General features: G+C 37.2%; 2 protein-coding genes across 6 annotated transcripts; both read right to left on the bottom strand.

Moving 5' to 3' along the window:
- Positions 1-4,060: 4,060 nt before the first annotated feature.
- Positions 4,061-10,056, bottom strand: FABP2 (fatty acid binding protein 2). The gene is made up of 4 exons (XM_003772781.3): positions 9,990-10,056; positions 7,569-7,741; positions 5,321-5,428; positions 4,061-4,381 (listed from the first exon to the last, which is right to left on the bottom strand). The coding sequence occupies exons 1-4, from the start codon at positions 10,054-10,056 to the stop codon at positions 4,331-4,333; spliced, it is 399 nt and encodes a 132-aa protein (XP_003772829.1). The 3' UTR covers positions 4,061-4,330.
- A 24,403-nt stretch (positions 10,057-34,459) lies between these two features.
- PDE5A (phosphodiesterase 5A) lies at positions 34,460-227,867 on the bottom strand. 5 transcript variants are annotated; one of them, XM_012551898.3, is made up of 21 exons: positions 227,690-227,867; positions 184,416-185,007; positions 173,148-173,237; positions 152,397-152,468; positions 150,809-150,898; positions 142,598-142,735; positions 140,287-140,354; positions 123,221-123,332; positions 121,853-121,937; positions 109,295-109,470; positions 101,389-101,448; positions 83,815-83,961; positions 77,185-77,310; positions 73,173-73,267; positions 58,416-58,503; positions 54,357-54,457; positions 51,140-51,217; positions 48,415-48,478; positions 46,374-46,448; positions 45,900-45,983; positions 34,460-40,602 (listed from the first exon to the last, which is right to left on the bottom strand). In XM_012551898.3, the coding sequence occupies exons 2-21, from the start codon at positions 185,001-185,003 to the stop codon at positions 40,465-40,467; spliced, it is 2,475 nt and encodes an 824-aa protein (XP_012407352.1). In that variant the 5' UTR covers positions 185,004-185,007; positions 227,690-227,867; the 3' UTR covers positions 34,460-40,464. The 5 variants fall into 5 exon arrangements, with proteins under 5 accessions (XP_012407352.1, XP_023361413.1, XP_031798293.1 ...); XM_023505645.2 differs by having other exon boundaries at positions 123,221-123,329; positions 227,690-227,832; XM_031942433.1 differs by lacking the exon at positions 227,690-227,867 and adding an exon at positions 226,617-226,669.
- Positions 227,868-268,355: the final 40,488 nt, after the last annotated feature.

Raw genomic sequence — 268,355 nt, 5'->3', positions numbered from 1 at the left:
ATTTTAATATTTTTCTTGATGTCTCAAAGTTATTAATTTCCATTTGGCCAATTCTAATTATTAAGTCAACTTTAGTGAAGGTTTGCTGTGTTTTTAAGCTGTTGGTTTCCTTTTCATATTGTTCCCCTCTGAATTTTATCTTTTTTAAGACCATTCTTTCCTCCATTGATCCCATTTTACTTTCAAAATAATTTCTAACTTCCTTTTTTAACTCATATGTTAACTCTTCTAAGAGTTTTTGTTGAACTTGTGTCCAAGTTACATTGTTTTTTTCTTGAGGCAATTGGAGATAAATGACTTGTCCAGGGTCACACAGGAAGTGTCTGAGACCAGATTTGAACTCAGGTCCTCCTGACTTCAGGACTGGTGCTCTATCTACTGCACCACCTACCTGCCTCTAAGTTACATTTTTCTTTGAGATTTTTCTTACAGATGTTTTCAGGCATTATTTCCTATGTATTTTGAGCTTCACTGTTGCCATAATAACTTTTTCTGGTCATGTATTTTTTTTTTTTCTTTTTTTTTGTTCATTCTTCCGATGTACTTTTTGATTTTGGTGTTTATATTATTGCTGGGCTCTGTACACTTCTCGGGAGCATGTCTAACCTGAATTTCTATCCTTTTGCATCCTTCTGTTATTTTTATAGCACTGGCTGGAGAAATGCAAGCTATCAGTGCTTCCGAAATGGTATAGTCTGGAGTAGAGGGGGACAGTTTATTTCATATCCTACAAAATCCTGACTCAGGTTTGGGTATATCAGTTTATTTCTCTTTCACAGTTTCAAGAGATTGCTGCTTGATTCGGACATTATTGGCCTTCTGGGAGGGTCTGCAAGTTCAGAATGTCTGAATTGCTGGTTCTTCTTTGGCCTGTAATATGGCACTCAGCTCTGAGATCAGAACCACACAGCTTATTGGAATCACTCTGTATTCAATCACAATTACTATTTATACTGACAACTGCTCCTTTCTACTCTGCATCTATGACCCTGCACTGGGTGGCAGACAATAGAGCTGCCAGATGGTCCCTACTTTGGCACTCAGGTCTGATCCTACTTCTTCACTCTAGTTCTTACTCACTGTCAAATCAACTATTGTCCCTCATTCCTCTCTCCTACATCTATTGTAGTTTGTTCCCCTTTTGGTCAGTTTCAGTGAAAAAGTCTTTTTTATCTAAATCCATTTTTCTCTCTGTCTTGATACCTACCTAAAGATTATCGGCCTCCACAGATGTCCACGAAAGTTCTTAGCAAACAAGACCTACATTCTAGTTGCAGTGTAGGACAATAGAAAAAAAAAAGAAGGAATATTTTAATGTGTTGCTTGTGATTCTTCCAGTGCTAAGTAACACTTACCTACATAGGTACAAAATGTGAGTTGATCTGTCTACTAGAGTTGAAGGAATAAGGACTATTCTAAATTCCTAGTTGTTGTTTGTCTTTCATTTTTGAAAAGAATCATCTACATCATGAGATAATGTCTTGATGTGTATGTGAATTGGATTTAAGCAAGGCAGAGTTACTCAAAGCTGTCGCTCTCACTTTCCCAGAGTCATCAAAATCCAGTGGCATGACAAAAGTCAGGACAACTGGTAATGACTTGGGATGCACTGGATGACCTTGCTGTCTTTGATGTCTAACCACAATACCTACTACAGCTGCTTTCATAGCATCGAACAAATTATTGTCATCTGCCCATTTCACTGGAGGAAGTCTTCATGTGCTTGAGATGGACACTCCCTTAACTCACTAATGGGTTTGAGGTACATTGGTTACACTCAACCTGGGTTAGTCCAGCTGCTGAGACAGTTTATGAGGGCATGGTTAGTGCACATGCTACAGCTTCTTGGAGCCATAGGTGAAAGTTGAGTGAATCAGGTGGACATCAAAATGGTGCAGTCATGAAAAGGCCAGCAAGCCCTTACACTAGAGGTGCAAGTCCTGTTGAATATTTTGCACTCCATACATTTTTTTTCTTCAGGTTATCAGGAAGAAAAATAGATTCTTCGAAAGATTGAAAGGTGTACTTACAAAAAAAATAAGGAAGAAAGCAGATTTGAAGGGGTAGAGGGAATTCTTACCTATATCAGAAGATTATAGGGAAGAGAACTATGCCTCAGAGAAAGAAGAGAAGAATAGCCAATGAAAATTTGAAATTCTTGGTAATTTAATAGGGTTGAACAAGTTGATTCCTGTTTTTCTAGACAGGGATCCTTCTAATGGACTGAGACACGGGCACTTGGATTCTTGCTAAGGAATAAACACTGGGTGGGCTGGTTCCTGTGACATAGAAGTTATATTAAAAACTATTGGTCACTGGGAGTGATGATCATGGATTATTTTGGGGCAATCAGATCTAGAGATGTGGCCCTGCTCATGTAGTTTTGGACCCTTTTCTTTTAGAATTCTTTTCTAGATTTCCTAAGTGCTCTGCTTCCATGTTTTTGAACTGCATAATTTCTTCATCTGATAATCACTTATTCATCCTATGTCTTTTGATTACCTTCCCCCATCATTCTGCCAAATCTATTTTTTGTTTTCACTGTGACTTCCAATCCCTCCATTTCTCAGTTCTTTCCTAGGCCACTATTACTGTACAAGTTTTATTCTCCTCCCTTCTCCTCTTGAATCCCAAGCACCCATGTCCTATTGCTGTTCCCTTTTTCCACACTCCAATCCTGAATTATCATTATCATTCACCTCCTACACTCCTGTTACCATGCTTCTGAACAGAGCTGGAGATCAAAAAACAGTACTGACTGGTTTCACTACAAAAAATTGTTTTCTAATATCACATCACATTAGTACAGCAAAACAATCATTTACTCTTCCCTAAAGGATTGGTCATCCCACTCTCCATGGTGATTTTTTTTGTCTCTTCTTCAAGCCTCCCACAAAACCCCCTTCATTCCCCACTCCCCCATAGCTGAAGAGCTCACCTCATACTTCACCAAAAAAATTGAGACCAGAGTTCCATCTTCTCACATCACTCAGACATTTCCTTCTACTGTTCTTTCCCCTGACTTGCAGGAAGAGTTGGTCCTCTACATGCACTCTTGATTTTAACCTTTCCTTCTTTTTAGCAAGATGCTCTCATGATTACCCCTACTCTTTGGCTGATCTTCACCCCTTCACAAATTCTAAGATTTAGACACTGGCCTATTGACAATTTCTCACACATGACACTCTCTCCTATTCCTATGCCTTTGCATTGTGTTCTCATGCTTGTAATATTCTGCTCCCTCTACGTCTTAATTTCTCTTCAAATTTCAACTCAAATCTCTCGTGAAGCCTTTTCCAGACAACTCCTCTTCCTTTCTCCCCATCTGCAAGTATTTCCCCTATGAAGCCAGGGTATTACCTTTCAATTACGCTGATAATATCATGTATATGTTTTCCACCTTTCTCCCCTCCTCTTAAAACGTAAGATTATGAGAACAAGTGTTCTTCATTATCCCAGTGTGTAGAACAGTGGGGGGCACATAGTAACTGCTTAACAAATGCTTGTTGACTGACTGAATGGATATCAGGTGTGGAAGGAAGGAACTTAATTTTCCTACTCTCATCTCCTTGATCCTATCTCCTCCAAAAGTGTCAATGACAGCTTAGAATATAAGCAAATGAGTGTTGGTGATGTGTGCTTGACACTCTGAGAAGAGTTCTCAGGCCCTTAGCAACTTTCTGTTGTTTGGCTATTTCCTTCCCAGAGTTCAAGTAATTGAGGAATCATCCTAAGAAATGAATGTTTCCAGCCTTGCTAGCTTCCTTGTGAGTTACTGGAAGAGATGCCATTTGAGTCAACCGCTACAGGATGAGTAGAATTCCAACAGGCAACAAAGTGGGGGGGGGTGAGGAATATTCTAGTTATATAGAATGGAATTAACAGAGGCTTGGACTTGAAAGAAAATAAATGTGCACTTTGTGGGGAGAAGGTATGTTGGCATACAATATGCAGAAGGGCAACATGTCTGTTTCATTTATTCTTTCATTCAACAAACATATTGAACATTCACTCCATGTAAGACACCATTTGTTTCTTTGTCAATGAAGTCAGAATGAAAGAAATTTGGCCGCTTTTATTTTCTTTTTTAAAAAATACGGTACATGTTTCCTTGGTGACAATAGCATACTCTAATAGTGTAAGAGATGTATGCAAAACAAAGTGACTTTTGCTTCTTTTCTTTTGGTGAGATTGAACATCTCATGGGGACAGTCAATGGATACAGGAAAGGGAATCCAGCAATAATTTTATAGTTGATGGGCAAAAAAAAATTAAAACCAAAAACCAGCTACTTTGGAAGTGCTTTGGATCATGCTCGCCAGAATGACTTTCAAGCTCTTTTGAAGATTCTCTTGGCTTCCACACCTTGGTATGTATAGGTCTGAAAGTTAACAACATGGAAATAACCCTCGTTAAAATTTACATTTTAACAAGTGAGGGGAAGTGAATGAGGGGGGTATCAATACTGATCAAAATTTTAAAAAATAAATTAATAGTAAATACCCTTCCTATTTATTTGGTGGTAGAAGCTCATATAGAAAAGAGAAATATTCATTTCTTAAGAGATTTACTTTTTATACTCATTCATTTTATGTATATATTAATCAATTTGCAATCATTGTAATAAATATTTGCATTCCAAAATACCTTGATAAAGAAAGTAAAAAAGAAACAAGCACTTATTAAGCACGTACCATATGCCAGGCAACATGCTAGGCACTTTATAATTATTGTCTTGTTTGAGGTAGGTGCTAGTATTATCCCTGTTTCATGGCTGAGGAAACTGAATCAGGCAGACATTAAGAGATTTACCCAGTGTTACACAATTAGTAGGTACTGATTCCAAGGAATGAACAAGGTTTCAAAAGGAATTCATTAACTCATGATTATTATATGTGAAGTCATCATCTCAATTGAATATTGGATGATTTCAAGCATCCTGGGCTTTGTCAGGGTGGCCATCTTTCGATGAGCTCAGATCACTTTAGTTGTCATGGCTGAAAAATTCATTCCTTTGCAGTCAACTCTAAAATCAACCTCCCTGACTCAATCTGGTTGATCCTCAAATGATTAGAGCAGAGTCATTGCCATATGCAAAGACTTTTCACAGTTGGCAAAGCCTGCCTGAGCTTGGCCCTCACTGACAGGGCCCTCAAGAACACAGGGTTCCTGGACCTTCTCTGAGGTATCAGAGAAGAATTTTCTTTACCATGTAATCATAAATAATGATAACACAATTCAGTAGGCATATGCTTTAAGATTTTCTAGTTGTTAAGATTTATTCTTTTTAGAATATCCTATAATTTTTAAATAAACTTACCTGAACTAGTTCATCCCCAACAATTTCTCTGACAGCATTCAGTTCATTTCCATTATCCACGCGTTTGAATTTGCCAATAAGCTTGTTTCCTTCCAAGTTCCAAGATCCCTGCACATAAAACAAAATGCATTTGGGACATTTTAGAAAATAGCAAACTTTGCTTATTCCAAAAATTAAGACAGCCACTTATCTCCCTACCCATAGAATGTCATTATGAGATTAATCAATTAATCAACAAGGATTTATTAAGTACATGTTATGTGCTAAAGTCTGGGAATACAAGTACAAAGAATAAAATAATCCCTATTTCCATCACCAATATATGCATATGTATGTATATACATACAAACCTATGTGTATATATATACATAATATAATGCATATATGTCCATACACACATGCATCAGTACAAATAAGTTGATAAGTATAAATAAATACAAAATAAATAGATGAAAAATAGATGGGTAGAGGATACTAGAAAGGGGGAATCTGGAAATGCTTTGTGCAGAAGATGGTGGCTGAGCTAAGCCTTTAATAGTAATAATAATAACTAACATTTATATAGCACTTTAAGGTTTGCAAAACACTTACAAATACTATCTTTTTTAATTCCTCTAACAACCCTGAGAAGAAGGTGGTATTATTGTTATTCCCATTATGTATAGATGAAGAAACACAGAATCACACAATTAGTTAAGTGTCTGAATCCAGATTTGAACTCAGGTCTTATTGATGCCAGGTCCATGGCTCTAGTCAGTATATCACTCAACTAAAGAAAAAGAGGGACTTTATAAGCAGAAGTAAGGAGGGAATGCATTCTTTTTATTTAGTCCAGACGTGTGCATATGGGAAATAGAGTGTCCTGGGTAAGGAATAGCAAGATCAGTTTACTGCATCACAGAACATGGGAAAGGGAATAATGCTTAAGGAAGGTAGAAAAAATAGATGGAGGCCAAAGTGTATGAGAGTTTAGAAACTAGACAGAGGAGTTTCTATTTTATTTCTGCTTCAGCCACTTAGCATCATCATTGATACTAGTTTTTCACCGCCAATGTTCACATTTATATTACAGTAATTTTCTTTCCCAAGTAAAATAATGGAATGGCAAGGTGAATTTCCTGGAAAATGTAAACAGATTTCTTTTCACATACTCCTGTGAGATAAACAGTGGGGTGTCCTGGAAAGAATACTGAACTGAAAATCAGGAGACCTGGGTTCGTAGAGATACTGTTCTGTGTCCTTAGACATGCCCCTTTCCTGATTGATAAGATAAGGTCAACCTTCATGATCCTGCCAAGTATAGAAGCCTAGGGTTCAAATAAAAGCTGTAAAGTTCCTGACAAGATGCAAGTTGATGCTTCCCCCTAAGTTTCTCAATTCTTTAATGGGTGGGAGTCTTTGAATAGCACAATTTGATGATGTTTCCAAGAGAAGACATCCAAGAGGCAAATTAACCAAAAGAGAAACTCAAAATAGAAACAGCCGTTATGAGGAATTTTTTTAATGCAATCAGCAGCAAAGAATAAAGTCCTACGGTATTAGTTGTTTGTTAATTACAAAGAAATATTTGATTCGATAGAGACAAACTTGAATTCTCCTCCAAATGAGGATTACCCCTGCCTCCTTAAAGAGATCATGGTATACCTTGATGGTTATAACAACAAAAAGGGGAACAAAAAAATGGGCTTCCTTGTAACAGAGGGTGAGTTCTCTAAGTGCTGCTGCTTGTCAGGATACATGTTGCATCCCCTCAGTAGAATGTATGCAGTTTGAGGGTAGGGCTTGACATTTTTGTCTGTATCTCTGGTGCTTTACATAGTATCGGCCCATAGTAGGCACTCAACAAATGTGCATTGAAGGAGATAAGTGTTAATTTAGTGGGTTTCAAAAGTAATTAAATTCCAAAAGATCATTGAGGGCAACATGATCATGAATCTGAAGATGGCAAGAGGATAGGAAAAGTATTACTAAATTAGAGTATATTTTAGGAACAAATGATCTTGGCTTCCATCCTTTCTGTATCATAGATCTCCTGTTTTCTAAAGATACAATGGAGTCAAAATAAATGCTTATTAATTGAAACAAGTTAAAATTTAAAAACAGTGAATGAAAGGAGAGTAATTAATAATAGGCCTGGATAGGTTGGGGCTGATTGTGAAGAATTTTAAAGGGAAAATAGAAGAGTTTATGGGAGTTAGTTTTATGTGGTATAGAAAAAAGGGTATGTTTTCAGGAACAAACTACTTACATTGAGTTCTGTTCCATCAGCCAAGCTGTATGAAAAGTTGACTCCAAACTCAAACTCAATATCTACAGTTCGGAATGTGCTGGATTCATGGACAGTCATCTTATTTCCTGTTTGGGTAATTGTTATCTTCAAGTTGTCATGGGCTGCAAGCTTTCTTTTGACCATGTTGATGCCTATGAAACCAAAAACATGACAGCTTTTCAAATGAAAATTCCTTAGATCTGCATCCTGTCAGACTTTCTTTGTGAGGAAAGGAACTTTAACAGGAGAAGAAACACAATAATTTCATGTAAGAAGCTTCATATGGTACCTCAGTGTGTGTGTGTGTGTGTGTGTGTGTGTGTGTGTGTGTATGGATTGAGAGAGAGAGAGAGAGAGAGAGAGAGAGAGAGAGACAACAGACCACAGAGACAGACCAGAGACAGACAGAAAGGCAGGCAGGGAGAGACACAGATAAGAGGGGGAATGAAAGGAGAGGGTAAGAGAAAAGGGGTGAGGGGGAAACAGAGAGACAGAGACAGAGAAAGATAGAGAGAGAGAGGGGGAGGAGAGAAATGTGACCTTGGAGTGGATACTTGGCTGCTCAACTGTCTTTTCTGTCCTCCACCAGGTACTATATCTGATAGGCTCAATTATTTATAGCTAGAAAGAATCTCAGAAGCCATCAAATCCAGCCTCTTCATTTTACCAACAAGGAAACTAAGGCACACAAAAATCAAGGGCTTGCCCAAGGTCACAACTAGAAAGTTATGAAGGCAGAATTTGAGTCTTCTTCCTAACTTGAAAAGTAGTGCTCGCCTATTCAAGAATGTAAAATTAATTCACTTCTGGCAGGCACCAGACTAAGTACTTTACAAATATCTTATTTGATATTCACAACAATTCTGAGAGGTAGGTACTGTTATTATCCTCATTTTACAGATTAAAAAAAAAAACTGAATTAGGCAGAGAGGTGGAAACTTGACCAAAGTCACACAGCTACTAAATGTTTGAAGCCAGTTCTGAACTCAGTTTTCCCCAACTCCAGATCCAGCACTTTTTTCACTGAGCCACCAGATGTGTTCAAAGGGCACAGAGAATAGTGTGATTTGTCTGCTTGTATAGATTATATGGTGATATGATACATGGAGACAAAGCTCATAATCAGCACTTAAAACAATTAATAGAACCGTCCAAGCTTTCATTCCCTGATTCCCCTTCTAGGTGAGAGAAGATTTCATTCTTTCTAATATAAGACTGATTGAATTGTGTATCATTCCTTGAATGAGATACATTACTAGGACAAGGCTTCTGAGCAGGGTGCTGATATCTGGGTGCTGAGCCACATGGTTCATTCTTGCTCCCTCATTGATTCTGGATCACCAAACCCTGGTTCCATCAACCTGGTGCCCTCTCTGAAGGATCACCTTTGTCCTTAAACAGTGGAAAGGCACCTTGCCAATCTTTCTGTTGTTTTTACCATTCTTACTTTTCCAACTTGATACATCCTTCATCAGATAGTCCTCTGAGTTGCCCTCCAAGCAACCCAATCAATTCTTTTTGCCTCAGGTGAAAATAATTCCCTGGTAATGACTCTGCCCTAATGAGCTTTTACTTCCCTCTCTCCCTTTTCTTCATCAACAAGAGAAAGCCCCCCCCCCAAAAAAAAAAATCACAGGTTTGTAGAGATAACTAAAAATCCAATCAGTGAAAAATTAGAGGAGAGCCTTCCCTTTCAACCTGTTTCCTCTTTGTAAACTGCACAAGCTGGATGAAATAATCTTTAAGATCCTTTGTAGTTTTAAAATAATGATCATTTCCTCTCTTTTCCTTTTTCCTTTCCCCTTTTCTTCCTGCCTTCTTTCCATCCCTCCTTCTCTTTCCCTCCTTCCTGCCTCTCTGATTTCTTCCTGACAATATTCTCTTCTCCTTCCAACTGTTACCATAATCTACTAATACCTGTTTCTTTTTTTTTTTTTTCTTTCTTTTTTTGGTGAAACAAGTTAAGTGACTTGCCAATAGTCACACAGCTAGGGACTGTTAAGTGCCTAAGGTCAAATTTGAACTCAGGTCCTCCTGACTTCAGGGCTGTTGCTCTATCCACTGCCACCTAGCTGTCCCTTACTACCACCTGTTTCTAAATAGTTGATGGAATTTGGTAAATTACTCACACCTACTAGGAGACGGGAAGGGTTGGGACTAGCAGCAGCCCTGAAAATAAAAAACTAGACAGCAAAACCTACCCTTCTGAAGAAATCAGCAGAGAATTATAAAGATTAAAGCTTGACATCATCTTTAGGTGACTTGGAAGCAAACAATAAATAGCACAAGAAAACCCAGAAGAATGAGTAGCATGAACAGGCTGAATATCTCACAGATTTCGAGAAAGTTTATCTGACCTCCTAGCTTGGGAAGGGATTTGCTGCTAAAAAATAAACTTACCCATTTTTTCCATGAACTGGTCATAGTTCTCATTGCGGTCCACCTTCCAAGTCCCATCAAATGCCATGTTTCTAAGTGTTCTTTCCCTCCTTGACCAGAAATACAAGACTGGGTTTCAAGGAGCATTTATTCTTTTGCTTATCTGGGAATCAATTTGTATTATGATGTGGCTGTCTAAAGTTCACTGAGCTACATCAAAGATAAGCTTTGGGGTGGTGCCTTCTTTTAACATATCCCCCAAAATGGTCTCCTGAAACTTCACTCATTTGCAACACAGGAGAATGTATATTTCTAATAGAAAACCAGAGGTTTATTTATTTCAGAAATTATCACATGTTTGGAGAATATATTATGTGTGTGTGTGTGTGTGTGTGTGTGTGTGTGTGTGTGTGAACTGGTTTCTAGAACCACTTCCTCCTTTTTCACAGCCTCCAATCCAAAATGAGACATAATATCCAAGACTTATTGGAATAATCTTTTCTGATTGCTTGGGGACAAATGCTTTGGTTCTTGAGATACTTTGGGAGAAACTAGAGTGTTTTATCATTGGATTTGGAAACAAAAAAACTTGGGTTGCACTCCTATCTCAGACATTTGTTAACTGCATCATCCTGAGCAAGTGTCTCAACCTATTTGGCCCTGCTTCTTCCTCTGTAAAATGGGTGGGTTGGTATAAATTTTATTTATCTCTAAATCTATGCTCCTGTGCTTCACTGAGGCAAGTATCTGAGGGAAGGACACTGACATTTTTATTCCCCATATATGAAACTAATATTAGTGATGGTGGTTCCCTTGGAGATGGAAGTGGTCAGAGTGAACACTCCCTCATCAAATTTGTGTGAAGCTTTAGTCAACCAAAGTTAGAACCAAAGGAATAACTTGAAGGAGATCTTTGGTCTGGTACTGAATCACACATACTATGATGGATGGAGGCTTGTGCCTCCAACTGGGTGTGGAGACCCCAAGAGTCATTGTTCTTTATTATACCCAATGGGCTTCCAGGGAATGGTTGTCTTGGCAAAACATCATGGTAATGGAAAGAACATGTGCTTGGAGTCAGACATCCTGGGTTTAAATGTGACTTCTGACAGTTATTGCCTCTGTAACCATATATAAACATGTACCATAACATATAACCATAAACATAAAACATACACTTATGTGTATGCATGTGTTTCTGGTAATTCGGTGTGGTACCAGATCAGAGCTCACAGTGATATTCCCAAATAAAATCCTGATTGAAAAAAAAAGCCTCTTTATGACTCAGTTTCCTCATCTGTAAAACAAAAGATTTGGACAAGATGGCCCTGATAATTCAAAATCAATGATCCTATGAGCTCAGGTCAGTCATTTAATTACTTAGAGTCTGATTTTCTTCATCTGTGAAATAAAAAAGTTAGACTAAATGACTCTTGAGGTTTCTGCCCATTCAAAAGAGGAAAATCCTCTTTGGGTTACAAAATAATGTCTTATATAAGAGGTATATTTTTCTGCCTTCCACTGTAGTCAACCAAGGTTAGAATTCAGTATGGGAATTCAGTATAAATTCAGGTGGGAATTCAGTATAAATTGGATAAACTTGAAAAGGAGAAGGTCATTGGCCTTTCCACTCTCTGTGTCCCTCCCCAAGGTAATTAACTTGTAAAACAAGTCTTTACTGACAGAGGATTGTATACTCAGCAGTCCCAGTAAAGACAAAGATCTTTGCATTTACTAAATGCAGTCATTTGTTCTAATGTATTTCTACTGGGTGGTGATCAGGACTTTATTGTGCCAACATGTCACTTGGGCAAAGGTTTTAGGGATGGCATATCATCATGGCATCTCTGCATCTTGACAAGGCCTCTAGAGAAGGGCAAAAGGAGCAGATTACCTATAGGCCAATGGAGCATGATTTTGGGGTTAGGTTTCAAAAGCTGGATAGCAATTCATGATTTGGAAAAGCTTCATTAACTTGAGGTATTTGGGTCAAATGTCTTTATTCTGAAGGGAATTCCCAAAGTTTGGAGCTTCCCTTCTATCAAGCTTGCTTCTATGCCTTCATGAATTTGCAGTTTCACTGGTTTAGATATTCCTTTCTCCTGGTACATTTTGCAATTCCATCCTGTAAGCCTTCTCATCCCCTGTGATTCCTGTCTATGTCTTTTCATAAATATTCTATAGACACCGTGTACTCGAGAGGAAATAGCATCAATCTTGGCATTAGGAGTAACCTAGGAATAAATATGGCCACTGTCCCTTAGAAGCCATTCTTACCCTCTTTGAAAAATTGCTTAATTGGCAAAAGAAGGATCCTGGGATCATATATTTAGAACATCTAGAGCTCTGGAAGTCATTGAGCCCAATTGCTTCACTCTATGAGTGACTTACCTAGAGTCACAAAGCTAGGAAGTGTCTAAAATGGGATTTGTATTTATATCTTGCAGAGTTGAAACCCAAGTCTCTATTCATTATGCCATATCATCTCTTTTCTTCTAAACAGCAATTAAGAAGTCCTATTTGTGGCCAGTAGCATTATTCACAAGTCTCGGTTCATTCTGGACTTTGGTTTGCTGACAAAATAGTTAAAGGAAGCTGGACTTGGAATAAGTAGATTGATTTTGATCCTTGACTCTGAGAGGTTATGTGGTATAATAGTAAAATGGTAGACCCAGAGTTAGAAAGAACAGGGCTTAACTCCGACTTCAGATACTTAAAAGCTGTATGACCCTGGACAAATCACTTCTCTGAGCTTCAATTTCTTCATTAGTAAATATGAGGGGGTCAGATGTGATGATCTCCAAGATACCTTCCAACTCTAATTCTATGACTCTTATTTTATAAATTTAGCAACTGAGTCTGAGTGACTTATCTCCGGTCACATAACTAGTAAGCTTCAAAATCAGGATCCAAATTTTGGTCCCCTGACTTTGGCTTAGGCACTATATCCACCTTACCAAGCAGTGGATAATGTCTGTAATACATGCTTCACAAAGTTGCTGTATGTGTGTCATTTGAAACAATACACGTGAAGTACTTTGCAGCCTTGGAAAACTTTACAAAATGTCAACTGTGATTAAAGAATGGCTCTATCCAACATCATGAAAGGCTTCCTCCAGGCTTTTTAATGTTTTGTGGAGATCAGAACAACTCTTGGACCTCTGTGAAGGGACAGAGCTCTGAGTACTTGGGCTTGAAATCTCTCCTTAACCATTCATTGCCTTTGTAACTTTGGATAAGTCATTATGTCCCAAGGTCTCAGTGCCTCATTTGTGAAATTAAGGGGTTATACTTGATAACCCCTTTCCATTCGGGATCTAGAATCCTCTGTTCTCTCAGTCTTGATATGTATGTAACCGGGGCTCAAGCTCAGTTGCTTAAGGTGCTCAAGGTCATTTGCATAAGGTGCTCCTCACTGGTGGACACTGATAGTTCAGTGGTCCAGGACAGCATGAAGAATGGAATTGAGGAGACATTGGAAGAAGAAAGAACCTTATTCTTCTGGCTTCCAGATTCAAGAGAGAAGACATGAGCTTTGAGATTCTCTTTAGGGAGGGGTCTCTGAAGGAGAGAAAGACTGGAAAGAAGCCAACATGTAGAGGAGCTCAGGAATGGAGCATCAAGTAATCAATCTCCAACAAGGGGGACAGTTTCATGCAAATGCACTTGAGTTCCTGCTTTTAAAAATTTCCTTTTCTGAACATACATGTTTTTATTTATGTTTTTTGTACTACTTTAACCAAACACAGAAGTTCATTAAATGCCTACGATGTGCCTAGCATAGAGTCAGACTTTGGGGATGCAGAAACCACATTGAACCATCAATTCTTCTAGGGATCCTATATTCTCCTAGAGCAGTGTGGGTGGTAGATATGACAAATATACAGATAATTATGATCCAATGTGGAAAGTGATAGAGAAGGAGATCTGGACCAAGTATATTAGGAAGATTTGAGGGAGGACAAAACACTCTCATCTGGGAGAAGAAGATCTGGGAAAGCTTCACAGAGGAGGTGGCTCCCTATCTGAGCTTTAAATCTTCATTTAAGGATTCTGGAAGGCTGAAGTGAGAAGGGAGTGCATTTGATTGTCCGTGCCAATTCACAGAAGCAATATGGGGAACAGCTAGCATTTGGCTGAAATATTAAATACAGGAAAAGAAAGTTTAATATGTTGTAAGATTGGAAAGGTAGGTTGGGACCATATGATGGAGAGCCTCAAATGTTAGGACAGTTTTATTTTTATCTAAAGGTCAATATGAGGCAATGTGGTGGAGTAGATAAAACTGGTCTCAAAGTTGGTTTGTCAACAGTCAGCCAATAAGCATTTATTGTGGGCCAATTACTGTTGTAAGCATTAATGATAAAAAGAAAGCAAAAACTTTGTCCCTAACTTCAAGGAGCTCACATTTTCATGGGGGAGACCAGTAAGACCTGGGATAAGGTCTTATACACACTCCTTACACACCTGGGCTATTTTATTTAAACTCTTAATGCTTGGACATCCTCCAGAGAAGGGAATGATCTTGTAGTATGGAACAGGAAGGATCCTGAATTGGGAGAGGTGGTTGCCAGATAGGGAGATGGTCTTTATTTTCCAGAAACGGAAGCACGAAGTGGTGAGAAAAGGGTGAATGGCTTTCTGTTCTTTCCTCTTTTCCCATGACTATTAGAGTTTAATTCAGGTTTTCTGTCTGTGAAGAAATCTCGAGAACTTGGAAATTTCTAACCGACTCCATCATCTTCTCAGAATACTTAATTCAGAGATTCTTTATAGACTCATTCTGTGCCCTCCATTTGGTCTCTACACGTTATCTTTTGGACTTTGAATGGGTAGCTATTCTCAATGCCCCTCCCTTCCTGGCGTACCTTTAGCATTATCAATTTAGAACTGAAGGGAACTGGTCCAATGACTTCCTATATAGGAGAGATTAGGGTAGTTGAAATAACTTTCACAAAGTAGAAAGTGTTCTTTTCATTATTCCACAGTAGTAATATTAAGAATAATGACACTAGCTTCTTCATAATCTGACTCATGATTTATGTTGAAGTAATGGATGGGATAGGGGCAAACACAAAGTAGAGCTTTGCAAATGTTAACTAGACTGGACCAGCCTTTAATCTGTGGATGGTCAGAGTCAAACAGAGCAGGCTAGAGACAGGAAGGTCAGAAGTCAAATAGAATTTATTTCAAAGTGTGAGAAATGGCTTGTTGTAAAGCTCAAATGAGATATTTGTAAGGTGGTTAGCACAGTGTCTGACATGTAGCAGGCACTATCTTCCTAAAGCACAGTCTCACTGGCCTAAACTAGTCACTTCCCTACAGATCTGTCGCTTCAGGCTTCAACCCCTGAGTGCCCCCATTGGCTTCAATGAGTGTTGGACTCAGCCTGGGCTTCTGGGGCACTGAGGTTGTCCTGGCTTTGTTCTGATTGCCCTGTTCTTTCTCCTGCTGATAAGTCTCAAGTGGCCTCAAATGGCTTTGATTTCAGGATCTTTCTTCTTACATAGAACTTTCTGGGATGGAGGAGCTCAGAGCATTTCCCCCTTAGTTCTGTTTCACATCACATTCTTCTTCCTCGGCTAATAATAATAGCTAGCATTTATAATGTGCCTATTCTGTACTAAGTACAACCACAACCAGGTCCCTGGGATCCTCTGTTATAGATCTCCTGCCTTTCTGAAACTGAGCCATTAACAGCTTTGAATCTTTGAATCTGATCATCTAAACAGTTCTGAATCCATCAGACTACATCATCATTAAATTTGTACCTGCATCTTCTCTGCAAAAATAGCTTGAGATATTCTTATAAACATTGTTTTCTAAAATCTAAGTAAGCTTTCCAAGTAAGTTATATTCCTAATACCCTTCTTATTGACTAATTCAGTAATCCTGCCAAAAGAGCTGTTAGCTGGCATAGTAGATGATGGAGTGCTGGGCCTGCAGTCAGGAAGACTCATCTTCCTGAGTTCAGATTTAACTTCACCAGACACTTACTAGCTGTGTGATCTTAAGCAAATCATTTAACTCTATTTGCCTCATTTTCCTCCTCTATAAAATGAGCTGGAGAAGGACATGGCAAACCACTCCAGTATCTTTGCCAAGAAAACCCTAAATGGTATCCAAAGAGTTGGACATAACAAAACAAAATGTGCCAGGCATTTTGCTGAGCACTTGGGGATTCAAAAGAAGGTAAAATTCAATAACTAACCTCAAGAAACTCAAGATATACTCATAGCCTAGCACTTCTATTCAATTTCAGAAGCAATAATTTTATCTAACTGAATATTAATCTGCTAAACATTAAATGTAAAGGAATTGCAGGATAGCAACTTATCCTAAGGCCTTTTTATCTGAGCTCATCAAATGCAAAATGAGAAGATAAGAATAGGTCCTATTCATTTAGTGCTTAAGGGCTGTACATAATATCACATCTCTTTTGCTCATTTTATTCTCACCCAGAATTCCCTCCAGGAAATCTCCAAAGATAACTTGCTTATAGCTTATACCTAAGCTTTTGTAGAGGAAGGTAAGAGGCTCCCCAGATCCCATACAGTCAATCATATTTGGTTACAAGATACCACATGAAGTATAGCATTTAGGACAATCATCTCGTTTGCTCCTTGCCTTTCTTTACTAATGGGGTTGCTGTTGCTTTCCCAAACGAGAAACTAAGCTGCCCACTTGACACCAACCAACTCAACTTGGCTGCCATGGAAATGTGCTGATGCATTTTGCAACTATCAGAGACTTGCAGACTCAGCTCAGAAGCAGTCAACTTGAAAATTCTGTGGCTATGTTCAGAGTTGGCCCAGAGACAGAAAGGTGCAGTATTTACTGAAGAGATAATTCCCTCTTACAAGAGACCTTTGAAAGCCAGGCCAAGTTCCTCAGTTGAATGGGTCATTTCAGATTACATTCAGATACAGTCCCAAATAGTCTCTCTGTTCTATACAGCAGATGACTGATATCCCTCTATTAGAAAAATGACCTGGGGACTTAAACTCAAATATAATAGTTTCTCCAATAACCTGGACTGGAAGATCGATCAATATTTTCATAAGGGATTAAACACGATGATAACCCCCCCCCTTTTTTGTTTTTTAGAACTTTGTATCTTATTGATTGGAAATAAAATAATATCTCTGGCAGGCAGTTGTGCATGGGTTCTACCCATTTGAGTCTATAAAAAGGAGGCAGTCACTGAGTCCAGCCCTTGTGCTCTTTTTCTGATCTGAGATCCCAAGATTCCAAGAGACCAGATGAGATGCATTCACATAGACTTCCCTTGACTCCCAGGAACTATTAATGAGTGTCTTGGAGAAACCCACATGAAATTTGAATATTGCCTTTACCTATGAGATCTGAGAAGAGTGTTCCTGGTATCCAAGTATTATGATTCAAATTTCTAGGACAGAAGGAAAGTTTCTAGAGAGAAGTCATACCTACTCTTGAAGAGGGAGGACAGTCCCATTAACCATCATTCTACCCAGAAAGGCAGACTTCCATGAGCAGAGCACATCTTTTGGAAGATGGAGGAGGTGGCAACCAAGCGGAATCTTAATCAAAGACAAGACTTCTGAAGAACAAAGATGAGGAAGGTCAATTCAGGGATGCAGGATGACTTTTACATCAGGTGTTGCCCAGCAAGTGGTTTGCTGTGAAGACGGCATAGGACATGTCAGGGGGAGCTAAATGATGGAAGTATAGTGCATAAGAAGAATTCTGGATTAGGAATCAGAAAATTGGATTTCAAATTCTGGGTGTCTTTTACTACTTGGATGATTTTGATCAAGTTGCATAACCACTTTGAGTAATTTTCATTTCCTCATGTATAAAATGAGGAAGTTGGGGTGGATGACCTCAGGGATCCCTTTCAGTTCTAAATCTAAGAGTCCATAATCCTATCAGATAAGTGTTGGAAAGACATGTAGGTGGATACAGCTTGTAGAGGGTCTCATGTCGATCTAGAAGACTCGTTTAGCTTTTATCAAAAATAAATTATTAACAAGCTGAATTGTCTAATTATGCCATCATTGATAGAGGTTATTAGTCTTCCTACTAAGCTGTGCCAAAAATATGTTCCAAAGATTACACAGGGATCCCTGGACTAAAAGAAATACGTTTCAATCATAAAAGGTTACTCAGTATCTTTCTGTATGGGGTGAAAAACACCAGAGACTCACAAAGTCCCAGGTTGGGGACTAGAAGGGACATTCCATTCAACCCTCTGGTTTTACAGAAGAGAAAACAGACCAAGAAGTCTAGAATCACACAGAGCCAAGAACAAACTCATGTTCTCTCTCGTTCCATCAAGTCTAGTTTTGTGAATGATAAAATTAGTCTCTCTCTGAAAGTAGAGAACAGGGACTATTCTGGTGAAGGCCATCTGTGGAACAATTAATATGTTCCTTCTTTTATCCCCTATGGATATCTTCACAGGGTATATCTTTAAGATGTGAAATTAATAAGTTGAAAAATAAGGTCCATTAGGATCTTAGGGAATGTTTCTAAGGCTCTATCCTTTGGTTCATGGGAGACAATTGAATTTCAGATGAATAGAGAGACAATGATACTCTAAAATTAGAATCCCCAATCTGCTCCAAGACTGTTCTTCTATTCTAGTCTTGTGGTTCAAATCTCAGCAGCAGATAAAGTCAGAGACCACAGGGTGGGTTCCTGGCTGAGTCCCCCTGATCTCTACCCTCATTGGGAGATATTTCTTCCCTTATTCATCTTCATCAGGAGCCCCTTGGCTCTGTCTCCCTGTCTCCTGCTGCTGAATGTGCCACAAACCTGGAATACTTTCAGTCTGATTAAGTTGCCAGTTCAATTCAATCAGCACAGTCAATAACCTCTGAGAAATCTTGACCTTGTCATTTTTTTTTTTTACCCTCCTGGTCAGCCTCTTCTAATAATGGTCACCAAGATAATCTCTACATCTGGTGAGAGTTTCTCCCTGTTTCACAGAGAGACCTGCCTAAAGCATACTGTAAGGAGGGCTCTAGTACAGGGAGAGGACAGGGTTCTAATCATCCCATCCTTCTTTTCCATATTCGCTGGATTTTTCCTTCAGCTCAACTATGATGTGAGATACAGACCATCTCATCTTATCTCAACTTGTTGACATTCTACCTAGTTAGTTTAGGTTCAATGTTTGGATGAAATGAGGCACTCAGAAATCATTAAACATTTAAAAATCAAGATTTACTTTGCCCTAGCACAGAAAGGATATGCAGATACAGAAGCAGGTTCTTTGGACATGGCCCTCCTCATCACTATTTGGATAGTAGGGAATAAGGGTATGGCGACTTGTTTGGTTTTAGGCATTCACCAAGTCTCAGATGCCCAGAGCGCATGGCAGTGGCTTTTTATGCTCCCTAAACACCTAGGAAATTGTGCCAGGGAAACTGAGACTAGTCAGAATAGCTTTGTTTTCTTTTAGATAAAGCCTCTCCAGGTTGTGAGTGGGAAAAAAGATGCATCAGGGGCCTGAAAAGTTGCTTTGCTGATTTTATCACAAGATTTCACCATAACTACTGCCTCCAAAGTTACCAATGATTTCTTAATTGCCAAATTGAATGCCTTTTTCTCAATTCTTGTCTTTGATCTCTCTGAAGTCTATCACACTGTTTATCACCCTCTCCTTAATACTCTCTAGTCTCTAGGTTTTCTTGACACCACCTTCTCCTTGTTCTCTTCTTACCTGTCTGACCTCTTCTCCAGAGTCTCTTTTGGTGGTATTTCTTCCAGGATATGCCTGCTAATATTTGGTATCCCATAGGGCTCTGTCCTAGGCCCTCTTCTCTTTTCCCTCCACACTATTTCATTTGGGGATCTCATCAGTTTTTATAGATTAAATTGCCATCTCTACATTGATGATTTTCAAATCTACTTATGCAACCTTAATTTCTTTGATGACCTCCATCATCAACTGCCAATCTTGAGTGGATGTCTCATAGGTATTTTAAACTGTACTCATTATTTTTTCCCCTCAAAACCTCTCCTCTCCCTATCTTTTCTATTATTACTTCTATTTACTTTTATTATTTCTATCCATTGCAATTCAGTCCTGAATTTTGTCTTGCCATTGGGCTTTGATGACTCTAGAAGAGAGTGTGAAGCTAACAACTTAGTGCAAGTCTTTCTCATTTGAATCCAATTCATTCATGAATAAGATATCACCCCATAATGCTATTGGTCCTTTTCAAAACATAGAAGGAAGAACAACAGTATGACTACTAAAACCATCAGGATTCTGAAGCAACACATCTTTTTTCCCCATCAGGACTGGAAGCATGTGGTTACTACTTAGTCTCAGATGGATATTCTTTTCTAGGTTTCTCATCTCCTATGCTTGTGCCAGTCTTTTCATCAGGAATACTTGAAAAACCTCTATTAAAGGTTAATCCCCTTTCTCTTCCCCCTCACCCCCAGTAGGATTGTCCTTGGTTACCTAAAGTTGCAATTTAGTTACCTAAATCCCCTCTTCTTTATAGCCAGTCTGTCACCAATTTTATTGATTCTATTTTTGTAACATCTCTTATAAATGCTCCTTTCTGTTTGCTGAAATTGCTACCACACTGGTACTGTACCAGCCCCCATCATCTCATGACTAGATTATTGTAGTAGCTTTCTGCTTGGTTTCTTTGCAAAATCTTTATTCTAGGCTATCTTTTACTTAGCTGTCAGATTGATCTTCCTAAGGCTCAAGTCTGACCAGGTCACCTCCACCATTCCTCCATTCAATAAACTTCTGTAGCTCCCTGTTATTTCAAGATCACCTATGAAACCATCTTACATTCAAAGACCTTCATAACCTCCCTGCCATCATACTCCAGTAGCGCTGCACTCTTACTGTTCCTCACATAACACATTCAATCTCCTGGCTTCACTGACTAGCTACTGTGCCTGGAGTCGTCTTCATCCTCATCCTTTATCCTAGTTTCCTTCAAATTCCAGCTAAAATCCCATCCTCTGTAGAAGTCTTTCCCAATCCCCTATAATACTATTGTCTTTCCTCTGTTGATTATTTCTAATTCATCACATATGTTGTTAGTATATAATTCTTTGCATGCATCTTCCCCAGTCAAATGTGAGCTTTCTGAGAGCAGGGACTAACTTTTACCATTTTTTGTATCCCTAAAGCTTCTATCCATTTTTTTTTTCTTATTGGAAGAGAGGCCCCATAGTGTTGGGAAAACCTAGATCCTACCCTACTTAGAGGTTGTCAGATGATCATAGAATTATAGGTTTGGGTTGGGAAGGAACATGGGAAGTCATATGGCCCAACTCCATATTTTACAGATGAGAAATTGAAACCAAGAGAGTGATTAAATGATTAGCCCCATGGACACACAAACCAGTCAGTGACTGAGGTAGTTCCATTCTGATCTTCTAGACTCCAAGAGCAGCATCCTGTCTACTCTGTTATATTGTCTCTAGTGGTAAAGAAAAGCCAGACTTAGAAACAAAAGTAGAGTCAAGGAGAGCAGCAAAGAAGCTGGTACAGATCTGAATTATGTACCTTTTTCTCTATCACTTTCTTAACTCTACACAATTAACAAAATCATATATCCAACCTTAATTTGTAGTTTGGTGATTTCTGAGGGTAAATGCTCACACTAAAAATTTAACAATAGGCTCTTGGTATGATCTGGCTCCAGCACACCTATAATTATAGCTGAGCAGATCAGGATTCATAATGAAAATAGGTACCAACCCTTTTCTCATCCCAACCTGCTCTACATCTAGGTTTAATTTGGGTGGCTCTTTAGCAAAGAGAAAACACTTTAGAGATGATGGATTGGTCTAATGCCTTCCCTCTTTCCTTTTCACACTCTAGCAGATTCAGCTTGCCTTTTTTCAACCACTGTCAACATTTGTTTTTTCCCATAGGTCAATTACCTCCAGGGATGGGCTGGAACTGATGGGAAGGATGATTATAGAAGTTGATGGCTCTTGAATATGCTGAAGTCTTTTCAGATAAGAGAAACAATCTACCCACAAGATTATGATCATACTTCTACCAGCAGATTAAAAAATGCAATCTAAATAAACTCTTTAGTTCTAAGTTTACTCAACTATTTATTCATTTTCAAACAAGGCCTTAGTGCCTCTTAGCTGGACTATCTGGATAATAACCCCTTACCTGGCCTTTCTGTTTGAGTGTCTTCCTCCTTCTAATAATCCATCCTCCAGTTCTGAGTCTTTCCCCCTGCCCCTTGACAAAGCTGCAAAACTGATTTTCCTAAAATACAAGTTTATTTTTCTAAAATACAAGTCGTGCCTGGCTCTTCATTAGTCACTTGGAGTTTTCTTGGTAAATATACTGAAGTGATTTGTCCTTTTCTTCTCCGGCTCATTTTATAGATGTGGAAACTGAGGCAAACAGGGTTAAGTGACTTGACCAAGTTCAAGAGCAAATGTCTGAGACAAGATTGGAACTCGGGTTTTCTTGACTCCATACCTGGTACTTTATACACTGCACCATGTTTGTGCTATTTCCTTAGTCAAAACTCTTCTGTGGCTCTCTATAGCATTTGGGGAAAAAATACATCTCTAGCCTTTCACTTAAAGACCTCCACAGAGATCAGTAAAGAATTATTAAACTCTGAGGATGTATTCTGATGGAAGTGGATTTCTTCAACAAAGACACGATCTAACTTAGTTTCAATTGATCAAGGATGGACAGAAGCAACTACACCCAAAGAAAGAACACTAGGAAATGAATGTAAACTGCTTGCATTTTTGTTCTTCTTCCCAGGTTATTTATACCTTCTAAATCCAATTCTCCCTGAGCAACAAGAAAACTGTTCAGTTCTGCACACATATATTGTATCCAAGATCTACTGTAACCTATTTAACATGTATAGGACTGCTTGCCATCTTAGGGAGAGGGTGGAGGGAGGGAGGGGAAAAATTGGAACAGAAGTGAGTGCAAGGGATAATGTTGTAAAAAATTACCCTGGCATGGGTTCTGTCAATAAAAAGTTATTTAATAAAAAAAAAAAGAATTATTAAACTCAAAAACATTCCAGTCATCAGAAAATTAACAGCTTAGATTACAAAGGAGATAACCTTACTCAAATGGAGCTTTGGGGAGGAAAATACTCTGAGAAAACATAATATTATGGAACTAACAAAACTGATTAATTCCCTTTTTTATTAAAGTTTTTTATTTACAAAACATATGCATGGATAATTTTTCAACATTGATGCTTGCAAAACCTTGTGTTCCAAGTTTTCCCCTCCTCTCCACCCCCTCCCCTAGATGGCAGGTAGACCAATACATGTTAAATATGTTAAAATATATGCTAAATCCAATATATGTATACATATTTATATAGTTATCTTACTCCATAAGAAAAATCAGATCAAGAAGGGGAAGAAAAAAATCAGAGAAAGAAAACAAAATGCAAGCAAACAACAACAGAGAAGTGAAAATGCTCTGTTGTAGTCCACATTCAGTTCCCACAGTTCTCTCTCTAGGTAGAGATAACTCTCTTCATTCCTGAACAATTGGAACTGGTTTGAATCATCTCATTGTTGGAGAGAGCCACATCCATCAGAACTGATCATGGTATAGTCTTGTTATTGCCTTGTATAATGATCTCCTGGTCCTGCTCATTTCACTCAGCATCAGTTCATGTAAGTCTCTCCAGGCCTCTCTGAACTCATCCTGCTGGTTGTTTCTTACAGAACAATAATATTCCATAACATTCATATATCATAAATTTATTCAGCCATTCTCCAACTGATGGGCATTTCTTGACACTATGAAAAGGGCCACCACAAACATTTTTGCACATGTGGGTTACTTTCCCTCTTTAAGATCTTTTTGGGATATAAACCCAGTAGAAACACTGCTGGGTCAAAGGGTATGCCCAGTTTGATAACTTTTTGAGCATAGTTCCAAATTGTTCTCCAGAATTGTTGAATCTGTTCACAGTTCCACCAACAATATATCAGTGTCCCAATTTTCCCACATCCCCTCCAATATTCAGCATTATCTTTTCCTGTTATCCTAGCCAATCTGACAGGTGTATAGTGGTATCTCAGAGTTGTCTTAATTTGCATTTCTCTGATCAATAGTGATTTGAAGCACCTTTTCATATGACTAGAAATAGTTTCAATTTCATCTGAAAATTATCTGTTCATATTCTTTGACCATTTATCAATTGGAGAATGACTTAATTTCTTGTAAATTTGAGTTCAGTTCTCTAAATAATGAGGCCTTTATCAGAATATTTGAATGTAAAAATGTTTTTCCAGTTTATTGTTTCTATTATAATCTTGTCTGCAATAGTTTTTTGTATAAAAACTTTTAACTTAATATAATCAAAATCGTCTATTTTGTGATCAATAATGATCTCTAGTTCTTCTTTGGTCACAAATTCCTTCCTCATCCACAGATCTGTGAGATAAACTATCCTATGTTCTTCTAATTTAAAACTTATTAATTCAATGGAGAAATAATATGAAATAGATGCTAGCTATTCCAATACCACAAGAAATAGAAGAAAAGTGAAAAGATTGAAAAATGAAAGGGACAATGAGTTACTAAATTGACCTGGAAAACAGGATGAGTGTAGACAATTTAAGAATCATTAAATTCCTTTACAATCAAGATTAAAAAAAAAAAAAAAAAAAAAAAGCCCTGGAAGTCATCAAAGAAAACCACTTAGATCTATTAAAAGAAGAGGATAAAGTAGGAAGAGAAATAATTAGTCAACTCTTGGATGGATGAAAATCCAAAGTGACGATAACCCAGGAATGTCATAATCAAAATCCAGAGTTTCAAGGTCAAAGGGAAAAAAAGACTGTTAAACAGTCAAGTATCAAGGTATAAATCTCATAGGTTTAAGGGCATCAGCCCTTTGCTCTTCAGTGACACCTAATGGTTACAATAACATGTTCAGTCATTCAGTTGTGTCCAATTCTGACCCAGTGGACCAACTGTGAATGGAATTTACTTGGAAAAGATACTGGAGTGGTTTGTCTTTTCCTTCTACAGTACAATAATATGCCATAGGCAAAATTAACAGATGAATGATGAACCTTTTTTTTCTGTAAAACTAGGGATAATCTTACAGGGGAAAATTAATCTTTCATAGAATGGAGAACTTTCAAGCATTTCTATTTAAAAGACTAGAAATGGGTAGAGTCTTTGAGGCACCAATATAGGAAATAAGAGAAAGTTAGAAAGAAATATGTATCTGGAAGAACATTAATAACCAATGCTTCCATCCTATTGGGGAAAGAGACAAGTGTTGCTTCAGATCCCAGTGTTTTAGGGTTCATATTGTTGTTGTTCATCATTCATTTTGAAGAGAACCAATGACATCATGGCATGATGTCTTGACTGGTGAATTGAATTTAAATGAGGCAGAGTTGAACTAAGTCTTTAGCCTCAGTTTCTCTTCCAGACACATTGAAGTCCAGTGGCCAAATAAAAGTCAAGACAACTGGCAAGAGTCAGGATGCAGTGGATGATCTTAGTATCTTAGATTTCCGACTAGTATCTGCTCCAATGCCTATGTTAGCCTCCTTCATAGCTGTTGGAACATGTTCTCATCCATCCATTCTCCCTGGGGGAAGTCTTAACATGCTTGAGTAGACACTTCTCCCCAACTTGCTGACAGATTTGTGTTGGTTACCTTCAACTTGGTTTAACCCATCTGTCAACATAGTTTTACTGGGGGTGTGGCTGCTATGCATACTACAGCTTCTTGGAGCCACAGGTGAGAATTGGGTAAATCAAGTGGACCCCAAAGGTGGATAAAAAGCCCTGAAAAGGGCTTGGCAAGCACTCACATTAGAGGTGCTAGATCTTCCTGAACATCTGGTACACAAAGTTAAGAAGGAGATAAAGATTCATATAGGATTAAACATAACATATCACATTAGTGAGGAAAACAATATAAACCATAAATTTATAGTAACAGATGCAGGAAAATATTTTGACAAAATACAATACCCACTTATGTAACTAACCAGAGTAAATGGATTTTCTTTAATAAGATAGACATCAAATATCTGAAATGAAGCATTAGCATTATCTGAGCGATAAAGAGACACTACAAACCTTTCCAATAAGATCAGGGGGAAAGCAAGGAGGTACATTATTACTACTATTATTTGATACAGCCCCAAAAATGTAGCTATTCCTATAAGACAAGATAAAGAAATTGAAGGAATAAGCATAGGCAAAGAAGGAACAACATTATTACATTTTGTAAACTATATGATGATTTATTTAGGGAACAAATCAGAAGAGAGAGAAAACAAAATCCTCTTCAACTACACTACTACAGTGTATAAATTTTCTGAGAGTCCACCTTAACAAAGTCACCTCAATTCTACTTCAAAATGCTCTTTATAGAAATAATGGAAGGCAAATAATTGGTGAAATATTAATAGATTATACTGTTATATAATAAAAGAAAAAACAGTGCTGAAATTAATTTATAGACTTAATGTTATAATAAACAAATTACCAAAATGCTACTTTATGCTTAGCTAGGGTGGTATAAACCTACAATTCCTGCTTTTGGGGAAGGCTGAAGCTAATGGATAGCATGAGTCCAGTTCTGTATTAAAGCCAATAGAGTGTCCATATTTGGCACCAATGTGAGGGTTTCCTGAGAATGTGTGGAGGATCATCAGATTTCCTAATGAAGTATAATCCTAACTGGAAAAAGAGGAAAATTGAGTTAAAGTGGGGTAAATTACATCTCATGGAGAGGCAAAGAAAGACCTATTTCAAATAAGAGAAAGAGAGGAGGGGGATGAGCATCATGTGAATCTTACTCTCATCAGATTGGGCTCAAAAAGAGAATATCAGACATATTTAGCTCCACAGAGAAACTTGTCTCACCCTAGAGGGAAGTAGGAGGGGAAAAGGGAAAGGAAAAGATAGAAGGGAGAATGGAAGTAGAAAGAGAAAGATATAAGAAAGGGGAAAGGGCTATAAAAGTGAAGTGCTATTTGAGGGAGGTAATAGAAGCAATATATTGGGGAGGAGGGAAAGGGGAAAAGGAAAAAGAAAAGTATAACTTGGGAAAAACAGATCGGCAGGAAAAACAGTGAATAATTTTAACTGTGAATGTGAATGGGATGAACTCTTTCATAAAACAGAAGTAGCAGACTGAATTAAAAGCCAGAAACCTACAAGTTTACAAGAAACACATTTAAAGCAGAGTGATACATACAGAGTAAAGGTAAAAAGCTAGGTCTATTATGTCTCAGTTGAAGTAAAAAAAGCAGGGGTAGCAGTTCTGATCTCAGCAAGCAAAAGCAAAAATAGAACTAATTAAAAGAGATAAGGAAGGAAATGATATCTTGCTAAAGGGTACCATAGATAAAGAAGTAATATCAATACTAAACATATATGCACCAAGTGGTATAGCATCCAAATTGCTAGAGGAGGAGTTAAAAGAGCTGCAAGAAGAATTAGACTGCAAAGCTATACTAGTTGCAGAACTCAACCTTGCTCTCTCAGAACTAGATAAATCAAATCACAAAATAAATAAGAAAAAAAAATTAAAGAGATAAATAGAATTCTAGAAAAGCTAGGTATGATAGATCTTTGGAGAAAATTGAGTGGAGACAGAAAGGAATATACTTTTTTTCTTGGCAGTACATGGAATCTATACAAAAATTGACCATGTATTAGGCCTTAAAAACCTCAAAATAAAATGCAGAAAAACAGAAATAGGAAATACATTTTTTTTTCTGGATCATGATGTAATAAACATTAGATACAATAAAAGATCAGGGGAAAATATTTCAAAAATTTATTGAAAACTAAATAATCTAATCATAAAGAATGAATGGGTGAAACAACAAATCACAGACACAATCAATAACTTCATCCAAGAGAATGATAATAATGAAACAACATACCAAAATTTGTGGGATGCAGCCAAAGTGGTTATTAGGGGAAATTTTATATCTCTAGATGCTTACTTGCATAAACCAGAGAAAGAGAAGAAAAATGAATTGGGCATTCAGCTAAAAAAAGCTAGAAAAAAAATAAGTTAAAAACTCCCTATTAAATCCCAAATTTGAAATTCTGAAAATAAAAGGGGAGATTCATAAAATTGAAAATAAGAAAACTATTGAATTAATAAACAAAATCAAGAGTTGTTTTCATGAAAAAAAAAAAACTAAATAGATAGACTGTTGGTTAATTTGATTAGAAAAAAGAAAGAAGAAAATCAAATTGTTAGTATCAAAAATGAAAAGTGAGAACTTTCCACCAATGAAGAGGAAATTAGAGCAATAATTAGGAGTTATTTTGCCCAACTATATGTCAGTAAATCTAATAATCTTAGTGAAGTGGAGGAATGCTTACAAAAATATAGATTGCCCAGATTAACAGAAGAGGAAATGAATTATTTAAATAGTGTCATTTTAGAGAAAGAAATCGAACAAGCAATTAATCTACTTCCTAAGAAAAAATCTCTGGGGCCAGATGGATTTACATGTGAATTCTACCAAACATTTAAAGAAAAATTAATTCCAATACTATGCAAACTATTTGAAAAAACAGAGAAATAAGGAGTCCTACCAAATTCCTTTTATGACACAAATATCAGTGCTAATATCTAAACAGGGTGACAACAGAGAAAGAAGATTGTAGACCAATTTCTCTAATGAATATTGATGTAAAAATCTTAAATAAGATATTAACAAAGAGATTATAGCAAGTTATGCTCAAGGTAATACACCATGACCAAGTAGGATTTATACCAGGAATTCAGGGCTGGTTCAATATTAGGAAAACTATGAGCATAACTGACTACATCAATAACCAAACTAGCAAAATCATATGATTATCTCAATAAACACAGAAAAAACATTTAACAAAATCCAGCACCCATTCCTATTAAAAACACTCGAGAGTATAGGAATAAATGGACTTTTTTCTGGAAGAACAAAAGGTCAAGAATTTCAAGGAAATTAATGGGAAAAAATGCAAATGAAGATGGCCTGGCTGTCCTAGACCTAAAACTATATTATAAAGCAGAGGTCATCAAAACCACTTGGTACTGACTAAGAAATAGAGTTATTGATCAGTGGAATAGATTAGGTTCACAGGACAAAATACTCAATAACTATAATAATCTAATGTTTGACAAACCCAAAGACCCCAGCTTTTGGGATAAGAATTCGCTATTTGACAAAGACTGCTGGGAAATTTGGAAATAAGTATAGCAGAAGCTAGGCATTGACCCACACCTAATACCCTATACCAAGATAAGGTCTAAATGGGTTCATGATTTAGATATAAAGAGTGATATTATAAGCAAATTAGAAGAATAAAGGATAGTTAACCTCTCAGATATGTGGTGAAGGAAGGAACTTGTAGCCAAAGAAGAATTGAAGTTCACTATTGAATACCAAATCGATAATTTAGATTATATTAAGTTAAAAAGTTTTTGTACTAATAAAATGATTGCAGTAAAGATAAGAAGGGAAGCAACAAACTGGGAAAATATTTTTTACATTCAAAAGTTCTGATAAAGGCCTAATTTCTAAAATATATAGAGAATTGACTCAAATTTATAAGAAATGAAGCCATTCTCCAATTGATAAAGGGTCAAAGGATATGAACAGACAATTTTCAGATGAAAAAATTAAAACCATTTCTAGTCATATGAAAAGGTGCTCTAAATCATTATGGATCAGAGAAATGCAACTTAAGATAATTCTGAATAACATTACATACCTCTTAGAATGATTAAGATGATAGGAAAAGATAGTGATGAATGTTGGAGATGTGGGAAAATTGGGACACTGATACATTGCTGGTGGAGTTGTGAACTGATCCAATCATTCTGGAGAGCAATTTGGACCTATGCGCAAAGGGCTGTAAAACTGTGCATACCCTTTGAAGCAGCAGTGTTTCAATTGGGCTTATATTCCAAAGAGATCTTAAGGAGTTAAAGGGACTTACATGTGCAAAAATTTTTGTGGCAGCCCTTTTTGTAGTAGCAAGGAATTGGAAACTGAATGGATGCCCATCAGTTGGAGAATGGCTGAATAAGTTTGGTATATGAATGTTATGGAATAATGTTGTATAAGAAATGACCAGCAGGATGATTTCAGAGAAGCCTGGAGAGACTTATATACTGATGCTGAGTGAAATGAGCAGGACCAGGAGATCATTATGTACTTCAACAACAATACTATATGATGATCAATTCTGATGGACATGGCTCTCTTCAGCAATGAGATGATTCAGGCTAGTTCCAATGGTCTTTTAATAAAGAGAGCCATCTGCATCCAAAGAGAGGATTGTAGGAACTGAGTGTGGATCATAATATAGTATTTTTATTTTTTTTGTTGTTTTCTTTCTCATATTTTCCCTTTATGATCTGATTTTTCTTGTGCAGCATGATAATCATGGAAAGATGTATAGAGGAACTGCACATGTTTAATATATATTGGATTACTTGATGTGTTTGGGGGTGGGGGAAGGGAGGGGAAAAATTTGGAACTCGAGGTTTTGCAAGGGTTAATGTTGAAAATTATCCATGCATATATTTTGAAAATAAAAAGCTTTAATTAAAAAAAAGTATAAACCTACCCAAAGTGGGTGTTATAGGGAGACTGAGACACAAAAAGAGAGCATTTTATAGAGTCAGACAAAATAATAACAGAATTAATACGAAGGGGCAAAAGACCAGGAATTTCAAGTAAAATAAGGCCTCCAACAAAGTAGGAATGAAGAGGGTCTGGCAGCAGTAGATATCAAAGTTTATTACCAAAAAAACAAAAAAAAATGATCAAAACCATTTGATAACTTTTAAAAACCACAAAAGCTTTTCAGTGGAACTGATCACATAAAAAGAATAGGTACGGAAGCCAGCTGCACTCAAATATTGTAACTGAAATTTTGACTTGGCCCAACCATTATGGAAAGTTATTTGGAATTTTGCTAAGCAAATTATTAAGATGTTCATCACTTTTGATATAGAAATTTGCCCTGTTAAGCATGTAGCTCAAAGAGGTTGATGATAAAAACAAGGGCACATCATGTAAGTTGTATCTGCATTTTTTTTTTTTTTTTTGGTTATAGTAACAGAAGAGATGCCCATTTCTTAAGGGATGGCTAAACAAGTTGTGGCATATTAATTGAGTGGCTTGTTACTGAATTGTAAGAAACAATGAAAATGATGAATAAAGGAAAAGGTGAACTGATACAAAGTGAATTCAGCAGAACAAAGAAAACACATGATATCCACAATGAACAAAATAGAATAAAAGTAAATAACAACAAAACAGTCAAAATGGAATACTGTGAAATTTAAATGACCAATCATGGATGACCTAAAGGAAACACATGGAATTGCACCTTTCCTCCTCCCTTGTAAATTCACCCCATCTAGAGTGGTAATAACAACATTCAGATAAGGGGATGGACAGGGCCAAATAGGATCTAACTAATCCACTCCAGAGAGTCAAAGGGAATGGATATTGGCCTTGGTCCAAGTCTCAATCCAAGAACCGAGGTTGGAAATATGAATCAACAGAAGTAAACATAGAATACTGCTGGACTGATTGCTTAAAACACAGGTTTGGCCATACTTCTTGACTACTTGGTATATTCCATTGATCCCTTATCACCTCCAGAATTTTACATAAGTACTTGTATTTGGCATTTAAAGTGCCTTGCAACCTTACCCCATCTTCTCTATCTACCTTTATTATACATTATATACTTCTTTTCCCACATATTCCAGACCAGTCAAAAACTTGCTGTTTCTTACATGATACTCTATGTCCATGTGTTTTTATGGTCTTTCATGCCTAGAATTCATTGATATATATTATTATTATTATATAACTGATGCAATTATATATTACAAATATAATGCAATAGAATAATTAATATATGATCACAATGTAACAATTATAGTATTTATCTTTATTGTTTTATTTCAGAATCTCTAGTTTCTTGCAAGAGTCTGCTTAAATATCTCCTTTGACATGAAGCCTTGGATTTCTCCCAGCTGCTAGTACAAATTTTCCAATTCCCCTGCTTCTGTTATGTATGCCACTATTTATATGTACTTGTTTTCCTCCTTTCACTAGATTATAAAACTAAGATTAAATTCAGTTCCCATATATGTCCATATCTCCTTTCTTTCCTGATTCTTCCCTTTGTGATTATCTTCCATCTTCTTTGTATGCTACATTCACTTAGTCCATTGGAACATGAATGAAGTTCTTGGGGTAAGGGATATTTTTGACTTTTTTTTATATTCCCAGAACTTCACAGGATGCCCAGCTAAGGGCTTAATAAATATTTTTGACTGGCTGACTTTTGTCTTGATATCCCCAGAACCTAGTATAGTGACTGGTAAATAGTAGGAGCTTAATGTTTGTCAATTAAAGGAGAATTGAGAGACTTATCCTCTCTGGGACTCAATTTTCTCATCCATAAAACAATGATTAAGTGCTTTCTAAGGGCACTTCTAGCTCTACATCTTAAGATCTGGATTTATTTTTCATTCTGTTTTAGCTGATATTTTCTACAGATTTTTCTTTTATTTTAATTTCTTATATGTGTTCCCACATTTTGCTCAGTCATTCTCCAGTTGACAGATATTCACTTTGTTTCCTGTTTTGGGCTACCACAAGAACTATTGCTATTAATATTTGGGCATGTTTAGGCCATTTTATTTTTGGTATCCTTGAAGTATATGTTCTGGGTCAAAATGCATGAACAATTTACAAAATTTTTTTGAATAACTTCACATTGCTTTCCAAAGGAGCCTGTGTTCTCAAAGCCCTGACAGCAATGACAACTTTGAGCATTTATCATCTCTGTCAATATAATAGAAGAGGTAAAGCTCTAAAGTTGTCTTAATTTTCATCCTTTAATGATTTGGGTTTTTTTTTTGCTTTAAAAAGAAAGTATTTATTTATTTAAAACAAATACAAAGTAGAACAAGAAACTTAAATACAAAATAAAGAAAAAAATAGAAAAAAAATTCTTTTTCATGTGCACAGCAGAACACGAGGATCCAAAATATGAAACAATACATTTCTATTTCAAGAAAGCATATATAATAAATGTTAACATTGTATTCTGAACTGTCCAGTTTTTTCCCTTTCTTATAGGGTATCCTTTTCCTCTGCTGTGTACTTTTTAACTTTATTCTTTTTTTCCTTCCTGCCCCTCGCCCCAAAGCAGGCTACAGTTAAGTGCAAATGGATCACTTTTTTGTGATTTTTGATAGTTCTCCCCTCCTCTTCTCTTCCTTCCTTCCTTCTTTTCGTCTTCCTCTTGCTCTCCCTCTCTCTCTGCCTTTCTGTCTCTCTATCTCCCTCTTTCTTTTCAATTTTTCTTTCTTCTGTTTAGATCCTTTGTCCACTCCTCTATATATTTGTTATATATCTGGGTATTATATTTTTGGCCATTTAAAAATATATCTTGGATGTTAGATATTTGTTGCAAAAATGTTTGCTTTGTTTTGTTTTTGCAACAACTATTTATTTGTGCAACGGCCCTGCAAGAAACGTTAGGCAAATTGTCAGACCTGGTTAAGGTTCTAGTACCCTCTAGTGGGTAATCTTATCTCTTCAACAGTAATATTTTTTTTTCTTTATTTTTTTTGAACTGGAAAGCCATTGTGGACTTAAAGTAGAATAAAAGGACAGAAAAAGAACGAAGATCACAGGATGCTGAGACTTAGAACTAATCGAGACTTAGAAATCTCTTTACTTTACAAATGAAGAAATCAAAGTCCAGGATATTCCATGACAAAGGTAAAATTTGTACTGGGGTCCTAAGGGCAGTGCATTCTAGCAGTTTTTTCATGACCTGGTCCTTGGCCCAGACTGTGAGAGCAATACAGCTAAGATTCAAGTTTCCAACTTGAACCCTACTCTTTGGCATAATTGGTAGTATCCAAATGTTTGCTTCTTGAGGCTTATTATACGAAGGGCCCAATCAAGTCTCTTAAACATTTTAGAGTATTAATTTCCTCATCTATGAAATGGATATACTTCATAGTGGCATTAAGTGAACAGGACTTTTTACATCTTAAAATACTAAAGGAACGTGAATGATCATTGCTGTTTCCTGTAGCATCATTAAGTCAGAGCATATTCAATTAAATCAACCAAATTGATCGACTCATCTTTCTGAAATGTCTTCCAAGTAAATATAATTTGAGTTTTGATTGTCCAAATATGAAAGGACTTTGATATCCTGAACGTGCACATGTATGTGTATGTTGGAAAACATCATATGTTAAAACTAATTGATAGAGATTGGGTGACAAGGAGTACTGGCCCTAATTGAAAGTGAAGATATATTTATCAAATGCATGAAAATCACTACATTTTCATCTGACATCAAGAGAAGAATGTTTAGTTTGAAGCCACAAGCTCTTGGAATGAAGACTCAGTAGAGATGATAAAGCACTGACTTTGGGAGACAGAAAGAGCTGAGTTCAATTTTTGCCTCAGACTCATAACTCTGGGATGGACCATAAGTAATTCACATAACCTCTCTCAATCTCATATCTGCTTCCAAAAAACAGGGAGGAGAATCTTCCTGGATTGTTGTGAGAATCAACCAAGATAATATATGGAAAGTCTTTGCAAACATTCACATGTTATATGTTAGCCATTATAATCATTAGTCATTGCTTGAATTTGTGCAAGTAGTTTCTTGGTCTCTTGGTCTTTTATGAAATGGGTTCTTTGAACTAGATGATTTCTCAGGCTCCTTTGAATTTGAAAGCTTATAATAATGGCAGTTATCTGGAACAGAGAGACTCTGAAGGAGTTAACAGCCATTTCCCCTTCCCCACGACCAGTCAGGTCCAGGTATCCTAATGATCACACAAGAGTGAAATTTTAATTGTTCCTCATCCTTTTTTTATTTTTCAAAGAATGAAAAACAGTACAAAGAATACAATGAGGAGGTAAGTGGCAAGTGAACAGTCTGGACTCCCATGGAAAACCCCCCTAGGGGTTTTTTTCTTTCACCAGTTGGTTGGAGAACAGTCCAACTCAACAGAGCCTTACATTTAAGTTTGTCATATAAGAAAATTGTCTGAAACAGGGAGTAGGGGATGAGAGAAGGTGTGGGAAAAGATATTGACATTCAAAAAACCTTTCAAACCATTTGAAAGTTAAACATAATATACACAGTACCCTCCCCTCCCGCATCCTAGTACAAAAATAGTGTCCAGAAACTATATATTTGTTCCAATACTTTGAAAAAGTATAAGAATACAAAGAAGTACTAACAGTGGCTAGTGATGCTTCATTGTGATTTTTAAAAAATTAAACTATTATGTAATTTATTTTTAAAAAGTATTTACACTTTCAGCTACATTCATTAAAACATGTATACACAGGCTTTTGGAAGGTGTAGAAAGGGAGAGGGTGAGTTCAATGCTATCTTCCTTTCGTTATATGGCAGAGCAAAAGGAGTCTGGGAAGGTGCTTACTTAATACAAGCCAAAAATTTAACAGCTTAGGATGTGATTTTGACTTCCAAGTGTACACTCCAAAGAGCCACAATCTAGTTTGTATAGGGAAAAAAACCAAACGACTCTGCATAGTGGGATGTTGGACAGACCTCCCTGACTTATCAGTCTTTGACCCCAGGGGATGATGAGGTTGATAACTCAGCAACCCATTTCCAGGCTCGTCCTAAGTTCTATATCAGGAAAGGTCTCATGGAACCTCATAGCATGCACTTAACAAATGCCTGGGAGCAGTGATGGGAGCAGAAAGAATATTATCTGTCCTAGATTCCACTGAAAGTCATTAAAGTTAGGAACAGATAAGTCTCCAGAGGTGTCCTTTGTTCACCAGCAAATGCTCCCTTTCTCCTTCTCTCCCCAGTACCCATTCAGAGCACTTGACCAATTGCAGAAGGGGACAGCCATCCCATTGCTTCAGCATCCTATTTCAGCCATGCAGGAAAAAAAAAAAAAAAACCCAACCGCAGCATTGCTGGCAAATATTACAGTAATTCGTATATCAATAGCAAGAGCAGAAAAGAGGGGAGTGTGTTAAAGGTGGAAAAATCAAATCTTGTGAAAAGCATTGAGCTGTGAACAAAGAGACAAATCCAAGGCCTCCAGCTCCTGCATTATACACTTCAAATGAGCAGTGGAACAGTTATGGCAATTTCCTACTCTCCCTCCCACCTACCCATGCCTACCCTTGCTCAGATATTTTTGGTACTTGCTTTTGTTTCACTTCTAAGGGGAGATCACCAGTGGTGACCACATCACCATTATCCTTAAGAATTAAAAAACAAACAAACAAACAAACAAAAACCTCATCCTTACCAAATAGCCATAATGGAAATATGGGAAAGGTATTTTCACCTTTGCAAAGACAAGAAAATTCAAAAGGATATAAGAAAGTTTGCATTAGACCAATGTTCTATATCCAGTTTGGGGAAGAATATGGCACCTGCTTTTCCATGCTGCTGAATTCAAAGACATCAAGTGTATAGGTTCCCAAGAATCCTCAGTTCTATTTACAAAATCTCTTAGTTCCCTCAGGCACAAAGAGATTCAATGATCTGCATAAATCCCCAACAAGAAGGAAAATACCAATTCTATGAAAATACTAAAATTCTGTGGAAAAATCTTATGAAAATGCCAGGCCATTTTACCAGACAGTAACAACATATTAATCTCAGTTTTTGCATCTGTTAATCTTGCTACCGCATAACAGAAACTACTTAGAATGTGTGCTTTATTTCATTTTTTAGGAAAAACAATTGAGGTCACAGGTAAAAGGTGCAACAGAAAACCTGGACAAGAATTGTAGTTGAAAAGGCAGGAAAGGTTGTGGCCCCATGGGATAGCAAAAACACACATGATGATAAAATCACAGAGCTTTAAGGATCAAAGTAATAAAAACTAAAATGAACTTTTGTTGTCTATATAGGGAAGAGAATAGGAAATAGGCATTTGCCTTAGCAGCTAAAATGTGTGCCCTTTTCTACACAGATTGCACGATCTGCTACTGGATGCTGTTCAAAGGGTCAACTTAGCTAAGGTCAACACAAAATTGGCTGTGTGAATAGGGGTGAATTTTAGATTCTAATATCCCCTCAATTATAAACAAGTTAAACTCTACTTCAAGGCGGGAGTTGTCTGCATGGAGAAAATCAGAGCTCCTTAATGTGATGAAGTATGGTGGAGTGTGCTGGCCATGGAATCAAAAAGACCTGGGTTAGAATTCTGCCTCAGATATCCACTGTGTAACCCTGGATAAAACTCAAACTTTCTGGGTCTCAGTTTCCTTATCTGTAAAGTGAGGGGTTGGGCTGAATAATCTCTGAAATACCTTCCAGCTCTAATTTTAGGATACTAACTAGCCAGCTAGATGGTCCCTATTTTGAACAACAATCAAGAATATTAACTTTAAAATTTGCTTGGCACATAAACTACTTCAATGGAAAGGAGTCAGGAGAGTCTTTCAACTTCTGCATGAATTGTGGTCTCCAATGGATAAACTTCAGTTGGAAGAGTATTTTTCCTAACCTCTGGGACTCAGAAGTGGGAAAATAGCATTAGAAAATCTCCGAATACAAGCTAAATGTATCTTCATTTCACTAATAATCTACAAAGCATCTCTTAAAAAATCATTTTTGTTTAGATGGAAAGAGTTTAAACCAATGAAAAATGACAATAACTCAAGTTATGGACAAGAGTGTCAATACAAATTCTGAAGGCTATATGGGTATATGAAAGCTAGGGTATATGATGTGGCTTTTCCCCTAAAATCATGTGATATTTAAAGGATGCCAGAGGCTATCTAGTCCAGCTCTATCATTTTATAGAGGAGCAAACTGAGGTTCAGCATCCAAGGTCACATAAATATCAAGTGTCAGAGATGATGCCCGTTTTGAGGGAGATGAGCTAGCAGACTTAAGTAATTAGCTCTGAATGGTAATCTGAATCATTTACAAGTTCTGTTTTGAAAGAACAAGGGTCACAATTCTTATCTCCACAAAATGCCATAAAGATCAACCACTGTACGTCAGTAGTAAATCCCCTGGTAAGTAGTTGGGAGTTTATCAGAGTATTTTATACCCTGACACAGAACCAACTATGATTATTAAGGGGTTACTTAAGAAAACATTGACTTTTGCCAAAGTCATGAGAAATTTGTATCTATATATCACATATGCATAAGATCATGTTACCTGAAGTATTTCAAAAACTAAATTCCATCTTGAACTTTATGTAGCTACCTATATGAAATAGCCATGTTTGTGGAAAAGAGTGTTTGTGTACTATATTATTATGATGCTGGTGTGGCAAGGTAGGCTGCTAAGGGCCAGATGTAAAGTCAGAAAGAGTTCTGCCTCAGACACATACTGGTTGTGTGATTCTGGACAAGTCATTTAACTTTGAAGCAGTCCCAGGAAATTGCCTAAGAGTGTCAGTTATAGATGAATTAGCAATCTACCTTAGGAGAAGGAAGTTCTATACTAGAAATTCTCCACATGGAAAGTCTGGACAAAAAGCAACCAAACAAAAACCAGTCTTCTAAGCCTTTCTGACTAAGGGTGATGGGAACTATGGAAAAATACATTGATATGGTTGGTTGGGAAACTCCAGGCCTCCTCTTTTCTCCTTTCCAACTTTCCTTCATTCTGCATGCCTGCTTTACTAAGGCACACTTGGACTCATTTAAGAGCAACTTGATGGCACACATATAGAATGGGAACTGTCTATAATCCTACCAAGAAAGTTTATTTATACATACAAAGTTCTGTGGGAAAAAGATGGCAGCCAAGTAACATAGTCTGAAGAAATAAGGAGCAGTGCATTATTTCTGTGGGGTGAGGGTTTGGCCAATCTGAGCCCCTGGAGCAATTTCTCTATGTGTTCTGAACCCATAGACTGAAGCAACTTCCTTCCACGTAGTTCAGGGTTTTGTTTACAGCTAGGAGATTCCAAGGCTCCTTCTGCTATTTCCCTTTGACCCCCAATAGCATCACGTTATGAGTAGCAAAAAGAGATCATGATGACCTTTTGATACTTTTGATACCTTTGATACTTTGATCAAAGTACAAGGATTGCTGTGTTCTCTTAGCTGCATTAATGATTAAAGCCTTGTCTTAAAGAAACCTTCTGGGACTCCTCAGTGAAAGGAGGAAGGAATAGTTGCTTACCTTACCCATGGCTGCCCTTTACTCAGGACAATGTTGGATTCCTATTATCTTGAATTCATCCTTTCATTTTGAAACTTAAGTTACTGAAATGAATTTTTAAAGGAAGCAATCTGTAAGAATATTTTTAAAGAAGGGAAGGTGATTTTTGCAGTTCCCAGTGGAAGGGGGGAACTTCCTGAAGCTTATCTAAATATTTCTTTCCTTTTAGACATCTACAATGCAATTTTTCTCAACATAAAACCGACTAGATGTGTGACTCTGGATAAGTCACTTGCTCCATACTTCAATTTTCTTCTCTGCAAAATGCAAGGGCTGATTGTACTCAATGCCCTCTATGGTCCCTAACTCTGGATCTATGGCCTCAGATTTGAATTCCTCTTCTGATGTTTACTACCTGTGTGACCTCGGAAAAGTTACTTACTTAGCCTCCCTAGGTCCCACTTATCCTATCTGTAAAATGGGAAAGATCTGAGGTCTTTTTATTCTCTAGAATTATGGTCCTATGGACCTAGTTCAAATCTTGCTTTTGATGTGTACTACTTGTGTGATCTTAGACAAGTCATTTAACTTTGGGGGCCCGTGACCTTATCTTTAAAAGGAGAGGGTTGGATTAGATTACCTCCGAGATCCCACCCAGCTCTAACACAAGGATCATTATGAGTGTCTCCTGTGCTCACCCCCACTATAAATTACATGGTACGTCACACGTTTCCCAATACTGTAGAATTCGGAAAGTTGTTGAGTCGACACGATTGTGATCTGCGAAGGCATTGGTGATAAACATGCCTTCCAAATCCCCACAGGCCAGCCCTGTCCAAAGTCAGGCTCGGACAACAGCCTTCTCTCCTCTATTCTCAAACACTGAGGAATGGACTGTTGATCCTGGCTCCCCTAGGAAGAGGGAGAAGCTGCCAAGCATTCTTGAAGAACTGGTCATTCAGCCACAGCAAAAACAACCAGGGACACAGATGGACAAGGCCAGGGCCAAAAGTTTCCCGGAGCCTCCCCAGACCTCCCTCAGCAGAACCTGAGCACTGAGAGCAGTTTTCTGCCAGCTGTGGCTACGGTGGGCAAAGCGGGCTGCCTCACTTCAGTGGTATAAAGACATATCCAGACGATATACACCAGTCCCCTAAAAACACGTCACACTATGCCCTTCAAAGTTGTGCAAAAATAAAACCAAACGTTAAAAAAAATACAGCAGTGGCAAAACATATACCCAACTCATACAGTGTCTATGAAAACTACGTATCACAAAATAGGACATCTTCTGTGTAAACGTAAACTCTGCGTGCTCAGTCTGTCAAAGGCCCCTCAGTTCAGCTTGGGTTGGCTGCTCTCCCCGTTGATCAGGTTCTTCTCCTGCTGCTCGGCCAGGGCCTGCCATTTCTGTCTGTTCTTTCTACAGCCATCTAACAGAGGGAAGCAGGCCTCTGAGACGTGTACCAGGGCCTAAGGAGAGAAGGAGAAATCAGATGTTGGAAGGAGGCGGCCAGGGAAGAAAGCTCTCGCCCCCAAGTCTTGGTTCAGAGGCTGCAGCCCCTACTCAGTGATTTGTGAAGAGAACCCATGAGGAACTCATGAGAAGTTAAGTGGATACAATACGGACATCATCGAGCTTGGAAAAGCCTGGGAAGCAGCTTGCGTTGAGAACGGGGAATTGGGCTTTGAGTCAGGAAGACCCGAGATGCTGCTTATTAGCTGTGTGATCCTGGATAAGTAATTTACTTGTCCTGTACTGATTGTCAAATGAGGATACTCGATATCCTCTAAGGTTCTTTTAGCTAAAATTTTATGATTCTGGGACAAAAAAACTATTGATAAAAACATGAAGAATGCCCTTGTTTCTCCATTTCTCTCTCTTTCTCCCTCTCCCCCCTCTCTTTATCTCTTTCCCCTTCTCACTCTTTCACTTCCTCTTTCCCTTTCTCTCTTTCTCTCCCTCTCCCCATCTCTTCCTCCCTCCCTCCTTTCTTTTTCTTTCTCTGTCTGTCTCTCTTTCTCTCCCCCCTCTGTCTGTCTCTCTGTCTTTGTCTCTCTCTGCTACTTTCTCCCTCTGTCTTTCTGTCTCTCTCATTCTCTCGCTCTTTCCTTCTGTCTCTCTTTCATGTGCATGCACACAGACATTACACACATATACACAGATGGTACATTCACATATACACATGGATACACACACACACATCCTGCTAAAGAAATGATAACTCTGTCTGTATAGGTGCTACTCTGGGAAGTTCATTGTCCAGCTAATCCCAGGGAGATCTCAAGAAATAGGGGCCTGTAATTCCAGAATGGGGGATATTCTGTGCTTCATGAGCAGTGCTGCTTGATTTGGAGGTGAGGAAATTTGCTTGGGAATTATGAGAAAAAGTGAGCTATTCTAACGAGAGGGTAGCCTGGCCCAAGTTGCATTTAGGGAGAAAGTATGAATTGAGGAAGATTTTGGTGTTGTAGGTAGGATTTGTAGCAGGAAGAGAGAAGAGATGGAGGGAGAAGTGGGGAAAGAGAAAAGAATACAGAGAGGCTTGAGAAAGGAGGGGAGGGTAAAAAAAGGAGAGAAGAGAAGAGAGAAAATTGGGGAAGGAGGAGGAGATAAGAGAAGGAAAGAGGGAGGGAGAAAGGGGGAAAGGAGGAGGGGAAAAGGAGGGCAAAAGAGGGGAAAGGGAAGAAGAGAGAAAGAAAAGATAAGGGGACATGAGGGGAAAGGGAGAGGAGAGGAAGAGGGAGCGTGTGAGTGTGTGTGTGTATGAATGCCAATCATGGAAGCCCTGGATATGCAGAAGCACTGGGCACGAGAGAAGTGATCCCCTCATCCTTTTCTCTTACACAAAACAGATCAGCTTCTGCCCTGAACAGTGCTTAGCAATAGTGGGCTTCAGAAGCCCTCCTCATTTCTTTGCAAAGAGACTATCTGGGTCCAGGGAAGGGCACAGGATGCATGCAGATGGAAGAACATGGGATCACAGATTTAAAGGCAGAAGAAATCTTGGAAGTCATCAAATACAACTGCTTCATTTTATAGATAAAGAAATTGAGGAGGCAGCTAGGTGGCGCAGTGGGTAGAGTACCAGCCCTGAAGTCAGGAGGACTTGAGTTCAAATTTGACCTCAGACACTTAACACTGCCTAGCTGTGTGATTCTGGGCAAGTCACTTAACCCCAATTGCCTCAGGAAAAAAAAAAAAAAAAGAAATTGAGGACTTGAGGGGAGAAATGATTTGTCATACACTTAAGTATTTAAAGCAGAATTAGACCCCCAGGACATTCCATCTGTAAGTTCACTCCTTTACTCACTATATGTCATGCTGACATAGCTTCTGACCAGTAGCTACTTGCAAGACTCAAAAGCTCAAGCCCTGGCACCCAGTGCTGGAAGATCAGATTAGAAGAAACAATTAAGCAAAAGTTGGTTGAATTAGAACCCTGGGCTCCAAAAGCAGTGCTTTTTCTATTACTGTGTATTTTTTTTTAACAATGAAACTTAGTTTCATTGTTAGTTCTTGAGAAGCCCAGAATAGTAAGAATTCACTGCCTTCTTTAGTTCATGGCTACAATGACTATGATGACCAGTAACTCCCTTCTCCCCTTTTATTATATTTTCTTTTGCCTTTTTTCTTTCACCAAAGAACTAAAAAAATAGGTAAATGGGAATACTATAGATTAAATACCACCTTCCCATGACACTCATTGATTCATGGCATGGGGAAATTTTCTGGGAGACTCTGCCTATCAGGCATGAGGATGGAAATCAGAAAGGGAAGAGGTACGAACATCCACCAGGGGGAGCTGTGTGGATGCAATAGAACTGAGACTGTCAGGGAGAGGGGAACCGAAGATGTTGGGATGTCTTTGACCAAACTTCTGGTGGAGAGTTTAGCAGCCCAGGGGCAGAGAGGAAGGCTGAGAAGGAGGAAAGAGGTCTTCACTCTGCCCCTTACTGCTTTCTGGCTTTGGGCTAGTTACCTGGCTTGTCCTTCAGAGCCTTGTCTTCTGCAGTAACATGGGGGGGGGGGGGAACGGAGAGGAGGTTAATTCAAAATTAACAGCAGTAATGAGTAAAAGGCAAGTAAGCCTGTCTCATGACTGGATTAATTCAGCGTAAAAGAGAGTATATAGTCTTAGTCCTAGAAGTTAACAGCAGTGATGAGTAAAAAGCAAGTAAGCTTGTCTCATGACCAGATAAAAGGGACTATATAGTCTTAGTCCAAGAAATTAACTTCTAATTCTAATTCCCAACCTAACTTAAGTATGACCAGCTGTGAAATGGTGTGAAAAGCTCACCAGATTTGGTACCAGGAGTTTGAATCCCAGGCCTTACATACTTGAAAATGTAGCAGTAATTCTCACTTTACATTTGGGTGTCTTGAGTCCAATAATGTGCCTGATGAATTACTCAAAATTAATCACACTTAGAATTCTTTATGCACTGTGCGTCATTGAACATTGCATTAACAAACTGTTACTCTGGGAGAATCACTTGACTTCTCAAAGCCTCAGCTTCCCTACTGTAAAATGGGGTTGATGATACTTGCACCTCATAGAGCTAAAAATCTGGTTTTAAATCGCAGCAGCAGCAGCAGCACCATTACATCACCATAATCATCATCATCTTCAGCAGCAACATCTATCATCATCATCACTACTACCACCACTACCACCATCATTACCACTCCCTCATTATCCTCTCCCCCATCCCTCATCATCACCATCATCATCATGGCCAATATTCATAAAGCATTTGAAGGTTTTCAAAATATATCACCATCTTACTGGATCCTAATTTGATGAATAGATGTTATTCTAGTGGCCAACTGGTTAAACCACTAGTGAGCAAAGTCAGCCTGGGTCCAAACCAGCATAGGCCCACAGACAAGGTCTGAAAGTCCTCCTGGAGGCCCATGGGAAGCAGTGAAAGCTGAGCTCAGTTTCTCTCTTTTTTGAAACTCAAAATCTTATATAATTGAATATTGAAAAATAAAAAATAAAATAAACATTTTAGCCTCAATTTCCTCATTTGTAAAATATGGGTATTGAGTATGATGGACCCTAAGACCTCTTATAACTCTATGACCCATAAAATTTTAAAAATACTATAAGCTTTTTAACATTTATCTCATTGATTTCTTAGCAGTTCACCAGAGTTCAGGTTTGATTACTTATTATTAATAGCAAGATTATTTTGCCATTTGTTCTTAGTTTTTTATCAACCACATATAACTAGGTGAGGTTATTGAAAATCTTATGATGCTACTAGTCATCCTGCCATCCAGGGGAAGGGGCGGGGGGAAGGAGGGGAAAAATTGGAACAAAAGGCTCGGCAACTGTCAATGCTATAAAATTATCCATATATATACCCTGTAAATGAAAAGCTATGAAATTAAAAAAAAAAAGAAAAGCTTATGATGCTGGCAAAATTCTCCATAAATCTTATTAAATATGAGCTCAGTTTCTTGTCCAACTCATGGACTAGGTGAGAGATGTGGCCACATTCTAGAGATTAAAGATTGTTTGGCTGGGAATTAGGAAGAAAAAGATGAAAAGGTAGACTTCTAGCCACCTTCAAGAAAAAGGGAACTGGGCTTCTCAAGAACTAATGATGTCTCTATGAAACCAACTTCTGTCCAGTGGTGAGGGCCAGGATCACACAGATGCAGGATAATGGCTATAGAATGAGATTAAAGAGTAATTAAGGTGGGGTACCTAGAAGTGATAACTGAGTGATATTTAGGGAGGAACAACCACCTACAATCTTTGTGAGGATGGCAGGGAAGGCATGTGGGGCCCAAGGAAAAGCTGGAAGAAGGCTATGTTGAAATTGAGCCCCACCGCTACATGGGAAGTCACTCAATGTATTAAGTCCCCTCAGTGTCACTATGTTATTTGGTAACTATCTCTTTGAGGCATGTGGTAGAGAGGCGAGAGCCAGAAAAGGTCTTGGGATTAAAATCTAAATGATTCTAGGCGTACCAACTCAAGTTTTCTCAATTTCAGTTTCCTCATCGATAAAATGGGAAGGGAAGAAGTACTTATAAAGCATCTATGAGCCAGCTATTATGTTAAGTGCTTTACAAATGGAAGCTCAATTGAGCCTCAAAACTACTCTGGAAGGTAGGTGCTATTATGACCTTCATTTTACAGATGAAACTGTGACAAAGGTGAGATGTCTCATTTACCCAAGTTCACACAACTAGTAAGTGCCTAAGATAGGATCTGAACTCAGATATCCCCTAATTCTGGGTCTATCACTCCACTGTGCCATCTAGCTGCCTCAGGTTAATGAATAAGTTAATGAATAAGTCAGCATTTTTAATGTGAGGGACAGTGTGTCTTTATGGAGAGAGTGCCGGATCATGAAAATGTGGGTTTTAACCCTGCTTCTGACACCTGCTGGGAGGGTAACTCATTTAGCTTGTCCAGATCTCCATTTTCATATCTGTAAAATGGGTAGTTAGTTCTATTAACTGTAGCACTGACCTCACAGATGTTTAAATGAGATTTATACACACATGTATATGTACACTCATATATGCATATACACATAAATATATAGCACTTTTTTGATCTTAAAGTATAATTTGTCAGGCATGATAATAATATCAACAATTACCACAATATAAAATATTAGTGTAATATATTATACATCTTATATAGAATGTAATATGATATATAACAACAAATAATTATTATAATGCAATAGTAAGCAATAATAATTAAAGTACAATAAGAATTGTTCTGCTTTTTTATGAATACCTCATAGAGTTGCAAGCATATGGCATCTATGAATCCAACTTGCATACTTGGGATTTTATTTTTCTTCTCTCTGTTCATCAGATCCTAAAAACAAACCAAGACAAATCTGCCTTTATTTAAAGACAGTGTAAGAGTAGGGATTAAAGAAGTTGAGCAGGCTTAGCTGAGCAGAGCTGCCCCCAACCAAACAAGCTCCAGCCTTCCTTTCTGTCTGATCCCACAAAGAACTGTCTGTGTTCTGTACCTCACACAGGATGGTGTGAGAACACCAGGCATAATAATGAATGGAAAACATTTATTAAGCACTTACTGTGTGTTAAGTGCTGGATACAAATGCAAAATGGTCCCTGCCCCCAAATTATTTACATTCGAATGGAGGAAAAATGATGATGAAAATTGGGTTCTCCTGGTCTAATTCCAAAAGGATACAGATCAAGTTCAGCCTTGGGATCCAACTGAGGCCTCCCTACTTACTGTGGGCTCGATGTTCAACTCCTTTCGCTCTCTGTCTCCTTGGTCAAAAAATTCTGCAGCTACCAGCTCTGCTATCTGAAATAGACACCAGAGATCTCAAAGAGACTTACTGGGCTAGAATTTGTTTTAAAAAATCTTTCAACATGCAATCCATTTGAGTTTCTCAATCGCAATGATAGAATGCAAGCTAAGCAGTAATGAGCAAAAACAAAACAAAACAAAACAAAACAAAATCTAATTATTTATTAAGAAAAGCAACGTGGCCTGGTGGATAGAGCACTGGATTTGGAGTAAGGAATACATTAATTAAAATCCTGTCTCAAGCGATTTGGAACTATGCTTAAAAAGTTATCAAACTGTGCATACCCTTTGATCCAGCGGTATTATTACTGGGCTTATCTCCCAAAGAGATTTTAAAGAAGGGAAAGGGACCTGTATGTACAAGAATGTTTGTGGCAGCCCTCTTTGTAGTGGCCAGAAACTGGAAACTGAGTGGAGGCCCATCAATTGAGAATGGCTGAATAAATTGTGGTATATGAATATTATGGAATATTATTGTTCTGTAAGAAATGACCAGCAGGATGATTTCAGAAAGGTCTGGAGAGACTTACATGAACTGATGCTGAGTGAAATGAGCAGGACCTGGAGATCATTATATACTTCAACAACAATACTATATGATGATCAATTTTGATGGATGTGGCTCTCTTCAACAATGAGATGAACCAAATCAGTTCCAATAGAGCAATAATGAATTAAACCAGCTACACCCAGTGAAAGAACTCTGGTAGATGAGTATGAACCACCACATAGAATTCCCAATCCCTCTATTTTTGTCCGCCTGCATTTTTTATTTCCTTCACAGGTTAATTGTACACTATTTCAAAGTCCGATTCTTTTTGTACAGCAAAATAATTTTTTGGACATGTATACATATATTGTATTTGACTTATACTTTAACATATTTAATATGTATTGGTCAACCTGAAATCTGGGGGAGGAGGTGGGGGGAAGGAGGGGAAAAATTGGAACAAAAGGTTTTGCAAATGTCAATGCTGAAAAATTACCCAAAAATATATATCTTGTAAATTAAAAGCTATATAATAAAAAAAAATAATAAAATCCTGTCTCAAGTATTTGCTAGCTCTGTGACTCTGGACAAGTTCACTTAATCACTCTGTGCCTCAGTTTCCTTATCTGTAAAATGAGAATGATAATAGTACCCAATGGGCTTGTTATGAAGACAAAGTGAGAGAATTTACATAGTGATCTATAAGGGTTAGCTATGCATCAAAGCAGCCACAATAGTGTGGAAGTGAGTGAGCTTCCCCAACCAATCAGAAGGGTGAGGAGCTATGTATGCTGAACACCTGAGATCAGTGGGACATGGGTCTCTTTACTTTCATAGGCTGTATGGGATAGGTCAGAGTGGTAACATGACCTCAAGTCTCCACAGAGAAACAATCTTAAATAAATGTAAACAGCAAAAGAAGTTCCAACTAGTCCATGGAAAAATTTGATTGTTACTTTGGCTTATGCTGGCACTCTGCCTTCTTTGTTCTGTTTTGGCCTGAGGTTGGGGTGGGGATTCACAGTGTTGCTCTGTCCTATGGCTGCCCAGGAAAACTGACCTCTTATGAATATATTCCCCCTGCCCCCTGCAATTAACTTAATCAACCCTAATAAAACCTATTAATAATCAAGCTTGTATGAGACCCTTTTTCTTTGGTATCTCAGTACTCTCTCAGAGGGTACACCAGCCTTCAATTGTCATAAATATGGCAGAACAGATCTGCCCCCCTTACAATTGGTGTAGTGGACAGGAGGGTCTACCCCCTTACACAGGCTCTCCATGAAATTTATTATTAGGTGGCACAGGAATTTTAAGCTGGGAAATATGGTGCACGGCCAACGATTCTTTGTAAATACCATTAAAAATAGCCAGCCAGATCTTCCACACAGACCTCAGCCAGCTCTGAAATAGAATGTATTGTTAGGATGGCTGTCTAATCCATCAAGTTTATACAAATCTGTGACATACCCGCTGTTGAACAGGCCACGGCTTGGTTATTGCAGAGAGATCACAGGCCGTCATCAGCATTGCTCTAGAGGGGGCAGAAAGACAAACACCAAACTCCTTTTGGTTATTCTTCGAGGAAGGTGGCGTTCCCCAAAGCCCTCATCAGAGAGGACTCTGCTGGCAAAGTGAAGGCCCTCCTCATGCTGGAAAGGCCTTTTGTGAGACTGGAGTCGGAGTCAGAGGACCGGGTTTCAATCCCTACAATTGCTTATTATCTGAGGGACCCTGGGCATGGCACAGCTTGGGAAGATACTGACTTAGTTTCCTCAGCTATAAAATGAGACTCAATCATCTCTGAGTTCCTCTCCAGCTTCTAAACTATAATCTTATGATTTTATGCACAGATCCTGCATGGACTTTTATTTGATGACCAGTATAGCTAAGGTTAGGAGGCTCATGGTTGCATTGGCCATGCCTTAATAAATTTTTCAACCCCAGCAAGGGTTAAAGACACTCCCAAGTCATTGAAGGATTCTGATCTTTACCTATAGAAGGCAACACCTTCACAGTATGTCTTTCTCTATTTCAATTCCTTGGGAATTTATGATTTCTTCAGTGTAGGCATATTTTCCATTGAAACATGGAGTCTTATGAACTCTTGGAGATTAAGACAGTAAAGATTTGGAAGCCAGCTTTCTGGGGATGAGCCTTTTAAAATTTATCCAGGGTGGTAAGTGGATAGCTTGACCAGAGTTCTTACTGGATTGGGAGGAACCTACTAAGTTTAACTTTTGAGCGTCTAAGGTGCCTCCATAAGGATTTAGGGGAAGAAAATAGACCTACCATAGACTAGGATTTAGTTTGATGTTTGGTACCTAGGAGGTGCTTAGTAAACACTGACTGACTGACTGACAGTTACAAATACCAAGAGAATTCAGCCTGAAAGGGAGTGCAAAGGGTAATGGTTCAAGTGCTGCATTTAAAGTTAAGAAGACGTGGGTTCAAACTTTGTCTCAGACACTAAGTGTGAATGCTGTAGCCAGACAAGGAAGGTCACATTCTACTGGATCAAAGGTCAATCCCTTCCCTCGACTTTTCTCCTCCCCCTAAAATAACAGATGTAAAGGGTTAAGTAGTACAATGGCTAGCACACTGACTTTGGAGAGAATCAGAACAACCTGAGTTTGGATCCTGCCTCAGATATTTCCTAACTATGTGATCCCAGGGCAGTCAACTACCCTCTATGGGCTTTTCCTCACCAAAAAAAAAAAAAAAAAAAAAAAAAAAAAAAAAATTGAGCCTGGATTTAATGGCCTCCAAAATTCAGTTAGCTTTCTATCGCACTTTATGTAGCAAACTTTTAAGTTGGTGAAGTATTTTAATGAATAAAGTCTTTTACATATCTTTGGTTAGTAAAGCAATAATAAGAGTGATGTCCATATGACCTTATTGGCTACTGGATTGTTATTGTTGTTTTGGTCAATGGCCTGACTCAGTGCTTATCCATCAAGAAAAGAAAGGCTTTTCAGTACTAAACTAAAATGAAGTGCTGGCTTCTTCAGCCTGGTATGGAGGGATAAAGCTACTCTGCTTATTAGTGGTGATGTGATCATCACAGAATGGTTCCTGGAGGACTGATTTCTCAATTCTCACTTGAGATCTGTCTGGCTCTTGACAAAACAAACAACATGCTAGAGAATTTCTTGTACAATATTCTCTCTTGACAAAGAGATAGAGATAGAGATTGATAGAGAAATAGAGAGATAGAGAGAATATTGTACATAATATAAACGTGCCTTTAAAATTTGAAGAATTAGTGTCTTAGGCCTTTGTATGCTGAAGTTTAGTTGTATATGAAATTGAAATTCTCTTCTCTGCCTCTTTGTATCTAAAATTTTAGAATGAAAATTTCAGTATTTACACACATACACACATATATAATATACATATTTTTAGCATATTGTTTGTCTTGTTAGAATTCAAGCTCCTTAGATGGGAAATTTCAGTATTTATAAGATATTACATGCATATATACACATATGCGTATGTAATTTTTTTTTTTGGCACGCTCTCTGCCTTGTTAGAATTTTAGCTCCTTGAGGACAGGGTTTGTCTTTTTGCCTTTCTTTGTATCTTCATGCTTAACATAGAGCCTATCCTAAACTAAATGGTTAATACATATTTTCTGACTGACTGACTTCCTAGTCTCCCAGTTTGCATCCTCAGCATTATTCACATTTACTTCAACAACACATTGGAGACATGGTTATCTAGCCTCTGCTTGTAGAACTCTGGCAGGTCAAGTTTTCCTATCTCCTAACCCCCATAAATAGTAATTTGGGGAAGATCTAATTATTAGGAAGTTTTCTTTATTTCTTTATTAATTTATTCATTCATTTCTTAAATTTATTTAATTATTTATGAAATACACCATTCTGTCTCTTTTTATCTGAAATTTTAGATGGGAATTTTCAGAATTTCCTTTCCTAAGAAGGAGGACGTGGAACAGGCAGGCACAGGACGCTACTTTTCCACATTTTAAAAGCACTTCCAGAATGAAAAGGCAAGTGTGTTGATGGGAGCTCTTGAAGCTCTCTTATAGACCTATTGGTTCCAGCTTTTGATTCTGAACAAATTGGAGGGCTATACTTACTGTGCTGCACTACACATCAGATCAGTGATGTGAGATGGCAGTTACTAATTGTAGGGACAAGCTCATACCTTCAAGAATGCTACAACGACTTACAAAAATAACTCCTTGTGCTGAGGATCTTCAAAGTTGAATTGTTTCTTTCTTATAAGTTCAAAAAATTCTCCTCTTCTCCTACAAAATAAAAGAACATATTTGATTGGTCTCAAAGTCTCAGCCTAAACTCCTCTTTGCTCAGAAAGATTTATTGAATGAAATAAATAAAATTTGATAAATTAAAATAAATAGAATAAAATTTAATAAAATGGTAAAAACTGGTCATTGAAACCTCATGTTCTTGAAGTTAGTTGCAATTAATTTGTCATTAAGTATGCCTCTTAAGCTAGGGAAATGACTAGAGACATGAAAACATGAATATTTTTAAGGAAAATGTTTCCCAAGGGGAACTACCTTCATAGTGTCATTGGCTCACATATCAGAGCAGTAAAGAATTTCTAAACACATACAGGCCTCTCTTGAGCCATCCAAGACAGCATCTCCAGATCCTGTCACACACCTATGTTTACCAGGACCAGATTTGGTCCTGGAAGGAATCTCAGAGCCTTCCCAGTCCACATGCCTCACTTTACACGTGAGGAATCAAGATCCAAGATCAGGCAACTGGCAAGAGGCAGGATTCAATTTCAGGTTCTCCAACAGGGAGTTTCCACTACCCCTAGCATACTAGAATTAAAATAATATATAAAATCCTATATAATTAAGAGCCTAAATGGGTAATTTCTAACATTTATATCTTATTGCCAGTTGAGAAAAGTGTACATTTTATTTATATGTCTAAATGCCAGGATTCAATAAGCACTAATTCATTAGGTAGACTATAGACTAGAAAGAATGAAACGTCTCCAGTCAGAGGCCCAGGATGCAAATTCTAATTCTCCTTCTTATTGCCTTTGTGACCATGAATAAGATCTTTCATCTCTTTGGGCCTCATTTTCCTCTTCAGTTAAAATGAAAAGTTTATGTAAAATAATCTTTAATGTCTATTTCCTTATGATCCTTAAGGTGTCTTTCTGCTCTAAATACCATGAGCCTAAGAGAGAGGGATCAAAGTGGGAAACAATGGTTTGGGGCAATTTTCTGCAGAGGGAATAGTTTTATTGCTAAGTTGTAATTTATGTAAAATAATGAAAAAATACTCTACATGGTATTTTCTTAATAAATCAGAATATCCAATGAACCAGAAGACTCTCTTCTCTAGGGTTTTAGATAAATAGGAATGTTTTCTGAGTAATCACAGATGTGTTTCAAGTCCTACAGTTGGTGGTTGCTTTCTAGCAGGAAACATGGACAGCTGCCATAAAGTAATGTCTTGATTCACAAGAGGGGATATAATGGAATATTACTGTTCTATGAGAAATGATCAGCAGATTGACTTCAAAAAGGCCTGGAGAGATTTACGTGAACTGATGCTAAGTGAAGTGAGTAGAACCATGAGAACACTGTAAACATCAACAAGAAGATTATGTGATGATCAACTGTGACGGACTTGGCTCTTTTCAACAATGAGATGATTCAGGCCAATTCTAAGAGATTTGTGATGAGAGAACTAACTGCATCCAGAGAAAGAGGATTATGGAACTGAATGTGGATCAAAGCATAGTATTTTCACCTTTTTATTGTTGCTGTTTGCTTGCTTTTTTTTTCTTTCTCATTTTTTCTCTTTTTGATCTGATTTTTCTTGTGCAGCATGATTAATGTGAAAATATATTTAGAAGAATTGTACAAGTTTAACCTACATCAGATTGCTTGCTGTCTAGGAGAGGGGAGAAGTGGGGATGGAAGGAGAAAAATTTAGAACACAAGGTTTTGCAAAAATGAATGTTGGAAACTATTTTTGTATATATTTTGAAAAATAAAAAGCTATTAACATTAAAAAAAAGAAATAGAGGATAAACGAGACCCATGATTTCACAGCAAGGAAATCCCAAGATGAGATGAGAACACTCCTTTTGCCATTGCCCTTCTTTGTGTCCTTGAGTCTTAGAGAACTGCACCCTACTGAGAGGGTAAGTGAGGCTCAAAGTCACACAGCCACAAGTGCCAGAACTTGGACTTGAACCTAGGTGTCCTGATCTCAAAACTTACTCTCTACCCACTACATGAGGCTTCCTATTTTATAAGAAATATCAGAATAAAACACCCTTTTTTTATTTCCTAAAGAAACAAATGCTAAGACAATTCTCTGTAATGGGCAACTAGGTGGTGCTGATGTAGCCAGAACACTGGGCTTGTAATTAGAAAGACTCATCTTCATGACTCAAATCTGGCCTCAGACACTAGCTGTGTGACATTGGGCAAGTCATTTCACTCTTTTGCCTTAGTTTTCTCATCTGTAAGATGAACTGGAGAAGGAAATGACAAACTACTCTAGTATCTTTGCCAAGAAAATCTCAAATGGGTTCGTGAATAGTTGGATGTGACTGAAAAAAGAATGAATAACAAATTCCCAGTAAACACTATATAAACTAAAAAGCCACACTCTTCCCTTCCCAGAGACACAAGTCTATAGCTTTAAAGTCAAATACTTCTGGAATTTCAGTCTTTCATGATCATCAGAGACAAATATGAGGGTGATAGACAAAACCCATATGTCATCACAGCCCCTCATTTTTTCTAGCAGCTTCCACCGTTTTCTCTTCCTAACATTTCCCAGGGCTTATGACCAGAAGCCACTGTTTTCCAGATGGTTTTGAAAGACAGTTTTAATAAATAGTAAAATCTTCAGATTTTGAGAAAAACACCCTGAGCCTAAGTAGGCCCGTCTATTTACTTTATTCTTAGGTACGAATGTGTAATACTCGATAGCTACAGAGACTGCATTGGGGATTAGACCTGTGGTTCATGGGTATAAACTACAGAATAGAATATTTCCGCTACCAGTGCAGGGCAGCATTTCTATAACTAATTCTAGGGAGCTGTTAAGGTATACTAAGAGTTAAGTTACTTGCCCAGATTTTGTATAACCAGTATAGGCCAGAGGCCAAGCATGAATTCTGCTCTCTAAACTCTATGCATGCTGCTTCTCTAATATCTGAAATACATGAGAATATGCTATCATTTTTAGTTTTAAATAAAGCCAAAGAAAGAATATTGTTTTCCTATATTACATAATTCTGTATATTATTAAACACCTGTCCTAAGATTCTCTGCTCTGTTCAACAAGTTCCCAAGATGATATTCTAAATAATTTTACCTAGTTCCAAATGTTCCCAAAAGAATACTGTTAGTCCCAAAGTAGTCTCTTTTCACTTACTTGATATACAGTGCCAAGTCAGTAGCTAAAATTGCCTGCTTGATCATTTTCAGTGTGGCCTTGTATTCATCAATGGACAGGCCACTGAGAATCTGGTTGCCCTTGACAAAGAGAAACACAGCATTAAGATCTGGAGTCATAGTGAAAGAACATTAATAGCTGTCAGCCAGTCAATTACCTGGCATTTATTGATTACCTACTATGTGACAAGAAATGGAAAGGAAAAGGAGAATGTGGAAAGAACTGCACCCCAAATGCCTCCACTTTCTGAGTCCATGAGAACAGATGGAGGCAATTTCTCATTTCAGTCATGAACCACTGGATGACTTTCCCCATTAAGAGCACCTTAACTTGTGGTCATTTTGAAATGAATTGATGCACAATGGAGGCTGACTATTCTGTCATATCTGTGTACCCTTCTCCTAACTTCTGTATATGCTCTAGTCCTGAACCTACAGTCACCTCTCATTCACCGGGCAGGTTATCACTTAAATGAGGACAAGGAAAATATTTCTAATTTGTCATCAGTTCTGGAATATCCAGGAGGCCTTTTCCAGCCGCTGCCTCTCCTAGCTGCTAGACTCGGCACTTTTAAGGGTACCTTTCATCAACTCCTATATATATAAATATGTATATATTTATGAGCATAGTGATTAGAATGTAAGCTACTTTAACACAGGGACTATTTTTCATCTCCTTATAATCTTAACACTTACCATAGTACTTGCCATATAATAAGTGCTTAAAATATGTTGTTGATTAATGCAAGGTAAGTGCTTAATATATGCTTGTTGATTAATGCAAAGTAAGTGCTTTAATATATGCTTATTGATTAATTCAAAGTAAGTGCTTAATATATGCTTGTTGATTAATTAATTAAAAATAGGAAGTAATTAAAATTTTTATTTGTTTACCACCTAAGTCACAGTGTATGTCTTAATCCATAAATCTGGTAATTGCAGTGAGGCCCAAAGAATGGGGAATGTGCCCAAGGCTTGGAGCAAAAAAGGTTTCCTGCTTTGATTGGGTAAGCACCTATCTAGTCTTAGAGGGACTTAGTGGGATCTGGGAATCAACTACAGGGACTGTGCTATGAGGTCTGTGGAGCAAATAGGTTTAGGATTAAAAAAGGCCACTGACATGTTACACTTATGGCATGGGCCTCTAGATGTCTGGCAGAGGCAGGGAAATGAGCTACCTGGAGATTTTGGGGATGTTTCAGCAGCTTGTAAGTTCTTCAGGTCTTTGGCCAGAAAGAACATAGCCTATCAGTACAGGCCTGATAAGCTGTTGTCCATCATCTTGTCCATGGACTGGACTAGCTAATTTCAGAGGGCTCTCCGTAGTGTGGTTTAGAAGACAAGTCACTGGATTTGGAGTCAGGAAGAACTAGGTCAAATCCTGCATCAGACACTTAATAATTCTGTGACTCTACACATGTCAGTTAGCTTCTCAGATCCAGTTTCCTGCTCTGCAAAATGAGGGAATTGAATTCTGACCTTCCTGAACTCTTCTAATTCTAAAACATTGATTCTATAGTCATTAGGATGACTGCCAAAAGAGAAACACTGACAGACATTTTGTTGGCTATTCCCCTTTTAAGGATTCTGCTCTAAGGTCCTGTGCTCAAGACTGGAGACTGTTTCTGGAAATGCCATTTTAGAAAGGACCTCAGCTATGCTTTAGCTCACCCTTACCTCAATTCTCTATGGCATTCTGTTCTTTTCTTATACCATTGCCCATCCTCTCCCCCAGTTCTACAGTTCCACTTTATAGGTGTCTTCCTTCCATTAGAATTGTAAGCTTCTTGAGGACAGGAACTGTCTTACTTGCTTGTATTTGTGTTTCTAGCAAGTAACATAGTCCCTGGCATGTATGTATAATGCTCACTCATTCTACATTCTGTGTATCTATCCATATATCCATATATCTCTCCATGTCTCTAACCACATCACCCTGTTAACACATTCTTCTCTCTCTCCAAATCTCTATGTCCATCCTCCTCTTTCTTTTTTTCCCTTCTCCTTTTCCTCCTCCTTCTCCTCCTCCTTGTCTTCTTCTTCTTCTTCTTCTTCTTCCTCCTCCTCCTTCTGTCTCTCCCCCTCCCTCCAGGTTAAAGAGAAGTTGAAATCTGCATGGATGAAAGAGGAATCCACACTGATGAAATCAAGGGCTCTTGAAATATAATTTTCACTGCTAAAACTCTGAAGGAAGTTTCTGACCTAAAATAATTAAAAAGCTATCCTCAGATTCAAGAAGACATGAGATTCTTTCTGTGTTACATAGTAGTCAATGATCCTCATTAAGTCCCTTTACTTCTCAGTGACCCCAGGTAGCTCTCTATAAAAAATCAGAATGACTTCATACTAACATTGGCAGAGGGAATGCCCGACGTGAGGGAAATCCATGGCTCGTGCTAGGAAAAAATTGCTTCTGTTAGATCTGTGATCTCATTGATGTTGGCACTGCCATTATTAATTCTAATTGCAACGCATTCTGTGTGACTCTGGTCCATGGTTGTGTGAGGTACAATACCTAATGCACTGAGTGTCATCCTTTAATTTTCTTGACATTGGGTGCATATCATGGAGACCGTCTTTATATAGGCTGCCTAGAGGTACTTTCTTGAGGGACTGGTTCACTTTTTCCCCTAGTCACATACACACATCTCTGATTATATCCATTAGAATGGAATACACAGGTTCTATAGAATTGAACTCTTATTAAAAGGTGACAAAATTTAGGAAAATGACACCTCATTTTTGCTAGCACTAACCAATCAATCAACAAGTATTCATTCAGCATTTCTAGATGCTGGGCACTATAAATGCTGTACCAAAATAAACAAGTAGCCAGTGAGCAAAAGACCCCTTCTTTTTGCTCTTCCTCCCTATCTCCATGTCCAGTATAAATACTGAATATTCTCACAGAACCAAATAGCTGGTGCTAGGGTGGAACTGGAGAGCTGGAGGAAGACTTGCAGAAATTAGACTGGACTTCCTCTATGGACCATGATGGGAGTTCCTAGGTGGGTGATTTGCTCTATAACATAAATTTAGAGAATCAAAGATTTAGATGTAGAAAGGACCTCCAAGGTATGAAGAACAACCCCCTGGTTGTAAAAGATGAGACCCAGGTAACAGGCCACAAATCACACAAGGAATAAATAACAAGGCTGGCATTTGAACTAAGGTCTTCAGACTCTTTCTGGGGTGACCTATTGCCTCCACAGGTCATGAACCATTTAAGGAGACAGCAGGGAGTAAGGATGGAGGGAAGGGATAGAAATAGAGACTGTATCCATGATTTCATTGACATAGGGAACTTCCAGATGGAAGTTGAGAAAACTCCTTCCACCAATGCAGATCTGCACCTTCTCTGCAATGTAGACTCTTAAAAGAGTGACCTAAAGCATTAAGAGATTAAGTGACTTGCCCACAGTCACCTGGCTGGCAAGTGTCAGCTAAAGAGGGAGATTTGAACCAAAGACTTCCTGGCTTTTAGGCTAGCTCTCTATCCACCATACACTGCTTCCTTTTCTTATCCTAAAATGACAATAAACTCCCTGTCCTCTTTTCTTTAATAATTAATTTCAATTTATAACCAAAAAAGGGATAAAGCTTTTTAATGGGTAGGAATTGTAACTGTTTTATTTTTCAAGACATCATCTTTGTCTAGAAAGGAACAAACAGTTTAATGGACAGCAGACTGCCAAGAGCAAAGCTGGGGCTGCTAAATAAGCACAGTTCAGAGGACCCAGGATTCCCAGCTAGGAGTCACTATCACCAAGCCTATCCCTACTTTGTTGGGGGTGCTCACTATATGAGACGGTCCAGATGACAATTTCAGCTTGGGCCCTGTTTAGGCAGGTTTGGGAGCACCCAGAAGTCAGCCACACTGAGGAACTTTCAAACAACTTGAATTTTCCTTCCTTACCCAAAAAGGAATAAAGTCTGCTTAAGAATTTATGATGCTGGGAATCGATCCAAAATCTAAAAATAAGACTCTAACAACCAAGTTTTTTTTTTTAAATCATGCAACTACAAGTTAGATACTTACTGGGCTGTTAAGGATCATGAGACATTGGTCGAAATGATGGTGTTCCATTATGGAGTGGCAGTAAAGCTGAGCAAGAGGGTGTTCGCTTCTGTGTCATGTTCCAGTGGATGAAGGAAGAGAAAGGTCATTTAGTCAGTCAAGTAGTATTTTTCTAGTGCTTACTCTATATCACACACTGTTCTAGATAGGCACTGGGGATACAACAATAATGAAATATTGATAAAACATGTAGTCACCTAAGAGACACCTGTGTTCCTCTGAAAAGAGATGACTTGCCTGTTTTTTCAAGCCATTCTCTCTCATTTTCCCTGGGGAGGAAAGGAGAAGGAGCCTGCCTGACTGAATAAACCAAATGATTACATCTGACAAGGGGAAGAGTGAAAGGCTGACCCAACTGGGTCAACTACTTTGTTAAGATTAAACATTTGATTGGTTTTTGCTGTGATTAAAAATAGCACATACATGAAAAATTCCCCATGGCATGACAAGCAGGGGGCAAAGAACAGTGAAAACCTTTATGAATCAAAGGTAAAGAACAAATTATGAAAAATGAGACTGGCAGAGTTGTAAAGGGCCTCTAAAGCCAGTTAGTCTAGCCTATTTTTGGACAAGGATCCTCTCTCTGAAGATCCCCCAAAGGAGTCTCCTGGTTTCTGTGTCTTAAAGATCTCTACCTCTCAAATGAAGACCATTCCACTTTGGGGAAGCTCTCATGCTCAGGAACCAGATCACAGATCTGAGGTCTTATAATCCAACTCCCTCATTTTACAGATGAGAAAATTGAGACACAAACTGGTTAAATGACTTGCCCAAGATGCTACAGCTAATAAGTGCCTCAGGCTGGTTTTGAATCGAGGTCTTTCCTGACTCTAAGTTCAGAGTTCTGTCCTTTATTCACCATGCTTCTCAAAAAGTTATTTAGTTTAATTCCTTTATTTTATAGATAAGGAAACTGAGTCCCAGAAGGGACTCGGCATGGTCAAGAGCTGTCTCAGTTCTTCTATCTTAGGATTTAGGACTTTCCTGTAGAAGCATTTTGTAGCTTGGAGGAGTGGCCTATGATTTATAGATGACATGCTAACTAAATAACATCAAACAGGAGGCTTATATGCCCATTCTTTTCAGGCCTCAGGAGAAGTGAATCACCAGCAAAGAGCTTGCTTCTTCTTTAACAAGAAGAAAGATTTCTAAAATTCTCTCTGTGTGTGTCTCTGTCTATCTCTGAATCTGTCTTTTTCTGTGTCTGTTGTATAAATCAGATATTCCGAGTGGGAAGAGACTTAGAGACCATTTGGTCTAACTTACAACTGAAATGGGCTAGCCCTCCTTTCTAGCACACCTATCAAGTGTCCAGGATGTCAATTTGAAGATGTCCAGTAAGGGGAGAATTCTCTGTCTCTCAGGGCAGGACACTCTACTTTGGGACAGCTCTTATTGTTGAAAAGTTTTTCCTAAGCTGCCATTTGTATTTGTAACTCCCTCACCTCCCTCCTGGTCTTGCCCTCTGGGGCAAAGCAGAAGCCATCTAATATCTCCTTCAAATGACAATTATTCAAATATTTTAAAATGGCTATCTGTCCCTGAGTCTTCTCATCTACAGGTCAGTCAGCCTTTATTTCTTCAACTGCTTCTCATCTGGCATAAACTAGAGACCTCCAGCATCCTGGATACTGTGCCAAGCCACTGTCAACTTTATAAAAATCCTTCCTACAACAGAATTGAACCCATTATTCTCCACACATGTGGTTAGTATACTGGGTTTTAGTATTTATGTTAAGAGCCATGTTTCCATTTTTAAAATTTGACAGATTTAATCCAAAAAACATTCAGAGAGTTTTCATGATATATGGAATCTTGGATTAGGGCTGAGACAAAAGGATGATGCACAAAACCTCAGGGAGAGGGAAGTCATCTAAATCTGTCCTGGAGCTCTAGGCCTAGAATCAGGAAGAGTTGATTTCAAATCCAGTCTCTGACACACATTAATGATGTGACCCTGGTTAAACCATTTAATCTCTGTCTGCCTCAACCTCCTCAACTGTAAAATGGGGATTATAACTGCACTTTCCTCCCAGCATTGTTGTGATGAAAAAAAAAAAGAGGCGAATTTTGTAAAATGCCTAAGACAGTACCTGGGACATAGTACACGCTTAAAAATACTTGACTTTCTTCTTTCCTTCTCAAAACAACCACCACCCAACCAAAAATAAAAAATGGGTAAGTTAGATCTTCCTAGGGAGTTGAGAAACAGAAAAGGCAAAGGATGGATGAGGAATAGGGAATTTGTTGGAGGGGAATTGAGTTTCAGCACCTCAAGTTAGCATCCAACTGGGACTTTTTACAAGTCATACTCAGGGCTGTTTCTCATTAAGCAAAATCCAGTCTGTATGACATGGCAAATGAATGTAAATTATGCTCGGAACCCTTTCTTACCTTCTAAAAATACTGATTTATGAGGCAAATCAGAGGCTGAGAAGTACTGTGAATTTCCTCTTTACAAAAATACTTAGTATAAGGATGTGCTCTTGCAGCCTGGGACTTTTCTTCCTCTTTACTCAGAGCATGTGGGATAAATCCGATCTCTAGGAATGAAATTTCACCTCCTTCACCTCTACCCCATCCTCACCCCAGTGAGATGCCAAACATAATGGTCCCCTTTCTTAGTCTCAGTTTTATTTTAGCAGGTTTATTTATAGACATTATGAAATACATCAGGTGCTAGGTAGAATTCTGATCAATTCATGATCAACTAACTTCAGAGAATTGAGGATAAAAATGATTTCCCTCTCTCTAAGCAGGAAAAAAACCATAGATTTAGGAATGGAAGTGCCATTAAGTCACTGAATGCAATAATCTAATTTTATAGATAGGAAAGAGAAGATTATTGAAGTTGTCAGGCAACATCCCAACTTAGGTTCTTTAATTCTAAAATCCAGCACTCCTTCCTCTATTCTACATTGCTTTTATTATGGATTATAGATCTTGAATGATCAAGCTAGGCCAATAGATTGATTCGTTTCATTTAGCTATATTGCTTCTGAAGGCCAGGATGTGGAGAGAAGAGTTATTGAAAGTGATGGTGGTATTAAAGAGTATCAATTCAACATCAGTATTAGGGAAAAAAGAAATTGGGGCAAAATTAAAAATTCTATTTGCAGAAGACCTGAATGCCAAAGGTCACATCATAAAAAAAAGAGAGAAGAGAATTAACTAGACCTGGACACAGAAAGGTCTTAACCAAACAAGAGATGGGGAAGTCATAAAAGAAAAAAAAAACAGAGAGGACTGATTATACAGAATTGAAAGGCTTTTTGTACTGACAAAATCAATGCACCTAGGATAATAAGAGAAGCTGCTGACTAGGAAAAATCTTTACGTGAAATATCACTGATAAAGAAGTTTGAGGTCCATAATATATTGAGAATTACCAAATAGAGTGAACACATTATAGCACAAATATATAAAGCCAAGAGTCATGCCCCACTAGACAAATGGTTAAAGAGTAAGAATAGTTTTCAAAAAAAGAATTGGAAAGAATTGGACTCCATTAAAAGATAATTGTGAGGTTTTGTTTTGCACCAAGAAAACTGACAAAGATGATGACAGATGGGAAGAGTCAATACAAGAAAGACTAAAGAAACATAGGTACACTAATACACCACTAGTAGGCAACTGGAATCAAGTGGGAAGGAAGGTCAGAACCATATTTCATAGTATACTACAAAATGGTAATCATTAAAACAATTTGGTACTGTTTTCTTAAAAGAGAAGTCAATCAGTACAACAAATTAGATGGACAGAATAGAGAAGCAAATGAACACAGAAATATAATTTTAATAAACCCAAAGAGCCCACTTCCTAGGATAAAGACTCAGTATTTGACAACAAACTGCTGGGAAAACTTGAGAATAGTTTGATAAAAATTAGGTATAGGTCAACATCTCATTTCATATAACAAAATAAATGCTAAGTAGATACAAGACAGATAGAAAAGGATATCTTAAAAAAATTAAGAGAAGGAAGAAATCACATTTCATATCTATGGATGGGGAAGAATTCATGAGCAAACAAATAATAGAAAGGATCACAAAGACAAATTGGATAATTATATTATATAATTAAATTATTTTGCACAAATTAAACTTTATGCAGTTGAAATTCAAAAGAAAACAGGTGACAGGAAAAATAAATCTTTTTAATCATTTTCTCTCATAAAGATCTCACATTCTAAAATATGAGGAACTTGATTCAAATTCATAAATCTAAGAACCACTCTTTAATAAGTAAATGATCAAAAGATATAAATAAGCAGTTTTCAAAAGAAGAAGTCTAAGGTAATACTAAGGCATTACTAACCATAAGAAAAAATGCTTTAAATCATTAAGAAGAGAAATACAAAATAAAGTGTCTACCCCACACTTTTTAACTTGCAAAGATGATAAAGGAGGGAAATGAAAGTGAGCTTAGCGAGGTGAATAGTAAATAGAAGGTGCTTCATAAATGTTAACTGGTTGACTGAGTGTTGGAAGGGCTATAATAAAAATCATTTTATAACTATACCTAAAAAGTGCCCCTCAACAGTGCATTATATTTGGCCTAAACCACTACTAGGTCTACACCCTAAATAGATGGAAAAAAAGAGGAAAAAACAAACAAACAAAAACATTTATAGCATCTCCTTTTGTAGTAGTCAAAAAGTGGAAAGGAAACTTTGGTAGGGTAGGGAAGCACCAATTGGGAAAGCTAAAAAAAGCATGGTTTCTGAATGAAATGGAATATTATTGTGCCAAAAGAAAAATGAAGTGGATAAGTTCAGATTACAATGGGAAGAACTCTTATGAATAACAGAAGGATTTCCATGATGACAAGAAGATTGTAAAGAAAATCATCTTTCAAACATGTTAGAACTCTAATCGATGCACTGATAAACCATGATTCCAGAGGACTAAAGATGAAATGGTCCACCCATATCCTCCTGTCATCAAGGTGATGATGAACTTGAAATGTAGAATAAGACTCACATTTTTTAGCACGATCAACTCTTGACTTTGTTTTGCTGAACTATGTATTTTTATTATGAGGATTTTTTTTCTTTCTTTTTAACAAATTGTTCTGGGAGAGAGGCAGTGAGAAGGACATATAATAAATGCTTGTGAAAATAAATAAACTTTTATTTAAAGCAGCAAAGGCCTAGCTACATCTTGCTGTCTGTCCTCCTGCCAAATCTTCACAATGTGGTTCTGTTTCTCTTTCCATCCCAATATGTCTTTTATTTGTGTTCTCTAAGAACACTGCTTTGACTACAAGTTTTTCTTCTCCCTCTATGTAAATCTCCATAGTTGTGCCTGGGAGCCTAAATCCATGCAGGTCCACTCTTTCTTAGATTCTCCTTCCCCTTCACTAAGCTTCCACCATATCCCACTGAATTCTTTTTCCATTGTGGCAGACTCCCCTTTATTCTACTTCTCACCCCCCCAAGAGAGATACCATTTCTACAGAGCTTTAAGCAGCCCTGTGAGGCAAGTGGTGGAATTACTATTCCCATTTTATAGTTGAGAAAACTGTGATTCAGAGAGGTTAAAAGGAATTGTCCAGATTTACATTGTTACATGTCAGAAGTAGGATTCAAACTCAGGTCTTTTTTTTTCTCTGCAAGAAAAACATTCTTTCTTTGTTCCAGGGTACTTCCCATTCTCTTTCCTAACTCCCATAGCAGTTATGGATTATGCCACATAATTCTGTACTTTAGAGTGTGTGTGTGTGTGTGTGTGTGTGTGTAACAAGATTCAAACTCAGTTCTTTTTTTTTTTTTTTTTGATTGTAAGAAAGACATTTTCCCTTTGATCCAGGACACTTTCTATTTTCTTTCGTAACTCTTATAGTAATTATTTGATGGGGGGGGAGGGGGGAGGAAGGAAGACAGAAAGAGAAAAAGAGAGAGAGATTTATTATTTAAACACACATGCACACATTCTTGGTCAGTTCTTGTCATATACACTAATTCCATCTAGCACACCAGAAGCGCCTACTTAGGTGGGTAGGACCTCCAAATCAGGAAGTTCTGGGTTCAAATCCCCACTTTGACACTTACTAGCTGTATGACCCTGGGAAAGTCACTTGACTCTTCTAAAGTCTAGTTTTATCTTCTGCCAAATGGGGATGATAAGATCAAAAGGAAAAGCAAAAACAAAAACAAAATCACTAGCTCATTTAAAAAAAAAACCCAAAGTTTTAAGGTTTGCTGATCATCACAACAATTTGAGAGGGCGGAATTATTATTCCCATTTTACAGATGAGAAAACTGAAGCTCAAATGAGTTAAGTGATTTGCCTTCAGTCATGTAACTATTCAGGAAGATAAGGCAGGGTGAGAAGCCAGAGTTTCTGGACTCAAAAGACTTCCCACTTTATGTATGAAATAATATATAGAAAAGGTTTTGCAAACCTTAAAGTTGTATATAAATGTCAGCTGTTCTCATCATCATCTTTGTCCCTTTTGTTGCTTTATTCCCTTTCATCCTCATTTCTCCAACTGAACACTAGACTTTTTGGGAGGGGCCATAGCCCACCTTGCACAGTATAGAATCAAGAGACCTGAATCAGAGGCTGAAGTACAATCCTGTTTCTCCAACCTCTAATGGAGGGAGACAGGATGGGGCTGGGATCTGTGAACCAACTAGTTTAGCCAGTTCCTTGGAGAACAAATTGCTTCTCGACAATGCAGTTCAGCAGCTTCTTTGCATCTTAAAGAGTTTTGAAGAGTTGACTAGAGCAGATGTTTCCCAAGTCAAAGTGTAGCCTTGACCAGATTAAAATGTAATCGGGAAATATTTAACAAAATAATTTTAAAAAAATACAAGATAGTGTTATATTGGGATTTCCTAAGTCAATATGGGGTTCATTATGTGAATTTGGCCTAGAACACTGAGAGATTAAGTGATTTTCCAAGGATCACAGTCTGTATATATGGGAGATGGGGTTTGAACCAGGTTGTTCTAGTTCTGAGTCTGGTTCTCGTCCATTATGTCAAAAAGCCTCTTATTCTAACCTAAAACATTAAGACAGAGGTTGAGAATAACCAGAGCCTCCTAACTACACAAAAAGTTGGAGTCTAAGTGACATGGAAACTTTTCTTTGGGGTCAGAAGGACCTTTTTCCCACTGGAGAATCATCCTTCATCCTTTTGCTCACAGGTTCCTCTTCTTAAAAATCAAAACCCCTTAAAATCAAGGTAATCTCATAAACAATCTCTTCCCACCATTGCAGGGAAAAAAATGGGGAAGAGACTGCCTCCAACATGTGTCCCTGTTAAGAAGGAAACCTCCCTAAATTTAAACCCTATTTTATGATGGATAATATTTTGTTTTCCCTATCAAGTCTGATGCAAAGCACTAGAAGACTCAATATTTATTGAATGGCTTACACAATAATACCATGAAGCACTGACCTTTGAAATACTTAAGAACTCTGATAATACACTGACCAAGTGTGACTCTAACAGAATGGAAATGAAGCATACTAATCATCTCCTTACAGAGGGTTGATGGAACCAAGGTATGGAATTGAGGTAGACATTTTTGGACCTGGTCAATGTGGGAATTTGCTTTGCCTATTTTTTTTTTAATGGGGTTAAAAAGTAGGTGGGATAAAAAGATTTTTGTCAATTAAAGAAAGTCAAATTTAAAAATACTTATTGAGAATATCTGAAGCTGAATTTTGACTCCTTAGTATTGTAAGCAGATCAGGACAGAGACTAAAAATGGGCCAGCTCTAACCATGTTTAAGGATCTTTGGTGGGTTCCCATTGTCCTTAGGATCAAATAAATCTTTTTATTTTAGAAAGCAAAGCCCTTCAGCCTAACTCTAGAATTTTCTACATTTATTTCACATCCCAGTATTTTTCCAGATTCTCATTCAATTGATGGTCTTCATGACTTTGCACAGGCTGTCTAGAATACCTGAAATGCTCTCTTCCTTTCCATCTATGCCTCTTAGAATCTTTAATTTCTTTAAAGATACACTTAACATGATCAAGAGAACATTGCCACAGTAATAGCAAGATTGTGTGATGATCAACTATGAGAAACTTAGCTCTTTTCAGCAATGATTCAAGACAATTCCAGTAGACTGGGGATGGAAAATGCCATCTGCAACCAGAGAAAGGATTATGGAAACTGAATGCAGATCAAAGTATGGTATTTTCACTTTTTTTTCCTTGTGGATTTCCCCTTTTGTTTTGATTTTTCTTATACAACATGACTAATATGGAAATAAGTTTAAAATGATTGTAAGTGTATAACCTATAACAGATTGCTTGCTGTCTTGGGAAGGAAAAAACAGGGAGAGAAGGAGAAAAATTGGGGACTCAAAATCTTACAAAATTTAATGTAATGGGAAAAATAAAATACTATTAAATGAGAAAAATAAAAAGAATGGGAAAAAAGATATGCTAAGGTACTATCTCCCATGACAAGAATTTCTAAGTTCCTTAGTAGCAGGTAGAATTTTTGAGGGCAGGGCCATCTTCATTCATTTCTTTTTATCTACAATGCTTTGTACAAAGTAAGTGCTAAAAAAAAGTTAACTGAAATGAATTTCTAAAGTTTGAATTCTGTTTCTATACACTTGATCCTAATGTTAACCCTTTTTTATAAGTTCCTAGAAAGTTCTATTTTACTTAAAAAAATACATAGATTGTAGGTTGTTTTTCACCTATTCTTTCTCTGTTTTCGAAGAGGACCAATAACATCACGGCAGGATATTTTGGCTTTTGTATGAATTGGATGTGAGGCAGAGTTGCACAAGTTATCAAAATCACTTTCTTTACGAGACTCTTCAAAGTCTAGTGGCAAGGCAAAAGTCAAGATGAACAGTGATGGGATGCAGTAGATGACCGTGGTATCTTTGGTGTCTGACCAAGCCCTAAGCACTCCATAGTACCTGCTTCAGGCACCTTCACAGTCAATGGAACCCATTGGAACCAACTGAAATCAAATGTTCTCATCTGCTCATTCAGTTGAGGGAAGTCTTCACATGCTTGGGGGTAGACACTCCCTTACTCACTGACAGGTTGGAAACTTGTCATTTATCCTCAATCTGGTTTAGTCTGTCTACCAAATTGGTTTTACTGAGGTGTGACTGCTGCTCATGCTACAACGTCTTAAAGTTACAAATGAGAGCTTTTCCCTAAAAGTCTATTCATATATAGGAGATCCTGATCTTAGTATTATTCCTTTATCACCAAGTTAAGTCAATAAATATTTTTAAAGTGCCTACTACGTGCCAGCTACTGTGCTAAGCATAACAGACACAAGCTCTCAAGGAGCTCATGCTCTACTTGGATGGGGGAGACAATATGCAAACAATTATACATAAGCCAGATAAATACAGGAAAAGTTGAAGGTGAAATTACAGAGAAGGCACTAGCATTAAGAGGGTTGCTAAAGGCTTGTAGAAGATGGAATTGGAATTGAAATTTGAAAGAAGCCTAGGAAGCCAGGGAAAAAGAAGAGAGGGAAAGGGAAAGGAGGAGAAAGAGGGGAAGGGGGAAAAGAAGGGAGAGGGAGAAATGAAGGAAAGGGGAGAGAAAGAGGGAAGGGAGAGGAGATAGAGAAAGAAACAGGGAGAGGGAGAAAGGGGAAAGAAAGAAAAGAGGGGGAGCAGAGAGGGAGTGCTAGCCTATGCCAGGCATAGCAAACATGCCCAAACAAGCAACTACTATGTATCAGGCACTGTCACTATTTTATCTTCACAATAAGTCTGGGAAGTAAGTGCAATTTTCATCCCTATTTTACAATTGAGGAAACTGAGGCAGTCAGTGGTTAAGTGACTTGCCCAGGATCATCCAGCTAGTTAAATATTAGAGGAAAGATTGAATTAAAGTCTTCTTAACTCTAGGCCCAGGCCTCTGTCCATTGTACCATTCAGCTGCCTTCATGTACACCAAAAAGAGAACCATCCCTGGAAAATTTTGCGTCCCTCCCCCTCATCCCATGACTTGTCTAACCACAAGGATTTAGAAAGACGAAGAAAATCCCTGGAAATGCTCGAGGATTTAAAAAAAGGAAAGAAAGGTCATGGCAGAGCTAAAACTGCCTGCTTTCCAGTGGACATGGATCCAGGATTCTGCATTATTGTCTTTTTTCCCAGGACATTTTCTGAAGTGGAGATGACGTCTAACCAGATGTTTTCTGAGACATGTATTTTTAAATAAACAGAGCCAAAAAAAAAATAATTGAATGATGCTAGTCATGGCCAATTGAATGATCTTTGGCAATGGCAGGCTGGAAGTTAAACTGATAAACTCATGTTTAATGAATCCTTTTGGGTTAGGAATGCCCCTCTTTCTGTTAGAACTTAGCATCTGATAAGGGTTCACATATATTTGTCAGGTTGATAAAAGTAAGGATTGCAGTGACTCCAAAGAATATGCTTTTGTTCTACAGATCTATCATCTCACCTACCCCTAATGCCTACCACACACACACTTTTTAGGTTCCTCCTAGTTTCTTTGTTACTAAATGTTATAACATAGATCCTCAATTAAACCCAAGGAAGTGCCTGGAGCCAAGGAGTCATCAGAAGGCAGCTTGGACAAAACAACAGACTTTTAGGCAGCTAAATCTCAATCTTTACCATTTTTTAATAGTGTGATGCTTTTTATAATACTAGGCCAGCCCAGGATACTGTTTATAATTTATTTAGATATTGAAACATTTATTTATTTAGACATGTATAAAACTGTTTAGGTAACGAGGCTGGATTTACAGTGATAGCTGTCATTTCCGTAAGACAGCAATTTTATATAATCGTACTTGTCTGTCTAAATAAAACTGCTCTAAAGTATAAAATTTGATCACTAAAATTTAGATTATTTTTTAAAAACAAATTAGAGCTGTAACAAAATCAACATGTTATTGATCTCAGTTCAAGTATTCAAAATAAGCATTGGTGGTGAAGGATAAAGAGGACTGATTTCTCATTTGCCCATGAAAGCACTCTTTTTGCAGGCACTAGTGGGCTATAGTCAGAAGAACACTTCTGAATCTGTTCCAGGTGAGAATGTCATTTTCTCCTGACTTGTCTTAAAGCTATGGTAAAACAACATTATCTAATGATCATAACACATTTTGAAGTTCACTTAGCCCTTTTCATTAAGCACTGTATTTGAGCCTCACTACAATTTCAATAAGAAGAGATTATTTATATTTTACAGATGAAGAAACCAAGGCTCAAAGTAGGTTGCCTATGGCCAGAGGACAGTTTGTAGGAGAGTGAGGTAGGATTTGAATCTAGCTTTTCCTAAGTTTCTAACCTGACGTTCAAGCTATGAAGAGGCACACTGTTTCTTAGATAACTTGTTAATTATTTCAAGAGGGGAAAAACATAGATCTAATAATGGTTCCATTTAATTGGGCAGGAAAAGCAGCTTGACATAAAGCTAGCATTTGTTAAATGGTGACTATATGCCAGGATTAGTGCTAAGTAAGCAGTAAACACACACTCAAAAAAAGCAATTCCTGCCCTCTATAAGCTTACTTATTTTCTAAGGGTGGGAAAAAAAAATATATGGATCACAGTGCTGGACTTGGATTCCAATCTTCCTCTGAAAGTGCCTCACTATGTGACCTTAGGCAAATCATTAAACTTCTGAGACTCAGTTTCCTCATGTAAAATGGGGATAGCAATAGCACCTACTGAATTAGCCAATATGACAAAAAAAAGAGAGATATTGTGGAGATGTGGGGAATTTGGGGCACTAATGCACTGTTGGTGGTGCTGTGAACTGATCCAACCATTCTGAAGAACAATTTGGAACTATGCCCAAAGGGTAACTAAACTGTGTGTACCCTTTAACTCATTGATACCACTACTAAGTCTGCATCCCAAAAAGATCATAAAAAGGGAAAAGGATTCACATGTGCAAAAATATATATAGCAGCCCTTTTTGTGGTGGCAAAATATTGGAAATTGAGGGGATACCCATCAGTTGGGGAATGGCTAAACAAGCTGTGGCACATGAATGCAATGGAATGTTATTGTGCAACAAGAAATGCTGACTGGGTAGATTTTAGAAAAACCTGGAAAGACTTGTATAAATGGAGGCAAAAAGAAATGAGTAGAATAGAAAAACATTGTATATATAGTATCAGCAACATTGTAAGACAATCATCTATAAGAAACTCTTCTCAGCAGCACAGTGATCCAAAATAAGTATAAAGGATTCATAAAGGAAAATACAATCTATATCCAGATAAAAAAATTGATGGGCTCAGAATGTAGATCAAAGCATTTTTTTATTTACTTTGTTCTTTCTTGTGTTTTTTTTCCTTTTAATCGGTTTCTTTTTTCACAAGTGTGACTAATATGGAAACACATTTTACATGACAGCACATATGTAAACTGTATCAAATTGTCTACCATCTTTGGAATCAGAGAAGGAAACAAATTTGGAATTCAAAATCTTGTAAAAATGAAAAATGAACTAAAAGTCTTGACATGCAACTGGGGAAAAAATAAAATACTATTTAAAAACAAACAGAAACAATAGTACCTACTGCACAGAGCTATTTGGAGGACCAGAGGAGCTAACAATTGGAAAGTACTTCACAAGTGTTACATTAAAGTCATACATAGTTTATTTTTTATTTTCCCTAATATTAATTTATTGTTAACAGCAGGGGACAAAGCAATCAACAGGCATTTATTAAGTTTGTACTCTGTACAAATTTCATTTGATATCAAAAGGATGTATGTTCCCATATAAAACAATTCCTAGGAAAGTCAGCTAACTTTGCTCAGCCTCAGTCTTCTCATATGTAAAATGGAAATACCACCAGCTCTGGTATCTACTTGACAGGATTGTTCTTGGGATTAAATTAAACAATAAATTATTATTAAATTAATAAATAAAAATTAACAATAATAAATAAAATGATTAATAAATTAATAAAAATCAATAAATAAGATGAAATTAATAAATTAAATTTAAACTAATTAATTAATTAAATCAAATAAAGTGATTAAAGTTCTCTGCAAGCTTTAGAGTACCAGAAAAACATCAGTTATGATCACCTTATTCGTCTTTATTTGTTGGGATTATTATTATCATTACTATTCCCAAATAATATAATAATTATAATAACCAACATTCATATAGCATATTAAAGTTTCCAAGGCACTTTACCCATATTATCCCTCTTCATCTCCCAATTATCCAGTAATAAAAGTATCCTTCATACCACTATACACCTGTCAGATTGGCCAGGATAGACAGGGAAAGATAATGCAGAATGGAGGGGATGTGGGAAAACAGGGACACTGATACATTGTTGGTGGAATTGTGAATACATCCAGCCATTCTGGAGAGCAATTTGGAACTATGCCCAAAAAGTTATCAAACTGTGCATACCCTTTGATCCAGCAGTGTGTCTACTGGGCTTATACCCCAAAGAGATACTAAAAAAGGGAAAGGGACCTGTATGTGCCAAAATGTTTGTGGCAGCCCTGTTTGTAGTGGCCAGAAGCTGGAAAATGAATGGATGCCCATCAATTGGAGAATGATTGAGTAAATTGTAGTATATGAATGTTATGGAATATTATTGTTCTGTAAGAAATGACCAACAGGACGAATACAGAGAGGATTGGCGAGACCTACATGAACTGATGCTGAGCGAAATGAGCAGAACCAGGAAATCATTATATACCTCAACAACGACACTGTATGAGGATGTATTCTGATGGAAGTGGATTTCTTCAACAAAGATAAGATCTAACTTAGTTTCAATTGATCAAGGATGAACAGAAGCAGCTACACCCAAAGAAAGAACACTAGAAAATGAATGTAAACTGCTTGCATTTTTGTTCTTCCTCCCAGGTTATTTATACCTTCTAAATCCAATTCTCCCTGAGCAACAAGAAAACTGTTCGGTTCTGCACACATATATTGTATCCAAGATCTACTGTAATCTATTTAACATGCATAGGACTGCTTGCCATCTTGGGGAGAGGGTGGAGGGAGGGTGGGGAAAAATCGGAACAGAAGTGAGTGCAAGGGATAATGTTGTAAAAAATTACCCTGACATGGGTTCTGTCAATAAAAAGTTATTTAATAAAAAAAATAAAAGTATCCTTCATATTTTACATATGAAAAAAAAGAACCGATTCTGCAGAAAGGGTAACTTGTCATTATCACATAGATAGTAGAGATAGGATTTGAATCCAAGACTTTCTGACTCCAAGGCTAGCACTCTATTATTACCTGCTAACTTATTAGATCAAAGCCTTAGGTTCTGATCACAGCTGTGCCCCAGGACACCCTGGGCCTCAATTTCTTCATTTGAAAGGAAATTAGACTCCATGGTTTTCAAATGATGCCAAGAATGGAAAAATCTTGATATTTCAAGTAAAACAAGTTAGATTGAAGACAAGGATGGTATTTTTATTCACTGTATCCCCAAGTACAGTGCCTGGCACATAGTAGGGGCTTAATAAATTGTTTATAGGATGGATGAAAACAAATGTCAAATATTTCTATGACTAAAAAAAGAAGGTCCAGAGATAGCTAGGTGATGCAGTGGATAGAGCACCAGCCCTGAAGTCAGGAGGACCTGAGTTCCAATCTGATCTCAGACACTTAATACTTCCTAGTTGTGTGACCCTGGGCAAGTCACTTAACCCCAATTGCCTCAGGAGAAAAAAAGGACCCTCTATCATTTGACCCTAAAGGACCAGCTCTGCCCTCTGGAAACATGCTTACCTTTGTATATAAGAGTTGTTTACTCCTCTATGATCCAAGTCATGACTCAGAGCAGCGATGAGCAGGGCCAAGATCTCCAGATCGGTCAGTTGGTTCTTTGAATATAAGAAGACACCACAGGGGAAACAACATGAATGCTGACACATTGGGCAGAGAATCTTATTCGATCTCATTGAGTTTTATGAGTAGGCATGGATACATTTTTGAAAACCGGAGCTCAAAATCTGAGCTACATGCCCTTCGTTTTGGCTCCAGGGCATCTCAATATAGCTGGAACATCATAAAACATACTTTGGGCTGAAATGAACTGGACAAAACTCAGCTACATGGACAGCTTTGATTACAAATGGCCTTTATTGAAAAGTATTGACTAAAATCCCTAGGAATATCTTGTCTACTTCCTTCCAAACACCATGATGTTGGCATTTTAGCAATCAACCTGGCTTCTACCAACTAGCTGCAGGTTAGACATATCTAGAACACTCGAAATTATTGGGCTTTGCCTCAGTGCTCAGACACCCTGCCTTCAATCGTCACAGTGGTAGGACAATAGATTCATTTGAACATTACTTGAACAAATCATTAATGGGGAAGAAAATCTGACTTTTGGATAAAATGAAGGAAAACAATATAGTTTTATGTAATCTTTTTTTTTTTTTTTAAGATTTTCTTCTATTAGGAAGGATGATGGAGAATTGATGATCTTCTCTTCAATTCTTTTCAGAGATCTTAACTAGCACGAAAGAGGTTTTACACAAGAAAAATAACATCATAAACTCTTGGATTTAAAGCTAGAGGGGATCTCATATGTTCTCTATTTACAGGGGAGGGAAATCCAAATTTTAGCTTTTGGAATTTTACTCTCCCCCCATAATAATCTTGAATAGCTTAAAAATGCCCCAAGTCATTTGGAACATTTTGTATAACTTTGGCTAGAAGCTAGAAAAGGAAAACTATTGCTGAGACATTTTATTCCAGTGTTTTGAAAACAATCTCTCTGGTAAAATCTAGTGAAAAAAAAGTGAAAAGTAGAAGCCTATGAAACCAGAAACAGGGAATAACTTTTTAGACTTTTAACAAAACATATGCGCATATATACATATATACATATTTATGTACATGAATATATGGAACACACACATATTATATGTGAATATATATGTGTATATATGTGTATGTATATATTTTTTCTATATAAAATTTATTTACACAGTATCTGGTATAGCTCTTAAAAAAAGCTAAACTCTTCCATGACATAAGGAGTAGTTGGGCTACTCAATTCCTGTGATGTTAGGCCCAAGGACCATTTAGGTTTCAGCCTGGGAAGTAACTAGTCTGGAAACATCTCTGCTATTTATTCTTGTAAAGTTTTCTGATCAGCCATCTTTATCTGCCCCTTTGACTAATCAGCATGACTTTTAACCTCTTTCTATTCAATTATATTTATAATGTTCAATTTTTTTTAATCCAAAAGGATTAAAACAAGTTTTCTATAGGAAATCAACAAGGTATCATCTTTGGGAATCAAAGAAGAATAGAATTTAGAGCTCAAAGGGATTTTTGTGAACACAGGTAATGAGCTCCCTGTCTGTGACATGTTGATCATTATAAAATGCCATGCCTGGGCATAAGTGAATGATACTATCAGTGCAGTGAGACAAATTACCCCTTGAATGGTGGTAGGGACACCTGCTCTTCTCTGGGTTGGCATACTCCCTTGCACCCTCACTCTGGTAGGTCTAGATTCCCAGAGATAGAATACTACCATATGGTTATACTAAAACTCCCCCAGATGGTTACAATCAAACTCTCATAGAGTCCTCGGGGTAATGCCATTGAGAATACCATTGGGAAATCCTCCCCCCTCCCCCTACTCATTCTCTAATTCTGGAGCTCCATGGATGGATTTCCCATTAATATAACCAGTCACTTAAATCTATCTACCTGGTATATGATACTTATACAACAGCCACTCACAATACTGACAACTCTATTTTTTTTAACTTCTTGATACTGGCATTTCTATCTTGCCCAGCATGGAGGTGCAGCTGCTACTCATGGGCCAAGCTCATGACTCAATGACAACAAAGCTTTGATTTGCTCTGTTTTTGATCCAGGCCAGTCTAATTGTCCTTTCACAGACTGGTGGTTCCCTGCCACAAAATATTCATCTAGAACAGCAGCAGTATCTTAAATCTTTTAATGGTTGATTCAAATCTTCTCCTTTATACAGAGATACTTTTACATTTGTTCTGTATGTGAGACCCTTAAAGAGACAAGAGTGTCCTTTATGTAGAGGAGAGACCTTGGAAGCTATTCAGTCTAACCCTCTCACTTTACAGATGAGGAAACTAAGGCACACATTTATTTCTTTATAGATTTTTTAAAAGATCCTGAACAATACAGTGATCATTATCATTTCCTTAAGATAACTATCCTTTGTAACAATGTCTATCTGTATAAATTGTCTATGGTACAAAATCTGACTTTAAAACTTAAGCCTTTTAATCAAAGCTGTGATAAAATCAACAAGTAGCTTGTTTTCAATTCAGAAATTCATCCAGAATCACACAGTTCTTAAATGGCAGAACCAGTATTTGATCATCTCCCAGCACTCTCATTTTATAGAAGATACTGAAGCTCAGAAAGTGAAGGGACTTGTCAAAAGTTACACTTTCTTGGTAATGGTACTAGGGCAAGATCCCTGACCCCATGGGGTTGAGAAAAAAGAAAGGGAAATATGAAACTTTTTCTTATTTACACCATTAATGCTGTTCTCTTTTGCCAATGGGGACAGCTAGAGGGTACAGAGGATAGAGTGCTGACCTTGGAGTCAGGAAGACATGTATTCAAGTCTGACCTCAGACACTTACTAGCTGTGTGACCCTGGATAAGTCACTTAATCCTATTTTCCTCAGTTTCCTCATCTGCAAAATGAGTTGGAACAGGAAATCGAAAATCACTTCAGTATGTCTGCCAAGAAAACTCCAAATGGAGTCACAAAGAGTCAGACAAGACTGAAAACAACTAAATAGCAACAAGAGTCAATTACTATACTGCAGAATATACACGAAGAGGTTACAAGAGGTAAGTCCCCTTTTTGAAAGCTCGTTTACATGATGTATAGGTTTAAATGGCCTGTAATCTGCACTTTGGAAGAGCACACCTAAATGAAAGGGATGAAATCAGAGAATGTAGAAACAAAGATAATCTTTATAGAACAAAAGGACAGCTATAACAAGATTAAATGCTCCTGTTTTGTTCTTCCTTCAACAATAATGAGAACTTAAGAGAATCACAGCACCTCAAGTTTGGAAGGGATCTCTGTGGTACTTAGTCCAACCTGCATGTAAAAAACAATCATTTTTATAACATACTCAAATGTGGATAACAAACATCTGCTTAAAGATGTCCATGGAATGGGAGACCATCATCTCCAATTCCAGTTTTTCAGAGCTCTAATTTTTAGGGCACGTAGGTGGTACAATGGATCTATTATAGCCCTTTGCTTGGAGTCAGTAAGAGCTGAGGGCAAATCCAGTCTCAGCCACTTACTAACTGGGTGACCCTGAACAAATCACTTAGTTTGTTTCAGTTAACTCTGTCATAAAATTAGGTGGAGGCAGTGAACTTCTAGAGTATCTTTGCTAGGAAAACTCCAAATGAGTCCTGAAGAGTCATACATGACTTAAATGACTGAACAACAACTGTTAAGGGGTTTTCCAGACATCAAGTGTACATTTTTCTCTCAAAACATCCCTGTTTTGGAGCAAGTCTAATATCTCCTTCCAATGTCAACCTTTCAAGTCCCCGAAGAAGGTGATCACATTCCCCAAGTCTTCTCTAAACTAAGCAGTTCCTTCAACTGATCCTCCTAAGGCATGACTTTGAGAGCTTTTCAATCTTGGAATATAAAATGAACTAAATGAAATAATCCATATTTTCAGTGTTGGTTTTAAAAGCAAAGCAGAAGTATGACCTTGAATAATGAAAGAAAGGAGTGGGCACCTACCTGAATTCTACCCGACTTTAATGCAGCAAACATGCACTGGGCTGTGTTAAAGGCATGCCGCCAATTGTGGTAGGCTACGTTCTTTCGATAATTCTTTTTGATGCTTAGGATCCACCGGCAAAGAACCTTGAAAGCAAACAGTATAATTTAGTTCCATGTACAATTCGAATTCCTATTGATTCATTCTGTCTGACTGTCTTTTTGTGTCTTTCTGGGTCTTTCTGAGTCTGTCTTTTTTCTCCTTCCCTGAAACCTACTTACTTCGAGATTATGTGACCATGTGATCTTGTACAAGAGATCCCAATATAAAAGCACATTCAGAAGCCCTCAGCAGTATCCAAGAAGAGGGTAAACCATCAAAGCTCTGTCTACCCACCTTATTCATTTGATACCACTGGGGAGGTGTTTATATGTAGAGTTTGGAAAAGAGGTTGTCAGGAGGATAATGATAGGTAGAATGCTACTGCCACTATGGGGTTCAAAATTGTCCAGTCTATGATAATAGAAACAAAGGCAGAATTCTGAGCCAATAGCACTTTATTAAAAGGTTTATGGCCCCATCTAATGAAGTGACCTCAGATATTCCTCATGATCAGACATATCCCTGTCTCCAGGGCTTTAGTTTTATATTGCTTGATATCAGAGACACAGATGGATGTATACAGTACAATGTTAGACCTTGTTACAGTACAATGTTAGACAATGATAGACCTTGCTCTTGACTCCAGAAGGGCCAGAAATGATGCATCAGCATCAGTCACAGGTTGGGCAGGCCAAGGGTCTGCTGATTAAGTAGTCATAAGATGGGCACATTCTCATGTTGGGCAAGAGAGGGTAGTCTGGAGGTACAAAATAAGTTGAGGGACATCCCATCCATTCTGAGTTTGGTTATGGTGATTAAATATAAGAGGTAGGAGATCTAGTGTCCTGCCAGTCTCTCACATTGGCTGTGGTCCTACAGGCCAAAAGATTGAGATTAAGTCTGATCAACATTCTCGTGTCCAGGCAAGTAAACTTTATAACAGGTTACTGAATGTAGGCTTGTAATTTAAAGTTTGGGGCCTATTTGTTATAAAAAAGAATCTATCCTATTTAATTATAGATATAAAATATGTAATAGTTGGCTAGATTGACTGAATATATATTAATAGATAAGTAGAACACTAATAATTACTACCCCTATAAAAATTGCATTAAACTGAATAATAAGACAGGGATACATAAATCATTATTCTCACCACCACCAAGGGTTCTAGGTCTCTCAGTCTATATTTCTTTGCTCTCAGGCTGCTACTAATGATGTGGTTCAATGATGTGGTGTCATGGACAAAGCAGTCCTGTTACTCCCTGGGTAAACTTGCAAGTCTGTCTCTAGTTTTCTTTAGTTTCCTAGGATTTTAGATTTAGAGCAAGGTAGGCACTCAGTGACAGAATAAGTGACTTAAGTAAGGCTACACAGTAGAACAGTCAGGATCTGATATTCTAGTTCAACTCCATTTGTTTTTAAAAAAGGGAAACTAAGATGTGCAAATATGCTTTGTCCAAGATCACATGGGTAAACAGAGGCAGAGCCAAGACTTGAAAAAGCTCTCTAATTCCAAATTCATTGCTCTTTCTCTTGAACTCTATTTCTTCCACATGGTAAGGAGATTGGAGCTAATGATCTCTGGCCAAAGCTGAAACTCAGTATTTTTGTGAAACATTGTACTGTATACATCCATCAGAGTTATCACCAGTTTACAATGAAAGGATTTTATTCTTGTGCAAAATAAACTCTCAAAGACTCTATATAAAAATCATTTTTGAAGATGGAAAATAAAATCTGTTCAAAGTCTCATAACTTGGGTCTATTTCAATCCTTACATGGTGTTCTCCATAAAATTTCCAGAGTTAACGAGCTCAAGGCTGGTTATTCTGTTAATGGTGCCTTCAAAGGCTTGTTTGTTTCTTTGGATGGATGTGATGTCATATCCTCTGTGAAGTGAGGACATAAAGAATGTTCCTTTTTATGTGTCAGGTGCTTCAAAGACCCAGGACACATACTGCTATACTGAGGGATGTGAAAAGACAAACCTTCCAGAGTTTCAGGGGAAAAAGTTATCCCTTGGACAATGTTCAACCCAGTGAAGATGATGACAGAAGGAGGCCCACGGGGCCACTCTCCCTCTATCTGTGGCATGGGAAGCCAGATGTTTCTTATGGTCCAAGATTCCCAGTTCCCAATAGGTCCCATTGGCATCATTCCCCCTTTGAAATCATTTCATCACCTCTGCTAAAGAGAGAACAAGCAGTAAGACCACACTGGCCCTTGTCCTTTAAAGATTGGCAGGTTAAAAATGGGAGACTTAGGGAGTACTTTCCAAACCTACCCTATGAAGATGGTTTGTGAAGTAGGTTAAATCCTCAATCAGAGATTCTTAACATTGTGTGTGTGTCTGTGTGTGTGTGTCTGTGTCTGTGTGTCCCAGACATCTTGGATATTCTGGTGAAGTCCATGAACCACTTTCCAGAATGTTTTTAAGTATATGAAATAAAATATGTAAGATTGCAATCTATTTTGAAGTGTATGTGTCGAAATATTAAAAAAAATAATTCATACACCACAAGCTAAGAATCCCTCTATATTGAATATCACTTTATGTGTTAGATTGTTAATTCCATTTTCCAGAAGAAAGCATTCCTGGAAGAAAAGAGATCTTTATGGATAAGAAAGGTTAAGATATATTTCCTTGAGAGGACTTTAAGCTGAGGCTGGGAACTTTGTTTGAAGGGTTTGAAAAGGAAAAAATAGCCTAGAGCATACACACTGTATGATGTTCTAGAAACTTCTTGTTCCAAAAGAAAGAAGCACAGGAAATAAATACAATGACCTAGAGACTGATTTATGGACTCAAACATTTACAGCAATCTGCAACTACCTTGAAGTACATGTGATATTGGAGAGTGCTCAAAATGACATTTAGAAGCCAAAGGTCTATAAGACTTCTCTTTTTTCTTTCCATGACAGAATTTTTGGCCATGGCAACCAAAGAAATAAAAATGCAAAATGATCTTCAGTCCTCTCTGGCCCCCTTATGCTTTTACAATGATGATAGCAGAGCAGGGGAACTGGCAGGTGCTAAGAATCCCATAGTGAGAAAGTAGTATGACTTAGAATCAGGAAGATTTGGGGTTCCCACATCTGTATGAAAAACAAGGGGAGCAAACTAGATTGCCTCGGTCCCATGAACCTATAGATCTATGATCCAATGAATTATAGCCCTTGATGTGAGCTCCTCAGTCAGTGATGAATGAGTTAATCTACTAAGGGAGGAACTAAAATTATCAATGTTGATATTTTCACTATGAGTGAAACTATAATATGAAAGAAGCTACAAGTTCTTTTTCTGTAGACATGCAAAGTTGCTTTTATCCAAGTCATCAAGACTTTCATGGACCAATAGTGATTTTGCTTTGAAGTATTCATGATGGATGAAGGCAAAGAGATTTTCACAATTCCAGGAGATAGGTGTTATTATTATCTCCATTTTACAGTTGAGAAAACTGAGACAAACAGAAGCTAAGTGACTTGGCCAAAGTCATACAGCTAATAAGTCTGACTTTAGGTTCTCTCATCTAGCTGTAGGCATTGTGTTAAACTCTGGAAGTACCAAAACCCAAATTAAAACAAACAAAAACCCCTTTAGAGTAGGGATATCCAGGGAAGGGAGTTTTATTTTGGGAAGGTGGAACCAAGAGGGAATGTTGTCATGGCTACTCAGAGCATCAAAGAGATGAGGCTGATTAACTGGGAGTCAGAAGCAGAATGAAGCATTTATGAAAGAATGTAAGAAGTGGCTTAAGGAGAAAAGAAGGAAGGAAAAAATGTGTAAAAACCAAGGGGAATGATATCCTGGATCAGCAGGTTTAAATTTAGAAGAACATTAGATTAGAAAGCAGAGTTACAGGGCCATTTCAGGCAAACATTGGAGAGGGGAAAAGTCTTCAGGGTTACAAGTTTTTTTTTCTTTACTACTAATGTAAAAGAAAGGCAGATTTTGGAAGTAGACAAGGCTAAAAGGATGGAATCTAAGGAAAAGATTTTGATTTCTGAACCATAGTGAGAAATATGAGAATGATGGATTCTTGGATGGAGATGGATTGGGAACATATTTAACAAAGGCCAAGAAATTTAATATACTTAATAAAGGACAGTAAAAATTGGTTAGGTTGAATACTCTTAGATCTAAGCTGAAATTAGAGATAATTGCTGAAAATAGCTTGCATACATTCACAAAGTCAAATATCGTACAGAATATGATCCTGGTGAAGGCATCATTATCCTTACATTCATCTGAGTTTTCCAACCTCATTGTATTTCTAACTCCATTCTTCCCCCCAAATCCTATCAGTAGTTCAAGTTTTATTGTTTCAATCTCTATAATATTTCTCATAAATTTCACCTTTTCTCTACTTACATTGTCACCATGCTAGTGCAGGTTCCCATCACCTCTCATCTGGACAATTAACTAACTCCTAATTATTCTTCATGATTGTTTGTACTCCAGTCCTATCCATCCTTCACTCAAGTGCCCTACTCAATAAATTCAAATTTAAACAAATCAGGTATCCCATTGCCTCTCAGATCCAATAGAAACTGGCGTTTAAAGCCTTCACACAGAGTTCATGATAAAGAGGACAAAATACAACCATCATTGGCTGTGTGCCCCAGGGAGAAGAGTAGATTTCAAAGGGGATCAAAGAAAAAAGAGGTAGGATTCAATGATTTAATATTTTTCAGGGAAAGTTGGCTGAAGAGGAATAAAAACTCTGATGGGCCCAGTAATGGTTTGGATAAGGAGGAAAGAAAGGGGCAGTGTTTAAAAAAGAGAGAGACTGATATAGCTAACCAACCATCAGGCAGCTCAGATTTTTTAAAAAGATATATGTCAGAAGGTAGAAAGAGGTCAGGTAATAGAAGATGAATATACATATGGCATGGACCTGGAGGAATAAGGACAGAAGAGCTGGAGTGAGCTGAGGATGGCAATGAGGCTAACTTTAAAATAACAACAACATTAGAGTAAGGGAAAGAGGAAAAACAGATAAAAGCTGTGGTTCAAGGTAGTAAAAAATAATAATGAAGAAGAGTCTAATAAAAAAAAGGCTCTCCTATAAGATACTGAGATATTGGCATGTTATACAGAATGAAAGAGATGATAGCCAGTCACTAAGCATTTATTAAGCACCTATTGTATGTCAATAGGCCCTTTTACTCTGTTCTGGTCAAACAATATCTGGGGTATTGTAGAAGGGCATGGAGGGGTGGGGCCAACATTCTACCAAACTGCAAAGTCAAGAGTCTAGGGCTAGGGATAGACTGTGTCACCATGGGAAGGTTATCATCTGCTTGTGATGCATCAAAGTTTTTGTTTATAACAACTCACAAATACCATCCACTGAGCCAGGGAAAGGTTGCAACCTGAATTCGAGAAGAGAATGCACACATTGATGGAATTTACAGATGCTTAGATCATGTAGGATGAGGTTAGAACCTCATGAGACAATATTAAAAATGTTTAAACCACTGGCATTTTGGAAGTGATTAATAGGTGGGTATGGAATAATCTGAAGGAATAGTTCTGGATTGACAATTTAAATTAATAAACTTATACAATGCAAATAATCTACCATGATTGAAGAGGATCAATGATGAAGCATTTTACTACTTCTAGCAGAAGTGAGTGACTCAGGGAGCATAAGGATGCACCTTTTTAGAAATTACCAATGAGGGAATTTGTTTTGTTTGACTATACATATTTGTTGCAAAGGTTTTGTTTTCTTTCTTTTTTGTTTTTTTTTTCTGGGAGGGAGCAGGAAGGAGAAAAAATAAATGCTTGTTATTCCAAAATAAAACAAAATTCAAAGTTTAAACAAATAACTCCTAAGATCATAAATATAGAGCAAGAAGAGATCTCAGTGACCATATGATCCAATTTCCTCACTTTATAGATGAGGAAATTCAGGCAGTTGAGGCCTAGGGAAGCAGCAAAGGTGAAATATGAATCCAGAACCTCTGATCTGATTTATTTATTTGAAGGCTGGGTCATAGCTCAGAACTCCCTAGAATCAGGAAATCTGCCAGCTTCAACCTCCTCCAGAGCAGGGACTACAGATGTATGCCATGATGTCCAGAGTTCTTTGATTTTATGTTCAATGTTTTCATTGTACTATTCACAGAAGAGAAACTGAGGTTAAATCTAAGAAGGATTACTATTAGTATTGAAACTGCAGAGAGGTTTTAAAGCATTCCCGCTGAATAATTTGCAGCTGAGTGGAAGAATTCACATAGGCTGTGGTCAAAGGACAGACTGCTCCATTACAGAAGGTCCCTACGAGTGGTAGTCTTCTGTGGACTTACATCTGATCTAAGAACATGCATTTTGCTGAGTTCCCCAAACAGGCATTGGGTGGCACTGGTTTACCATCTGATTACATTCTGGGGAGGTACCAAAGCATTGGGGCTGGTGAAGTCAGGTCATCATGCTGTTCAAATCATCTTTGTTTTTACAAATTCAGTTTTATGTAGGACAAAAATAGCCTCTGAATCATTCATGTTGAATAAAACCCTCCCTTCCCTTTTTCTCTTACCTCGTGTTTCATCTGGAAATTCTGCACGAGGTTAAGGTCAGTGAACATTCGAATTGTGCAAAGAGCTGTGTCCAAATCAGAGAGCTCGAAGTCACTGAAGGAGAAGTCCATTATCTTGAGAGTCTGGGCGGATGGTATCATGGCGGCCTTAATGGGATAAGGCAGGAGGAGGCAGGCAAAGAAAAAACAAAACAAACAAACAAACAAAAAAAAACCAAAAACAAAACAGCAGTTAGCAGCCAAAGCTGTTGCCTTTTAGGAAGGTTCTCTGCTCTATTGGCAAAACCAATACTTTCATTCCACCCCTCTCAAATATTTTAAGTGGTTTCAAGTTGCTTAGTAAAGAATTCTTCTCCTTCATTTGTGTCCCCAAACATCTGCTCTTCCTTCACTCCTGGGGGTATGGAGCCACTTACAAAGATGAGGGAGAATGGATGCTTTGTGGCATGTCACCGAGCAAAATAATCTCCAGCTAAGTGGTACAGTGGATTAAGTATCAGTCCTGGAGTCAAGAGGACTCAAATTCAAATATGGCTTCAAACATCTACTAACCGGGTGAGTCTGGACCAAGTCACCTAATACTATTTGCCTCAATTTCCTCACTTGTAAAATGAGCTGAAGAATGAAATGGCAAACCAGTCCAGTATCTTATTTTATGTAGCATCCTACTGGATTCTAGACTTAGGAAAAATGCTGTGTTCAAATCCTACTTCCTGTAACAACTACTTGTTGTTACCAGGATAGTTACCTAACCTTGCTGGGTCCCTTCCAGCTCCAAATCTTTTAGCCAAAAATAAAAAAGTAAAAAAAAAACACAAAACAAATCTTTTAGCCAACCTCTTCTTGTCAGAAGGTCATTATTACACCAATCCACCTTTCCATGGAGCTTTGAGAGGTGACATGTGGATTGAAGGCTGGTCTTGAAGCCTGAAAGACCTGAGGTCAAAACCTGCCTGTGATATATGGCTTGGTGATTTAACCTCCTATTACCCCAGGATAATTCTATAAGATTTCAGTTTCAAATAAGTTACTGATCTGTGCTGTTGGAAGGAGCCAGCACATGGGAATTTCCTCACACCAGTGAAATCACAAAGCCCAGTTTAAAAAAAGTTTCAATGTATTTTTCTAATAACAATTCTATGAGGTAGGTAGCACAATTGTTATTCTCATTTTGCAGATGAAAAAACTGAGGCTAAAGAGTTCATGATGACTGTATTGTTGGTGATTGTTTTTCAGTCATATCTGATTTTTCATGACCCCATTTGGGGTTTTCTTGGCAAAGATACTGGAGTAGTTTGCTATTTCCTTCTCCAACTTAGTTTACAGAAGAGGAAATTGAGGCAGACAGGATGAAGTGACTTGTCCAGGATCACACAGCTAGTAAGTATCTGAGGTTGAATTTGAGCTTGGGAAGATGAGTCTTCCTGACTCCAGGTTTGCCACTCTGTTCACTGTGACTGCAGAGAATATATGGATTTGAGGCTAGATTCCCACTAGGGTCTCCTGATCCTAAGTCCAGCATTCTAGTCATTAGCTCATGCTGCCTCTTGGATAAGTATGTGTAAGGAGGCAAAGATGAGTCCATACCTGAGGCGCAAGCAAGGGAAGTATTTCCTTAAGGTTATAAAGATTATAAAAGAGTTAGAACGATGCCTTAAACTCAAATCACTCTGACTCTCATTGACTGACCAACAACAAGTCTCAGGCCAAACCGCATTTGGTGACTGTTTAGACCCTATTTTGTCTAGAAATTCTGAGGGTCTCCCCTTCCAAAGTATTTTTGAATAGGTAAAAAAAGCCATTCTTTGTCTCATTTCTTACTTAGCTTTAATCACTGAAGGGGTGCTGCCTCAGTCAAACTGTTAAAAGTCTGCTGAAGACCTTAGCCTAAAAAGGCCAAGGTCTCCCATTGCATCCAGGGATATCTCCAGTTGAACTGATCTATATCTTGACCCAGATGGCTCTGTAGAACAAAGTGAAGCTGGTGACTTTGCACAGTGCTATCTCATTTAAATTCAATTCCTTGCATGTCAAGATACCATGGTATCACCTTCCTGATGTCATAGTCCTCTTCAAAAATGAAGGACAAACAACATCTATACACTATCTACAAATTACATCTACACATCTATAAATCTTTTAAGTTTTACAGAAATGTGAGATATTATGACCATTGTAGAATCCCTAAATCTCACAGTTGTATCTGAGAAATGATCAAAATTCTTTAATAGCTCCCACTTACCTCAAGGATAAATGACAAATGGTACTAATGTCCTCCATAGTCTGGCTCCTACATTTCTTGTCCTCTACAAGCAGACATTTACATATCTACTCTCTTTCTTATGATCTCACTTCCTGAACTCTTCATTTTAAACTACCTGTCAGCCAGTACAACCATCCATGTCTTATCTCTACATCTTTGCTCAGCTGGATCCTAATGGCTGGAATGTTTATTAGAATGTAAACTCCTTGAGTAATGGGCCTCTTAAAGGCCCATTAGTTAATTGTTGTTCTTGTATTCCCAGCACAGCACAATAACTTGCGTGTAACCAGCATTTGTTGATTCAAAATGGGATATGTTCTGTAACACCTGTAATTCCTAGTTTCCTGCAAGTAGCTCAGGTATCAAGTCCTACATGAAGCCCTTCCTTCTGAAAGATCTTAGCCATAAATATCTCCTTCTTGAATTTGCTTGGTATAATTTGGCACACACACACACACACACACATGTAATTCCCCAAGAGCAAAGGTGGACTCCTTTTTGGTTTTGTATCAAGTACCAGGCACATCACAGTTAAGAAATATGTTTGTTAAACTGAATTTGAATGGGCCTTGAAGCTTTAAATCTTTAAAGCTCAATTAAATAAGCATTTATAAAGCAATTACTATGTGTGGGTACTGTGCTATGAGCCAGAGGCACAAATATAGGAAATGAATCAATTTCTCTCTTCAAGGAACTTCTTTTGAAAGCAAATGTGGGATATCTAGATGTAGGGTGGATAGCGTACCGCCCTGAAGTCAGGAGGACCTCAGTTCAAATGTGGCATGAGACACTTAACACTAAACAAATGGGGGCCAAGAAGGGGAGTATGTATGTATGTCTAAATCTTTTCCTTAAGTGTTATTATTATAGGGTTTGTTTGTTTGTTTTTGTGAGGCAATTGGGATTGTGACTTAACCAGGGTCACACAGCTAATAAATGTTAAGAAGCGACAAAAAGAAGGAAGGAAAGAAGGGAGAGAAGAAGGGAGGGTGAGACAGAGAGAGAGAGAGAGAGAGAGAGAGAGAGAGAGAGAGGGAGAGGGAGAAAGAGAGAAAGAGGGAGGAGGAAGGAAGGAAAGGAGGGAGGGGAGAGAGAGAGAGAGAGAGAGAGAGAGAGAGAGAGAGGAAAGAAGGAAGGAAGGAAGGAAGGAAGGAAGGAAGGAAGGAAGGAAGAAAGGAAGGAAGGAAAGAGGGAAGGAAGGAGGGAGGAAAGTAAGAAGGGAAGGAAGGACAAGGAGGAAAGGAGGAAAGAAAGAAAGTAAATTCATATGTATAGACATACACATAGATAAATGGCCAGATACATGCAAAGAATAAGAAAGAAGGCCATTAATGAGTGAGGGCACCAGAACTTGAGAGATAAGCTTCATGGGGAAGTGGGCACTTTAGCTGTTTTTTGAAGAAAGGAAGGGACTCTGAGGCAGAAGTGAGGAGGGGATTCAGGGACATCTAAGATCTCTTCCAGCTTTAAAGCTCTGAGTTTGTAATCTGGGAGTCATTAAAACACTTGAAGACAAATCATATCCTGCATCCTTCTAAGCTAAACATCCCTGGTGTTACATGGAAGGACTGCTTACATTTTCCAGGTAGAAAGAGTGATATATTTGGAAAGAGCCTTGGACTCAGTTCCAGGAGACCCAGAGTGAGCCTGCCATTTATTTCCTGTGCCATGAATCTTAGAAGGCCTACAATAAATAGCCAGGTCCTGAGGCTGTGCATGACTCCAGTGCTTTGGTTTTCTGCAAGCAGATCATCATCTGTGACAATCTTTTCTCTAGGACCCACTTAAGCTATTCTTTGGCAACTGCTCATCTTGCAGTGACATGTGCTTTGCCTTATTCTCTCATTCAGTATGATTTCCCAAGAGAAATGCTTCCGATCACACGATGATATTTAGATCCTTCTACATTATCATCCTACACCAAAATATTCCAGTCATTCAAAAGTTACTAGGAATAAGTTTGAGACTTTCTAATGACTGTGATAAGTGATGGAATTATAGATTTAGGCCTGGAGGGACCCTCAAAAGACTTCTAGTTATTAGGATAATCTGGTGGCAGAGAAGATAGAGTAATAGGTTTGGAGATAGGAAGGCCTGAATTCAAACTTGACCCCAGAAATTTACTAGATGTAAAAGTCACTTGACTTAAGTTTGCCTTTTATTCTTATCTGTAAAACAGACTTCCCAGGATTGTTGTGAGGATCAAATGTGCCAATATATATTTTTAAAAAAATTGGGGGGAGGTAGTGTAATATCTGTAAAGAATTTAACTCAGTGCCTGATATATCAGTGCTATATAAATGTTAGCTGTCGTCGTCGTCGTCGTCGTCATCATCATCATCATCATCATCATCTCATTTACAAATTTACAGGTCCAGGAAGTTAAATCTCTTCCACAAAGTCATGCAGGTAGTGAGAAGGAAAGGCAATATTTGAACTCAACTCTTCTGACTTCAGAACTACTGTGCTTACACAGAGATATTAGAAACACAGGCAAAGCACACTAAAGTCACAAAGTCACCCCCAAATCTGGGAAATTCAAAACTCCTTCCTTCATTCAATTCAACAAGCATTTAATAATTGCTGACAGTCTGTACAAGGTGATATATGGAGGCTATATGACCTAAAAGAAGTCAGTCCCTACCCTCAAGGAGCTTGCATTCTATTGGGAAGCTATAATATTTCACATGGATATCAGGGGCCCTCCAGTCCAATCTCTTCTCCTTATTGATGAGGAAACTGAGGCCCAAGGAAGGGAAAGGATTTATCCAAGATGACCCAGGCCGAAGTAGCAGTAAAACCCGTATTATTTGATTACAGGGCCTATGTCACTTTCACCATATCATGTTGCCTTTTTTTGGTGATTTTTTCCTCATTCTCTATTTCTCCAGTGAAACTTTGGTGAATAAAAACCAGCTTTCTACAATCAGTTTGACAAACATTAAGTGCAAAGCACTGCCAGGAGCTGGAGCTGGGGATATAGTTATCCATGAAAAGACTCTTTGCTAGAGAAGTTTATATCTTAAAAGAAACTTCCCATTTACAAACTTGAATGCTAAACGGACCTGATCTAATTTGACTTCCATCTAACTTAATACTGTACCTTTTACCCTGCCCCTTCATCAGCCCATTTCTTGGACTGTCTCACCTTTTGTGATTTAATCTGCAGCAGATATCATTGGGAGTGAAATCTACAGCCCCAAACTCTCAATGGTTGTCATCTTTTCTGAGGACCAGAGTGATAGTTACAGTGGCATTTCTGTTTTAATGAAAATGAGGGTCTTCCTGGAGAGTCAGCTTATCATGTATGCTCTGATGCGTATTTCAGAAGAAAATGACCTGAGAAAAGCTGAGACTTCCCCCTTACAGAGTTGGAGAGGTGGGCCTGAGCAGCATCATTTATAGGAGAAGGGATGCACGATGACAGTGGCAATCATGGGATCATAGACTTAAATAATTTAACACTGATTCCTAGCATTTATAGAATACTGTGGAGTTTGTACAGTGCTTTCTATATGTTATGTTGTTTGACCTTGCTAACAATCCTGGGAGAAGATGCTATTGCTTGTGTAATTATTTAACAGGTGAAAGCCAAGGCACAGTGAGGGGATATGCCAAAGATCTTACAAAGAATAACCATCACAGAAAGGATTTGAACTCAGACCTTCAGATTCCATGATGAGAAACAAGGATTCAAATCCTAGCTCTAGCAATCATTTGGTCACTGCCTCAGACTTCATTCAAGTGATGAAGTTCTATAAGCTTCAATTTCTTCTTTTTTCAAGTAAGGGGAAGAAATCAGATGATTAACAAATCTAGTTCTAGTGAAGTACATGTGGCCTGTGTCTACCTCCTTTATCTGTCTTGTCACCTATGGACAACTTTCCCATACCCCAAGAGATACTCAGAGTTACCTCTCCCCAGGGTAGGAGGTGAGGGAGATAAGTGTTGAAAGCAGATTTAGTTAGTTACTCATCTTCTTGTAACTCTGTTAAATCTTGATGTTAAACTTCATCAATTCCTCTCCTTCCTATCAAGACAAATATTGTTGATTTGCCTTCCGACAGCTTCTTGTTAGGATGACCATTTACTCTGAGGAATATTGATTTAAAGATGACCTCAGAGATTATCAAAACCAATTCCTTCATTTAAAGTGAAGGAAATAGAGATATGGACAGATGAAGGGATTTCCAGATCTGGTGACTTCAGGTACATCAAGTCTTCCACAGAACCATAATGATTCTCTTGGAGGTATTACTTTACATTTTACATGTTTGAGGGGATGTTTGCTAATGATGCAGATTCATTTTGCAGAAAAAATAGCATCTCTTCCATGCTCATGACTCCAAGAACTGCAAGCAGCCTTAGAAGGCCTGACATTAATGGAAAATAATGCAACACTGTGGTTAGGTAAATAAAAGAAAGAGACTCATTCCATTTGGTCATTTAAAATTCCCGAATCTCTTATTTTGGATGTGTGGTTCACATAAAGTCTATATTTAGTAGCCGATCTCTGGTAATCTCAGGAGGAAATAGAGAAATTTGATTACAGGGTTATTCCATTGGTCTAACCCTCCAATCTTTATACAAGCAAAATTCATCTTGTTAACAGTGGGGTTTAGCTTGCCTTCAGCCTGGTGGCTTGAGTCCCAGCAACCATAACAAAGGCTATGGAAACCTGTAAGCAACTCCCCAAGGGCCCACAGAAATATGATTAGGAGAAGGCCCCTGACTCAGAAAGTTATCCAGGCAAGTAAATTGAATTAATAAGGAAGGACAGCTCCTGAACTTTGTCCTGTGTGAAATGTCAAATTCTTCCATTTACCCATTGGCATTTTACAAGAGAGCACATTATACCAATGCTTGGTGCCCAGTTGATGCAGATATGAAAAGGAAAACCATAATTCAAGTTGTCTTAATGATTCTTCTATTTCACTGGTCATCAAGATGCTTCACAGAATTTTTTTGATTAAATTATCAACGTCATTAAAATAATGGTAATATCAAAATTCAGGGGACGGGGTAAAGAAAGTCATTAAAAAAGTGTGACATTTTTTCCCCCATAAAAAGACCTTAAATTTAGATGATCATAGAAGATTTGGAAGATACTTCAGAGAGCATTTGGTTTAATCTATTCATTTTACAGATAAGGAAACTGAGGTACAGAAAGGTTAAGTTATTTGACCAAGGTCATATTGGTAGGAAACACTAATAGCAAGATCTGAACCCAGTTCCTCTGGTTCTAGAGAAAGTATTTTTTCTTTGGCATTGCACAATGGAAATTTCCCCTATTAGACTGAGAGATTTTTTGCCTTTCTTTGCATCCCCAGCACTTAGTGTGTTGCCTGGAAGATTGCAGGTGCTTAATAAATGCTTATTGAAAGAGCAACTGACAATAGTGTGAATTTATGAGAAGACATGGCCATCAGTGAGAGTGTACATCTTTTGAGGTACTAAAATACAATTAAAGGTATTTTATGGCATGTGATGTTCCTTTAAGGAATAGTTTTTCAGTGAAATTGCATCTCCTTGAAAAGGAAGTAGGAGATTTTAGCCATTTTCAGTATGAGCTCTTCAGAACCAAATTGTTTCACTCAATCCCCAATGTCCCTCTAGAACCCAAATCTGGTTACATGACCATCTGAATGAATCTATAGTTTTTTACTTTATGTGAGTGGAGGGTATCATACACTTTTACCCTTCTCCTGAATATTGATATTATTATTCTTTTTTAACATAACTATTGTTGCTTTAATTATCTTAGGAGTTTAGATTTTTTTCATAAGAAATATTTTCACTGAAAAACTATTCTTTGAGCTCAGTTTGAATACATCTGTCTCTAAGACATAGCACGGATGAGCTGGGTTCAGATTCTGCCTCTGACATTAACTGAACCTGTGATTCTTCAAGTCACAATTCCTCTGAGCTTGGAACAACTCTCTGTTGCACATAGATTTGGTGTTTTAGTGGCAGAAGGTCCTAATCCACTGAAATACTAAGTCCTCAATGTACAAAAAGAACAAATAAATCCAACCTCTGGATGTGTGCTGGGGGTTGACTGACAAGCAGAATGGAGACCTGGTCTTTCAGAAAAAAACATCTAGAGTAAATGGAGAAAAAATTGGAAGAAGAAAACAATTCAAAAGTCACAGTGCAAGGAAAATCCTAGGCTTAAAGAGCTGAGTTGGAAGGGACTGTAGGGATTAAGTAGTCCAACCTCCTCCTTTTACAGATGAGGAAACTAAGGCCCACACAGATGAAGTGACTTCCTCAAGATCACACAGGCATAGATCTGGGATTCAAAGTTGGGTCCTCTTATTCTAAATTCAAGATTCTTTCCATTTTTTATATATTATATAACTGAACAAAAATCTGTAATCCTAGGAAGGCACTTCCTATTAACAATGACTTATGTTGTCCTATGTTTTCTTCTAAATTTCTAATAATATGAAAAATTTAAGATCATAGATTTAGAGTTGGAAGATATCTTATAGAAGTCATTTAATCCAATTCCCTTATTATACAGATGAGGAAACTGTGAGCATGAGATCACAGACCAAGAGTTAAAAGAGACTTTAGAGACCAGCTGGGAGTCCTTTTATTTCACAGAGGAAAATGCTGAGGCCTGAGAGGAGTATAGAGGAGCAGCACCTTACAAGTGGATTGCCCAGAGTTACACAAGTTAAGTGTCTGACTTCAGGGCTGGGCTCTTTCCTCTGGAAATTAACAATCCATTTTCTTACAGCAATTTCTATTAGAAGTTCTTTTTCACTATTTCTTTCCCCAATTTCTTTAGTTTTCAGCATGGTGATTCACAGACATCCAAAATCTGACCTTTGGTCCAAGTTTCCACTAGTAATAAAAAAAACTCCACCAAGAGCATAGGTCAATGAGGTGAAAGACCTGATACCTTTCTACACTTCCTCCTTTTTTTTCTTCTTCCTCTTTTTAGGGGGTATGGGAAAATTGGGAGTGGAGGTAGGGGGAGGGGGAAAGGAGGAAGAGAAGAAGATTCCTTATAAAACTCATCAAAAAGAAATAAGGAATTAGGTTCTTCTGATGAGTGTCATTATTAAGCAACAGCATTGGATTTTTATGTCAAATTTTCCAATTTACATGAATTTATCTGGTTCTTTGCATATCTGTTGATGTTCCACAACAACCCTCTGAGGTGGGTGGTGCCTGTCCTACCATCCCCATTTCACAAATGAAGGAAATAAGGCTGGAATTCACAGTAGTTACTCTACTAGGACAGGCCCTGATCCTCCTATCTTTCTATCATTTAGTTGGTCTCTTTGGCTTCCAGCACCCTTTACAACTCTCAATTTCTGGTTCTACAATAAGGAACCCAGAATTCTTTCCACCATCCCAGATTTGTCTTCAAAATGAGAGTTAGATACATTTTAACATTTAACATGTATTGGACTACCTGCCATCTAGAGGAGGGAGTGGAGAGAAGGAGGGGAAAATTTGGAATACAAGTTTTGCAAGGGTCAATGTTGAAAAATTACCCATGCACATGCTTTGTAAATAAAAAGCTTTAACAAAAAAAGAATTTAGATGCTGAGGTAATTATACAAATATGTATACATATATTGGATTGAACATATATTTTTACCATGTCTAACATATATTGGATTACTTGCCATCAAGGGGAGGGAGTAGGAGTAAGGGGGAGGGGATTGGAACACAAGGTTTTGCAAAGGTTAATGTTGAAAAATTATCCAGCATATGTTTTGAAAATAAAAAAGCTTTAATAAAAAAATTAAAAATAAAAAGAAGAGAGAAAAAGGATTCACCATTTTTCAGTCCAAATATACTAACATATGCCTACTACTACAAATGAGAGGGTCAACCTGTGTATAATTTAATAGGCCTGTAAGGTAGAAGGCAACTTAGAATGTTTGGAGATAGCACAGGCATTAATAGTGATGACATGGTCTGCTGATATAGAAAGCAGACTCTAAGGAGACCAGCCATCATTTGTCCTGACAGTTGATGAAATGGATTTCTGAACAAATTTAGATTGGGAGCTTCTTAAGAGCAGGAACTGTTTTGCCTGTAATTGTATTTCCAATGCTTAGCACAATGCATAGTACAAAGAAGGTACTTATGTAATGTATATTGACTGACACAGATTAACTGGCTTGCCATTTAGCTCTCCACAAGAAGTTTGTTGGTATTGTTCAGTCATGTCTGACTCTTTGTGACCCCCTTTTTGGGATTTTCTTGGCAAAGATTCTGGAGTGGTTTGCCATCTCCTTTTCCAGCTCATTTTACGGATGAAGAAACCGAGGTTGACAAAGATTAAATGACTTGCCCAGGATCACATGACTAGTAAGTGTCTGATGCTGGATTTGAACTTAGGTTTAACCCAATCCAGACTTTAATACATTTTGCCACCAGTCTAAAAAAATAGAGGTAAACAATTTGCATGAAAAGTTCAAGGGTCTTGAGTTCCTTTTGTATTTACTTCAGACATTAACTAATTGTATAAGGTAGTCCAGTTGTCTGAATTTCAATTTCCATAGGTACAGAATCCGAAATAAGATTTTTTTTTAATGTCTTAGAGGAAAAGTAAGGTAGAATGGGATACTAAGCTCACTTAGGGAGTGGTCAATCGAGGTCAAGAAAATGTTCTCAGCCATCAGTTTTCCTGGCTATTAAAATAATGGCCACTGGGGACTGGAATATAGGGGAAGAAGAAGGGGATGAGTGAGGATGTGGCAACCAATGGGAGTAAGCTGAGGGAATCTGGCCAGTACTGATGGTACCCTTTAAAGTTCAGTGTCCTAGGGAAGTCCCTGGTGTCCTACCATAGGTACATGATTATTTGGGAAATGGAGTTAAGCCAACCTATGGTCTATACTCCTTCAGGGGGCCTTTTGTAAATTCCATATGAGATAATACACACAAAGCACATTACAAAACTCAAAGCATAATAGAGTAAGCTATTATTATTAATGGGGCATGGATAAACAAGAATTTGTTTTAAATTAGATTTCTGACCTATTAGAACATATATCAAAGTAATAAAAACAATAACTTTTTTTGTATAGTACTTTAAGAGGCAGCTAGATGGCTCAGTGGATAAATTATTAGGTCTGAGGTCAAAAAAACCTGAGTTCAAATCCAACCTCAGACACTGAGTAGCTGGGTGAACCTGAGCAAGACATTTAACCTCTGTTTGGCTTAACTCACTGGAGAAAGAAATGGTCAAATTACTCTACTATCTGCCAAGAAAACCCCACAGACAGAATTGGCATGCCATGGTTCATGGGGTCATTAGGAGTTAGCCAAGACTGAATTACTAAGAGTATTGTAAGTTTTGCTAAGTGCTTTACATATTTTCTCATTTAATCCTTACAAAAAAACTCATGATTCTATTGTAATCCCCATTTTACACATGAGGAAACTGAGGACAAAAGAGATTAAATGTCTCACCCAAAATCACATAACTAGTTGCAGCTGTGATAGGATTTGAGCTCAAGTCTTCCTGACTGCAATCAATGCATAAGAGATCACTGATATACCAACCAACACTCATTTTACCCGAGGTAGAATATAATTATCATCATTGTTATTGTCACATCAGCATTTACACAGCGATTTGGTTTGCAAAACTCTTTACAAATGCTGCCTCATCTTTTCCCTCACAACAGTCTTGTCAAGTAGGTGCTATTATTACCCCCATTTTATAGATGAGAAAAATGTGAGGTAGGCAGAGGTTAAGTGACTTCAGGATTATCCCAATTTTGGATTGGTAGGATCCCAATCTTAGCTTTTACAGGAAGCCTTTCCTAAATCCTTTTCATTCCATTAATGATTTCCTATTTATCCTGTACATTTTGTTTGTAGAGTTGTCTTCTCCATGAGATTTTGAGCTCCTTGAGGGAGGCTGACTTTTGCCTTTCTTTGTACGCTCATTGCTTAGCCAAACTGAATCCATTCTCTCTGGCTTCAAATCCAACCTTTCCTCCATGGCATGCAGGGAAAAGACTTAAGAGTTTAACAGAGGTTAAATGGCTTGCCTATGTCACCCAGTTCTTGCCTGTCGTTAGAGGTGGGACATGAACCCTGACCTTTCTTCATTCAATCCCAATTTATCCACTATGTCTCCGAGCTTTCTCAAAATAGCAGAAACAAGTTTCCCTTTGTACAGGGTGTCCCAAAGGTCTTAGTTGTAATAGCTTTTAGCTATACGAAAGACTTTTGAGATGCCCTATATGTAGCAAAGTTCATTTTCCAAAGGTTTTTATTTCTCAAAATTCTTTGAGGTCTAGGGATACCACCCCCATTTGACAATGAGGCTCAGAAAGGGCATAGTGCTAGTATCTTTTCTTTCTTGTTAAAAACTACATGGAGAAGTGAAAGTATAATCATCAGGTTTTTTTTTTTAAAAGTACTTTTTTACTTCCAAAGGAACATGACCTAACAGTTTAAGCGAGCTCTTGGAAGCAGAATTCATTCTACTTATTAGTTTTGATTGCCTTAAAAGAACATGAAGCAGTCTTTAACCTTGCTCTCACCCTGGAAGAAAGCTAAAAAGCACAATGTACTTCTGAAAACTTCAGATACTCCTGGCCATGAGATATATGCATGTGTTCCAAGTATGAATTTCAATTCCTCACTCACTATAAACACCAAGTGGTAGAACTGGAGCCAGGAAACTTTGTATTTCAATCCCACTTCCCACAGATACTAGCTGTGTGATCCTGGGCAAGTCATTTAGACTCTCTGAGCCTCAGTTTTCTTCTCTTTAAAATGAAGCAGTTGCACTTGGCATCTGAGGTACCTTATAGCTTTAAATCTATGGATCTATAAACTATCAACCTAACATTAGTCACAGATTCCACTGACACAAAGGAAAGTCTTGCACCACAGTGAGTGAAGGAATGAAAAAGCTTTTAGTAAATACTAACTAATGCCAAGCAATAAGCTAAGATCTGAAGTTAAAAACAGAAAAGCAAGACAAATTATTTTGTGATTTCAGAAGCCCACATCCTAATGGGGGCAGGCACCATACATAGGAGGACTCAGTTACAAGTCAGTTGGAAAGGTCTAGTGGTCCTTAAGGTGCAAGGTAAAACAGACAATAATCTTTATTGGTGCCATTTCCATTGATTAAGCCATTATGTTTTGGATGTTAAAACTCTTTGACAATGCCAATAACTGGTGGTGAGAACTGTGGGGGTTGAGTAGGCAGAGGACAAAGTACCTGTAGAAACAATTGTTATTGGCATTTCTGCAAGAACTACTTCACTGGATGATGACTTCAAAGGCCAAGATGGTGGTGGGCTGAGTGACCTGGGGATTGTTATCATCTTAGGCTTCCTTGACCACCAGTGGCAGTCAAATTGAGTCAATAAGCATTGGTTATACTAATGGGAGTACAGAGCCTTCTCTATAAGGATCATATTCCTTTATAGTATCTGAAGGAGGAGAGTATGCTCAAAAAGGTTTGGTGTCTGTTTCCATCAAGGAGAGAACTCAGTGGCAATACCAATCTAACCTACATCTGAATGGGAATGCCCTCTCCAGAATCATGGACAGTTATCATCCCTTGACAACTCTTCTCTTGAAACAAGAGAGATTAACAAACCCCTTTTGCCTCACTCTTAGATCTAGCAAACAGCAAGAGAACTGGGATGCTCACAGGGAGATCAGGGATTTACCAAGGCAGATCTGAATGCCATAATGCTTTAAGAGACCACTACTGATATATAGGGGGGAAAATTCATTACTAGGTGGCCATTGCTCTCAGAATGAGCCTAACAAACCAAGTTGGTCTTTGGGTCAAATATACAAAGACCATCATCAGGCCCAAAGGTATAGCCTTTTCAGAATGGGAAGATTTACTTAAACTTAACATCTTTGGGGACACCTTTTAAAATACTTCCAAACCACCAAGGGGCACTTGAACTTTAGAAAAAATTCTAAATTCTTCTAGTATCTTAGAAGACACTAATTTCTGACCCCTGTAAGAATGAAGTAGAAAACACTAATGTTTAAATCCAAATTTCAAAAATTAACCCCAGATAGAATAATTTGATTTGTTGCCATTTCAAATGTAGTCATTTAAGTCAAGGAACTCTGTGATGTTGTGATTTTATATGTAATTGAGACAGTAAAACTGTAACCTAAGACAAATAACTCATCCAGGATCATTCCCTTACCTATGACGTCTTAAAAAGCATCCCCAGATAATCGAAATAATTATCCTGTTAACTCAGAGGAGATGCACTGGTACAATGAAGTACTGGGAGATGGAAATTGAGAGAATTCTAATAAATCTCTAAAACTGTGTGAAGTTCTAACAGAAACCAACAGAGACCAGAGAAGACCACTACCTTGTTGATGGGGCATCAGAAACAATGTGTATATTCCCTATCAACATTAAACACAATGTTCAGTGCGAGACAGGAATAGCATTTTGAGAATATACACTCCACTGCTCAAAACCTCCCTCTCTCTTTTGCTTGTTCTTCATCTATGATGTTCATCCTATGTTCTTTCTCTCCTCAAGGTTCATTTCATTGTTTCTCCTTCTAGGAAACTGTGGTTTGAGAGCTGTGGTTTGAGAAAGACTGTAAGGTATAGACTTTAAGCACTAACAAAACTTTCTTCAGACTAACAGTTCATTTATTTTTGAGGAACATTAAAAAAATGTTTTCTGACAACTGAATTTAACCTTAATGATGTGAAGATTTCCTAAAGGTAGTTCTTTGTGAGATTCTGACTGACATACTGTGAGTGTACAAAAGTAGCACTGTTGTTTACAGAGTTGAAGAGAAGTCATCAATTATTGCTTGGAAGTGATTGTTCTTTATGGAAATATTGAATATTATTATATAATTAAATTACATATTATTAATGTTGATGTTTAAACTTATTAGAGAAGGGATTTTGAGAAAGAGAGAAAATGAAAAGAAGTTTTCCCTTTTATTTTTCAAACTGGGGTGGGAAAGATTGTGCCTTTCCACTAATTTAGGAGGAAATATCAGGCTCTCTCTCTTGAACTGTCTTAAAACCTCAGAGTAAAAATTAAGGCAAGGAATCAAACAAGCTGAAGTGTGGGAATTTAGTTATGACCACAATACATTCACAGCTGCACTTGGGAGTAGTTACCACTAAAACTGGCTGTACATTCATTATTTTGAAATTGCTTTTCCTTGTGTTAAGCTTTTGCTTTGTGAATGATTAGTCTATAATAGATTAGTTCCAGTCTTATTTCTTGTAGGAATTCCTAGAGTTCTTCAGTTAAATAAAATTATTTCTCTTGAAAAAATATACTTACTTTTATTGGATGGGTAATTCTGAAATTGGTTTCCCTAGATTCCTTAGTATATAATATTATATACTCTTCTATTTTTTTGTCTTAGATAAAAAATCATGATAGATTTCTGGTTGTAGATTTTTATTTTCTTTTTTTAAAAAAATATATTACTTCTTTCTTCCTGGCTTCTTGCAATATCCTCTCTCTGTTGATGACATTTTGGAGTCTAATAACAGAACAACTGTGTGAGTTAAACTTGATATTCATCTCTTTTAGCAGCTTGTGAATTGCACGGATTTGTTCTGGATACTTTAGAGAAATCTTCATGCATGATTTTGGGAAACAAAAGCATTTTTCCTTTAAAATTTTCTAGGGCAAAATAATCTTCAGGTTTTCTATGTATTTTCTTTACTTCTATTACATTCATTGAACCTTACAGTTGTGTTGATTTTAAAATGTGAACTTACTGGTTCCATTGCCACCTGCCTATTTATCTTCCATGAACACAATTCTATTCCTCAGAGACACAACCATTTTATCACAATCTGCTAACAAACAATTCAAGCTGCTGAGTCTCCTGGTTGTCCTTTTGTGTTCCTCCCTTACAATTTTCATTTCCATAGATTCAAGAGATCCTTTAATTCTTTTAATGAGCTTGTTGCTAGTGTTGAAATGTAGTAAATGTATTTTCCTTTCTGGAATCCTTGATAATATTATTTTCTTATATTCTTTTGTATCTCCTCTTCAGTTTTCACCCTTTATAATAATTAATCACATTAGGGCTTTTTGGTTTTGTCTATTTACTTTTAAAGTCAATTTTTTTTTTTTTTTACCAAGAAGCAATTTTTGTTTTTCATGAAGATTTTCTGGATTGTCATTTTCCTATGTCCTATTTGTTGCTATTTTTGACATGATAAATGGGAACTGGGTTCTCTTTTATTTTCTTCCTCTCTTATTTAATAGCAGAAGTATGATCTGATGAGTTGAAGTAACTTACACAAGTGTAAATAGGAAAAGCAAGATTCAAAACTTAGATACTCTGATTTCTAATTGGTCTAATTTTGCCTTAAGTCAGTCTGTCTCTGTCCTTATGTTTGTCTCTCTGTCTGTCTTTATCTCTGTTTCTATTTCCTTCTGTCTCTCTCTCTCTCTTTCTGTTCTTACTCCAAATCATATTCATATTTCACTCAGTTCACAAAGCCAGTTTTCTAAAACACAGATCTGACAATCACATCCCTTTCTTACTCAGTAAGCTCCAATAACTCCTTATTATCCTAAAGATAAAAATAGATATATTGGGGCTGTTTGGCATTTAAGGCTCTTTATATTCCTTCTGCTTCCTACCTGTACAGTTCTCTTATATTTCACTCCCCTTAATTTTACATTCCAGCTATAATGGCTTGCTTGCTGTTCCTCAGGCATACAACAACCCATCATCCAGTCCCTGTGCATTTGTATGGGCTCTCTCCCAAACCTGGAATGCTCTTTCCCCTCCTCTTTGGCCCTTCTTTTCCTTGGCTTTCTTCAAGATGCAATGCTAATCCCATCTTTTGTAGAAGGCCTTTCCCAGTCTGCTAATGCCTTCCTTTTTGAGGATACCTCTATTTTCTCTATGTATGCTTAGGTGATACAATGGCTAGAGTGACAAGCCTGAACTCAGGAAGACTTATCTTCCTGTGTTCAAATCTGATCTCATTCACTTATTGGCTGTGGTGATCCTGAACATTTAATTCTGTTAGCCTTAGTTGCCTCTCCTACAAAATGAATTGAAGAAGGAAATGGCAAAGTATTCCAGCATCTTTGCCAAGAAAACCACAAATAGGATCATAAAGAGTTGGACACAACTGAAACAAATGTAATACAATCATTGTTCCTCTGATTAACTTTCCTTATTAGCCCACTACTTAAATATTTTCTAAACGCTGTATTTTTATGGTAAGGTGGTGCATATTACTTTTGAGCCCACATGGTTAGAAAAGTATATTAATTTATAAATTGAAAGTATGAATTTCAGCTATTTACGAAATTAACTTACTGTTAATGACTGAAGCTCTCTGGTTTCCTCTTCTGCTGCGGAAGCATGATATGATAGAACCTATACAGTGTAAACAAAAAAAAAGCAAAAAAAAAAAAAAAGATACTTCATAAGTGAGATGCATATGTATTTACAGATTATAAATTCCACTTCTAAATTTGAACCCCATCAAAATGTCACTGGACAGTTAATTAGGCAGTTTCGGGGACTTTTCAATGTGCATATAAGTTTAGTTGGCTTTTTCAGGTAAGAAAAAAGAATCCCAGGCATTAAATTTCTTTTTTTCCCAGAAATGGAAGTTTGTTCCTTTCATGTTTAAAGAAAACTCTCCCTCAAGCTTCTAATTTTGATATTGTTGACATAAGAGCTACAGCGTTTAGACATAAGACAAGAAGAAAGTGTCTATTGGTTGAAATTTGGCCAGTGGTCTTTTTTTTTTGGGGGGGGTTCATTTTTCTAATACAAAGCACAAAATCTAAACATGAACATATCTATCTTTTAATCATTTTTAGCTGTAAATTGTAAGAAAAACAGAAAAGGGGAAAATTATTAGCTTTATTTTTTGATTGGACAAGAGCTATTTTTATACATGTCTGGGTCCTCTGTTCTGCTCCTTTTCTTTATCTCCCTATGTCTCGTTTCTTCATCTGTAAAATCAAAGGGTCAGACCAGAAAGCCTCTGACACCCTATGAACCTTTCAACTGCTAAAAGGCTTTCTGTGGAAACTCAAAACTTACTGAGACATAAATTCAGAGACTCCTCAAAGTTACAACTCACGCTGGTGCTTATCAGGCTAAATGATAGCCTGTATCACAGGTGGCTAGAAGGTGCAGCGGATAGAGCATTGCACTTGGAATCAGGTAGAACCTCAGATAAACTGTGTGACTTTGGGTAAGTCACTGCTTCAATTTCCTCATCTACAAAATAGACATAATAGTAATATCTACCTCCCAAAGTTGTCATGAAGATAAAACGATAATATTTGTAAAGGGCTCTGTAACCCTTAAGGGGGTATGTGATAGGAGCCAACATTTTTATGGTGCTTAACATGTATCAAGCACCGTGCTCAACATTTGATCCTCACAATGATGGGAGGTAGGTGCTGTTATTACCCCCATTTTACAGATGAAGAAACTGAGGCCAAGAGAGATAAAATGATTTGTTATTAAGTACCTGAAATCAGATTTGAACTTGGGTCCTCCTGACTCTAGGCCTGGTGTTCCATCCACTGTACCATCTAGCTGCCCCAAATATATAATAGATATAAATGCTAGGTAATCTTTTTTTTTCTCCCACAGGCCATATCAGGGACTTTAATTTCCCATTGGTCAAAGTGGAAGTATTTCAAGTAGTATGGGTATGACATATGGGTTTCCCAAGCTGGCTAGAGGGGATTTCATTGATATAGGGAACTTCTGGATGAGAAAACTTCCTGTGCAAAGGAAAAGGTAGGGCGACACCAATTCTGCAATTTTAAATCTTAGAGAACAGGCCAGAACACTGAGGTGTGTGACTTATTATAAGACACAGAACCAGGCTGAGGGGGAACTGAATCCGGGTGTTCCTGGCTCTACTATGTGGATCCACTATGTGCCAGCTGCTTCTCATTCCAACATAAAGAAGACTATAAAGAACAGTTGCAATGTAATACCACTACTAACAAATAAAAATATGCTGGGCAAGTTCACAAAGAAAAGGAGTTGCCTTTTCAGTTAATTTCGAATCAAAGTGTGAATTAATAAGGAGCGTATTCAGTAATAAACCAGAGGATGTGAATTGTTACACTGGCTGGGTCTGATCAGAGTCTTCTACATTCATTAAAATCTGGCTCAAATGCTGCCTTCTCCACGAATCCTCTCAGACCCTCCCTTCAGTTCATAAGTAATGTTCTTGACACTCACAAGGCATATTGTTCCCCACTTCATAATAGTACCAATCATTGAATACTGTGCTTTGTTGCTGTTGCATAATTTCAGTCATGGCTGACTCTTCATGTCCTCATTTGGGGTTTTCTTGGCAAAGCTATTGGAGTGATTTGCCATTCCCCTCTACAGCTCATTTTTAGAGATGAGGAAATGAAGCAAACAGGGTGAAGTGACTTGCCCAGGATTGCACAGTTTTCTTGGCAAAGATACTGGAATGGTTTGCCATTTCTTTCTCCAGCTCATTTTAAGAGATGAGGAAACTGAGGCAAATAGGGTTAAGTGACTTGCCCAGGATCACACAACTAAGAAGTGTCTGAGACAGAATTTGAACTTATAGATGAATATTTCTAATTCTAAGCCTAGTGTTCTATCCACTGAGCCACCCCTACTGTGGTTTAGTGTTTTCTAATTACATAGATTTCTACTCACATTCCTATTAGACTAAGTACATGTGGGCTAAGTTTCCTACTTTGTCTCTAGCTATTGGATCACCCAGAGCAAATACTCAATAATTGTCTGTTGAATAAGTTAGTCCCTTTGTCCCTGCCTAATCTGCAAACAATAATGCTAACAGCAAGCTCCTTGGGGATTTCAGAATACCTTATCCACAGTATCTCCTTTGAGATACTTACAGCATCCCAGTGAAGGAGTAACTTTACTCGTATTAATCGTTTTCATTTTACAAATGAGGCAACTGAGACCAGTGACAGTAAGTGACTTGACCAGGATCACATAGCTAGGACATATCAAACAGAATTTGAATCCAGGTCTTCTGCTTTATAATGTGAATTCTAAAGTGAAGAAATTGAAAGACAAACAACTTAGAAAGACTTAAGAATGCAGATCATTCAAACCATGATTCCAAAGGATTCATAGTGAAACCTGCTGGCAATTTCTTTTATAACCTAGTATCCAGTCCCCTCACTATCATGGTGGTCTTCTTTTCAGCACACTCTAATGAGTTACAGCTCTTCTAACCGCCTCCAGATTTGGCCACCTGCCCTCCTTGGTGATGACTCTATAATGAGACCAACTCAATGACTGGTGAATCCTGACCTGGAACCTTTATTGTTAAATGTTCACTCTCCACTACCAACTCATTGGCCAGCCTCCTTCACACTTCACTGCCTGGCCCCCTGAGGAAAACATTCTGTCCAAACTCATTCCTTAGTCGTTAAGGTACTCCCACCCCATTATACTTTCCTCACCCCAGTGATTCTGAGCCCCCATCTGTTACTGCACAAAATCTGTTCCCTGTTCCTTGTCCTATAACTCTTACAATAGTAGTGATTGCCCCACCCCCAATGTCAGATTCTGTGCTACCTCTCCTTCTACTGTGTTCTTTGAAATTTCTATTCCAAAGTTAATCTTGCTCTCTTAAGAGTTCATCTAACTTTTCTTTCTTATGCTCTCCATATCCTGGCTCCCTCCTCATGACATAGCTCTAGTACTTGGTTCCACTTTAACTCAGACCTCCTTCTTCCTCCCAGAATACAATGTGAAATTGGAATATTCCTTGTTCCCCACTGCCACATCCAGATTCTCACTTAACCATCAGTCAGTAACTTCTCCTCCTTTGAGATTCAGTGACTTCATATTTATCACTCAATCAGGATTCCGGTAGCTGCCAACTACCAATCCCCAATACGTTCTCTTTTTTTCCCTCAATGAGTTCAGTACATGGCACACAGTCTTTTATCTCCTCTGTAATTCCTGATTTCGTACAAGGTAACTTGACATATATATTGATACTCTCCTAATTTCTCAGTTCCTTAATTTACTAATTTCTCATATTCTACTCCAACTTACCTCAACTACCCATTATTTGCTGTAAATGTTTCACTTCCATGTTTCCTCTCCCCTGCCCTCTCAGTTGAGAACTTGCCATATATCACTGAAAAAAATTGATAACATTCACTAAGAGCTCCCTCTTCTCTTCCTCATCTTGTGTTACTCAGATGTCTTCCCCTACCATCTTCACTCCATCTCCCAGGCCCTTCTCTTTGCTAAGGCAAATGCATGAATAAGCCCATTTCATATACCCTCTTCAAGCAGACTGTCCCCTCCATCATTCAGACTTTCTCACTAATCTTAGACCTCTCCTTGACTACTGATTATTTCCTTACTTCCTTCAAACATATCTGTCTCCATCATCTTCAAAAAAATCTTCCCTTAATCCAGTAATCTGCATGACCTTATCTTCCCATCTCACCTTATTTTTTAGCTAAACTCCTAAAAAAAAACACAACCCAACACTCTTTAACCAGTGCTTCCACTTCATCTCCTCTCACTCTCATAAACCCTCTGCAATCCAGTATCCAACTTCTTTCTCCAAATTGCTTTCTCCAAAGTTAAACCAATGATCTCTTAACTGCTAAATCCAGTGACCTTTTCTCAAGCCCTCTCCTTCTTGACCTTTTTGCAGCCTTTGACAATTTTGGTCACCGTCTTCTCCTTCATATTCTTCTCTTTAGGGTTTCTTGGTGCTGTTCTCTTAGTTCTCCTCCTCTTTGTGTAACTGTTTCTTATCCATTCCTTCTGCTGGATCTTTATCCTGGTTATGTATTATAACCATAATATTCTCCAAGGCCTTTTTGGATGATCTCTCTTCTCCCTTTATACTGCTTCAGTTGGTGATTGTGTCAGCTCCCACAGATTTAATGATTATGTCTATGCAAATGATTCTCAGATCTACTTATCCATGGTTAACCTTTCTCCCAACTCCAATTTTAAATTTCTATCACATGCATATTGGATGTCTGAGATTGGCTATCTCATAGAAATCTTTTGGATATGTCTAAAACAAAATTCATCTTTCACCATAAAACCCCCTTCTTCCTAATTTCCTTATGACTGTCATGGACACTACCATCCTCCCATTCATTTATCTGGTAATCTAAATGTTACCCTGATTTTATCATTTGTTTTCATCCCCAATATCCAATCAGTTACCAAGTCCTCTAGTTTATACCTTCATGACATCTCTTTGTCTATACTCCCTTCTCTCCTCTGAAACTGCAGACACTCAAGTTCTGGCTGTCAATGTCATCCTCATTACCACCTGCCTGAATAAATAGCCTTTAGGTTGTTCACTATTCCTCAAGTCTTTCTCCTTTCAAGCCCATCCTCTCCTCAGCTATGAATATGATCTTTGTAAAGTTCAGGACTGACTACATCATAACACCTCCCTTTCCCCAATTCAGTAAACTGTAGTGGCTATCTATTATCTATTATCCAGAACCAAATTGATTATTCTCTGTTTGTTTGATGTTAAAATCCCTTCATAAGCTAGCTGTCTCCTACCTTTTCAGGTTTCTTGTTCCTTGTTCTATTTCACACAGTGTGTAATCTATTTATCACACAAGACATTCTATTTCCTAATTCCAAGCATTTTCAGTGGCTGCCCCCCCCCCATTCCTGGAAGTTTCTCCTACTTCTCTTTTCCCTCCTAGTTTTCCTAGGCTCCTTCAAGTCTCAGCTAAATCCCACCTTTTGTAAAAGGCTTTTCCTGGCCTTCCTTTTATGGTCAGTGTCTTCCTTCTCAGATTATTTCTGGTATATCTTCTTTGTAAATAATCATTTTCAGTGTGAGTTCCTTAAGAATATGGGCTGTGTTTGTCTTTCTTTGTACTCTTAGAACTTGAAAGAGTGCCTGGCCTAGAGAAGATATTTAATACATGCTTGTTCACGTAATTTCATAGAATGTGGTAGTCAGAACAAAGTCTAGTAATGTTCAAACCAAGGAATAGGACAGCAGGACACTCACTCTCTAGTGTTCTAGACTCTGTACCTCTTCTAATGTAGTTTAATTGTTTGAATGCTCCTTTCTAGAGCTAAAGATTTTGTGCTTCAAAGGGTCATCTATGGAGCAAATAATAAAAATATGAATGAAATACAGAAGCAACAATGGTAGAAAGCTGGCCTTGTGGTCAGGAGGGAGGTCTGTGTTCAAATCACACATCTGACTTTTACTGGTTATGTGATCCCGGGGAAATCACTTGAGGGAAATCTCAGGGCTCAGGGCTTTAGATAACTCTCAAGAACTGAACAGAAAGTGCAACCTGCTTGGGGAAATGGACTTTCTTCACCTTAGAGTCTCCTTTCTAATGAAATCAAAGCTTTTGTCTTAATCCCTAAAATACAATTAAAATCATATTTGTAGGATTAAAGTTCTCAATGCCAGTTAGAGAAATTTTGAGTCTTGGCTGTTTTCCAGTGACAAAATGAGGAAGGACAAAAGGTTTTCAATGTCAGCTCTATCCTATTTTAGAAACAACTGCCCTCAATGATCTATTTCCCCAACAAAATGTTTATTTCTCTTGGGTCTGGACTTAATATTCTATTACAACATGAGTGCCTCTGGGAAGACTTTCATTTCAAGGGGTAGTAAAGTAAAATTGACACCACAATTAAGCAATATTCCCTGTATCTTTTCATCTTGTGAGAACAACTCAGCCCCAGTGTTCAGCTTGCTCCTCATCCAGGTAAGTGGTAGTTGAGTCTTTAGGTTCATATCCATTCCACAGATATGATAATAGACATATGAAAAACTAAAAACTTAAAAATATATATATCAATTAACCTCTCCATTACATTAGATTTTTAATTAAGACTTATTTTAAAAAGAGAAGAATTACTTTCAGGTAATATATTCAGGACATGGTCTACAAGATGAGGGGCAATTGAATTGTCTATATAGAATAAATGGGCATAGCCAAATGGCACAGCAGACAAAGTGCCTGAATTGGCATCAGGAAGACTCATCTTCATGAGTTCAAATCTGGTCTCAGGAACTTACTGGCTGAGTGATCTTGGGCAAGTCACTTAACACTATTTGCTTCAGTTTCCTCATCTACTAAACAAGCTGGAAAAAGAAATGACAAACCCATTCTGATATTTTTTGCCAAGAAAACTAAATGGAGTCACAAAAAGTCCAAAATGACTGAAAAAATAACTGTCCTCATATTGTTGTAAATTTGGACATTCCTTTATCTACATAACAGAGCATGCTGGCCTGCTTGTTCAGGAATGCATCAAGGGACATTATTGATTAAGAAAAAGAAAACCTTCATTAAGATTTTTAAAAATTAACAAGCCTTTCTTTTTATTCTGCTATTTTAATATCTATGACAACTCATTTTTTCATGTCTTATAAAATAGGGAAAACAGAGAGGAGAACAGAAAGTCCAGAGCCAAAGGACTTGGATTCAAATCCCACATCCTCCAAATCAAGACATTCTTCCTTTAAGAATCTCATTTTTTCTAATCTATAAAATAATCTGTAAACATATCTGTAAAATAATCTGTAAATCTAAAATAATAAATTAAGAATCCTGCCCACCTCATGAGATTGGTTTGGAACTCAAATAAAAGGGTGGCTATGACAAAGCTCCAGTATTCTAGAGGGACAGCACTGAGTCTATCTGTGTCTTCTGATAAGGCAGTGTGTCACAGTGGAAAGAGGACTAGATTCATAACTAGAGGCCCTGATAACCTAGTTCTGTTTCTTATTCTTCCAGTGGCCTTGGCAAATCACTTCATTTTCTGGACCTCAGTTTCCTCTTCTGTAAATAAGGAATCAGAACCTAATATCCTCTAAAGCCCATTCCAGCTCCTCAAGGAGCAACTGGGGCTGACTTCTCTGGTGTATCCACTATAAAGACAGACTGAAGTCATCCAAAAATTCTATTATTAATGTGTTGGTATTATTGATATGGAAGTTTTAATGGCTAAAGGCTAGACCTTGATCAAGTCATTTAAAATTTGCACATCTCAGTGCAATTTCCTAGGTCTTATCCATTCAGTAATAGATGGTCCACTATCTGCATTGATAGGAGTTCATATGTAAGCAGTAGCCCTTGCTGAAAAAATCATCAGTTCTTCAAATATTCCCTTGTAAGTCTTAGGAGTGGAACCCTGAGAAAGCCTAATTAAGTTATCCAAAGATGAGATGAGTGAGCCCCACCATTTGCAGGCTCACCTCTAAAGTCACCATCTGCTTAGCCATGGCTCTCTCCACTGCTTCATACATCTGGGTATTCTGGATTCCTAATCCACAAAAGATGACAAAAGCTTCCAAAAACTGCTCGTCATTTCTGTTGAAAGGTTTGAATTTGCTGGAATTCTCTTCCATCTTATTAACAAGCTGGCAAACCCCTATAAAAGTTAGAGAAATTGGGTGAATGTCACTGTTAATATTAAGTTGACTAATAATAGCAGCAATGATCAGTGGGGGGAATATTAGATTGGGCATCAGGAAGATGAATGCTCAAACCCTGCCTCTGTCACTAACTAGCTGCATTGCTATGGGCATATGATATATACTTATCTTTCTGAGCTTTAGGAAGCTCTTGAAGATGAAGAGCTACAGGTGGGCTGAAATCTGAGCAGGTGGAGGTAGATTTTTATGAATTCACTTTTATTTGATTTTTGGTTCTGGATTATCTCCCTGCCATTTCCCTTCCATTTACTATTGAGAAGGCAAATAAAACAAAATCAATTACAAATACACACAATTACATATATTTAAGTAAAACAAATTATTATGGGGGGAACTAGAGAGGGAGAAAAGGAAATAGAAAAAAAAGAAGAGAGTAAGAGAAAAAGGGAGGAAATAAGAATAAGAAGAAAACGGAAAGAGAGAAAAGAGGAAAAAATTTGCCTCAAAATGTAGGCTGAGTCTTTTATCTTTCTATCTAGCAGTGAATAGCATGTTTCATCATGAGACTTTTAAAATTGTGTTTGGTCGTAATATTGAACAGAATTAATAAGTTTTTAAACTTGGCTGTCTTTACAATACTGATGTTACTGTACAAATTATTCTCCTAGCTTTATTCATTTCTCTTTGCATCAGCTCATACAAATCTTCCCAGGTTTCTTTGAAACTATCTCCTTCATCCTTGCTTATAGTACAATGGCATTCCATTACATTCTTAAACCATTCCCCAGTTCAGCCATTCCACAATTTATGGGCACCCTTCGGCTTCCAATTCTTTGCCACCACAAAAGGAGCGTCTATAAATACTTTTGTATATATGGATCCCTTTCCTCTTTCTTTGAAAAATGGAGGTAGTTTTCACCTGGAGAGTTCAAACACAGACTAAGCAAACCCTTGATGCTCTAAAACAGACTGTTAACTATTGTCGTTACCATGAAATCCTACATTTTTTCTCTACAAAGATTCAAAGTCTCTCAACAAGCAATTGTTATTGGGGGGTATACTTGTATAAAAATAAACAAATCAGAGACTAAAATTTAGAACATAACAGCTTTCACCTGGCCCTAAATTGCAGTCTGATTCTGAAGAAAATCTTAGAGTATGCCTTTCTTCTTGATATAGAAATAAATTCTGGACCAATAGGAGTTCCTAAAGATAATCTGTTCTTTCAAGACTGATTAAAATTTGTCTATTTTCCAAGAAAAGAATTCTGAAGCATGTCAGAAGAGAGGAACATGAAGCTTGCCCTTAACTACTTAGCGCAGGGGTCCTCAAACTTTTTAAATAGGGGGCCAGTTCACTGTCCCTCAGACTGCTGGAGGGCTGGACGATAGTAAAAACAAAAACTTTGTTTTGTGGGCCTTTAAATAAAGAAACTTCATAGCCCTGGGGGAGGGGGATAATCGTCCTCAGCTGCCGCATCTAGCCCGCGGGCCGTAGTTTGAGGACCCCTGACTTAGGGCTTATGTCAAACAGAAAATCACAACTATGATAGACCAGTATGGCCATTCTTCATGTAGCTAACCCTACAGTTCAAAATTAGACCTAAGAGTTTCACAGAAACATACCAAGTACACACAATTTCTATTGTTGCCAATATGTAACACAAGAAAGAACAGTTAGGGGGCAAAGTGGATAGAGTACCTAGCCTGGAGTAAGGAAAATTCACCTTCCCAAGTTCAAATCTAGCCTCAGACACTTCTTAGCTGTGTGATCCTGGGCAAATCACTTAACCTTGTTTACCTCAGTTTCCTCATCTGTAAAACGAGCTAAAGAAGGACATGGCAAATCACTGCAATATCTTTGCCAAGAAAATCATGGAAGAGTTGGATATGACTGAACAACAACAAATACTAAAGGAAGTTTAATTGCAGCTAAGTCTGACAGCTTTAGAAGGCCATAAGGCAAACACAGTCCACTACAAAGAAGAAAAAAAAAAAACTTATTCATTTCCCAGGGATTAGAGGCTGTACAATAGTCCAGGATCATGCAGAGCATCTTGGGAGAGAATGGTCTAAATTATCTTATCTATGAAAAAAGAATACAAAGATTCCTCAGGGCTAGAAAAAGTCCTCAGGGCCTCTGTCAGCATCTTTAAGGTAACTATTAAGCATTATCCTGTCTCCCATCTTTTCCCCATGAATCTAGAAGGTCAGAACTAGAGGGTATTTCAGAAGTCATTAAGGCTAGCTCTGTCCCTGAATACAGGTCTTCTACTTTAGTCCCAATAAACAGTCATCCAGCTTTTACTTGAATTCTATGCCCCTGCCCCACTTTATTGGCCATTCCACTCTTCTGACCAATTTTCTTCCTCCCTCCCTCCCTCCCCCTCTCCCTCTCTCCCTCTCTCCTTCCTTCCTTCCTTCCTTCCTTCCTTCCTTCCTTCCTTCCTTCCTTCTTTCCTTCCTTCCTTTTCTTTTTGTATCAACATATATAAATTTCTTAGATAAATAAAATGAAGTACATAGAATATTAAAGGAAGCCAATTACAGTGGAATACATTGAAACATAATCCAATGCAGTAATCATCCATTAATATCCTCTTTTATTATAACTGTCTTGAAATTTAGGATGCCAAACCTGAAAACTATTGATTAATCTCAGTGAAAACCATTCAGTGTTTGACCAGTAAAAAAGCAAGAGCTTGTTTATTTCCACCTGCTGTTAGCAGGGGAAAGGCAAATTAGAAAGGAGGGAGAAAATAAGAATTTATATAGAACTTCTTTGCCAGCCACCATGCTAAATGTTCTTTAAAAACAACCAACAAACAAATATCATCCCATTTGATTCTCACAACCCTGGGAGATAGATCTGGTTATAATCCTGATTTAAGGGGAAACCAAGGCAAAGAGGACTTGCTTAAGATAACATATTTAGTAAGCATTTGAGGCCACATTTGAACTCAGATCTTCCTAAATCCAGGCTAAGCTTGTCCATTGAGTAACCACCATTTCTACAAAGCCTAAATAGTAAGACAGTGGTTAGAAATTTTATCCTTCTTCCTATGTTCTATGTATGGCACACGGCTATCTTCACCAAAAAAGAAGAAAGTTGCTTTAGATGCTCTGCATAAAGCCACATAACCTAAATCTTAGAGCTAGAAGACAATTAGAACACATGTAGCAAGACCTTATCTTTCAGGTGATGGAAGAGAGGTCAAGAAAAGTGAAGATGAATATTTTGCAGGCCAATTTTAAACTATTAGAGCTATATGAAAGAATGCTCTAAATCAATAAGAGAAATGAAAATCAATACAAACCTGACGTTTCAGCTGACACCCTACAAGTTGGCAAAGATAACAAAAACTTAAATAGTTGTTGGAGAGGCTGGAAAAAGGCAAGTACAGTAATGCACTGTTGATGGAACTGTGAATTAGTCCAACCATTCTGGAAAATATCACTACTTTTTGAGCCAGAGATTTGATTGCTAGACTCTTACCCCAGCACAGAAAAGGTTAAAAATAAAGGCCTCCACTTCACCAAAACAATAATCATAGCAGCACTTGTCTCATAGCGATGAACTAGAAGCCAAATAGACACTCATCAATAGAAGAATGTTATAAATAAATACATAAATGCAATGGTATATTTCTATGCTGTAAAAAATGATAAATATAGCGATTATAGAAAAGCACTATAAGAGCTAATGCTAAATGAAATAAGAAGAACCAGGAAAACTACCCTATTCAATGACTAGATGAGAGTTAATGGAAAAAACAACAATAAAGCCACTGACACTGAACACCATGGTTCACAGTGGTAAGAAGCTTGGATATCCTTTGTTTTCCCCACTCAACTCATCAGTTTCTTTGTAGAGATGGAAATGTGGAACATTGTATATGCCATAATTTTTCAATATATTAATTCTGCTTAATTTCTGGGTCCTTCTCCTCACTTAAAAAAATTTTTTTTATTATAAGGGATGTTCTCTGGAAGATGGTGGAGGAAGATGGATATATTAGGAAATATGGGTGATAAACAAAAGAGCTATGAATAAACCTTTATTTTATTTTTTAAAAAAGAGGAGTCCAAACTGAGTCACTCTCTAATCACAGGGGTAAGAATGTTGTACAAGATAGAACACCAATGTTCTTACTTACTATCCCATTGGATAGCTAGGTGTCACAGTAGTTAAGAGTATCAGGCTGGGAGTTAGGAAGATTTATCTTCTTGAGTACAAATCTGGCCTAAGACTAATATGTGACCCTGATCAAGTGACTTACTACTGTTTGCCTCAGTTTCATCTGTAAAATAAGCCAAAGAAGGAAATGGTATTCCAATATGCTTGCCAAGGAAATCCCAAATGGGGTCATGAACAGTCAAACATGACTGAAAAAAATAATAACCTGAATCTCTGTCATTTTGAAAAAAATTCAATTTTAAAAATTTAATCATTTAATCCCTGTGGACAGTCTTCAAGGTTCCTCATCTGTGAAATGAATAGGTTGGATTAAAAAATTTCTTAGCATCTTTCCACCTTTAAAATTCAACAGTTCAGTGTCATCACACAGGACATAATAGGATTTAGGAAATTCAGCATTCATTAACTTATCAGTAAAAGTAAAATTAGGCTACCAATCCTTCTTTAGTGCCAGTCCTCTGCATAAAGTCTCTTTAATAAAGTTTGCTTATGTTCAACATCATCTTAAGAGGAACTGAAAAAACCAAGAATCTTTAGTTTTCTGGCCCAAACAGTCAAAGGGATCTCGAGCTTCAAAATCTCTATCAGATACAACATTTCTGCTCTTTCTGCCTAAGAGATCTTTTTCAGTTCATTGTAAGACTGGAGCCTGCTTTGATGAGTATGATGACTCAAGGTCAGATGGGTGGCAAAAAGATTTTCCAGAGCCAAAGGGATTCAGTTCTGCAGAATCTTCCATTTTAAAACAACAATAATAACAACTATTTGTTGTTTAAAAAATTCAATTGCCTTGGGTCACCCCTAGCTCCAGAATTTTGTGACATCATTTGGCATTTGTTCACCTTTAATTGGAATGAGGTCAGTTCCTTCTGTTTCATAATTTTATAGAAGAAATCAATCCACTGGGTATTCATGCACACTTGCCTATTGCAGGAAATAAATATAATGTGAATCTGACCAGAGCAAAAAAGGAAATTATAGGACAGTTTTTTAAAGAATTGGACCTTTGGTTTCCCAAGAAGAGACATTGGTACTTTTTTAAGAAACACTGGAAACAAAAAAAAATTTCATTATTTCTTAGGTCAAACCATATCAAACCAGAAGCAATGGGAATTAAGAGAAGAAGGTGTCAGCTCAGAATAAAGAGAAAATTTATTATCAATAAGGAAAAACTTCCTAATATTGTGAAGCTAGACAGAGTTGGTAGGAAGAGGATAAATAAGGATGGTAAATGGTCCTAAATTGGTCACACAAAATTGTCCCATAAGAGAACCAGTTGAAAGAAAGGAATGTTTTCGAGTACTTGAAGAATATTTTTATGTGGAAAAGGGATTAGTCTAGTTCTGATTGTCTACTGAGGGCAGAACCAGAACAATGGGTACAAGTTATTCTTGAAAAACTTTCCAAACTAACAGAGCTGTCCTCGAGTGATTGGATTTCCCTAAAAGTCAATGATTCTCCATTGTTGGAGGTTGGAAAGCTGAGGCTGAATCATCTCTTTTGTTGGGCATGTTATAGTAGTGACTATAACATGAGCTATTGAGTGGATGCAGCCTCTTAGATCCTTTCCACCTGATATTCTAATGCTCAGTGTCCTTCTACTCACTCATGCCCTGGACACTAGTATGGCATTGTATGGAGTAGACATCTAATTAGCAATGGCTAAAGTTACCATGTTCCATGGAGCCATGAAGCATTAGACATGACTGAATCAAATCATCAGAAGAAGACAATATTTGTATAAGATAATAATAGATAAAGTGGAATTCAAACATTCCTGAAGTGTAATGGGAAAACAAAGGGGCAAGAACATAATTCTAACATGGAATTGAAGAAGGGCAGCTCTCTTATAAGCTTATTATGCTCTGTTTTGAAATGGGCATCAAAGAGTCATGTAAAAGAGCATGAGATTCGAGGTCAGAGGACTCAAATTTAATTAATATCTGGATCTACCAACTGTTGCGTGTTAGACAAGTCATCTCCCTTCTCTGGGCCTGAGACTTACTGCATAAGGCGTTGGGCAACATGATCTCCTGCTTCATATCCCAGCTTTAAATGTCATCTCTATTGACTCTGACCCACTCCTCAGTTTAGCTAAGCTGCTAAAAGTACAGGTACAACATTCAACTGCAAACTGGATTTTTCCTTCCCAATGAATCTACAGGCATAGATGATTAAGTCAGGTATTAAATCAGATATTGATCAGGTATTAGCTGGATTTTGGGACTAGGAATCTCAGGGAGAAGAAAGAATAAGGATTAGAAAATGTGGCTTAGGGTTTATATAGAAGTGAGCTAGAAACCATTTTCTCTCATCTTCATATTTTGTAACCACAACATAAGGAAATTAGCATTTAGGAAAAAGAGCAAAAAATGGAAGAAGGCAGGAAAAGAAATGACACAGAGGAAGTAAATGTGAAACTGGATGGAGATTTCATGGTACAGGGTGAGAATACTGCATCACTCAGCATCTTAGCATCTGGCATGGTGCACACAGTAGTCCCCTAGTAAATGCTTATGGGTTGATTGATACAAGGGGAAGGTTCTTTATAATTACTCTCAGATGAAGCATTAATGAACAGACACTTGAGGTATGAATCAACTCTCCTAATGGGTACTTTCACCATTATTCTATAGAGTGAAAGACTCAATCAGAAAGATCTTGCTCAAATTTAGCCTCAGAAATTTATTAACTGTGGGATCCACTTTAACCTCTATTTGCCTCAATTTACTCAACTGTAAAATGGGGAAAATAATAGCAACCTAGTTCCCAGGATTATTATGAGGATAAAATAAGATAATATTTATGAAGCACTGTTAATCTTTAAATTCTATGTAAATGCCAGATTATTATTGTCATTGTTATTGTTATATCTGTCAATGATGAAAAGAATCCGAGAAAGGGAGAAAAGTACAGAAAAGCCCTGGCACTCATTTTTTCTGCTATCAATTCCACAAAAACTCCATGTTAGAATTATATTCTAAGGTCCCTCTGGCACATGCAAGAGATACCAACAAGTAATGGGAAAAGTGTTGGATGTAGAATTAAGAAGACATTTGTTTCACTCCTACATCTTACATTTATTGTGTGGAAATAAGGGACTTAAGCTGAACTTCAATATCTGTAGAAATGTTGCTATAATACTTAAAGACTCTTAACAACAGGGTGGTTAGGAAGAGCAAATGAAATACTATATGTAGAACAAAAGTTTTAAACCCTATGTAAAAGTTATTGTTCAGTTATTTTCAGTCATGTCTCAGTGTTACTTCATTTGGGATTTTTTTTTTGGAAAAGATACTGGAGTAATTTGCCTTTTCCATCTCAAGTTCAATTTACAGACAGGGAAACTAAGGCAAACAGGGTAAGTGACTTGTCAAGGGTCACACAGCTTGTAAATATCTGAACTCAGGAACATATCTTCCTGACTACAGGTCCAGCACTCCACCTAGTTGCCCACATAAAGGTTATCTATTATTAAATAATTGTTATTTCTTTTATTCTTGTCTTTTCAAATGGTGATCAGATAGCAATTATCTTGACACAAGTAATTATGCAACAATTATTCTTTAAATTTAATGTTCTGCTGAGTGTGGATCACAACACAGAATTTTCACTCTTTTGTGGCTGTTTGTTTGCATTTGTTTTCTTTCTCATTTTTTCCCTTTTTGATCTGATTTTTCTTGTGCAACATGATATTTGTGACAATATGTATAGAAGAATTAAACATGCTTAACATATATTGTATTATTTGCTAGCTAAGGGAGGAAGTGGGGAAAAAGGAGGGGAAAAATTTGGAACATAAGGTTTTGCAAGAGTAAATGTTGAAAATTATCCATGCATATGTTTTGAAAATAAAAAGCTTTCATAAAAATTAAATTTAATGTTCTGTGGATTATTACATAAGTGCATAAAACAATTTGGGGGAGTAACTGTTTATTATTAGGTCACATAAAAATGACAGGCGATGAAAGAGTTGTATATCTACAAATATGTTTACCAGGGAGTTTGAATTCCTGGTTAAATGGATTAACACTTAAAGTATCATAAATTTAAAACTGGAGAAGACATTAGGGATCATCTGGTCTAATAGCCTCATCTTTTTGTTGTTTGTCCTTTATTTTCAAAGAGACCATGACAGGAGGGAGGTAATGCCATGACATACAAATGAGTTGGCTTTAAGCAAGGGAGGGCTCACTCTTTCCTCCAGAGTCATCTGGGTCCAGTGGTGAGATAGAGATAAGATGACTGGTGATCCCCTGATGAAGTGGGAGACCTTGGCCTTTCTAAAATAACGTCTTTTTCAGGTCTCAGTTTGTCTAAGGCAACACCCATTCAGTGATTAAGGCTAGATAAGAAATGAAGCAAAGAATGGCCTTTTTTACCTGGTTTAAAAAAAAAAAAAAAAAAAAAAAAAAAAAAAGGAAAGTTTTTTTGGTCTAAGATCCTAAGATCCTCATTTTACAAATGAGGGAACTGAGGCCTCAAAGATCACAAGACTAGTAAATGGTAGAATCCAAATTCAATTTCAGGGGTCTTTACCTCACCAAACTGTTTTTTTTCCCATCAGACCACACTGCTTCTTATACCATAGCCCCAAAAGACCACTTTAGAAACCTTTTGTTTGTTTATTTATTTTAAATCACATTTGTGAACTATAGGTGGTATTCTGAGGAGGAAGAGATACATTCCTTTTTTAAATACAGAAAAAGATCTCAGTCTTTCAGTGTTACATACGGTAAAGCTTGACTTGTTTGTTAAAGACCTGGATGGTTTCCAGGAGTATCTTCTCTGGTCATGTTAGTCATTTGGCTGAGATCACAGATAGATAGAAGCTTTCTGCTTCTTTTCCACTGTTTGTCCCCAAACCCCAATTACTCTTAAAAAGTGACTAGACAAAATAAGGCATTGTAAATATTTTCTCCACCACCCAAAATGTAATATTAATCAACTCCTGCCTGAATGAAATGACACAAGATATTGAATACTTTCCAAACAGCTAATAAACACTAATTTTGCTAACAAGAGAAAAACTAACTTTTTTCTCTTATGACCTTGTAATTTTGTTTAAGAAATTTTTACATGAGACATGTTAAACATTAGTTTAATAAATGTAAGATTAGGCTTCAAAAGCTCTAAAAGTTTTGCCCCAGCTTGGTGATGCAGCAGACAGATAACTGGACCTAAAGTTAGGAAGAGATAAGTTCAAATCCAGCCTCAGATGCTTAGCTGTGGGACCCTTGAACAAATCACTCAACCTTTTCTGACCTTAGTTTCCTCATTTATAAGATGGGATATAAACATTACCTACCTCACAAAGCTACTAATATAAAATAATATATGTAATATAATTGTATTTTATAAACCTCAGATTGAGGGAAGTTAACTGACTTTCTCAGGGTCACAAAAAAAGTAGAAGGAGTAGGGATTTGAATCCTAGTTGATGGCTGCAGACTCCATGTTCTTTTCCTGAGTGCTTCTTAAATCTTCCCAATTAGTTTTGCTTTCTTATGCATTTACCAGGAGGAATGGACTGGATCTTTGGGAACTTGAAGAGTTTACTGAGAAAAATTGGTATTAAGACAATTTCTGAGGCAGATATTATTTATTCACTAATTTGCAGTGGCTTCCCTCTCTGGGACTATATTCTTTCACACAAGAATTTTCCCTAAGTAAAATTAACACGGTATTCATATGAAATGAATGCCTTTAAAAATAACTCCAAGCTTTCTTTTGGAAGACTGCCAATCAGAAAATTAGAAGTAATAGTCTATATTCAGGGCACCTAGGTGGTACTGCAATGGATAGAGCATCGGGCTTGGAGTCAGGAAGATTCCTTTTCAGGAGTTCAAACCTGGCTTCAGACACTTACTAGCTGTGTGACCCTGTTATCTTCTTCACCAGCTCATTTTACAGATGAGGAAACAGGATTGAATGACTTGTCCAGGCTCACACAGCTGATGTGAGGGCTTCTTAACCTACCTTATCTTCCTGACAAGTTATATGAATGAGGGCAAATCACTTAACCCACGTGAGATTCAGTTTTCTCATCTGTAAAATGGGAATAATAATACCGCCCTCTCAGATTGTTGTGATAATCAGCACTTAGCAAAGAAAACCTCAAACAGGGTTACAAAGAATCAGACATGACTGAAACTAATGCACAACAAAATCTATATTCAAGGGATATTTTTATATTGCATTATTTTTTTAAAAAGAATATTACAAATTTTCGATAATTTAATTCAGGAAAGCACATGAAGGTTGGAGAGGTAGCATGTTTGTAGTAGATAGAGTATTGGCTTTGGAACCATGAAGATTTGAGCCTAGGTAAGTCACTTAACCTCCAGATGTTCCAGCTATCTCTAACATTAGAAATGGCAGTCAATGCTAACCTGCAGAGGCAAGGGACTGTTTTTAGAATGGAAGTTGTTTTTTCCCCAATGAAGAAAATTCTAGATCTCCTGTATCTTTCTCTCCACATAAAGGCTGTGTCATAAAGCTAATATACTCTCTAACTCAGTCTTTAAAAAATGCTCTCTATTTCACTGGTTTTGAGTCCCTTTGTTTAAAAAAAAAGGCTTAAAGAGAAGATTCTACTAGTGTTCATAGAGGGTATTTCTTCATACAGGAGAGTTCCCTTTTTTCTCTTATGACCCTGTAATTTTGCTTAAGAAATTTTTACATGACCTGGAGTACACAAGCATATAAAATAGGCATAAAAATCTTAACACTTACTGATAATAAATCTTAATTTTGTGACCCCCACATTCAGTTATAAGATTTCCTATGGGGTCACGAACCACAGTTTAAGAAGCTGAACCCTATACCAAGGAAAAAGACTATGTAAGACAGTATCACACCCTTCCAGTGCAGAAAGCACTGGTAATCATATCACTGGTTTGGAATTGCAAGGATCATCTAATCCTATTCAGTTTATAAAAGAAGGAACTGAGGCACAAAGAGTTTTTGAGATTTTTTCAGTTTTTAACTCATATTAGAATCGGTTTCTCTTCTTGTTAAATGATTACATTCACCATAGAAATGAGTTCTAGGTAAAAGTCCCCTGTTTGGTTCCAGAGGGCAAGAATTCAGAGAAATCAGTAGAACTTACAGGGGAGGTATTAACAAAATTTCTATAAAACAGAAAAAAATAAGTGTCCTAGTATTGTCATGAAAGTTCTTCTCTCTGTGTCTCTTTCTCTCTCTCTGTGATTCTTAGTCCGCCCCTTAGTCTATCATAATAGAATTAATCTACAACCTATCTATATCTTAATAGATGTCTTTATTTTTTAATTTTAATTTTAAATTTTAATACATTTAAATATATTTTTATATAAAACTTTCATTTCTGCATTTATCCCTACCAAGCAAATCATCACATACATGCAAAAATAAGAAGGGGGGAAGAATTCAGCAATTCTGGGAGAGAGATGGAAAGAGTCAGATTCTATGATGAGTAGAAGAGGAGGATCAGAGTACAGGTAGTACTATTTCAACACTTCTCAGAAGACTCTAAGACTTATTGACTCGAGTGTGGCCCCTAAGAAGAGTCAAAGAGAATCCATCTCCCTACCCTTTCTATGGAGGCTGGCAGACTATGGGTGTGGAAGAATCGATATAATGACAGACTCAGTGACTAGATCAGTTACTTTTTCTAAATTCTTTTTTTCCCCTTTTCTTATTTTGGGATGGCCCAATGGGTAGGGATAAACATAGAAATGAAAGTTACATTAAAATATCTGAACCTAGATTTTGGGACTCTAAGTCCCACACTCTATCCACTAATCCTGCTTGTAATACGACAGACCACAGATACAAGCATAAGGTGGGCTGCACTAAGATGAAGGAAAGAAATTTTTCCTAGTACTAAAACCTCACTACTTCAAGAATCCCATGAGGTTTTGGAGATGGGACTGCTTCTCCCTTCTATGAGCCAATCCTGAGTTGACATGTCTGAAAATTTCATTGCTGGGACACCAACACGGTGAAGAACATTTCTGAAGTTAGCTGAGCTTGTTCTCAGCCTAGACACCCAGATAGTGGTCATGAGTCTGGCTCTGGAGGGTCTGCCAGGGCCACCTACATGGCATGATGAAGGGGGAAGTCAGTGGACTCTGACACAGATCAGATCAAGATTTATGCTGTAAGAGAAGGAACAAGGGTGAGTACAAAAGGCATTACCTATCACTTTGTTCTTCTTTCCATTTTTTATAGGTGTGCAAAGCAAACTTCTAATGGGCTGGTGTAAATTTCCTGTGTTTTCATTCTATTGAAAAAACACACATACACACACAGACACAGACAAGATGGTAACAGACCAGAGAAATCAAGTCAATAATTAGTGTCTGTAAAAGTGTTTATGTCCCCTGACATTTTCCACTTTTATCACCTCAGGATCCCATCAAGACACAGAAAACGTACAAATGACTTAACGGCCCATTGATGAATATGCACTGAGAAATCATATCACACTGAGTTTTTATAGCAAAATGATACCTGCTAGTCCATTTCATTTTTGCATGTTGAACACGTTCTGAGTAATGGATTGTTAATAGCACCCACCCATGTGCACTATTTAATACTGGCTTAGCCTTATGCATGGTCCTTGGAGACATCAAATACTGGAACAAAAACTGTCAGAGAGAATAGGAATCCCAGGGGGACCTGCATTTCATTATCTGGCCACACTACAGAGGTAGTCTGTTTTCTTTAATATTCACCTTGTTTACAGTGACATAACTGACCCAGACCACTGTGCTTTCCCTGACTTGTTAAGCAGCAAGCAGTCAGCTCAATTCTGTTCTTGAACAGAATATCTGTGGCTCCTAGGTGGTGGATAATGGGAGACTTCATGCTCTATTGTGATGTATTCTTGATATGGGGTCTAATAATACATGTTATGAACTCAGTCTTTAATAATCAATACATGGCACAAATATACCAAAAAGCAGAAGGGTTGATGTGGGGTTAAGGGCAGAAGAATATTAAACAAATAATTTTGTTAATCACAGTTTGTGGCCTGGAGTGGCAATCTGGATAGGGGCAGCTAAGTGGTGCAGTAGATAGAGCACTGGGCCTCCAACCAGGAAGATGTGAATTCAAATCCAGCTTGAGACAATTACTAGCTGTATGATCCTGGACAAGTCACTTTATTTCTCTCTGGGTCATTTACCTCAAGTGTAAAACAGGGATAATAATAAGAAGCACTTATGTCACAGGGCTGTTGTAATGGTCAATTGTAAAATGCTTTTCTAAGCACATGGTAGGTGTTTAATAAATGTTTATTTTCTTCCTTTTTCTGTTTGTTTTTTTAATCTTTCCCTCATTTTTATTAAAAAATGTAGGGGTTGAGGGACAGCATAAAATTGGCTGACACATTCCAAGCAGACAAGCATGACCCTCCTTGCTTAGCTCAGGGAATCCACTGATCATAAACCTCATGCTAGAATCTTTCTGTGGCAGCCAGTTCATTGTAACAATAAGAAAAGAAATATGGGCTGTATAGGAAACATTCTCTTGTTACTTTAAGACTAAATTCCATTTACTTACTGTCCAGGGAAATCTCTTGTCCTTATAGACATCAGGGATATTAAGAGGTTCCATGGTGTCTCTGACATAGCGAGCATACATATAGTTGATTCTATTCACATCTCCATCCCTACTGAGAAACAAAAATTTTTCTTTATCATGATGAAATGTTGGAGATAAATTTAAACCACTGCCAAAGGCTTATAACCATTTGAAAGAATGCTCTAAGACAATAATAACAATAATAGAAATATACATTAAAACACCTCAGGCTCTCTCTCCTCTCACCCAGCAAAAGGACCAAGATGACAAAAGAATGGAAATAATCAATGCTGGAGGGGCTGTGGAAAGATGGGCACATCAAAACATAGCAGGTGAAGCTGTAAATTGGTCCAACCATTCTAGAACACCAAATTACCTAAATGTTTAAGTCATTTGACTTAGAGAACCTCTTCTTCAAGGAAGGTCAGGAGTCATTTGACTCAGTGAATCTTTTATTTAAGGATGGTTAGGGATTTTTTGACATCTCTGGTGTATTTAACACTATTGACACCTTCCTGCATATTCTCTCTTCTCTGGGTTTTCCTGAGACTAATCTCTTCTGGTTATCTATGACCTATCTAACAGCTCCTTATCTTGCAGCTTCCTTTGCTGGCTCATCATCCATCATTCTCCTTAATTGTCAGTATTCCTCAGGGTTCTTTTAGGTCCTCTTCTCTTTCTGTACTCTCTTGGTAACTTCGTCAGCTCATATAATTTTAACTATCATTTCTATGCAAATGACTCAGATTTAAAAATCCAGCCCCTGGTCTTTTCCTTGAACTTTATTCCTGTATCACCAGTTGCCTATTTGACATTTCAAACTGGATTTCCCTGAAGTATTTAAATTTACTCTGTCTAAAATGGAACTCATTATTTTTCCCCACAAACTCTCCCCTCTTCTGAACTTCCTTAGTTTTGTCAAAAGCACCACTTATCTTCCCAATTCCCCAGGTTCCTAACTTGATTATTACTATGAATACTCCACTCTCCCTCACCCCACATATTTTAGCAGTTGCCAAATTCACTTGTTTCTATTTCCACAATAAATCTCTCTCTTACATCCTATCCCTTTTCTTCATTCACTTAGCTATCATATTAGTTTGGGCCCTCATTTTTTTTTTGTTTTTTTTGCTAGATTATTACAATAGCCTCCTAATTGGTCTCCCTGCCTCGTCTATCACTCTAGACCAAACAACAATTTTCCTTTAGTAAAGATCTCACCACATGATTCCCCCACTTATTAGTCTTTGTGACTCAGACAGATTGGTCTTCTCTCTATTTCTCATACATGAAACTCATCTTCTTTGCTATGCCTTTAAATAGCCTAGAATGCACTCTCTCTTTCCACATGCTTAGAATGCACTCTCTCTTCAACTCTACCTCATAAATTTCCTCTCTTCCTTGAAGAACCACTAAAGTATCAACCCCTGAAGAAATCCTTTCCTGAGCCCCATCCTCCCAAACTATCATGCATTTAGATCTATGCTCCTTCCTTCCCTTCCCTCCCTCCTTCCCTGCCTCCCTCTCTCCTTTCTTCCTTCCCTTCCTTCCTTTCTTCTTCCTTCCTTCCTTCCTTCCTTCCTTCCTTCCTTCCTCCCTCTATTCTTCCCTTCCTCCCTCCCTCCCCCCTCTCCCCTTCTCCCTTGCTCCCTCCCTTCCTCCTCCTATCTATCTATTTCTTTTCTTTTGCCATTAGAATGTAAGTTCCTTGGGAGAGAGGATGGTTTCATTTTTTTTTATTTGTATCCCTTGCACACAGTAGGCACTTAATTATTATGTGTTGACTAATATATACTGATATATACCAATCTACTTCAAACAGCACTTTTGTGGTAGCAAAGAACTAGAAAAATATAGATAACCATGGATTGGGGAATGGCTAAAGAAACTGTGTTACAAAATATAATGGATTACAACTGGGCTCTAATAAATAATGAAGAGGAAGCATGGGAAGTTTTATATGAACTAATCTAAAGTGCAACAATCAAACTCACGGAAATAACATACATAGTGACAATAAGGTAAGTGGAAACATTAAAAAATAATAACCATCACCAAACAACCCAAACCAAATGCTCTGAAATTATGATTGCCCAAGGGCATTCAGAAAGTGAGTGAAGAACTAGCATCTGAAGCCAGGTACTCTGTGTTCATAATGCTAGGTAGGCTGGCATTTTTGCCAAAGGCACCAAGTTACCTCCCATTCCTTTTCACACTGAATTTTAATGGACAGGTTTGTGTGTGTGTGTGTGTGTGTGCACATGCACATGCGTGTGCATGTGCATGCTGGAAGAAGCATTTCCTTTGGAGTCAGAGGATCTGAGCTCATAGGATCACAAACCATAGATTAGGAAGTGGTAGGGTCATTAGATCAGCAATATGTGTACCAAGAGTTATCAGAAGAATCCTTAGAGGCCATGATTTTAAGCCCTTTTCTCTATAATTGAAGAAAATAGGACCTAGAAGCTTAAGGTTGAATGTGAACTCATTCTTGACCCCATGTCTGGTACTCTACTATTCCATTTAGCTTTCCATCCCTGAGAATTACTATCTTGGACCACTTGGTTCCCTTGGGCCTCAGTTTCCTCAATTATAAAATGAGAGGCTCAGATTAGATGACATCTAATTAGAGGTCTTCTCTAGTTCTAGACTCATCATTACGTGATTGTTCATTAATCAGATATAAGAATGACCAAGGAAAATCTCTCAGCTCAAATTACTTAACTTGATTCTCTGAATGCCAAAAAATGAAATCAGTTTTTCTAGGACTGGGGGAAAATAGGAGAGCAGAGTCAGAAGCATTTTTAACAAGCATTGAAGCTCTTCCCTTCTCTAGTTGGGTCTACATGGCCCCCTTTACTTTTTTGGCTATCTTTTTCTTGCTTTGATTTCTGATTTTTGCTTCTACTTTTGAGGCAACTAGGTGGCTCAATAAATAGAGCATCCAGCATAGAGTTAAGACTTGAGTTCAAAATCTAGCCCCAGATATTTAGTAGCTGCATGACTGCAGGCAAATCATTTAACTGTTTGCCTCAGTTTCCTCATTTGTAAAATGAAGTGAAGAAGTCAGTGGGAAACCATGTTAATAATTCTCTTCCAAGAAAATTCCAAGTGAGTAAAAGTCAGACACAACTGAACAATAACGACTAGGTATATTGCTTTGAAATTAAAATATATATATATGTGTATATATATATATATATATATATATATATATATATATATATATATAGTAATCTAGGTTTCATCTTAAGCTTAGATCAAAAAAGTTTTAACTTCTTAATCTTTTTCATCGCTTTACTCATAATCTGATGTTGGCAAACTCTTAAGCATTAGTGCTTTAACCTAATATAATGTGATGTAGGCCTTCTGAATGAAAAAATCCAGTGTTCCCTGGAGATTGTCAGGGTTGAAGTGAAAAGAATGACTGGCCCAGATCCGGATCTACTTGTGGAAAGTTACTCAAACTTTACAAACATGACCAGGAAAGAGAAGGTACAGCTGTGATGGTTAAATCTTGGAAAATGCTGACTTTTGAGGCATGAGAAATAGTGGTAGGGAAATTTTAAAAGTAAATAAATATATTTCCACATAGACATAATGGGCCAACAACTTGCAATATTCAATCTGCTTCTTCTTCTGTTTCCAAACTGTGGCCAGAGGTCACTTGTTTCTTTCCTCCTCGCTTTTCCCTGGATCTTTCAATTAATTCATTTGAGCCCAAGTAGACTTGAATCCAGCAAGAATCTATTATATGGCTGGTATGATGAAATACTGAGTGAGTATGATGAACTACACTAAAAAAAATCTTACTAATCAGACATCATGAGATAATATGGTGTCATGGTAAGAATATTGGATTAGAAATCAAGTAACCTGGACTCTGGTCATTATTCTGACAATTTGTAGCCAAATGAGGTTGGGCTGCAAACTTATCCACAGTCTGAGCCACAGTTTATTTAACTACAAAATGGAAGCAATATCTATGTGGACTCTTTCCTGAGGCTGTGGTAAGGATGTAGTAACAACCCTGTGAAGATAAGTGCCATTGTTATCCTCATTTACAAATGAGGAAACTGAGGCAAAGATGAAGTGACTTACCCAGGTAATAAGTGCCTGAGGCTGAATTTGAATTCAAGTTTTCTTGTTCCTAGGCCCAGTACTCTAACTACTGAGCTCCTAGCTATGATCATGGTGGAGCAGAATCAGGAAGTGTCCCTGGTATTCCAGAAGAATTCTGACTTCCCCACTGAGACCAGGAAGTTGAGCAATATGAAAGAAAGAATAACTAGCCTTCAAAATATGAACTGGGACATGGTATTGTGTGAGGATATAACAAAAGCCAGAAAATGGAAGGAGCAAGAAAAGAAGTTTGTTCATTATAGACCGAGAACGTCAGAGGGCACAGTAGAAGAGGCAGAAAGATCATTCAGTGGAGAGGTGGAGGAGAGGTAGATGGGAATGGGAGAACATAAAAGTGGGGGCTGGGAAAGAGAGTGTGTTCTTCAATTGGAGGTTTTGTATCATTTCAAGTGAGGAGAGTTAGAAGGAATAGGAGTCCTCTAAATATTAAGGAAGGGAGTTCAGACAGAAGATCCATGAATCGAAAGAGGACCAAGGATGAAGTGAGATGATCAGTAGCTTTGAGGTCTCCCCTGGGCCCAAGACCTTGAGTTTTCAGCCCAATCCTCAGATTTTCTAAACTTGTAACAGGTGATGTTGTTGTGTCTCAAGAGATATCCAGAAACTTGACCTCAATACACAATACAAAAGTACAATACAAGCAAAGCCTAGTGGAATTATGCCTTGGGACCCAGATTATGAAGGTTAGAGGGATGAGAGAAGAATGAAAGGAAATGAGGATAGGCAGTTTTTTTTCTAGAAGTCTGGTTGTTAAATGCAAGAGAACTATAGGATGATGAAAGTGTGTGTGTGTGGGGGTGACAGGTCTAGTGAGAGATTTTGTTAAGGATGGAGGAAGCTTGGCATGTTTGAAGACAGTAGGTAAGGAACCAGTAGATCTTAGATTATAGAGAAGGAAATGTTTAAGGAGACCATCTGCTGAAAGATCCAGGATCAAGAGTATGGATAGAGGGGACTGACCTTGGAAAGGAGAAGAGCCACCTCATTCTCAGAAACAGAAGGAATAGAGGGGAGAGAAGATGATGTTAATAAGGCGATGTAAGATGGAGAAAGGGAGAAGGGAGCACAAAATATGATCCAACATTCTCAGCTAATAAGGTAGGAAGGTGGAGGTATAAGAGCCTTGACCAGAGAAGAAGTAAAGAACTTGTGGGAAGTGGGATAGAGGATCAATTGGGGAAGACAAAAGGCTAGTCTTTGTGACAGTCATTGGTCAACTAGGAATTTGAACCCAAGTTTTTGTTTTGATTTTATAAAATATGAGTTTTGAATTCTACTACTAGTATTGAAAAGTAGATACCTTTTCATTGGCCCAATGAAATGTGGTCATGTTCTCCTTTTATCTAGTCAATTTCTTTTCCACTTGTATATCCCTATATCTCTTGTGACAGAACCAACCAATGAAATGAAAAGATGCTTTGGGTTTGCCCACAGTGAAAGAGCTATGAATCCATTTTTTTTTTGCCAAGGTCACAACTACAAAATCAGGGAGATTTGATAATGATCAATGGCATTACAAAATAGCATTTGTGACCCATTAAAGTATATGAGAAGTAGGAAAGATCACTACCATCATTACAATGATTTCTTTTGAAATTTGACTCTGGATTTTTTTGAAGGTAGCCCCAGTACATCTCTCACTTCCAGTTCTTTGTACAGACCATTTTCCAGGGCAGGAATGTACTTCCTCTTGGAATTCCTGGTTCCCTTCAAAACACTACCCAGGTGTTTCCCCCACTTAAAATGATTTCATAATTACTTATCTCTCTAGATGCCATCGCTTGCCTCCCCTAGTTGAATATAAGTTCTATAAGGGAAGTGAGTTTGCAGTTTTTAAATATTTTCTCTTTCTATCTCCAGTGCTTTGCACACAGTAGGTGCTTAATAAGTGTTTGTGGCTTTGAACTGAATTTTTCCAAGATGAATCTTGCCAGTAGAGGGCACTGTTACACAAAGCCTTGTGGCCTTCTGTGCTTTTGTAGGGACCTAGACCCCTGTATTAGACCAACAAAAGATACTAATACACAAAACATGATTGTCTCACATTGGAAGGTAGGCTCGAGCCTTCTGTTTACAGTCACATGTATGATTTCCTTCTCATGTGAATTCTGCTGGGTAGATACTGTAATGGCCCAGTGTTAATGCTAAGAACCTGTGCTCAAAATTGGAGCCAGGGACTGAAGAATAAATTATTATCTATTATTTATTATCTCTAATCTAAACAAAATTTAGATTAGTCATAGTGCTCAAACACTCAAATGGCCCAGTGCTGCAATGGGCCTTGCAGCACTGAACTTGCTGATAGGAAGAACTTAGCTGAAATCCTTGCTCCTACTCTTACCAGATATATAACCATAGGCAAATCATTTAACCTTTCTCAACGTCAATTCCTTCATCATAAAATGGGTATAATGATAGCAATTACATCTTCTTTGGAGTTGTGTTGAAGGACTAAATGAGAAACTACATGCAAACTGCTTTGCAAACTTTAAAGTATAATATAAATGCAAACTATCAAGATCAAATGCTAGTTTAAAAGATCAGTAGATGAGGAAAATATCTTGGACTTTTTTTTTTGGTTCAGGGATTTCATTCTTTTGAGGAATTCCCAGTGTGAAGATTTTCTCTACTAGTGGCAATGGGTCAACTTGATCCTAAACTATGTGGTCCTCATAGAGCTTACTGTGCTAAAAGAAGGAATCGAACCCAAGTCCTCCTGAAACTAAGGCTAATTTATAGTGTGTGTGTGTGTGTGTGTGTGTGTGTGTGTTGTAAAAACACACATACTATATCATTCTGATTTGCCATGCGAAAATATTCCTAAAATAACAAAGATGGGATTACAGACTGCACCTATGCTTTCACAGGCATACAGAATTTCTGAATGAGGAAAGCCCATCTATCAATTCAGGTTGGTGCCTTCTCTGCAACTTCAAGTCTTTAAGAATTATCTAGAACACTAAATAAAAGATAAAAATAATAAAACAGAGCCTTTAAAAGTGTAACCCATGTAGGGCAGATAGGACCAGGAACCATTTAGAGTTCTGATATAGTCACAATAGCTCTGAAAACATCAGGTTCACAGCACAGATGGAGATAGTATCAATGTTGTCACCATTTCCCCGTACAGGTCTTAGTTGTCTGTATCAAGGCCATGAAGAGGTCATCAACCTCTTGTGGACAACCTTTTTTGAGGTTTGAATTGACACTATCAGCTGATATGGACATCTGCTTCATGTCCTCTAACACACCTGCCAAAACTTTCCTTAATCAATAAAGAGATGATACCAAATTTGATCTTTAGAGATCATTGATTAGGAGCTACCTCTCTTCTTCTGTGAGGGAGGGAGGAAGACTCTCCATCATCACCTTAATTTAGGAATTCAAGATTACCATCAAATCAGTTAAATTTCTGTTCACCATGATTACTGTATAAAGTCAATCTTAGTTCCCCAAATGATTAAAAAAGCAACGTCCCTTCTAATAATTTCATCCATTGGTCCCCTAGAGTCTTCCTAGGAAGTAGTTGTCCCAACAATCCCTGGACAAAAAAATGCATACTAATTAATGGGGACCTAGACTATTTCTCAGGGGTTGTATAGAATCATGTAAGGAAACAGAAATATCAAGGCTGGGACAAGTCTGCATAGAAGATGGAATAATGAAGGGTAGGAGAGGGTTAATTGTGACTATGTCTAAAAAGAATCCTTATGAGGTTAATCTTCCTGAAAACCAAATCCAAAAAAACTTTGATCTTTCCCCCTCTTTAAGATAGTGCTGACTTATCAAAGACCCATCATCTATGAGAAGGGTCATCCAACCTTGGTATGGAGTTGAGATCATTATGTTGCTTTAAAAATCTATTCCAAAGTTTAATGATACTAGCCTAACATAGAAGATAGAAAACCCAGTGGATATGATAGTAGTAAGCCAAATCCCAGACATTGTTAACAATAAAATAGGTCCCCTGTTTGGAGGCAATGATACAGGGCCCTATAAAGAAGGATGATATGCTCTTCCTGAGCTCTGATGGAAACTGTCATGGTAGCAGACTTAACCTACCCATGCAATGCTATGTCCTAAGTATCATCTGCAGTGAAGGCTATTGCCTGCGTAATCATTGCAATGCCACCATTATAAGGCCAAACCACACCGATACCACCACAAAAGCCTTGATGAAAAGCATGGTTTAGCTGAAATATGGTTGTAATGGAGCAATTGAAGTAGCAATCAGTAACCAGTCAAAAGGATTTAGGTACATCCCCAGTTTATGGGTTGCTCTGAAGGAACATATGTCTTCAGATGGCAGATTGCTGATCTCTTGTGAGGTGAGGATAAAAGTATTCTTAAACGTTGTAATCTGCTAGAGGATTAAGGTTAATTGATCTGTTTTCATGGATGTAATGTCTATGTACACCAATATAATATGTTTTATGTACTATATGAGTAATATGAGGTAAAGATATGCATGTATTACATATTTTCTAGTACTTCTAATATTTATGTTTATGATAATGTTTATTTAACATGTATATCCTTATATGATAGAGGATAATAAATGTATACTCTATATGCATAAATGTTTATAATACATAATATGTAAATTACATGCTTATATGTTAGAGGAATATATATGAATGCTCTCTCTATATATATATCTTATAATATTGATTTAATGTAATGGTTTTGCCCTGAGAAAGGAAATAGAGTAAATAGAATCCATTTGCCAATCAGAGGAAGTCAAATACCATGTGGGACCTTGCTATGTTTGCCTTTCAAAGGCAAATGTTTTGACTGACATAAGGAATTTTCCTGAACAGAGTAGCTCCATCTTGGGGCACTAAAGAACTGTTGGTACAGTTGTGAACTGATCCACCCATTTTGGAAAATAATTTGGAACTATGTCTAAAAGTAAAACTGTGCATACCCTTTGATCTAGCGATAACACTACTAGTTTTATAACCCAAAGAGATTTTTTAAAAAGAGAGAAAGGATCTATTTCTACAAGGGTATTTATAACAATTCTTTTTGTGGTAGCTAAGAATTAGAAACAAAGGGGATACCAATAAACTGGAAAATGGCTGAACAAGTTGTGGTATATGATTGTGATGATATATTATTGTGCTGTAAGACAGTGCTTCTTAATCTTTCTCCACTTGTGGCCCCTTTTTTCTTGAGAAAGTTTTATACTTCCTCAGATATATAAAATAGGTATACAAATCAAACAATTACTGATGATAAATCATATATGAACCCATACAAAGTTATGACCCACAGGTTAAGAAGCTTTGTTGTAAGAAATTATGAGCAAAACGATTTCAGAAAAATCTCAAAAGATTTACAGGAACTGATGCAGAATAAAATGAGCAGAAACGGGAGAACACTGTGTAAAATAACAATAATACTATACAATGAACAACTATGAGATTTAACTATTCTTAACAATACAATAATCTAAAACAATTCCAAAGAACTTATGATGAAAAATGCTATCTACCTCCAGAGAAACAGCTAATGGCATTTGAACACAGACAGAAACATGTCTTCTTTTTTTCCTTCTTTTCTCCCTTCCTTCTTCCCTCTCTCTCTCTCTTCCTCTTTTCCTTCTTCTCTCCCTTCCTTCCTCTCTATCTCTCTTTCTTGCCTTTTGTTCTGGCTCAGGTTTTCTTCCACAAAAATGTTAATATAGAAATATGTTTTACATGTATAATTTACATCAGATTACTTATCATGTCAAGTAATGGAGGGAGGGATGGAAGAAGGGCATTTGAAACTCAAAATAAAAAAAATGTTTAAAATTGTTTTTACATATAATTAAGGAAAAATAATTTTAAAAAGAAGTAACCAAATAATCATTAGTTAAAGGGATGATATGGTCCATTGCAATATAATCCTCATGACCAAATAGACGATGGACCCAATCCCCAATGGCTGATGTTCCCATAAGTCTCCCTCATTCTGTTTTTTTAGTTCAGCAAAATGATATACCTTACAAAAACCTGGAAACAGTAGGAGGCATCAATTGCCTAAAATAGAAAGGAAATTCTTCACTCTTCCCTCTTATTCCCAGAAATTGTTATTCTTTAATATTAACCAGTTAGATTGGTTCAAACTCTTTGAAGGGATTCTCTTTGTGAACGTTATTCACAACAACCAGTTTTAGAAGTCAATATAAGCATCCATGCAGACACTGACATGCAGGAAACTCACAATATCCATTTCCCTTACTGACCACCACATCCAAAAGCCAAAGAAAGCATTGTCTACCCACTTCAACCTCATGAAGATGGGTTTAACTTGTTGGTTTTCTGGCCCTTCAAAAGACTAGCCCAGATGTCAAAATACAGTGTAGCAACTCCTGCAAAGGAGTTAACTCCTAGCAAAAAGTAGCAACTCCTGACACATGAAGGGTTTGACCTATGAATGTATAAATGTTTAAAAAACTCTCTTCTACAAATCTCTCTATTTTATAATGAGTATCTAAGTCAGATACTTGTTCCAAATCACAGTCAGGCTATATCAAAGCTGGGACTTGAACTCAGTTCTCTCTGGTTTCAAGCCCGATGATCTATCCATGGTACTGAACTGGATGCTCATAAAATTTCAGTGATCTGGAAGAGGAGCTCGGGAAAATCAAAAGAAGAGTGGAGCCCCTGGGGTGGGGGGGGGAGTAGTTTTGCAGCTATGTATTGGACAATATAATACAGATCTAATTATAAAGCAGCTAGTGGAAGGTACAGGGGTTTGTGAAAAAACCTGAAATAGGAATCAGCAATATAAGCCTTGGTTCTCCCATTAGTTGTGTGATCCTGAGCAAGTCCTTTCCTTCTTTGAGTGCCCGCTGCTCAACTATACAATGGATATAGTTGAACTTACAACTGTCTCCTTCACAGGATTGCCGTGAAATTCAGAGATGATATAGAAAATATCTTGAAAATTGTCTATTATAATCTACTATTATTATTTCCAAAAGTACTGGATAATTCAAATATGCTTAAGTTAGAGAATTTCTACTCCCCAGGTAAATTCTTTACTGTCTGAATTATTAAGAAAATAATAACAACACAGGTTTACAAAACACTTTATATAATGATCTCACACAAACATCTCCTTTTTTGTGTATAAGAAAAATGAAGCTGAGGAAAGTTAAGTGTTTGGACAAGGGACTCACAGTTGGTAAGTATCTAAGGCAAGATTTGCATCCAGGATCTTCATGGCTCTCAAGTTTGGAACTCTTAGTCTCTAATCCACATTGTTTATTCAAAAGTCTTTTAATACATATTGACATTAACTTGGATACTGAATTGTCTTGGATATTGAATGTCTTCTTAGATGTTTTGAGAGAGGGAAAAAACATTCATTTCATGAAGCTTACTTTAAAAAATCATATTAAAAAAGCAAAAAACAGAATCTCAGTAGATGTGTTCATAGGAGATCACAGATAAATTTCAAATCTTGGATATATAAGCTTTGAACGAAGGACCTGAAGCATAAAGCAGTCTGTGATATTTGGGGCTTTGTTTCTCATTTCATTCTGTCCTCATGAAGCCCTAAGCTAAGAAGACCTTTATGCTTTTTAATTTTCACATTCCTGTGAACCCACATCATCAACAGCATCAGGCCAAAAAGCATTAGGCCTCATACTGAAGCATAATTTTTTTCCAAAATCTTCTATAAACCAACTAACCAAAAAACATTTTGCAAAAAAAGCATTTCCTAAGTGCTTATTAGTACCAAGTAGGGGCTGCTATGAGAGGCAATAGCTAGAGTGCTGGGCCTATAGTCAGAAAGACTCATTGAATTCAAATCTGGTTGCAGACACTAACTAGCTGTGCAGCCTCAGACCAATGACTTAACCTTGTTTGCCTTAGTTTCCTCAAAATGAAGAAATGTAAGATGAGCTAAAGAAGAAGATGACAAACTATTCCAATATCTTTGCAAAGAAATCCCAAATGGGGTCATGAAAAGTTGACCACCACCTGAAAAATGACTGAAAAACAAAGGATATGACACTAATTCCTTTAGGAATAATAATGATTATAATAATAGCATTTATATAGCACTTAAAGATTTAAAAAGTGCTTTACAAATATTAACTTATCTTGACAACAACTCTGAGAGGTAGGTGCTATCATTATCTCTAAAACCAGGGAGGAAATATTTTTAAACATACCTCTCATCCCTAGTACCTTCTATTCTTTAACATTAATTATACTGGACTGGGTTCAGGTATGATTTTATACATGAAGAATATGAGGCTATTTGGATAAGATGACTGTCTTTTGTAACTTATTTAAAGTAGGATATGATTCATCTTCTATAGTCTCACCACAAGCTTCTTTGAGAATATTCTAATAAGGGGGAAGATGATGGGAATATATGCCTTTCTGTTATCCCATGGTTTTAATTTCTGCAAAGTCAGCATTTTGGAAACTTTTCATTTCATGTATTGGGAGATTATTAGTAGTTGGTCTGGTGATGTGTATCATATAGATTATTCTTAAATTTTTAAGAATTTGGGCAGTTGTGGATTATTGCTGCTTATGATAATGCCCTGGCTCCAGAATGGTTTATTTCTCGAACTCCCAAGGATGTTTTAGAATTTTCATTGGTGATACAGGGACTGGTCTTCTTCTATTTTATGGAGGATAGTGAGCTCCTGTCTGATGATTATAACCACCTGATATCAAATGACTTCTATTGCAGTGTTGTATTACCTACACCCTCAATCAATAAGCCTAAAGTTCTTTAAAGATAATCTTTCTGTAACTTCTGGAGGGTAATGAACAGAACCTGAATTGTTACCATCATTTTATTTATTTATTATAGCTTTTTATTTACAAGATATATGCATGGGTAATTTTTCAGCATTAACCCCTGAAAAACCTTCTGTTCCACCTTTTCCCCTCCTTCCCCCCACCCCCTCCCCTAGATGGCAGATAGACCAATACATGTTAAATATGTTAAAGTATAATTATCATCATTTTATAAATAGATTTTAATGACAGCTTTTGTTTGTCAGAACCTTATTGCCATATTGTTGGTTAGATCCTTATGGATATCAATGATGCAAGAACCTTTTGATTTCAGCTTTGGATCTCAGCCATTTCATAGACCCCACCCAGAAATAAATAAAACCACCTCAGACTATACTGTACAAATTTGGTGCCATATACCTATTGTATGCCTTTACTATTGCTTTCTACAGAGAGGTATGTTTGCTCGAAGAGTATTTCTGTAAATGTTTTACCTATTTATCTTGTGCTCTCACTACATACATCAAAACTCTTCCTCCTTCATGAGCAGGAAATATTCATCGTTTCATAGCTGTGTTAGAATGTTCAGCCCTGTTTTACAATCAGAGTACACTGGTTTTTTTGTCTGATGATCTCATTGGCTTTCATGGGTTCAATTACCACCTCTAAATAGACAATTCCTATATTTATAAAATTGTAATCATGTGTGATCAACTTACCTTTTAGGAAGCATTCAACTTAATGTTGCATAGGCCTTTCAATCTCAACATACAGTATTAGGATAATTATCCATTATGATAATAAACTCATTACTCAGCCCTTTTCCCTTACCCTCAAATGAATTTTCTTATTAATGTTAAAGCCACTACCATCCTCTCAGTTACTCAGTCCATAACTTTGATGTTATCCTTAACTCTTTTCTCTAGTCACATCCTATAGCCAATTTATTGCAGAAAAAATATCTTAGGTGTCTGCAACTACCCCTCCGTATAGCCTATTTCAGACCTCATCACCTCTTATCTGGAGTGCAAAATGGTCTCCTTAGGGCACATCTTGCTTTACTTCAACTCAAGTTTCTCTCAGTTATGATTTTTTTCAAATATATATATATATATATATATATATATATATCTGACCAGCCAATTCTTTTCCTCCTAATTAATTCCAGATCTATCTACTCAATGAGTTCAAGGATCAAATGGATACTTCTCTGTTTGGTATTTAAAGTTCTCTGAAATCTAGCCAATTCTTATCTTTCTAGTCTTCTTAGATTTCCTCTCTCCTACCTGCTCAATGGTCCAGGAAAAATGGATAATTTGCTATTCCTCACGTCCCCATGCCTTTGCATTTTCTGTCCACTATGCATGGTATTATCTTTATCATCTCTTTCGTCTTTTAGTATCTTTGGCTTTCTTCAAGATTTGATGCAAATCCTATTCTCTACAGAAATCCTTTCAGGTCTTGCTTATTGCTAATGTCTATCCCCTATGGATTACCTTTCATCTGTTCATTTTTATGTTCTAAGCTATTCATATGTTTTCTCCCCAATGAAAATTCATTTTCCTTCAGAATAGGGGCTGGGATTTTTTGTTTTGTTTTATTTTTGGTCATTTCTATATCTATGGTGTTTAGCTCAGTGCTGGTTTAATGCTTGTTGACTTAACTAATTGGACATGTACTATTGTTGTCCATTTTATTATGCAAAAAGTATGTTCTAAGACTCTTACTGCATAAGTATTAATTGTTCTAAATATGTTGCTTTTATTAAACTTTGGCTTTGGGGGGGGTCAGTCAGTCTCTTACACTCAACATTTTATTTTTCTGTGAGAAGCTTATGATAAATGTGTCACAAATAGAGGAAACCCTGATTTTCTTTTTGACCTTCAAAGTTTTCAATTTCTGTGTTTTCTTGACCCATGCACATTATATAATGAATATAGTGTTTTGGTGTGACTCCTCTCTGATCTTAAAATCATGCTCAGTTCTATTCAACATGTATAATAATGGATTTTGCTACAGGTAGAATAAGAGAAAACTTAATTGTTCTTCATATCCAAGTGCTGGTGATTTATTTTAAATAGAAAAAAAAAACAAAACAGTATAGTCCATGTGAGCATCCAATACTTTCATGCTTTTCACTATTCTTGGATCTACCGTATACATCTGCAGTATGTGATTGAGGCATGAGTGGGGAACTCAGTCAAAGGCTTTCTAATAATAAAAGTGGTATGAGTGTTACAGCACTTTGGGATGACTTGGTCAATAATCACTGAATGATAATAATTTACTTTTTATACCCCTAAAACTTTGAGGTTTTCAGTAATAAAATTTTTTTGTGTTTACAGATTTTTTTTTGGAACAATACAAGCTAAGAATGCTCTGTAATTAAATACACAAACACATAATTGGAACAATACAGGCCCATACTTGGAGGAGTCCCTGGTGTCCTACTCTTTCAGTAATAAGGATATGATGCCTTCTGTTAAGAAGGACAAACTCAGGCTTATATCAAAAAATAAGCTGGAAAATGTTTTGCCAGTAATTCAATCACTTCTGTGAGAAGCTATAACCAATAATTACAGATATTTCTCTACATTTACTACCTTCCAATTTTGCAGAGAAAAGTTTCAGTTACCCTCCCATTCCCTATCATTCATTATATTTCATTATATTAATGAGGCAAAGGACTTGCTGTTTTCCATCCGATCTAATTTGTGTTTTGTTGTATTTATTTTAAATCACAATCATCTTGTTTTTATCATTTTCAAGACAGGATCCTGAGACAAGTATCTTTATTCCATTAAAAAAATAATACAAGGCTATTGCAAGGTAGATAAAATAATTTCTTTTTGTAGTTGAATAAATGCATTAAGATGTAAGCTCATCCTCTGTAGGCTCACGAAAAGCAGTCTTGGTACAATAAAAGTAGAAAATAGGGCCATGAGAATGTTTACTTACTTTGCCCTGTTCCCAAACCCCCCAAGAGATTTGATTTCTCCTGGATTTTGAGTGACTGATTATCTTTTAATGCTTTTCAATCCAAGTAGGTAGGAACTTATGAGCATTTGAGATAGTGACATCTATTAAGGCATTTTTTTTTATTTTTATGAACTAGTGTTATCTGTGGTTATATCTATGATAATTGAACTGGCTGACAACTCTAGGAGTTTGTGATGTCTATATTGAAGGGAAAACAACATCTGTCAGTCCATGAAATTTATATGACCAAGTCATGACTTGCTGATAGTAGCTTCTAAATTTTTATAGCAGCTAGGGCATAGTGGATAGAGTGCTGGATCTGAAGTCAGGAAGACTCATCTTCCTGAGTTCAAATCTGGCTTCAGACACTTGCTAGCTGTGACCCTAAATAAGTCACTTGTTCCTGTTTGCCTCAGTTTTCTTATTTGAAAATGAGTTGGAGAAGAAAATGGCAAATCATTCCAGTATCTTTGCCAAGAAAACCCCAAATGGAGTCACAAGAAGCAAGACATGACTGAAAAAATGACTGAACCACCACAACAAATTTTTGTAAACAATCAACAACAAATCCTTACTGTGTGCCAGATACTGTGCTGAACACTAGGAATATAGGAATGAATTATATTATAAAGGGGGGAGCCTGAAATGAAGTGTGGCACAGTTGCCACAATTTCCTCACATAATTTGAATTGATCATCAAGTCATTTGTCTCCTTCTTTTTTGAAACTTCCTTTGTTCTTATGATCTGATATTTATAGGTTTAATATTTTACATAGTAAGTATACAATACAGCAAAACCATATGAGACAGATTTGATGCTATGATTATCTTCATTTTACAGATGAGGAAAGAGAGGCTTCAGAAGAGAGATTTGTCCAGGACAAACCATTTCTAAGTGTTTGCTAGATTCAAATCCAAATTTTCTTACTTTCAAGTTCATCAGGCATTGCAAGCCTCTTTGATCTTTTGGTCCCCAGCCTTACATCACAATGGGTCCTAAAACAAGTGATTTGAAAGATCCAAGTTGGGGGGAGGGGAGGAAGAGAAAAGCTCAATATAGTACTTCATGTAGAGATAGTTCTTCAAATGAAATTGTTCACAAAATAAACAAATGTACTACTTAACCAGTTTTTTATATGATCAAAAGAAATTTAGAATTTTTTTTACCTTGTTAAAGCATCTGCTGATTTTTCCAAATCCTCAAACTCCATGTGAAATACCCTAGAAAATGAATCCTGAAAATACAACAATGGTATCATGGATGGTACTACATATCTTCCAGTATGATGAAAACTAAACTGGTAAAACATTTGAGTCACTTCTGTCTTAAAATATATCATAGGCAATTATTGAACTTTCCTTTCCTTTTAGACTAATTTGACTAGACATTTACCCACTAGCACATCCTCAGTTTACCTCCCATTGCTAATGGCTGAAAATCATATGATGATATTAGCCAAACAGGTCCACCAGAGATTCCTGAAATTTCTTCTATTATTATCCAATCCCTCTTTACAATTCCAAGTTCAGCCTTCATTAATCTCTCCCCACCTTTTGCTATAGCAATTGAAGTTATTTGTTGTCTCTCAGATGATCAATATGTGCTTGTTCTGAACAGTCTCTTCCTATAATATTGGTTCTAAAGCTTCAGCTGTTAATTTTTGACTTGCCATTTGTCACTTCAGAAATGGAAATATGTTCCAACTATAATTTTTTGGTTGATCATGGCAGTAGACCTTACTCTTCAAAATGAAGAAAAATGAAGTGAGACATAAAAACATATGACAGAAGGAACATTCTAATGGTAACTTCTCAACAGACCTTAGACAAGAGCATGCTATCATGTCAAGAAATTGTTAAGGTGAACTAAAACGATATTGAGATATTCTAAAAGTGTGAGTCCAAGCATAATAAGCATGGATGCTTATTAAATGTTGGCCATAGGCTATTAGTGTATTCTGATGGATCTATTGGAAGGCAAACAACACTATAATCACTCCTCATTCAAGCACACAGAGAGCTTCAAAAGTGATAGAAATAGGAAGTGATCTTATAGGGAAAATGGTATGGCCAAATTTTATTGTATAATTTCATTTGATGAACATGGGTTTCATTCCACCAATGCCAATTCTTGAATGTCTAGCACTCACCCATTCATCCTATGCAGGACAATTAGGGATAGGCTCGAAACTTATCCCTAATATCATGATGACTTGATTTCAATGGTAACAGGGTATTTCTAGATGAAGAAACTTCTTCAACCAGTGCAGGCTGACCTCTCTACAACTTTATGTCTTAGAGAGCTGCCTCAATCACTGAAATGTTCAGAGACTTCCAGAATCACCCAGGAAGTATGTGACAAGATATAGGAACTTGAAGCTAGAACTGCAAGGACTGCTCTCTAATTACTATGAAATACTTCCTGTCTCAAGATAAACAGAAATATGTGATGATAATTTTGAGACATAATGATACTTCCTCCCCCCCTTTTTTTCTTTTTTTCTTCATTTAATTTCATGGTAATACCTTTTGAATCATCAAAGAAAATGTGATGTGAGATTAACATTAAATGCAGTTAAGAATGGCTTTTTATTATACTTTATTCATAGAAATAAGTCCCATACGAATGGTCCTCAATCTACAAAAATTCCCAGCTGATAAATGGCCATGCCAGCAGATACACAAGCTCCAGAAGGTTTTGCCAACTGCAGAGACTTCAAGTTATAGTATAGATCTTATAATATATGACTTTATCATGATAATGGTGACATTTGGAAGACATCTTAAATACTGTTATCTTCCAAATATAACATTCCATGACTTTGAGATCTAAGAATTAGTGAGGGTCTATGTCAGGACCTATAGGAACAGGAGGATAGAGAGAGAACAACACAAGGACAAAAAAAGGATAGCGAGAAGGCATTCCAAACCTCCTATGACTATCTAGAAATTTTGCTTAATATTCAAGTGAAGGAGAGGAAACTTCTCTTTTCTTCTCCTTCCTTCTTGACTATACTACCACTCATCACTAGTTAAGTAGGCTTTTATGAACTGGTATGGCTATCAAATAACCATTATAACTATCAAAGGAAAAGATTTATTTAGTTCCAGACAACTGATTTACAGTATAACTTACGATCCTAAACCAATGGCTTCTAGCACATAGCCTAGCCATGCTTTTTGAGCATTCTCTCTTTCTCCCCCACCCCTCTCCATTTCCATCTCTGTCTCTCTCTCCCTCTCTGCCTCTTGCTCTCTCACTCTGTCCCACTTCCCCTCCCCCCCCCTTCTTCCAGTTTACACTAAAGATTCTACTTTTTTCCACTTTTACTTACCAAGACTGTCAAGTCCTTCATTCTATTCCAATTTACCATGCCACTGCCATATATATTCCACATTAGGGTATATTGAAAGGGGGTTACTTGCAGATGGGGAGGTATAGAGGAAAAACAAAAAGAAAGTCAATAGTGATACTCACTGAGCAATCTTCATCCACTATAAAGATTGTGCATTTCTGCACTTGCATGAAAGCAATGATGGTAGCTGCAATCTTCTTTAGAATCACTTCCAAGGACTGCTGTTCTTCAAAGATTAAGCTGGCAAGGTCCAACAGTACCTAGGCAGAAGTGAGGCATCACGCTGGTGTCAGAGAATGACCACAGAGCCCCCCAAAGCATCCATGAATACCACATCCTGTCCTGAAGAGACCATATGGTTCCATTGCAATTTGCAGTAAGGACTGTGTCTCCAACTGCTATACCGATATTTGAAAAGAGATAATGGAGAGATAGTGTGTACAGTGGATAAAGAGCTGCCCTTGGGACTGGAAATATCGAGTTCAAAACTTATCTCTGATGCATACTGACTCTTTGACCCTAAATAAATGACTTAACCTGTTTGTGCTCAGGGAAAATTTTTCAGGAGATAAATTTCAGAGAAGGTAATAATCTGCAATGGTAGAACTCTCCGGGGAGCTCCCAATACCAATTTAATCAAAGGTTTGGTCCCTTGCTCTACCCTCAAAAGACAATAGCAACAGTACACGTTTGCCAATTGGTAGAGACAATGTCAGATATTCAGAAATGTAGGGAATCATCATCCAAATAAAATGATTTCACTGCTAGTCATTGTTTTGAAATAAGAAGTCAATTAAGCAGCATTTATTAAGTGCTTACTATATGTCACATGTGGGATATCAAGCTAGAGAATCTACCTCACAGTTATACTGCTAATATTTAAAAGCTGCATAGTCTTATTCAGGATCTTTCCCTTCTCTGGCCCTTAATTTCCCCCAGTGGGGGATGAGGGGCTTGTATTAGTGGTACTAAAGGACCTTTTAGCTCTACATTTATAACTTTATGGAGATTGCTCATCAGCTAATGACTTTCAAAAGGTCCCTTTGTGTTTTCTTTCTCAATTCAAGAATTCAGTTAAAATAAACTTTAATTGTGATAGGTCAAAAAAGCTCAAGATTGCTAGACATAAAAGGACAAGCAAAGCCAAAGAAGCCATTCATTTCTTTCAAGGTAACTCAATTAAGATATGCTCAAGATATCTGCTTGGGAATATTAGGAGAGACAAGCTAGGAAATAACAAAATGCTTCTAGAATCCATATTCCTGTATTATGCCAACAAATATTTGATAAACCCCTACTCTGTGCAAGAAACAACGAAGGACTAGACAAAACCCCTACTTTCATGGAGCATTTTCAATCTATTAGGGAGAGAAAACATACCACATACATGCATGCATATGCATAACTGTAAAGTAAGATAGAAAGTAAAAGTAGATCATCTGTAATTCTAAATCAGAACATCCTAGGAATGCAGAAAAGAGAGAGTTTATTTCTAAGTAAAAGTCAGAGAAAGGTGCTTAGCAAATTTCTCACAAAACAATTCCTCTGAAATACATAAAGGTAAAAGCAATTATATATATGTGTGTATATATATGTATATATATATTCCCTGAGGCAATTGGGATTAAGTGACTTGCCCAGGGTCACACAGCTAGGAAGTGTTATGTGTCTGAGACCAGATTTGAACTCAGGTCCTCCTGATTTCAGGGCTGGTGCTCTATACACTGTGTCACCTAACTGCCTCAGAAACAATTATCTTTAAAAAACATTCCCTTTTTGAAATATTATTCCTGATTCTAGATCAGAGTCAATTATTCAGTTGGCATGAATTCATTGTTGGGATTTTATCCTGGCAAAGGGCAAAGCCTATCCCTATCTTTACATGCTGGGCAATGCCTATCCATGTCATCTCATGAAGCTCCCCAATGCTCTAGAGTCTCTCCTTCATCCATTCTGTGGATAACATTGTAATACTCATGGTTTGCATCTTATACTCCCTTATTCTCACCATCAGCAGCTCACATTATTTCCAAATATATATTGCACAGCTGATATCCTTTATAGTATTTTTTACACATAAGTAGATCATCATTGGAAATGTAAGCTACTTTTATTACCCACAATCTCATGTTTGCCCATTGGACAACTTGTAACTTTAGGGAACACGGTTTTCCTAAGTCTTAGAAAGACACTGTTATTTTAAAAAATAGGGTTTCGTTTCAAGAATCAGGTTGGGATTATTGAAAGCATTGAGATATTTCCTAATGCAATCCAGTTTAATCCCTTTTCCTGTTTTATTCTGGATATTGCTTAGCACCTACTGAAAATACCAGTCCTGATCTCATGCAGTTTTACACTAACCAATGCAAATTGGCCATCTAACAGAAAATCTGAACAATATGCAATTGTCATCCATTTAGTCTTTCTTATATAGGTAGATAGGTCAATATCTTTTGAATAATTCCATATCTCACTAAGGAAGACTTAAAATGTTCTGGAACATCATGAAATTAGCAACATGTTATATCCTAACAGAAGCATCTCAAAGACCTCTACATTTTTTTGATAGGGGTTTGTTTGTGTGTGATCCCTTTTACCTCTGTACTCTGTGTAGGACATCCTACATGATTGTGGCCAAATACCTTGCCAAGCATCTATCTATCTCCTGTTTTATTTTTCAATTGATTTTAATAACCAAAAAGTGGTTGAAGAAAATTTGTTCCATGGCTATATTTAAAATGGAATTTTTATGATCTTAAAACATGCATTAGAGACTTGTTGTCAAAAGAAATTCTTCAAGGCTATGATTTACTCTACAGTTTGCTTTTTTATATAACAAAACAGGACATACAGTAAGATAGTTCTTCTATCTGGCCATAACCTCTTTTCTTTCTTCTCCTCTTTTGTCTCACTCATCGACCTTCTAAGACTTAAGTTTCCATTAGCAACAGGAGCTCTAGTCTTTCCCTCTATCTTTGCTTACCTAGGCCATTACCTCTGCTCTTATCTGTTTTCCCTTCCTTTAAAGTCTTGACTCAATAGTGAGACAGTTCAATGTCATCCTGTCTTCCAGCTTTCAGTGTTTTGGCCTATCAGAAAATCTTCTGATATTGTTATTGAATTGTTTCAGTTGTGTCTGACTTTTGTGACCCCATTTGAGGTTTTTTGTGGCAAAGGCACCAGAGTGGTTTGTTATTTCGTTCTCCAATTCATTTTATAGATGAGGAACTGGGGCAAATAGGGTAATGTAGCTAGTAAATAGTTGAGACTGAATTTGAACTCATGTAGGTAAGCAAGTCTTCCTGATTTCAAGCCCAGTGCTCTATACACTGTCCTACATAACTGCCTAGCAGAAGATTACAGGATTGTAGATTTAGAGCTGGAAAAAATTGGAAAAGTTATGTTCATCAATCAACATTTCCTCTGACTACCATTTCCCTACATATGTTGTTATCTTCTATTTGAATCTAAGCTCTTTAGAAGGCAAGAATTCTCTTGACTGTTTATATTTATATCTGCAGGGCACATAGTAAGCTTCAAATCCATCCATCCATGCATGAATGCATCCATCCACACCTCTATCCATGCATCCATCCATACATCTATCCATCCATTCATGCATGCATGCATGCATGCATCCATCCATCAATCCATATATCTATCCATGTAGCCATCTATCTATCCATACATCTACCCATACATTCATACATATATCCACCTATGTATCCATCCATCCTTCCATGAATGTATCTACATATCCATCCATCCATCAATCCATCCATGCATCCATGCTTCAATCTTGTGAACTCTGTGTATCATGTGATATTATTGGCTATTTTCTTTCCTCTTAGAGAACTTCTCTCTTGGCATTCATGATACTGTCATTTTCTGGTTTTCCTCCTATTTGTGTGGTTATTCTTTCTTGGTCTCCTTTGCAGGATCATCATTATCCTTAACTTTCACAATCATTTCCTAGATATATTGTCTATATTCTGGTTATTATGATTCTGTCCTTGGGTCCCTTGGGCTCTAACTAGTGAGCTTTTATCCTCTCTGGATCAAACCTCCATGTGATTTCCTGGCTATCTCCTCACCATGAAGTTTACACTCCAGCCATTACTGCCATTTTCTTCCACCCCATAATGGAAGTACTCTACCCTTTGATCATCCAGGTATGTTAGGTGAGTTTTGGTTTTATCTTACTTGGAGCCAGGCCTCCATGTTATTTCCCATCCAGACCACAGCACTGTTGAACAAGCTACCTATAGGGCTTTTGCTTCTACAAAGACTATATTGCTTTCTTACCCTTGTATGCCTGGAGTTTAGCATATAGTAAGTACTTCATCTACCTACCTTCAAAGGGTGAGAATACTCCCAAACGGCTGTCCACTTTTCTTTTTTCTCTATAATATCTCTTATCTTATCACCTCTTATAGATTCAATTACTATCTTTATGCAGAAGAAATCAAAATCCATATAATCAACCCCAATCTCTTTCTCTTGACCTCCAGACCTGCATCAGCAACTGTCTTTTGGATATTTCAAAGTGGATGTCTTATATTTGTTCTACATTCACTATGTCCAAAATAGAACTCATTATCTTTCCCACAAAACCTATCCTTCTAAACTTCCCTATTTTGTCATTTCACTATGCCTTCAGTTACTCAAGTTCAAAACCCAGATGCCTTCATTCCTCAATCTAATCAGTTGTCATGTGGTCAATGGTTCCCTCAAAACATATTTTGCATCTGTCTTCTCTCCAGATGCCCAAAGCACTTCATCATCACCTCTTGCCTGAAGACAAGTGCCTCCTAATTGGTCTATACAAGACACTTGCTGCCAACTTGGTATTCTCAATATACTTTTTAAAAATGAATTTTTATTATTATCATTTTTAACAGCACCTGTATGTACCCTATTGACTTCCTCCTTTTAAATGAGTCATACTTTATAATAAAGAATACAAAAAAGAAAAAGAAAAAAGAAAAACTCCAAAACTAAAAGACTGACCAAGCCTGGCATTATATCCAATGCTCCATATCTGGGACTATCACTTCTGCAAAGGGGCTGGGACTGTGGTCTCATTTTCTTTCACTGGGGCCAAGCTCAGCCATTATCATTTGGCCATACATGTTTTGATTGTTTTCATGTGGTTTTCTCTTCTGTTTTAATTGATGCAATCACCATGTCTATTGCTTTCATGGTTCTGCTGACTCCAGTTTGTTACCCCTAAAGTACAGGTCTGATGAAGAGTCTCTCCACCTCCAGGAGCCTTTGGGCTCTTTTTTTCTCCTCTTATGCTCATGGGAGAAAATGAACAAATCCCTTAAATGAATCACCCTGTCTCATAAAAGATAGCTTTTCAGTATTCATCTTCAAAAACACTATAGGAGAACATCATCACTGACTAGCTTCTTTTTAGTTCTTTCAATCTGGCAAAGTGTTTTAGATAAACTGTCGCACTTTATCCTCACAGCAACTGTGTGAGTTATGCCACAGAAATTCCAATCTCCATTTTACAGATAAAAAGAGGCCTAGGGAGATTAAAGCGACTGATCCAGGATCACACAACTAGTAAGTGCATGAAGTGCTATTTGAATTCATAGCTTTCTAAGTCCAGGGTTAGCTCTATCTGCTATGCCAAGTTGTGTTTCTGTGAATACAAAAATCCATTATTTGTTCCCAACACTAAATGTGTTGTATAACTACCTATGTTTCTTTATAAAATTTGCCCTTTGATTCTCTTTCACTTCTGGTTACACTAAGAATAAAACATCTCTTAAGTGTTAATCTTTATTATAGTCTAGGGTCTAATTGCATATAAATGTTTTCTTAACAGAAAGGAGTCTTAGGATGTCAAAGAATGTAGTTGGATATTCAACTATCTGATATTCAGAAGGATCACACATTCACTCATTCATTTCATAAATATTTGTGTCAGGATTCTCACTTTGTGTCAGGAGTTGTGCTAAGTACTGGTGATACAACAGATAGTCTCTGTTCCCAAAGAGCTTCCAATCTAATGGGGATTAGATTAAGTAAGGGATAATCTATTCCCAGAAAACTAAGAAGAATAAGAGTAGGATTCGTGATAGACAGTCAAGAGAAGGAAGATGCATTTTGAGCTGTGGTACTGCCTTCAATAGAAAATATAAAAGTTCAAAGAAATATCAAAGTTCAAAAGAAAAATAAAAATTCAGAAGTATAAAATATTCAGAAATATAAAAGTTCAAAGGATGGGTTTAGGAAAGTATAAAATATGTTCCATATTGAACATTCTGAGTCTGAGATGAAGAAAGGGCATATGGCAGGAAATGACCATTGGGGAGTTAATGATGAAGGATTGGGAGAGAGGAATAGTGCATTTGGGAATCATGTATATGGGAAGGGTAATTGAAACCATAAGAATAGATCACAAAAAGGAAGAGAAATGGAAGAGAAACAGAGAAGGGAGGGAGAGAGGGGGAGAGGGAAAGAGGAAGAAATGGAAGGAGAGAAGAAAAGGAGGGGAAGTGAGAGAATCAGTGAGACAGATAAACATACACACAAAGACAAAGACATAGGGACAGAGATAGAGAGACTAAGAGAGACATCGACACACAGAAGTGAAGAGGGATAAAGAGGGAAGAAGGGAGGAGAATTATTGAGACCAGGATAGAGTCTTAGGGATTCGATACTATTGGAAGGGGGTAATTAGGATTTAGTAATAGGAAATGAGGAGAAACCAGAGTTCAAAAGTAGGAAAGAGTTCTGTATTGAGGGAAAAGAAACTATCAGGGAGGATTAAGTAGGGAATAGTATCAAAAAGCACCAGAGAAGTCAAGGAGGATACAATTTTTAAGAGGTCAATGGATTTAGCAATTAAGAAATAATTTATAAACAATGTTGGAAGGGTTGTGGAAAGATAGGCACTCTAATGTATCATAAGAACTGTGGATCAATCAATTCGTTCTAGAAAAAAAAACCACCCAAATGTCCATATTGCTTGTCTCAGAGAGATCTCTCTGAAAGAAATACAAGACTAGGAGGTCTATCATCCAAAGAAAGGGCTCATCTTTCTTGATATTGCATTTGATACTCTTGACCAACCTCCTCTCAGTTTTCATGACATTGCTCTCTTGGTTCTTCTCCCACCTCTCTGACCATTTCTTCTCAGTCTCTTTTGCTAGATTATCATTTATTATGTTTAATTGTGGATATTCCCCAAAGTTCTGTTTTACGTTTTCTTCTCTTTTCCTACTTTTTAATCTCATTAGATGCTATGCTGCATATTTATTATTTCTATTTAGATGATTCACAGATCTCTATCTATCATCTATCTAGTTTCTATCTATCTATCTATCTATCTATCTATCTATCTATCTATCTATCTATTTCCTCAGTAACTCCCCTAAGCATCAGTCCTACATTATCAACTGTCTATTGGGACATTTCAAAGTAGATATCCTAGAGATATCTTAAACCCAGCATGTCCAAAACTGAATGCATTTTCTTTTGTCTCCAAAATCCTCCTCTCTTCCAAACAGAAGGCACGACCATCCTTCTAGACTCCTGAGTTAGTAACCTTGGCATTATTCTCAACTTTTGATTCTCCTATTTCCTTATCCCATATATTCAATTAGTTAGCAAATTTTGCTGTTTCTAATCTCACAACACCTCTCATCTCCAATTCCTTCTCTGCACTCACAAAACTACCATCTTATTTCAGGACCTCATCATCTTTTGTCTAGGTTACCACAGTAGCTTCCTAATTTGTCTCCCTGTCTCTTGTCTCACCATACCAGTCCATCCTCTTTACACAGCTACCAAAATAATTTTCCAGGCTCAGAGCTGACTATGCCATTGTGCAAAACCAACTCTACCTATTCCTATTTCTTGTAGGATAAAATATAAACTTTTCTATTTAGTTTTAAAAGTCCTACCTACCTTAGCCCTGGGATAATGTTGGTTGTGGAAAAATGGACATACTTTTGGTTGTGCTGGCCATTACTGGTTGTATTTATTTACTGTTCGAGGGGACCTCATTGGCCATCTAGTTCAAATTCTTTGTTCTAAAATTGAGGAAACTTACTCACCCAGAGACACACAGACAAAGGTCACAATTTAAAGGTCAGGATTTAAATCCAGATCTTCCTGACTGGAAGTCTGGTGAGCTATTTATCAAACCATCCCGCTTTTCTAAAGTAACCTCTAAGTTCCTTTTTAGTTCTGTGTTCTATGCCTAGATCTGGTAGCTATTGATGAGAATGCTGAATTAGCAAAAATGTCATGTTCCATAACCATGTCTAAACTTCACCTTCTCATAATCTTTTAATTATACACAACAGACTTACCTGGTTCCGTTTGTTCTCTAGAAGTGACGTCTCATACAACTGAGCATTGTGGAGAACAATTCCACAGAATGCCAGGTAAGCAGCAAAATCCTGAAGAGACAGAAGACAATGACAAAGAGGATATTGAAATAGACACCAAGATTTTTCATCCGTGTTGAATAACAGAACTATTAGAGATAGGTGTTTGCTTTCAATCACTTCCCATTAGAATCACATGCAAAATAAAACATTACTCTTAGTAGAATTTAAAAGTACCATTAAGTACTTAGGGGTACACAGGATAGCCCCACAATCATTTGAACCTATGGCAATTTTCAACATAGAAACCACAATAATATACTTATTTGAAGATCTAAGTACTTATATAACTTTACTAATGTCATCTTAGATACCATGGTGAAAGTACCATCTTCATTACTACATTTTAACACTCATTAAGTGAAAAGGGAAATAGGATTTTTACATAAGGGAGCATGGACTCATTACCAGAGCTTATGTGGACAAAAAATGGAGCACAGATTTCCATTGAGGAGAAGGAGTTATTGCATAATAGAATGTCAGCCTAATCTCAAAGACCCGGGTTAGAGTCCCATCTCTGACACAAATTTGGAGTGGGACCCTAATCAAGTCAGTTTAATTCTAACTGCCCCCAGACAATGCTCTAAGCTGCAGAGAAGGTACTGCCCAGCATAGGATGAGGGAGCTTCCTCCTCCAGGAATTCCTAATATCAATAAAATTCTAAGTTCCATCTCTGTTCCTGTCCACAGATAAACTATTAGATACCCTAGAGACCCAGAGAAGATTAGTTTATGTTCTGGCCTCTTTAATCTTCTGACAGTGACATCATGGATAGCAGCCAAGATGTGCTCTGACAAACACCCTTCAGATCACTGTTAGACAAAGTTCAGGGCTAGCTGAGCTATTACTGACTCAGAAAGGGTGTGTGTGTGTGTGTGTGTGTGTGTGTGTGTGTGTGCTCTCAGATAGGCAGAAAGAGTGTTCTGAATTGATTCTCTCTACATTTGGAGGAAATGAGCAATAAAAAAAGAGCTTGACTGCTGTTCTTTCCAATGCTACATTCCAAATCCTGAGCCTAGATTCACACCTTGGCGCCCCAATGTCTGTGTAAAAGGTTTATATAACAGTCTTAAAGCTGCTTCACCATTGAGGCAATTCCAAACTTTCGTCCCATTCCTAAATTTGGAATGGATCTTACAAGAATTTTTATTCGGAGGCCTAATTTCTTTTCACCAGTGATGAAAGCTAAATAACACCGTTTAAAGGTCATAATCAGTCCTTTGTGTAGTCTTAGCACTTATAGGGGCCACCATTTTGAAAGTGACGTGGAACCTCAAATAAGGAACCAGTGTATCAGTGCTCAAGCAATGACATAGATACTGTCCATTCAGGTCATCTTATGTCTACAACCCACAAAAAGGCAAACCATCCATCAACTTTGACTCCCCTCCCTCCAGCCCCATCATTCCAAGCCTAGCACTGACTCTAGCTGTCTAGCTAATTGCCTTCAATGAAAAGAAAACTCATCCATAAATGATGTGAAAACAAATATAATGTCCATGTTGATACCTTTTCATCTTTTTCTGTGAATGTGCCACCATTTTCAGATTTCTTGTTGATGGCCTGAGCCACACCAACAACCTGATGGAAGAAAAGAAAAGATATAATTGCTACTTTTCTCAGTCATTTCATCTTATTTTTTAAACTTTAGCCAGAGGAATTAGTGATGAGAACTCTTCCAGCTCTTTTAAAAGTAACTTTTGAAATTAATTTCTTAGGGCTTTTTGCAGCATTTAAGCTCAGAACTGATCCTAATCCTTGAGGCCTAAACAGAATGCATTTCTTTTACAATGATTACAAATTTCTTGATTTCATGACATCAAAACATCTGGTGTTGGCACTCCCATGACCAATACATGAAGCAGCCCTGCTATCTATTGCCTGATTACCTTTGGAGATGCTAAAACCAACCTTTCTCCACTCCATAAAAAATCCCCTGCAGTTAGCCTCCTTGCTGCTGAATCCTTCTGACCTCAGCTACATTTGGTTTTAGTTGTCTTGGCTGCAATGATTAATTTGGCAGAATCAGCCTAAGTTTGTGTTGGTTCATATTTCTGGCATAGTCTTCAAGAGCCTTAAGGCCCCTCCATACTCTTAAGAAGTAACCTAGAGTAGAGATTGGGGAGGAGATGCCAAGCAATCCAATGCTAACTAAAATGGTTTTTCTTAACAATGAGTCAAAAGGACAAATTGATGATTTTTCTCATTAGAAAATGAAGTGACACAAAAGATAAAATAGACATTTCATGTTGGGTTGTAAATTCAAAATTCACAAAGGGATAAACTGTCCTTAACTGAAAATAAAGCAAAAACTAAGTGATTCTCAGTTATATTGGAGGAAGTTCAATGTGGCCTGTAATATGGTCATTTCTTATTATCTTTTTTAAAATTTCTTTTTATTTTTAAAAATGTTTATGTTCAGTTCACAATTATCTCCCTTCTCTCACTGAGAAGCCAAGAAATATAATAGATACCCATTATGCATATGAAGTCATGCAAACCATTCTTAATGTCTATAGAAGGAAGGGCAGAGGGGGGTCAGCAAAAAAAAAAATCCTCAATATTGCTATCTGAGTCATATTTTAATTACTAGGATCATTATCAGTAGAGTATAGAGCACTGGACCTGGAGTCAGGAAGCTTTGTTGAGCTGTGTCTGACTTTCTAGGACTCTTTTTGGGGTTTTCTTGCCAAGATTACTAGAATGGTTTGCCATTTTCTTTAGCTCACTTTCCAGATGAGGAAACAGACTAACATGGTTAAAAGTGATTTGCCTAGATTTCAACTCAGAAAGAAGAATCTTCCTGATTCCAAGCCCAGTACTATATCCACTTTACCATGAATACTTGAGTACAAATCATGCTCCAAGCACTTAATATTTAGGCAAATCACTGTATCTTTTTCAGACTAGGTTTCCGCATCTGTAAAATGGGGATTAATAATAGCACCTACTTTCAGAGGTTTTTGCAAACCCAAAATTACTTTAGAAACTTAGCCATTTACCATTACATTGAATTCCCAATCCCTATATTTATGCACACCTGCATTTTTGATTTCCTTCACAAGCTAATTGTACAATATTTCAGAGTCTGATTCTTTTTGTACAGCAAAATAACGTTTTGGTCATGTATACTTATTGTGTATCTAATTTATATTTTAATGTATTTAACATCTACTGGTCATCCTGCCATTTAGGGGAGGGGGTGGGGGGTAAGAGGTGAAAAATTGGAACAAGAGGTTTGGCAATTGTTAACGCTGTAAAGTTGCCCATGCATATAACCTGTAAATAAAAGGCTATTAAATAAAATTAAAAAAAAAAAAAAAAGAAACAGCCATTTTTATTTTGCATTTCTTTTCCTCTTCTTCTTCCTCCTAATGTTTCCAGAAAACTTAACATGAAACATTTTACATATACCTGGTCCTTACAGCAATGGTATAGTAGCAGTATTTTTGTCCTCGTTATTGAGAAAGCAGAGCTTTTTTTTTTTTTTTTTTTTTTAGCAGACATGGAAAGGAAAGGAAGAGTATAAGCATTTATATAGCATCTATTTAATGGCAGGCCTTGTGGTAAATGCTTTTACAAATATTATCTTTTGTTCCCCACATAACCCTAAGAAAATGATGCTATGATTATCCTCATTTACAGATGAAGAAACTGAGGCTAACAACTTAGATAAGCCACCCAAGCTCTCATAGTTAATTGGTACTCAACAAAAGGATTAGAATTCTTGTCATTATCTTTGGCAGACAATATTTTCTGGTGTATTGTATAGCATCTAATATTTGTTTTGAGGAAAAGATCCTTTTGCAAAAAAAAAAAAAAAAAATGCCAGTACTGATTTATATTCTTCACCTTTATTTCAATCTGACTGAGTCTGCATTTGATTTTCAGTTTTTGTTTTGCTTTATTTTATTTTACTTTGAGGGAGAACAGGACAGATAAATTTGCCTTGGAAAACGATCATAAACTTTTGCAAGTTAAGAGTATCAGAATATCTTACTCTCATCACACAGCTTCACACCTAATGATCACTTACAGGGCTCTATAATTCAAATCAAATTAAATTGATAAGAATTTATTGAATGTTTACTATTGCTAAAACTACAAGAATACAAAGAAAGGAAATCTGGTACATGATTGCCAAGATCACTGATTGCTTTTCATATTGATTCCCATTGCCTTTTTGTGATCTCTATTTCCTACTGTCTCCATTTCTATGTCACTTACAATAGGAAAATGAGCTGTGACTTCCTCCTAAATGGATCTGAGATTTGATACTTGGACACTGTGAAAGAGCCATATGGACGCTTTCCACTAATGCACATGGGAACTCCTCTTGCCTTCTGTTATGTCTGACTTTTTGTGACCCCACAGACCATAGTATGCCAGGCTTTTCTATGCTTTACTAACTCCTGAAGTTTATCCAAGTTCATATTTGTTGTTTCTATGACACTATCTTATCCATCTCATTCTCTACCATCTTTTTTTTTTCTTTTGTCTTCAATCTTTCCCAACATTAGGGTCTTTTCCAATAATTCCTATCTTCTCATTATAGGGCCAAAATATGTAAGCTTAAATTTTACTATTTGACCTTTCAGTGCTGTCTGAATAAATTTCTTTAACTATTGGCTGCTTTGATTTCCTTGCTGTCCAAGGGACTCAATATTCAAGTGCTGATTCTGTAATGCCCAGCTTTCCTTATACTCCAACTCTTACACCCATACAATACCACTATAAAGTTTTAGCTCTGACTATACGAGACTTGTCAGCAAAGTGACACCTCTTCTTTTTAGTATACTGACCAGGTTTGTCATAGCTTTCCTTTCAAAAATGAAGTGTGTTTTAATTTCGTGGTAGTATCTACCATATGCAGTGATTTTTGAGTCCATGAATATAAAATCTGACACTGATTTCCATTTCTTTTCCTATTTGATAGGAAGTGATAGGACCAATTGCCAAAATGTTAGCATTTTCATGTTAAACTTCAAGTCATCTTTAACACTTTCCTCTTTTTCTTCATTAAGAGATTTCTTTACTTCCTTGCCATCAAAGTGATATTGTCTGCATTAATATTTCTATCAGCAACTTTAATTCTGGCTTTGCATTTGTCTAGCCTAGCATTTTGCATTATTTACTCTGCATATAAGTTAAATAAATAAGGTGACAATATACAGTCTGCTTAGACTCCTTTCCCAATCTTAAACCAATCAGCTGTTCCATGTTTGTTTCTAATTATTACTTCTTGATCCACATATAGATTCCTCAGGAGACAAATAAAATGATCTGATATTCCCATCTCTTGGGGCACTCATCATCTTTTGTTGTGATACATACAGTCAAAGACTTTAGTGTAGCTCAATGAAGCAGAAATAGATGTTTTTCTGGACCTCCATGCTTTCTCCAGAATCCAGTAAACATTGACATTTTGGTCTCTATTTCTTCTGCCTCTTTGAAAACTAGTCTGCACTTCTGGTAATTCTTGGTTTATATATTGCTGAAGCATAACTTGCAGTCTAACCTTGCTAGCATGTGAAATAAACACAACTGTTCAGTCATTTGAACATCCCTTCTTTAGTACTGGGACTTTAACTGATCTTTTCCAATCCAGTGGCCACTTTCATGTTTTCCAAATTTGCTAGCATACTGAATACAACACTTAATAACACTGTATTTTAGGGTTTTAAATAGCTCAAGTGGAATTCCATCACTTCCACTAGCCTATGGTTATCACATGCTTCCTAAGGCCCACTTGATTTTATTCTCCAGGATAAGGCTCTGGAGAGTAACCATACAGTTATGATGATAAGATTTTTCATGTATAGTTCTTCTATGTATTTTTCCCACCTCTTCTTAATCTCTCCTATTTCTATTGCTTGCCTTCTAATCCAGTGGTATTCTCATTCACATTTTTTCCCAAAGCCTTTCATAGGATGGTTACCTAATACTAAGGTGTGTTTGGGTTGCTAATGGATCATCTGTGCATAAAGTGCCATTTGATGATTCTGTCCAATGGGACACAAAATAATCAAGTGACTGGAAGCATCAGATTACTATGGACTTGCCTGTTTATCATTCCCTGTCATTCTAATTCTTCCTATAATCTACCCCTTGTTATACCCATTATTCAACCTGATGATGATCTCCTATCCTTAGCCCCAATATTCTTCTAGACCATCACTCCTGTCACTCTGGCTACACTCTCTAGGCTCTGTGGGTATCCTACAAGGCTCTATTATAGGTATCCCCCTCCCCTCTCTCTCACTGGTTCCTATGGGTTCAATTTCCTATTCTATTTTTTTTCTGTTTATTCCTATCCTAATTTTTACCAATGATATCCATATCTATCTCTAGCCGCCCCCTGAGCTTCAGTCCTAAATTGCCAACTTCCTATTGAACATTTCAAGGTGGATGCTCCAAAGCCATTTCAAAGTCAACAGATCCAAAAGAAAACTCGTTATTCTCTACCTCACTCATCTTCTCCCACCAAAGCCAATTTCTTCAGAACTTACTATTGAGGGTACCAATATCTTCATAGTCACCTAACTTTGTGATGTTGGTGCTATCCTTGACTTCTCACTCTCACTTGAAGTGTCTATCTGTACTGATATATTCTATACACACATATTAGTGTTATATATACATATATATATATATCATGTGAACAAACACATATATACATATACATACACACACATATATATATACATTTATAATAAATGCCAAATATTGCCAAGATCTCTGCATTCACACCCTTAATAGTAGTTCAGTTCTTTATCATCTCTTGCCTATGTTATTACAGCAGTCTCCTATTTAATTTCTTGCCTCAAGTCTTCCCCATTTTAAGCCATCCTCTACATGGCTGCCAAAGTGATTTTCCTAAAACCCAGGACTGACCAGGTCAGCACCTAGCCTCACCCCATTCAATCCACTCTAGGGGCTGCAATTACTTCTAGATCTAATATATACTGTTCTGCCAGATCGTATTAAAAAGGAGAAATGTAAGCAAAAAAACAACCCCAAAGTTTCATCTTGTACAAAGCAAACAGATAAAGATGAGAATAGCTAATGTTAAAGAGATCAGGGAAAGACAGACACACTAATGAATGTATTGTTGGCAAAGCTATGGATTAGTTTCTTTGCATTCTGGAAAAATTGGAATTATGCAATGAAAGTAACTCAAATGTCTTGACTCAGAAATTTTACCTGCAAGGAGATCACTAATAGAAAGGCAGGCTCTTTATATATCAGAGAATTTACAGTCTCACTTTTTGTAGTAACCAAGAACTAGAAACAAAATAGATGTCCAATGAACAGTAAATAGCTAAAGAAATTGTGGAAAAGGAATGTAATGAAATAATACTGTTGTTAAGAAATGGTGAATATCATGAACATAGAGAAACATGAAAAGACATACATGAACTGATGTAAAGTGATATAAGCAGAGCCAACAAAACAACGTGCACAGTGATTACAACAATGGAAATGTAAATAACAATGGCAAACAATTAAAAAAATGAGTATTTGGAAATAAGAAAGAATATGCTCAGCCCCAGAGAAAAGACAGGAGTAGAATTCTGAAAAAAAAGTCAGATTTTTTTCCAATGGGTTTTGGAGTTTTGCTGAATTTATTTCTCTCTTCTTCCTTCTCTCTTCATCCCTTTGGTGTTCCACAGCACATTAGGGACAGATTTCCAAATGCCATTAGCACATTGTTTCAGGTATTGGGAAGTCTGATCAATCAATCAAACTACATTTATTAACCACCCATTAAATAGCTGACTAAGGACTGAAGGAGTTTGCCTTGGGATGGTAGGATGTAGAGACTTTGAATAGTGTATGTTCTAAACAAAAATAAATCACTTATAATCTCAACTGGAAAAGACACCAAGTTTTTCCCTATGTAGGTCTATCATTCTTGATCTGGTCCATAATAACAGAGTATCTAGGTAGTCCATTGAATAAAGCACTGGACCTGGAGACAGGAAGACTTGAGTTTAAATCTGGCCTTGGACACTTATGAGCCGTGTGACCCAGGCAAATCACTTAACCTGTTTGCCTTGGAGGCAGTTAGTGGACAGAGCACTGAGACTGGAATCAGGATGACCGGAGTTCAAATGTGGCCTCATATATGTATACTTACTAGCTATGTGACCTTGGCCAAGTCTCATTATCTCAGCTTCAATTTCCTTACCTGTAAAATGGGAATAATTATACCACTTACTGCATAGGACTGCTGTGAAGATAAACTGAGATAATACCTATAAAGTGCTTTGCAAAACTACTCTCAGTAGTAGTAACAGTAAGGACAGAAACAGGAACGTGACTTGTGATTTCACTGGCAAAGAGATCTCCCAGATGAGGGAACTTCCTCTAACAGTGCTAGCTGGTACCTTCTCTGAAACTTTTACAGTCTCAGAGACTTTCCTAGAGTGTCAATAGAAAATATTAGAGAGAACTTGAACCTGGATCTTCTAGGTTCTGAGACCCATTTTCTTCCTCTTTACAACACTGATTTTAGGAGTCCCAAAAATTCCTTTTTGAGGGGTTTACACTTTTTAGAAAAATGGAAAAGCCATTCTTGACGTTAGAAGATAAAGTTCTATTAATGTGATATTATGCATCACCATTTCTCTCTGGCTAAACTGGCTACTGTCCCATATGGCAGAAGGTGTGTCTCCCCCTCCCTACTGGTCAAAAGCAAACAACTGTGAATGCTCATTCATGTGTATGTACATAGAAAAGATACCCCCTTCTTCTCCAAATCACATGACTCCCTCCCCATTAGGATTTTGGTGTTTTTGGGGTGGGCATGTGAGGCATTCTCATGCCAAGTTACTTGCTAATGGATACAGGATGCTGTAATTGGTTCTCATCACAGCTGGCTGTAATGAGTCATCCGTATCCCATCCTACATCTCCACAGCTGCCCCAGAAGCTAAAGATATGTCACATCACCCACTATATTCTCAACATTCATTGCTGGATATGGAGAGACTCAGGACATGGATGCTGGGAGAGAAGGTCTGGATTTGTCTAGGCTCTGCTCATCAATAATGCTCACCTCCTATTGATTAAAATATGAATGCCTCTATATGACATTTAGAAACTTCCAGTCTGGCTCCAACCTGCCTTTTCCAAATGATTTTGCATTATCCACCCCTTTGCATCTATTCCACCTATAGGTTGGCTTATTTGCTATTGCCAAATCACAAGCTTTTGCACAAGCCTTTCCCTTGCCTATGATGTCCCATTCCTCATTTCCTCCTCACAGCTGCTATGGATAAGGATAATTATGAACCGACAGGGAATAGGTCTGTGATGTCATTTGTATCTGGAATTCTTAGCCAAAGAAACTCCCTCTACCAAAGAGCTTGGCACCATCTCAACAATTTCTATTTTGGAGAGGTGCCCTGGACAGACTAGACCAGGGCCCACGGTCTGAGCACATGATAGATCATGGATGCAAGCTCAGTCTTTCTGTTTCTTTTTTTCCTTAGTAAATTTATTTTTTTAATTAATTTTTTATACACACTGCTTTATGAATCATGTTGGGAGAGAAAAATCAGAACAAAAGGAAAAAACCATAGGAAATAAAAAAACAGAAAAAAGAAGTGAACATAGCATATGTTGATTCACATTCAGTTTCTTAGTTCTTTTTCTGGATACAGATGGCATTTCTGTCCAAAGTCTATTGGGACTGCTTTGGATCATTGAACCACTGAGAAGAACCAAGTCTTTCATAGCTGCTCATTGCACTTTCCTGCTATTATTGTATACAATGTATTTCTAGTTCTGCTTGTTTCACTCAGCATCAGTTCATAAAATTTTTTCCAGGCCTTTCTGAAAATCAGCTTGTTCATCATTTTTTTTTACAACAATTGTATTTTATTATCTTCATATACTACAACTTGTTCAGCCATTCTCCAATTGATGGACATCTACTCATTTTCCAATTCTTTGCTACAAACATGTGGGTCCTTTTCCTTCCTTTATGATTTCCTTAAGATACAGACCCAATAGCGGCACTGTGGGATCAAAGGGTATGCACAGTTTTATGATCTTTGGCAGTAGTACAAATTGCTCTCCAGAATGGTTAGATCATTTCACAACTCCACCAATAATGTATTAGTACTCTAATTTTCCCACATTTCCTCCAACATTTATCATTATCTTAGCCAATCTGAGAGATGTGAGGTGGGACCTCAGCATTGTTTTAATTTGCATTTCTCTAATCAATAGTGATTTAGAGCATTTTTTCATATAAATATAGATGGCTTTAATTTCATCATCTGAAAATTATCACTTAGTATCCTTCGACCATTTATCAATTGGGGAATGACTTGAATTCTTATAAATTTCACACAGTTCTTCATATGTTTTAGAAATGAGATCTTTAACAGAAACACTGACTGTAAAGATTTTTTCCCTGCTTTGAACTTCCCTTTTAATCTTGTTTTTTTTTTTTTTTTTTGGTTTGTGTGTGTGTGTGTATGTGTGTAAAAACTTTTTAATTTAATGTAATCAAAGTAGCCCATTTCCTGGCACTTTACTACATGATCACATTTTCACTTTACAACAACTCTATGAAGAATATGCAACAGGTAATAACAACACTCAGTCAACAAGCATTTATTAGATACTTACCATACATGCCAGGAACTATACTGAGTTCTGGGAATACAAAGAAAGGCAAAAACATAGTTTCTGGTTTCAAAGTGATATTAAGTTATAATTATTCCTGTTTTACAGATGAGAAAACTGATGTTAATCAAAAGAAAACTGATAATAATGTGGAATGACAAATGTGAAAATATATTTATAATAGAATTGTACATGTTTAACATATGTTGGATTATTTTGGAGAAAAATTTGGAACACAAGGTTTTGCAAGGGTGACTATTGAAAACTATCTTTGCATATATTTTGAAAATAAAAGGCTATTATTAAAAAAAATAAGGGCGAACTATATTTTCATTCTGTCTTTCTATCCCTGGATCCTTATACACTATAGACATGCTTATTGAATGGAACTCTCACCAGCCAGGAACAGACTCAGCATGCGCTGTAATATGCAAATACTACTAAATAAATCCAGCACTGGCCACACGGCTAACCTAAATACAATAGTTCATTTACTAGGAATAGGAACACACCGATATGCTTAGAGGCTCAAGGACAACTAATTCTAGTTCAACACTCCTTCAAAGACCCTTGAAGAACACTGACAAGACAAACAGCTTTGTAAGACTTTGGAATTCAGATAAATGTAATGAAGATCCACTATTTCAGAGGATTTTTGATGAAACCTGTTCCCCACCCCAGGTCAGAGGGGTGATGGACTTGAGATGAAGAAAGAGGCATACATTTTTTGGACATGATTAACACAAGGTTTTTTTTTTGTTTGTTTGTTTGTTTTTGTTTTTGTTTTTTTGACAAGTTTTTTTAAGAGTTTTTTTTATCTTTTTCCAATGGGAAAGGAGTGGGAAAGAAAGAAAATTAATGCTATTCATGTAAAATTTAAATTAAGAACAAAATGAAATAATCTCAAACAGTAGAAAACCTAAAACAATATTTACTTTATAATGCATTCTACATATTCTGTATTATTTTTATATTATTATTTTTAGCTTAGGATGTTGCTGATTTCCCTTTCCCCTGCCAGCATGGTGTAGAGAAAAGGAGGAACAACATCAAAGAATATGGTTTTGTATTGCTCAAGACCACAAATGTGTCACTTCTGCTGTCTAATTAACTGCACTAACCATTTCAGTGTCCTAATCTATAAAAGGAGGTGGTTCCCAAATTCCCAAAGCCTGTTAGATGGAATCCTCAATAACTAGGCCCAATGCAAACTCATGTTCTTTACTGATGCCATTACTCTGGTTTCATAATTCTTTTATTTGTTGTTTTTCTTTCTCCTGAATCCTCTTCCTAACATCCATCCTCAATAGATGACTTTACTTTCTATTTTATGGAAGAGGTGGAAATCTTCTCCAAAGATCGATACCCAGATTGTCTTTGTTATTTTTATCCATCATCAATGTCCTCCCTTATGTTTGGTCTTAGAAAAAATGTCCTGGTCTCGCTTTCTAAGGATGTCTTTACCCATGCCATTGATTTTTGAGAAAGAGGGAAGTACCAGGATGAGGAAAGGGTATATATAGGTTGTACTAGCTGGGGTCTCTAAGGTTCTTTCCAATGCTAAAATTCTGAGATCCCATCTTCTTCCTTTTTTCAGGTCATTGTCTTGGGACTTTTTCCCCTTTCTACTTTTCCTTTCTACTTCTTCTTTCATCTTATACTACCTTCCTTCCTATAGCTACATCCTTTGCCATCCCATGATACTGATCTCCTGGCATTTCCTCACATAGAATGCTCTAGCTCCTGCATATTTTCACTGGCTGTCTCCTCACACCAGAATATTCTCTTTCTCATTTCTGCTTCCAACTAAAATGTCACTGTTCCCTGGAAGCCTTTCCCAAGCCCTCTTAACTCTAGTGTCTTTACACTGCAGGTTGTTTTCAATTTATCCTGAATGTAACTTGTCTATACAGCATTGTTTGCATGCCATCTCCCCCAATAGATGGTTCTTGAGAGAAGGGGCCATCTTTTCCATTTCTTTTTAACTCTAATGTTTAGAACAATGTCTGAAACATGGTAAATGCTTGACCAATGTGTAATGACTAACTTTCTCTTGCATATTCTTGTTACCTTGGGAGCAGAATACTTAGGTAAGGGAAGGCTTCAAGGATCTTGCAACATGGGAAGAAATCTGCTCATTGGTGGATAACCAGCTGGTATTCATATCCTGGGGCCCACAGATGGTGCTCTTCAAATGGGAAAGAAGAATGTCCTGAGAAAAAATGTTGTATGTGGGAATGGAGAGAATATGCAGTCCAAAGAAGAAATATTGAGGATAGGGACAGAGTGCTAACCAATTAGAATGGCATATGCCAGTTATTGACTTTTATTTTCCACATTTTAAAAATAATAATATGTTTACCTGAAATCACTCATCCCAAAGGATTTATAGCATAGTGAGTTTGCTATTCAACCCCTTTCAAAATAAATAACAGTTTGCTTAAAACATTTTCATATGAAATAGCTGCAAAATTATGATTGTTAAGAAACTAACTCTAATGGCATGATAAAAGGTCTATTATGTTTTTTAGGTCCAGGAGCATTTTACTATATTTTGATATTTTAAAAAATTCTATGTGTCATCAGTTCAGTATAAAATGAGCCCTATTATAGAAAAAATTGGGGGCAGGACTCCAATCTTTAAAAAGAAGCATGATCACGACCAGGTACAATTCTAAAGAAGCAGTGATGGAGTGTGTGTGTGTGTGTGTGTGTGTGTGTGTGAGAGAGAGAGAGAGAGAGAGAGAGAGAGAGAGAGAGAGATGAATGAAGGAAGACATTTTCAGAAACAGCATGGAAATTTGTTTGGCTTCATTATTTGTGTTTATTATGCAGCCTTTGTTTTTGTTTTCCTTATTTTTTCCCCAGTGAAACAGAGAGGTGGAAGGTAAGAGAAGATAGGAATTGGGGTTGATAAAGAAAGAAAGAAGGAAGGGAGGGAGGGAAGAAGGGAAGGAGAGAGGAAGGAAGGAAGGAAGGGAAACAAGGAGGAAAGGAGGGAGAGAGGAAGAAAGGTTTGTAAAGTGATTAGCATGATGCCTTGGACATAGTAAGTGCTTAATAAATGCTATCCCTTTCTCCTCCTTGCACAAATCACTAAATCTCTCTGAACCTCAGATTTTTCACCTGTAAAATGGGGATAATAACAAATGACTTCAAGGGTTTTTATGAAGAATAAATGAAATAATATATCAAAAGTCCTTCTTTACAAACCTTTATAAACTAGATATAGAAAGGTTAGCCATGGTTACCAATAGTTTTACTAAATATTGGTATTACCATTAATATCAATTTGGATACCCAACAGAACAATACTGATTCCTCTTCCCCATCACAATCCTTCAAATATTTGGGGACAGCCATCAGGAGTCCCCTTGAATCTCGTGTCCCAGCTGAACATCTGCTTTTCCTTCAACCCCGCCTTATAGTGGGCTAATTTTGACTCAATCAAATTATCTCTGGGATTTCTTCTTGTGGTGTTCTTCTTTTTTTTTTTTTTCTATAATATGATGGTTCTCTGGGAGTAGGTTTCTTGGGGAGGTTTTCTGAAGGCAGCCTTAGTTTCAGTTAAAAGTAATAATCATCTCAAATACAGCTAGCTGATAAAATCCAAACATTTTATTTTCTCCTTCCAAGCCTTGTCTCTTTCCTTGGGCCCAGGTAGCTTTCTTAGAGACCTATCTTTCAGTGGAGAAGTGAAGGAGGAGAGCCTGCCACCACGGTGGTGTGAGATGGGATGAATGAATCTGGTTCCGCCTCCGAGAGTGGGCTTCTTCTGAACTGATGCTCCTCCGCTCTGAATCTTTTCAACTGACTCTGCTGACTGAGCTCAGATGTTTTTATGCTCTCTCAAAGGTTGACTCCTCCTCTGAGAGTGAGATTATGGGAGGTGTGAATTCACAAAGTTACAAAGTTAACTTTGTGAATCTCCCATACTTGTGAACTCTAATGTGTGAGCTAATGTGTGAATTCTTAAAGGTGGAAGCACAAGCACACAAGATTGCTTCCATCAATTCCATTGAGTTATCACCTTGTTTCAAGTTGTGGCCCATAACATCTCCACTGAGTTATCACTAGGATTGTAACATCTTCTAACTCTGGGATAGTTGGGGGAGGGAAGGGCTTAATTTGGAGTCATTATACTAGGATTTGAATCTTGGCTTTGCCATTCACTTTAGGTAAATCACTCCAATAATAAAGATGCTGATGGTGATGATGTCTAGAATGCATATAACAATTTAATGGATCCTTACAATAACTTTATTAGGTAGATATCATTAATTTCACATTTTATCGAGCACACTTAGGTTGGGAGGAAATGAAGTGACTTGTCCAGGTTCCCATACAAATATGAAATAGGATTTGAATTCAGGTGTTCCTGAGTATAAGTCCAAGGCCCTTTTGGTCATGCTACCTAGCTGCTTATGAGACTCATCTTTTTAAGGGGTTTAGATGAAATGGTTTCTGGGATCTCTTCCAGTTTTGAACTGCATGATTTGTATCTATAGGAGAGGGTTTTAATTCTGATTACATTCCTCCAAGATTTATTAAGAGTCCTTCCTAAATGGCAGAATTAAGACCCATCTCTTCCTAGTCCTGACCATGCTGCTTCTCCTGACCTAGTTTAATATCACATTGGCTCTTTGAAGGCTGCTGACTCCTGTTGAGATAACTAAATTCTCAAGATCTTCTTCAGTGAACTGACAGCTAGCCACACCTACCCCTATTTTGTTCTTGGCTGGCTAATCTTATATACCAACTAAGCCCTAAAAACTATCTCCAGGGATGATGGAGAGAGTGTTAAATCTGGAGTCCAGAAGACCCATCTTCCTGAATTCAAATCTGGTCCCAGCCATTTACCATCTCTGTGACCTTGTACAAGTCACTTAACCCGTTACCTCAGTTTCCTCATCTGTCAAATGAGCTGGAGAAGGAAATGGCCAACCACTCTAATATTTCTGACCCCAAAATAGGTCATGAAGACTGAAATGGCTCAATTACCACAACAGCATTTATATGATTACAAAGAAAGTGGGTTGGTCAGAAGACAAGACTACTGTGCCAGTATCCTCCAAAAATGAACATACCAAGGAAAAATATCAAAATATTGTACAGAGTAATTTTTTTAAGGCACAAATTATGTGTCCAGCACTGTGTCAAGTTTATAAACATTATCCGATTTGATCCTCACAACAATTCTGACAGTTGTATTCTATTATAAATCCCCATTTTACAATTGAGGAAACTGAGGCAAGTAGCATTTAAATGATTTGCCCAGAGTCACAGAGCTAATAAGTGAGGTTAGAATGCCTAATTTGGAATCAGGAAGATCTTCAAATCTTGTCTTAGATACTTTCAAAGTGAACAAATTGAGCTGAGTCAATCAGCCACTGTAGGCCTTAGTTTCCTCATCTGTAAAATGATGGGATTTAATTTGATGACTTTAAAGACCCCTTTAAGTTCTAAATCTATGATCCTATAGGAAAACAGGGTCAAGAGTTGTACTTTCTGGACAGATGTGAATGGGCTGTGTTGTGCCTCATTGGAGGGAATAACTATACCTGGGGAAATCAGAGAATCCACAGGAGTCTAAGTATTTAAGGCCTGTTCTCCCTTCTGCCTCGCTCCCAACCCCCACCACAAACTAAGGATGAGTTTATCAAAGTATACAATTACTTTCACAATTATACCAGTTCTAAGCTGAGCTTCTCCATAATAACTGTAATTTACATCTAGCCAACAGAAAACAGGTGTTTTCAGTCATCTCAGCCTTCGGCCGGGTGTCCCAGATCTGTGTGGTGGGGAATGTGCACAGAGCTTCCATTGTTCCTTCAAGCCCTCTCCTCCTCCTTCTCCGAAAAGGATTATACAAGATTGCCTTGCTCCCTGAGTGACAATGAAAGGCCCCAAACAAGAACCAGTGTCTTCAGGGTCACTGCAGAAGAGTCTCTATGAAAAAGAATAATTTAAAAAAAAAACACCCAAGCATTCATCTCTGACATTTTCATAAATTAAGCTATACTTTAAGGGCACTCAGTGTTTTAGAAATAGGTCACCTGAATCCACAGGAAGAAAACTAAAAATCATGGCATTTCCTTCCCAAAATATGAATCTAATCTGGCAAGAGAAATAGCCCAGCTGTGAAAAAAGAACTTGCTCCTCCACCCAAGTTCTAAAAGAAATCAGTCATCGAGTTTAGTTCAAAATGAGGCAGTTCTGGAATCTCAGAGTTGGGGACCAGCTGGTCCAACTAATTCATGAACAGGAATCCCCTTCTATAACATCATGGAATAAGCAGTCATTTAGCTTATGCTAAAAAATCTCCAAGATGTGAGGATTCAATGCCTCCTGAGGACACCATTTCACACTGGGGAAGTTTTAATTGTTGGGATTTTTTTTTAATCTAACTGGCTACCTACTCCATCTACTCATTCTCTTAGATCTATTCTTGAACAATGAATGTATCAAGGAAACCCTTATGCTCTTGCTTTAAATGCTTTTATATGAGTATCACATAAAAGCCAGTATGAAAAAAAAATCCCTGAATAATTTCCCTTTATTCCCAATTTTGCTAGTGTTACTGAATGGTGTGGGGATTTGGTCTATGCCCCTGGACCAAATGCCTCTTCCTGGGCACCACTGCCCTATGGTGTCAATTCATTAGAATTTAAGTTCTGAAAGGGAAGATAATTGTATTCCCAGAACTGAGCATAAGATTTGGCACATAATAAATACATAATAAACATTTGTTCATTTATTCATTCATTTTGCAACCTTCACACCATACCATTGCTCCCACTCTGAATTTCTAACCTGGAACTCCATTTCCTGCTTCAGGGCCCACACACTTGAGCAGTGACAGCTCATCACATAACCTGAACTGTTTGAATCCACCCCTCCACAGACCTTTGTGAGTCAGAAGACCAGGGAAACTGAGGAGGTGTGAGTTCACTTCTCACATTCTTACATCACCAGTTGTGAGCAAAGAAACTATGGTGCAGACCTGGGACAGCTAGGAAGGATTAAATTTGTCTTCAAGAAGATCTTGCTGTGGGCCTTTGGGGCAGGGAAATTATAAAAGTAGTTTTTCTGACTTTGGGGGGAGTTTCTCAGACTCCCTCTTTGTAAACAGCATTCATTTGCTTTTCTCTTTTAAGTTTTTGGTCATCTTGAGAACCATTTTTGGGGGGGGGAAAGAAGATGGGGTATTTGAATATACTGTAATAGAATGATCTGTTTGTTTAAACCCTTGGGTTCTAAATGACCCACATTACCAGATGTGGAATGGTGTCCAAATCTCCACATCCTATCTTTTAGACATCTTCGTGCCAAACCAACAAATCTCTCCCTTATCCAGCCTTTGTTAATACATTCCCTCCTTACTCTAAGAGCAATAATTAAATCATCACTGCCATACTTGGAAAAGACATCTTAATTATTTGCATGAAAGCCCTAATCCCCTTTCCAGTCTCTTATGAGACCAAACCTCCTTCCTCTGATCACCTCTCCCCTACATGCAAAGTCTTGACCTATTATAAAGCTCTGGGTTGGCAAGGGCCATATTGTCTTGTGTCTCCAGCCCTTAGCTGTACCTAGCACTTCTTTTTTTCTCCCTCCCTCCTTTCCTTCCTTCTTTCATTTCTCCCTCCTTCTCTTCCTTATTCCCTCCCTCCCTCCCTTTCTCTCCTTCCTTCCTACCTCCTTCCCTCCTTCTCTTCTTTCCCTTTCCCTTCTCTCTCTCACCTTCCTTCCTTCCTTCCTTCCTTCCTTCCTTCCTTCCTTCCTTCCTTCCTTCCTTCCTTCCTTCCTTCCTTCCTTCCTTCCTTCCTTCCTTCTTTCCTTTCTCTCTCCCTCAGAAATGTTAAATGGATTCTTCCTGTGGAAAAATTACACCAGGAAGAAGATTTGATCTTATTCTTAAAGAAAAATTTTTAAAAATTAAAGGAAATCACAATATGTTGGAGAGAAAAGAAACCTAAAGCAGCTGAGGACTTTTACGTAGCTGATCATTATTATTGCTGTTGTTTTTGTTCTTTTAAATAGAAGTCTAGGCAAAGCTGCATCCCCTTGGTCCTGGAAAATCTCTGCAGTCCATCAGATAATGGGTCACAATATTCATCACAAGTAAGCAGAAAAGTTTTCTCAGGGCAGCAATTTGGAACTATGGTCCACCCAAGTCTCTTATTTGTACACACTCTCCAAATCAGCAATAACACCACAATTTGGTCCATATTCAAAACAAAGGGGAAAATATGTATACCTCAAAATTATAGCTCTTCCGGTAGTGGCAAAGATCTGTAAATTAAGGAGGCACTTGTGTAATAGCTGGAGAATGGCAGAACAAGTAATGTTATATTTATGTAATGTTATACTCTTGTGCTATAAGAAATGATGAAGGGGATGGTTTTCAGAGAAATCTGGGAAGACCTGTATGAACTGAAGCAAAATGAATGACAGAACCAGGAGACAGAACCACCATATTGTAAATGTAAACAACTTTGAAAAACTTAAGTACTGATCAATACAATGAATAACCATTATTTCAGGGGTCCTGATGATGAAGCATACTACTCTCTTCCAGATAGGTGATGGATTCATAATGAGCCACAGATATTTTAGAACATGTCCAATTCAGGAATTTCTTTTGCTTTACTACTCTCTGTCTGTCTATCTCTCTGGCTTTCTGTCTCTGTGTCTGTCTCCCTCTATTTCTTTCTCTCTTTCTCTGTTTGTCTGTTTCTATCTCTGTCTCTCTCTTCACAAATACACACAGGAGGGGAAGAGAAAATAAATTGTTAATTTAAAAAAATAATTTTTTTTCATAAAAATAGAGGAAAGAGGTTGCATCTGTTGGTAATTTTGAAGTGCAAAACTTCCTTTAATGTTGCATCCAGAAATATCTCTGTTTCTCTCTAATCTTTTAGGTCCCTCTGAGATATGGCTTGGACTGCTTAGCTTGGTAAACAGTGGAAAAACTTCATTAAATAATTTTGAGTACAGACCAGCTGGCTCTACTCTGGAGTGGACATAACTATCATTAAGACATTTAGGATTAGATTCTCATAGATTTAGGGTTGAAAGGGATCTCAGAAGTCATGTAAGCCAAACTTCTAATTTTATAGATGAGTTAAATAAGGCCACAGGGCAGCTAGATGGCACTGCAGTGGACAGAGTGCCTGTGTTCAAACTGAGCCTCAGATACTTACTAGTTGTGTGACCCTGGGCAAGTCACTTCACCTTGTTTGCCTCAATTTCCTCATCTATAAAATAAGCTAGAGAAGGAAATAGCAAAGTACTTTAGCATCTTTGCCAAGAAAATCTCATTGGGATCAACCAAATCATTTCCAATGGAGCAGTAATGAACTGAACCAGCTACGCCCAGAGAAAGAACTCTGGGAGATGACTAAAAACCATTACATTGAATTCCCAATCCTTATATTTTTGCCCACCTGCATTTTTGATTTCCTTCACAAGCTAATTGTACAATTATTTCAGAGTCTGATTCTTTTTGTACAGCAAAATAACAGTTTGGTCATGTATACTTATTGTGTATCTAATTTATATTTTAATATATTTAACATCTACTGGTCATCCTGCCATCTGGGGGAGATGGTGGGGGAGGGGTAAGAGGTGAAAAATTGGAACAAGAGGTTTGGCAATTGTTAATGCTGTAAAGTTACCCATACATATAACCTGTAAATAAAAGGCTATTAAATAAAAAAAAAAAGAAAGAAAGAAAATCTCATTGGGTCATGAAAAAACAGATATAACTGAAAATGACTGAACATAATAACAGAGGCCCCAAGAGAGTGCCTTGCTTAGGACATGTTTACAGGTAGTATGTAAAAGTGAAATCTGAACCCAGGTTCTGTGCAACACAATCTCCATGCATGACTGATTTGAAAATCCCTATAAGGATCAAAAACCTGTTTCTATCCCCAATGACAAGTTAGTGCAAGCTAACTTGATGGACTCTGTCTTCATCCCATTTCTGATACAAGATTGTTGTATGCTGGGGCTCAATGGCACCTTAGAAGTCTGGTCCAATCCTTCATTTTACAGACAAGGAAACTGGACCCCAGGAAAGAGAAAGTGATTTGTCAAATATTATTTAGTAAAATTCAAGGTTCTAACTATTCTAATGCCCTGTTATGATGATGAAGTGAGTAAAGTTGCGTTAAGTCAAACAACAGGTACTCAATAAATTCTTCCACTTTTTGAGAAAAGCTGAAGGAAAGAATCTTTGTCTTTGTCATGACCCATTACCAAGAAAATACAAGAGGGATGTGCTTAGATGATTTACAGCCTAAAAAGAAAAAAAAAAAACCCAAAACAGGTATTGTGCAGGGCAAAGTATTGATTTCAAGGTAGGAATTGGTCTTGCTATTTGCAACTCTAAAATTACTTCGTTACCATTACATTGGGTCAAATTAGCAAGTTTTTTTTTTTTTAAAGTGACATATGTCTTGAAAGGAGGAATAGTGGAGAGGACATTAATTTTAGAGTCAGAGAGCCTGGTTAAAATTATCTCTAGCACATAGTACTTACATGACTTCATGGGAGTCACTTAACCTCTTGGCACCTCAATTTCTCCATCTGTATTAAGATGATCAAGCTGGAAAGCCTCCAGTAATGGCTACATGTCAGTCATATAGAAGTATTTCCCCTTGATTAAATACCCTTCAACCACCTACCTACCACAAGGCCATAAAATACAAAACCAATTCTGCTGGTTGCTTATCAGGGTGTGACCTTCCATTCCCCTATGGCCCTACTCACAGTTCTTATAAACTTCCTAAACCAAAGTGCCCCTTTCTGGCTATTTCTTCTCTTTGGGAGTTTGTTTCTCCTCTTAGAAGATATGATCCTTGAAGACAGAAGCTATATTTAATTTTTTCTTGACTAAAGTATGAACTTCTCAATAGTAGAGACTTTTTATTTGTACCCAAAATACTTAGCACAATTTGTGGCACAAAGAAATCATTTAATCCATTCTTTTTAATTTATTCATTCCAGGATTGCAGTGTTTTGCATTGGCAACACCTAGCACAGTGCCTTATACAGTAGGCCCTTAATTAATATTTGTTGAATGGGGATGGATAACTATGTTGAATCTACTCAGCTACATTCTGTTTCTTTCTATCTCTCTCTGACTGTCTCTGTCTCTCACACACACACCCCACATACACCCCACATGCCACAAATGTATGTCTAAAATTAGTCACAATTTCAAACTTTGGAGAAAAAATGATCTACCAGGTCTATTTTCCTTTTCATTTTAAATCCAGTGAAACCAGCTGAGAAGTCAGAGGAACATCCACAGAAAAGGATTCTTTTCTAAGTGACTATATGTAGACTATATTCGGTTTGGATGAAATTAGGTTGGCTGGAGGAAATAAATAACAGAGCCTCAAATCATTTCCTTAGCCAAGGTGATAGCTAACAGTACCAAGAATAAATACACAAAACGATGGCAGATCTAATTATAAAGACTCACAATGTGTCTGCTTTGTTAGTGTAGTGTAGTTATTTTCCTATATTTTGACAAAATAAGAAAAAATATCCTGTGCTTGCTTCACGAAGCAAAGCCATCAGGAAACACCTCAGAGTGACAGCTCACCTCATCCCTATGGTTCTTGATCGGCATACAAAGAATACTCTGGGTCTTGTAGCCTGTGATTTGGTCCACTTCCGCATTGAATCTTGGATCCTATGAAGAAAAAATAAATTGAATTAAATAACTTGCTGGTACAAAGATGGATTTCCTCTTCTGGGGTTTATGAGATTAGAAGAACCTAACCTCCTTACTTCATTAACATCACTAACGATTCTCGCACTGGAAAATGCATCAAAATCTGTCAATTGATGTCATCTTTAACAAGAAGAGCCTTAAGAATTATTTTTCAGTGATTTGAGAAATATAAGCAGTCATAGATAGAAACAAATGCTGACAAATATAATTTGGTTTTAAAATCTGAATTCATTCACCCAACCGGTCCCAGGCCCAAGGACTATTTTCAGTTTCATGAAAAATTTGGCAGTATCCAGCTGCTAGCCTTCTCAATCCACATCTACAGCTAACACTCTTCACTTTTAATGCTTGGGTCAACACTCAAGAGAGAGGCAGTGTGGGATAGTAAAAAGTACACTAGCACAGTGAAGACCTGGTTTCAAATTCCATTTGTGTTGCTCATTGCCTATAGGACTTTGGGCAAGACATGTCCTCTGTGTGGTACCTTGGTTTCCTCATTGATAAAACAAAGGGTTTAGCCTCTGAAGACCCTTCCAGAGCTCTCCACAATTAAATACAAGTGCATACATCACTCTGGCAGCTTCACTTTCACTCAGTGAATGTTTAAATCTCTCTTCTTACTTGACTAGAGACTAACCAGGATTTTGTCTCCTAATTCTTGTCTTCCCTTCCCAAAGAGTTTTGGAAGAGACAAAGAACAAGGTGAATTCTTAGGAGCCTTTACTGAGAGACTTGACCATAGCAGAGAAGTCACATGACCAGAAGGAGGATTTGTACTATCATCACATGAAAATTCAAATATTCATTCGTTTTTCAATGAGTATTCATTCAATGCCTATTAAGTGCCAGGTACTGGGGATACCAAGTCAAAAGGGAAATACTCCCTTTTCCCAAGGAACTAATACTCATGGACAGAAGATTTTAGCTGGGATCTGTGAACTTGTTTAATATTTTCATAATAGTATTTCATTATAATAACTAATTTCCTTTGAAATCCTTTGAATTTTATTCATATAATTAGAAATATGATTCTGAGGAGTTCACAGGCTTTGCTAGCCATCCCAAGGGGTTCAGGACATAAAAAAGGTTAAGAATCCCTAAACTAGGAAGATATAATGCATATTAAGATAATCAAGTTCACTGTCTATCCCCCTTCATAAATTTAGTGGGTTCTCCCCTTCAAAGAAGCATCCTTGAAAAGCTATAAACATTCTCTGATACTATAGGATCATAGATAGAGAACTATGACAGACCTCAAAGGTCAGCTAGTTCAACTCCCTTTTTACAGCATAGGAAACTGAGGCCCAAGAAGGTTACATGATTTGATGGGTTGCAACTAGAAGAGCTGGGATTTGAACATTGTATTTCCAATCCATTTCTCTTTTTACTGTGCATCTAATGACCTGGAAATGTTCTGATAATTCTTTTGGAACTGCCTTCAGAGCTCATTCTTTTGAACACAAATGCCTGATACTTTCTATTCTACTTTTTTTTTTCCCCCATAGGAGTCATCAACTTGAGAGGCAGTGTAACATAGTGATTATAGGACTAGACTTGAAGTCATAAGCCCAAGGTTCAAATTCTGTCTCAGATAACATTTGCTAGTTATGTGACTCTGGGCAAATGACTTAATTTTTCTGTGTCTCAGTTCCCCATCTGAAAAATTAGGGGGTTGAATTCAATCACCGCTAAGATCACTTCTGCATCTAGATCTATGATACTGTGTATGACATTGGACAAATCACTTATCTTCTCAATGTCTGAGTTTCCCCATCTGCACAAGGAAAGGGTTGAAATCATTGACCTCTAAGCTCCTTTCCAGAGCTAGATCTATGATTCTATGTGATATTGGACAAGTTACTTAACCTCTCTGTGCCTTAGTTTACCCAACTGTAAAATGAAGGAATCAGCCTCAATGGTCCCTTTCCATTCTAAATGTACAAATCTATAAAGAGTAGTGTCTAAGTTCCAATCTCTCACTATTCATTTCTCCATTGTCTCTTTAGGTGTCTGTTTTTGATTTTTCAGAGATCATGCTTTTTCATGACATATATTTCATTCGTGTTACTTTATTGTCATGTCTTATAGAACTATTGGAAATTCACTTGAGTATTCCTCCAGTAAGGTTCTACATATTTCTCCATTATGAAGTTCTAAGGCCCAATTGCCCTGGGTTCTCAGAAGCCATGCCAAGAACCCAGTGATGGATTATACAGCTGTCATCCCGGAATCATCAGGGCTAATTTGGAAAAGTCCATTTCCAAATGGCTCCTGGGTGATAAACCACTCACTAGTTACCAAGTCCTTGAAGAAAAGGGATCATTATTGATAAAAGAAGTACCTATTTATATGAGGTGAAGGCCCTTTAAGTATGGAAAGACTATATCCAAAACTCAAGCACCCTTTAAGTATAGAAGGGTCTTAAGGATGAACATCAGGTTAAATTTCTGAGTTTCTAACTGTGGTATCCAGTGTAAAATGACTCCCATGTTGCAAATTCAGTGGGGGGAAACACATTGGGGAAAATTTAATAATAATACTAATATCTGACATTTCTATTACGCTTTACAGTTATCTCATTTTAGCTTAACAATGACCCTGCAAATAGGTACTTAAACAGTACCTTTTACAGATGAGGGATCTGAGGCTGAGAGAGTAATAAGCAATTTGCAGAAGGTCCCAAAACTTATCAGTGAGAAAAGCAAGATTTGAACCCAACTTTATCTGTCCAGTCCTCCATCCACTATGACACATTACCTCTCCATATATACAAAGGCTTTATTTAAATAGATGGGATTTTCAAGAGTTCTTTGAAGAGGAAACATGGTTCTAAGGTACTAGACTGAAAGTCAAGAAGACGGGTTCAAATTCCACTTTAACCACTTAGTAGCTGTATGACCCTGGCACTTAATATATACTTGTTGGTTGATTTCATCTCTTTGTCTCTTGGGCTCCTCATCTATAAAATGATGGGGCTGGATATGATGACTTCTATCTCTCCAGTTCTAGAACTGTGATCACATTTGGAAAATAAGAGGGAAAATTCTTAATAAAGAGATTCCACTTGAAAAAAGTTCCTACACACTGAACCATATACCCTCTATTTCCTCTTTCCATTGCTCTTTTCTGGAGAACATGCTTTCCCATAATTCATACACACACACACACACACACACACACACACACCCTCTGGAATAATATGGTATCAAATTTCATAGGAGAAATGAATTTGGGGGGATGAGTTTTTTCACAAAACAATTCAAAACCTTATACCAGCTTTATGAACTCAACACCAACATGTACCTACACATCCTGATTTTCTTTAGATACCTTTTGTATAAAATTCTCAAATTAAGATAGCAGAATTTTTATTATAATTCAGCTCAACTGCAAGTCACAATGTTCAAGAAAATCACTAATTAACATTATGCCATCTATTTTTCAATCTATCATGTACAGTAACTACCTGCAATCTTTATCAGATTTGGCTTTTTAAGGCCAAGAAAGACCTCAACATTCAATGGTTTGTTATGTTAATCATTTAGATTTTCCCATCAGACAATTTATGGTCTCTGCCACTTCCTGGTTCCCAAACCCCCAAAGACATTTATTTGTGTTTAAGTTCCAAGCATGGAAGAAAAATGTTTATAGGATCACAAGATCAAAACATTTTTAGAGCTTGAAGGGAACTCCAATGTCATGTTATCCAACCCCCTTAATTTTACCCAAGAGCCAGAAAAGGCTTAGGGAGGTAGTGTCTCTCTCAAGGTCAGATCAGTAATGAGGAACTGAACCAGGATTTCTGGTTTGAAATTCTATGAAGTATTGGGAATGGAGGGGTAATGGGAAGAGAGAGAGAGAGAGAGAGAGACTGTTTATAACATATTTTTCTTTCACTTGAGCATGGGTACTGTTTAGGTCAACTTAGGATTTGCTTAGAAGCTGTTCATATAAACTATTCAAAACAACACTAATGAATCATTTCCACATTCCTTTTTAACACTGTAAGTTGATGGAAGCCATCCAGCTGGGTTTCAAATCACTGCCAGGCTATATAGTACATCCAAGGTATGGTGGCAGCAGATATCTACTGAGGACACAACTTGTGTGTTTTCCTCCAAGTTTGGCTATTTCTTTTATGTTTAAGAATGTGTGTGTGTATTCATATATATGTGTATGTTATATAGATATATAAGTGAATGTACAAAGAACAAGGTTGCTAAATACAGGGATAAAAACAACAACATACACAGGAAAACAAACAAAAAGTCCCTGGTCTCAAAAAGCTCACAAGTCATGTGTGTGTGTGTGTGTGGGGGGGGGGGGGGGTGGGTGCGCGCGCCCGCCCTTCTGTCCTCTTAAAACCTCCCTTAAAGCCAGCTCCCAAGCCAATCAACTCTTCCTTTCTCACGGACTGCTATACTCCTTGGATTAGGCTCCACCACACCTCTGAATGATAATGATGAGTTTTAGGTTTTGGTTCCCTTTAGTAGGGAACCAAATGATAAGGTCTAGATTTAGGGAACCAAAATGACATTAGGGTTTCTGGTGGTTAGGGAGTTAAATGATAAGATCTAGTGGCAGGTTTGGGGTTCAGGGAACCAAATGGAGAGATTTGGCTCTTCTATAATAGGAGTTTTGGCTACAAGCTGAAGGGAACTCGTGGGTGGAGTCCCAAGTTGGCTCATCTACTGGAAGGGTTTCAGTTTGACCTGGAATTCAATGAGTTTCTTCAATTCAATAGGATTGGAATTCCTTTTGCTAGATAACAGAATTAAATTGTCTTGTTTGCTTTCCTTCAGGCGGGGTCCCTCACTGAGGCAGAGTTGAAAGATATTTTTTCCTTCAAGGATTTTTAGAGTTTTGGGGTCCCTTCTTCAATAGCTTTTTTCCCTCATTTCTTTTCACTTTTTATCTGTGTACTGTCTTCCCATAGGCAGCTAGGTGGATAAGAATGCCATACCAGACTCTTCCTGCGTTCAAATTTGGTCTCAGACAAGTATTAGCTGTGTGACTCTGAGAAAGTCATTTAACTCCGCCTCAGTTTCCTTATCTGTAAAATGAGCTAGAGAAGGAAATGGCAAACCACTCTATAATCTCTACCAAAATAATCCCAAATAAGATCAGGAAATGTTAGACACAAATGAAAAATAACCCACATAGCCTAGACAGTCCTCTTCCATTAGATTATAAGCTCCCTGTAGGCAGGGGGCTGACTTTCTTTTTCTTACTTGTATCCCTCTTACTTTGGTATTTAACAAATATTTACAAATTGACCACACATATACACACACACACACACACACACAGATAACCCCAAAATCTTAGTGTGATTTTAAAACTATTATAGCTTTAATTTACTTGTCTTGTTTTTAACATGGTTCTTTTAAGATATAATTCCTCGATCCTACTTACCTACCAAATGAACCCTCCCCATAACAACAACAACAAAAACTAGCTGTCAGTTCAACAGTGATCACTGAAAGCTTATACAACATTATGTACTCATACTCCCTGACTCAAGAGGAGATATAACATTAATAATGAGAATGATGATATAATGATAACAACAATAATACAAATAATGATACTGATATGATAATAATAATACTAATAATGACAATAATATCTACTTCACTAGGTTGTTGTAACTACCAAAGCAGGGACTGCCTTTTGCCTCCTTTTCTATACTCAATGTTTAGCAAAATATCTGGCACATAACAGGTGCTAAACAAATCTTTATTGACTGATTGACTAAGTCAAAATGCCTTTCATAGCAACCATTGCCACATATATATTGTTTCTCCTTTTAGAATGTAAGATCCCTGAGAATATGAGATCCCTTTTAGAATGTAAGATCAGGAACTGGCCTTATTCTTGTCTTCATATCCTTAGAGTTTAATACCATGTACTCAGCACATAGTAAACATTCAATAATTTTTTTCATTCATTCACTCATGTTTTTTTTTCCTATAAGAATTACCCCAATGCCATACCATTGTACACTATACTCAGATCCTGCTCTGGAGTCCTACCTTCCTATTTAAAGAAAGCTCACTATATTTATTCTGACCTAGACTCATTCCATAATTTTCAGTCATCTATGCTTATTTCATTAATTACTAAGTACTTTCTCTATTACCTCCAAAGTTTACTTCCTACATCACCATTCCCATAGCCTTCATCCTGGTTTCAAACTTCATGACTTCTCGCTTAGACTGTTGTCATAATCTCTTAAATTATCTCCCCATCCCCAAACCATCCTACCCATGGTTGCCAAATTGACCTTTCTGACCAGAATAGTCTGATTACATCCTCTGATCAATGTAAAAACCTTTGAAAACCAACTCAAAAAACAACATCAACAACAACCCCAAACTACTAAAGCTGGCATTCGACATACTGGTCCCAATGTAGTTCTCCAGACTCACCTAATACTACTTCATTTTGTTTCAGAAAGACAGGTTTCTTTATTGCAACCATGCTCCAGGCCATTTGTGTAGCCTATGCCTTAAGTATCCTTTTCTTCCTCCACTTCAACTACTGAAAATTCTCACCTTTCAAAGCGTAAATCAAATGACCCTTCTTTCTGAAGTCATCTTTGTACCTAAGCCAAACAGGTGTGCCCTCTCAACAAGTCTTTGAACTATTGGAATATCTGGTATCTCTTAGCCATTTTTGCATTCTAATCCATCTAATGCTTACTTGCATGGATATCTTAGGGAGACAGCACACTGAAGTGGAGAGTGAGCCATCCTTGAAAACAAGAAGCCCTGAGTTTGAATCTGATCTCCAACTTATCATGGCTATGTGATTTTAGACAAGTCATTTGATCTCCTAGTCCCCTAAACTACTCTACAATGATACAGGATACAGGAATGTGCTGACTTGTCTTAGGGGATAGAGTTTCCAAAACTCTTGAGGTCTAATCCCTATCTTACTATCCCCTGCTAGACTATAAGTTACTTTAGGGCAGGACCCATGTCACATAAATATTGGTATCTTTCTCAGAGCCCAGTGCTTTGCACATAATATATCCTCAGTATACCCCTAGCCAAAACCTAGTATTCTTATCACCTTTCCACAACTATGGGCACTATATCTTCAGTAATTTCTACATTGTCCAAAGTACCTTCCATTATTGTATCCCATTCATGTTAGAGTTAGTTGGTCCAGTAAATAGAATTCTGGACTTGGATTCAGAAAGATCTGAAGTCAGCCTTAAACAGGTTCTGCTTTGTTTCATTCTTTGTTTTGTTTTCTTTCTTTCTTCTTTTTTTTTTTTTGTTTGTTTGTTTTGTTTAGGCAACTGGAGTTGACTTGCCCAGGGTCACACAGCTAGTATTAAATGTCTGAAACCAAATTTGAACTCAAATTCTCCTGATTTCGGGTTCCTTTAGCAAAATATAAAGAAAGAAAATTATCTGCCCCTCTCAGATACTTTCTGTGTGATCCTTTTTCTGAGTCTCAATTTCCTCATCTGAGGATAAAATGAGGAATAAATGAGGATAAAAATAGGACTGGTGACCTCCTAGAGTCATTGTGAGAATTAAATGAGATAATATTTGTCAAATGCTTACTTAGCAAACCTTCAAGTGCTATATAAATGATAGCTATTACCATTATTATTAATTATTTTTGTTGTTCCTATTATTATTATTCCTAAATGAGGAAAAGGCATACTTTCTACTATAAATTTTTAAACGCTGACTCTAACAATTTTGGTTGGGAGGCATGAGGTGTTCATGGTTCAATAATTTAAAAACCATTCCTACAAACGACCAATTCCTAGGTTAATTAGAAACCTATTCAGAAACCTATGGCAAGGTTAGAAGCCCTTTGTGCAGTTAAATATTTTCTGCTGAAGGCAGAATAAAAAAACCATTATCTAATTCTATAATGTAAACAATATACTAATTACATGCAAACAGATAAAGAATGAGGATATCAAAGCCAGAAGCCCTGTGCCAAGTCTAGTTGGCAAATCATCACTTCACTGGCATTCAGGAGTTTACAGAACAATAAGCATGTTCAGACTATTCCCTGATAGGAAATCTAATGGTCACATCCCACAATGAATCCATAATGTCACGAATGCAAGCTCACTTCATTAAGGTCCCATGGCAAATAGAATCACATTGGAAAGAGAGGTTCCTAACTGGACCACCATGAACTTATTTTTTTCTTCTTCAATATAGCTATGCCTTTATTTCAATATAATTACTTTCCTTAGTTTATCAACAATTTATGATGTTTACTATGTGCCAGGAACTGTGTTAACCACTAGAAATAATACACTTAAGAGTAAATAGTTTTTGCTGTCAAGGAGCTTTATTCTAATGGGGGAAGATTTTTTTTTTTTTTTTGGGGGGAAAGGAGGTAATCTTATATATTTTAAAATTTAAAGGGAAATAATGGGCACAGTGAATAAAATACTAGATGGGAATCAAGCATACTTAATTTCAAATTCAGCCTCAGCCACTTACTAGCTGTGTCACCCTAGACAAATTACTTCACCTCTGCCTTATCTGCAAAATAGGAATCATAATAACACCTACCAAATAGAGCTGCTGTGGGGATTAAATAATAAAATATTTGTAAAGTACCTTGCAAAACTTACAGCACTATATTAAGAAATTAAAGCTTTTACTTGAAAACATTATTCTAGAAAAGAAACCATAGACTTTATCAGACTACCAAAGAGGTCCATGATACCAAAGATATTTAGAATGCCTGGTGTAGCTGACAGAACACTGGGACTAAGGTCAGGAAAAACTGGATTCAAATTCAAATTCAAATTTTGCCACAGACATTTACTAGCTGTGTGACATCTGGGCCTTAGTAATTTAATCTATAAAATGAAGGGGATTGGATTTGATGACCTCCCTTTAAGTCATCTATGATCCTTTAGCTTTAATTCTCTGCTTGCTTCTATTTGTCTCTGTTAGGCTGCACTTATTCAAAAATAAAACAAATCAAGGAATCACAGAACATAGAACTAAAACGGACTTCAAAAATAATGCAGTCTAAACCTATTATGTTTAAAATTGAATTTGTTTATGCATTCACTGGTATTCTGTCCCTCTGAGGAACCTTTCCCATTGAACCAAAAAAGAAAGAAAGAAAGAAAGAAAGAAAGAAAGAAAGAAAGAAAGAAAGAAAGAAAGAAAGAAAGAAAAAGAAAATGCTCATCATAAATACAAGTCCAGCAAAACAAAGCCCATATTGGCCATAAGCAAAAAAGGTCTGTCTCTGCAATTTTAGCTCCTTCCCTCTCTGGCAGGAGATGAGTGATATGTCTTCTTTAGTGTTCTGGACTCATGGTTCATCACTGCATTGATCACGGTTCTTAAGTCTTTCACAATTGATTGTTATTACAATATTGCTATTACAGTGTACACTGTTCCCCTGATTCTGCTTAATTCACTTTACATTAGTTCATACAAGAATTTCCAGGTTTCTCTGAAACCATTCCCTTCATTACAACTAGAGCCCAAACTCTTTGCTAAAAAGTGAACTGAAGGGAGATGATATTCCCAAGAGCAGATTGCAAGAACCCATTAAGGCCAATAAAGGACAACTCTGGTTATACTGCCATGGCACTCTTTACAACAAACTGTCCTTGAAACTAATTCTTTCTCTGCATCTTTCCTAACTAAAGAATATCAGTGACCACCAACATATCTGTTCCATTTTCCTTGGACACTAACACATAAATGAATTATTGCCACACAAATGGCCTCCAAACTTTTACCACTAGTACATTGCTCTCAGTAAAACATTTCTAAGCATACAACAATATGTGTAAATTTACTATTTGCAATTATACATATTGACTGTTGTACTAATAACTGCATATATCATAAATCTTAGACAAAAATTTTATAAGAGGAAATAAAAATGAAACATAATAAGGAGCTATGAGAGTTTATTGCCTAGGGGACTGACACTGTCAGACCTGTGCTTTAGAAAAATCACTTTGATTAACTATGTGGGGGATGAATCAGAGATTGAGATGCAGGGAGATTTATTAGGAGGCTATTTCAATACTCTATGTAATAGCTCATGAGGGCTTGAACTAGGGTGAAATCTGAGTAGAAAGAAGGGAACAGTTGTAAGAGATGTTATGGAGGTCTCAAAATACTAAGATTTGGCAACTGGATATCTAGGAGAGGAAGGAATGGGAACCTGGGTTACTTGAAGACTAGAGGCACTAACAGTAATAAGCAGGTTGGAACAAGAGAACGTTTGGGAGAAAAGAAAATATGTAATGAGATCAGTCCTGTAGATCACAAACCATCTGTATTTACTGATTATGAGTTACACTCTCCCCACCTACTAATGCATGAGGGGAGTGCAACTGTTACTTAATTGTCCACCACACTAGGGCACAGAACTAGTCCATCTACAGTGAAATGACCTGGGGGGTAGTAGTATTGAGGGGAGATGTTGTTATGTTGAAGACAAACTCTTCAGCTAGCCACTTTGAAAAAGAGTGGGATATGACTAATCTTCCTATCTCCTGATTGGCTGATCACATGCCCCAACCCTTGAGCTCAAGCCATGAAAAACACTGTCTTACAGGATAAAACTCTATTTAAAAAAATGAAAGTTTTTCTTCATTGGCTATTAACCCTATTGAAGAAGAAAGTGTTTGGTGGAAAGCCAAGTAAGATTTGAAGCAGAAATATTCTCATTAATAGATCTGACCTGACTCTTCTTCCTTTTCATCTTTAAACAGTCCTATCAGCCTAACTGTTTCATGAACTCAATCCTACCTTTACTTGGCCATCTTGGCTTCACCCTCAATCTTCCATTTCCCACCTTAAAATTTGCAGAAGCTGGTCTCCATACTTCTCCTCTGAGTCTCAAAGTTCAAATCCTTCAAAGCTCAACCCAGGTGCTAACTCCTCCACAAATCCTTTCCTAATCACCCCAAGTCTTAGGATTTAACTCCCTCCTCAATGTTTTTGGTACTATATTTATTTGCCTTCCCCTTCTCCCCTGTGTGATAGCTTGCTGGCACCTAGGACAAAGACATCCAGAGAGTGGGTGTTAAATGGAATTTGTTGAATGAAATAGAATACAGAACAATCTCCCCACTTCCTCCATTCATCCTAGGTAGACATTCATTACCTCATAGGCATCTTTGATGTTCAACGGCTGCCCCAGAGCTGCCACATGACCCACAATTCCCTTGTTCCACTCCAACCGGATACAGCTATTGGAAGCTTCTTCCAGAGTGGAGCCTTCTGCAACATCAAACAGGCGACTGATGAGGAATTTGTCATTGGAGCTGTCCTCACAGACCAGAAAAAGGGAATAACGATCAGCTGAGATCAGCCCATGGATGTGTAAGAAGATTTTGTGACAAAGCGCTGTGACATCCAAGTGACTAGAAATATCTTTCACAAGCTCCAAGAGTCTTGAACACTGATCTCCTGTATCAGAACCAAATCTGGGGGGCTGCAGAGGCATCTGTTCCTTCTTTTCTGATTCACAAAGGAAGCTCACGGTTCCTTCAGCGTCCTTGACAACAATGGGCCGGAGTGGTCTGTCAAACTCTGAGGCTGAGATCTTCCTGGTGGGAGTGCCAGGGGCAGCAGTGGTCTCAGAATGGGGACTCTGTTGAGTAGGACAAGAGCAGGACTCTGTATGACCTCTGACTCCTTCCTTACAGACTGGGATATGATGAATTCTCTCAGCAAACCATGCATTGACCATTTCTCTGCAAAATGAAGTAGGGAAAAAAATTCAGTATTTCAAAGAAATGAAAAGAAAGAACTTAACTCACATTTAGGAATACTGACCAGAGAACAAACAGTTAAGTATTTGATTTATTAGAAAAAATCAAATCAATCCTTAAACATTTAGAAGGCTCTATGAGCCAGGCACCGAACAATGTGCCAGAGATATAAAGAAAGGGAAACACAGTCACCAGTATAACTCAGGGGATTTCTCTAATGCAAAAAGGAGTACATATTCATGTTCATGGTTCAATTAGCATTTCAATAATATTAACTCTCAATTATCCATACAATTATTATTTAATTATAACCCAGAAAACATCTTGGCTGCCTCCTCTACAATCATTTGGTTTTTGCTCATGGAATAAAAATGAAATTTTAATATTAACCTAAAGAAAATATGATTAACAAGGCAAATCTAGTAGGGTTAAGCCTAAGGATTTATTCCAAAATTAAATTTCAATGACTTTTCTAAAAGATGTCTGATGTTTTAGACTATCTGTTAGAGCCTTTAAGGTAGGGTAAAGAGAGGTGAGACTATCATAAGGAAATAGAACACCCATCAAATTGCAAATGAAGAAAAATGTATATGTAGTAACTGCATATATTTCCAAATAGATTCTTCTGTCAAACAATCATAATAAGGTGTGGATACGAATCAAAGATGATTTTTTTTAAATAACCAGGACTTATGAATTTTTGTCCCTTCAAACTAGCTACGGACATATATCCCATTAAAACTGCCACTACCCAGACTTCTTCTACCTTTTTTCTTTTTTACATCACAGTCAATTTATAAGAAGTAAAAGAACATTCTTTTTTTCCCCTGAGGCAATTGGGGTTAAGTGACTTGCCTAGGGTCACACAGCTAAGAAGAGCACATTCTTTTAGTTAATAATCACAGTTCATTTTTCATCTGGCTTGATCATCCACCTTAGTTCTGAATGTCTTTTGTTTATTTCTAAAAATCAAACTTTGCCTCAAAGGAACAAAGTAGAAAGTCACCACTGGGGACATTCCAGGGAATGTGTCAAACTTAAAAATATATTCAATTTCATTTTATTTTCAGTTCTAAATTCATTCCTTCTCACCTCCCCCTACCCCCATCCAGTGAGAAATCAAGAATAATATAGCCCATCACATATAAACACACACACACACATATATATGTATACACACATATAATACACCAATACAATATAGTTAAACAAAACAAATTCTAGCAGGAGCCATGTTTATATAACAGATATGTGTGTGTGCATACACATACTTCAATCAGTACTGAGTTCAGGAGTTTTTTATTTGGAAGAGGCTAACATGTTGCATCATGCTGGAATTATGGTTAATTCTACTGTGTTGGTGATGGTTACTAAGTCTTTCACAATTGAATAACTTTAAAATATTGTTATTGTACCAATTGTTCTCCTGGTTTTGCTCATTTTACTTTGTATCACTTCATACAAACCTACTCAGGTTTTTCCAAAAACATCATCTTCATCCTATCTTACAATACAATACAATACATTCATACATAACAACTTGTTCTTCCACTTCTCAGTTTTTTTTTTTTTTTTATCAGTGGTCAATCATTTTTTTATTTATTTAATAGCTTTTTATTTACAGGATATATGCATGGGTAACTTTACAGCATTAACAATTGCCAAACCTCTTGTTCCAATTTTTCACCTCTTAACCCCCACCCCCTCCCCCAGATGGCAGGATGACCAGTAGATGTTAAATATATTAAAATATAAATTAGATACACAATAAGTATACATGACCAAAACGTTATTTTGCTGTACAAAAAGAATCAGACTCTGAAATATTGTACAATTAGCTTGTGAAGGAAATAAAAAAGCAATGTGTGCATAAATATAGGGATTGGGAATTCAATGTAATGGTTTTTAGTCATCTCCCAGAGTTCTTTTTCTGGGCATAGCTGGTTCAGTTCATTACTGCTCCATTGGAAATGATTTGGTTGATCTCGTTGCTGAGGATGGCCTGGTCCATCAGAACTGGTCATCATATAGTATTGTTGTTGAAGTATATAATGATCTCCAAGTCATTATTAATCAGAGAAATGCAAATTAAGACAACTCTAAGATACCACTACACACCTGTCAGATTGGCTAAGATGACAGGAAAAAATAATGATGATTGTTGGAGGGGATGCGGGAAAACTGGGACATTGATGCATTGTTGGTGGAGTTGTGAACGAATCCAACCATTTTGGAGAGTAGTTTGGAACTATGCTCAAAAAGTTATCAAACTGTGCATACCCTTTGATCCAGCAGTGTTACTACTGGGATTATATCCCAAAGAGATTATAAAGAAGGGAAAGGGACCTGTATGTGCACGAATGTTTGTGGCAGCCCTTTTTGTAGTGGCTAAAAATTGGAAACTGAATGGATGTCCATCAGTTGGAGAATGGCTGAATAAATTGTGGTATATGAATATTATGGAATATTACTGTTCTGTAAGAAATGACCAATAGGATGATTTCAGAAAGGCCTGGAGAGACTTACATGAACTGATGCTGAGTGAAATGAGCAGGACCAGGAGATCATTATATACTTCACTTCTCAGTTTTTAAGTACTCTGATAGTTTCCATTTCTTTACCACCATGAAAAAAGCTTGCACTTTTTTCTGGGAAAAAAATTGAATTGAAGGAGTGGTAGAGTAGTACCATATGTCAAGAAAAAATATACATGTGTGTAAATGAGTGAATTAATGTATTCTTCAAAGAATGTATTAAGTTCTCACTATGTGTCAAGCACTGCACTAAGCCCTAAAGATAAATATACAAAAGTTAAGATTTCCTTGCCTTCAAGGAGCTTGTAATGTAATAGAAGAAACATCATTTTTTTTGGAAGTGAAATGGTGACTTAGGAAGGTATTTTGGTTTGGCAAATTACAAGGCAAGTGGAGCCCAAGAGAACTAGGATGATATGCATTAAAAGGAGCAAATACGTTATTGCTTGTCAGTTCAAAATTGAGAAAGGAAGAGGTATGAAGCAATGACATGTGGAGAATATTTGAGAAAGGGAGGAAGACTAGGAGGAAGAAAGAAAGGAAGGAAAAAGGAAGAGAAAAAAGGAAGGAAGAAAGGGAGAGAGGGAAGGAGAGAGAGAAAGAGACAGAAAAAGAGACACATAGAGACAGACATACAAAGACAGAAACAAAGAAAGAAAGAGAAAGAGAGAGAGAGAGAGAGAGAAAGAAAGAGAGATGATAGCATTGAAGTAGTGTAATATATAGGCTGCTTGACCAAAAGGAGAATACAAATCGTCATCAAATTAGAAAAGATAAAAGATATATCATCAACAGAGAACTCCAGCTCTGAAGACATTTTTAAAAGCCCCATCAAGCTAAAAGCAAGACACCAGATATAAGTCTTAACTTCCATCTCCTAATAAAGTGAAACCAGGGGGAAATGCTCTTCTGACTTGCACAAGTTAATAGAATCACAGATTCAGAGTTGAAAGGAACAAGCCCTGGGAAGTGAAGTGGATATAACTGGAATAGTGGGGAAAAGATGCCATATCATCTTAAAATATGTAATAATTAAGAATAGGAATGCTGGGCATATCCCAAACAAATGAACTTAACCTGACAGAATACATAGTTTTCATAGTTTCTATATGCACCTGATATAAGCACATTTTCTGAGACATCAAAAAGAAATATAGGGCAAATAGGATTAGAAGTGCTAAACATGATATTCTGACAATATCAATGAGGGGAAAATGGTAGAAAGTAGAGGAAGAACATCTAAAGAGACCAAAGTGACTGAAAAGGGCATTCCAAAAAGAGTACACTTTAAATCGCCATTTACAACATATGTCATAAAGGCCATATAAACAAGGATAAATATGGCAGGTGGCCTAAAGTTTATAGATGACAGTGTTCTCTGACTCCTTTGATCTTCTCCACCAGGAAAATTGCATTCAAAGTAAAAAAGTAGATCTAACAGAACTGGGAAGGAACTTAAACCCAAGATAGGTAAGATTCAACAAGAGACTATACCTAGTTGCTTTAAATGAATCCAACTCTCTAATCTGAGAATTATATTACCAAGGACTAAAACAATTTGGTATGATGGTTAAGCCAGCGTCAACAATCTTTAACTGCACAAAATAGAAGAAAAAATTAGATTCAAAAACAGACAAGATGATGATCTGATCTTGACAAGAGAAAGAAAGATATAAACCATAGATATGATAAGCATTTCAATCTAGGCAAAAAGTTGCAAATATTTATTAAATAAATGAATGGCTTATAAGCACTTAAAAGAAAATGGGTGGTCTTAGGCTTACACTCCAATGGGAGTAAGGAGAGAAGTACCCATATGTACAAAAATATGTGTAGCTGTTTTGTTGTTGTTGTTTTTTGCAATCACTGGAATTGGAAACTAAGGGAGTACCCATTAAATGTGAAATGAGTGAACAAATTATAGTATATGAATTTACTGGAATACCATACTGGAATTAAATATTTATTTTCTTCCCTACTTACCTTTCCTTTCCCCATTTGAGAAAGAAGAAAAACTAAACCATTATAACATCTACACTCAAGTAAAACACATTCTCACACTGGCCATGTGTAAAACTGTCTATCTCATTTTTCTTGCTTGAATCTGTAACCCCTCTGCCCAGAGCTTGGGTAGTGTACTTCATTAGCTGTCCTTTGAAATTACAGTTGGTCAATCTGTTATCAGTTCGCAAGTCTTTTTATTTGTGTTCTTCTTCTTCTTTTTTTAAACAGCATTGTTATTATTTTATAAGTATTACTCCTCGTTCTGCTCACTTCTCTTGGCATCAATTCACAGAGATTTTCCCAAGCTTCTTTGAAACTCTATCATTCCTTGTTTCTTATGGCCCAAGCTTGATATTCAGGATGTGAAGCTAAGTTGTCTGATTTGAAGGGTCATGATCTACCTGTTTCAACATGGTGAACTTTCCTGTTAAATATTTTTAATCAATGACCCAAATGATAGAATTATGAGATCTGGAAAAGACACAGATGCAAAAGAGCTAACTGATTCTTTGGATAACAGAATAAGGAACCTCAAAGATGCTAATGAGTTGGAAAGATGGAATATAACTGATAAAGGGGAAAGAAAGGTAAAAAAGCATTCATTAAATGTCTATTGTGTATCAGGTATGACACAAAACACTTTAAAAAAAATATCTCATTTGATACTCACAACAACACTGAGAGGTAGATTCTATTATTATCCTCATTTTGCAGTAGAAGAAAGTGAGAAAAACAGAGATAGAAGATAAAATATATTAAGAAAAACATAAAATTTATTAAAAATAAAGTCATGAATTACTCAGGGAATTTTTTTTATTTGATAAAAATTGTAAAGCAGTCTGGCAGAAATTAGGTTATATCAAACCTTATATCATATTCCACAATCTATTCTAAACTGATATATGACCTTAATATTAAAGATTACACTATACAAAAATTGAAAGAGAAATAGATCACATAACTTTCACAGCCTTGAGTGGGAAATATATTTTTAACCAAACAAGAGATAGAGGCAATAAAAAAAGGTAAAATAGATAACTTTGATTACTTAGTATCCAAGATAAGTAAACAATTAATAAGTATATTTAAAACTAATAGCTATTATACAATAGGTAAGTGGTCAAAGGATATAAACAAACAATTCTCAAGACTAATAAAGTATTCATAACCACATGAAAGAATGTTCTACAATCACTAATTATAAGAAAAATACAAATCAAAACAATGCTAAAGTTCTACTTTAAAGTATGAAAATTGGCAAAGATGATGAAAAAAGGCAACAACTAATGTGCGAGGAATTATGAAATGATAGGCATACTAACACATTGTTGGTGCCGCTATAAAATGGCACAGCAATTTGGAAATATGTGACTAAAATGTCCATTTTTTTTAAACCAGAGACTCCATTATTGAACTCATATTCCAAGGAAGTACTGATAAGAAGATAGTCTCTATATACAACAAAATATTTCTTCCTTCACTTTTTTGATAGCAAAGAATTGGAAACAAAGTAGGTACCTATCAATTAGGGTAGTACGTGAATGTAATGGAATAATAAAATTAAGATAAATATAAAAAATTATATGCATGATGAATACAAAGAAGTATGGAAAGACTGATCATGAACTGATGTGGAGTAAGCCAGGCAGAGTCAAGAAAATAATATATACAATGACTAAAACAATGTAAAAGGAAAGAACAACTACATACCAAAAAAATTAAAAGAATATAAGAAAATTATAAGGATCATGTAGGACTTGAATGAAGCGAGATAAGAAGAAACTTCCAACCTAACTTTCTACAGAGGTGGGTAGTGCACAGGTGTTTCATATTGCACGTATTTTCAAACTTCTTCAATGTACCTATCACTTGAGCTGCTTTTTTTTTTCTCTTAAAAATACTATTTGCTTTATGGAATGACTGCGACAAAAAACTATTGTGCTATAAGAAATAACAAGGCAATTGGTTCAGAAAAACTTGGGAAGACTTATATGAGTTGATATAAAGTGAAGTGAGCAGAACCAGGAGAAAACTTATAGCAATGTTGTAATGATGATCCAACTGTGAAAGTTATTCTGTATACAATGATCTACAATTCTCATGAGAGACTCATGATGAAAAATGCTATTCACATCCAAAGAGAGAAGTGATGAACTTTAAGTGCAGATGGAAATATATATTTTTCCCACCTAATTTTTCATGCAAATTTTTTTATAACATAGCTAATATAGAAAAGTTTCTCATGTTTTGGGGCAGCTAGGTAGAGCAGTGGATAGAGTTCTGGGCCTGGACTCAAGAAGACTCATTTTCTTGCATTCAAATCTGGCCTTATATACTAGCTACATGACCCTGGATAAGTGACTTAATCCTGTTTGCCTCAGTTTCCCCATTTGTCAAATAAACTAGAGAAGGAAATGACAAATACAATATCTTTAAAAAAAAAACTCAAAAGTCAGATACCATTGAAATGCATGAACAAAAAATTTGCATATATATGCAAATGTATATGAATATTATATTGTTTGCATACATGCATATTATCAATATATTATCATATATTACTTTGCTTGCATTCCCAATGGATGGGGGAAGGACTGGAGGGAGGAAAAGAATTTGGAACTAAAATATTTATAAAATTAATAAAAATATTTATTTTTTTTTAAAAAGCAAGAAAGAATAAAATCTTGTACTTTAATACATATATAGAACAAGTTACACTGCAACTGTTGAGAAGATAACATAGGGATTTGAGATCCTACATCTCTAACATGAATCAATTAATATGCCAAGGTTACCTAGTCCAGTCTTAGGCTGTATTAATATGAAGGCCTGCAGGGAACAAGAAAGAAGAGTCCCAGGGTACTCTCTTCAGGTAGGTAACAACTGCAGCATTGACATTACTTGTGAGAACCTTATTTCAAAGAGGTATTAGTAAAGTGGGACCCATATTAGAGCCATGCATCCATAAAGAAGCAACAAAATCATTCCATATGATGAAAGGTTGAAAGAACTGAGAATGTTAATCATGGACAAGAGGTGGAGCAGGCATAATTGCTACCTCTAACTATTGGAAACTTGTCATCTAGAAGAAAAAAATATCTATATTTTATAGTATACCAGAGGGCAGAGTAAAAACTAGTCAATAAATCAATCAACCAGTAGGGAGATGCAATGGATAGAGTTCTGGGCATGGAATCAGGAAGACTCACATTTCTGAGTTGAAATCTGGTCTCAAATAATTACTACTTTTGTGACCCTAGGCAAGTCACACATTTGCCTCAGCTTCCTCATCTGTAAAGTGAGCTGGAGAAGGAACCAGCAAACCATTCCAGTATCTCAAAAAACTCCAAATGAAGTCATGAAGAGTAAGACACGATTGAAACTGAACAACAACAAAGCATTTCTAATGCCATGGCTAATGTACTCCATGATTAAAGATCTAAAACAACAACAAAACAACAGCAATGGAAGTGCTTGACCTTAAGAAGCTTGCATTCTAACAAAAGAAAAAAACATATATTACATGAAATATATACAAAGGAAGAGAATGGAAGCAGAAAAACCAGATATATACATTGTAATGATAATTTTGAAAGACTTAGCCAACTATGACCAAAACAAGGATCCACCACAATTCCAGAGAACTCAATGGAATATGCTGTCCACCTCCAGATGGAGAGCTAATAGACTCAGAGTGAAGACTTGTTTTCGTATCTTTTTTTCCTTTTCTTTTTTTTTTTTTTTTTGGACAGGATTAAAGCAGGAATTTGTTTTATAAGAGAAACAAGAGCTAGATTTATAGATTTAAGATTTTATAGATTTCTGTAAAGAAATGATAATTCAACCCATGGGAACCTTAATTATATCTAAGTAACAAAATTACACAAAGTAGAGCATAAGAAATGTAACATTAGTCCCCCCAAATATGCTTCACATTCATATTCCCTTCCTTTGTTGTTCTACAGCTAATTATTGAGACAGATATTCCTTGCCTCATCTTCCCCATTTATAAAATGAGGGGACTAGACCAGATGAACTCTATAATTCTTTCCAAGTCTAAACCTATACTACTATTTTCCTGTGAAGACCAAAAATATTTCCAAAGACAGAAGAGAGGGTAGAGACTATAAATCATTCCTGTCACCATTATGGCGGTGATGGCTAAGAGAGAGGTTACCAAATGAAAAAGGCAAACTTGAGAAATAGACTTCAAACCACATCCATGCAGCCCAATATCCAGCCCAAGGAATCAGTAACAAGGTCAACCCAAATCCCTCACCCTCCACAAGTATGCCCACTCCATATGGTAAGTCTCTAATTTGAATTCCTTTCACCCACAACATGGAGTATGTAGAAGAAGCCAGTTCTAAGGGTCAAAAAATTCACTTTGTATTAGAAAGTATCTTCTGAAAAAAAGAAAACAAACAAATAAAAATGTGTATCATAGAAACCACCAAATTTTGGCACAACTCATATTCAGGGTTCATAGATCTTGAGATAATAGGGATTCTAAAGGATATTTAGCAAACCATATCCCCTCCATTTCACCTTACAGATGAAGTAGTTAAGGTACTTATCCAGTTCATTAAGCTGGTAAGTCTTAAAAAGGAGTTTTCTGATGCCCTCCAGACCAGTTCACCTTTCAATGGGTCACTCTGTCTCTCCATTTTGCCCTTGACCAACAATGGAGGAAATGTTCACTTATCTAAGGTCCCATTTCAAAGCTCTTTTCTCATGAGAACTTGGGAGGTTGGCTGTATATGTATTCTTTAGAACCCAAGAAAGTCAGAAAAGTACCTGGGACAAGTTCATTTGAAAGTCAGGTAGTTTCAGCATGCAAAGATAATACAACTGAGGGTGTCCTTTTGCCAAGGCAGTTTTGTAGGGAAAGCCAGTCTCATGCTTCAGCCAGACCTTGAGGTGAAACCCGAGGGACAGCTGATGTGGCACAGATTAAAGCCCAGAACCTTTCAATAATGGTATATAGGAGGGAAGCTCTGTTCATTCCATGATAGCACATTATGACTTTAAAGTCATAATATTATATTATTATTATTATTCCCATTTTAAAGATTGGGAAAATTGAAATTCAAAAAATCTCACCCAAGATATAGCTAATATTATGCAAAGGCTTAAAATCAAACCCAAATCTCCAGGCTCTAAATCCAATATTCTTTCCACTATGTAAAGATTCTTCTAGTGCTCAAAATCACTTATTAGTACTCATTTGTCTGAGCACATGTTGTTTCCCATCAACAGAATGCAATCTTCCTGAGGGCAGGCACTGTTGGGAGTTTGGCCACTGTGTCCCTAATACCTAGCAACATTTTTGCTAGTTTTTTGTTAATGTGAATGTCAGTGTATGTACATTCTCACTTAGGGCAACTTGGCAAAGTCCTTTGGATAGCCTGGGAGTTCTTAACGCCATTCTAGTGATAGTCTATACTTGATTTTCTGAACCTTGATTACCATAAGAGTTCTTCATTAAATCAAATTCTAATTTTTCTGTATTCAAGGAAATACACTTCCCCTCCACAAATGCATTCTTCAGCTTTTCACACCTTCCCTGAACTTCTCCTTCCCCCTTTTAAAAATCTCATCCTTTTCTTGTTCTTTTTCATACAACTTTCTCCCAAGGAAACTAGAAGAAGAAAGGGGGAAGTCAATCTCCTAAAAATAAATGTAAGAATTTACTAATAACTAGATAGGGATAGGAGACAGAACTTGGGATTTTATTAATGGAGTGAGGAAACTTCATCTACCAATGAAGGTTGTCAGCACCTTCCCTTTAGTTTATATGCTAGAGAATGGCCTAAACCAGTGAAAGGTTAAATGACTGGGCCAGGATCACACAGTCAATGTGTGTCAGAGGCCAGACCTGAACCCAGGTCTTCCTGATTTGAGATTAGCTCTCAACCACTCCAGAAGTCTACCTCTCTAGCTAGTCAAAAACAATGGATTGGTTCCTTTTTAAAAATAGTTTTTTTCCAATTAATAATCTTTTATTTGTCTTTCCAGATCTAACCTCTTCTTCATTAATAGTATTCAAGCAGTCTAGACTTCTTACACTGTGATGTATGACCTATACTGGATCTCATAACTGAATGTGGGAAGATGAGAAATTATGACTCATTATCAGTAAATGTTTGATTTGTATACTTATTTTATATATCTATATACCCAGGGTCACATAAAAATTTCTCTGGCAAAAAGGAATCAAACATGGAAAAAGTTTAAGAAGCCCATTCTAGACACTGATACATTATTGGTGGAATTGTGAATACATCCAGCCATTCTGGAGAGCAATTTGGAACTATGCTCAAAAAGCAATCAAACTGTGCATATAGCCTTTGATCCAGCAGAGCTACTACTAGGTTTATATCCCAAAGAGATAGGGACCTGTATGTGCCAAAATGTTTGTGGCAGCCCTGTTTGTAATGGCTAGAAACAGGAAAATGAGTGGATGCCCATCAGTTGGAGAATGGCTGAATAAATTGTGGTATATGAATATTATTGAATATTATTGTTCTGTAAGAAAAGACCAGTAGGATGATTTCAGAAAGGCCTGGAGAGACTTATATGAACTGATGCTGAGTGAAATGAGCAGGACCAGGAGATCATTATATACTTCAACAATACTATATAATGATCAATTGTTATGGAACTGGCCCACTGAGATGAACCAAATCAGTTCCAATAGAGCAGTAATGAACTGAACCAGCTACCCCCAGGGAAAGAACTCTGGGAGATGACTATGAACCACTACATAAAATTCCCAATCCCTCAATTTTTGTCTGCCTGCATTTTTTATTTCCTTCACAGGCTAATTGTACACTATTTCAAAGTCCAATTCTTTTTGTACAGCAAAATAACTGTTTGGACATGTATACATATATTGTATTTAATTTATGCTTCAACATATTTAACATTTATTGGTCAACCTGCCATCAGGGGGAGGGGTGGGGAGAAAGAGAGGAAAAGTTGGAATAAAAGGATTTGCAACTGTCAATGCTGAAAAATTACCTATGCATATATTTGTAAATAAAAAGCTATAAAAAGCCCAGTTTAGACAAGCATCAATCAGCTGTCATAGACAGGAGTCATCACCTTGTATTTCAGGTAAGGGCAGGACTAAATGATATTTACACCATCTGCTAATGCAAAGATTCTAAAGTATACAAACTAACAGAAGAGCCTTGTGATTCCATAGGATAGGGACTGATTGACCTGCTCTAACAATCTCATTTCTCCATAACATTGTAAGAGAAAGCAGTGAGATTTAGGAGTTAAATATCAAGGTTCTTCAACCAATTATCTGAATATTTAAATATATAAAGGATGTTAAATAAGAGTGACTTTGTATCTTACCAGCCACTTCTGTAAAATGGCTATGCTACCATCTAACTTAGGGCTTCTAGAATCAGCTAATGCCAAATATGAAAAAGAAAAAAGAAAAGAAAGAGATGAAATGACATTGAAAATGGGAAAATAAGACAGTAATATTGGAAATAACCCTGGACCAGAAATGACCTTAATTAGTTATGTGACCTTTAGCTAAGTTTTTCAGGATTCCCTTGTGCATCAACCAGGATGGTTGACCCATATTAAATGATCTCAGTGGTTCCTGTCAGGTCTAAAATCCCATGACTTCTAGATGACTACTTAATTGAATCCATGGCCCAGGAGCTTTGTCAAATGGCCATATCCACTGAGTTATTCATGGTATCAGGCTGAACAAGACTGAAAAAAGTTGGACCTAGCAAGGGCTCATCTTCCTTTCCTTCCTATTTCATTCTTTGTCCCACTTATTCTTTGATGGAAATAGGCACCTGATAAGGAGCTGCACTGAAAAAAAAATGGAACAAAGAATAGATTCATAAGCCAGTTAGAGCAGCCCTGTTATTCCATTCAAGTAGAGTCAAGCCATAGGCAGAGACTGAGGGACAAAGGCAAGTCCAAGGTATATTTTGGGTGCACAGTTCTCTGTTCAAAGACCCTTCCAAGTTATAAAGTCTTTAATTCACAATTCTTTTTGTTCAAAAGAGTTTGCTTCTGTCGTGAGGTTCATGAAAAGCATGTGTTTGAACAAAACTAAACCAGACTGGAAACTAGTGACACACAGACAAGCCTTGGGCATTGCTCCAACTGACAGTAAATTAGAAAACTTCCATTTTAATCTAAAGACATTCTTGGGCACTTAGATGGTACAGCAAATCTTCCAGAAAACCAGATACGAATTTACCTTTTTATTGGGCTTTTCAATATCTATAAGCATTTTAATGAAACTAACTGGTAAACTAAGTAATTATTACCTCTATCTTAGAGATAGGAAAACAGATTCTGAGAGTCTGACTTGTACACAGTGCCATAGCTAAGAAATGTGATTCTAAAATTTTGATTCTGAAATCAGTAGTATTCCCAGGGATTTCCCACCTTCACCAACTCTCCCTTTCTTTATTAAACTTAAATTACTGTGGCAACTTGGTGTAGTGGATAGGACACTGGACACAGGATTTAAGAATTGTGGGTTCAAAAATAAATTTAAAAAAGTAGAAGACATGGGGCCAAATTCTGCCTCAAGATATTTACCAGCTCTGTAACTCTGGGCAAGTCACATGCCCTCTCTGAGACTCAGTTTCCTCATCTGTAAAATGTGAGAGCTAGACTTGATATACCCTGAAGTCCCTGTTGAATCCAAATCTCTGATTCTATGATTGTTTAAAAAAAGAGAAGAGGAAGATAGTATAATTCAGAACCAGAAGGTTGGCCTTAGAATCAGGAAGGCTTTGAATTATGTTCTTCCCCTAAAATATACTAGCTATGTGATCCTGGGAAACAGATAACCTTTTAGGATTATAGGAAATTGAGATGATAAATTGAAAAGGTGTTAACTACATTGATGGAAGGAGTTCCCTATAATCATGAAAGTTAGGTCTAGACCAAGACAATAACAAAAAAGACCAAAATCCTAAATAAAAAACTTAGATTCTGAAAACATAAAATAAATATTTAAGTAAGAGAAATATAATGAACATTTATGGAAATTTCATGATCTTTTACATCTTGTCTAATAAACACTCCCTCCATTCCCTGTGCTAGACCTTTCTATTGGTCATTCCCCATGGGACAGCCAGGTGGTACAGTGGTTAGAGTATAGGGCTTGCATTCTGAAAGACTCAACTTCATGAGTTCAAATCTGGCCTCTGACACTTGGTAACTGTGTGTGATCCTGAGCAAACCACTTTTGCCCCAGTTTCTCATCTGTAAAATGATCAGGAGAAGAAAATGGTAAACCACTCCATTAGCTTTGCTAAGAAAATCTCCAAAATGGAATCATGAAAAGTCTGGCAACTGAGTGAGGATAAAATTCCTTACTGTAAACAAGATTTAAATTTAACAGTGAAGTCCAAAAGAAGCATTTTCTTTTTGCCTTTTAACCAGCATTAGATGGGATTCCAGATGTTGTGGTCTGCATAGCAAAGCCAATGACAACTTAATAGAAAAAGCAGCATCATTAGGAATAAAATTTAGCCTACTCTGATTCAGATTTAGACATCTTTATAGCCCTCAAGAGGTTGAGTTCCTGGGATGATGTTAAACGATTGGCAACATATACCACAAGGAATTGGGAGGAACATGCAGCCCCAGTACTGGCATACATGTTTATGACTGAGCAAGCACCAACATTTTCCAGTATCAGGAACCCTTCAGGTTTTAATAGTAGGGAAATGAGTTTGGGGGAAAAAGTATAAAATTTATGAGTGATTTGGAGGACCAATGGAATCCTCAGAGAAAAATTGCATACATAACAAGTTGCAGCCATTTTCAGCAGCTATGTACTTTAAAAAGGCATGTACTCAAGAAATTAATAGCTTCCATATTCTGAACATATATTCTGGCATGAACTCTTGATCTGTAAGCTTGCAAGTCTGGTATGTAAAGAAAAGCCACCAGCATGTTACTAAGTAATAGGAATCCTTTGTTTCTAGGAGTAATGCTTATATAGAAATTATTCTTACTACTGTAGCTCATGAGCCCCTTCTAGTATGCTTCCCATTTACATGAAATCAAATGCCATTACTCTGATAACTGATGAAAGAGGAGATTTTTTGCCACAATTGCAAGCCTTAATTATAAAATGGGTGTGGCCTCAGTCAAACTGACACCCATTGAAGACCTTAGCTTGAGAAAGTCAAGGTCTCCCATTGCATCCAGGACCACTGCAGTCATTCTGATCTATATCTGGCCAATGGACCCATGTGGCTCTGGAGGGGAAAATGAGGCAGCTGACCCTCTATAGCCCTCCCACACTTAAATCCAATTCACTTCCATATCATGGCATCATCTCCGAGGTTTCATGGCTCTCTTCAAAATCAAAAGCCAGACAATCTGTGTAACTCTTAAACATAAAACATTTACTTAATATTTATTACAAAGGCAGAAAAACACTCATCAAAAGACAAAAGCAAGAATAATCATAACATTTACTCAACAGATGGCAAAAGCAGAAATGATCAAGCATGATAATTAACCTACAAACTTGGGTCACACTATTCCATCAACATTGGAAAACATGGATGCACACTTAGAGAAATCCAGCAGGGAGTATACCTCCCTATGAGTGAAGAAATCTTTGTACCTGGGCAACTCAAAACAGAACTTCAGGCTTTGATATCTTTGATCTATTTAGGAATGACCTATACTACTTAAAGCTGCTGATCTGCTACCTGCTCTTCCCTGCTTTCCTGTTGGCCAAAGCTTGTCCTGCTCTGCTCTTCAGTAAAGGGAGTAGCAATGAGCTCTTATCATTGATGGCCACCAGCAACAGAGTGTTTTGAGAAAAAGTGATTTACTGTTTCAATGATGACTAGTTCCCATGAGCCAACAAATTCCCAAACTCCTCATATCCACAAACACCAAAGGATTCTGCTTTGTCCAATCAACTATAAGCTTCTTACAGCAAAGAAGGACTCCCAGCAAAACACATGCAAAGCTAGTCTTCCTGCTCTGTTTCTCCTTATCAAGTCAGAAAAGACAGTGGAGAGCAAACCAGGCAATTCTAAGATGTTTGTTCCTTCTCAGACTTCAGATCACCAGAGCAATTAGTTCAAGTGGTTCTGAACAAAGCTTCTAATGCCTCAAACAGGAACCTTACATTTCCATCCCAAGAAATCTATTTTTCTGTCATCTATGAGCCCATCAGCATTTATACAAACTTTGCAGTTATTTGACCCATAATTGCCAATTATAAACTTCAGAACTCTAAAAATAGTCCCTAGCAAATGAGTGGTCAGACCACAATGCCCTGGGGCAATTGTTAGAGCTTACATTGCATTCATCTAAGGGAAAGATAGTTTCTTCTGTAGTCATTAGAACAAATCTGCTTGAATCTCCTCAATATTTTACTTGAGGAGTTGTTTATTTACATATGGATTACACACACACACACACACACACACACACTTATGGATAAAGGATAAAGGGGCTGAAGTATGTGCATGTTTTTGTCCTTAAAATACAAGGGGAAAAACACCCTTGAAAGCATTTGAAATTGATTTAGTTATGACAAGAAGTATTAAATTACACAAACTCAATTGAATCTAGCAATTGAACTTTTCAATGAAATTTAAACAGTTAAGTTTGGTCCTTTCAGAAAGCCTTTCACCCCCAATTTTGCAAATGCTTTATCATCTTTGCTTGAGAGATAATTGGGATCCATCAAAGGTTTTTGCTGTTGTTGTTGTTAGCAGATTAAACTGATCTGGTCAGTGGGAAAAACAAATGATTCTGGCAGCAGGATGAAAGATGAATTGAAGTGGTACCAGAAGAGAGGAGAGATGTTGGCTGGGAGGTGATAGCAGTTATTCAGAGGATGATACCTTGGCTATAGGCACCTCATGCATTCATCACTGTATCTATACCATAGCTAGCATAATGCCTTATATATAATGAATAACTGTACAATGTTGGACTGAATCATTAAAAACCATGTATACAAAAAAAATCACTGAACTGTATGTGTTTTTTGATCCAGAGATTTTACTACTAGGATATAACTTCTTAGGTTGAAAAAAAAGAAAAAAAATAAACCAAAAATGTTCCATATGTACCAGAATATTTTTGTGAAAGAGATAAGATTTAAAAAAAAAAATTGTCCATCAATTGTGAAGAACTGGACAAGCTTTAATTGTAATTGTAATTGTAATCAACATGGGACAATTTATACAGATACCACATATGCAATATCTACAATAATGTAGACAAAGTATTGTTTTCTTTGGACAGAATGCCGGAATAAGCAAACACCCTCCATAAATGCAGGCTGGAAACCTTTATACTAGAAGGTTATTTTCAGGAAACACTTAGAGTACTTAGAAGTTAAGTGATTTGCTCAGAATCATATAAACTGTAATGTGTTAGTGGTAGAACCTGAATCCAAGTCTTCCTGCTGACAAAGGCAACTCTCCATTCATTACATCACCCCTCAATGTAGATCTTCACTAAGAAAATTGAGCTGAATGCAATGCAAGCTAATGATCAATTCTAATTTTAGAGAAAAAAGGAAACAATAACAGCAACAATAGTAATTAGCATTTTTATAACAATTGGTTGGCAGAGTATTTTATATAAATTATTTCATTTGATTCTCCGAACAGATCTAAGAAGTAGGTGCTATTACGATCCTTATTTTACAAATGGGGAAACTAAAACTAAAAGCAGTTAAGTAACTTGTTGAGGGTTTGTGTGCTTATTTAAGTATCTGAGACCAGTCAAGTCTTCCTGGATCCAGGTTCATCCTCCAATAAATATATTGCTTCACCTAGTAATCTTAATGTTCCTCCCTTCTTTCATTGGATAAGTAGATAGACAATGGTTCATTGGGTAAGAAAGATGGAGAAAGAGAAATATATCTAGAAATAAGAAAGAATGATGGAAGAAAGGAAGAGGGAGGAGGAAATGAAGGAAAGAAGAAAGAAACAAAAAAAGAATTGAAGGAAAAGAATATGCACAAGACTCAGAAATTCTTATCAATAAGGGTTCTTTACTTTTTTGTGTGTAACGGACCCTTTTGGGAGACCTATGGAGCCCTTCTCAGAAGACTGCATTTAAGCAGTCATCAAAACCACTTGATACTGACTAATAATTAAAAGAGTATTTGATCAGTGGAATAGGTTAGTTCACAAGACACAACCATCAAGACTACAGTAATCTAGTGTCTGATAAACCCAAAGACTCAAGCTTCTGAGATAAGAGCTCACTATTTTACAATAATTGCTGAGAAAATTGGAAATTAGTATGGCAGAAACTAGGCATCGACTAATATCTAATACCCTATACCAAGATAAAGTTGAAATGGCTTCATGAGTTAAACATAAAGGGTGATACTAGAAGCAACTTAAGAGATCAAGGGATAGTCTACCTCTCAGATCTGTGGAGAAGGAAGGAATTTATGATCAAAGAAGAACTAGAGAACATTATGAAATGCAAAGTGGATAATTTTGATTATATCAAATTTAAAAATTTTTGTACAAACAAAACCAATGCATCAAAAATTAGAAGGGAAGCAGAAAACTGAGGGAATTTTTTTACATCCAAAGGTGCTGATAAAGGTCTCATTTCTAAAATATATAATTGATTCAAATTTATAAGAAAAGAAGCCATTCTCCAACTCATAAATGGTCAAAGGATATGAACAGACAATTTTCAGATAAAGAAATTAAAGCCATTTCTAGTCAGATGAAAAAAAATGCTCTAAATTACTATTGGTTAAAAAAATGAAAATTAAGACAATTCTGAGGTATCACTCTCAGCTTAGCTAAAATGACAGGGAACACAATGATAAATGTTGGAGGGGATGTGGGAAAACTGAGACACTAATATATTGTAGCTGGAGTTGTGAAATGATCAATTATTCTGGAGAGCAATTTGAAACTATGCCCAAAGGGCTATCAGACTGAAACCCTTTGATCCAGCAGTGTCTCTACTGGGCCTGTATCCCCAAAAGATCATAAAAAAGGGAAAAGGATCCACATGTGCAAAAATGCTTGTGGCAGCTCTTTTTGTAGTGGAAAGGAACTGGAAACTGAGTGGATGCCCATGAGTTGAGGAATGGCTGAATAAGTTATGGTATATGAATATAATGGAATATTATTATTCTATAAAATGATAAGCAGAATGATTTCAGAGAGGTCTGAGAGACTTATGTGAACTGATGCTAAGAGAAGTGAGTAGAACTAAGAAAACATTGTATACAGCAACAACAAGATTATGTAATGATCAACTCTAATGGCCCTGACTCTTTTCAACAATGATATGATTCAGGACAATTCCAATAGACTTGTAATGGAGAGAGCCATATGCATCCATAAAGAGGACTGTAGGGAATGAGTGTGGATCACAACATAATATTTTCGCCTTTTTTTTTTGTTGTTGTTGTTTAATTGCTTTTTTCATTCTCATTTTTTCCCTTTTTGATCTGATTTTTCTTGTGCAACATGATAAATGTGGAAATATGATTAGAAGAATTATACATGTTTATCCTATATTGGATTAATTGCTATCTAGGGAAGGGGAGAAGGGGGAAGGAAAAGAGAAAAAACTGGAACACAAGGTTTTTCAAGGGTGAATGTTGAAAACTATCTGCAAGTATTTTGAAAATAAAAAGCTGTTATTAATATTTAAAAAATAAAATGTGTAATAAAAACAAAAACAAAAAAGAGAATGCATTTAAATAATATATTTAAATAAATTTTAGTTAGAGGTTATTAATGAAAATGTATTTTCTTTCTATCAAGATTTATATATTCCCTGAAATCTATTATAGGTTGTAAGACCTAAACCAAGAACATCTATATTAGGGGAACTTCATTTTGATTCACATGAATCCATATGGGGTAGGAGAGTGACTATCAGACTTGAACTTATAGACTCCTAGATTCAAATTCTGCCTATCACCAATTTAGAGATCATCAACAAGTCACTGAACTTGACCCTCAATGTCCTATATATAAAATGGGGATGATAATATCCAGAGTACTCATTTCACCGGCTGTTGTAAAGGTTAAATGAGATAATGGGCGGAAAGTACTTTGTAAATTTTAATCCCTAGATAGATACTAACTACTAATATAGTAGGAGAGATAATGAAGATATAGCCATTGAATCATCCAAAGAAATAATCACATCTCCTGTGTTTCCAACTCTCTGCAAAATGTTATTTTGCTTTTATTTAATCTGTTGTTCTTGTTCATCAGTCATATGACTTAATAACTAACCCCAGACCAGACCTGATACCAAATTGCCTTTTCTGAAAAAGTACAAGAGGCTCATTTATAAAGAAAAAGGAAACAATTTTTAATGAAGGGAAAAAAATCATTCCAGAATTAGGTATTCTGCATGAACACAAGCTTAAGGTAGTGACCTTGGCTTCAAGAAGCAAGATAAGTTGGGGTGACTCACATTATTTGTAGAATTTGATTTGAGTTTACCACCCATCTACAAAATAGTTAAAATAATGACATTAATTTTGCAAAGTACTGTCCCAAAAATATTAATGAAACACAAACATAATCACTCACTAGCACTACTAGAAAAATGAACATGTCTCCCGCAAAAGGAAGAAAAAGATTTTACAGAATTAAGAGGTTAAAAAGCTAGTGAAATGCTTTTGGAACAAATAAGAGTAAAATCTGAAAACAGACACATATCATTGAATTTGTCTAATGTAACCCAAACCAGTTTATCTCTGGATACAGTCTATAAAGTTGCTACAATCAATAGTGAAATCAAAGAACTCCATGGGTAACAGCAACATGAACTTGGCTAATAATATATCAACAACAATAAAAATGAGTTTAAAAGTATCAAACTAATATCTGAGTCATGTTAGGTTTTTTTTCCTCTTATGGAAACAAAGTGATTCTAGGATGGAATTCAGAACCAGGTCATGACCAATTTTTAAAATTATTTTTAAAAGTTTATACTTCAAGAACCCATACTGAGTGATCAATACAGAATATAAAAAAGCAGTATCAGAACAAATCACTGCAACCTATACAAATTTAGTTCATACCTAATACTAAACAAGTCAAGACTTGTGGTAGCTAAAACTATACATCAAAAACTCACTATTTTTTTTTTCATAGACTGACAAATTTCTGTACTATACTACAGTCCTCAAACTGTCAAACTCCTAGACTTCTAGCATCCTCAAATCCTGGAGAACTCAAGTAATAAACTATACTGGATGAAAATATGATCACAGACCGAACTGTTGCCCACAATTGTGTATGCATAGTATTATTCCATAAAAATAATTTTAAAATTCACCTCCAATAGATGTCACTACCAAATATTCATACTATCAGAGATGCATAGAATGAAAAGCTTTCAAAATATGAAGACTTAGCTAAAAAAAAAAATCACCACAATTATATGGGAACAGTATGATATACTTTCTGTTCCTGGTATTGATCTTATATGCAAGGTGTTTGCTTTAGCCTACTGCTAGTCTAAAGATGAATTTATATCCTAATACTTTGTTTTGACTATAGAAGGAAGTTAGTTCATCCACCCTCCTCATGGCAGGCAGCAGAATCTTAACTCTAAAGGAAGCACAAAATGATAGTGACTTGTCCCAAAACTGTTTTTGTCTGATTGCTATCAAGAATGAGATAATAGCAATGATCATAATAGAAACAAAGCAATAATAATAATATATTCATCACATTAGCCAAGAACTTCACAATATTTTTTCAATAGTATTATCAACCTTAAGTCATATTATACACATTACAGACCAGTGTTAGATAGGCATTTATATTTTAAAAACAAAAACCAAAAAAATCTTCCTTAAAGTGAGTTCATAGGAATTCTGTAAAACTGAAAAACAATGTGAAAAGGAATGTGAAGAAGAAAACACTGAACCTAAATTCATTGAAAGTCTTTATTCAATGCAAACTATCAGAAATTTGATCAAAGAAATAGATCCCTCGGTATCATTAAAGCCTCAAATGATGTTGAAAAAGAGGTAGATACACTTGGCTTGAAATTCCAAAACCCCTTTGTTAAATTTTATAGAATGGCCCAACCAATAGAGCAATTATATGAAAATGGAGTGATTTTTAAATGCTGATATTTGCAATAGCTATCAAGAAGGAGCACATTCTTCCAGAGGATTTGAGACAAAATAAAAACACAGTGGAAGTGACTTGGCTTTTGAGGAGCTGTGGAAAGGCATTGTGAGCTTACATCAATATCTAGCTGGAGTTTGCAGTAGAAAAGTCAAATGAAGTACTGTCCCTTTAAAGACAAAAAAGGAACATCAGGAAAATAATTCAGGAACTAAAAGGCTATGAGAAATTCTACTTTTCCTTAATTAATGACTAGAAGTAATATCAAAAGGTAAGGAAATACAGGGCATCAAAATGGAACAAAAGCAAAATAAAGAAGTTAATATCAACCAAAAACTTTAGGCCTGAAGCACAGGATATGGAACATTTTTTCATCATCTTTATGATGAAAAGAAGTGTTAAAAAATAAAATAACTTATGCTGAATTAAATGAAACAGAAAGCTCAGACACTGTTGATGTAATGGGGAGAACAATTATATCCCGGGAAATGGTAAACTCTAAACTTTACAGAACTCAAAACAGTGGTACTGGATAAGATCAGTCATTATTGGCTCAAATGCTTCATAGTGCATAAATTACTAGAGAAGCACTTTGCCAGGTTCGTCTCAGAAACAAGTCTCTCATTCTATCTTTTCAATTTGTTTTAGCAAAAGGTATCACAAATCTATTACTAAAGGATGAGAATGCCAGTAATCTCTCCATATATAGGCCCAGTTAAAAATTTGAAAATACAGAGGATGCCAATCAATTAGGGAGTTACTGAATAAGAATTATTAAGTATATCATGATGATAGAATACTATTGCACCATAAGGAATGATGATGGGAATGATTCAGAAAAATCTGGGAAGACTTACATGAAGTAACACAAAATGAAGTGAGCAGAACCAAGAGAACGCTGTACACAGTGTAATATAACAAAGATCAACAGTGATTTTATATATATATATATATATATATATATATATATATATATATATATAAAACAATGATCATCAGATATAATAGTGATCAATAATGATCAACTTAAGTACTGTAATATGATCTAAATTGCTCATTTAACTTGTCTTCCTCTCTTGGCTCTCTGCTCTCCAAGGTTGCCAAATCTAGTGTTTCCTCAGTATTCATTCTATTTCACCTTTGCAGCTTTCAATAATGCTGCTGAGCAATTTGCACTAGATAAGGTATCCTTCTTGGGTTTCCCTGACTTAGCATTCCCCAAGTCCTGCTTCCTTCTGTTTGATCCTGCCCCTGGAAGCACGGATATTTCTTTAAGGCTTTTTCTGGGTTCATTGCCTCACCATACTACCACAATGAATTCTTCAACTACCATGAGTTTAATGATCATCTCTAAGCAGATAACAGGCAAATCTATATAACTAATCCCAGAATCTCCTTTAAGTTCCAGTCTCATATTCAAATACTTGCTGGGTTTCTCCATTTTTCATAGCTAGAAAGAACTTTAGAAACCATTGAGACCAATCTCCTCATTTTAGAGATGAAGCAACTAAGACCCAAAGAGATTAAATGAATTACTTCAGTGTTTGAAATGAGATCTAAACGCAGGTCTTCACAATTCCAAAGATTAAATCTATTACACCAGCATTTCAAACACAGCATATCTAAAAATGAATTCCATCATCTCCCTAACCATTTCTAATCTGCTACCCATAAAACTTTCCCACTTCTCTTAGTCACCCAAGTTCAAAACCTCAGAATCAGACTTGACTCCTCCAAGTCAAAAACTTCACCAGGTCCAATGAGTTATGAATGGTAACTGATCAGGATATGATATTTAACACTATAATCCTCCCTTTTAATCCAATGAAATCTATTTTACCTTATTTCCTCTCACCTAAAATATTACAATAAATTCTTCTCTAGTTCTCATTTCCAACCTCTTTTTGTTCCATTCCATACTTACCATAGCTGCCAATATAATCTTCCCAAGGGAAAAAAGTACCCATGTTACTTCTTTGCTTAAAAGAAATCATCAGTTGCCCCCTATTGTCTGTGAAATAATAACAATTTAAAAATTCACTCCTTCACCTGATATTTAAAGTTCTCCAAAATTATGCCAAAAGGGCTATAAAACTGTGTATATCTTTACATTCAGCAATACCACTACTAGACCTATATCCAAAAGAAATCATAAAAAAGGGAATAGGGACCTATATGTACATAAAAAGAGCTCTTTTTGTGATGGCAAAGAATTGGAAATTTAGAAGATATTCATCAATGGGGGGATGGCTGAACAAGTTGTCATATATGAATGTAATATTATTGTGCTATAAGAAATGATGAGCAGGTAGATTTCAGAAAAACCTGGAAAGACTTATAGAAACTGATGCTAAATGAATCGAGCAGAACCAGGAGAACATCACAAATAGTAATAGCAACAATGGGCAAGGATCAATTATAAGAGACGTATTGATCTAAGACAATTCTAAGCTACTCATAATGGAAAATACCATCCATATCCAGAGAAAGAACTGATGGAGTCTGAATGGAGGATGAAATATACTATTTTCATGTTTTTTGTTTTGTTTTTTCTTTCCCATATATTTCCTCTTTTCTTCTGAGTCTTCTTTCATAACATGGCTAATGTAAAACTATGTTTAACTTGACTGTACATGTATAATCTATATCAGACTGTTTACTGTCTTGGGGAAAGAAGACAGAAGGGAAGGAAGGGAAAAATTTGAGCTCAAAATCTTACAATGATGAATGCTGAAAACTATCTTTAATGTAATTGGGAAAAATAAAATACCAGTAAATAAAATATATTCAAAACATAAAAAGAAATAAAATAAAGTCCTCCAAAATCTGGCTTCATCTTACTTTCCCAAATTCAATTAACAGTATTTCTTTTTAACCAATGGAATTTCCAGCCAAATTTGTCTCCCAAATTCATCCTTTCTTACCTCCCTTTCCCAGTTTTCATAAACTGTTTCCACATACCTGAAAATACTCCCTTTGTTATTTCTATCTATCAGTATCCTAATCTTTCACAGTTCAGCTCCAGAACCCCTTCTATAGAAATCTTTTCCTGATTCCCTTAGATGTAACTGCTCTGTCCCTTTTCAAACTGCCTTGTGTTGATGTGTCTATGTCCACATCCTATATTCTCAGTAAGCTCCAATAGAGAGGAGGGGTTTTCCAAATTTCATTTTTGTTGTCCCAAGACAAGATCTGGAACCTCCAGATTCAACAGGTGTGAAGAAGGGGATTGTTCATCATTTCCTAGAACAAAACCAAGGAGAACTCATTGAATCTTAAAAGGGAGGATTTCAGGATCACAAAAATAAACCCTATACATCCCAGTTAAGTAGCAAACTATAGAATTAATTATTTTAAAGGGGAGAGGGTGGCTAGAGGCTGAAAACAGAAATAGCTTAAAACAGATTTAGATGACTCCATGGAGTGCAGCTCTGTAATTAGCTATGGAGGGAAACTAGGATGCTCAGGAACTAGCTGCCAAGGTTAGTAACACCCTTCCTTCATAGGCCCCTCACTACCACTGTTGGGCAGCACACTGGGCCTGACCCAGAACAGGGACTCTGCTAGTCAGACTATATTTAGCTGGTACTTTCAAGCGTTCCTTCACAGGCCCCCTGTCCCACTGTCAGAGGCACACTGGGTCTGACCCAGAACAAGAACCCAGCTTTTCAGACTATATTTAGTCAGTATTTTCAAGCCTTCTCCAGTTGGAAAAACATGTCAAATTTATAATGACTGAGAAGTGATTTACAATGAAGGATACAGATCATTGCCTTCCCTTCAGCAAATGAGATAATATATGGAAAGTATTCTGCAAACCTTAAAGCATTATTTAAACCATAACTATTATTATGATACTCGCTCTTATAGACTAGATTTCAGAACTAAAAGAAACCTTAGAAATTTTCTTAGCATAGTGCCTGGCACATAGTAGGTTCTTAATACATATTTATTGAATTGAACTGAATTGAATTACTTAATCTAATCCATATTTTATTTGACAGATGGAGAATGGAGAATCAGAATTCAGACACTGACTTAACTAGTAAGCAGCCTTTCCATGATTAGGAACTAGACTTAGGTTTTCTGCTTCCAAATTCAGTGTTCTTTCCATTAGAAGAGGAGATCCTTGCCTTGTGTCTAAAATTTGTCTAATAAGGACGATAGAGAACCATATATCCTGAAGCACAGAGCAAGGATTTTTTTAATCCTTTCTTTAAAGAAAAGCACCAGGTGATAATATCTCAATATTTACCATAAAGACATATCTCATCAGATCTTAAGGAAATCAATAATTTTTGTCTTATTTCTATGCGACCTTATCCCTGTGACTAGGGGTAGGAGTGTGTGTGTGTCTGTGTGTCTCTGTGTGTGTGTGTGTGTGAGAGAGAGAGAGAGAGAGAGACAGACAGACAGACAGACAGACGGACAGACAGACTCTCTCTGACAGTGTGGTAAAACCTATGGACCACTCCTCAGAATAAAGGCTTTAAATGCATAAAATAAAATGCAACTGATTACAAAGGAAAACAGTTTTCCCCAACCAATACTATGATACTGAAAAGTAAAGAATTAATTCCCTGAAGAGACTTGCTTAATAACAGAGTTAAGGAGTGGACTTGGTATGGACAGTCCCAAGTAAAGAAATACCTTCCACCAAGGTAGCTCTTCACTTTGGAATCTTTTAAGATTTAAAAAGTGCCTAAAATAATCACAGGTAGCATTTAGAAGATTCTCAAAAGTTTGCACAGTACTGTATACACATTAGTTCATTTGATCCTCTCACAGTCCTGGCACTCTTTTGATCCCTATTTCATAGTTAAGGAAACTGAGGAAGATGGAGGTTAAATGATTTGCCCAGGGCTCAAACAGCCAGTAAATGTCTCAGGCTTGATCTGAATTCAGTTATCCCTGATTCGAGCCCAGCACTTTTAAATACTTTTCTAACTAGCTGCCTTGATAAAAGGTGAAGTACCTTACCCATAGTCAAAAACCATTTAGTATATGGGGGTGCTGAGGAGGGGAAGAGACATTGAATTCATATCTTCTTGGCTTCCCAGCTTTCTATGCATGACTACCACACTTTTTCTGGCATGTTTCATAATAATAATAATAGCTAGGATACATAGATCTCTAAGGTTTGCAAAGTATTTAAAATATAATATCTAATTTTCCTTTCACAGGTGCTATTTTATCTCCATTTTAGAGATGAGGAAACTGAGGCACAGAGAAATAAATTGTTTCAGTGACCAGGTTCACAAAGCTATTAAGTGTATGAAGCAGGATTTAAAGAGGAATAAGCAAAAGTCAAATTCTGCATAAAAACTGAATGCATAGCTTCAGCTCACAAAGTTAATTTTGCTTAATATTTTTAAGGAACCCAAGAGTTACAAACACAGACCTTTAAAGAACTTGATCACTTCTCAAATACAAAGCAAAAAAGGGAAATTTGTTTGTTTTTTTTTTTATTTATTTTGTGCTAGTGTCCTTTAAGGATTACTACTAAATACAAACTATGTTAGTGTTTGTCAGGGTACTTGTTTGACATGTATGTCTGAAATGCAACTTGTTTGAATTTCTGTAATATCTGATACATCAAAGAGATCTTCCAGCAAAAAAAAAAATTAAGGTAAAGGTCCACATATCATACAGAGCAATCCATCCAAAAGAAAGGGAAAAGAGACAGCTGGAAATAATTCAGGCAAAACTCACTATCAAGGACATGATGCAGATTGGCTAGAATGACAGGGGAAGATAATGCGGAATGTTGGAGGGGTTGTGGGAAAACAGGGACACTAATACATTGTTGGTGGGACTGTGAATACATCCAACCATTCTGGAGAGCAATGTGGAACTATGCTCAAAAAGTTATCAAACTGTGCATACCCTTTGATCCAGCAGTGTTACTACTGGGCTTATATCCCAAAGAGATCATAAAGAAGGGAAAGGGACCTGTATGTGCACGAATGTTTGTGGCAGCCCTCTTTGTAGTGGCTAGAAACTGGAAACTGAGTGGATGCCCATCAGTTGGAGAATGGCTGAATAAATTGTGATATATGAATATTATGGAATATTATTGTTCTGTAAGAAATGACCAAGAGGAAAATTTCAGAAAGGCCTGGAGAGACTTACATGAACTGATGCTGAGTGAAACAAACAGGGCCAAGAGATCATTATATACTTCAACAACAATACTATATGATGACCAGTTCTGATGGCCCTGGCCATCCTCAGCAATGAGATCAACCAAATCATTTCCAATGGAGCGGTAATGAACTGAACCAGCTACGCCCAGAGAAAGAACTCTGGGAGATGACTAAAAACCATTACATTGAATTCCCAATCCCCAGATTTTTGCCCACCTGCATTTTTGATTTCCTTCACAGGCTAATTGTACAATATTTCAGAGTCTGATTCTTTTTGTACAGCAAAATAATGGTTTGGTCATGTATACTTATTGTGTATCTAATTTATATTTTAATATATTTAACATCTACTGGTCATCCTGCCATCTGGGGGGGGGTGGGGGGAAAGAGGGGAAAAATTGGAACAAGAGGTTTGGCAATTGCCAATGCTGTGAAGTTACCCATACATATAACCTGTAAATAAAAGGCTATTAAATAAAAAAAAAATACACTCCAAAAAAAAAAAAAAAAAAAAAAAAAAAAAGGACATGATGGATATGGGAGTATATTTTTTCCACTGTAAGTCTACCTCTCAGACACCTTTTGGTTTAGGATATTAAAACCTAACAGCTAACATTACCAAAGTCGAATTGGCCACAACACTAGTTAACTAGAAAATACATGTTGGTGATGGCCAATTTCACAGCAAGATCTTATCAACAGTAGTGACTCAACAAAAATTTTTCCTTGTAGAATCTCAGATTTGCAAGGGAGCGCTGAAGGTAACAGGTTCATCCTATCCTTGGACAAGAACCGTGTTTATAACATATATGCTAAACATAACATATATGTTACAGATACACATGTATGTGCATACATGTGTGTATACACAAACATATACATGTTATATTCACGTCTGCTGAAAGCCCTCCAGCAAGGAGGAAACCACTATTCTCCAGCTCTTCTACTTTTGGAATAGCTCTAATTGTGAAGAAGTATTTCTTTATACTAAGATTAAAATGATTCTAACTTCCCATTCACTGATCCTGCTACCCTCTGAGATCAATAGAATAAATCTATTTCCTGCTTTTCCCCCATTTTGATATTACAATTGTAGCAAAATCTAAAGTGAGAAGTACCTCAGATCATCTAGTCCAAGCTTCTTCATTTTACAGATAAGGAAACTGAGGATCAGGGAAGTCATGTGACTAGAACTCAAGTCTTTTAACTTCATAGCAAATTATCTTTCCATTGCTTCCTAAATCTACTCCTGGTACATTCAGTTCTTTCAACCAATATTTTCAAGAATGCTGAAATTCCTGGTACTTTTCATCAGACATTTTCCACCTTCCTAAAATATGGCAGATAGACATGAATAAAATTTTCCTAATATGAACTGACCAGAGTCCTACCTATTTATTCAATGAGTACTCACTTAAATGCCTACTATATATCAGGCAATGAGCTAGGATCACAAAGACAAAAAATAAAATCATTCTCTGTCCTCAAAGAACTTAGGAGAAAACAACATGTACACAGAAAATAAAATACAAAATATTTTTCTGGGGGAAGATTACTAGCAACTAGGACCTGGATAAGTTTTTTTTTATCCAGTAGGAGGTGACATTTGGGTTGACCTTTTTTTTTTTTTTTTTCTTTTTTTCTTTTTTATTGTAGCTTTTAATTTACAAGATATATGCATGGGTAATTTTTCAGCATTGACAATTGCAAAACCCTTTGTTCCAATTTTTCCCTTCCTTCCCCCCCCCCTTCCTACATGGCAGGTTGACCAATACATGTTAAACATGTTAAAGCATAAGTTAAATACAATATACGCATACATGTCCATACAGTTTTTTTGCTGTACAAAAAGAATCAGACTTTGAAATAGTGTACTTGTGAAAGAAATAAAAAATGCAGGTGAACAAAAATAGAGGGATTGGGAATTCTATGTAGTGGTTCATCGTCATCTCCCAGAGTTCTGTCACTGGATGTAGCTGGTTCAATTCATTACTGCTCTGTTGGACTTGGTTCATCTCATCACTGAAAAGGGCCACGTCCATCAGAATTGATCATCATATAGTATTGTTGTTGAAGTATACAACGATCTCCTGGTCCTGCTCATTCCACTCAGCACCAGTTCACGCAAGTCTCTCCAGGCCCCTCTGAAATCATTCTGCTGATCATTTCTTACAGAAAAATAATATTCCATAATATTAATATACCAGGCCTTTCTGAAATCATTTTGCTGATCATTTCTTACAGAACAACAACACTCCATAATATTAATATACCACAATTTGTTCAGCGATTCTCCAATTGATGGATATCCACTCTGTTTGAATGAATAATTTTTCAACATTGACTCTTGTAACACCTTGTGTTCCAAATTTTATCTTACTTCCCCCCAACCTCTCCCCAAGATGGCAAGTAATCCAATATGTTATACATGTTAAAATACGTTAAATCAAATATATGTAAATATATTTGGGTTGACCTTTAAAGGAAGCATAGTATACTTTGAGGTAGAGGTGAGAAGAAAGGATATTCTGAGCATCATGAGCAAATGCAGTATTAGAAATGGATTATTACATAGGGAGAACAGCAAGCCATTAGTTTAGTAGGAATGCAAAGTGCATAAAGGAGAATTAGGTTGAATCCAGATTGTGATGGCTTTTAAAGATCCTCAAAGAAAGGTTTGTATTTTAGTCTAGAGACTAAAAAACCCTTTGGAGGAAGGCAACAACAATGTGGGAAGACCCACGTCCACTATTCTCTAGTCTTCAGATTACACTGGATTTGGGGAGAAGGGTTTTGTCAAATGACACAAACTATGGCCACATCATTTGCAAAATTCCCCATATATCTTTTTCATATGAACTGTTTCTAGCCACACACACACACACACACACACACACACACACACACACACACACTTGATTCTAGATTTACCAAACCTGCTCTGATGATCCTGCAGCTGGTATGCTGACCCCCTAATGGCCACATCAAAGGAATGATTTTAAATATTACAATTAGTAAGACTTGAAATAAATTAATAAACAAGATATAATAAATTTATAATTATTAAAATTATATAATTATAGTAGATAATTATATTAAAGTGGACTTAACATAAATAAGATATAATAAATGAATAAAGTTATGCCATTATAACAGATAATTATATAATATATAATAACTGACAATATATTAAGTAAATAAGATATAATAGAAATTGGACACAGGATTTCATTGATTTGGGGAGCGCCTAGTAAGATTTCCTCTAGTAATATAGGCTGGCACCTTCTTTTCAATGTATTCTTAGAGATTTGCCTAGTGCAGAGAAGTCAAACATGGCCCACAATAATCCTGAGGACAGCCAGAACCCTGAAAAGTGAAATGTGCAAGTTGAAGCTTAAATATTTTGGTCCCATACTGAGAGAACCGGATTCATTGGGAAATAGGGCAGCTAGATGGCACAGTGAATAGAACACAGGCTTTGGAGTGAAGAAGATATAAGTTTAAATCTGACCTCAGACAGTCACTATTTGCGTGACTCTAGGCAAGTCACTTAACCCTAATTGCCTTGCCAATAATAATAATAATAATAATAATAATAATAATATTAAAAATAAAAGTAAGAAGGATGTTTAAAAAAAGGGGGGAAAAGACCTTGATGTTGGGAAAGATTGAAGCCAAAAGGAGAAGGGGATGGCAGAGGATGAGGTGCATTGATAGTGTCATGGTAACAACAAACATGAACTTGGGACAGCATTCGAGACGTAGAGGAGGATAGAAGTGCCTGATATGCTATGGTCCGTGGTGTCATAAAGAGTTAGTCAGAATCAAATGAAAATAAAACTAGATGAAAATTTTAAAAATAGATTTAACAAAACAAAAATACAAGCAAAAAATATTAATATGTAGTTTTCTTGTCAGTATGCAACCTGTGGGGATTTTTGTTTAATGGCTCCCTATCCTTACTAGCTATGGGACCCTGGAAAAGTCATTTACAATCTCAGCCTCATGCTTAGTCAGGAAAGAACACATTACAAGAGAACAAAAGCCAAAATTATAGAGGCAACACTGATAATGGTACAGTGATGAGAATACAGAGCTTGGTGTCCAAAAGATCAATGGTCAAAATCTGCAGCTATTTGCTGTAGGATGCTGGATAGCCATTTCAGCTCTCAGTTTAGGAACCTATAAAATACTTGCATGAAAGTTAGTGTTGTGTTACATTAATGACCACACAGAGAAATCTGGGAGCTTCCTGAAAAAAAAAATGGCAGGTGATTTGGTCTTTCAAAGTTCCTTTGCAGCTCTCATCTAGAGTGCTAAAAGCTGGTAGGTATTTAGGAGGAAAAGGGGGCAGAGAAGATGGACAGTGAAAGCCATAAAGAGCATTAGGCTGAGCTAAAGAAACAGAAAGCCCACAGAATGTTAGGAGACAGAGAAAGGCCCAGAGACATGTCAAGAGTCAAAATGAGGACTTCTTGAGTCTTAGACAAACCCATTTGGCAGTAAAGAGGAGTTTAGAAACTTGATGCAAGCTAGTAATTCTTGCCTTGAGCTTTGGAGTCAAAGAGCCTAGATTCAAAACCTTCCTCTGATGCTTTACTACGTCTATGTCCTTGGCCAAATTAGTTAATATTTCCAGGCCTCAGTTTTCCCATATGTAAAACGAAGAAGGGTGCACCAGATGATTTTTGAGGTGTTTCTAGCTGCAGATCTATGATCCATAAGCCTAGTACAGTCTGACTGTAAAGATATCTGGTCTATGCTCTACAAAGAAAAGAATCATTGCAAAGGGAGCCTAGAGATGTTGACTTGGATGGATACACTGCAGCTTGGCAGTTTAGCAAGACACAGAAAAGTCTTAAGACAAAATAAGGGGTCTGAAGTTACTATAGGGAAGAAGGATGCCAGTACCTTAGGTCAAAGCTCCAGTTCTCTCGTTGTAGTTACGGCTCTGGCACTGATTGAGAATATATGAATAAGTGAACTTACGTTTATTAAGTATTAACTATTTGCCAAGGACTACTCTGAACCTAGAGATAAAAATAAAAAGCTCTCAAAGAGTTCATACTCTAATTAAAGGGTGGGAAGGGGAAAATACATAAAGAGATTCTAGCTACAAGGCTGAAATAGAAAAAACCCATAGTCCTTATGGTGCAGATAAAAAGGCCCAGGAGCCCTTCCAAGTTGCATCAGTAGATTAATTAGGTGGCACTTCTAGAAGTCTGAAGAATGTAAAAGCAAAGCAGATGGTAAGGTATAATTGTCCTCCATCACACCGTTAGGAACAGAGTAGATGATTCCTATCTCTCTAAACCACGTGACCAGTCAAGCAACCCTGATGGATTCTAGGTAGCCCTTGCTAGAGAAATAGAAAAGAATATCCTCAGTAGTAGGTTCTTGTTGGAATCCTAGTGTCAACTCAACTTGAAACAAGGTGAAAACTCAAGGGAGATGTCCGAATCCTAGAGTTAACTCAATGGAATTGATACAGTGCTTATTGGTTCACACCTTAGAGAAAATCCTTACAAGGTGATAAGTTGCTAATACAGATAGACAATAATGCTTGTGTTCACACCTTTAGAGAGCTCTTATAATAAGAAGTATTTAAGTACTCATTGGAATTCACACATTTGGGAGACTTCAGGGTTTAGTATGAGATATCTGAATTCACATCTCCCTTGAAGCTCTTAGGGCCAGAGAGCACTCTGGGAGAAACCCATAATCCTATTCTCTCAGAGGAGGAGTTAACCTTTGGGAGATCATATATATAGAGGAAGCTCATATATATAGAGGAAGTTACTTCAGAACATTGACGGGGGTCAGAGAGGAACACTCCGGGAGGAAGCCCACAAGCCCTCTCTCCAAGGCAAGAGAGAGATTCATTTTCAGCTTCTACCTTGGTGCTGGCTGGAGGCCAAAGGATCAGAGGCAGAAGCAAGGGACAAAGCTACAAGAGCTCTTAGAACCAAGGAGAGAGAAAGGCCTCTAAGAAAACTAACCGGGCTGTACTGGAGACAATAAAAGATCTGAACTTTTATCACCTAGCTGCGTTTGGGGTAATTATTGATCTGAACTGATACTAAGGCTGCCTCCAGAAAACTTCCCCAAGAAACCCTCTCCCAGGGAGAACCATTATATTATTTTAAAAAAGAAGATCACCAATCCTAGTGTCAACTGGCTCTGGGATTGTGGAGGTAGGGAAAGAAGGGGAAAAGAAAGAAGGTAGCAAAAAGCCTTCAGTTGTAGGACAGAAGCCATTAGCTTCTAGATCACTTTGATTTCTAGACAAAAGCAACTGAACTTTATTCAGTGTATAATAGGAGATCATTGAAGATTTTAAAACAGGAGTGTTCTGATCAGCTCTATACTAGATGATTAAGTGAAAAAGCATATGTTGTCCCATATGTCAAGACTTGTGCTAAGTGGATATCCACAGGAAAAAAGCATACGTTAAGTCCCATATGTCAAGGCTTGTGCCAAGTGGATATACACAGAGGAAAAAAAGATAGTTCCTGCTCTCAAGAAGCTCACTCAAGGAGAGGTTAACACATGTAGTCTGGTTGGATTGCAGTGGTAGGTGGCAAGGCCCAGACATCCATAAGATACAAAAAAGTTGTCTGACCCTCTAATACTTTATGATTGATTTTGAGACATGGAAGACATGGCACAGGAATGCCTAGCATGGCATGCCCACATCAAAAAAAGGCGCTGTGCTCTATGAGTGATGCAGAATTGCAATAGCTCCAAAAAAGTGAAATGTACAAATTTAGAGATGTCTCCACTCCAAATTTTCTTTTGGTCCTCTTCAGACATGGAGGACAACACCACATCATCCTATACTGCCTTGAGCTCTGTTACAAAATACCAGTTACAAAACATTTTTCCCACATTATCACAAAAACATACCAGAGAGTTTAAGAAAGGTCCTAAGGGAAATAGGAGCAAACACATAACTGTACAAACTGGAGGAAATGGTCACTACATTACAGAGGAGGTCAGCCTTTCTGTAATGAACACAAGATTCAAAGACTGAACATTGGATAGACAATGGGGTCTCAAGGGAGGCAGGAAACACCCTCTCACAAATGACTATATCCAATTCTCAGAGTCAAGTCAATCTAGCCAATTACGTGGGACCACCTATTGGAAAAGTCAGTCTCCTCACCTCCAAAGAACTTTTCTCTGAACATTAGCTAGAGAACCTTGTGAACATAAATGCCATGTTCGGAAAATTTAAGTCCAAGTCCCAAATCACCTTCTCTTAATCCCTTATATCAAATATTTATTTGAGGTGGTTACATAATAAAATAAAGTGTCTTCCATCTGGATTTGGTGGTCATTGTTTTGATTCATTGAGACTTTTGCTTCTCTAACTGGGAGTCAGTATGGCTGAATGGATAAGATGACAGGTTTGGAGACTGGAAAACCAGGGATCCAATTCCACTTCTGTTGTTCACTTGCTATGTAACTATGGGAAGGTGCCTCACCTCCTCTGAACCTCATTTTTCTTATTTATAATCTAAGGTTAATGCAACATATAGAACCAACCTCATAGGGTTGCTAGGACAGCTAATATTATGACATATAAGTATTTTGCAAAACTTACATCACTATAAAAATTTGTTATGATGAACATGTTTTTATACATACTCCAATAGAGAATCAATCTAAAACTAATTTCAATTGGGACTAATCTCAAGTTTTTCAGCTATACTCCTATAGAAAATCAATCTAAAACTCATTTCAAGTTGGGACTAAATATTTAGGTTGCTAATGAGGTGATACCACTACTGATAGATAAAAAAAAAAAACCCACAGCTTACATTTCTATAGTACTTTAAGGTCTGGGAAACATTTTAATCATGTTATTTCATTTAATCATTACTATAACCCTGTGAGATAGGTGCTATTATTAATTCTCATATTACAGCTGAGAATACAGAATCAGAAATGATCCTTTTAAGGTCATACAACTAACAAATATTAGAGAGTGGATTCAAATAGAAATTCTCCTGATTCTGACCTCAGAATTTTTCCTACTATATACCATGCTGCTTCTCTAAGAGAAAGCAAAAAACAAAAACGAAAAGCAAAAATCCTTTGATCAGTCAAGTCAACAAGCACTTATTAAACAGCTACTATATGCTGGGCACTATGCCAAAAGCTAAAGATTCAAAGAAAAGAAAAAAATAGCTCTGTTTTCAAGGAGTTCAGAGTCTAATGCCAACAACTATGTCCAAATAGACCATATATAGAATAAGATGGAGCTAATTTACAGCAGCTGCTCTGGGTGTAACAGTCTAGAATGAAGGAACTGACTCCAAGTTTTTTGGTTCAAAAGTACAGAAGGGCAGGTAGGTACTGTTCAGTTATATACAGATATACATAAAATACACACACACTAAGATAGCAATTATTCCATAAGTGCAATGAATTGACAAATAATGTGAAACGAGGACAGAAAGCAGAAGTATTTGGTCCACTGTCAGTGGTTTCCATGAATTAGAGCATGAATAAGAGCTCAAGGTAGAGTATGATGCTATAGTGTTGTCCTTAGAGATTTATTAGGTTCAATGCCTTCAGTTTACAAAAAAGAAATTTTTAAAAAAAGAATTAAGTGGACCACCAAATCCAGCTGACTTTTGAATCCAGGTCTAGGGACTCCAAATTTAGGGCTCATTAGTAAAATGTACTTTACAAATAATTTGTAGGGAAATTATTTATATGAAAAGGTTAATTCATCAACTTAATAGGAGAATAACAAAAATTCAGAGTGAATAGAACCTGCTGCTTGTTTTATATCCATATCTACTACTCTCTAAATTAGTATCTTGAAAATAAAAACTTTATGGATCATAAAAGACAGCTTGATGGTGGTGGCACAGTGGGTAAAGTGCTGGGCCTAGAGTCAGGAAGACTAGACCCATCTTCATGAATTCAAACTCAGCCTCAGTTACTTCCTAGCTTCATGGGCAAGTCACTTAACCCTATCTGCCTCATTTTCTTCCTCCGTCAAATGAGCTGGAGAAGGAAAGGGCAAATCATTCCAATGTCTTTGTCAAGAAAACCCCAAATGGGGTCATGAGTCCGACAAGCCTGAAGTGACTCAACAAGAACAACAGATATTAGAAGCAAGAAAAGTGATTAAAAAAAGAAAAATTTTAAAATGACATTTGGGATCAAAGACCTCTCTCCCTCTCTGCTTCCATCCAACAAATTCAGTTTATCTTTGTGATACTGAGTAGACACAGTGTTGTACAGAAACAAAAATCACTCACTATGGGAACAGAGAAACTCAGGTCCTGAGGGTGGGGGAAACATACTTTCTCAGCTGTCAAATTTTGAGCAAACCTCTTCTCTCTAGACCTCAGTTTCCTCATTTATAAAATGAGGAAATTTAATTAGTTGTTCTCTGAAGCCCCTTTCAGCTCCAAATCCCTGCTCCTGTGATGTTAAGTATAAAGTTAATTATGGAAAACTACTCAGGAGTATGAAACTGCCTATTGTTCCTGGACTTTGATCCCAACTGCCATAAAAACTTAATATCAGTCGATACAACAAAGAGACATTTGATTTTTGCCTGGCACAATACAAAGCAATTTTTAAATATCAGAGAGACACCTGCAATTGTTAGGAAAAATTGGGGGGAGGGTTATATTCACATCCCAACTATATGTTATCTCAAAGATCAAAAGTTAATATTATTTTAGGATGCTACTGAAAACAATACCCTATTTTCTAAATATCAGAATCAAAAAGGTTTACATTGGGAATGCAAACACCCAATGATCTGTAGGGGTCTGAACTGTACCGGGAACCTGAGGCAATCCTCCAAAGAATCTGGGCAATCCGTTTCCTGAGATGGTGCAGAGGGCATGAAAATAGCTCTCCACACATTCCAATTAGTTTGTTGAAAATTAATTACCAGAATGTTGATCGTTAATATTATTAACTTAACTGATGCAATCAAATGCCTGATGAAGTGGTGAAGAATCTTAGCTGTCACCAACCCTCCCCACCCCCAATCTTTTTTTTAGTGCTGAGGAGGTCCTGGCATTGTTTTCTTGTTAATTAAAGTTAAATCCTAGGGAAGCTGAGAACCAAGTACCTCTTCAATCAAATTTGACCTTTCAATGAGTTACAAAGAACACTGACAGCTCCCCATCCATCTTTAGGAGGGCTATTGCTTCATTCACTGCTAATAATTGCTCATTCCATATGGGTGGATTTAAACTAAGTCTCAGACTGTCCAGCAGAATGAGATACCAAAACATTTACTGACACTAAACAGTTCAGGACTGAAAAACTTCACTGCCTGAATTCAGATTCATAGAACATGAATTAGAATCTTGACAATTACTTAGCACTCCATGTGACTCCAAGCAAGTCAAATCACTTTTAAAAGCTTGATTTTGGGGCAGGTAAATGATATAGTGGATAGTGCACCAGATTTGGAATCAGTCAGACTCATTAAGTTCAAATCCAGCCTTAGACATTTACCAGCTATGTGATCCTGGGCAAGTCACTTAAACACTATTTGCCTCATTTCCTCATTGTAAAATGAACTGGAGAAAAAAATAGCAAACCAGTCCAGTGTCTCTGCCACAATCTCTCTCCCCTTGGAGAGAAAGGGATATCAGAATCCCACATGAAGAATTGAACACTACTGAACAAAAACAAATTTTGGTTTCCTTATATGTAAAATGAAAGAGTTGGTTTGCCTAGATGAACTTTAAGATTCCTCCCAAACCTAGACTTAGGATGCTAAGATAAACCAATGAGAGGCATGTGACTTAGCTGATGAAAAGCCAGATCTGGGAATCAGAAAGACCTAAATGAAGCACTGATTGGGTCACTTACTTTCAGAGCCCCAGGGGAAACTCTAAAACAAAATTAGAAAGAAAATTAGAAGAGAGAAGTTGAACTGCATTGGTGGAGGAACTGCCCAACACAACGAAATCATTAAAAAGCAAGATCCATCAACAGGTTTGTTTAGTGAGGCAGATGGCCTAACTGAATAAGTTTTTTTTTTCTTTTTTTAAAATTTCCAAGCCAAAACATGTTCATTTGTACCTTCTTTTACTATTTTTTGGAAGGGGAAAAGAAAGCTGTGATCAAAGTTTTAGCTAGTAGTTAAACTAAAATCAAAATCAAACTATCAAGAACTTTGCTGCAGTGATTTGTGTGGCCTAGATTTTGATTCTCATGCTTCTGAGATTTCCCAGTGTCTGAGGTCCCATCTGGAATCACCTAGTTGTAATCACTTTTAACATTGCCTCCCACTCACCCTCCCACTATGTGAAAAGACTCAACTTCCTACCCTAACCGGTTTGGAAGCCTTTGCAGGCCGCTCCCAACCAGCTGGACAATGTACAATCCCAAAAGGGAGAGCTTGTATTTCTTGGCCACTTTGGAGATTAAAGGCCTGCTATCCTCTGGCTAAACATGGGACCAATTTCCGGTTCTCATAAGGCAGAAATTCACATCCTTCTGAAAAGTGAGATAACTAGGCTCTGCCATCCCCTTGGAGTCAGGAATTGTGTTAAGGCTGTCTCTGAGCAAAGATCTTTTATGGGCTCTGGTTCCTCTCTAACCTGGGATAAGGAGGCAGGGTATGAGCAAAGCAGAAACCCTGAAAATGACATTGCAAAGAGGATTAGGACTTCATCATTTCCATGTTTTGCTATAGTTACTAGGTTTCAAAAGATTCCCGACATGCTCTAAAAGTGAAATGCCTCATCAAAATAATCCCTAAACCATTTCATGGGGATGAAGTCTCTTAAGGGAGAGGATGCCAAATTACTACCATCAGAACCCAGGGAGCAAATGAGATATTTTCGTTATTATAGCAAGAGAGGATCTTTGAGTTTTCAACTGCAACAAGAGCTTTGCTTAGGAGGGCTTCCAGAAACAAACAAAAACACTCCCAGGAAAGCTATTTGAAAGAGAGAGAGAGAGAGAGAGAGAGAAATCTAGTTACAAGAAATTAGCATCCCTCTAATACAAAATTTATGGGGGAGGGAAAAAGGTGACAGTGTCAGATAGGCTGTGACAAGAGGGAGCATAGCTAATGCTATTGTCTCTTTAGAGTTTCATCCAAAACCCATTCTCTTTAAAATATCCTCCCTATTTGAGAGCCAGCATAGTAGTGGTTCTCAAGTCTTTGGTGTATAGGCAATGGCATGTGGAAGCAGCAGGATAGAAATCTGGAAGAAAAATTTAACCAAAAGAGATTACTGAGGTTCTCTCAAATTTGTTAACTGGAAGAGACCTCGGAGACAATATCTATTCTAGGACCTTTTTAACATATGTCTGTGAGATGGATCCCTTCGGCAGCCTGGTGAAGCATATAGATTCTTGTCTCAGACTAATGGTTTAAATGAATAAAACAAAATACATAGGATTACAAAAGAAAGCAAAGTACTGAAGTAGATTTATCAAAATATTGAAAAACCAAATTCATAGATCTGAAATTTCGAATCTCTGATTGGCTCCACAAGATCAAAAAAAAAAAAAAAAGCAAAAAACAAAAACAAAAACAAAAACTCCTCTCTATAACATCCCCAGCAAGAGACTGGCGTAGCCCATACTTAAAAATCTCTAATGATGGGTAATTCACTTTCTCCAAGAAGTCCATCCAAATTTTGGAAGCTCTAATTGTTAGAAAGTCCTTCCGTACATCAAAGCTAGTTTTCCTTCTCTGCAACAGTTCTCTTCTCACACATCGGGGTCTGCATCTCAAGGTGCAGCCAGATCTACTACCCCGAAATTGGTACCGGTCTGGTCACCTCTAGTCCCCTCGCTCCAGGGTGGATGAGCTTTCAATGCAGAAATGGGAGCGGGGTGGAGGGAAGAAGTCCACCAGATCTTTTTGATAAGACCGCTACACAAACACAGTAAAAATCATTCCCCTCTTCGCCTTGGGCTCGGTACCGTGAGCAGGTCAATTCCCGCCCGCCCGTCTTGCGGTCAGCAGCGGTGCCCAAGTTTTCCACTCCCCACCTTGCCCCCTCCCCACTCTGGGATGGGGCCGCCGGGTCAGAAGGATGACAATACCTCGTTTTGTCTCCGAAAGGCAGCATAGCCGAGGCTCAGAGGGGAGACCATGCGGCCCCGTTCTAACGCCCTGGAGCTCCCGCGTGCGCCCGAGCCGGCCCCCGACTGGGCCGCCACGGCAGGCGCTCCGGACGAGGTGCGACCAGGGGAGGCGAGCAGCTGCTGCCCGGCCAGGTGATGCTGGGACACGCCCTGGAACTGCCGAAGTTCCTACGACGCGATGCGAGGACGCTGCCCCCTAGCGGGGAGCGCTCAACGCAGCAGCACCCCTCGAGGAAGACTAGTCGGTCTCCCCCCTCGGTCTCCCCAAGTCTGGACCGCTCCGAGTCCGAGCACACTCACGCAACGGTCCCTGGCGTGGCCCTCGGCTCGGCTCTTTGCTGGCTTTCTCAGCAGCTTGCGCTGCGGGCTTCTGTGACTTAGACGGGCAGCCTTCCCTAGGAGTCTGAGCTGCGCGCTTCTGCAAGGAGCGAGGCGCAAGCAGCCGGCGTCCGAGCTCAGTCCGAGCCTGCCGCTGCCCAAGCTTCCTCCCGCCCCACTTCGAACTCAGAGGAACAACTAACTGTAGGGGCCCTTGGGGAAACTGCACCGTCCGTCCCCCCCCCCCCTTCCCCGCCCTTCCCAACCCCTCCCCGCTCCTCTTGCAGCTGTGGCGATTCCTCTCAAACAGTTAGACGGCACACACTCACACACACTTACACACTCACACTCACACTCACACTCAAGCTCCACCCCGCTGGGCTAGGCTGTGCGAGGCTCAAACAGACTAGTGAAGATGGACAGCACGCCCAGCCTCGCTCTTTCTCGGTCTCTTTTTTTCCTGGACTGAGGCTGCTGCTCTCAGGCCTGGCTGGCTCCCTCCTGTCCAGTACAGATGGACCGGACCCGGCCTGGCGCGCTCAGTTAGCCAGAGCTGTTCCAGACCCGCCATTTGCTCGGGGTCTCCTCCCAGCCCAGCCCAGCTCCGCCTCTGCTCCCGGCCCCGCCCCCGCTGTTCTTCTCCCCCTCCTCTGTCCCTCTTGTGTACCAGGCGGCGGGGGCCTCCTAGAGAGCCCAGCGCTGACCCAGGCCAGGCCAGAGTCCCAGGGAAAGGCTCAGCGGCCTTTAGGTGCATCTCCTCAAAACTCCTAAAGGAGTAAAAACAATAGAAGACCAGAAAAGTCGGTGGCTGTAGTGTCGTGGTCAGGGAACCGGCGTGAGATTGCATTCAGGGAGATTCCAAGCTCCAGCCCCCCACCCAATTCCAAGCGCGCGCGCACACACACACCACACATCCCTTTCTCTCGGGATATTCCCGGGGAAAAACTCGGACTGAACGGACCCTTTCTTCTAGGCTCCAAGGAGAGAAAACTGTCGGGGTTCGTCCTGAGGTTAAGGGCAAAGTAGGAGGGCAGAAGGAAAGCAAGAGCGTGGACCCGGAAAACAGTAAAAAATCTTTGCTTCGGGACTCTCCTGCCAGGATGCAGACTTAAGAGTCTGCGCCCCGACTGGATCGGCAGCCAGACGGTAATTCTCGCGGGGCCGAAGCTCGGGAAAGACTCCCAGAGATCTCCAAGATCCCATTCCCTCCTGCAATCCAAGGTTGTGGGAGTTAGAGCTGGGAAGGGATCTTAGAGGTCATTTGGGTCCAAACCCTTGCTTTGTGGGCTTTTGTTCTCCAAGCCCTAGGAGAGGTGCTAGGGTAATTCTTGGGCCAGGAGCAGGGACAAACCGGGGAAAGAAAGAGGAAAACAGCCGCGGACCCCTCAACTCTGAAGCTCCCTGGTGCGAGGTTTGCTGATACTTTTCTTACCTTGTGGCTTTCCGCACAAAGTAGGAGGAAGTAAAGTCGCAGTGGTCGTCCAGCCACGCTTCCACCCAGGCAGTGTCCCGGGGCTCCCCGGGCTGCAGCCGCAGTTGCCGCTGCTGCTGCTGCTGCTGCTGCTGCTGCTGTTGCTGCCGCTGCCGCTGCCGCTGCCGCCGCCGCCGGCGCCGCCCCCGTGGGCTCGGGCTCGGGCACTCCGGCTCCATGGTCCCACGGTGCTGCCCCCGCCCCGGGGCCGCTACTCGCTGGAGGCGCTCGGGGCCCTCCTCCCTTCCCCCCCACGGGGGCCCGCCCTCGCGGAATCCGGTGCCCGAGCGCTCCGGATCCTCCTAGCTGGCCCGGCCGGCCGGAGGGACAGAGGGCTGTAGGCGGGAGCACAGCAGTGGCCTCCCCGGCCCCTCCCCGGGCGCGCCACCGGCTCTCCAGGTGTGGCAGGCTAGGGAAGAACCCGCGCTACACTGAAACCAACAGGAGACTGAGGATCTGGGCACTTTGGGGAGAGGTGCCTTTCTCGCTGCCCTGTGTCCCCGGGGCGTGGGTGCTCAGAAGCGGGCAGGCTCGGCCACCGGGGTGCGCTGCGAGCCAAGTGGAGTCAGAAGAGGCCAGAACGCGGGGCTGTTGTGGTGGGGATGGCAGGTTTCGGTGTCTAGCTGGAATCGGAGAAACCGGAAAAGTCTTCTCTCTGGTGGCGGTTCCCGACCAAGATTAGAAGGGAGGCTTCAAACCGGGAGTCCCAAATGATGAAGGATCTTGTGCCACTTCCCCATAGTGGCCTGGGGAGAACAATAAAAGCATCCTTCCTTCTTGTGACTCACTGAGAGCTGGGGGTCTGTCCACCACAGCTAGCCATGCAGAATGGAGTGCTTGCGAGTATTCCAGTGCTTGACACAGTGTTTGCCACACAGTGTGCGCTTAATAAACCTTTACTGACCAATGACTCTTCAGAGATCTGGCTCTATTTCTCCTGATGACCAGGAGTGTGAAGATAAGTTTTCTTTTCCTCTTCTCATCCCCAAATTTGAGATCCAGGTTCCTTTCCATCTCTAGATTCAATATTTATGAATGTCTCATAACCTAGTTTCTATCTATACCTAAAGGATCACACATTTTATTTTGCCTAGTTAATGAATATTCATTAATTGTTCTGTTGAAACTTTGAACAAATTAATTCCCCTCTGTGAGCCTCAGTGTCCTCCTCTGTAAAATAAAAAGATGGGACCCGATGGTCTCTAAAGTCTCTTTCATCTCTTCCAGTCTCTGTGTTTGTGAGGTTATAAATTAAGCTGATGGTTTCAACCTAAAGCTGTAGTAAATAAAGAAATCTACTTGTCTCTATCTCTACTATGCTACTTTATTCTACTTTATGTCTTGCAATTTGGCTCCTCCCTCAACTGTAACTGCTTTCTCCAAGGTGACATCTCTGAAAAGCTTAATCTGAGACCATTTTTCAGTTCTCATCCTTCTTCCTCTACAGTGTGTGACACTATTGATCACCCTCTCTTTCCAGACAACTTTTCCTTCCCAACTTTTCAAAATACTGCTTTCTCTTGCTCTCCCCCTCCTCCATCTGACTGCTTCCCTGTGTTCTTTACTGGATCATCTATGAGTTGGTGAATCCCAGGACTCACTTTTTTTTTTTTTTTCTTCCCTCCCTCTATATTGTTTCAGTAGTGTCAATGAGCTGTTACCTCTTTTCCGGTGTCTTCCAAGTCTATAAATCCAAGCCTATTGCCTTCCAAGTCTAAAAACCCAAGCCTATTCTGTCTCTTAAACTCAAGCTCTATATTGCACATTTCCAAATAGAAATGTCATAGATATCTCAAATTCAACATGTCCAAAACAGACTCACTTTTGGATTTTTCTATTTCTTTTGAGGGCACCATCATCCTAGCTACTTAGTTTTTCAATCTCAGTCAACTTGAAGTGTTTCCTTCTCTTAACTATTCTTAGTTAATTACTTAATCCTTCTGATTCCATCTCCACTTCTGTCTTCTTCTCTCCACTCACATAGTTGTCACTCTGGTTCAGGCCCTTATCTCCTTTCACTTGGATTCTTGTGCCAGCCTCCTAACTGGTTTCCTGCCACATTGGCCTCCCTCTAGATCTTAGCCTGTGCCTTTATACTTGGTTTCCAATCAGTCTTTGTTTCCATTAGGTGTTACGTCCTCCTTATTGGTGATTCCCTGGTTCCAAGGAACTCCATCGAGTTTTGTAAATAGTTGTTATTCTCTATCTAGCCAATCTTAATATTTTAAAAACCATTCTGAAACTTTTTTACTGAAACCATTATAGCTAACTGATGTTGTCAAGCTTAGTTTAAAGATGATCTTCTCAAGACAAAAGGTCAATTCAAATGAGTGAACGATGACACTTAACTTGAGGCCGAGGGTCATTGGTGAGGGTCATTGGTCAAAGAATTTATATATTTCCCAAGAAACAGAATAGGAAGGTTGATCTTAGTTGGCTATTCCAAAGTACGTCTGGGCACTCCAACTGTATTTTGTCGCAATTCAATTCTTTATGGCCTATTAAGTCTGGAGGTTATATGCTCCAAGAGGTGCTTGATAGTTATTGGCTGTGACACACTTAACAGTGATTTCAGCAGCTGCCTTTGTTTGAACGTACTTTAGATGATTTGAGAGATCAATAATTCACTTGCTGTACCTCCAGATGGCCTGAGCTCATTTGAGAACCCTGTCCTTGGAGGAATTCCCTCAGGCCTTTTAGGGGTATCTTCTATTTGAATCATGCCTCATGTACACTGCCCCTGAAATAGGTACTATATCCCCAGTCTCTGTCTCCTTTTCTATAACAAAGTTTTCATGAATTATATTAAATGAATTTATCCTAATCCTTTTTCATTTAATTTTTGGTTTATGCAATGGAAAGAAATTAAAGTAATTAATCTGGGTGAAGTAATGATTTGGAGCTAATGTAATGTAGTGAAATGTAATGTAGCCCCAATTCTGGGAAGAGAGAACTTGAATTCAAAACCTATCTCTGATCCTTATGGTCTGTGACCTTAGGACTTTACTTTTCTAGGCCTCAATTTCCTCAACTCCAAAAAAAAAAAAAAAAAAAAAAAAAAAGGGGGGGAGGGGGAGAGAGAGGCTTGGACTAATTGGCCTCTAAAGATCTTTCCAAACTCTACATCTTTGTTCATTTGTTTCAGTCATGTCCAACTCTTTGTGACTTTATTTGGGGTTTTCTTGGAAAAAATGCTGGAATAGTTTGCCGTTTCCTTCTCCAGCCTAGTTTACAAATGAGGAAATGGAGGCAAATAGGGTAAAGTTACCTGCCCAGGTTCAGACAATTATTAAGTGTCTGAGACCAGATTTCAACCTAGGCATTCTTGACTCCAGATCAACACTCTCTGCACTAGGAGGAGAGAGGCGTCCTATCTGCCCTTAAGTCTAAATCTAAGATCTTTTAATTCATCTCCAATAAGATTTCTTGGAGCCATTGTAAAGAAAGAGCTACTCAGGATCCTGCAGCCATGTCCTGCCAAGGAGTCCCTGACATGGCAGATGGACTCTACCATGCTAAGAAGCGAAGTGGTGCCACATTGAATGTGGAGAGAAGTATTTTTTCCTTTTGACTTGGTTGTCTCCATCAGTTAAATGATTTAGACAGATTCCTAATCTTCATTTTGTGTCATGTATCCTGCTGTGTGTCTCTCATATCCCAAAGTAAGAGATGTCCAGAGAGTGGCTTGGGCAAAGGACAATATTGTGGAGTTCATGCAATTTGTTACAATTAGGAACTATAGAACATAAAATTTCTATATTTTAATAATTTGTTGGTTATATGATCTCATGGGTCTGGATATTCTATCAGTCAAGCCTATCTTCTGCAGAGCCTTTCTAGTATTCCCAATTATGAAGATCTTTCCCTCTAAATTTGCCTCCCATCTATCCTCTTTATATCTTGAATGCACCAACAAAATTCAATACTATGATAGAAACAATATCCTAACCTCCAGCTTCTAGGTTCATTGAAAACTATCTTCAAATTTCTCAACCTAAACAAGACTTGATTGACTTAAAGACTAAGTGCCTGGGCTATTGGCGTCAATTCTGGATCATAGATATATAAAACGTTCACAAGCAGCTCTGGATGTTTCTGGCAATTGAGTGGCCAGAGCAGAAACAGGGAATTTGCTTGGCTCAGCTCAGGGCATCTATGTGGACCATCCTTCCCCTGCTATGTCTAAGCAAATCTTTTGTTAACTGATGAATTTCTCTTTTCATTCCAGGAACATACATTACCTAACATCAACTAACTTGTATACATACAAATGTAACATATATGTATATGTGTATATATACATATATGTAAGTATGTGTGTATATATATATATATATATATATATATATATATACTGTAGTATATATGTACTAGGTATACAAACTATACCTATACATACATTATGTGTGTTTGCTTTTTGATTGCTTGATTGCTTGATTCTTACCTCTTTCAATCCTTCTCCAAGTATATATCTTCAACATGCTGGAGGCCTTTTTTGTATCTTCTAACATTTGGCTGATGACAAAGCAGCAAAACTTGAGTTTGTCCTCCTTGTTGTCTTATAGCCATTGGCACTATTAGTATCCCTCACCAACTTTCCTTTCTTAACTTCTGTGTGTCTGCTATTTTCTGGTTTTCCTTTGCTCTATATGAACAATTCTTCTCTGGCTTTTTGCTAGATGATCAGCAGATCATGCCCTTACTTAAATCTTAAGACTCTAACCTGGATCTTATATTCACTCTTAGAGGTTTCACTAACTTCCAGAAGTGAGGTCATGATTTCATCAGAGAAAACTTCCAAGTCTACATATCCGGGCTTCATCTCTTCCCTGAACTTCAGGTGAGCATTATCCATTGCCCACTGAACAGCTCCACTTGCTTTTCCTCAAGGCAATGAAGTGCAATAGTACATTAAGCTATGGATTCAAGCACAACCTCTGACCAGGAGCAAGACACTTTACTTCCCATCTCTTAGCTTTCTTATCCATTACATGAGGGGTTGGAATAGATAGCCTCAACTTTCCCATCTGCTTCTAGAGTTATAATCCTATGGATCCCATGACTTTCTCACTACCTCTTTCTAGAATCATTATGTTCCTTCCAAGTTCAATTCAATGCCATTTTCTCTGATTCTTTCATATAGTAGTTCTGGAATGATGATGTTTAGGAGTTGATAAAATATTGTACTCACTCCCCAAGTTTTCCTTGAATAAGCTATTCAAGCCTTCTGTCAACGTGAAAGCTCTCAAGAGTTTGCATTTTTCATCTGTGTACACATGAAAGTAAATTCATTGAGGCACAGGGCTGGATATTGGATCAAGATAATTTGAGATTCAGATTTCACCTTAGTGACTTACTAGCTATGTGATCATTGGACAAGTCATTTAACATCTGTAAGTCTCAGTTTTCATCTGTAAAGCCTTAGTTTTATCTGTAAAGTGAAGCATTAACTGAAGTTATACTATAGGATAATTCTCATCTATGGCCCCAAGAAGCTAGTAGCTTATGCAGTGGCCACAACCTAGTAAACCATCTCAATACCCTAGCTAAATCAGATTGAGAAAAATTGACATGCTTCAAACCTGTTGCTGAGTTATGGGGGATGCCAATCCCAAATATGTGAAGACATTTTTGGGTGGAATGGCTAAATGAGAACAATTTGTTCCAATGGCCATGAAGGTGGCTGAAGAGAGCTCTGTGATAGAGCTGGGTAAGACATCAAAGATACCAAGGTCATCCACTTCATCCTGGGCCATCAACAGATAACCTGAATTTTGTCCTGCCACTAGACTTTGATGCCTTAGAGAGAAAGAGTGAAGCTGAGGACTTTGTGAAACTCTGCCTCATTTAAATCCAACTCATGCAAGTCATTCCATCACTCATCATCATTTTGTCTACCAACCCAATATCATTATATCATTACAGAATATAAACTATTATTGTTACTGAAAAGTAGGACTTTTATTTCTTTTCTTTTTCATCTTTTTATCCAAAGTACCTAGCATAGCTCTAGACACTGTGAATTTTTCTATTATATTGTCTATCATACTTGCTACATGGCTGGCTACTGAAGGCTACTTACTAGCACTGATCCCTTCATCTGTGGCCTAATTCTTTCACTTACATAAATGTGTTCTTTATACATTCTTAGGCACAAGGGAATACTCATTTTAGTCCAGTTGTTTGAAATAGGGAAGAAGAAACAAAAAGCTTAAAATTCAAGATAAAGTGGTAAAACTATGACTTTGCATTAAATCCCAGTACTAATATCAGATTAACAACTTGAGAAGCAACTAAGAAGTTGCTATTATTTGCACCCACAACTAGGATATCTTATATTTTCTGAAAGGAAACCTACAAATTGGGAGTTTCAGAGCATATTATAATTCTACTTTTTTGTTTTATAGTAAGTTTAAATCTTCCAACCACATCTCCTGAATCCTGTTGTGGATGTGAATTGTAAAATAAGAAAAAAAGTCTACACAAATGTGGACTAGGCGTAAATAGTATCTATCTCCAAAATGATGGTGCTTTTGGCAGAGGTGGCAGAATGCACTCCATCAAATGTTGGATCTGGAATCATGAAGACTGGAAGTCAACTCCAATCTAATAGACTACCTACATGAACTTGTGCAAATTAGCTAAATTTTCCATGTCTCCATTTCCAAAACTATAAAATGAAGCACTTGGATTTGATGACCTTTACTTACCAGTTGTAATCTCTGATCCTATGATATTCATTTACTAATCTGAGGTTTCCAAAATGTTTTATATCCCAAATTACTTTTGTTATTTTTTTATTCCTCTTACCATCTTCTAGTATCTTACTTACCTGAATCAGAGAACATGCCCTGAAGGACTTTACCATTTTGGACTATATAACTCCCATCTGGAGTCCTTGGACCCTTACTGATGACTTCCTTGTGTAGATAGCTCTGTGTAGTCTTGATTCTTCAACTATGATTTACTTTCCTCTCTGCTTCTTTTTATTGGCCTTCTATGTCATCCTGCCCACCTTCCATTTCTGAAACCATATTCAAATTAATATTACTTCTTATGAAGTAGGTTCTACTTGTTGTTCATTCTTTTTCAGTCATATCTAATTCTTCATGATCCCATTTGGGGTTTTCTTGGCAAAGACATTAGAGTGGTTTGCATTTCCTTCTCCAATTCATTTTATAGATGAGGCAAACAGGATTATGTGACATGTCCAGGATCACACAACTAGTAAGTGTCTCAGGACAGATTTCACACCAAGAAAATGAGTCCTCCTGACTTGAAGCTTGGCAGTGTGTAGAATGCTTAGTTACCTAGTTACCCCATTTTACAAATTAGAAAATTGAGTTCAGAGAGAAAAAGTAAAATTACTTAAGCCTATGATCATCCATATCTTACCTTCTTACCTTATCCTGTGTTATTTCCATTATAGCATTCAGCTAAAACATTCTCATCTTCAAAATGATGACTTTAATAATGCTATACAGTACAAAATTTGTGATAAAATATTGTGCTCAATCTCTAAGTTTTTCTTAAATAAGCTCTGAGAACTCTCTGTCAATATGAAAGCACTCAATATTTTAGAATAGCTCTGTTAAATTTTAATTTTAAGATATATATATCTTTTTAATTTTTTTTATTTTCAGCATCAAATTCTCTCTCTCTCTCTCTCTCTCTCTCTCTCTATCTATCTATCTCTGTGTGTGTGTGTCTGTCTCTCTCTGTGTCTCTGTCTCTCTGTGTGTCTGTCTCTGTCTCTGTCTCTGTCTGTGTGTGTCTCTGTGTGTCTCTGTCTCTCTCTGTAGTTCCTCCCCCATTCAATGAGACGGCAAGAAATATGATACCCATTATTCATTCAGAGCTATGGTACTGACCTCATTGTTGTATGCCTGTGAAACCTAGTAACACTGCTGGATCAAAGGGTATGCACAGTTTGATAACTTTTTGAGCATAGTTCCAAACTACTCTCCAAAATGGTTGGATTCGTTCACAACTCCACCAACAATGCATCAATGTCCCAGTTTTCCCGCATCCCCTCCAACAATCATCATTATTTTTTCCTGACATCTTAGCCAATCTGACAGGTGTGTAGTGGTATCTTAGAGTTGTCTTAATTTGCATTTCTCTGATTAATAATGACTTGGAGCATCTTTTCATATGACTAGAAATAGTTTCAATTTCTTCATCTGAGAATTGTCTGTTCATATCCTTTGACCATTTTTCAATTGGAGAATGGCTTGATTTTTATAAATTAGAGTTAATTCTCTATATATTTTGGAAATGGGCCTTTATCAGAACCTTTGACTGTAAAATATTTTCCAGTTTATTGCTTCCCTTCTAATCTTGTCTGCATTAGTTTGTTTGTACAAAAACTTTTCAGTTTGGTATAATCGAAATTTTCTATTTTGTGATCAGTAATGATCTCTAGTTCTGCTTTGGTCATAAAGACCTTCCCCTTCCATAGGTCTGAGAGGTAAACTATCCTATGTTCCTCTAATTTATTAATAATTTCATTCTTTATGCCTAGGTCATGAACCCATTTTGACCTTATATCCCAAAGAGATTATAAAGAAGGGAAAGGGACCTGTATGTGCACGAATGTTTGTGGCAGCCCTTTTTGTAGTGGCTAAAAACTGGAAACTGAATGGATGTCCATCAGTTGGAGAATGGCTGAATAAATTGTGGTATATGAATATTATGGAATATTACTGTTCTGTAAGAAATGACCAACAGGATAATTTCAGAAAGGCCTGGAGAGACTTACACGAACTGATGCTGAGTGAAATGAGCAGGACCAGGAGATCATTATATACTTCAACAACAATACTATATGATGACCAGTTCTGATGGACCAGGCCATCCTCAACGAGATCAAAATCATTTCTAATGGAGCAGTAATGAACTGAACTAGCTATCCTAAAAGAACTCTGGGGAGATGATTAAAAACCACTACATTGAATTCCCAATCCCTATATTTATGACACACCTGCATTTTGATTTCCTTCACAAGCTAATTGTACAATATTTCAAGTCTGATTCTTTTGTACAGCAAAATAACTTTTAGTCAAGAGTATACTTATTTGTATCTAATTTATATTTTAATATATTTAACATCTACTGGTCATCCTGCCATCTAGGGGAGGGGGGGAGTAAGAGGTGAAAAATTGGAACAAGAGGTTTGGCAATTGTTAATGCTGTAAAGTTACCTATGTATATATCCTGTAAATAAAAGGCTATTAAATTAAAAAAAAAATGCCTGTGAAACCTAGACAATATATCAGCGCCATACCAGGAAACTGAATCTCTTCCATTTGAATAAGAATTAGGAAAATTCTGAAGATCACGTAGCAAGATAAGGTACTGGACATTGAAGTCCTTTCTCAAGCTAAAATGCCATGCACTCAAATTCTATTGCAGAGAGAGCAACTCCATTGGACTGGCCACATTGTTTGAATGCCAAAGGTATATTTGCCTAAAATATATTTTACAGAGAAGTCATACAAGGGAAATGCTCACATGGTGGACAAAATAAATGATACAAGGACATTCAAGGTTTCTCTGAAGAACTTTAGAATCCATCGTGTGGCATGGAATATAGTGGCAAAATTTGTTGATAAAATATTGTGTTAAATCTCTACATTTTCCTTGAATAAGCTCTGAGAGCTCTGTCAATATGAAAGCACTCAATATTTTAGAACAGGCTTCTATTCTAGTATCGTGTGCCTGCATCAAGAAAGGCACTGAGCTCTATAAGTAGAATTGCAGTACTAAAAAAAATGGGATTCACAAATTTGGAGACAACTTCATTCCAAATGTTCATATAGACTATTTGTGCCCAACCTGTTGTAGAGTTTCTGAGATTGTATTGGTTCAAAAGTTGAAAGTTCAAAGTGGTGATTGTGATTAGTTAACTTCCTGAGCTGTCATGAAAGTGGGTAGCCACTATTTACCCTCATTTTTGTGGTCTTGATTTGTTAAGAAAGACAAATCCAAAAATGGACAAGCCAAAGGAGTGGGCTAACAAAAAAGTCACAACCAAAATTGGATCATATGTCACTAATTGAAAGCCCTACCTACACAGCATTATATTGCTACTAAAAATGTATAAGTAGAGCAAATAGGCTGAATATGTCACAAAGGTGATAGACATCAGTCTGAGTGCTTGCATTATTGGGCTCCTGAAGTTTTAGGGGAAATTTTTAAAAAGCATCCAGTATATTGGGTGGACCTCTTGTGATAAACTTGTGAGATGGACATAGAAAAGAATTGCATGGAGGGGGAGCAGGTCTTTATAGATTGCAATCTGCATAGATGAGAATACATCTAATCAATAAAATCACATATCTATCAGAACATTAGAGAGTATGATGTGGCAAGTCATCAGGATGCAATTTAATTCTATAAATCTTTACTATAATCCTGTGTGAAAGGTCTGAAAAATTAAAAATGAATATCACCTTAAGGCAATAAAGAAACATCTCATTTGTGAGAATATGCATTGTAAATGAGGAATTATGATGAAGTAGAGTAAAAGATGTCACTAAAGGAACACATGAATGAAAAAGGAGGGCTGACCTCAAGGGGAAAAAAAGCGAGAGATAGCAGATGGTGGTCCATGTCCTACACTGGTGTCTTTGAAATGTCAAGAAATAGCAAGGAGGTATTCCAGGACCTTGGACAGCTTATGGAAGGGATATGGACAAGGATTGATGGCGGAGGATAGAAAGGCATGAATGGGCTTTGATTTGCTTTGTGGGAGAGAATGCCCACATTGATGAAATCACGGATTTGTTTGTATGACTCAGTAGAATGTAAACTGCCTAAGGGCAGGAATTAATTTTTTTTGGTCATTGCATTCCCATTACTTGGCTGTGTCCAACCAATAGTAAACTATAAATCCTTGTTGATTTGAAGATAATTTGTCTTTCCAAAATGATACATGAGATTCCCTAACTAGCTAGTACCATGGCTCTTCATGAATAATGGGTATCATTTTTCTTGCCTTCTCAATGAATGGAGGAGGAACTAGAGAGAGATAGACAGACAGACAGACAGAGAGACAGAGACACAAGGAGAAAGAGACAGAGACAGAAATAGACAGAGAGACAGAGACAGAGACACACAGACAGAGACAAACAGAGAAAGAGAGACAGAGACAGAGAAACAGAGAGACAGAGAGACAGAGACAGAGACATCTTATACTCCCTCACAACCTTGATTAAGAAATTAAGTTAGTAGAAACTGAACCACAGAGGATAAGGGATAGATTTTCTTCACTGAGATGATAGATAAAACCTGTAACATTTTAGAGATGAGGAAATTGAGACCCAGGGCAGTAAGTGATTTGCCACACAAAGTCAAAACAAGAGTAAATGAACTTACATTGAAAAAGGAAGGATTTGGAAAGTGACAAGAAAAACTTAACTAAAAAATATGAAAAACATAATTGGAGAATAGTGAACCTGTAAACCCTAAAAAGAGAGTAAACTTTTCTTTGAAATGCTTTGAAAGTTCAACTAGTTGATGATAATCCAAATAAATGAACTTCCCTCCCATATTGACATTTCTCCTATGATTGGAGATTGGATGGAAGGGAAGATTAAGTAGTGTGATTTTTCATCATTAAATAGCCACTGCCCACAGAAGTCTAAAACTCTGTAAGACACCAGTTATTCTATGATCATACAGACTGCCAGGGAGAAAAGTGAGCAGAGTGAAGGGAATGCTAGTATCTAACTCAAGTAAAAACAAAGCTACTAAACCATACTTGAGAATCCCTTCTGGCAACGTGTTGATTTAGAAAATTGAATATTAACATCATCTAGGTTTTATTGCATTTTTTATTTATTTTGTCAAATACTTCTCAATTACATTTTAATCAGATTCAAGAATCACTCTGGAGTGTTGTGTCTCCCATGCAGCTTTAGGCTTTGCAGCTGATACCTCTGATCTATCCAGTAATAAACCCATTGTAAATATTGGAAAGACTTAAAACTCTGATCAACACAACAACCGACCACAATTCCAGTGGATTAGTGAAAGATGCTCCTCTTTTTATAGAAGATGATGGGGAGGGTATAATTTGTTTCCCTCCTCATCTGTGTGTATTTGTGATAAGGGTTTTCTTTTTCTTTTCCAATGGGGAAGGGATAGTGGGAGGGAAAGAAAATATATTTTTGTTTATTGAAAAAAAATGAAGCTGAGAGAGAGAGAGAGAGACAGAGAGAGATAGAGAGAGAGAGAGACAGAGACAGAGAGAAAGAGACAGAGAAAGAAAAGGAGGGAAAAGACAAAGAGACAGAGATAGAGATACACAGAGATAGACACACGCAGAGAGAGAAAGGGAGGGAAGAGAGGCAGAGAGAAACAGAGACAGAGACAGAGAGACAAAGATATTAAGACAAAGACACATGGAGACAGAGAGACAGAGTAGTCACTGCCCTCCAGTTTTAAAATGAAATACATACTCTCTCCTAATCTCTAGAGCAAATAATGAGTACAGTTCACAATGACTAAAAATAAACTAATTAGTTGGAAAAGAAATTTCAAGGAGAGAAATTAAAGATAATAATTTTCCAGACAATGGCATCAAGGTGTGACACATTTAACTAAAAGTTCTAGTTTAAAATTGGGTCATTTTAAATAGAATTCTCTTAAAATTTGGGGAAATAGTAGAACCATAAACTTTATCTTTAAAAAATTATTGAAAATCTGGATTATGTAGAATATTCAAATTGAACATTTATTTTTCAGTGTCTCCAGAAGACCCTAATTTCTCCTTTGTGTAAGGTATCTAGGTAAAAGTCATGGGATCACAAAACCTCATCTGGACTGGACCTCAGGAGCTCTTTTGTCCAGTCCTCTCACCTTACAGAAGAGAAAACTGAGTCATGAAGAATCTTGCTTACTTGCCAAAAGTATCACAAATATCCCAAGTATAAAGTGTGGATTCTAAATCTAAATCTAGGTCTTCAGGCCCCTTGATCTCACTTTTGATGGGTTTCATTGAACTGAATTGAAAACTCCTTATTTTTTTTCCTTTGGGTTGTTTTTATTTATTTATTTTTTTGAGTGGGGGATTGTTGTTTGAATAACTTTGATTTTGCAGATTCACTCTGAGTCTTGTGAGCATTTAAAAAAAAGCAACCTTACATCAACAAACAGGACCCCAGCTTATCCAGCTTCCTGTTTCTCAGCAGATCAGGCTCAAGATGCACCCAATTTACAAGGGAAGATATTGTACTTGAAAAATCCAGCAAGAGATACAGGCAAGCTCAAATGCTCCTAAAACATTATATAGACATAGGCATCAGGCCCCAAATAAGCAAAGGGCTTAACTGTTTTTCTGTCTTCTAGGAACATCCCTCACTCCACCACTCCTCTCCATCCCCCACATAAAAATCATCTCTATTGAAGGTGAAATAAATGGCTTCCTCATCCCTTTGCTACCCTATTCATTTTATGTTGCATTCCCTTAGACCTGTGACCTTTAAATAGCAGTACTAAGAAAAGAGGAATCTATATGCCAATAGAAAGAAGGAATTGTTTTCATAGCCCAGTAGAGTGTTTTAAATCCTGGGCCAAGTTCACCACTTTATCCTTTGTATGCAACAACAACTCACATCAGCAACAGGGAAGATGGTACATGGCCTTTTTGAATAATTGCTGAAGGACTGGACATACTATCTCCTGCTTTCTTATCTTTGTGGGCACTAGCCTTCATGCCTGACATATCCTCTTCCCTTACCTCTTAGTATCTTTGCCTTTCTTCCCTCAGGGCTTAGGGACCAACTTTACAAGATCTCCCTAGGGATCAATACTCTTTCTACAAATTATTTCACATTTGCTTTTTTGGGTACATGCCCCAACTACTTTCCAAGTTCCCTGAGGGCAGGGACTATTTTGTTTAAAATTTTGCTTTTAAACCCAGATCTTTGTCCTTGTTAGTAGCTAAATTTGTATGGCATTTTTAAGATATGCAAAGCTCTTTACAAATATTAATTTATTTGATTTTTCCAACAATCCTGAAAGGTTTGTGCTTTATTACTTCCATTTTGCTGATCGATATAGAGAAAGTAGCTTTCCCAAGGCCACACAGTTGGCAAGTGTATGAAGCAGTACTTAAATTTAGGCTTCCTGACTTTGAACCTAGTATTCTACCCATTGCTTGGTTATTGTGGGTGTTTAATAGATGCTTGATGTTATAATTGAAACTGAATGCTGGAGTGCTACTACTGGGCTTATATCCTAAGGAGATACTAAAGAAGGGAAAGGGACCTGTATGTGGCAAAATGTTTGTGGCAGCCCTCTTTGTAGTGGCTAGAAACTGGAAACTGAATGGATGTCATCAATTGGAGAATGGTTGAGTAAATTGTGGTATATGAATGTTATGGAATATTATTGTTCTGTAAGAAATGACCAGCAGGATGAATACAAAGAGGCTTGGAGAGACTTATATGAACTGATGCTAAGTGAAATGAGCAGAACCAGGAGATCATTATATACTTCAACAACGATACTGTATGAAGATGTATTCTGATGGAAGTGGATTTCTTTGACAAAGAGACCTAATTCAGTTTCAATTGATCAATGAGGAACAGAAGCAGTTACGCCCAAAGAAAGAACACTGGGAAATGAATGTAAACTGTTTTCATTTTTGTTTTTCTTCCCAGGTTATTTTTACCTTCTGAATCCAATTCTCCCTGTGCAACAAAAGAACTGTTTGGTTCTGCACATATATATTGTATCTAGGATATACTGCGAGATATTCAACATATATAGGACTGCTTGCCATTTAGGGGAGGGGGGTGGAGGGAGAGAGGGAAAAAATCGGAACAGAAGAGAATACAAGGAATAATGTTGTAAAAAATTATCCTGGCATGGGTTCTGGCAATAAAAAGTTATTATAATAAAAAAAATTAAATAAAAAAATAAAAAAAGAAACTGAATGCTGGGAAATTATAATGACTAAGGCTATTTCCAAAGAAGAGATAGTGAAGGCACATTCCCAACTAGAGACTGGTGATTCTTAGGTAAATCCTTTCTGGTTCCACAAGCTGGTGCTCCTTGGCTCTCTTCTCTTCTCTTTTTGGCAATCTCATGGACTCTAAGGATTTCTAACGATCTTCTTATGATCTTATGATCTTTTACATAGATGACTCCAGCCCTAGTTGGAACTAGAGATTTCCCTCTCCCTCATTTCTCTTTTAAGCTCCTTCAGATTTGCATCTCTAACTTCCTAAGTTGTTCCATGGGCATCTCACAATTTTCACATCAAAAATGATTTTTCTCCATATTCCTTCTTCTTCTTCTGACTCCTCATCTCCCTGTCTACAAGTTAGTCAAACTGGGTGACTTTCTATCTTCTAAATAGGGCCTATGCTTTCTTTTCTATTTCCACTTCTTTAAGTTGTTGCCTATGCTAGAAACTTCCTGACCTGGCAACACAATAGTTTTGATAAAAAATGATGGGTAGAGATTGGCACCTAGGTTGTTAGCCTGGGAAACTAGGATTGTGGCAGTACCCTTTAGAGCAATAGGAAAGTTTACAGGAGTGGAAAAGATGAGTTAAGTTTTGGACATGTTGAGTTTAAGATGACTTTGGGACACACAGTTTAATATATCTAACAGGTTATTGGAGATATGAGTCTAGAAGTTAGGAGAGAGATAGGATAAATAGATCTGAGAATCACCAGTGTAATGATGATGATTGAAAACATGGGAGCTGGTGAGATCACCAGGTGAACTAGGGAGAAGAGAAGAGGGCTCAGAACCATGAATGATACTCTCCTTGAATGTGTATAATCAGGATGAATATTCAGCAAAAGAGACCAAGGAGGAGTGATTAAACAGGCAGGAGGAGAACCAGAATAGATTAGGTTCCCAGAAACCTAGAGAGAAGAAGGTATCCAGGAGAAGAAGATGATCAAGAGTATCAAAGACTGCAGAAAAATCATGAAAAATGAAAATGAAGAAAAGGCCATCCGATTTGGTATTTAAAAGATCACTGGTAACTTTGGAGAGAACAATTTAGGTTGAATGATGAGATCAGCAGTCAGAATATAGAATTAAAAAGAGAAGAAAGGAAATGGAGGTTCTTATTGTAGATAGCATTCTAAAAGAGTTTTAGTCACAAAAGGGAGAAGAGATATAGGATGCTAATTAGGATGAACAGATCAAATGAAGGTTTTTGATAATGGGGCAGACATGGGCATGTATGTAGGCAGTAAGAAAGCAACTTGTAGACAAGGAGAAATTGAAGATAGGAGATAATAGAGGGACGATCTGTTAAAGAACATAGGATGGAATGAGACCATTTGTGCATGTAGTGGGAGAACTTAGCAAGGAGAACTACCTTTTCATCTAAGACAGTGGTAAAAGAGGACACAGTGGCAGAAGGCATCAGGATGATGTGAGATAAGATGGGAAAAAGAGGGAACTCTTGGCAAATGACCTCAATTTTTTCAGTAAAATATGAGGCAAATTTTCAGATACAGGAGAAAGGGTGAACCATGGGTGATTTGAAGAGGGATGAAAAAGCTCCCACTATGCAAGTATAATGATGAGTTAATTAGGGAAATGTAGAAGAGTTATCTTGAAACACTGAGGACCCAGCTGACCTGATTTTGTGATTCTCTCCTTACTTTTTTTGTTGGATCTCCTCCTTGGCTCAGAATCACAATCTTAAAGTTACATGAGTCCTTAAAAGTCATCTTGTCTAATCTGAACAAAAACCCCCAACAAAATTAAGAGAGATGCAGGAAATTTGGAATTCTAAGAAACACATTCAAATGTTGCTTCTGCTATTTACTTGCTCTGTGATTTTAATTGAGCCAGTTCTCCTCTTTGGGCCTCCATATTTTTATCCTCTTTAAAACAAGTGAATTTCAAGATGATATCTAAAGCCCTGTCCAGCTTGAAATTATGTGGTTGTCCCTCTTTTGCTTGAAGGCCTCAAATAGTGGTGAATTCTAGTGACACTTAAATTTCATTTAATCTTTTCCACTGGCCTATAAGGTATTGAAGACTCCTCAAGGATTAGCATAGCACAGAGGAACATGATCCCAGACTTATAGGGGAACTGTCCTAGGATACTGACTAATTTTGCCAAGAAGTGGTCATCTATAACTGTTTCTTCCTCTTCTCCAGAGTTAATCCCATTAAACTGGCCTTATAGTTTTGAATGTCTCCACTTCTATCTCCTGCAAGCAATCTCAGAGAGGGAGGGAGGAGAAACACTACATTACAAGTTTGTTCCTAATTTATGGGCCACCTGCTGGGAAGGCCAGTGACTTCTTTTCTCTTTCCCAGCTCTGCTGTTTACTTCTTACCCTGGATATTTGTCTTGTTGTCTCTTTCAGTTTCAGGTGCAGGCAAATTGGAAGTTCAAGCTGTTGTAATCTTAGAATTCCAAGAAGGATTGTTCAGTTGAGTAGTCTTATAAGGAAGCCCTAAAAAGTCGTGGTGCCTATTACTGGAGTCTGAAGGGGGTTTTGGACTTGGAATTTAAGATCATGCTTTATAGGATCTGAACTAAGTTGTGTGTATATTTGTTATTATGCCTTTGAGGTAAATATTTCTTTGTAAAAGCTAATCCAACTACTAGCATCTAAGTGGAATAGGGGTTCAGGCCCACCCTGAAATTTGGAGAACACAATCAGTGGTGGCTAGAGCTTTTGGCAACTAGCCTGGACTCCCTGGGCTCCCTCAAGGACATTGGAGAACTCTGGAGGAGTAATGAATTGTAACATTCCTGGTCTTCAGGCAAGGAGTGCTAAGGTAATCACTGTTAATTGTGATGAGTATAGTAAAATAGGGGCTGCTAAGTGATGCCACCGTATAGAGTGCCCAGTATGAAATCAGGGAGACCTAAATTTTAGTCTTCCTTCAGACACTTGCTAGTTCTATGATGCTGGGCAAGTCACTTAATTCTGTTTGACTCAATTCCCTCATCAATAAAATGAAATAGAGATGGAAATGACAAACCACTCCAGTATCATTACTAAGAAACCCGTTCCCAAATGGGGTCATGGAGAGTCAGACATAAATGAAATGACACAACGATAAATTATAAAGAGCTGTTTTATGTCTTCTTGTACTTTCTCTTCAATGGACATCAACAGAGTATTACAAAACAAATTTCACATCTAGCTGCTTTATGGGTTTCACAAGCCACAGTTTAATCATACTACTTCAAGAGATGACCAGGGTCACTTGTAAAGTATCTATTAACATGAAGACAGAGGTAGGAAAGGGAATTGTTTTTCATTGGAATAAGAAACTTCCAAGTGAAGAAAGTCCCTCCAATAGTGCAACTCAGTACCCTATTCACTAGAGCACCAAAAGGTTAAGCCATTTGTCTAGTCTCAGGCCTCTTATGTGTCAGAACCAAGGCCAGACGGCTGGCCTTGAAGCTGCTCTATTTCCTGCATTCTGCTGCCTCTCATAACATTAAAATGCTGCTAATTACAGTGGGATACTGCTATTTCTAAAAATATCAGTAACATCTCACACTTACATAATGCTTGAAAGTTTACAAAACACATTCCTCTCTGAAAATGATAGCATACATATATATCTATAAAGTCCACATATAGAAAAAGTATATACATATATAATTTACATTTAAATAATCTATAAACACAAAATCTTAAATCAGCTGAGTGAGGGAGGCAACATGGAATTCTTCTCTCTCTTTTGTAGAGAAGGAAGCTGAGATCCAGAACCATGAAGGGATTTAGAAATAGGCACTAGAGCCCAGGCATAGGGATTCTCAAACTCAGTGCTCTTGCATTGGATCACCATTTCTATCATTGGAGGGGGCTGAAAAGCTCTCAGTGGTGCCTTGCATATAAGAGGAATATAGTTTCTATTTATTGAATGATGGGTTATTAGTCAGAGGAAATATACATGAAACAGTTTCCAGAAATGCAGTAGAGATAGCTATGAAGTACTGGGGAATAAGAGCGTCAGACAAGCCACTTGGGGGTGTTTCATACTAATGATACTGAGTATATCATGAGACTCATAGCCACAATTATAGATAGCACCTGCCTTGAAAAATGAAAACTGGAGCAGCTAAGAAACAAAAGGTAGTCTCTCTACCTATGATATAGGAGGGGGGGAGTGAGCAAATGAATTTTTTAGATTAATAATAATAGTAATTATAGTGAGTATTTACATAGTGCTTAGTGCCAGGTATATGCCAGGTACTGTGTGAAATACTTTGCAAATATTATTTGATTCTCATAATATTCCTGGGAGGTAAGTGCTGTAGGAAACTGAGGCAAACAGATTTCTCTCCCTCCCTCTCTTCTTTCCTCCCTCCCTTCTTTTTTTCCTTCCTTCCTTCCCTTTCTCCTTATTTTCCTCATGCTTTCCTTCTTCCTTTCTTCCCCTTCTTCCTTTCATCTTTCTTCCCCTCTTTCATTCCATTATTCTTTCTTTCCTTTATAGCTTCCCTATTTCCTCCTCCTCTTCTTCCCTTCCCTTCCTTCCCTCATTCCTTTTCTCATCCTTCCTCCCTTCCTTTTCTCTTTCCTTTTTTCCCTCTTTTTCTTCTCTCTTTCCTTTTTAACCTCCCTCTTTCCTCCCTTCCTTTAAGTCCTTCCTTCTCTCCCTTCTCTCCTTCCTCCCTTCTTTCATTCCTTCTTTCTTACCTTCTTTTCTTTCTTCCTTGCTTCTTTTCTTCTTGCCTTCCTTCCTTCCTTCTTTCCCTCTTACTTCCTTCTTTTCATTATAGTTTAAGGCTTATAAGAATTTTCCATTCAAAACCATGAGACTTAGGTCAGGCAAGAGTAATTATCCTCATTTTACAGATGAGAAAACTGAGCTCAAGAAAGGAATGACTCGCCATAGTGACTTTGATGTACTTTGAACTCAGACGTGACTGACTGACAACAAAGCAAAAATATCACATATATTTATTAATTACTTCTTATGACAACTTTGCAAAGTGGAGAATTATTTTTATTCTCATTCTAGAATTAGGAAAAAACCACGGAGATTCCCTAAGAATTGGGGGAGTGAATATGACAGACTGATTTCATAATGCTAAACTGCTGCTCTAGCTGCTCTGCTTCCCCTCTTTCTGATGCTTCTTTAAAAATTCCTTTTGTTCACAGACCAGAAGGAAAAATCCATAGAATTTTTCCTTGAGTCAAAAACTTCTTCCATGATTTGATATTCTTTTCTGAATGAAATATAAAGAAGAAAATTGTAGGTGGCATGGAATTTAATTTGATCTGTTTTGATTCAAATGGCATTTCTTGGGTTTGTAGCCTCTTGTGTCAGTTAGGAGAGGGCATTATTTGGAATTAACAGATTCTTTGTGTTGAAACTGAAGTAAGTTTCAAAAAGTATCTGCTCAAGCATTTTATTGAAGGATTGAGCAATTGTTCACACTAATGTGTTGTGTAATATAGTTGGGGGGGTGCTTTGAGTCTCATTATGGTCATAAAACAAACATCAAGGATTTTCCCATCAAAGAATGGGATTTTATTTCCTTACTTTGTGAATAGTGTGCACAGTTAAACTCTGATATTTCATAGAGATCCTTTTCATGTTGTTTGGTGGTAACTAGTTCAGCAAAAGAGTTCCAACATAACCCTAAGTTAGTGAGCTAAGTAGAAATCAAGAAATAATGATTTCTGTTGTAAATAGATCAACTTGATCCAAGTTGTTTAGTATATCTCTATATAGCTATATTTTGAAGCAATAGAACTAATATGAGGGATAATATTAAATACTCTAAACATGATGTTTCTAGGAGTTTTACACATGACCCTAAGTTTGAGTGGGAGGTGCTTATAGCTCACTCCAACCCTAAATTTCCACATTGGAAGTACTCTCTGCTCCTTTGGCTTCTTCCTCTGATTGGCTGACACCTCCCAGAAATTCCATTTTAAAGTCATTCTGGCCAGCCACGTCTCCTTCCTCTTCAATCTGCCCTGAAGATATTCTGTACCATGTCGAGTTGATTGGTCTCTCCATCCTTTTTCAGATCCCTTTTGAGTGTTGTCTTCTCCCCTTTAGAATGGGAAGAACCATATGAACCTCGAAACCTTTTGCAAAAATTCATGCAATATGAAGGGAGCAGAAACAGGAGAACATTGTACATAACAATAGCAATATTGTAAGGATGATCAAGTGTGAATGAAGTAGCTATTCTCAGTAACACAATAAGACAAGATAATTCCAAAGGACCTATGATAAACAATGCTATGCACTTTTAGAGAGAGAAATGATGAAATCTGAATGCAGATGGATGCATACTTAAAAAATTTTTTTTCTTTATTTTTGTTTTATTCTGTGTATTTTATTTTGCAACATGGCTAAGATGGTCATGTGCCTAGTATGATCTTACATGTATAATCAAAGTCAAAGCTTGTCTTCTTAAGAAGGGAGAGGGGCAGAAAAGAGGGAAAAATTTGGAACTCTAAATTTCAAAAATATGATTATTAAAATTTTTACATGTAGTTGGGAAATTAACAACATAAATATATAAATTTAAAAATAAGAAAAATTTAGGAAAAGAATGTAAACTTACATTCTTTGCCTTTGAAGGCAAAGGCTTTTTGTTCTTTCTGCTTGTATTTGTATTTCCAGGGCTTAGGATAGTATACATAATACATACAGTATATAATATATAGTACATACTATAGGCACTTAATACATAATTATTTGCTGATTGGCTTGACTTAATTGTGTCTATAGATCAATGAAATGTGTTTTTATCTCAAACTTCTGGAAATAGCCTCATAATTTTCTATTTTTTCACAAAATAGCCAGGCTGTTTTGGATATAAATATAAAAACTTACAAATATGAAAATATTTATATTGTTGTCAAGCAGTTGTTTCAGTCAGGTTCAACTCTTGGTAACCCCATTTGGTTTGTTGGGGGTTTTTTGGACAAAGATACTAGAGTGGTTGGCCATTTCCTTTCCCAGCTCATTTTATGGATGAGGAAACTGAGGCAAACAAGGTAAAGTGACTTGCCCAGAATCACAGCCAGTGTCTGAAGTCAGTTGGTCTTTCATTTTATCCACTAAACCACCTAGTTGTCATATAGTTATTTATATATAATATTAAATCTTATATTTGTGCATTATCTCCTTTGAGATTCAAAATAACCCTGTGAAGTCAGCACTTCCAAGTATCATTCTTCCCATTTCTGACTGAGTGACAGGCTCAGAAAGGTGCCTCAGAGAAATGTTTGCAGAGGCCCACAACTTGTAAGTGTTGGGAGATGGGATTTGAATGCAGGTCCATCTGACTCTAATCCCAGTGCAAAAGCCACACAACACACTGCTTCACTGAAGAGTATAAAACCTTATTCGCAAAGTCTGGCTAGGAAAGGAAGTCAGTGTTTGACCAAGTCCTCCAAATGCATTTGTACTGGCGACCTTCAGAAAACAGCCTTTCATACAGCTGGAAGGTATTTTGGACTAGCTGACTAGCCTGACATCAAACAGGAAGCGATCAATAAGGATATTTGCTCTAACCTTCTCCCATCCAAAGATAACAAAGTTCAGGGGGACAGGATTCACTGCAAAAGAAAGCAGGGAAACCAGATTCTCACATCCCTCTTACCGACAGCTTCAGGCATTGATATGGCTTTCTTCAACTTCCTGAATATGGATATGTTTACTGCATTATTGGTTCTTAGGAACCACATATTCATTTCTAAATACTCCATCTTAGGGATATTAGTCATTCCAGTCTAACAGTAGCCAACAGATTTTTAGGAGAGCAAATAAAATGTGTCTTCAAGTACAAAGACTATGTTAAAACATCATCATATCACTTCTAGCTGGGTTATCTAGCCTAAATTTCTTTTTTTATTTAGGCAGAACAGAGGCCCCAAGTGCTCAAGACATGCTCAAGATCACCCATAGGGCAATAGTGGTAGGAGAGCTGTATTTGGAGTCAAGATATATAAGCTTAAAGGCTGTGTCTGTTGCTTAGGTAACTAGGAACAAGTCACTTAAGCTCCAGAAACCCTAGTTTCCTCATATGTAGAATAAGAGAATGGACAAGATGATCTATTTTCCAGCTTCAAGTATTTGAGTCACACATAGTAAGTGTCAGAAGTGAGATGTGATTCCAGGTCTTCTTTCTTTTTTAAAAAAATGGTATTTTTTTTAAAAAAAGGCTTGTTTTTCAATTTGGAAATAGCTAGACAAGTTACAATATTTGAATATGGTAGTGTACAATTGTGCTATAGGAAAAGAGAAAAGATGTTTTCAAAGGGACACAAAGACTTGCAGAGTAAGGTGAGAATAACCAGAATAATTTATGTAGTAACATCAATATTGTAAAGACTCATTAATATTGTAAAGACTTTTGAAATTTGAAAGACTGGAGAACTCTGATCAATGCAATGACCATGATTCCAGAAGACTCATGATGAAACATGCTATCTGCCTCCTGATAGAGTGGTGGAGAGCTCACAGGATAGACTGAGACATTCTTTTAATAAGATCAATACAGGAATTTCTCTTTTTCAGCTATATATATATATATATATATATATATTTTTTTTTTTGTGATAGAGGTTTTATTCTTTCTCATTCTAGGAGTGAAAGGAATCAGGAGGTAAAGAAGATGGATTTTCATTGACTGGAAAAAAATAATTAAAGTAGTAAAAAAGTCATCTGGTTCTAAGAAATGGAGAGATAGATTAGTGGAATGGAATAGACATTCAATACACAGTATAAAGGGACTATAATAACTTTTGTATTTGACAAATATAAAAATTTAAGTTTGGGGGATAAGAATTCATTATTTGATAAAAAATAAATTATTTGGAGAATGTTGTCAAATTTGTAAGAACCCAAGTTGTACCCCAGTTGGTGAAATGGTTAAAGGATATGAACAGGCAATTTTTTTCAATGAAAAAATTACGACTATATATAATCACATGAGAAAATGCTCTAAATCATTATTGATTACAGAAATGCAAACTAAAATAATTTTGAGATATTTTATGTTTATCATTGGCTAAAATGATATATGTGCTTCAATTGGGGAAAGGTGAAACAAGCTTTGGTGTATAATTGTGTTGAAATACTGTTGTGATATAAGAAATAAGCTGGTTGATTTAGGAAAAAACATGGAAAGACTTGGACCTATTTCATCCATAGAAAGAACTGATAAATAGAAATATCCATCATATGGTCTGACATGTATGTATATGCATATGCATATATTATTATATTTGTGTGTATCTTTGCAGATATGTATATGTATGTAAATATTTGTATTTAATTGTTGCCTTCTCTAAGGTGTGGGAGGCATGAAGAATTTTTTAAAAATAAGTAAAAATTGCATGGCTGAGAAAAGAAAACCTAGAAGGAAGCATAGAAAATCAGGGTTGTTTTGAAAACAATGTATACTATTTATTATATAGGTTTTCATGAAATGTTCTACATGTTTGTGGAAATGTTCTTTTTTATGTTTCTCATTTTACATTTAAATTTAAAAGGAATAAAACATTTAAAAAATTAAATTATTTTTGCTATCTTTTGTTTTTATATTATATTCATCTTTGACTACATCTCTCCCCCTTTTCTGCTCAGCAAGCCATATCTGGACAAAGACTCAGGAAAGAAACTAAAAAGTGGCTCAACAAAGTCAGCCAACATATCAACTGTGTCTGTCAGTATAGTTAGTGTTCCACACCCATAGACTTATCATTTTCTGTACTTGTCTCTTGTCCAGGAGAAATGTTCAGGATTTTAGTTTTTTTTTTTTATTCATTTTAGGATTTTTGTTTATTTGTTTTCATTTACATTGTTGTTATGATTATTGTAGTGAGTGTCATCAGGATAACTAAGATGTTCTGACTGGTGATCTCTGTTTTTCAAGGTTCCAGAGTAATATGAGAAGATTTATGGTATTTTTCTTCTAATCCCATCAGATTGAACCTTACTGGATTATTTTCTCTTTCTTTGTTAGGTTCTAGTTACTAGTGTCCATTTAATTATTTAACATCCATTGGTTTGTATGAGGGGTATTTCCTTCAAAGACATAACAAGAACGAAAGTAAAAAATATTTCTCTTTAATACCTTGGCACATACTTCCCTTTATACTACCTGTTTTTGGGGAAAGTGGGCTCAAAACTTAGTTTAATTCCTAAATTGGTCCTTCCAAATTCATGTCCTATATGGCACAACTGCCAGATGAATCTTCATTTCAGCCTCAGTTGTTTTGAGTTAGAGATTTCTCCTGGAGGACACTCCATGTCCTATCAAAGTTGGACTAGCTATAAAAACTGGCCTACATATCAAATGCTAGATTCCTATGATTTGCTATTCTGAACTTTTGAAACTTAAGAAATCTACTCTGTTCACTTAGAATGGAAAAGATGCAGAGGTCAAGGGTTGAGGTCCATTTCTTAGGGGCATGTGGCTTCAGTGAGGAGAAGGTCTCAAGGCCTCTCTCTTTATAGCATTGATTCTTGTGGGACTCTCATAGTAAAGAAATTCAACTGTGAACAAAGCTGCTAAAAGAACAGAGACAATAGAGACTTGATAGAAGCTCTCTTTACAAACATTAAAATGCAAAGTAAAGTGAATCAACAGTATCTGGTAAAAGAATCATAAAGATTCCTCAGAAAGCATGGGACAATAACATGAAACTCTGAAGTAGTTCAAAAGAGAAATAAAATCAACAAAAGGAAAAATTAGAAATGAATCAGAAATCAGAGTTTTCAGTGTAGAATTAGGAAACGTGAGTAGATTAGGATAGTTTAAATCCATAATAATCACTCTAAAGAAGCAAAATAGATGAAAAAATTTGCAACATAGGCACAAAAATATAAAAAGGAGGAAAATTTGGCAGAAGAGAACAATTTAGACAATGATTTGTCATGATTTGGGGAGATCTATTTATTATTAAGTTACTTCTGTGCACCTGTCTTTAAGGCAGTCAGTTTGGTTTATAAAGTTTACATTACTTTAATGTTAATACTTTACAATTCTGTTTTAGAGAATCATTTGTTCATGCTCATCTGACTTCTTAGAAAGTAGGTAATGAATCATAAACTCATATATTTGTGTTAGTTCTCTGTATCATGGATATTAGACCTTTACCAGATATTTGATGTGAAGATTTTTTTCCTGTTCTTGGTTCTTTTTATCCTAGATACATTGGTTTTATTCATGCAAAAAAAACCCTTTGAAAATTTTCTTTAATAATTTTTTTTCATTTTCTCATTTGTTTGGTTAAGAGTTAACAGTGATTTCTTAATTGCTAAATTTTTTTATTTTCTTGGACTTCTGAAACTTTAGACAGAGTTAACCTTTGGATCCCTTAACTTTTGTAATCATGTTCTCTCTGTATTGATATTTCTTATGACTTTTTTCCCTCATTTTTCTTTATTGCATTGTCTCCCATCTTGGATCCTCTAACATTCTCCAAGATTCCATTCTTTTCCTCTTTTTCTTCTCTACTCTCTCCCTTGCTAAGCTCACATACTCTCATGGGTTTGATGATCGTTTCTACATGGATTACACTAGATGTATATATTCAACTTTTATTTTTCTTCTGAATGTTAAATCATACAAACCACAGCTTTAAATGTCTGCTGGATATTTCACTTGAATCTTCTTTAGCATTTCAAACTTTCTAAATTCAAAATGGAATTCATCATCATCTCTTCAATAAAACAATCCATTATGCTAAAATTCCCTAATTCTCTTGGAAACATCACTTTTCTCCAAGTCACATATGTGATTATAGAGTCTGCTTGGATTTTTTTCTTCTTCCAAATCCTTCATATCAAATTGGGTGCCAAATTTTGTTGATTAGACCTCCATATTATCTCTTTCATATCCGTTATCTTATTTCCCCTCAAACCTAGGTTACTTCATCACTTCTCACCTGGACTATTTTAGTAGCCTTCTGATTGGTCTGCTGCCTTCCGTTTTTCTCCTCTCATACATTCTTCACACAGCCACCAAAATCACCTTCCTAAGGAAAACAATTTTCAGTGGTTCCCTATTGTCTCTGGAACAAAGTATAACACTCCCTCTCCCCCCAGGCTCTTTTAAAACACTTCTCTCCCAATATAATTAGTCTTCTTTATTTGTCTTTTTCCCTCATATACTTCCCAATCTTGCATGCTTTTCTAAAAGCCAAATTGGCTTATTTACTCCTTTTTTTGAACTTATCATATCCTCCACCTCCTACATTAGTAGAAGTTGTTTCTTATGCCTGGCATGCACTCCCTCTTACTCTTCCTCTTTCAGAATCTTCACTATATTGTTTGTCTTCAAGGTTTCACATATTTTGTGAAGCTTTTTTTTTTTTTACAACAATCCAGCAAAAATTCTCAACTATATCAAAGTATTTTGAGGTTTATTTATATTGTGTTTCCTAGTAAAATGTATACTTCCAGGGCAGGAACCATTTCATTTTTGTCCTTGCATTCCTATAACATTGTTAATAAATGTTTTTGTTCTCATTTTAACTTCATAAATTCATAGCTAGAAGGAATGACTTCCTGGACATGATTCAGTCATTTCCTAAGACATCTAATTTCACCTTCTCATTGGAGTCTAAAGAGATGAATGAGCTGATCAATATAACTCAGGCAATAAGAACCGCAGGTAAAGGTATGGGATTTGAACCCCAGGGAGAGTACTCTTTCCACATTGCTTCTTATAAGGGAAGAGAATTGGACTGGACCCAAAACTAAGAGTTGTTACAAATTCTTAGAATTTAATATTTAGAAAGGACTCTAGAGATCATATAATCCAAGGGTTCTTAACATTTCTATGTCTCATACCTCTTTGGTAGTCTGGCCTGGAGTTACAGATTCTTTCCTTGAATCATGTTTTTAAATGTATAAAATAAAATACATAGAATTATAAAAAGAATCCAATTGTATTGAAATACAAGCAATCAAAATGTATTTTTAAAAATCCATGAATCCCAAGTTAAACTCTCCTGATCTAATTCACTTCTTTATTTTATATATGGGGAAGTTGAGGTTCAGAGTTTCTGTAGATAATATTATGGAATCTCCTCTATGAATCTGGGTCTACTTGGTCCTAGTGTTTTGGCCATTGTCATAATGTTAAACAGTAGGGAAAAAATAAAAATGGATAGACAAGGTAGGGCCATGAAAAGTAGGACCCTGTAAATCAGTCAGTTTAGATTTCAAGCTGTAGACAATAGGGAGTCATTTCAGGATTTGATCAGGAGATCAAGGTGCTTTGGCAATGCTATGATGTTATAATGTTTTGAGAAGATGAATATTTTGAGAGGCAAAATAATCTAGTGGATAGAATGATCTTTGACCCAGGAAGAATTGTTTAAATCCTGCTTTTGACATGTACTAGATGTATGCTCTTGAGCAAGCTATTTTATTTCTCTTTAAGACTATAACGCACAGAGAAAACACTAATTTTCACTGGCCAAGCAAGTTCCTTGTAACAAAGAAATCTCAGTTCCTTTCCCTGTCCCTAATCACACAGTAGTATATAGCAAGATTAATTGAAATGGGAAAAAATAGTGAACAGATTTGAATACACATTTATGCTTAAAAATAGCTAACATATTCATGGATGTTTATTTACTCAGTTATCACAAAAAATCTCTCTCTTTTTGTATATCTTGGAGTCACATAAGCAGCTAGGTGGTTCATATGGGACTCAAAGTCTGGAAGATCTGAGTTCAAATGCTGATTGAAATATTTAGTAGTTGTGTGGCATTGGGCAAGTGACTTAATTTTTCTGTATCTCAACTTCCTCATCTGTAAAATAGGGATAATTTTAGCACTTACCTCATTGAATTGTAAGAATCAAATGTGTTAGAATCCTTACAAACTGTTAAGGCATTAGAATTAATAGAGACAATAATTATCTAATTTAGCATGGTTCAGTATGATTGATCTGATCTTACAAAGAGATGTTATGGGCCAGAACTTGAAACAAGGTACTAAGAGGAACTGATAGAAAAATGCTTGTGTTCACACCTTTAGAGAGCTCATATAAGCAAGAAGCTCTCAGGGCCAAAGGACACTCTGGGACAGACACAGAGGCACTCTGGGAGAGCCAGAAGCCCTCTCTCGGAGGCAAGACAGATTTATTCCAACTTTCACGTTGGTGCTGGCTGGAGATATTTGGAGAAGAGAAGCTGAAGCTGGCAGAGCACTCTGGGAGGAAGCCCACAAGCCCACTCTCGGAGGTGGAGTCAGATTCATTCCATCTTCCACCTTTGTGCTGGTTGGAGGCAGAAGAAAGGAGGCAGAAGCAAAGGACAAAGCTACAAGAGCTCTTAGAACCAAGGAGAGAGAGAGGCCACTAAGAAAGCTAACCGGGCTTGGAAAGAGATAAGAAATAAATATTTGGATTTTATTGGCTGGCTGTATTTGAAGTGATTATTAATTTGAACTGAAACTAAGGCTGCCTCCAGAAAACCTCCCCAAGAAACCTGCTCCCACAGAGAACGATTATATTATATAAAGAAGAGAACACCACACAAATGAGTTAAAATATATAAAGCATTTTGCCAACATTTGGATCACTGTACATATGCTAACTATTATTATATTTTATTTAATGCCCTTCTACTCGGATTGCAGGGCTTTTAACACATGGATTCATCAATTACTTTCAGTGTTCCTATTAGATGATTAGAGTGTCACATCTGGAATTTTTTATCCTATCATTGTTATCATGACAACACTGTCCCCACAGTTCTCACTCTGAACTATATTTTTCAATCTGTTCTGTCTTCACAAAATTATTTTAACATTCATATCATGTTCACAATTTCACATCATACTCATCATAGGAAGGTCATTTTCATTGCTTGAATTCTTTCAAGTTGCCAAGCTACATTTCTTCTCATGATTGTGAAGTTGGGTGGGGGAGGAATCTGATACTTCAACATAGTCAAGAACTCATCAATACAGATGATCCCTCCACCATTTTGAACAACTCATTCTCCCCATGTCTTCTAGTTGCAACCACAATCAAATCCTATAAAGATTATCTGCCTCTAGATTCTAAATGAAAATCTTTAGGCCTTATAAATCATATTAGCTCCTCCTGTACCCACTGGTGGGTGGTAAAGTTGGTGTCTGGTACAAAATGAGCTCTTGGCATCTTTCTCTAGAACTTTTGACCCAGTGTGTGGGAATTGTACATCTCCCAGTCTGTCCATCTGGACAGACTTGCTCTCATCACATGATCATTCCTCTTCTTCCAGTCATAAATCTTTTGAAGGATGACTTTTATACCCCTTCATCTTCAAGATTCATTATGCATAATGTGGTGTGGTCTATTTATAGACATCATCCTTCTCTGCATTTCCTTGGAATTTAGTTCATTTATACTCCAAGGCATTATATGATTCATAACCAATTAGAATCCCTGGAAGAATGTGTCCATTAAAATGATTTTCTTTCAAGGAGAAGGTTAGGGTCACTGAAATCATTCTACAATTTAGGAAATGAATTCTAGTTCATTATTTTCCCTCTAATCAATTCTAGGCCTTGTTTGTTGTCCACTAGGATATCTAGCAAAGATATATACACTGATGGGCTAGGTCAAAGACATCCAAGTGAATTTCACTAGAAAATTCATTATCCATTCATCAAGATATGGACACTAAGGTTGATCTTTTCAATTAATATTTATCTAATTTATCAGCATCTGACATATTCAGGGGCAAAATATAGTCTTCATAGTGTCATCTACAAGTGATGAAAAAGATGGATTATTATTATTTTCACTCATCTCCCTCTCTCAGAAATCTCCACTGGCTCCTTATTACTCCGAGGATCAAATATGAGATTTTCTGCTTGGCATTTAAACTTCTTCACAACCTTGCCCTTACTATCTTTTCCAGGCTCTTTGCATCTTGTGATCCATTACATACTTGATAATCCAGTTTACACTGATTACCTCAAACCCCCACCCACCAGGATTCTATATCTTGTTCTGAGCCTCTGAGCTGTTTGTTCCCTATATTCAGAATGTCCTTCCTCTTCATCTCTAGCTTTTTATGTCAGTTGTGTCTAATTCTCAGTGAACCCACTGGGATTTTCCTTGCAGAGATACTAAAGTGGTCTGTCATTTCTTTCATAGATTGAGAAACTAAAACAAACAGGATTAAGTGACTGTCCAGGCTTACACAATTACTAATTTACTAAATGTCTGATTTGAACTCATGAAGAGGAATCTTCCTGACTCCAGGACTAGCATTCTATTCATTTCACCACTTAGCTGCCCCTGGTTAAACTAAGCTATATTTTGGATCTATCTTTTATGAATCAACTTATACACATGGTGTCTCCCCCTGTCTTGAGAACAGAGAATCTCTTTGTCTTTTCCCCATTCCTAATGTTTAGCTCAATGCTTGATAGGTTAGTACTTAATAGCAAGAGATTGTTCTCACTGGTTTGAACCAGCTCTCTTAGAAATGAGAAGGCCATTCCATCAGTTTCTTCCTTATCTCCTAGGCTGTTAGCTCAGTGAGGCCTTTGGATTCAAGTATTTTCCTCCTCATTAATGATTCTCACTTGGATTTATGTTTTCCCAGTTCCATACATTCCCTTAGGTGTCTCAGGGGCAGCTAGATGTTACAGTGGACAGAAGCTGGAATTAGGAAGAACTGAGTTGAAATCTGGCTTCTGACAATTGTATGACTTTAATTATGCCTCAGTCTGCCTCAGTTTCCTCATCTGTAAAATGGGGACAACCATAGCATCTAACTTACAGCATTATTGTGAGGATCCAATCAGAAAATATCTATAAAGCACTTAGCACAATGCCTGAGACATAGTGATTAATCAATATTTGTTCCTTTCTCTCCTCCCTCTCCTTCTCCCTCTTATTTATATGGAGTATACTAAAAGTCAGTGCAGTTTTTAAGCTACTAACATTTGTGGATAATTGATAAAGGTTCACCATGAGAGAATTTCTAGACTACAGTTCAGAGGGTTGGCTCTTCTATCTCCTTCTTCTTTTTTTCCTGAGGCAATTGGGATTAAGTGACTTGCCCAGAGTCACACAACTAAGAAGTGTCTAAGACCAGATTTGAACTCAGGTCCTCCTGTCTTCAGGGCCGGTGCTCTATCCACTGTGCCACCTAGCTGCCCCTTCTCCTATCTCCTTGACCAGGAGGGGTAGGCCCATCATTTTGTAGGTTGGCAAGAAATTTCAGCGTCTTAGTATGGGTTTAAACATCTTATTGTTAATACCTCAGCCAGCTTTCACACTGTTTCTGGGAGACTTCTGCAAGGATAATGTCAGATTTTCATTTCATCTCACTTTAAAGATAGCTCCCATTACAAAGACTTGGCTATGTGTGAAAAAAGATAAAAAGGAAACTGACACTGTCAAATAAAACTATTAGAATATTTGCATTTTCTGAGTTCTAGTTCATGTATGCACACTCCCCAGACAGTATTAGGTTTGGCCTGGCTTTTCTGATGACACTTTACTTAAGCTCTTCTCAGGTACTCTTTCTCACTGACAGCTAAGTTAATCATATGATACATTGACCAAGGGATTGGTCTTGAAGTCAGGGAAGATTGAATTAAAATCCTACCTGAGTTCAAATGCTTACTAGCTATATTATGGTCCTGGGAGAAGAATTATTTCACCTCTTTCCTCCTCTGTAAGATTGGAATTGAGTTTAATGATCACTTCTATTTTCAAATCTGCTGTGTTATGTGTAAGAACTTCACATTTCAGTCTCCCTACAATTCTCAAAGTTTGACTTTCAGCCTTTTGTTTCTAACCCTGGCATAATGTCAACTCAGATATCTCGGCGTAGCACCAGCTGATTCTGACAAGCCTGTTCTGAGGAATTCACTCAATACCTGGCTCCCATCTCAAATGATTCTGTCCCCTTCGTTAGCCTGGGAAATCCTCCTCCTCCATCTCTGACACATTTTGTTATAGGTGTTTGAAAGAAATCAATCTGTTGAAGCAAATTAATGCTAAGGTGAGAGGCAGTACAGCATAATGGATAGCCAGGTCATCTGGGAGCCAGGCAGACCCGGATTCAAATTCTGCCTCTCATTCTAGAAAAGTATTTCACTGGAACTCTAAATATCTTGGGCCACTCTTTATGACTTAAACGTTGCCAAGAAGATGAGTATCTTCACTCATAGATTTTTCTCAACCAGGAGTACTGTGTGATTGTGAAACCACAGGTGTAATTTCTATGCTTAATTTATAATAAGGTATTTAACTGATATCTCTATCAGTTAGAGCTTCCCACTGAAATTATTTTACAAGAGAATTCCTGGCAGTGAAGAAAATAATTCCACACAGTGGGGATTGAGTAGACAGCTTTCATAGAATATTTTCATACATTTTTTTTCTTTTTTTTAATTATTAAAGCTTTTTAGTTTCAAAACATATGCATGGATAATTTTTCAGCGTTGACCCTTGCATATAGCCTTGTGTTCCAGATTTTCCCCTCCTTCCCTTAGATGGCAAGTAATTCAACATATGTTATACATGTTAAAGTGTTAGACTACAATATATGTAAACATATTTGTATAATTCTCTTGCTGCACAAGAAAGATTAGATCACAAAGGAAAGTAAATGAGTAAGAAACAAAATGCAAATGAACAACAAAAAGAATGAGAATGTTATGTTGTGATGTACATCAGTTCCCACAGTCCTCTTTCTGGGTGTAGATGACTCTCTTTATCATCAGATCATTGGACCTGGCATCAATCATCTCATTATTCGAGAGTCACATCCATCAGAACTGATTGTCATAATATTGTTGTGGCCATATACAATGATCTTCTGGTTCTTTCATACATTTTTAGACCAATTCAAATAAAACAAGAGAGGGATAGAGAAATAAACATTTATATGGCATCTATTACATGCTAGGTACTGTGCTAAGCATATTACAAATATTATCTCATTTGATTCTCATGACAAGTCCAGGAGGTAGATGCTGATATTAGGCCCCCTTTATAGTTGAGGCAACTAAGGCAAATCAAGATGAAATGATTTGTCCAGGATCACACAGCTAAACAGGATTTGAGATCAGATTTAAATTCAGGTCTTCCTAATTCCAGGTCCAGCACTCTTATCTACTAGCTGCTTCAGTTCATTTATTTGTTACCAATAAGCAAACATTTCCTTTCTGTCATGGATTTTTTTTCCTTTTACTAATTGGTTTTTTTTCATAATTATAACTTTTTATTGACAGAACCTATGCCTGGATAATTTTTTACAACATTATCCCTTGCACTCACTTCTGTTCCGATTTTTCCCTTCCCTTCCTCCACTCCCTCCCCCAGATGACAAGCAGTCCTATACATGTTAAAATATGACACAGTATATCCTAGATATAATATATGTGTGCAGAACCAAACAGTTCTCTTGTTGCACAGGAAGAATTGGATTCAGAAGGTAAAAATAACCTGGGAAGAAAAACAAAAACACAGACAGTTTACATTCATTTCCCAGTGTTCTTTTTTTGGGTGTAGCTGTTTCTGTCCATCATTGATCAATTGAAACTGAGTTAGATCTTCTCTTTGTCAAAGAAACCCACTTCCATCAGAATACATCCTCATACAGTATCGTTGTTGAAGTATACAAGGATCTCCTGGTTCTGCTCATTTCACTTAGCATCAGTTCATGTAAGTCTCTCCAAGCCTCTCTGTATTCATCCTGCTGGTCATTTCTTACAGAACAATAATATTCCATATTTACATACCGCACTTTATTCAGCCATTCTCCAATTGATGGGCATCCATTCATTTTCCAGTTTCTAACCACTACAAACAGGGCTGCCACAAACATTTTGGCACATACAGGTCCCTTTCCCTTCTTTAGTATCTCTTTGGGCTATAAGCCCAGTAGTAGCACTGCTGGATCAAAGGATATGCACAGTGAGATAACTTTTTGAGCATAGTTCCAAATTGCTCTCCAGAATGGCTGGATGTATTCATAATTCCACCAACAGTGTATTAAGTGTTCCTGTTTTCCCACATCCTCTCCAATATTTCGCAATATCTTTCCCTGTCATTCTAGCCAATCTATCTGTCATGGATTGTTAGAGGTAAAGATTCGATCTGTTATTTCACCGGCATAGGGAACTCCTAAATGAAAATATTTCCTCTCCCATGGCAAGTTAGCACCTTCTCTGCAGCATAGGGCCCTGAAATTAGATGATTTTTGCCAAGGTCATATAGTCAATGAAATTCAGAAGTAACAAATTCAGAAGTAGCACTTCAACTTTGAGTTTGGGCCAGTTCTCTATCCATTATTCACCACTGTCTCTTAAAAATCACATAAAAACATATGTGTCATAAAATAGGAGGGATATGACAGCTATAAAACTGTTTGAGAGGAGAAAGCTTCCCAAAATGATCCCAAGAACATCAGACTCTCTTTGGAAATCAGTAGATTCCAAACTATGCATTCTTCATTAGCCCCAGTTGATGAGGTATCTAGGAATTCCATGTCTAGAGGGGTGGATCTGTCAGGCCATCTCACAGATAGAATGAAATAATTATGGAGATGTCAAGAAATGAAGGCATTTTGGACCAATTCTTAGGAATCAGTTTAAAACATTTCTTTCAGAGGATGGCAATATTTCCTGTGAGTTTGCTTTAATTTGTCTTAGTGATCCCATGGTGGATCCAGTGAGTATCATTTCCCTTATAAACCAATGATTTAAAAAATGTAGGCGAGAATTTTGCCCAGGCATTTGTCTTAGTTTCCAGAAACTCCTTATTTCCCCTTTAAAAAAAATTAGGATATTTGTGTACTTAGTCTTCTGTACCTCTCCTGTTATCTTTGATATTTGTGTACTTAGTCTTCTGTACCTCTCCTGTTATCTTTGATTTTCTAAGGAATTCTACACAATGATTATGTGACTTAGTATTTAACATGGCACCTGGCTCATAATAGTAACTTAATAAATGTTTATTAATCAGATTGTGTTATTATGTATGTGTATGGGAGGAAAGTTAGGGATATACTTCAGGATATTCAGAGTATTTATAGTTAGAATGAATAGAGATAATATAAAACCATCCTTTTATGGATGGATTTAGTACAAAAGAAGTGTTTAATTATATAGCATAAAACAAATGGGACTATCTTCCAGAACTGAATGAACTACTGCTAATTTAAAACTTTTTAAGACAATACAGCTCAATTTTAACTAAGTTCCTTAAGATTAAGTCTGATGGCCATCAGAATAAATATTAGGGTTAGAGTTAGATGAAGAAATTTAGGCACAGAGAGAGGAATTTGCCCAACATCACAAAGTTGAATTTGATACCCCTAGACCATCATATCTCACTGCGTCTCAGCTGGCCTTACTGTTTACTAATTGTGTGACTTTGGACAAATGATTTCATCTCTCTGGGCCTCGGTTTTATCATCTGTAAAGTGAGACAATTGAATGAAGTGATTTCTGTAGTCCTTTCAACCTCTAAATTGTATGGTTTTGTGGTCTAAATCCTGGGCCCCCTGAATTAAGATCATTTTAAATTGAACTAAGTTGATCTAAAATCATTACCTTTCCTCTACCTACAAGTAAAGCTGGCTCTGCACACTGTGCTTATCTAGGATCTCATCAGTATGATATTTTCCCTTTTTCATCTTTTCTTTATATTACTTGCAAAATTGTCAACCAAATCAAATAAATGGTACACTTCTTATTCTCTTACATACTCTAACTACTTCCTTATATGGAAAATTAGAAGGTGGACTAGATGAACTTCTAAAAAGTTCCTTCTCATTTTAAAGCTATAATTATAGTTTAATGGATTGGAAAGTCTCTTTACATCTTTTATCTGGACATGTAGATCCCTGTTTATCCCCTAGGTTGGCTCTGATCTGTTCTCATATTAGCAGGTCTAGTTTCCCAAAGAAAGGTCACCACCACTCACTTACAAATATGTTCTGAGAATCATTGGAGTAACCCTGTTGAGAGGAATAGTTTGCCAGTTTAGCCCTAAAGCCACCATTGCTATATTTTTATGCAATCAGCTGTTTATAATGACACTTTCAGATTTGAAACATAAGCACTTATTTAGCAGTAATACAAAGGAAATAATAATATTGGTACTTATATATTAAAGCAAAGACATGAATGATAAAATACTTCACAATTCATATATAAACATATAACTCTATCCTATCAATGGATTCTATCTTGGAGGAATAGTGGAAGAACAAAAACTGCCAAGAAGGTATATGAATGAATAAAATCCATGTGCTCAGGATACCCCATAGCTCTGAAACTATACAGTTCAGTGTCCTCTCTGTATCTCAGGAACTGTCCATAAAGGTTCTTAAATGCATGTAACCTCCATGTTTAATCAATATGTCTACTGTTCAGCTGAGATCATCTACATTACATTTGACTAACACAGTCAGCCTTGATGATTAACAGAGTGATTTCTTTATTTCTTTATTTTTTTTTATTTCCAAGCATTGAATTAATTTTCAATAGCAGTGGTAGGTAGCTTTTATCACTTCCATCATTAAACTAAGCTGCTGAAGTTCTGAAATCTTTCCTCATACCTTCCTCCCTTCTCTTTCCTTATCTATTGGTGTTCTCACAATAATTAGATAAATTGCATTTGTCCCACTATCAGACAACAGTTCTTATGTCTATATCTCTCTAATGGAAAACATTCTATCACTTTAAACACTCAGCAACTTTTTGTCTCAGAACTCTGAGTCAATCCCAGCCCCAGAAACAGTCCCTTACATTGATTATTTTCTTAGAACCTAGAACAGCCTTTACTCAACAATAAGGCTTAAAGAGAAAGGATATTGCATTAGGTTTTGCAGTAGATGGTTTCAGATGCTTCTCTCAAATCTGAATTCATGTGATCAGTCATCAAACACCAGTTGTCACAACACAAACAGAAGACAGAGCATAGACTCTTTGGAACTATTTAGTTTGGACTTGGCTATACCCAGAAATAATCAGGCCCTTGATCTCGATAAACTTGAAATTCTAGTAAGATGTCACCAATGGGAGGAGGGAGCCACAGAGTCAGAGGGATATTCCAGGGATATGTACATACTGCGACATGGTGGAGAAGTCCAGAGAGTCAGAAGTGGAGAGAAGTCACTCACAAGTTTTCTACTCCCATGTTCATGAACTGGGAAATTCACTTTTCTGATCATAACGTTATCATTTCACTTCTACCTCTGCTTTATAACCCCTTTTCCCATTCTTCATCTTCACCATGACCTCCAATCTCTCTTCTTTTCAGTTCTTTTCTAGGCCCTCATTCTGTACTGGCTTTGTCCTCCTCGCTTCTCCATCTTGAGCCATTGATTAACCAGAGCAATTATAGATTTCTTTTGAGTTCCTTTTCCCCTTATCCTATTGCCAGTTTTGCTCTGTCAAGCTCCAGCCTTAGATTATTCCAGTCATTTACTGTCTTTTCTCCTATTCATAGACTGCTGAATGAAGCTAAAGAAAATCATGAATCTATGGTGACTGGAGCCATCATATTTTTTTTGTATAGTCTCACATGGAGTCTTTACTATGGCAAGGCAATCTTTTTTTTTTTTTTACATCTCCTCAAATTGCTCCTCCAGCTTACTCATTGTAGCATTTTTTTCCCAGAACTTTTCATCTCTTCTCAAAAGTTCTCATGGCTTCTCCTCCCAAGTTCTTAGCTGAGAACATTGCTTCATATTTCACTGAAAAAAACTGAGATAATTTTTCAAGAGTTCCCTCTCCTCCTTATCTCCCATGATATACACCTTCTACAACCAGCTCCCCCTTAAGCCCTGTCTAATACAATGAGGTTGTCGTTCTCTCAGCCAAGAAAAAGCTCTCTACATGCACAGGTGGTTCAATTTCATCCTTTCTTCTTTAGCAGATTACCTCTTCTATTATCTCTATTATCTCATTTAGTTTCAATTTCTCCCTGTCTACTAGCTACCACCTTACTCTTTATACATATTCTTATGTCTCTCCCATCCTCAAAATAACCTACTTTGATCTATCCATTCCACATCTGTCCTTCCTTTTGTGTCTAATCTCCTTGAGAAGACCAGCTACAATGGACACTTCTACTTTCTCTTCTCTCTCTCCCTCCCCTCTTTCTCCCTTCCTCCCTCCCCTGAGGGTTCTCCCCACTCTAGTCTATTTTCCTTTTAGCTATTAAACTGATTTTCTGAAAGTGGGTCTGACCATGTCACCTCCCTATTCAAAAAACTCTGGTAGTTCCCTTTTATCTCCAGAATCAGCTATAAAAATTTCCCTTTAGTTTTGAGAGCCCTTCAAGACCTTAGTGGCCCCTTCCTATATTCCCAGTGTTCTTTTATCTTACTCTCTTCCAAGTAGCCTATGATCTAGTGAACAAAATACTTCATTTCTCAGTTCTGGGCATTTTCAATAGCTGGAATGCTCTCCCTCCTCATCTCTACCTCCTGGATTCCTTCAAATGTCATCTAAAATTCCATCTTCTACAGAAAGCCTGCCCCAGTTCCTCTTAGTAATAGAAACTAGTAGTGCTTCATCTCTGAGATCACTTCCATTTTATTTGACCTATACCTTGTTTGTATAGAGCCATCTGCAAGTTGTCTCCCTTCTCGGATTGTGAGCGCCTTGAGAGCAGGGACTCTTTTTGTTTTTTGAGTCTTCAGTGCTTAGTTGGTGCTGAATAGATATTTCTTGATCTGTTGACTTAACTTGATAAAATGGAGAGTTTAGAATCTTTTTTCAATGACTTTTTTCAGTGGCAGCAAGGAGTTGCCAAAGTAGTGGAGTAATTCTGGAAGGGGGGTGGGACAAAGATCATTAATCCCATAACACAGATGCAAAAATGGAGGTACCATGAGGTTAAAGAACTAATCCATGATCATAAACTTGGGAAGCATCTAAGGTAAGATTTAAATTTATACTTCCCTATTCCACATCTAACATTTCATTCACAGAGGTAGGACACCATTCATGCATAAAATATTCTCTATGACTGAAATAAAATTTTTCTTCACTCACAGCCATCAAAATTCTCTTCCTTCAGTAACTCAGCTTTGGTGGCTTTCTCCTCTTCCATGAAATCTTCCCTGATCACCTTAAATAAAAGTTACTTCCCTCCTCTACTTGGTTTAATTATTTAATTAATTTAATGCCTCATTATACCCTTACTTGGATTATACTTTTTTGAATGAACTATAATCTCCCTGAGGCTGGAACTGAACCATTCCCTCCCCTCCAATTTTTATCTCTGATCTTAGAAACAGAATCTTTCACATAGCAAGCCCTTAAAACATATTTGTTGAAATAAATTAATGAAATATTTCCTAGAAAAGTCACTTAGTATTGGTTTGTGCAATTAGAAAATAAACATTTCAAAAAGTAAATGATACGTCTAATATACTGGTAGAAAACATAGCTTTTATATAGCTTAAACATTACCCTGGGATAGCAACAGGACTAGTCAGTAGAGGAAGGACAGGAACATTTAATCTTATTTTTGGCCTCTATCAACTGGAGAAGAGTGAAGAATTTCTCAATGCCCACAGCAATTCTGTAAAGCTGTATAAGTTATAAATATGGTACGAATAGGCCATTGGGGAAAGAAATTTTTACACTGAGAATCCTCATGTGTTATGGGCCAGTACTCTACTTGAAATAAAGATTCTTA

The sequence above is a fragment of the Sarcophilus harrisii genome, chromosome 6 (genome assembly GCF_902635505.1).
Source record: "Sarcophilus harrisii chromosome 6, mSarHar1.11, whole genome shotgun sequence".
Taxonomy (NCBI): domain Eukaryota; kingdom Metazoa; phylum Chordata; class Mammalia; order Dasyuromorphia; family Dasyuridae; genus Sarcophilus; species Sarcophilus harrisii.
Note: the sequence above shows the minus strand (reverse complement) of the source record. Positions and strands in the feature narration are given on the sequence as shown.

What these genes read in the sequence shown, in the direction of transcription:
- FABP2 (XM_003772781.3), bottom strand. Translation starts at nt 10,056, where the DNA reads ATGGCATTTGATGGGACTTGGAAGGTGGACCGCAATGAGAACTATGAC. An exon ending in CCAGTTCATGGAAAAAATGG is followed by an intron (nt 7,742 to 9,989) that starts GTAAGTTTATTT and finishes TTGGTTTCATAG; the next exon opens with GCATCAACATGGTCAAAAGA. An exon ending in TTGGGGATGAACTAGTTCAG is followed by an intron (nt 4,382 to 5,320) that starts GTAAGTTTATTT and finishes GTTAACTTTCAG; the next exon opens with ACCTATACATACCAAGGTGT.
- PDE5A (XM_023505643.2), bottom strand. Translation starts at nt 225,923, where the DNA reads ATGCTGCCTTTCGGAGACAAAACGAG. An exon ending in TAAAGTCGGGTAGAATTCAG is followed by an intron (nt 73,268 to 77,184) that starts GTAGGTGCCCAC and finishes TTATATTCAAAG; the next exon opens with AACCAACTGACCGATCTGGA. An exon ending in TCATGATCCTTAACAGCCCA is followed by an intron (nt 54,458 to 58,415) that starts GTAAGTATCTAA and finishes CTCTTTGTCAAG; the next exon opens with GGCAACCAGATTCTCAGTGG.